The following is a 284,440-nucleotide window of genomic DNA, read 5'->3' as shown; positions in this document are numbered from 1 at the left end:
ATGAATGTCGTGCATTAAATGTGCAACAAACACACAGCTGGAGCTCACACACTTGGCTGCAATGGCAAATTTGTGTCATGCACGTAAACGTGCTAGAGATGACACTAGCTGCGATAACCGAAAAACGATTCGATCAATAAAGTATATGTGGAGTGCTAATGCACGTTAAGATCAAGGCTGTAAACCCAATAATCGTGTTAGCTGGTTTGATTCAGGGCTTAAACCAACGCCTTTCAGGTTCGATTCGTGAATCTGGTTTTCTGTTCTGTTCTACAATTTTCACGTGATCGATTTAATTTATGATACATTAAATTAATCATATTCACCCCTTTCTTTATTTATATATGGATAAAGTAAATTTGTCATATTTAGTTCTTTATCAAACTGATCTTCTAAAAAGCTCGTTTAATGGTAATTATTAAATTGAAATTCCGGACATTATAACCATAATTGAATATTTTCTAGTAGACGCCTCCTCAGAACTCAGTTACTGTCGTGCTTTCGGGTTCAGACAGCGTTGTGTGTGCTTTTTGTTTTCTTTAGTTCCCTGAGTAATCTTATAGTTTTAAAAAGTCCATCAGAAAGCTCAAATGAAATCTGCAAAACTTTTGGGAGAAATAACGTCTGTTGTACATTGTATTGAATAATTGAATAAGCTTGTAGAGTATAGAAGGTGATATAGAGGATCATAAAAGAAGGCATCTCTGACCCTTTAGAGCATGTATATATAAATGTATTTATATTCTTGAATAATATCGACAGCATGTCTGTCTGTCCGAGTGTCCTTTATTGTTGTTGTACAGGCTGTACATGTGATATATATGATCGGTCGATAATGAGATTCTTGTTTTAGTTTTATCATGCTTGGCAACTTCGACGTTTCCCATAATTCTGATATATGAGCAAGAGATCCTATCAACAGAGTACTTTTTATATAATATTAGTTTGTAGGAAGAATTTGTCGAATAATGAGTTTTAGTATGGATAACTTTTCTGTTCTTCAATATAACTTCACGAAACCCATCTCCAACGAGTTTCAATATTCTCCTAAAATTTCTGCCAAACTGTTTCTAAGTGGACTTCTTTATCATGTTCTTCCTATAGGATAAATTGGACAGAAGTAAAGCTTTAATACAAAAGCGCTACTCATAAGTATTCCATCTTCGATTCTTTCTTTTTTTTTTCATTATCCTATAGCTTTTATTCGTGACATGATCAAACGCTCATCTCTGAAACAAGGGATCACACATGCACACATGTACACACACACAATCTAACATATACTCACACATTTATGAGCTGAGCTGCTGTTGCTCTCGCTGTGTTTTCAACAATTCTGCCGTTTGCCCCAAGTAAATGGCAGCAAATTGCATTTTAATCACATTGTTATCAGGGTGTGCGGCATTCGGGACAAGCAGCCATCAGGCAAGACCGTTAGATGTTATAGTTATCAAGACATCCATTTAGCTCGGTATTGTGCAAGCTTCTGGATGGGCGGGGCAGGTTTAATGGCAGCCTTCGTCACACAACCCATACTTAAGGGTCGCTTCAATTGCAGCTGAGAATTGCTTGATGCTCTCACTGAAGGGTTTCGGATAACAGAGTCTTGTTTTGTGGTTTCATCAGCCATCGGTTGCCCACTTCAAATGTCATCATTGTCGACCAACAATTGAGCCTTGAGTGGACTATCTGAGGAGCAGAAGTGCCAGATGATTATGTGTGGATTGACACACAAAACAATTGAATTAATCTCTACTACAATTTGTCTGTGCAAGTTACGTACACTTCCTGACCTGCAGTATTTTGGAGCATTTAAGTACTTTACTTGCTTAAGTGCTTAACAAAATAAACGTAAGTGAGCCACATAGCATATGCGAGTGCAACTTTTCTTTGAGCTTGAAGCAAGCAACAAACACATTTGCTGACTGGTATTATTTGTATACTAGATATGCAATTGATTTCTTGGCTATTGTACAGGCTCAAACTGATTTTAAGTTTTCATTTTAATGTCCAAATGATAAACGCCCTTGCATGTGATTTATATTATCGATTTTAGTAATCAATTTGCTTTTTCGTTTAGCGTTTTCCCATCCCGTTTCAGCAAGGGATACTTATTTGCATGAAAATCGCATAGAAAGGCGAAGTGTGTGTATATATATGTGTAAGTATGTATGCATGTATATATGCACATGTGTATTTATGGTTGTGTATATAAGATCGCACGTATGTGCGTAAGCGTAGATTCTCTTATACCAAATGCAAATCATTTTGAATATCACCCTTCTACGCGATTCTGATGAATTCAATTAAGGCTTGCCGATTTTGTTGTTCTTCTTTCTTCAGTCTTTTGCACTCTTATCTCTCTTCTTTTTATTCCTTTTTTCTTTATATAGCTTTCTATCTAAGCGCTTTTGTTTCTTTTGTTCATTTAGCTTATGAAATGTATGAGACTGTCTTTGCCTACTCCTCGTTATGGATGTCAATAAAATAATCAAGCGTATTTTCGGTAAGTACGTATTAACATATATATTTAAAATAAACATATATTTACGGCTAAGTCACTTCTAATCTGAGATTATCTGCTGCATACATATTAACTGCATGTATGTAGAACGTCTGAATGTATCTCAAAGCTATATTATTTTCAATTGCCTGAATACGTGTATGTGGGATTTCGAACTGTTTTTAACGCGGGCAGATTTGTTCGCTGTCGGGATTAAAAAAGACAGAAACACATATACGTGCATATACACACACACACACACACACACACACACACAGTCACACCCGCCCACAATGCATGACAGGGGATATGCAGATTAGTTTCTGCTTCTTGCATGGCCCATGCAATGGAGCACGTTGCGCATACGACGCGTTATACGCATTTCGCTTTGACATTTTAATTAATAACCAAGGCATGTGCAAACATGTGTGAGCGTTTCGGTGTTTTTTGTGTTCTCTGTGTGTGTGTGTGGATGTATCTGTGTGTAAGGTTAGCTGAATATGCAAAATTTTGAAAGGCCGTCGCGTGGCTGCTGCTGCACTGAAAAATTACAATAAATATGTTGCACTGGACTACAGTCATGGCCAGTTTGTGAATAACAAGCACCCAAAGCTACCCCCCTTCCCCTAAAACACCGTCAGCTGCTTTCTGAATGCTGTTTCTTGTATTATTTTTGAAAAAAAAATGGAAAAATGTGTAGCCAGAAAGTTGGGCGCAGCTATTTTTTTGTTCCCTTACAGAGGGTACTATAATTCTGACACGAAGTGTGTACCGAATAGGAGACGAAATCTTTGAAGCTATAATGTATATATATTCTTAATCAGTAGCACCAGCCTCGTCGAACCACAGATCATGTCTGTCTGTCTATTTCGATGCAAACTAGTTGCTCAACTTCAAAGCTAATGTCAAGAAACTTAACATAGTCTATTGTCTATTTGAATCGGATCTGACTACTATATCATATTAACTGCCACAGGAATGATCGGTCGTAAATTAAGTTCTTGCTTTAATACCTGGTTTGTTTTCCAAACATATCCTGACCACACTTGGCATATGAGCTATATCTCATTAACATTGGTGAAGTTTATCATAAAGGTTTATAGGAAGAATCGATAGCAAAATTATATCTTGGTCAATCTCAGCAATAAGCAGATTCACAACTTTTCAGCGTTGCCTACACATATCCGACTCCTATATCATATGGCACCCAGCGAAATAATCGGTCGAAAATAAAACTTACTCTAAAATTATTTATGAGCCATATGCTTTCAAGGGTATTCAATCTTCGGTTGGCTGTTCTTGCTCTCTATTTCTTTTTTTTTTTTTGACTTTTATATATTTTTTGTATAGTAGCTGGATCTTGGCGTTTTGGCTGGCCTCCCGGGCACGGAGGTAGGAGCTGCAACGCAGCTAAAGCGGATTTTATTTTGGCGCTGGCTTTTATATAAGCCACCAGGCCATGTCCCTGCTGGTCCAACGGCTGCTGGCCATGCATGTGGCGTTAAAGCTGCGGTTCGTGGAGCAGAGGCTTGGGGACTGCCTGCTGGTTACGTGTACGGGGCCAGAGATTAGCTAAGCAGAATTGACGGCCATAGAGTGTGCCGCCTCCATGTGTGTGTGTGTCTCCCTCTCTCTATCTGTGTGTGTGTGTGTGTGTAGCGGATTGACAGTTGTGTAAAGAGCCAGCCAGGACAGACCACTAAGTGTGGGAGATCGTTTTGCCGGCTGCTGTACATGGAATTAGCCTCGTTAATAAAACGCCGGCCAAAGTGGCATTTGGGGACTTTTATGGTCGCGCTGTCTTGGCCAACACCAAAAAGTTTGGCTCGTTAAAATAAATTTCGCTTTGTTGTTAGTTTACCATCCCCCCTGGCCCCTTGGTTCTGTTCAGATCCTGCGCTCCGCTTTCACTTTCGTTTTTCGTTTCTCGCTTTTCGCATTTCGCGCTTTTTGAGTTGCGCGAAATTTACGCGCTTTGCCGCTTTTATAGCGCTTTTGGGAGCGCCCCCCATTGTTTCTCGGCTTTTCCGTTTGACTTCCGTTTCCTAGCACGCTATCCGTGTGCTCTATTGCAGTCCTTGTAATACTCTTGTGAAGGGTACTATAGTCTTGTCACGAAATATGCAATGCAGACAACACTGGGGCCCTTAAAGTATGTAGGTTATTGATCAGAATGATAAAACCTTGCATATATTGCATAGATCTTTCTGTGGGAGGTACTTCAAATGTTGGATTCGCCCGAATCGGGCCACTATATCATATAGCTGAAATTGGAATACTCGCGCCAAACGGTAGTTGTTGTATGAAAAATGTTTTTTCTATTATAAGATACGAGGGAGGTTTGATTAGAATCGTGACCTTTTGAGTAATAGACTTAATAGACTTTAGTGAAATTTTAGGTAGGCTGCCTCATTAAGTTTGTGTGCAGACAGAACACGCAGGACCCACCCACAGATCCACCTTCTTTAGCCTTCTTTAGTGCACGTTAACGCAGAGAAGTCGACTGCTTAGACTGTTCTTTGGTCTCCGACGTTCTCATCGTAAAGTGATCATTCTCTCTTTTTGCCCTCGCTCTACTATATTATATTGATCTATAGGGAGAATCGATTAAAGACATCTTGCCTATGTTTGCAAGGGTATTTGAATTTCAGGCTGCCAAATGCTTTCTCTTTTCCTTGCAGCTGAATTACTGCCACTAAGTTACTGTAAGTTACTGAGCTGTTGACCAAGTGGGCCGCTGCTCGCAATTAAATGCCAGCCAAGTCCTATCGGGCGAAACAATGCAGCTGATTGAGCTGCACTTGCGTTCAAAGTTTTAGCAATATTTTCGATCTGGCATCTTCGTGCAACATGACAACAGCAACTTTCACGGGCTGCCAAGCCAATCGGCAGCTACGCAGCGCCAGCTGCACTCCCTCCTGGGGGCCATTCTTTAGTCCGTTTCAGTAGTTTTGCCACACGCAACGCCCGGGGATAGTGGGGGGGCTGTTTGGATGGCGGACTGACTTGCAAAACTTATAAATTGTTTTTATTATCAGGCGGCATTCTTTAGCTGCTCTTCTTGCTTGCTGGGAGCGTAGTTTGTTCGGCATCTGTTGGCAGTCGCGCCATGTTTAACGATTTATTTTTTTTTTGTCGATTTTTATGTGCATAGAAATGGTGGGGCGGGAAATTCCTTACTTAACACATTGGCACGCCCATTAAAAATAGCTGCATTCCAGATTGAAGGAGATTGAAGTCGAAGGAGTCCCAGACTTAGTCTGTGTTTTGTACACAAATTAAATAAAAAATATTTGTGCACTACACGAAATTTTTTAAATATTTTCATGCGAAATTCATAACTTAAATTTTATAAGATAAATTAAATATTTAAACATTTCCTCTGAGATTTCCATCTACAACATACCAAACAATCAGTCAATGGATTACCCGAAACTTTTGTCCTCTCTCTCTCTCTCTCTCTCTCTCTCCCTCTCCCTCTCCCTCTCTCTCTCTAAAGCTTGGCAATGCCATTGTTATGCTACGACGGCATCTGATATGAAGCTTTCCTTTCAGTTGCTCGGACTGCTGGCAACTTCTGACATTATTAAAAAAAACAAATTCCTTATTTTTCCCCAGCTGAACACAAAAACCGCATTTACTTTACATTTGCTCTATAAATATGTGACATTTATTTAATGGCAATGTAATCCATCTTAATTTAAGTTTATATTTCGTTTTGAATAAAACGCCGAGCGGCTCGTGCTCAATGTTGGTTATTATTATTTTGTTTGTGCATATGTTAAACAACAAGTTATAAGCAGCGATGAGATATCAGCTGGCTTATAGCTTATTATCTGCACGTTATCAATCTCAATATCCTTCCTTCAAAGCTTTAACATATTGAGAATTGCAAGCGTCAAATAACGAAAACCAGCAAAGCGATCATTATCAGAGTTTAGATTTATCAAATTTTTATGAAAATTATATTCCAAAAACTCTGAAAAAGAGACATAGACAATTAACATTAAAATAAATTAAATGAAACAATTAATGAAATATTTAAGATGCAACATTTTACACGTCTGCGCTTCTTGACTTGGAGATTGAAACTATTTGGCTATTCAATGTCTGTAAAAGGAGCGAAGTTTTCTGTGTCTGTTTTGTAGTTTAGTCGTTTTTTGTTTGGTGTGCTCATTATGTGTTGCATTTCCAATGTGTGCCGCTTGTTGTAGTGTTGTTTTTCCTCTAGTATTGTTGTCCCATCAAAGTTCGGTGTGTGGTTGCTCTTCATATTATTTTGATGTCTTAATTTGAAGTCCGATTTGTGTAGGGTTATCCTTGTATTTAGATTAGATTGTGTTGTGCCGATGTACACGCTATCGCGAATATTGTTGTTGTCCCCACAAACTGGTATTGCGTAAACGACGTTAGTTTTGTCCATCCTTGTTGATGTATTGTTGAAGAATTTTTGTGAAGTATTCGTAGGTTTGTGTGCTACTTTTATTTCCTGTTTGTTATAGCAGTCTGAATCCGTGAGGCGTTCTGATAATCGTGGTACATATGTTGAAGATTTGTTTATTTACGTGGGTTCTGTAGGCTTTTGTGTTGTCATTTGTTGTATTTTTACTAAGTCAGGAGTTTTTTAATTTCGTGTCCAATTCCTTTGTGGTATATTGTGTCCAATAAGTGGATCATCCTCCTCATATAGCTAGTGCTGTATTTATTATTATACTCTTCGGGTGATTAGAGTTAAAGTTAAGTAAGCGTCCAGAGGCTATGATAATCTTGGTAGATATGTTGAAGATTTGTATATCTTCGTAGGTTTTGTATGGTTTTGGGTTGTGATTTGTTGTATTTTTAATAATGTTTTAGTTACATTCTGCGGGAAGTCATTTCTGGTCCAGAGTTATTTTAATTTCGTGTCCAATTCCTTTATCGTATATTGTGTCCGATAAATTGATCATCCTTCTCATATAGCTTAGTTTAAGTTAAGTATGCCTCCAGAGGCTATGGGTTTCTTCCGCGATAACAGGGCTGGCCGGGGATCCAATTGGCGTTCCTTTTCATTGTATATATATTTTGTCCTCGTATTACCTGAAAATAATTGTTTCGATAGCACACCAAACGACTAAACTACAAAACAGACACAGAAAATCAGGCTCATTTGTACAGACATTTATTGAATAGCCAACAAGAGTCAATCTCCACGTCAAGAAGCGGAGACGTGTAAATATTGTGTCTTAAATAGTTGATTAATTGTTTAATTAAATTTATTTTAATGTTAATTGTTTATTGTCTCTTGGTGTTAGTGCCTTGAAGACAATGCGCAGCCGAAATATATCGGTGTAATACAAATTAAAGCACAATTGTGTTTCTTTTCGGTTTGAATAAGACCCCGGACCTCTAGCTAGCTAACAAATATTTATAACATGGAAAGGTCGCCAAAACCAGCATATAATATAATTATATTTAATGGGTGTTCTAGAAACAAACGTAAAAATAACGAGATAAGAGAAAAATGCGAAAAATGGCCAAGTTTCTGCTAAAGTTTTATGCAATCCGTGAACTACACAGACGTCAGGTGCTACTCGAATATAACGACGTCTTGGCATTGTAATCGTCTTGTTTGCTAAGGATGTGTTAGGCCTTTAAGCATTGCTTTGGGCAGCTTAGGCATGGCCTAATGCTTGTGGCTGACACAGGGGCTCCTAAATGTAAGCAGCGTTAATTTGTATGCCCTGAAGTGCTTGACATACTCATGTGTATGTCAGTGCTTGCCGCATGACATGAATAAGTGTAAAACACACAAACACACACACAGGCAGGCAGGCAGGCAGGCAGGCAGGCAGGCAGGCAGGCAAAGGTCGAAGGTCAATTGTAGACCAGTTTATTTTGCTGAGGCATTCGCTTAGTTTTTGTTTCAAATTTTGAGCTGCTACAGGCGAATAAATTCAAATTAAAATGAAATAAATTACAAAAATGCGCTTTGCATACGCGCGAGAGCTGCGGTAGGGCACAAGGAGGATTCATGGCACCAAAAAAGGAGGGATGTTGGGGGGATGGGGGAGTGTCAAAAGCCAACGTTAGTCACGTACAACAATCGTGGGCATTTCTGCATCTTTTGTTTCAAACATAAATCGTGAGCCAGTCCAGGCGACAACAATGTTTGCTCAACCACATTGCCAACCGGCCAGCCCCCCAGAGTGCCAGCCCGCATGCCACGCCCACTGCTAGCACTGAGTGCCACAATTGCCGCACTGTGTCTTAAGCTGTGTGTCTGTGTCTTGACTGCGGTTTGGCGTGTTTCACAATAAATTCAACGGCCCGCCAGCATTTTACATTAATTTTGCATTTCGGTTGCCTTTTCTCTTGCCACGCTGATAAGCGGCAGTGCGACAGCCAAATCAGCGAGAAAGTGACATAGAGATAGCGAGAGATGGTGAGAGAGAGAGAGAGAGACAAAAACTGATGACAGATGGCGAAAACTGAGCGAATGACAAACAGACAGACTGTCAACTGGGCTGACAGCCTAGTTCCATTTGCATCCACTCGCCAGGGAGCTGTGCTCAGCTCGTGCCTAGAAAAAAATATGAGGGAAAATGGCATCCAAGCGACAGGCGGTAAGAAAAATTATGCTTCGTTTCCACTGGCCGCATTTCAATAGCCATATTATTTTTTTTGTTATTTTTTGTATTATTATTATAAAAATTATGCTCGTTGCACTAAGAAAAAGCGAGTTCGTTCGAATTGAAACCTCGAAAATAAATCCTTTTGGAGCTAAACTAACTAAATTTAGCGGGATCAAGCCAAAAATGTTGCCGCCAAATATACTATTTTTTCGAATTTCAAGAAACTTAAGCTGTGAGCAGAGTATTGCGCAGTCGCTTGGACCCGACTACAACATTCCTAGTTGCTATTATTATTGGGTTTTTTTTTTTGGCATTTTCGTCCTTTATAAATTGTGCACAATCAAAGGCCCGGTACTTGAATTGAATGTTAATGTAATACGATTGCAAAGAAGAAGGGCAGCCAGGCGAAGGGGGGCTAGTTTCAACATGTTTAAGTGGCAGAAGTTTGGAGTGCAGCAAATTGGAAATGCTGCCTGGTTAACAGTGAAGTATTAATAATTGAGATTGGCCTAGAATTGAATTGGATTTGTTTTTAAAACCCACGTTAAAATCCACAAGCCAAGCGGAATCGAACAGTGAATCCTAAATAAAGAGAACGACTGGAAGAAAGAAAACAAAACAGGGCTGTAAATGGAAATGCAAATATTGACGATTGGGCAAAGTACCATCAAAATAAATACATAAGGCTTAAATAGCGAAAGAGAGAGGGGGAGACAAGAGGCGGGAGAGTGAGAGAAAAATAAATGCAAAGATATTTGAATTAAATATTTGAAAGAACACCTCAGAGAAATTCAGAGGAACACAAAGTTGATTGAAATTAATATATATATATATATATATTGATGCGTAAAAGTTAGGTTAGGGTAACCCTAGGATGCTTTAAAGTTAGGTAAGGTTAACCTTAGGATCCATAAGAGTTAGGTTAGGTTAGCCTCAGGCCTTAGGATTAATAAGAGTCAGGTTAGGTTAAGTTTCGGATGCATAAAATAATTTAAATTCATATTTGCTGCAATGCCTATTTGAATTTCTTGATCTAACGACAACTCTAAATTTGAGCTTGGGTTAAAGTTGTGAGAACAAATTTCTGCAAATATGCCCAGCCTTAACTGCTTATGGCAATATTTTGCTATTCAACCGACAAAATTGCAAATTTAATTCAATTAGTTCTCTTCCATTTTTTTTCCCCATTTTTCGCTTTTCTGTGGTAGGACACAGAAAAAAAAGACATTTGTGAGGTTGGCAAATATTTAGTGGTACATTGTAAGTATCTGGCCCAAAAGGCCGTTTCGTGGCTTGGACAGAAAAAAAGAGAAAAAAAACATGGCAGCACAAAAAAAGAGACAAGCACGTAAAGGGAAATTTAACATGTGTTTGGTGTGCGGGCCGCTGGGTGTGCAGGGCCAGCTGGAAGGTGGGGTGACAGAAGCCTGGACGTATCTTGACGAGCTCATCTCGTGCCTTTTGAGTGCTCGCTGGCCTGCTGGAGCTGGTGGACGGGCCCTTGCCGAAGTGTCTTACCACATCCGCCCACATCCTCCCTCTTCCATCCATATGAGCGTTTGGCATATATTGTACAATGTCCTGTTCCGTTTGCTTTCTTTTCTCTTATTCTTTACATTATGTACTTATTGCTCGTTGTACATTTTCGGTGATTTAACAAAATTGATGGCTCGCTTTTGGCATGACTCGGCGCCTCGGACCTGTGACATGGCAAAGGAGCCAGCCAAGCCGTACGACGAGGTTGGCGACAAAACAGAGCCACAAGTAGACAGCTCTATTCAGAATTCACATCGATGCTCAGATTTGTGAGCGAGGAAAGGATTACGCCCAAAAAAAGCCATGAAATATATGCCCGCGCCATTTGGAAACATCAAGATCTATGTATTTGCCGGACAAGCAGAGAGACAGACAGAGCGAGACAAGTACCATAAATAATGCCCAGATTTTGTCGAGTGAAAGCTGCCATCTTTTATGGTACGTGCCGAAATAACATTTATTGCTCATGCACATTGGGCATAGGTAAATCTGTCAATCCGAATGAATGTGATAAATGGCAGCCATTGCCTCTGTGCACCTTAACCATATTTCGCTGAAATAATCCAAAGACTTATCGATTTTCCTACACAAGTCGAGTAGAAGCGAATTAGCGAGTAAACGACTTAACGAGCGAAAGAAACAAACGAGTAACAACACGGTTAATGGATACGTTTCAACGTAGCAAACCTGAAGAGACGAGTAATAGCACGGCAATATTAACGGAAATGAAACAACGAGAACGTGTTTTGAGTCCGTGCTAGTTCAAAGTATAGAGCTGAAACTTCAGCGAGTGAATTTAGAACAGGCCACTTCAAATAATAAGGAAAATGAAAACGTTTTAGCAAGTACGTAACATAGCGAGCAAATTGAAGAAACGAGTAAGCTTGAGTAAAGTAGCGTGCAAAATGAGGAGACAAGAAACAACACGTTTCAAGACAAAGAAACGAACATGAAAATATTTATTTAAATTTTTAGTAGTATAGAGTATATGCATTACAAACAGGATACTTCAAATAATACGAAATATAGAAAATGGTAAAGGAGCGAGCAAAATAAAGAATCGAGTAAAAGCACAACGAGAATGCATTTTGATTTCGAGCGAGTACAAAGTATTGACAAGGGACTTCAGCTGGGACTAATAAGGAAAATTAAAACGTTTCAACGAGAAAAGTAGCGAGCAAAATGATGAGACAAGTAACAACACGGAAATAACACCGAAACAGAACAACCGGAACGAGTACAGAGTTGAAGCTTCAGCGAGTAAATTAGAAACAGGTTACGGCATATAATTCGTAAAGTGGAACCGACTAACGTTACGAGCAAAGTGGACGAACGAGAATGAATTTGAATCCCATGAGAGTAGAGAGTATAGAGCTGAGCCTCAGGGGAGTGCATTAGGACGTAATGTCAAATAATATGAACAAATTTGGCGTAATATTTATGTAAAGAGCCTTTAATAGAGGAGTCTTAAATTTATAATATATTTCACTTAATCAATTTGATATTCATCGATAAGAAGATACCTATATTTTGTTGTACCATTTAAAAATTGATAAAAAATAAGCGTATAATACGAGGGCGGCTTGATAAATCAGCGACTTTTTTTTTCCTGGATAGGAACTTTAAATGCAACTCTGATGCCGGCAACTGTCATCAGTTAAAAGACTACAGTCACATTTTAAACACGCTGCGACATTGTCATTTGTATGTAACAATTAGAAGCAGGCATTTTCCCATTAAGTATATATACTGTTGATCTGAACGACGGGCTTATTCGACTTAGCTGTGTCCCTTTCTCCGAACATTAATCCAGCATAAATAGGAATCTCTATTTTTGTATATCATACGGACAATAGTTTTATTTATTTGTATTTTTTTCAATTGTATAAAAGGAGTTTGAATTCTTCCTCCTTCCTTCCTTCTCTTCACGAAATCTAGCTGTTCTTTACATTGTAAATATCGAGTAGTCTTCAGTGGGAATTTATGTAGATTGCCAACACTGAGAAAATTTGTTGGTGCTGAGAAGTTGTTGCTGTCTTTTGGTCTTACTTCAAATTTTTCCACTCGTGGAGTGTTCTTGAGATACAGCCTGCGTGTGTATATGCTCCATTTACCAATCAATATTATGCTAGTATCAAAAGTTTATGTCCATCTTCACGCGCAAGCAGCTGAGTCCTATAGAGTGCATTAAATGTTGGGAGCCTTCTAAAAGCCAACTTAAAGTGTCTTTAACTTTTGTCTGCTGCTCATCCAACCACTAAGCCCTCTGGCATGCACTGCAAATAAAAATGCGATTGCGCATAAGCAATTCAGAGGAAGAGACAAGGACATATCCAAAGCGGGCAGCTAAACTCGAGTGGTAATTAAAACCTGCGAACATTGCGGTTGCCAACCAATTGCAATTGAAATGAGCAGCAGGACAGCGCCCGGGCTCAGGATCAGGTCGAGGCTCCGGCTCCGGCTCAGGCGCTACCCTTTAAGCCACTTTGATTGCACGCAGACTGATGGAAGTTAAAGCCGGTCTGAGCTTACAATGCATAATGAATGTCAACTGTAAGGCAACGCATTCCTTTCACTCTTCCACGGCCTTCCATCACCCGCTCTTGACCCAACTAAAGGTGTATGCCATGTGTTACTGCCAGTTGATGTTGGAGTTTTGGCTGCCCTTCGATCCTAGCCTATTGCGAGCGATTCAAAGAAATTCTGTACGTTCGTTCCTGAGATTAAATTAGCATTTGGCTTTGCTGCCGTTGCCCTGGCTGCCAGCTGCAACGGGTATATTAGCTATGGATTCATTCTGCTCATGTTTGTTCGGCTTACAATTAAAATTTAAAAAGGATTTTGTATTAAAAATTATATTATTATTAATGTTGTTTTTGGCGACCTTTCCATTTTTATAATAATATAGAGAGAGACAAAAGACAATTATCGTTAAAACAAATTAAATGAAACAATTAATGAAATATTTAAGATGCAACATTTTGCACGTCTGCGCTTCTTGACTTGGAGATTGAAACTATTTGGCTATTCAATGTCTGTAAAAGGAGCGAAGTTTTCTGTGTCTGTTTTGTAGTTTAGTCGTTTTTTGTTTGGTGTGCTCATTATGTGTTGCATTTCCAATGTGTGCCGCTTGTTGTAGTGTTGTTCTTCCTCTAGTATTGTTGTCCCATCAAAGTTCGGTGTGTGGTTGCTCTTCATACAGTGTCTTATTAGTGCTGTTGTTTTGTATATTATATTGATGTATTAATTTTAAGTCCGATTTGTGTTGGGTTTTCCTTGTTTTTTATTTTTTAGATTTGATTTTGTTGTGCCGATGTACACGCTATCGCGAATATTGTTGTTGTCCCCACAAACTGGTATTGTGTAAATGACGTTAGTTTTGTCCATCCTTGTTGATGTATTGTTGAGGAATTTTTGTGAAGTATTCGTAGGATTGTGTGCTACTTTTATTTCCTGCTTGTTATAGCAGTCTGAATCCGTGAGGCGTTCTGATAATCGTGGTACATATGTTGAAGAATTGTATATTTACGTAGGTTCTGTAGACTTTTATGTTGTGATTTGTTGTATTTTTAATAATGTTTTAATTACATTCTGCGTGAAGTCATTTGTGGTCAGGAGTTTTTTAATTTTATATCCAATTTCTTTGTGGTATATTGTGTTAGATGCGTTGATCATCTTTCTCATACAGCTTGTGCTGACTTTATTATCATATTCCTCTTCTGATTAGAGTTAAAGTTAAGTATGCGTCCAGAGGCTATGGGTTTCTTCCGCGATAACTGGGCTGGCCGGGGATCCCATTGGCGTTCCTTTTAATTGTATATATATTTTGTCCTCGTATTACCTGAAAATAATTGTTTCGATAGCACACCAAACGACTAAACTACAAAACAGACACAGAAAATCGGGCTCATTTGTACAGACATTTATTGAATAGCCAACAAGAGTCAATCTCCACGTCAAGAAGCGGAGACTTGTAAATATTGTATCTTAAATATTTAATTAAATTTATTTTAATGTTAATTGTTTATTGTCTCTTGGTGTTAGTGCCAGAAGACGTTTGCCGAGGTGCAGGCCAAATATATCGGAAGAAATATATTAAAACAAAATTGTTTTACATATTTAGATTTTGATTTAATACATTAAATTCAGGATCTCGAGCCAGCAAACTAAATAATTTTCCAGAGATTGTGTGAATATGTTATTTGCATTAAATAATTGTCAAAAATATTATGTTTAATTTCTTAATACAAATTCAGATTGAAACACACTCAAAGAAAATTCAAATCAGATGCATGAGGCAAGCTGCTGTAAATATTATTCATTCAGATTGATAACAGCGAATCTTATAGTCTAACATATTTCGTTGCTTGAACTTGTTTTTTCGACTCTCGCATGCATTAAATATCAAAGCAAAAATTACAGCAAAACATTTAATTAAAGGGCCCAAGCGAAGGTTACGCTCCGGACACGCATATTTATAGGCCAAATGCCACCGTCAAGGAGTGAGTGAGAGAGAGGGAGAGAGAGATAGATTGTGTGAGAGAGATAGTGTACGAGAGAGAGAGAGAGAGAGAGAGAGTTACGAATGGACTGTCACAGTTTTGGGCCACGCACCACGTGGCGTATGATCAACGTGAAGGAAAAAATCGGTGTCATGTTAATGACCGATTAGCGCTGCGTGTGTATCCGCCCGAGGAAGGTGTGCTTAAGAGCCAGTTACCTGTGGCGTGGACTGATGACCTGTCAGCCACGTATTTAAATCGCCGCACGTTTGAATTTCTATAAAAAATGGTGTCGACGAAACTACGACAACTAAGTCGCTTAATAGGATTAGGCTATGAAAACCCTTCAAAACTTCTGCAAAACTGATTTGTATAAGGAATTTAAATTTTTTATTTATAATAAATCGAATCTATATCCTGATTATGTCGATAAAGAACAATTGAATCAATCTTCAAAGTGTTGCAAAACTTTTAAAGCTTTTAAAATTGCATTTAAGGATATTACTGTATTCTAAAAGTTCACTCATTTCAACACATAACAAGTGAGAGTGTTCTTATCGGGAGGGTTGGACTGTGATATACCCTCAATACTTTTTTACGAATACAATAGTTTTATTTAAATGACCAAACGAATTAGCGTATTTTAAGAGCTTTCATAGACAGTGTTGCCTTTTGGCTTTATTTTATTTCTTTTGTTTTATGCTCAAGACTTCGAAACTTGTTATGTGTCTTTGACGCCATAAAATATCCCTTTTCGTTAGAGTTGAACCTTTTTATTTTTGGGTTTCTTGTTGCCTAAACTTTGGCTACTTAAGCTAATGTGAATTGAATGCATATATAAAATATAATCATAATAACTGTTATTAAAATATTTTATTAATTTTGATAGTAAGATTATGTCAAAACAAACCTGAGTTCCGTTGCTTTAACTAGACAACATTCTGACTGGTTCCCTGAGCCCTGAACAAAAATCTCACAAAAAAAAGAACCGGAACCTGAACCGAAGTTTGAACTGAACCACTTTCTGCTCTTTTCTCTTTCTACATAAGACATAATGTCGGGTAGCAAAAACAGATACATTTTTAAATCAGAGCAGGAAACAACAACTGAAATAGCCAACTTCTATATTTTTAGTTGTCGCTATTTAGCTTGAGCACTCCCCACTATTTCGTGCTGGTCATTTGGACTGGGCCAGAAACAGAAACAGAAACAGAACCGGAAACAAAACACGCTTCACCATTTCGTGCTTGTCATTCCTACTATATATGCTTTTTACCATATATGGTTAAATTTTGGTTTTTGTTTCTGTTTTGGAGCGTAAAACAAATTTAATTTCGGCACGCAAAAATTTGCTGAAATGCGTCAATGCCAGCCGAGCTGGACGTTGGCCGATTCAACAAGGGGCGTGGCAGCGATTAAGTCAATTCCACTTCGTATCACAAATGAAATTTCACGTTTGCCAGCGGCGACCCCATTGCGCTCGCCTGTGTCTGTGAGTGTGTGTGTGTGTGTGCATACCTGGAAATTGGATTTCGCTTTATGCAAATTTATGCGCACAGATTGAGTGACATTAATGGATGATGAAGTCGACGGCAACACCGTCAACGTCGCTGCCGGCGCCGTCAGCCAATATCAAATGTTGGAGGGTCGCCATCCCACCTAACCCCCAGGAGGGGGAGACCACAAACCCCACATAGAACTCCTGCATTCAAGCAACTTGGCTGCATTGAAAAATTAAACAAATTGCACATAAAGGACACAAAGCCAGCGACGTAATTGGAAGTCGTAGAAAGGATGTAAGGTTGGGGCGCATTTGGGGCTGGTGCTGGGGCTGGGGCTGTGTTGGAGGCCCAGCGTCGTTTTGTTGACAAGCTCACTAACTTTTGCTTTTGCCACTTGCCGCATGCCCCTTGCCCAGCGCCTGTTCATTAGGGCCTGCTCGTGTTTTTTTTTTCTTTTTTTTTTATAGCCATTTAAAACATTTATGGCCTACCATTTGAATGGCAGGTGAGACGGCCACGACCTTGCTCATTAAGTTGTTGTGCTCCTTTGCCCTGGCTGGCGGGGGGGCACACCTTGCAGTGTGTGTGTGTGTGTGTGTGTGTGTGCGTGAGTATGTTTGAGTTTGTTGCCATTTTTAAAGCCTCTTTGAGGGTATTTTATTTTGTCACGAAATATGTAACGCATGGAAAGGGAGATATCTTTTAACGACATAGAGTCGTTATAGTCATGTTCGCCTGTACGTTTGTCTGCCTGCCTGCCTGTCTGTCACTTTGTTGCAAGGTATACATGTGTCTGACACTGTCGGATCGGACCACTATATCATATGCCTACAATCCAAGTGTTCAGTCGAAACTTAATCTCTTGTATAAACAACTTTTTCGACCTATAACACATCTAGCCCAAACTTGGCATTTACGAGTCGTATCAAGGCTCTTACAATTTAGCAAAATCCCAACTATATCCATCTGTTATATCACAAAGCTCTCTGGAAAGAAGCTGTCTAAAAAAGACTTCTTCAAGATAACTTACAGATACCCAGCATTTACTCAGCATTTTTATACTTAATTCTGCAAGCACATATACTCAATCATATAGCTCCAATGTGAACAATTGGTTAGCAAGAGAATTTTTCTGTAAGGCTCTGTATTTGGCAAGGGTATTTAACATTCGGTGTTCAATCGTTTATTCTTCCTAATTGTCTGTCGCCTTTTGCCTGTTTGGCTGCGGGCTGCTTTTGGGCAATTTAATGCGCGCTTTTACAATTTTTTACAATAACAATTTTCAGCAATTGTTGTTGTTGTTGTTGTTGTTTTTGAACAAATTCTTGCATTTATTTACTTTTAGTTTGGTTTTTTATTTGCTTTGTTGTTGTTGCTGTTGCTGTTTGAAATTTAATTAATACACGCATTTGTTGCTGCTCGTTGGGCGCAAACTCTCATTAGGCCCTTTGCCTCGGGCAATGAATTTTTCATGGCCCCTCGTTTGAATTGTTTGAAAAGTGCTCAAAAACACAATTTGCCTAAAAGAAGGCAGCATCACTTTTTTTTCCAGTTAGTTTTAATTTTTGTTGTCAAGTGGTTTAATACGCCTAACTTGTTTAATCAATTTTGTCTTCCGGCTTATCCCCACTAATGCCGCAGAGCAATTATATAATATAATTTTAATTTCTCTGAAGCGTGCAGGATAAGTTTTAAATTGCAAAAGCGTGAAATATATTTGAGTTGGGAACAGCTTGGGTCTATTCACATTTCTTGGTAGACTCAGAGCTGATGACAAAGACGAGCAGCACTGTATTCAATTTTTGAGTGAATATAACACAAAGAAAAGGATTCATCTTCGGGACCCACACTATGCCATTTGAGGTAAGTTATTGCCTCAAGCAAGGCACAACATTGTCAAAAGCTCCGTTTCGACTTTCAGCGAGGAAACCACATTTAGACTTCTTGCATTGCTTCTCCCTTTGATTACATAGGTTCTTGCTTTGTACATCCTTTAAACACTCTAATATCGCAAGGCTTTATAAATTATTAAAATATTGCTTCTCTCTGTCCTGAGTCCAGTTTCGAAAGATAGCGAGGTAACCACATATAAACTTCTTAGATCGCTTTACCCTTTGATTTTCACTTAAAATTACTCAATACATTTACTGCCCTTCTTTCGCTCTATTTACACAGCTTATCGCTTTTCTTCGATTATTGCTTTAGCTTCTTCTGCTTCTCACTTCTCTTTGTGAATTGATTCTTGCTCAATTTCGCGCTCTGCTTGTCACATAGGTTTCAGTTGCTTTATAAATCCCTAAAAAATTGCCTCTCTCTATTCTTGTTCTCTTGCTTCTCGCATTACTTCTAGGATCTTGCATTATATTTCCTTAAAGAACTCTGATACCGCAAGACATTGCACTTGCTTTATAAATACTTAAGAAATCGCTTCTCTCTTCGCTTCTTAGCAGGACAACAGCAAAATCATACTTAGATATCTTAGTCGCTTTGGCCCTCACTTTCTAAACACATTTTTTCTCATCGCTCTGCTCCTCACTTCGAAATTCGTTTAAACTACTCGCCTTGCTGCTCACTTTATTTTTCTTATTGTTCATCGTTCTTTTTTAAGGGCTTCTTCTCGCGTTGTTGCTCGTTTCGCTTACCTAGCGCTGTGCTTCTCCCCTTGGCTTAAGTATTTTAATTCCTTTAACTACACTGTTGCTTGTTTCCTTTTTCGCTATGACTTGGCTTATGCACTTCTATGCAGTGCTTATCGCTCTGCTTCTCCCTTCGAATTCCGCTTTAGCTTCTCGCCTTGCTTACGTATTGCTTTGCTTCTCCCTTCGACTTGAGTTCTTTATTTCCTTCAACTTCCAACTTCAACTTGCCGCTTCCTTTTACTTTATTTATGTTATTGATTCTCGCTTGGCTTTATGCGCTGCTTCTCGCTTTGCTACTCGTTTCACTTACTTAACGCTGAGCTTTGCCCTTCGGTTTAAGTTCTTGACTTCCTTTCACAACTCTGTTCACCTCCACGATTTTCACTGGAATCCTGTTAAGATTGTGTGGTCGTGTTGTACTAATTTTTTTGTTACTTAGCAACTAATCAAATTGGTTCATTTTAATTTGTGTCCGTCATTTAGTAGCCCCAGCACGTTCCATCTGCCAACAAATTCAATTACAAATAGCGACACTCGCTGGCTGTGTCTTAGCTCCCAACTGTGCCACATTCAACCCTCCCCCGGCTGGCCCCCCCCCCCCCCCCCCCTCCATAAAAGGCCCATAAAAATGTTGAGTAGGAAAAAACGCTCTGTAACTGGACGCTTCTCATCAAAGTTAGTCAGCGGGAATAAAGAATAAAAAAAAACGCATATACATTGAACATTTTGGAAGCGTGTACTTAAAATTTAATACAATTACCTCCATTTGGGAGCCCTTCTTGCCCATGGAGCCGCCACCCGTGTGGCCGCCGCTCTGTGCGGCATTCATCGTTGTATTTTGCGCTTAATCTGTTGCTCTTTGCCGCCTCAGCCGCCTCGGAAGCGGGATGGGAGTCTGGGAGTATGGGAGTATGGGTCTCGGCCTCGCCTTCGGCGCCTGCCCTTATTAACAGCTCTACTCGGACCCGACTATTGCCAATTATTGCTGTTGTTGTTGTTATTTGTTGTTGTTTGTTGTTGTTGTTGTTGTTGCAACAGCGGCTGAGTCACAAATTATGGCCAACACGCGGACCGGCCAATAAATCCTAGCGGTCTTCGTGCGGCTGCTGCTGCTGCTCCATTTGCCGTTGCGCAGTCTGTGTTGGCCTTCTATTGAAATTTATGTGCTGTTCAATGATAACCGGAGTCTTTGTGTTGTTTTTGTTTTTATAACTTTATGCTTTTATTTATTTTTGTTGTATTTATTGTAGTCAAGGCTGTGCCGAACCAGCTTAAAGCCGAAATGCCAATTTTTCATTAACCATCAAGCGAACCTTTAACTAGATTTGTTGTGTTAAGATTAGTCGAACCTTAACCTGAACCAAACTAATTTTTATTTACAAAATGCTTTGCTCCAAACAATTATTTGTTGTTTGCTTTTGAAACTCTCAAAACAACTTATTAAATAATAAAAAAAAAATACAAAAATTCAATTTTTAAATAATTAAATTGTTCTATTGAAAAGTGAAAATATAGTCGGGCGGCTGTGAAAAACCAGTTTTCCGATTTAGGTTTGCAGCTTTGGTTGACGTTTTATTTATTATCAAGTTAGTTGAATATCATGTATATTGTATTATGTTATATGTATATACACATGCCTTTTTTTGCCGGCGTGAATGGTTGTAGGAAGGACGGTGGGTTAGGCGGGGAGAGGGACATTAACCTTTATGTTGTCACTTTGACACGCGCCTGAATTCAATTTGCAATGGCGGGTTCGGCGCTTTAATTTGATACTAGCGCCAAGCTGGGGAGTTTGAGCTGTCCAGAGCATTGACACTTGAGCATGATCTGGCCAAACAATGGGTAACGGCCATGGGAATGGGTGAGTTTCAGCTTCAGTGACAGATGACAAGTTGGATGACAGGCGGGAAGCGAGCACGAACTGACAGCGACAGAAACTGAAGTTAAAACTTAAATAGGCCAACAACAACAACAACAGCAACAGCAACAACAACAATAAGAAGTTGAAGAAGAGGAACAATAACATTCTGTGTTACAGATAATGTAACCATACTCGAGCACTTGAAGCGCTGCTGCCCTCCCCCAGCTGCCATCCCAGAAGCGTGCGGGGGGTGTATCAAAGATGAAAGATGGCAACGCCAAGTCGCGTGGGGCGCTGGGTTGGGCTGGATTGGGTTTTTGTGTGGCAATTCTTCATCGTGGCAGCTTAGTGGTTTAATTGTTATCCTGCTCAGTTGTTCTACAAAAGTCTGTTGTCTTTTATTTGTTGGCGATGAAACTTTCAAAGAAATTGCTATGCCCAAGTTTTTTAATCGCTATTAAACTACGGCACGTTTTAAAGTGTATGAAAAAACGGAACATTAGAAATATTAGAAACCTGGGCTTAAAGCTATCGAAAACCCGACCTTAAGATGAGACATTGATTCGAATCGCGAACGAATCACAAAACTCATTTGCCTTGCTTTGAATGCTTAACTGGCGTTTGGTTAGAATAAAGGCAGTAAATATTAATTGCATCTCAATTATACGTATGTTTTCTGCAAGCCAGGTAAATCAAGCCAAAAGTGTTTTATGGCAAAGGAAAACAAGTCAAATTGATCTTAATGCGAGTGCTCGACTAAGACATGCCCTGTACTTAGCCTCGAAACATACGTTTACAATTTTTACTTTCAAACAAGTTAGTACGTTGCAGTTGAGTGCAATCGACTGGGCAATACTCTGTTCAAAGTGTGCTTTGCAATTTAATGAATTTTCTTGATTTAGACAGGCACACAGGCGGAAAACCAATATACTCTTCTATATTTTCCACACAGAGCATAAAAAAAAGACATGTCTAGATCCAGCTCCAAATCAGCTTCCTTCTGCCTCTCACATTCATACCCTTTTAACTATTTTCAATGATCATAGGGTATTAAAACCTTCCGGCATATCTGCGAAATCATTTAATAAACTGCGCAGGTAAAATGTAATTAAATAAAGATGTCAACTGTGCAGTTGAAGGATCTCAAGCTGCGCATAAACAAATGTAAACTGCTTTAATTTAATTTTCTGAAAATGCTGAGAGCTAGAAGCTGTAAGAATTATCCAGTTTCACCCGTGTTAAATAAATAATGTGCAAAATGCAAGTGATAGCGAAATTGTTTGTGCAATTCGCGCCAACTTCAGACATTTTTCCATGTTTTAATATAGTCTATTTCTTTGTGAATAATAGCATATGAAATAATGCTGGATTTGAATCGGCGACTTCCCGCTTGTTAGTTCAGCGCTCAGATATGTAAGCCACATAGGCTCAAGAAGCCACGTTCGCAAATCTGATTTATAAACTTTGTCCACAGTTTTTTCCCACTTGCCGTTCGAATATGCCAAAAACACGTCCTAGTTCTTAATTTCGAGCGAAAAGAATGTTTTTGTATTCATTTTGCCTTGATCACCATCTGACAGTCTGTCAGGACAACCTCTTTGTAGATAATATAATATTAAAAATGCGACAGGATTAATTTTGCATTTGATATTTCACTCCAGCTTGGCCCAATTTACGATTTCTGTGCTAATGTCATGGAGGACCTCGAATATTAATAAATCCTACTTGTGGGTTGTGTGTGGCTGTAAAGCCGAGTGTGCATGAGTGTGTGTGCTAGTCTGTAAGAGTCTATGGCAGTGTCTTGCATAGAAATATGTGCTACACACAATAAAAGGATAAACGCATTTGCACGTATTTCAAGTTGTTTTGAAATTGAGTTTTTAATAAGGATAAGCAGGGGCAAGCGAGTGAGACGGAAACACATACGTAAATTGAGATAGAGAGATATAGATAGAAAATGAAATAGATAGAGAGAAAAAGGCAGAGAGCGAAAGAGAGAGGCGAGAGCGAGAGAGAGAGGGGGATAAAGAGAGAGAGAGAGAGAGTGTGAGCGCATTGGGGACATTGGGGCCCAGGCTAAACGAAATATGATGAAGGCAATTTATTGGGGCTGATTCAATCCTTTGATAAGCACAACAACAACAACTACAATTACAAAAACTACAACAACAATAATAAAAACAACAAGGACCAAAACTCCGAGCAGGACACGCAGGCACATGTGAGGGCCAATGGCTGGCTGTGGGTCCGGTTGCGGGTCAGAAACTGACCATCTCAAAGATCCTAATATACGTTCTGATTTAGGTTGTGTATGTGCCCTCGTAGAGGGTATTATCATTTTGTAATGAATTGTGTAACGCATAGAAGGATATATCTACGGATCCAGTAGACAGTAACTCGTTCAAAGGTATCGATCAGAAATTCGATTCTTATGTGAAGAACATTCTTATTTATTAATATATCTTAACCAAACTTGGCATTTATCACTTTTACTGAGCTTCTTATATACAAACCATATCTGGTCGACAACGAACTACTATAGATTATAGGTTTATTGGAAGTATCAATCGAAAAACGAGTTTTTGTAAGGACAGCTATTCTATTTCTTAAAATATCTACACCATACTCAACAATCAAACCTCATTCATCTGCAAAGCCGTAAGCTAGACTTCTTCTGCAAGGGTTTTTAGTCTTCGAGCATGCCCTTCCCACTCGTTGCTGCTCAAGTTGCTTTTGTTAGCTACCAATTTGACTAAAAGTTTTGCACAGAGATTTAATACGCTTTTGGTCAAGGTACAGATACAGAGATAGAGATAGAGAAAACTGGAAATGGGTTGGCTCTTAAGCATATTGGGACTGGGAATCGAATGGAACTGCGAACGTTTTGTTTTTATGCGTTTGCTACGTGATTTAATTAGTTTGGCTCGTTGGCAATTAGAGGCGCCTGCCAAAGGCATTTGTCTATGGCTAATTACCAGACATTATTAACATATTGCAGCCTCGGGCATTGGACCAATGCCTTACCAAACACGTGCAGGCTCGCCAACGCCTAACACACGTACGCACACCCCTAAAAAACAAAACCAAGGAGAAAAAAAAGGAAGAAAACCGAGACGATAAGCGCAACATCAACGCTGTCTGCTATTTACTGTGATAATTTGCCAGGACAAAGACAAAACCAAAACCCAAGAGGCAAGCTCCTAAATCGACTAGCAGCTACCCAATGTAAGACTAAAAACAATCTGATTAACTTTCAAGCAAGACTGCAAAGCGGTTAAGAAGCGAACTGGTTCAAATTTGGAATTTGATATTAATTGTTTGCCACGAATCGAACCTGCAACCAAACAAGTTGTCCAAAACGCAAACGAAATCAGTTCGAATTGAACCAAAAGCTGGATTCAAGACTATAAAAACTAGGAACGAGGCAGAAAGTTGGCTCCGTGAACCGAGCCAGCGAATTATTATGTACAGTTTTCACGGTTAGGCAAAGTCTCTGATAACTCCGATGAATCATTTTGGGATAATTATGGGCGTGGTCTTTGGGCTTAGCTGGGCTGGGGTATACCCGCTTGCAGCTCAGCTGCTGAGCATACGAAATGCCGCAGCACGCAAAACAAAGAGAATTTTCTACAAACAAAAAAATAAGTCACAGATTTGAAACTCTGGTAAGACAATCCCAAATAAATAAGGTAAGAAATCAGCATGCAGACAGCGAACTGCGTGCTTTTTTTTTTTTTTTTTTTGGTGAGGGGTGCTGAGTGAGTGAGGGGCAATTGTTGCGGGTGGGGTAGGTTTCGTTTTAGTGGCAGGCAGCAAATAAAAAAACCTGAGCAAGGCATGCAGCTTGTTGGGGGAACCAGCAGCAGCTGCTGGATTCGGGAATCTGGATGTGACCAGGGGCGGATTTGTTGGCGCTGGCAATCAGCGCAGACCAAGCCAAAAAACCAAAAGCAAAGATTTGCCTGGATTTGCTGCAGGAAACAAAACAAAAAAAAAAAAAAAAACAACAACAAAAAAGGAATCAAGAAAAGCCACTAGCAAGAGCAATTTGCAACATTTATTTAAACAATCTAAGGCAACGAGCAACAAAGGAAACCAATTTTGATTGAGGCATTCTACGGGCACAAATGGATCAGATGGCGATTCGATTTTGATTGCACAGCAGATATCAGACTCCATCTGAACTTAGCTTGATTGGGCTAAGTTCCTGAGCTGAGTAAAGCCTGTTTTAACCATTTACCAAAGTTTATTAGTCTTTGCGGCAACGGCTCGTATACTCAATACAATTTGTTGTGCCTCGAACTTGTTTGCATTGTGTATATACATAGCATATACTACGTTTATACGGTATTAGATTATAAGTTTATGTCTTGAAAGTAATTTTATTTTAGATTATTATTAAAAGGTATATATAATTCGGGTTGTGATAAAACAATTTATATATATATATATACATATATGTATATTTATATATTTTTAAATATTTTGTTTTGCATTTATACGCCTGCAAAAACATTTCGAGCTCTTGTTTGCATTGTGTATATACATATATTTATTTTAATTTTATACAAAGCAACATATTGAAAATTAAACAAATTAAAAATTAATTTTATTATGTCTTATGATTGATTTTTATTTATAATTATAAATTTAAGCTTCCATTATAGGTATATATGTTTATGAAAGTAATTTTATTTTAGATTATTATTGAAAATTATATATAATTCGATATTGAATGAAATCATATATTTTCTATATAATTTTTATATGATTTTATATTTTTTTTATACATTTTAACATATATTATTTTTTTATCTATATGCCTTATAAGCTTATATTCAAAGTGATTCTTATTTTATATTATAGAATTATAAAATTTAAATGTATTTTTATTTTGTGTATTTAATATTTATATATATTTTTATTTTTTATTCTTATCAAATAGGAATCACTTTGATTCACTTTGATTCATTTATTAATTTGATATTATAAAATTTCAATGAATTTTTATTTTATATATTTTTTATTTATTCTTCTATATTTCTTATATAAATATGCCTTAAAAGCATATTAACATTGTTTCATATTTTATTTTAAGGAATAAAATAATTCAAATAAATTGTTTTTTAATATATTTTATATTGATTATTATGTATTTATATATATATTTTAAATATTATTATATATTTTATGTATGTATTTTATTTTTCACAAAAGAAAACCCAATCGACCAACCAGATAATTAAAGAATTTAACAAAAGAAAATGTAGCCTATTTGCATTGTGTTAATTTTTAAAATGTAAAAGAAATAATTTGCCTTCCTATGCAAGGCATTTATTTATTACATTTTGTATAATTTCAACTACTCCTACTACTGTTTATTTGATTTTAATTAAATTTTGTTTTATGGTGTGATTATAGAAATTGTGATTCAAGCATTTATTTTTATTTACTTATTGCCTTTTGTTAAGCAAACAATTCATTTAAATATGCACTCGTGTTTATATATTGCTGCTGTCACTTGTATATTACACAAAAATTAAGCAAAAAAAAAAAACAACAAAAAACAAACAATTACGCGTTTAAATTAAACACACGCACCCATACACTCAATAAGAGGGCGCATCGAATTTGCAATTTGCATAGCCCGCAAAATTCAAACGGCCAGCGATCTGCTGCTGTTGCTCCTACTACTGCCCGATTCGCGTGGCATGTTGAGTCGCGCGCGTTTGTCTGAGAAAGCCGCGTGTTTATCTGTGCGTCTGTGCTGCGAGACTGCGAGACTGCGACTGCAGCTGTTGGCGTTGTCAGCAGAACTGAGAGACCGTCGAGCCGGACGAACGCACATGTGGACGAGGCTGACGGCACGGCCTGCGTCTGGTTATCACACAGCACGCGGCAGGCTCTTGTGGCAGCTTTCGCAACATCTGCATGTGGCAGCTTTTGCGTGTGTTGCTTATTGGATTGTGGCATGCAAGCTCTGTGCGCCCCGTCACGTGGCAAGCAGGGCGGAATGCGTCGAGCAAAACAAAAACGGCTCAAATCTCAAACAAAGTCGCAGTAGCCGAACTTTATTTTTGGCCCTTTTACGTATTTGGCACGTGGCAAGGCGTAAACGGCATGTGGCACGCGGCACGCGGCTATGTACGTGCCATACGCCACATGTCACATGTTGGGCGGGATCTTGGGCTCACGTTGCGACGCATTAGCCTTGGGTTAAACGCGCTGTTGATCAAGCGCTCGTATTGCGCATACGCCGCGTTTGCCGCTGGCACTGGTTGGCTGGCATTTGTTGCTTGGCCAACAGAGCCACGCCCCCCCCCCCCCCCCCGTACCCTGTTGAAACGGAAAATTGTATGCAAAGTGGCAAAACCTTTTATGCCCAAAACCCTTTGATGCCAACGTGCACAGCAGAACCAATCATGAATGCAAATATACCAGCGAATAAATATGAATGCGCGGCCACAGGGCTAGCCAGGCCTTAAGGGCTGTTTGTGTATGTGTATGTGTGTGTGTGTGTGTGTGCGTCTGTGTTTGTGTGTGTGTGCCATTCAGCATTTTCAGTCATGCTTGATAAGCAGTTTTTCCAACAGCTTGTCGCTGCGCTAACACTTTTCCAAGTCAATTGAAAACAGTTTTAGCAAAAGTACAGCTTAAAAGTTTTTCGCAACTTTGTCAGCGACAAAGTTTTAACGAAGTATAAAACTGACAATTGGCATCAGCAGCCGCGATATAAATAATTTTTTGTCCAGTTTGAACAAAATTCAAGTGGTTTGGCCTTTTTTTTGAGACAGTGCTGAGGGTGGGGAGGGGGCATGTGTGTCGCAGTTGGGCTGGTCTGCAGTGCAACACGGCGTATGCTTGATGCGACTTATGATTTATGTGGTCCAAAGTATGCGAAGCCAATGACACTCGCACACATGTTTCTTGTTGCTGTTGCTCGTGTCAGTTGTATTTTATTTTATTGCGACAAAAGCCGTTAAAAGCTGTTTTGTGGATTGCATTTGTAAGCTCGCAAGCTTAAGCTAACATTTGGTGTGACACTTCGAGTAGCCTGAGCTTGCGAGGACCAAAGCTTGCGGCTTGAAGAGCTTAAAGCTGCTTGGGTTGTGCGGCATAATAAGTTTCCTTCAAAGATGGCGATTGTTTGCCGATCGCCAAACTGTGCTATGAATAACAGTCAATAAGTAATTAGATGAACTCAATTATTAATTATAAAAATAGTAGTTAATTTAAAAAAATATAAACCCATATCTTATTGTGTTACCAAAGCGAATAGAGTTATTTTCAATTTGGGTATAGTTTGCAGGCCACTCGAAAGGGCGGGTCGAGCTCACCCAGCCATGTGCCCATTGTGTTGTCTGATGGTGTATGAGGTGACAGAAAAGGAATGAAGAAGGGTGTCTATTGTACTAGGTGGTGCTGCGAGGCTTCAACGGGTCTAAAACAAGCATGTGGAATCGAAAACCCAGATTGCCTGTATCCTCTTCAGCTGTGTGACAGCTACGACAAAAACTATAATAATTAGAAATCTTTTTTGAAAATTCACGCGTTTCACACTTTCCAGTAATTCCACGTCTCCGGGTGTAAATATGAGTCTAGGGTAGTATAAGCGAAAGTTTCTTAGCGCCCGATTGTCTTTAAATGAATATAAAAAGATAAAAAATGACTTAAGGACGACAAAGTGTTTCATCGAAGTAAACCCTCCGAACAGAATTGGTCAAACTCAAACTCATTTTCAAATATCTTCTTGAAATGTCACTTGAGGCGTGAGGTAAACGATAGTTCAGATAAAAACTTTCCCCTAGTCGGAAATGATTGAAAGAATACTGTCTAAAATTTAAAGAAAAAACATATGCAACAGGCAAAGCCGGGTAATGCCCGCTGGCATATTATGCTATGACATTAACAGTCTATATTAAAAGTCCTGATGTGTTGGCTTTGCATGGCTGCAGGGGCTGCACAACTGATGCTGATTGAGAATATTTTATGTTATACTTATGCGGACCAGGTATAAAAAGAAAACATGACATTGCTTTACTGGATTTATGTTGTTGTTATTTTATTGTTGACGCTGCGGTCTGTCATCCGCCTGCATTTTTGCGGAGGCACTTTGATGCTGGTCTAGCGGCTGCTTCATTTGGCGGCCCTTCGCTGCTCGATTCTGCAGTCGACGTCAAACAGAAAGATGTTGAAAATTTCAGTTATCACGATATATTTACATTTTCCTATTTCCTTTAACTGTTTTTTTTTTTTACCAACCTGCACAATTCCCTAAAGGTGCAACAGGGAAATGAATTCAAGCGTAAGCCAAGGCAGGCGTGGGCGTCATTGCGTTTGAGGGCCGTGTGGTTATGGTTATGGTTATGCTATTGCGTCTGTCTGTGGACCGTGTGCGGTTCGTGGTTATCTGGGGCACGGGGGATTGTTGGCTGCTGCCGTTCTGCGTCTAACGAATTCATCAGCAGCACAAAAGATGAAGAAAAATGGCAAACTACGGCCAAGATGCCCAAGTTACAGAAATAGCAGACGCAACACCAACACTCATGCCCACACACACACTCACGCCCACGCCCACACACACACAGATAAGCAGAGGGAAGTTGCTCGTTGCGGGCGTCCACAAGCGGATGCTGTGGGCGGGTCGGATGTGTTGACAGCCGCACGGCGATGCCATCTCCTCCGTTGGACTTATGGCAAATGCATTTGTTGTGTGCAACAAGCTGTCATTTGTGCTGTGGCTGTCACCTACCCACAACCACCCACCCCCCCCCCCCCGCCCGACCACCCGCCTGCCAACACCAACCGCAGATCCCCGTTGCTACGCAACATATCTGCTCTTAACTCTTTACCCTGCGCTTCGTCTACTTCAAGTTTGATTCAACGGTCTCTAGTCGGATAATTTGATGAAATATCATTTGGTAATTGCTTGTCCATGAGTCCCATTGCAATTTACAATTTGTATCCAGCTGGGAAATTATAATGATTACAACGGATAATGCCTGCATTTCGAGCAACAAATTTTTTGAGAAATCTCATAAAGCGACTAACTAAAATGCGTTCTTGGTAGCAAACAACTCTATTATAAAATGCTGAAATATTTACAGAATGTCTCTTGAGCAATGCTCCAAAGGCACATTTCAGGTTGGGGAATATCCCTAATCTGCTGAGCTTAATATATGTGGGAACCTAAATGTGTTGAGGCTAAGAAGTTTTCGTAAGGCGTTAGTTTGAAATATCTTAAATGTCTTAGACATTTTGTGCTGGCCTTAAGAACACCTCTAATCTTAAGAAATACTTGTAAGCGGCGTGGCTAAAGGAATGCCACTAATGTGTTAAGCCCTGAGGCGTAACTCGAGGATTGTAAAAGCTAAAGACAACAAATTTTGGTATGTGATTTCTTGTATAGTATACACAGGACTAGAGTATTTCAGTTTTTGAATATCTTCCCCATTTGTTCCGGAAATTATGAGAAGCTGGGCGCTTGATAGTTGAAATCGTTCGGATAAAATTCCAAGAAGTTGTCATCAACAGTTTTTCTTTCATTTCCCGGCTTGATCTATAACTTTTACTCTACGGAAATTAACAACGATTAAGAAAACAAAATAAATTGGAAAGTTGTATAGATTTCCGCTCATTTTTTGCATCCATGTTGGATTGTTTCTTAAATGTAAGAAGTTTAAGCTTGGACGAAAATTGAGTTATCGGTCATATTTATAAATGCATGCAAAGGGTGTTCTTTTGTAATTGAGAATATTTCTTAACTTTATTATCATTTATATAATAGTCCAAAACTGAGCTGTGTACAGTTAATGAATTCGCTTTGTTTTTGGTGCCCTTTTAGTATACCCGAGTATAGCCTTTATTAGGGAAATATGCATCTAGTAGTCTACCCAACAGGCTTCAATAACAGCACAACTGTTTGTGCTGTGCATAATAATTGTGTATTAGAGCTGAACGTATCTGAGGAGGCAGTCGAAAAAGTAAAATAAAAGAATTCCATGGAAATGCAATTGCTGACTGTGTTGCTAAGCATTTGCCTTTGGCTGGCATTTAGCTTGGGACTGGGCGAGGACGAGGATGAGGCGATGCTGCATTCACAGAATGCGCTGGCCCAGGGACCCAATTATGTGCCCAACTCCTGTATGGCGCCAGATATGGGGCTAAGCGCCTTTAGATATTTGGCCCCCCAGAAGCAGCTCGAACTCAAATTGGAATTCCAGCCCCAAAGCCCGCAACTGTTGCAAAACAGCGTCGGCGATGCCGAACGCTTGTTTGAATACAGGACCAATCCGCTCATTTGCTCGGCTGAGAGTTACAAGGATGTCAGCTACGAGAAGTCAGCGCCGACTGGGCCAACAGTCAGCGAGGATGACTATGATGATAATGATGATGCGTCCGATGAAGACAATAATGACGATGATGTTGACGATGATGGTGGGAAGGATTTTACAGCACGCGTTAAATGCCTTCTGCGCACGCTTTACGAGAATACAAAATTATTGTCAGATGATCTCAAGGCCCTGGAATCGGGCCTATTGCCAGGCAAGTCATCTGCATCACCCAAGAACTTTTACCAAGGCAAAAAGAAATGTTCGAAATCGAGCGGCATAAAAGAACGTCCGATGAAACTAAACAATGCGAAGACCCAAGAGAATAACTACTTAAACATGGTCGGTACCGATGCGGATGGCATTGGTAAGGATGTATCCAAATCAAAGAGTATTCCGTACTTAAGCGACAGTTCAAGCGAGCAGAAGGCGAAGCTAAAAGCCGGAGCTGAAACCAAAAAAGAGCTAGGCTTATTGCAGCAACAGTCGAACCTGAACGGGGCCCCTTTCAGCTATGTGCAACTGCCATTTGTGGTGCCTTCGGCTCGCATTATTGTGCCGCCGCTGCTGCAGTTGCTTACCCGCCGCTCGGTTTTGCCCTGGTCAATCAGGGGACCCAATTTGATTGAGAGCCGTCGCTATCTGCACGCCCTCAACGAGCTGCGCCTGGCCCGGGCGGTGCAGGCGGCCACCGCGGCTCGCTTCCGGCAGCAGCAAAATAATGTTGAGCTACAGCAACATGTTCAGGAATTCAAGGAGAATCTCAGACGTCTAGTCTCAAATCGAGCTGCCATAGAACGGCGTGTTTCGGGCTTACTCTCGGGCATTACTCGCGATGTAGTCGCAGCATAAAATTGTCTTTCAGTTTCGATTAAAACGTTATATATAGTGAAATGAATTCGAGAATTCAGGTCCGATTTATTAGTTATACATAAATCCTTACGTGCGATCTCTCTAGATTGCCCTTAAGCGCGTTGGCATTATTGCCAGGCACTTTATCCGCCTTGTAACTTGTTATATTGATATTTTGATATCAACATGCAAATCAATAAATACTGAATAACATTTAACTTGAACTTTTCGCAGCAATTAATCATGTCGCGTGAGGTTATTAATTAATTGCAATCGATATGCTAAAGCACACTTCAATTTATCCTCATGGTATATGCCATTAACTTTGCCAAAAACAGCTCTCAGACTATTAGATTCCCAGTGGGGTATACTCGGCCTTGCCATTATTACTTGCTTAGTAAACTCTAGCGCTGAATCAACCCGAGTTAAGCATCCAAAAAGTTATTTGCCATGAAGCTAGTCGTAAGCCAAATGAGTTGGATGTGGCAAGCCTGACTAAAGACCAAGTCATAAGTTAGGCAGCTAGCTTGATCCCTGAACCGAACCAACTTAAATGTTTGCTAGATTTGCCGCGCCAACTAAGCATCTCATTAGAATTTCAAAGAATTTGAAACGACTTTTTCGCATAATATTTCACTTGAATGTGCCTAACCTGAAATGCCACCTACTGCTATTTAATTTGTAATCCACAGTAGGCTTCATGTTCCAGGCAACTGTTAAGACAGTTGCTTCGCTTGGATTTCAGTTCAGTCTTGAGAGCTACACAAAGTAACATCGGCATCATGAATAATAAGAATGTTTTCCTGGCATTTATGTTCCTTGCGCTATTTGGTAGCAGTTTGGCCAAGAGCTATGCCTTGGATACGGGGGCGAAGCATGCCTTCGACACTTCGGCGGTGGGAAAGCGTGGCTACTACAATTACGATGAGGATGAAAGCCAGCACACCGTGGAGAAGCAGAGCCAGTCGGATTATCTTGACCACGACAAGGAAATAGGGAACGATAAGGAGAAGAGAACCGGCTGGCTGGACTTTGCCGCTGCCGATGCTCTTTTGGCTGGCGATGATATGCAGCGGCAACGCAAACATCAGAAACCAATGGCACACATAACCGCCCTTAAGCTGGACAAGGATGAACAGGACGAAGAGGTTGGCGATGGTGATGTCTACGCGGATACTGAAGCCGATGCTGCTGCTGGCAAAGCAGATGCCGACGCTGACGGCGATGCCAATGATTATCCACAGGTTGAGCACTCGCACAGTCCGCTGCACAAGAAGCTGAAGATGCGAGGATTTGTTAAGCTTAAGGACCGGCAACGGCGTAAACAGCGGCAGCACCAACCAAACAAGGACGAACTGAAGGACCAGGACTTTGGCATGGAACAGAACGGCGAGGACGATGATCAGCCGCAGTAGGGCCTTAAAAATTTCACTCCATTTCATTTGAAATGTACGATACTTGGTTCCCTTCACATCGATTCTTATATTTTATGTTAAAGCATGAAACTCAATAAAAAACATTTTACAACGCTGCTGGTCAATACAAAGTTTGCCATTTGTAAATTTTGGATATATCTTTAACGACGGTAAACCTTGAAAAGCTAAGCAACTAACTGTTTACCGATTCGCTTCGTGTGTCTGGTTTTTCAAGAGCTATTATAGTATTCTGGCTTGCCCTGGATGTGGCTATAAAATGAAAGATACGTGATCGGCTAGAAACTACATGACTGTTCTAGAAGCTACTTGTAAAATTTGGTGACTCTAAATGCCAACAAGATTGCTCAAAAAGCAGGATTTCATTATAGATTTTTATCGATTGCTTGGAAAGGGACAAGTTATCGATTATCGTAAACAAACTCATAATGCGCACGCACGTACGTTCAACATTTCAAGTCTCTAACATTGCTTATACTTTAAATCCATTTCGTTATTATTGACCGCAAATCCATAACCAAATATTGGTTTCATCATTCAAATAATTGAACTCCGTTGCATAGTGTAATTGCTGACAGCTGTCTGTCTTCTATTCGCGGTTAATTCGCCCAAGAATATAATCCTTCAAAATTTACATAAAAAATCTATCATATTATATAAATAATATATACATCTGAAAGTATCATCCTCTGCGACAAAATTGTTTATAGCGCTCTCCCACTTATTTCCCTATTATCATATTATAAAACTATTTAATATTTCCATTGAGATGAACGCGTGCTAAATGCCTGCGATTCGACACGAACACGAAGTGATCATCTGCGATATTGCCTAATTCATTTTATATGAGTATATTTTTATGTTGAGTAGTTTTTTAAATTTTATTACTCTTTTTGGGCCTTCTGATAAACACGAACACGCACGAAATTAATATCGTAAACACGCACTGCGAACTCGTGTCGTCACGAAATGCAACACGCGCTCAGGCTCAAAATTTTCAACATACACACACACATCATTTATTGGAATACTATGCACGCAAATAGAGTCCATGGGCAAATGCATTTGCTGGAGGAATCTTTCAATCTCCTGAACTGTCGGTTAGTCAATCAGCTGGACGCATTTATTCCGACAGTCGCGACAAATTGGCAAACGTGAATGTTGTCAGGCGTTGCTGACAAATGGTTGCGGCGACTGCAGGAAGACTATTCTATTTCAATTGCCAACTCGTGAGTGCATTGCAGCGTGTGTGTGTGTGTGTGTGTGCAAGAGAACAATGGAAAGGATTGAAGGCGGCGGCGACTGCGAATTTTGCAGCATTCCCATTGTCACAAATGCGCATGTGTGTGGGTGCGAATATGTGGTTAGCTGTGTGTGTGTGTGTGCTTGTGTGTGTGGGCGGCCATGTTTGCCAGCATGCCGTTTGAGTTCTTTGGAAATCGCTCAAAGCTATTTTCAAATTGTTTTCGCAATCACAACAAAATCGATTTGTAAATATTCGCTATTAACTTAAGCTCGACATCACACCCATACACATGCACACACATGCACACACACACACAATGGCCACGCCCACTTAACACAAACAGACACACATATGACATACAAGAGTGTACTTATCGCTCTTTTGTCTACTCTGAGATCCTTAGCCAGCCTTGCCCCGCCCAGTTTTGTCATGCCCTGCACTTTATGAGCTCTGCTCGCATCTTGGGCGAGGCGATTACAAACGAATTTCATGGCCTACTTCAAGGCGAGAGAACATGTCGACATTTTGTCTGGCTTACGCTTGGGATATTGGGATTTATATATAAATATATATATATACATATATATATTTGCTGATAAGCGCAATTTCAAAATCGATTTGTAAACACAAATGTTTCTCTTGCAGCCTCGCTAAGCCATCGCCGCCCTTTTGCCCCCGCCCAGCCACCAATTCGATTTCCAGTTCCAGCTCAGGTACTTATTGTTTTTATGTCGCAGGATTTCCGTTTAGCCGCGACAATTGTTTACTGTTGTCCTTTTGCTTGGCACGCATTCTCGGGAAAATTCTAAGCATGACTAAACACAAGTCCCAAAATCAGCAATCGTTTCTGCATATTTGTTTCGCACACATGAATGTGCAGACATATTTTAATGATGGCACTGCAAATGTCTCGGAGTTTCCATCATTATATAGCAATTTCACAAAACGAATAAATTGGCTTTCGAGTTTTTCGTAATATAATATAAAAATATCATGTACTCTTCCCTTGCTCTCCTACAATATAAAAATATCATGTGCCATCCCCTACTCCTTTAGATACATTTTTTCACCATTTTTGTTTTTCAAAATTTTGCATATTGAAATTTTCTTTATTATTGAGCAGCATTTTGAAAGCTGTCAATTTATTCATGGTATTTTATTACATAACATTTTCGTAAAAGAAAAACTTTGCCAATTTTTTGATCAGTTTATTAATAGAGTTCACGCTATTGAGGACTCAATCATGAAAACTGCTTCAGTTTTAACAATGTAATGGGAATTTGAGTTTCAGGTGGGCCATTTACTAAGTAAATCAAGCTTTACAATTCTTTAAGGGCTTTTACTTTCCTTAAGAAAAAAGAGTCCATATTTTGAGCATAAGAGAAGATTCGGAACAAACAAGTTCAGAACCATATCGAACAGGAAGTCGTATCGTTTTCTTATATGGGTATACCCATTAAAATGTTTGCTTATCGTCTTGGCTTGTACTACGTGAAGATATATATATATTTATATATATATTATATATATATAGCTTTCTAAATGACCTGCTAGAAAATGTTTTGCGGGTCTATACTTAATAGCTTATGTGCCTGTGAATGAAAACAATCAGGCAATCAAGCTATTAAGTAATCAAGCAATCGAGCAATCAATCAATCAAGCAATCAATCGATCAATACTTAAAAGAACCGCCTATTATATCACTCATATGCCCCAAACAAATATATATTTATTATTTAGGATAAATAATTCTCACCTGAGAATTTTCGACTAAGGCTTTTATCTAGTTGATTTTTTTTCAGGGCGGCAAACCGAAAATAATTAGTCACTGGTTCAGTTTAGGGTTCAAACCAACGCCCTGCCTTTTGGTTCAGTTCATGAACCTGATTTGAAGCCACCTTTTGATTCCTAGCTAAAACATAACTAGCGATTAAAGAATGAATCGGGTTTCGATTAGGCAGCAGATACTCGGTTCATTCTAGAGAAAAATTCGGAAATTACCGATTTCAAGTCGGTTCGGTTCAACATTATTTGCAGCCATTTTTTATTTTTATATAAATTTCAAGTCTGAGCTACACTTCAAAAGACGCCTATATTTGTTTACATAATTATGCGCAGTTTTTTTCATTTATTTTCTGTTGGCATTGTAAATTAAATACGAACGAAAAGCAGCCATCATGACGGCTTTATTAAAATTGAAAACATGCGGTACGTGCGGCTGTTTGATAATGAAAAATATTTTGCATAGCTCTGCGCAATATGACGTATACTTGATGTTTGGCCGCGGTGCCACTGATGTGCTCTTTAGTTCTGGCTTTGCCAGCTTATGGGGCAGCATAAATATCTTTAAAGCCCGCCACCTGAGTTATGAGTATAAAATATAATGGACCTTAACTAACCTTGCCAGTTTTGCAGTTTTCACTTGAGCTGCGGTCCCCAGACTCGTTTCTTTGGGTCTACAACTGTGTGTGTGTGTGCGTGTGTGTGTGTATGGATATTTTTGTCAGTTTACTAGCAAGGTCGAGCCTGGTGCGCTGTGAACTTGAACTTTTGTCAGGCCAAGACTAAAGGCGGCAGCAGCAGTAGCAGCTGCGGCTTTAATTATGGCAGACAGCACCTGACGCCAACCTTTTGGGCCAAAGAGCTGCTGCTGCTGCACCCACGCGCAATTAGAGGCAAAGCGAAGCGGCAAGCGACGAGTGGCAAGAGGCAGAGCAGCAGAAATTCTTTACACGCTAGGCGCATAAATTGTCATGCAAAGAAATTTGTGCATACTTTGAGGCGACTGGCACGCATAATTCTATTCCATTTTGTGCTATTTACTTAAGAGGCGTAAAAGTTTTTATATGAATTATGCGCCTGAGCCGCCGCGTCATACCGACCGACAATAACATAACGCCACGTCGCCGCCGCATTTGGCCCACTCCCCTCCCATTCATAAAGTCTCAGACATAATCATATTCATGACAATATAATGGCATCGTTAGATGCGACAGTTCAGCTCTGACTCTGGCTCCGGCTCTAGCTCTGGCCCAGCGGCTGGTCCAGGTCCTGGCTAAGACGCAGGTAACTATGAGAGACGTCGCTTTTGCCGCCGGCCGTCCATTAGCGATGCCAGAACAACAGACTTTTTGTCTTACAGCCAGCCACTTGGCCTCATCTATCCAGTGCCTGTCATTTGCGCTTTGAACTTCATACACTCACTGAGCTGCGCAACGGGGGCAACCGCATTAATCATAACAGCTGGGATGAGATTTTGCCTGTTTGTTGCGTTGGCTGTGCGTTGTCCTCTAGTCAAACACTGGCTATATGCAGTAGCTGATGAGCTCAGATTGACTAAGTTAGATTGAACGCACAAACCAGATGCATATCTATTTCAATATACTATGACTATGACTGACAAGAATGCAAAGCCAAGCAGCCTTTTCGACGGTTCAGTTCGTGGTTCAAACCAGACCAAACCAGGTTCGGCTCGCGAATCTAGTTTTCCACATCTGTGAAGCCAGGTTTTTGATCAATTTGCATTAGATTTATTTACCTTATTATAAATGATATCAATAATGTTTATAGTTGTCTTTTGTATTTAAGCTTTTGAAAATCTCAAATGTGTTTAAATTATATTTCGAGTGCACACACGCACATGTATCGACATAATTTGATCCTAAAAGCTTGTTAATTATTGTTAAATATTAATTATACGACGTGTTGCCACACACAATACGAGAACTAAAACGTAAAACTATCCAATTTCACTTACCGAATGCTGCAGCGTATTAAGTATTTGTGTACAGTTAGTATTTATATTATTTTAGATATTGTGTTTTTTTTTTGTTTTTTATAGACACAGATACACACAGGTACATAAAGTATATACATATGGAATTGGTTGAATGTATATTGAATGCATGAGTTGTTGTTGTTTGTCGTACATATTGTGTGTGTTGGTGTGTGTGTGTGTGACAGTGTGGGGGGAGTAGAAGAGAAAAAGAATAATTTATTTTAAAATGATTGCATATTCAACTTTTGATTGCTGCGCGGCAGCGCTTCAATCACAATAAACATATGTATGAATATTATTTATGTGTGTGTGTGTGTGTTTGTGTGTGACTCTGTGTGTGTGTGTGTGTGTGTTAGCAAGCCAAGCATGTGAAAGTGAAGCAGATAGAAAAAGACATAAATATACATATATATATATATATACAACTAGGCTTTATCGTAGCTACATATAGACAAACATTTACCACTTACCTGAGCCAGAAAAAACAAAAGGCGTAGCGTTAAGAAACGGGCAAGAAAATCCAATAAAGCCCAAAGCAAGTGACAGACACAGCGATGGGTGGATGGGGGGCCACGGGCGGGGGGCTAGAACGCCAGCAGGCATTGGCAACATTGGCAACATTGGCAACACTGGCAACTGTTAAACGCTGACATCTATTGATTTTGACAATAAAATATATATACGAGAGCCACAATCGCCAGCCAAAAAGGGTTTGAAAAAAAAGACGCAAAACTTTATTTGATTGTTTGGCACCCGCAACCCTCCAAAAAGAAATAACAGAAAACAACTAAAAGCGTTTCGGTCGGCAGTGTCCGACTATCCAGATGCCCTGACCACAGCTCTAAGCTGATCTTGCAAACTTCTAGCTTCCTTCGTTGCCAGTCTTCCGCCCCTTGCCTGCCTCCCACTATGTGTGGGGAATGCCTTCTAGATTAACTAAGGTATTTACAGTTCAATCTTTATAGCATGTTAGCATAAAGTCCTCAAAATATGGCATACATAAGTGTGTGCATACTAAGGCGCAAGGATCTAGCCTTAAAATTTTACTGGAAGTGGGGGTAGGCATCCAAAAAATGGGAACTTTCTTAATATGGGCACACTATACGATAATCTACATTACATGTTTGCTGTATTAAGCTTTTAACATTTTCGAGTTGTGCTTAAAATTTGATGATTGATGGATTCATGTCTCAAATCGATTTTCTTCATTATGAAAATGGCCGAAGAGATCGAAAAGAACAAATTATAGTCTCGTTCTGCGCAAGGTAAAGGAATAGAATACAATCTTCTAACTTCAAGTCTCTACCTTTTGTACTTTCCAAGATCAAAGCATACAAGTCCCTACCTTTTGCAATTTCCCCGATCGAAGCATTCAAGTCTCTAACTTTTGCAATTTCCCAGATCGAAGCGTATAAGTCTCTTACTTTTGTACTTTCCAAGATCGAAGCATACAAGACTCAACATTTTTTTCGACTTTCAAAGATGCGTACATACTCATGGACGGACAGGCAGACAGACACACGGCTAGATCCACACAGCACGTCGTCCTGATCAAGAATATATATATGGTTTATGAAATCGAAGCTGCTTCCTTCTGCCTGTTACATACATTTCTACAAAAATATGATTCCCTTTGTATTCATTCTCAATGGGTTCAGGGTATAAAATAATATATATGACTCTAGGGTAGCTGAGTAACTGGGCTGCCATTGTCGCAATCAGCTTTAACTGCTCTGCCATATTGTTAGATATTTTAAATGCCAGTCAATGAGTGCGCGTGTGTGTGTGGATGTGTGGGTGTGTGGGTGTGTTAGTGTGCTAGAGGCCTGAGGGTGCCTGTTGCCACAACCAAATGTCACGTTTCGTTTTTATTTCAATTTGCAATGTGAGAGCGCACAACAAATCTGATTTTGAACTCAATCAAGCTTAGCCGCTTTTGGCAAACGGTTACGCCATATTGTGTAGGTTCATCATGTATGTCTGTCTGTCAGTGTGTGTGTGTGTGTGTGTGTGTGTGTGTGTGTGCAGTGACTATGGTAACAACGTGGCCAGCATTTAATTCGATTAACGTGAACAACACTCCACTCGACTGCCGGTCAGCCTCTCCCTCTACCCCTGGGTCCCTCACAACATCCTGGCCATAGACATTCACATCCGCATTCGCATCGTCAACGTTCTGGTCAGCTCATCATTTATGCGGCAGTTGTTGCAAGTGTGGCAATTGTTGTCCGGCTGAGCTGTGGGCCTCGCTTTCAGCTTACAGCTATCGCATGCCAGATCTGTGCATTGGCTGCTGAGCCAATCAATTTGCCAAATTGCATAAGTCAACCAATCTGTAACACCCGTGTGCCACGCCCATATGCAGCTTGCAAGGCAATCGGAGCGCTCTGATAACAGATTTTAAATAGCCTCACAATATTTACGCGATAAGCAAATGGGTTTAGCGTGAAGAACTTGTCGATGCGCAAGATTATAAAATTTCGATTACCTTTATGGCATCCTGCAAAAGAAAAATAACACACACATTCCTCTGCTCACACACACGCGCGTGCACAAGCATACCGGCACACACATTCATAAGAAATATTTTCCATATGAGACGAAAATCATAGAAGCAGAAGAGAAATTTTCAACACATACGGCAAACATACTCTTCCATGCAAGGGCGAGGCATTCAAAAACTTGGTGTATGCAAATGTGAATTTATCAATATTAAAATGCACGAAATATGACTTTGATTACGTAATAAATTATGTAATTAATTCATTTAAAGAAAATATTTGTGAGGAATTTTCTCAATACAGATGATTTATATGTATACATATATATATTTTGTAATGTGATAAATATACAATACAGGCAAATCGGAAGCTGAAACTTGAACTGCGCAGTTACCTTGCCGGATGTTGTGGAATGTAGCTTCCGACAGAAAAAAAAAATGCCTTTTCAAGCATAGAATGTAAGAGTAGAAAAAAATAACACACATTCTTTTTACTGTGTTGGAAGGCCAAAACATCAGCAGGACATGCAACTGTCCGGGCTTGTGTAAAAAACAATTACGAAACACTAGACAAAAATACCTTTTTATACGCCAACTGTGACTGTTCTGTCATTCCATACATGCAGCTATTTCTATGTGAAAGGGCGCTTTAGAAGCTATTTATTTCTTATAGAACATTTATTTTTATTTATTTTAAATTATAAACATAACTTTGCCAGCCGTGGTTAAATTTTAAATTTACTTTTATTAACGTCTTAAATGCCATTTTTACATGGAGCTTTGGACAATGAAAGGAAAATTAATAGCAAACGGTTGCAATTAACAGTTTTCCGTCTGTTTTCAAACAGCTTGAAAATAGCTAAAGAAATGTATTCCTTGTATATAATATTGGGCATTGAAATTTAGCTTAAAGCCGATAAGCCAAGTTTCAGCCGAGAAGCTTGATTTTTCCAATACAAAAATCAGTCTCAAATGCACAAGGAACTCATTTTCCACTCCTGCAGGTGGAATTGCCCACAGATTGCTCTTAAAAATATACGTTTTGAACTCTGCGTTTATCAGCAATCTGTCAGTCAGTCAGTCAATCAATCAGTCAGACAGTCAATTAATCAATTTCCCAGCTGGTCTTAAGAATATCAATGATGATTCAACTGATTAAAAAAAAAATATTGTAATTAATATTATTGTAATACAAGTTATCTTAATTGTCTAGATAAACAATTAAACATAAATGTAAAAAAATCTTCAAGCTCTCAACTAAATGTATTCATATTAGAAGCATATGAGCACATATACTTTGCCTAGCATATTCATATTAGTTTTATGTATTGTGATAAAAAAGTTACGCTAAAAGATTTCATGCAGCCTGATAATAATACTTATCTGTTACGCGAATTTTTGCAATTTGCATATTTCCAATATTATATCGAAAGCACGCCAGCTGATGCGGGTGTACAGATCTCCATGTTAAAAATATGAGACAAAAAAAGACAAAAAACAGAGTGTTCTAGTCGGGAGTCCTAGACTTGAGGATATCCTGAATCTGATTCTACCAACGCCAAATGCAGCTTCTGCATGGACATAGCTATCAAATGAAAGATACTTGATCTGTGTTTTATATTCCAGAAACTAAATTTCAAATTTGGTGTCTTTGTCTCTTAAAACCTAAGAGATTTGCTAATAAAACATGATTTCAATATCGATTTATATCGATTGCTTAGAAACGGGACAATTTGTCGATTATCGGAAACAAACTCGTACTGGGCGGGCACTAGGAGGATCTATATTTAAGTCTCTTATAGTCTCTGATATCGACACGTTCATATATACGAATGGACGGTCGGACGGACAGAGAGACGGACATGGCTAGATCGACTCGGCTATTGAAGCCGATCAAGAATATATATACTTTATAGGGCCGAAGATACTTCCTTCTGCCTGTCACATACATTTGCACAAAACCAATATACCCCTTTTACCCATTTTCATTGGGTGCAGGGTATAATAAAAAATGAAGAAAAAACTATGAAATAAAATCCGTGAGTGTTGCCCTGACTTGGCGAAGGAACCCAGCTGGCATAAAACCGCTTAGTGGGCGAGAGGAGGACTTGATGTGGCGGCATTTGAGTGGAGCACGGTCTGAAAGGCTGCGGCGGCAGCTGTTGCAAGTGCAGCGGATTTGTCGAAATTCTATTTTCATTTTTATGGTGCATAATCAAATGGTTGCACTTGGCACTTTAATGAGCTTGTTTCACATGTCCTCCCGCTGTCCCTCCCTCTCTCTCTCTCTCTCTCTTTCTCTCTCTCTCGCTCTCTCCCTCTCTCTGTTGTCGACGTCATTTAGATTGTCCTTGGGAGAGAAATAAAAATAAAAAATGAATATAACAAAGTAATAAAAATATAAAAAGAATAATTTGCATAAAAATAACAAAAATTATAAGAATATAAAAAACTGGCTGAGTGCATGTGACCCCTAAAATACTTTCAAGGGTTTTTCTTATGTTGATTGGTTTACATTTATTTCAGATATAGTATATATATATATATATATTTTTTTTTGTGTGGAATTTAATTAAAATTCGGGCACTTCATTATTAGCCGGCACTTACCTGCACACGTTTTAATACTGCAATTTACTGTGCTGTAATTTATCGCACTTTGTGGCTGGCAATCACAGAAACTAGTTAAACGAGAAACTCGGCTACAGCAAAAAGTTGCGCAATTGTTGTTGCCTCTACTTGCTGTGCAGGGCAGGGCAGGGCAGGGCAGGGCATGAGGAATGCCTTTTCTAATTAACACGGCCAGGCGCCAGATTAATATAGCCTGCGACCATGTGAATGCATGGCTGGAGCGACTTTACAAGCGATATAGTGTATAGCTAAACAAGTGAAGTACTCTTATGCATTCAAAAGTTCTCTCATTTCCCCAACAAGAACTCTAAAAAAATACTTAGTAAATCTTGCCCTCTATAAGCATGATAAATATTTACGCTGCTTTAATTTAAGGTCAATATTCAATAAAACAAACTAATATATATTTGTCTTGAAACTTATGACAGTTACGGTCCCTTGAAAATTAATTCACAACCAAATACATTTTGGCCCTATATCTTATGTAATCAAATAATATACTGAACGTCGGGTTATGCATCTATGAAAGAAAACCCTATCGAAGCATTGGAGAGGACAACTATGAAGCTTCTACATACCAAATTTGGTATCTCAAGATGTTATAATATACTAAATATACCGCACATCCGTTAAGTGAAATACTTCTGATTTATCTGTCTACTGTACGAGACCCTACATATCAAATTGGGAATCTTTAGCTCTTATAATCTTTGAGATATGCCTGAACTGAAATGTATTTTTATGGATTTTGCAGAAAAGGAGCCATCATCAAAGAGAACGATAAACACGTTCTGTTAAATTAGCTCCAATTTAAATACTGCCTTCAATTAAAATAAATAAAGACGTTGAAAAATCTTTATTTGCACACAAGAAAAAGCTGTTGCCATCGAAACGCTGAACAGCAAAGGACTTCAAGCACATATTTTATACATTTCTTTAGCTATTTTCTGGCAAATATAAATTAAAATCGATGTTAATAACATGTGCTTTATATGTAAGGAACAGAAGCCGGCGAAAAACAAGGCTGCCAAACTCATGTGAACCGAACTGGTTCGAATTAACTTGTAGATGATGATATTCACGGCCGCAATGTATTTAGTAGAGCGGACAATTATAAATTAACAACTGAATTGTTTCCTTAATATGTTATAAATAAATGTAACAGCCTTTCTTCGTGTTTGAACCAGGTTTACGAACCGTAGCTTAAGGCAGTGAGCTGGTTCAAACTATTAACTGAACCAACAAAAATGTTGCTTGCAGCCCTGGTAACAAATAAAAAGTTGTTCGCAAAAAAAGCTAAAAGCCGTGAACTAGTTCCATGCGTGAACTGAATCAACGAAAGTTTCCTTTGCAACACTAAAAACACTAAAAGTTATTCACAAACAAAAAGGCTTATAGCCGTGAGCTGGTTCAATACGTGAACTGAACCAACGAATTTTTTGTTTGCAGCTCTGGTAAAAACTAAAAGTTATTCACAGACAAAATGGCTTAAAGCCGTGAGGTGGTCGAAAGCGTGAACTGAACCAACGAAAGTTTTGTTTGCAGCCCTGGTAAAAATAAAAAGTTATTCACAGAAAATCATTAGTTTTTGAGCAATTGTGCCAATGGTAACTATATGATATAATGGTCTGGTCCGGCGAAAAGAATGTTTAGTTTCCATTGACACTCACACACATTGTTTATATATACTTCAAAAAGCAGAATATGTCTACTTCAATGTGAAAACCAAAGAAGTAATATACTTTTCGTGCCATAGAAATTGCTGCTTAGTGGTCCACATTAATAAGCTGATTAAAAAGTCACCTTCAATAAATGTGCGCTATGTTGATGTTGTAATCCTTTCGTGGAAAACTTGTTAGTGCTACTTAAACGTATTCGTTACCTTTTGCTCATTGACGTCATCTACGTAGTTGTGAAGGCTCAAGACCATTTTACGTTTCAAATGCAATTAGCGAGATTTTCAGCTAAGTAGATATAATTATGATTCAAGGAAGTTTCACTCTGAAGCAATAAAAACAAAACAAAAATATCAAACTTGTTCTATAAATTGTCGCAAAGGCGACGAGAACGAAACGCAAGCGAGGTTTGAAGGCAACTAAATTGAAGTACGATGATTGATTAATATATATATATAATATATATATATACCTTACATTCAGTAGTGGGCGTGTCTCCCTGCGCGGATATTGAAGGGTTGAATACGTAAATAGCTGACAATTCATTAGTGACTACGATACTTACGCTGAGCGAAGATGTTGTGATGAGGGCAACGCGAAAGGCAATTGAATAAAAGTAGAATCATATAAGCATATATCATATATTATGAGTATATGTATATATGCATATATAATCCAGCTAGTCAAGAGCTAACTAACTATATTAAGTATGCCTGCTGCGGTAAGCGTTGAAGTACGAGTTGCAACTACTTGCTGTTAATGCTAAGAACGACTAAAATTTTGACAGAACGAAAATAGTGGAAGTTGAAAATTGTATGGAAATGGCAAATGGCAAATGGCAAATGCCGAGCAGCTACTGCAGCTGGTATTTGCCAGAGAAAAATACTAGACTAAAGTGTGAAATGGATGAGAAAATGCGACAGAATACAACTGAAGGAAGTTGAACAAGTTGGTGGAGGAGGATAAACGAAAGCCAAGTCAAATATTTGTATAGCTAATATGCACGCCAAAGAAAGTTGTGTGCTTTTTTTTTTCTATATTAGAAATAAATATATATTATGCAATAAATGTATATAAGTAGTATATATATATTTTGATCTAGACGTCACGCATTTTGCTACTTAGTTAAGTTTAGTTGTGAAATATAAAAATAATGTATTTGTATTTGTTATTGTTATTATTGCTGTGTGTGTGTCCGTGTGTGGGTGTGTGGGTGTATTTGTTTATTTCAATTTAGCTGGTTGTTTTTCTGGTACTCACCCCGATGCGTCCTAGCAGCAGGGCGTCCATTTCGCCGCCATTTTGTGCCACCGGCACAGTGGTTATCACGGATATGGTCGGCTCCTGTTGGGCGCTCAAATCGACCGACATTTTGATAAAGCCGCTTTATGTGTATATATTTATAATATATATGTATATATATAACTTGAGCTCGTTGTTATTGTTGTGAAACGCACGTGTTATTATTGTACTCGTTGTATTGGCAATAGTTACTATTATTATTATTAATAATATTACATTTTTATGAAGTTGTTTTAGTTGTATTTCATTTGGCGCTCAGTCGCAATACTTGGTTACCGCAAAGCTGCAAGTACAATTGAAATTTCGCAAGCCCCATGCAAATTCCGTCATTGATACACATTCAGTTTGACCCCAACTCCCCCTACGACTGCCCAGTTTCGCTTAATAATTCTTGAGCTGGCGGGAATTTTAATTGATTAACTAATTGATGTCAAACAAAGCAACAGCCACTAGCTGTACTCCTTAATTGGCCCAAGTGCTCGTCCTCCACAGTGTTGGCAATAAAACAAATCAAGTTAGCAGCAGGTTGCAAGACGCAGACAGGCCAACATATTACTCAACCGTGAGACACACTTTTAACATGTTGCTTTTCGCAAGTTTTAATATAACACTTTATTTCCAATTACGATCTTAATTTTTGGCTAATACCAAAAAAGAAATTTTCAACGTTTTGATGCCCATATTGTGCTCTAAACTTTTGCTTATCGTATTTATGAACATTCAAATTAAACAATTCCATTTATAATATCTAATTGCCTTTTTTTTCTGTAGCAACCCATTCTTAAAAGAAAAATATGCAGATCGTGTTTCAGTTCAGTTTCATGTTATGCTGCTGACTTGGTTCAGGGTTCGAGTCGTAGTAAAAAGTAAAAAACCGGCATGAATCATAATCCATTTATGCCTTGTCTCTAAATTTAGGATATAGGTAAAAACTATAAGCCTAACTATAGTTAATAGCACAGGCTACTATGAGCTTCGGCATAAGCTAAGACAATACTTAATTTATATATCTAAAAGCCTAGAATCTAATACCAGATATGCTTTGCATATTTTTAATTGATGTAAGTGTTCTCTTATTAAGGCATATCAATCTTCAGATATTGGGTTTTCCATGGTTAGGTTAAGAGGGTTAAGGTTCACCCGTCATTTGCTTAGGAAAGGAACCAGAGTTGTCTGTTGTTCCATTGCAATGTGTATATAATCTAACAACTTATTTAATTGTGCATATACAATCATGTTTAAATACTAAAATATTAGACATCAAACAGTTGTGTTCAATATGCTAATATGGAACACCTTTTCCTGAGGCGCAAATACATTTATCCCTTTTGCGGCCAGATATAGTCGAAAGTTGCCGTCGGGCTTTAAATGCTGTTAGCATTTCGATAAGCCGCACGCTAATTAAAGTTGCCATCTGGATAAGTTATGCATATGTATTGCCCTCGGAGAGCAACTGTCTGCCACGTTTGTCAATAAACACCGGAAGACATATGACAGCTGACAGAGCGCTGAGGGTTGAATGTGTTTCAAGTTGTTGTTGCTCTTGTTGCTGTTGTTGCTCGTGTTGTTGCTGTGACGTTCAACGTGCTGGGAGGTGCGGCCATACGCATGGCTCAAACACGCGGGCGCTGTCGCTGACATATTGAAATTTTCATTTCCTAAGCAAAAACTTGTGACGCTTGTTGCTATTGTTGGCGGTACGAGGGCATGCCATGCCATGCCACGCCATGCCCCGCCCGCCGTTGCCTTGCCATGCCACACGCGTCGTATGCGCAATTTGTAAGCGCTGAAATTGGCATTAACGGCATTACATGCGCTTTACGAGCAGCCAGACTAGGGGGGGGGGCGGGGTATGGACCAACATGCCACAAAAACGCTCCTCGCCAGGTGACTGCGAGAAAAAGAGCCAAATTGTCTTTACGCAATCATATGTTATATATATAACATGTCTGTTGAAGCAGAAATATTTCCAAGGGTCACATGCAATTTCGCGTGCCATCCAAGCTGACAGCGTCATAAAACCAATATAATATACAAATATCTCTTTTTTTTATCATTATATAAACCGTTCTTATGGAACTGGCATTTGAAGAGAAAACTGCAGGGTGCCACAATGCATGAATTGCTGCCAAATGGGCCATGTGCTTAGCCAGACAAAATTGTTAAAAATAATTTGCTATTTGTTGCAGCTTATTGAGTTTGACGTAGTTAACAGTTGATTATTCGTTCGCAAAGTGAAGGTAGTATATTAGTTTGGGCTCGCTATACGCCCGAGTCTTTCAGATAAAGCTGAATAAATATGTTTTTATAGCTTAAAGGCACAAATCGATATATCTGTCCCTTTTCGTTTAGTTCTTGCATAGACAAAATCTTTCAATATTTGATGGAAATATAGCTCCAGCTACAGATATTGATTATTATGTGGCCAATGCCAATTACATTTTCTAGTCAAATATTTTAAGCCGTTTAATAAATAAAATGATTTAAAAAAATATATTTTAATGGGCTTTCAATTTTGACAGCTAAGAAAAATCAATAAGAGCGAAATCAAATTTTAAATATCAAATTCTTTGCCAGGTGGAAATGTAGCTCAAAGATAAGATGGGGACTCCAATTAATTTTCAAAGATCTGCAAATTTATTTGATACGTGTTTCGCATTTTTTACAAAGTCCTACCTTGGTTGGAAATGCGTTTTATTTAAACATCACACCCCAGCACGAAAATTAGCAAAACAACTTGATTGATTTTGGTACTAAATTCGATGTGCTTCAAACTCATTGTCAAATATTCAAATTAAATAGAACTTGAGACGTGGAATTCAAGATATTACGCGCTGATTTAAATGATTCCAAGGGCTGGAAATGGGTGAAAAATATCGGCTAATGCCAGCTAGTATATACATATATGTACATATAAAAATTAATTTCAAGTTCTAATCGAATATTCTTTTTCAGTCACATGTGCAGCGAAATTGGCTATTGAAATGAAAATGTTTTCCATCAGTCAATTGAAATGGATATTTTTTGTCAAGGTAAGATTTAAATGATAAATTAATATGGTTTTGATTGAGTGCATATTAATACACATTAATTGTGTGTAAAATATATATGTATTTGCAATTTGCAGTCGTGATTTTCTTTTAATTGACTACTCAATGCGAAAATTGTATTTATATTAAATGAGAAAGTAAGCATACGCCGGAAATTCAATACCCTTGTAGGCATTTCCCTTTTGCAGATATGTGATTGATAGTGCAGCTCGAAAATGCTGACATTGTTGAAAATCTCTTTGAAAACAGATATATATGCTATATAAGATCCTAGTATTCTACTGATCTTTCCTATAGCAGCTATATGATATAGTGGTCCGATGTTGATAAGATTTTCCATGTACATGAGATTCATTATGCAACTAATAAATTCCCATATCAGAGCCAACATTTCGATCGATCGTTCCTATGGCAGCTATATGATATAGTGGTCTGATGTTGATAAGATCTTACATACATGTATGGCAGCTATATGTTCAACCTCCATTAGAAAGACGAACCTTTAACGCTGAGTGACCCGTTCGCATAAACAGACGGACAGACGGACATGGCTTTATCAACTCGGCTGATGATGCGGATCTAGAATATATATACTTTATCGTCGCAGATGTCTCCCTCTATGCGTTACAAATTTCATGACAAAATACAATAATATATAATATACAATAATATAGTATATCTGTTATAAAAAGAGTTATTTAAGCTACGGACAATCAATCGTTAAAGGAAAATTGTTTCAATTCAATTAAATCGAGTTTAATGAATCAAACCTTTTGCAATAATGCCATGACAAATTCTGGCCGCACATAATCATGTGCATGTGTGTGCGTGAGTGAATGTGTGTGTGTGTGTGTGTGTGTGTGTGTGTGTGTGTGTGTGTGTGTGTGTGTGTGTGTGCGTGCTTTGAAGACCCAATAAATATAAAAGTTTGCCCATCAAACTGAACTAACCGAAGTTTACGAGCTGCCAAATAAATGAAAATGAAAGTCATTCGTTTCTGGTGTCGTAAAGTGCATAAAATTCAGTAAAAGTTAACTAAAAGCAAAAAAACACAAAAATATTGCCGTGACTTTCAATGAGGTTGTTGCTGATGTTGACACCAGCCCCCCAGCCATACCCTAACCCCGAGGGGGTGCTCAGTGCGCTCGCTGTGAAAACTGAAAATACGGATATATTTTATTTAAAGTCAGGTGTTGTTGCTGCTGCTGTTGTCAGATGATTGACATAATTGCCAGCGGCTGTGTGCAGCGAATTGTCCACCAAACTGAAATAGCAATTGAATGATTGCGGTCAAGTGCTGCGCTGCGCTGCTGGCATCCTTAGTGTGGTCACACTGTGGCAGCAGCGATGTCGTCAGCACTCAGGGGGCAGGCGTGCCTAGGCGCCCTTCGACGACACCGGCGCTAATGCAAGGCAACACACGTCAGCTTTATCCACATATACAACTATATAGACATATATATGTATATAGGGGGCAGCAGCATGTGCCGGCACTTGATACCCACGCCCACTTTAAGGGCGTGCTAATTTGTCTTAAATTTGCATTTTAATACGCAATATTCATAACGCTCGCCCTGTGTGTGTGTGTGTGTGTGTGTATGTGTGTGTGTGCTATGTGTATTATGCATAATACCCGTTTCAGCATAAATATGCAAATCAGCGGCCGCAAAACGCCAACAATGCGTTGCATAATTATGCAACTCGTATAAGTTGGCCTCCGTGTTACACATGTTGCGACCTTCCTTCCAGTTGCAACTCCAGCTACACGCCTGCCTCTGCCATTTGCAGCATTTCAGCTGCCCACTAAAAAGACTGTGTGCAGGGTATATTCGGCTTAAGCAATTAATGCATATTAGCTTCGATTATACATTTTAACAAGTGATAGATTATCGGATGTGTATTAAATGTATCTTTCTGATTTAGGGGCTAGCAATGAATATTTCAAATCAATTTTGGTCCCAGTTTTAGCCATTTTACATTATACAAATTGAGCTTTTCCTAAGCTATCAAGCTTCCCCTCAATTTAATTTTCATATATCTATTGGCTTTCAATTGATGTTAAGCTATCTCAAATTTACAAAAGTCATGGCAAATATAGTTAGCCAAGCTACAAAAATGGCAAAGATATAATTCTCAAAATGTAAAAAAAGCAGCCCACGCCAAATTGTATAGAAGTGTATTTCTTTATAAGAGTTGGCGCCTCTATAAAAAATATCGTCAATATATCATCAAAGGCTGAGACATAAATTTGTATTCTGTAGCACAGTGAGCAAATTTATGAATATTTGAAGAGATATTAATATTATTTTGTTTCCTTAAACCTATCGCAATTCATGCAAATATACTTATTTATTCGTTTATTTATTCATTCAGACATTAATTCATTCATTTGTTGTAATTTTCATTTAGACAGAGATGTATCAGATTATATGGAGAACATTTTATGGGATATATGCAATATTTATAGATAAAACTTTGGACATACTTTAAGCTAGTGATATTTACATGTAGGAAGTGATATTTTCTAGCATAAACGTATGTTATCATGCCTTAAAATTTTGCAAAATTTCAATTTCAGAAGACGAATATATATATTGTAGGCCTAGGGATTTTCATAGGCATCCGCTGAGCTATAAGGGAAAGGGATATCTTTTGAGATAAAGGTGTGCGTATTTAAGGCATGTTATGTTTCCATAAGATTACCCAAAACTCTTACAAACTCAAAAGACAGATACTTTATAATGATAGTCTAGGGTTTTTCATAGTCACCCGCTGAGCTGTGGCCGTTTAATATCCAACTGTTTTCTCGATTTTTTTTATGTTGCCAGCTGCTGGGCAAAAAGTTTTGTGGCATGCTAAAATGGCAGCCAAATGGCTATGGAGCCAGAGTCAGCACGGAAATTATGCATGAGCGCCCCGCTGCCCGGTTTGCAAGTGCTACGACACACCTACATGCCCCCCCCCCTTTTGCCAATTTACCGCGCTGCACCTCTTGCACTTGACATTAAACCGCTTGCCTGCAATCGAAGCACTTTCAACTGTCAGAATGACGGCCATGTCGTGCATCTGGCAGCGCCGCCGTTTCCGCAATCGGCGTTGCCACATCAAAACGTAACCGAAATGCAAATAGTTGACATGGACTTGAGGTTCCCGGCCGAGCAGATACCAAAAGAAACGAAAAAAAAAACATTGGCTACCAGTTGTTGGACAGGCAACCGCAGCTGTAACGAGTATGGCCGGTTGTTGTCATTGTTGTTGTTGCTGGCCTTTGTTGCCCGCCGGCTTTGTCTCCAAAATGGCCGCACATCATTTCCGCTTTGCGCTGCTTTCCTTTGCTTCACATTTTATGGCCTCGCATTTGAACATTTGGACACACGCACACAAAAGCAACGCTGCGCGAAGCCAACGGCAAATCATGGCACGCTCCGTTAGTTCCTAACGCACCCCCCCCCCTCCACCCACCACGTACCGCCTCCTACTACCCCACCCCCGCGCCAATCCGTTCATAAACAGGCCCCCCTTTTGGGGCGAAAGTCAAGCTCACCGCAAGGCCAATGGGCACGCCCACATTAAGTCGCTGCGCTAAAGCGAAATTTTTCACTTGGTTTTTCTAATTAAATTGCAATAAGCAACAACAGTAACAACAACAATAACAATAGCAACAACAATAACAACAGCGAGAAGCTTTTTAAGTGCCAAAGTTGTCGAATATTCTCCAAGTCTTTGGCCACAGCTCATAATTACGAGCACTTTTCCAATTTTGGCCCATATTCATACGCCCCGTACGCACACAATAGACGGGATGGGCGGAATGGGCGGGATGGGCGGTTGGGTGGGGTGTGGCCATGCATTGATTGAAATTTAATATGGCTGTACTTTTGTGCTGCGCGCAGCGCGTTTTACAAATTAATAACTTTTTATTGACAATTTTCCATGGCCGTCAAATTTGTTCCAAAGTATTCAAGCATATTTTCAACTGCCAGCAAAAAGTATGCGCACATGGCAATTAAATTCAAGAAAATCTATTAAAGTAAAATAATTGTTCAAAATGTGTTTAACATTTGATGAGTCAGCAGAACAGACTGTTAATTGATAAGCATTTCAAGAGGTGGATATAATTTATAAATTATAAGCATATTTATATAAAAGTCGCAGCTTTTTAGCTGAAGACATCTCGTAATCCACATATATCTTCTTGATCAATATCAACAAACGAGTCGATTTAGCCTTGCCCCTTTGCCTGTCTCTAACCTCTCAGTATTAAAGCAACTATCAGGAAACTTTTGATAGGTTCGTCTTTGTGTTGCAGACAGTTCATGACGCAATCCGCCGGATCGAAGCACTATATCATATATGGTATTTAGCAAGTTATCTGTCGAAAATGTTTGTAAGAAAAAGTATTTTGATCTATCAAGATATCCTGGCGTTTAAAAGTTTTACTTTGTGCCTTACAAATGCGGTAAAGTTTTTCTTTGGAAAGAATGAAACATTAATTTTTGTTGGAAAACTCTTCTGCTTTTCGAGATATCTTGACTCAACTAGGCAGTTTAAAGCTTTACTTTCTTTCTTACAATATAAATTTGCAATATCTAACTAATATATCACATGACTCTGTAGCAAGAATCGGTCACATATGAGTTTTTATTATGAGAAACTTTTCTGTTTTTTCGAGACACCGTGAAATCTATCCTCTATTCTCTTAAGAAAGTATCTGCGAAACACAAAACAAACAACAATCGAGAAGGACTAATATCTTATATGGCTGACTGGCGTTTGTATAAAGTCACTTTTATCACATATCTCTAGAAGGGTATTAAATATGCGGCGTAGCAAACACATTGTTCTCTTTTATTTTATTTTCTCTTTATTAATCAAAAATCAAATATTTATCAGTTTGCACACGACTAATTGATAGATGCGCATACTGTTAGCAACGAGTGTTGTTAAATACACACAAATTGCAATTGAATTGAGCTTAGACGCAGATTTTAAACTGGTTGAATGTCAGAGAGAGAGAGCGAAATTTGGGATTTATTGTAATGCACCTGAATGGGAAAGTGAACAGTCAGCTCGAGTTGCTGCGGTAGGGAGGGGCTGGCTGTGGTCTGTAACAAGGGCGAACAATTGTTTTCAGTTAATTAAAATGCACTTTTGAGTTATTCATATTTATTTGCGTCCGGCTGCCATATGAGATATGCATTTTTAATACCCCAGTTGTGGGCACGTGTTTGCAACTGTGTGCGAGAGTGTCTGTGTCTGTGTGTGTGTGAGGGAGATATTGTTTGTCTGCCTGTGTTTGTGTGTGTGGGAACTGCAACATTAATTGCCGCGCTGACCTTCATGACAGCCAGGCAAACCCTCCCCTCCGAGCCATATGCTCATCCCGCCCATCCCAGCAAAAAGGGCACGGTAACTTACAGGCGGCGACCTTCTCCAAAGAAGCTGGCAACAAAGCAAAGTCCTTGCTGGCAGAGTGGCTGCAACTGCTGCTGCGCCAGGACAGCTGGGAAGTTGCCCTTGTCATTGCCCTTGCCCGCCCGACCGGCTGGCCTGGTTACCTGCAGCTGCAGGCCATTGGGATTTATGCGGTAGAACAAAAGTGCTGCAATTTGTTGATGAGCCTGGGGCCAGTCAAACAAAGCGGCAACTGGCCACAAACACATCTCCACTCATTCCTGACAGCCAACTCGTCACCTAGCCCAGCTGCTGCTCATGCTTAAGCTCAAGGCAGGACTCAGTCTCTGATTGTGAATCAGATTCGAATCTCGGGCTCAGTTCGGCAATTGTTTGAACATCTCGTGCAAATTTGTTGAGCCAACAAAACCCAAAAATTTGCAGATTTTGATCAAAGACAGCGGCAGTTGTGCCCCCTCAAGCCACACGCACACACACACACACACACACACACACACGCACACACACAAACACAGCCCCGAGCTAAACAACAAAAGTAAGCGCAATCGTTATGCTCCGACTTAGCTACACGACGTCGTTTGGGGCCATCTCCAGTCGAAAACATTTTCGGAAATAAATTTAATGCACTCGTTGCCTTATGCTTCAAATTGGATTTTGGATTTTGTAGACTTGTGTGCTTGCTTGAGGCAATTGCAAAAACAAGAATTTTACTTAGCCTGTCGTTCCAGTTCATAATGTACTTTGTAGAGTATTACAATCTTTGTGAGTACAAAATTCAGCAATTTCTAGAGAAAGAAATATGAAAAGTGAAATTTATCGAAATAAACTAACTGAGCTCTGATAATAAAGATTATGCTTTGATATAAAAATCAGGCATAAATAAATGAAGCTGGAGAAATTAAATGTACAGCAAAGCCCTTAAATGATGGATTTGGTTTTGTTGTGATTAAAGCCAGCACACATTCATTACTCGATTTTAATAAATAAATATTACGAATGTGATTCGAACTGCAGTTGAATGTGTGTGATGTGTGTGGAAGTCAGATGAACTTCAAACAGCTTTGCCTCGAGGGGGTCATCGGACTGAGTTGAAAGACACAGAGAGCTGCACACCCAGTCACACATACAAACGTATATATGTATATATGTATGTGTATATAGTGATATATGTGTATTTTTTTGTGAAACAAAATTGATGAGTGACTTGTGCCGCCAGCATCGTCATCGTCATCATCTATCTCTGTGCAAACGCCTCGCTCTCTCTCACTCGCTCACTCTTTCTCTCTCTCGCAGTCTCTTTTATTGTGTCTCTATCGGGCAAATCACTTAAGCGCACTTAATTATTTGCACAAGTTTCGTCCCCGTTCGCTGGTGCCTCGCCTCGTCCTTACCAAGTCGCTGGCTCAGCACGTTCCACTTGCGTTACATTTCAATCGAAGCGAAGCCGAACGGCGCATAACGGAGCGTATGAGTGATATGACACGTAATCAATAAATAACGCCAAGCGGCAACTGGCAACTGGCAGTTGGCAAGAGCCAGCTAACCCGCTGAGCATAGTGAGGGAGCCAGTACTTAGTAACCATTAGGCCGTCTACGTGCTCCAATTTGAGTTACAGTTTCAACTCCGAGGACCTATCTGGCAGCCCCCGCCTCAACTTTGGATATTTTATGCATAATTACTTTTTCAGCCATCACAGCCTCGGGCACTGTTTGCCTACTTGAAGGAGAATGCCTCAAATGTCTTTGCTTCGTGTCGGCTTTCAGCTACAGCTTTAGATGCTGCTTTGATTTGGGGTTGCCACGGGGCGTATGATTAATATGCGTGAATTAAGTCAAATCGAATCAATCAAGGCAAATGTCGCCGACAGACAGACAGACAGACAGACCGACAGACATTGGACAAGCAAATACGCTTAATCGTTGCGTCCTAGCCGCGTACAGTCAGGCCTGACCGTGCACAAACTGAGCCCAGCTCCTAATAGCAATTGGCCAAAGAACATTGGGCCATAATCTGCATGGCAAATGGCAAAATATTGCCTTGCTCTAAAGCCTTTCAAATTGTCCAAAGACGCAATGCTGTAAAGTGCCAACTTCCGGTCTAGGCTAATGCATGTGGAGGGTCAACGGACAGCGACAACAACAAAAACAACAAATACAACAATGACAACATAAACAACAAGCATCAGCATCAGGATATAGCACACAATGTGTCACATACTAAACTTTTATTACACTCGCACACTCGCACACTCACACACACAAACACACGCACATTCGCACTAATGCAATGACATTTTTATTACTGGCCAAAACGCAGGCGAGGCCTTTTTACTGCCCCAGCCGTAGCAGTTGCCATTCCCAGTAGCCCAGTACACAATACACAATACACACACACACACACACGCACACACATACACATACACATTGCGTATGTCCAAGTAGTCGCCGCGTCCGGCAAATGGTGTCAATTTTTATCATGCGCTCTGACCGTGAACCTAGACATGCCGCCAAAACGTAACACCCAACCACACCAAAGCCCCCACACACGCCCACTTGCCAGTCAGTCCACTGCAAATATCAGATGACAGTGCACAACGGGGCATATTAATGCACTCATCCAGTTTGTACGCGTGAACAAAATCGAAATAAGTTGAGAGTTTTTCAATATTAATTTTAATTTTGTGCTATCCAAATGTAAATATGTATATTATAATATAACTTATTGACTGACTGACCGATTGGCTACTGATTGATTGACTGACCGAGTGACTAACTAATAAAGTAACTGATTGCCTGACTGATTGACTGACTGACTGTTTGCCTAACTGACAGATTAACTGACTGACTACTTGACTGACTAATTGACTAACTGATTGACTGACTGATTCAATTACTGATTGACTGACTGATTGCCTAACTGGTTAACTGACTTATTGACTAATTGATTGACTAACTGACTGACTGATTAATTGAGTGATTTATTGACTGACGGATTGACTTACTGATTGACAGACTGCTTGACCATCCGCATAGAAAACGAATGTATAAAATTGTTAAATATGTTTTTTATTCAAACCGCTTTTACCGCACTTTCTAGAATCTTAACCCAGCCAAAGCTTAGTATTAGTTTTTAATAAAATAGTTTTTAATCAAATTTTGTAGGTGGATTGATGATATACAAATTATTTAACCAAATAAATTATTAATAAAATATATAAGCTGCGTATGAGCGCTAAGTATTATCAAAATAATATTTTTAACAATATCATAAAACAATAACAAACCTGTACAAAATATATACATAAATATAAAATTATGTAGTCTAAAGCAATCTGCAGCAATATTCGTTGAAAGAGTATTAGCTATTCGGTGTGATATTGTTTTTATTTGTGCTTGATATATATTTTTTTTTACTTATTCGGCTTAGTTGGCGTTTATTTGATTTATGACCGGGGTCGCTAAGATTTTAGCACAAGGCCCGATCCTGTATTACCAATCTCAGTGGCTCTTGCAGTGGTTTGAGGACTTATTGGCTGCGGGACGGCTGAGGCTGGAGGGGGGGTCGGGGGAATGGGGAGCGGGGAGCGAGAGGGATGTTGTGTGCTGACGAAGCCGCTTAATTAAAATCGACGCTAAAGCCGCCGCCTAAGCTTGGCCAATTTGCTGACAATAAAATGGAATAAAAATATGGAGCTCGTCTTGGGCAACTCGGGCAAGGCTCGCCTTGGATCAATAGAGCTTTTACACGAATTTGTTCGGGTCCAAATTGAAATATTCAACGCGAAAATACTAATAATTGCACTTATTTGTTCAAAAAACGGCGCAACAACAATCTATGAATTTCAAATTTCAGGGGAAGGAACATGCTTCACACTTGTACACCATTTAGGCAGACACGGATGCAAGTATACCAGAAATTTGGTTGCCAGGCCGAATACGGGCCCCTCCGCCCGAACCACGTTCAGTTGCCTGGGCTTGGCTGACGCTCATTCTTAATTTGAATATTTTAATATTAATGAAAAATGTTTGGGGCAAAGTTTCTTTGGCTGTTGCTACCAATTTGCGGCTTTTGCTAATGAAAATTAAATGAAATTGCTTAAAGAGCGGGGCGTGCGTTTAGCATAAATTATTGGGTGACACCGCCCACACACACATACCCCCCTCCCCCTCCTACACGCCCAATCATCTCTACAAGAAATAAAAACCAAAAAAAAAACGAAAAAAGCTCTGCACACATAATTAAGCAACTTATGACAAAAGGGAAAAGTTGAAAACATATAGAAACAGAAAGCATCGCTCTGGCTCAAGACATTGAAAGTCAAGGTAGCAGCAGCCAGAGGGGATGGAAGGGGTAGGAAAGCCTTCATATTTTGGGCTCGATTCACAAGTTTTTGCGGCCGCTTCTGATGACCAGGTGAAATTGAGCTGGGCCTGGGTTAAGACCTGAATGCGATATGCGTTGCATAAATCAGTTCCAGCTGCTCACCTGACAGCTGTCTGCCGCAAACTCACATACCCACACACACGCACACACACACACACACAGGCACACACATATCACAAAACACCTACCCGCTGGCGATTTGTCGATTTGCATTTCTTGGCTCCTTAGCTCCTCTCGGTATCGACCCGCATAATTGCTTGTTATTCATGAATTGGCCAAATGATTCATGATAAGCTTGTCAAAGCGAAATGTGCATATTTCAAAACTGTAGCCCTATACAATATTACACACATATTGTTCATGTTCATATACACAAGCTATCAAGCTTAACAAAGCCAACAGAACACAAACACATGCACACTCTGTCCAAAGCATCAAAGATTTATCAGTTAATTTAAATAGGTTTATTTTTAAACAAGAACTAGTGTACACCCTGAGCGTAAGTCAAAGCTATTAAATTAAGCTGAATAGAATAAAAAAATTCAATAAAATTGTATTATTAAGTATACAAAACGAAGCATACATATTTAAAGCCAACTCATAATGAAAATCGCAATGAGAGCCGATGCACATGTGAACTGCACGATAATACAAAAAAAAAAATTTGCTCATGAGAATTGCATAGAAAGGCGATGTTGATGAGTAAGCTAGAAACAGGTAGAGTAAGAACACCATCAAGAATATGAGATCGAGACCGATTTTAATATGGAAATAGCGAGAGAGAAAGATCGGCGTTTAATGTATTTTAGTTCTTAAAGTCGTTGAGATATGCGCGTTTATTTGACGGACGCACTGACATGGCTTTAAGCACCTGCTTTGCCGCCTTCTTAAATTTCATTTTCGAATTTGCAACCCTTTTTACCATTTTATGGGCAGACGTTATAAGCGAGAAACCATTCAAGCGCAAAAAGCCAATTCCTCGAATTGTAACTTTTTTATAGTTGTTAAATTCTGTCAGCTTTTGGTTTAAGGAAACATTTTCCAATTAGTTGCATATTATCAAGGAAAGAGCCATCATTTAAAACTGCTGTCCAGATGGGGCAGCGTGTGGGTTCATAAGTTATTCATGAAGCTGTTGGCTCTGATGTCAGCCAATTTGATGACAAACGCGTCCTGAAAAGCCCTTCAGGCCATCAGCATACGAACATATCGAGAACGTGTCCGTATACACATGCTATTTATAGAGCTGTAATGATTGTTGTGCTTAATGCTGTTGTTTTTATACCCTGTTTGATGGGTACAGGTAGTATAAAAGTATTTTTTGGTGTTGTATGTAACACACAAAAGAAAGCAGCTACGATCCAATACAGTTTTAAAGATCTTGCTCCTGATAATATCGGTAAATGTCGGTTAAAGAAAGGAATATTTCGGAGATAGGATAAGCTAGATATACTTGCCATACTGGGTATGTTGGCTTTGCTATAGTATATATAGTATATACTATACAGATTAGGAATATATCACCTGTTTGACACCTCCCGCCATTCTCCCAACTCACAAAGCTGAAACCTTATCCTTGGGCACAGTTTGAATGGAATGTTCAAGAATACATGTCTTATAGTACGGAGAAGGGAAGAGGCAGCATAAGCTGCGAAGCTTGTGGCGTGCTTGCTTGTGTGTGTGTGAGATTTTGTATATGTATAGAAGAATGTTCGAATGCTGGTAACGGTAGAGCTCAATAGAGGGTATCTCCTGGTCAGGCACTCGCACCTGGAGCAGTTTTGTTGCTGCCATCGCGTTAATCATACGCAACGTTGCACAGAATCTGACAACCGTTGCAATTAATTGAGAAACGTAACCAGAACCGGGCACGGCTCGAGCCTGCCCTGTTTGCTGCAGACGAAGACGTAGAAGCCACTTCATCAGTCACTGGCTGAGCGTTAATTCGATTACTTTGCCGACAAGAACCTGGCTTAAATATCAAACAAAGGCGTCAAGTGGAAAATCAATGCAGGAGATTAACAATTACAATTCGGTCAACAAGTGCGGCTGGGCTGGCAAGGGGGCGACGCCGATGGAAACGAGGGGGGGGGGGGGGCGGCAAAGAGAGAGCGAGACCAAAGCACTCTACAAAGACGACACAAAGGCGTTGTCCATAACGTTTTAATGTGTTGGCCTAAACAATGTGTGTTTGCGGCATGTGTGTGTGTTTGTGTGTACGTGTGTGTGCGTTTGTGTGTACGTGTGTATGTGTGTGTGGTGTTGCTTAGATTTATTTCAAGTGGGTTTTGCCACTCAATTGCAGAGCAGACGCAGCAGCAAAGAATTGTGCAATACAAGGCCAAGATGGGCCCGAATGTTATCGATAGTCATTGTTTGCGGCACACACACTCACACAAACACAGACTCGCACACACACACACACACGCTTGCATAGCACATCAACACCAACATCTTATCGTTGGGGCCCCCAAAAGTTTTGTGAGCTACTTTTTATTGATGGCGAATATTACGCCAACTAAGCAAATTAAATTGTTTACATTGGCAAAGGGCGACGTCGCAGGGCAGCTGCTGAGAGGCCACAATCGTCCATCCAAGGTGGTCAGTGGTGGTCAATGGACAGGAGCAGACAATGTGTTTCGTCCTGCTTTGCCACACTGGAGACAAATAGATGACCACAACTTTTCATATGCACTGAATGTGGCCAGCTCAGCGGGCGGTTCGGTGTGCTTGAAGATGACAATACCAACAGGGGTTCGAACTAAAATGAAAAAGTACAGTGAGCACTGCCTAAGGTGTAATACATACGTTCAAATCTTATAAGTTAGTAAGTTCTAAATGCAATCTCAAGCAAAAAACCGCGTATAAACAAAACGGTGCTAGCTCAACAAACATTTCCCCGTGGCAAGGTTTACAGTTTGAAGCAATTTTTTCAGCATAAAAAAACAGCATTCCGACACATTCTGACAATTTTGAATATAACCATTATATTAAATATTTAAATATTATAAGAAAAGAAAATTCTTCGATTTTTCATAGAAAAGTACTAAATATGCAATGATTACAACTATTAAATATTGCAATAATATTTTCCAACATTAAACAAATAACATTCAGCTATTCATTATTCAACTAATCAGGCTTGAGGTTCTGTTCGATAAAGCAAATATCGCATTCTCGGCCCTACACACATACGTATATAGCAATATATCAAATTACAAGTTCGTAATATTCAAACTAACTTCCCTTTTAGCAAAAGTACTAAAATACATTAATTTATTAAACTAGGTCTATCTAAAACAAAGAGATTGACAAGCTGCGATAATCTGAATCTTTGAGAAACATGAATTTGATCATATTTTACACTTAGCGTAATCCGATCCAGTCGGTTAGTAAGTGGGCTTAACAGAGAAATCGATATTTAGAGAAAGAGCGAGATAGAGAGTTAAGGATTTTCGAGCGGACATTGAAAGAGGTTTTAAGGTTCCAAGGCTCCAAGGCTCAAAACTCCTGCGTGGATTAAACATAATTGACGGCATAATAATAATAAATTTATAATGGAATAATGTTATCTTAAACATTTAACTAAGCTTTAAAACATTGAAACAGTTTTTTACAATTTGGTTTCAATAAATTTCTCTCCTAATTGGCTAAAATGCAGAATAAATGAATATAAATATTTTCCATGAAGAAAAAGTGCTGAAAATATATATTGAATTGCAGCCTTATTTCTGGCTGAAATTTTCATGTCTCAATTTCAGTTGATCTGAAATTTCAGAACAGTTGCGAAACTCGCGCATATAGGGTTCAATTTTTTATGGCTACTCACTTGATATTGCTCGAATTTCCGGCCGGGCTGGCAAACAGCCAAGATAACCAAGTCTGTGTGAGTGTGTGTGTGTAAAAGTGTTGCATGCAGTTAATTGAAATTGTGCGAATCTTGCTGCGCACACGGCTAGATGGTTGTATCAAAGTGTTAACATGCAGTACTGTACTTTGGGTCCCTCAGCCAAAAAGTATGCTACAAAATGCTGCTGCAAATGTTTTATTGCCTGTGAAAAGTTGTGAGCGAGCTGCCTGCGTGTGCCTGTGTGTGCCTGTGTGTGTATTGGGCGTTGGCCTGCCTTAGCATATGGCGACACGCTTCACATGAGTGTGTGCTTGGGTGTGTGTGTTTGGCTGCGTGTTATTCTTTGTGTTATGTTTTGTTATTAACTATGACATTGTTCTCTTTCGGCTGCTGTCAACTGCTCGAAGCATTTAAATTAACATGGTTATACCTAGGGCTAGTGACAAGTCTTAACTGCATTAAAACTGAGCTGCCATAAGTGGCTTACATAAACACACACAGAAGGACAGGCACACACACGGCACACACACACTTTCATCATTTTGGGCGCTCGTCGTTGACCGTTTATTTTTAGGCGAGAAAACAACAACAGCAACAACAACAACAAGAACAACAACACAAACATGGAGCAGCGAGTGGACTATCTTTTAGTTAGGCAAACACTATAGTGCACTAGTGTGTGTGTGTGTATCTGTGTGGGTGTGCGTGTGTGTAACTTGGGCTAGCCCAATTTGCAACTTTAACTCGATATGCGGTTGTACGCAACCAAGCAGAGAAGCCTTAGGTAAATCGTCTACATTTCATATTTTTTGGGCTTCTTACAACATGCCAGCGACTATGTGTGTGTGTTTGTGCTAGCTTGTGTGTGTTTGTGTTTTCTTTTTGTGTGAGTTTGTGTGTGTCTGTGTGTGCTTGTCAACTCAAAGGCAAACAAATCAACAAAAGTTTCATAGAATCCTGCAAATTGGCTAACGCTTCGGCTTTTAATAAACAGGCTTAAACTGCTTTTGGAATTTCCTAGAGGAATATCAAAGTTTGGTGTGATCAGAAGCGAAACTCATAAAAAGCCAAATGTAATATGATAATCACGCTGAGTGCCCGAAAACAGCGACAATAGCAACACCCGCAATACAAACTCACACACACACACACACACACTCCACTCAGTGACCCGCAACAACAACAGCCCAGCTGCCCTACCTAACCTAACGGGGGCGGGAGGGTGCCCATTGGGGCAGTCGGGTTGGAACCATTTAAAACAATTTCTTTTGATTCTTTTTCTTTGTATTTTTGCGGTGGTCGCGCTATTTGCTTAAATGCTTATGTCCAATTTAACTTGGTCGAATTGTTAAGAGGGCAATAGCAAGGGCGAGGCACAATCATGCTTCCGACGGCAACAGGATGACTCTATTAACTTGCCCTCGCATTCGCTGCTCCAATACAACTAAGTATAACGCGTATTTGGCCAAAGTCGATTACACGCTTGTGAGATACTCTCTACTTCTCTACTTCAATGCATATTTTATCACTTTCCATAAGCGAACGCAAACAAAGCTCTCTTTACGCTACGCTGTAAAATAAAGACGCATTTTTATTCATTGCCTTACTATGCGATTCTCATGAATGAAGGTAAGGCTTAGATGTAGCTTACGAATGTTGTGTTAACAATATGTGCTGGCAAGATAATAAACTTTATCTCTGCTCAGAGATACTCTTTTTCGAATTTACTCCTATAAGCTCTCTCCCTCTCTCTCATTTCTATCCTCCCACCTTCTCCTGATCTAACCCGCTCTCTTCTTCTTTTCTTATTTTAGTGATAATGGAAAGAAAATAGACGTGCGTATGCATATTTAATTTAATATTTATACGAATTACTTTATAAATAGATATTTACTTCTGTTAAGGTAATACAGACCTAGGCATGGTTTAACACACCTAGCATATGTTCCATTTAAATGGTGCAACTCGCCACGCTTGGGTTGATATAATGGGTGCAAACTGGCATTAAACAGAAATTGGAATTCCATTTAGTTGACTATGAATCGTTCCTTGAAGGAAACTCAAACTAATCTTAGCTGAAAAATCCAATTTATTTTATATTTCTGAAGCAATTTCCGCAAAAGACCCATTCATTTCCAAATAGATTTACATTTAGTGCTCAAATAAAAAAAATGAGTGCGTGTTGCAAAACTCTGCAATATTTGACGTCAAGTGTTGAAAAACATCTAAAAGCAAATGAATGGAGCACTAGATTGAATACTTTTCTTTTGCGTCCAGTATTCTGACAGTTGCTCGAAAAATAGTACATAAAACTTAATTTGAGATTTTCGGAACGCCGTCGGAATTAAAAGCTGCAAGTAAAACTACGCGGTGGATGCAACTAAAAAAAAAATGAAATAAAATAAAATAAAATGAAGAAAAGATATTAATCGGGAAAATGCAGACTTAGTTGATAAACTTTTAATCCTTTCCACAGAGTAGAAAAAATCGCAGTCCTCTAAAGATTTTTAGTTGTTTAATATTGCTCCAATTTTAATTGTGCTATGTTGCGGCGGCATGTGTAAGAAACTCTCAATGCAGCAACTCACGTTGTTTGTTGTTGTCCTAACGCTAATCGTGGCGGTAAGCGGATACCCTTTCCTCCACACTCACAAATCATTGCGATAATGTGCCGTCCTGCCGGCTGGAAATGACGATCTGGACGTTGTTTGGCTTTATAATACTCATATTCGACTGGACTTCTAGTATGTCTTGCGTAAGTGTTGGATAATGTTTCGATTTATATCCTTGTAGAGGGTACTATTACCACGATATCCCAACTCTGTCTGTCTGTTTTCCCGAAATGTTCGAAAGATCTCACTTTCTATTGCAGGCAGCACATGTGCCAGAACTGGTCGAATCGGATGAGTATATCATATAGCTGCCTTAAAAACGATCAGTCGAATTTGAAGTTTCTTTATAAAAAGTTGTTTTGTTTTTCAAAATATCTTGACGGAAGTTGGCATATTGGACTTACACTCTGCTCCTTGCAAGGGACTACGCAAATATAGGGCCGACAAGGAGGACTTTATTCTGGCCATGGCGTATTTTGGGAAAACTTAAAGCAATGGGCAATTATCTAAAAAATTAAGAGTACACGTAGACCAACAAACAAGTGGAAGAAAAAGCTATTAAGCTATCCTGAATGCAGCCGAGGCCCAAAGAAGTCAAATGCAGACTTGGCCAATCCCATTTCTATGGCCAATTCACTTGAGTTTTAGGTCCAGTTGCTATGCCCACTTGGCGCCTACTCGAGTCGCTGCGGCAGCACAAGAGGCTCGCTGGCTTCCATTTGCCACCCAAGGCGAGGCAGCGGTCAACTAAACAACTTGGCCGCATTCAAAGCTGCTGTTGCTGCTGCTGCTGCTGCAAATTGGCAGTTGGTCTGTTTCGCATTCATGACACAGACACACACCGCAACCCCGGCTCTGCCCCTGTTGGCATACCCTCCTACGCGTCGCGGCATTTTAGTTGCCTTCGGGGCCACAGTCTTGATTGGCTTTGGTTTGCTTCGACGCATCTTCATTGCTATCTCTCTATTCGTGGTTGCATGCAACAAGCTGCAAATGCTTGACCTTAACGGTTCATGGTCAATGTCAAGGCGCAGTTTGCGGCGATGCTCTTCAGACAAGTTTAATAATCAATTTTATTAAGTCAACATTATCAACAGACAGCACTCAGAAGATTTTGATATTGTTTTTTTTCTTTAAATACACAACAAAAAGTCCTGCATAAATAAACTCCGATCGAATCTTATTTAAGTTTTAACTAGTTTCTATTTTAAAATCTTAAATTAAAATAAAATTGACGAAAGTAAGAGAGTTACAAGAAGTATTTAAGTAAACTAATTGCAAACTTATTAAAACTAGTATATAAAATGCTTTAAATCAATTGTGGCACGCCCCAAGCGAATTAAACTTTAATTACAGTTCGCTTGCAGCGCCGAAAAGTATGCAACAGACTTTTTTTTAATGCTTGCAACTTCCACTTCAATGTATTATTTAAATCATTTAAAAACACATCATAATATTTGCAATTGTTTTAAGATGACAGCAATTTGACAGCTGCCATCAACGGAATTACTAGAAGTTCTTATAATAATATATGTATTTATGTGTGGATGTGTGTGTCGTGTGTGTGTATGAAACTGTCATTTTATAAGATGAGCATTTTTATGTCATATGTATTTATGTGTGTATGTGCGTGTGTGTGCGTGTGCGTGTGCGTGGGTGCCTGCTTGTCACTGACAAATGCGAAATTAAAAACGCTTCTTAGCTAGCAATTGTACGCATTAAAAATGTCATTACATGGATTTCCGTTTCCGGTCACAGATTTTAACGGCTCGTCATTGTCGCGCCATTGTTGCCCGTTGCCCATTGCTGCGACAATGTAAACAATAAATGATTATCACACTAGCACAGCAGCAACACACACTCACACACACACTAGCTGGCACATTTTGATATTTATGTATTCCGTTTATATGCAGACAAGAGCCATTGTGTGCTTCTTATTGTTTTTGTGCCTGCGCCTTGACCCGTGCATGTGTGCGTGCGTGTCTGTCTGTGTGTTGGGCAATGCAATACAAAAGAGCAACATGTTTATTGTGTGTCGAGCAAATGATTTAGTAGCCTGCGCACCTGATAAGCAGCTTGCACCACTCTGCTGATAACAGACGCCGTTTTACGCGCCAAACAAAATGCCGGCATACTCTCACACCCACACACACTCACACACACACACGCACACTGACACTTGAACGAACAAAGGAAATGACCGTCAATTTTAACGAAATTTTTATGAGTAGCCCACATTAAAAAAAAAAAACAAATAATATATGAAAGCGCAAATCTCTTAAATACATTTGCCTCCGCTCGCCTGCTTTGCCAGCTAACTGTATAACAATATCATTGACAACAATAGAAAACAACAAAAAAAACAAGAAGAAGAAGAAGAAGAAATCTGGATCCGTTGCAACTGTTGTTTTACTGTTACTATTTGAATTGAAGCGTATAACAAGCGAATAACACAGCAAGAACTTAAAGCGTTTAACGGTAAAAGCGTCGAGCGTCGCGTTAACCGAATATCTTTTGCATGTCAACACGCGCCAAAATGTTGCCAGCGACTGACGACAACGACGACGCTGGCAACTGATGAACACCGCAACAGTATGCGCACCCACGTCCTGCGATGGACCAGGGCGGCAGTAACGGTCGAGGGGTGTGTCGATTCATTGAGAAAAGCAGAAAAGCTGGCTAGCAGAGCGCCAAGGGACGGACACAACAAAAATCAGATGGTTCTCATTGGCATTATTCGCCTCAAGTTCTCGCAGCGCAGCTGACTGATGCTGTGCCCCGCTACATTGCAGCGGCAGCTTTGTAAAGCTTTCGGGCAGCTTTAAAGCTCACGCCGCACGCCAACAACTGCGCCTGTGCACCGGCTGCAGAGCGGCGCCAACAGCGGCAAAGTTTGAACACCTGTTGCATGCGTTTAAGTTTTTGCTAGCATATCACAAGTAGGGTATCACAAGTGTGAGTTTTAATTAAGATATTTTAAATGTACTGAGTACTCGTTTCACCTACCTGTGCACATGTCAAGTATCGATACCTGGCTCCATTCCCGTTAAGCGACAAAGTTTTGCCTGCTTTCGTGACTCTCAGCTGGCTGCTGTCTGCACAAAGCTCAATTTGTTGCAGAGCTTTCTGTTGATAACCCAGCGAGCATTATTTTGCATTCAACAAAGTGTGCTTTTGATTCGAGTGCAGATTAATTTCAAAAGCCAAGTTGAGCTTATTTTATAATAATATACTATATAAATATTAATTAATACTTTTCATATTGGAGCACAAAATTATTGTTTTTGTCTATAAGAGACAGTTACAGTGATAAAGGACAAATTCGCATATTCGAATTTTTTTTATTTACGATTTCTTAGGTCTCTTTCATTAGCTCATGAGCCTATTTCAACACAATGTCTCAGTAGATTAGTTGTTTCAACAAACGTATATATATTTTTTAGCTAGCAGCTATTCCTAACTATGCTTCTGGCAAATAATATTCGCATTTTTGTTTAAAATGTAAATATATCCTCCAGTTGGCAGCATATTTTTAACTTCATATTTATTCCTGATTTCTGACAAATTCCCATATTCGAAATATCATCAATGGATGCGTTCTTTCAGATTATATAAATATATATCCTCCAGCCGCATATTTCTAACATCATGCTCTTGTCAGCTCAAAATTATTGTTTTTGTCTATAAGAGACAGTTACAGTGATATAGGACAAATTCGCATATTAAAATTATTTTATGTAAGACTTCTTAGGACTCTTTCATTAGCTCATGAGCCTATTTCAACACAATGTCTCAGTAGATTAGTTGTTTCAACGAACGTATATATATATTTTTAGCTAGCAGCCAGTCCTAACTATGCTTCTAGCAAATAATATTCGCATTTTTGTTTAAAATTGAAAAAAAATATCCTCCAGTTAGCAGCATATTTTTAACTTCATATTTATTCCTGATTTCAGACAAATTCCCATATTTGAAATATCATCAATGGATGCGTTCTTTCAGATTATATAAATATATATCCTCCAGTTAGCCGCATATTTCTAACTTCATGCTCTTGTCAAATAGCATACGCATTTTAGCTCAAAAATTATAATTTCTTTTGTGGTTTGCGTACGCAGCTGCTAGTTGTGTACGTGTGTGTGTGTGTGTTTAACTTGCAAATTTTAATTAATCATACGTCGTGTGTGCCGTCAAATATATATTTAAAGATGCTGCAGTATATTACATTGCTTGTCCAACAAAGCTTTCAATTAATTAACTCAGCTAACATATTTTAGCTGCAGCCTCTGCCACAGACGCTACTCATACGCCCCCCTCCCCCTGTCCCGCAATCCGTTTAGTCGGCTGCTTCAACTGCTACCAAAGGCAACGATCAACATAACAATTTGTAAGCAAAACATTGAAAAGGAAGCAAAACTTGCAAGTTTAATTAATGTGCTGGAACTAACTAAAGTTTGTCGTTGTTAGTTGTTGCCTTTGTGTTGTAAGCAATTGTTGCTACTATTGGACGCACATTTGTCGGTCGAAGTAAACACATAGTTGCAGGGGCATAGCAATTGTTGCTGCCACATGTGGCACAAGTCAGTTGTTTTTGGCACTTACCTCAATGGTTATGTGATGGCTGCGTGAGCGAAAGTTGTCATCGGTGCTGCGTAGGTTCTTTGAATCAATTTGCACATTGGTCTGCATTGTGAAGGATTCGTCTTGGCCTGCAGGATAAGATCAAGCAATATGAGCTCATTAGACAAGTGTGTCACAATTAAATGCCTGCACACAGAGACAGAGAAAGAGAGAGAGGGACAGAGAGAGAGAGAGAGAGAGAGAGAGAGAGATGTACGACTTTTATTTTTATGAGAATTTGTGAAATGCCAAGCGGCATAAGCAAAATATTCTCATACGACTGTCATCACATCGTGCACATCGAGTGCAGCTGAACGATGATTGGGGCATAACGCTCAATGGTGCGTGTCCTTGATAACTAAACATGACCGGAGCCAAGCACCTAACCCCGTACAGCCCGTACAACCCCAAATGCTATCATAAATCTAAGCAGCAGCAAAGTGGAGCCTGCCGCACCAAGTCATAGAACACATATGGAAGTTGGCATTTGCCACCGCAAGGCTTACAACCCAACGACTTCTGCTGCCTTTTAATTTAAAACCAAGTCAAGCAGAGCCAAATGGCAGCCCCAAGTCAAAGTGTCAGGCCAACTGGCCAAGTAAATGATGCTTAAATAACAACAACAAAAGGCAAGCTAAAGGGCTTCATATGCCAATGCTTGACTGGCAGTTACCCTTTTTTTTGGATTTTAATAAGAAAAAAAAAAGAAAAATGATAAAAATAAAATAAAATAATTATAATAACAAAATAATAAATATGAAAATCGCATAGAAAGGCGTGTTTACTGGAAGAGAGAGAGAGAGAGATGAGAGATATAAAAGGCCAAAGAAAACTGTTACTTAAAAGAAGAATAATGCTCGTGTTCGCATACAATTTATAGAAAAAGAAGGAGGGTGGGAAGAAGCGAAGGAAGACGGGCAGAGAAATGAAGTCAAAGCAAATGAGTGAGTAAGCTTTTTGAACTACTATGTTCAATACCAACTGAACATAAGCACTGAAAAACAATCAAATTATGAAGCTTTATCTGGGGGACATGAAAATCGCATAGAAAGGCACTTTAAAAAACTATTTCATTGGAGCAGCAGCAAAAAAGTTACAATTACCCCAATCCGAAATCAACCCACGAATTCCGTATTAACATAAGCACTGAAAAAAACCAAACTATAAAGCCTTATCTGGGTGGGGGGGGTCATGAAAATCGCATAGAAAGGCGCTTTATAAAACTATTTCATTTGAGGGGCAGCAAAAAAGTTGCAATTACCCTAATGCCAAATCAACCCAAGAATTCGGTTTTTTCCTTATTTTGTAATTAATTTATAATTTTCTAGCGTCAAGGCGAATACGAATTCCTTTTGCTTAAATATTTAAATATATTTGCCGTTAACTATATTGCATTCCGCTTTTGTTATATAGTTAATATTACGTCATATACTGCTGCCTTTTTAAAGAGCTGCTCGTAATACCCTGCAAACAAAAAAAAAAAACAAAAATATGAAGACAACAAAATATAAAAGGAAACGCCAAATTATGTGAGAAATTTACTGCTGCTGCTGTTGTAGCCGCTGCTGCTGCTGCTTCTCGGAGCGTACAAAAAAAAAATTAAATATATATATGCCTGGTATGTATATGAATATATATGTTCATAGCTGTGTGCGTGTGTGTGTGTGCTTGTGGATTGTCGCTGCTGCCTGCTGGCTGGCTCACAGCTTCTGCTCATCTTGGAAAAAAAGAATGTGCTGCTAATAATGTATGGCAAAAACCCATACAAAGATAGACAGAGATCAGCAATGAGAGAGAGAGAGTGCGAGAGGTAGAGGGGATACTTCCATTAATTTGGTCATATTGTGATTGGCAATAATAGCAGTTAACAGCCAAAGACATGGCAAATGCTTTGTGACTATTTGCATCGCGTATACGAATCGTGGGCCGCGCTCAAGCAACTGCCAGCTATAATTTACAGTCACATTTCGTTTACCACTGCAGCATGCCCCATGCGGCGCCTAGGCAACAATTTCAAATTTAATTTGCGCCTCTTTATTTATTCACAAGCAAAGTACAGCTAGGAAAGTGGGCCCCAGCCGGCGTTGCAACGTGGTAGCTTCGACTCTGCAGCCACAGGCTGCCTGGCTGCCTGGTTGGCTGCCTGGCTGCCTGGTTGGCTGCCTGGCTGCCTGGTTGCACTTTGTCCAAGCGGCGCATGCATCGTATTGCAAGTACCGCACGGCATCCGTCATTCCACTTCAGCGGCAAGTGACAGGCGTTGTTGTCGCCAGTGTCCTTTGCCAGGCTGCGGGGCGCTCCAACTTGCTGGCGGCTCAATTTGACTCGAGTCCCCGGCGCACTCTAGTACTCCACGGCTGGTGGGTCGTCAGCGACTAGAAGTTGGTTCCGGAACCACTCTAGGCAGTCTGCAGCTGGTTGTCAAACTGCTTGTGGCAGACAACTGCTGACGAGCTGCTTGGGATTGAAAAGAACACGACCAAGATGAAAGCAAGTAAAAACACTCGAATGTTGTGTGCTCGACTAGAATATACCCTACCTTCATCAGTTCTGCAATACAGTGTTATTATACATATATATTTTATATTATATATATTTGCTTCGAATATCAGAATCTATATGAATATACATTCACATAGAGTCACATATAACTATCAGAATATACACAATTCAAATAGGTACTCGGCTTTATCGATTAGTCTATCCATATTATCGAAAGTGTACACAACGATTATCATCCTCGATAGCTTTTAATCATATCGTGTATATTTTAAAATATTTATATCTCATGTTTCATAGTAGGATTTTTATATATTAATGAATTCATTATTCAAACCGATAGTTAAGGTTTTAGTATACATAGTTCTACATGTACTTAGTATTGACTGCGCCATCTATCGGCTATCGAAGATAGCAATTGAAGCCACTTTCGATAGTTTTACCACACTATAATTAAGGATAAGTTGAGTGATTTTACAGAAAAGAGAAAATCTCAACCATTAAATTTGTTTAACTCCCATTCGTATAAATGTCGAATCTCCTCTTCTTGCAACTAACTTTAAGTTAACAAATTCATCATCAATTATTTAACATCTTATCGCTGTGTGTTTGAGCCGTGAATAGCTGACGACTAGTGGATCATTCCGAACATTTGCTAGACATTAATAACATCACAAATTTTTTGCATTAGTTTCATAAATTTAAGAATTTTGTCTGACTGGCTGACTTATAAGGTAAATGGCATTCGACTCGGTTTTCATGTATGCACATCACATATTCATTGCACTAAAAAGCAGTTGACCTGCTCCCGGGACCGTGCAGCATGCTGCATGCTGCATGCTCCATGTGGCATTCATTTTTTCGCCATTTATTTCGTTCATCAATCAATAGGCAATTGTTTGCCCCGTCGCTAAACAAAGAAAAAAAACCTCAAGCCGATTGCATATTTTTGGGCGTGACCTGCGGCCGCTCGTTTGTGGCCAGTTTCCTCTGTGTGGCAACGTTTGCATAAGTAATTAGTTAATTTGAATGTTGAATTCACAATGGCTCCCATGCCCCCCAAATGCGTACTGTGATCATACTGTACAGGGTATGCACAGTTCGTGCCCTTACTCTTTCACTTTTTTTTCCAGCTAGGTTTTTTTTTATATTTTTACCTATTTTTGGCTACGTATTTCGTATTTTGCCGTAAGTTCTGCCATTTTCCTGACAATATCCCCCCGTGTATATGTGGTGGGCGTGGTAGCAGGCACTTCACTAAACTAAACTCGTCTGGTTGCGGCTTTGCCTTTGATTTTCCATCGAGCCGCAACTGAAATGCCGGTTGTCCATGCCGGAGCCTGAGGACCTACGCAATTCCTGTTGTCATTCAAGCCAAGTGTCTATCATCCGCAGCATTTGCATGTGTGCGTGTGTGCGTGCCGAGCATGTGTAGTATATGAATACAGGGAGGCAGGCTGAGTGAGAGAGAGATAGAGAGAGAGAGGAGGACTCGAGCCCAGGGAGATGAACAACAATTGCCCACCAGTGCCTGGCGGTGTCTTTAGTTACCGTAGCTGGCAACAAGAGATTCCAAATAATCATTTCAAATGAGTTTAAAGCATTTGGGTTGGCTGTTATTTTCGGATTACAGCAAATATAAAATTTTATATCTGTATATTCTGTATTCAGTGACTGGCATTAGGAAAACGTTGCATAAAACTTTAGCACATGTAAGTTTCAGTTCACTCAAGATACCACCACAAATCTTGTTACTTGTCTTACAGTGTGCACCCTATGAAAATGGGCAACAAGAGCATGATAATATTGGGCAAATGTACGTAACAGGCAAAAGGATATATCTTTTTTTACCTATACACATCTACTTTCCCTTAAACTTGTATGATTTCGATTTTGATTTGGTTTTAAGACGAACCAAGATGAGCAAGATGATTTGAAGCAGGTATAGCCAAAACTAAAATTAAACCGAGAAACATTTAATAAACATTTGGTTCAAAACTAGCTTTTTTAAAAAGAAATCTAACCTTTAAGCATTGGCTCGAACCGTAAACCGAACCACAAACCATTTATGTTGGAGTCACAGCCAAGGTATTATACTATAGAGAAGCATCTGTCAGTCTTGCCCACGACTTACTCTCATTAGTTTTACTGATTCCCTCTTCTCTCCTCAATAGTCAAATATAATTTTCTTGTTTTTTCGCTCACACTCGTGCTCTCATTTCCTCTCCCACTTGCTAAACTACATCACTTGAATTTTTGAAAATCGCATAGAAAGGCGATAACTTAAAACAACTGGATATGCTACTCTGACTACATTAGCCTTGCCTAGAGAGCAACTCGCAGTCGCATACTCTTCGAGGCTTCTAATGAAATCCCCTAAAGACAAGTCACATTTTCGTTGGCATCTGTCAATGATGGAACCACATTTCGCACCACGAATCGGTCTGCATTCTATTGCTGACTATTGTGGCTGATTTGGTTACAGTTTTCCACTTTCCTTTGAGTATCGTCGAGTGTTTTTGCTTACATTGTGTAGTTAATAAGCAGAAGCAGTAGCAGTTGATGCTTATAAGCATACGCATCTTAGCTGTCATGCCCCCCACACACATACTCACGCACACGCACACGCACACGAGCACACTCACAGGCACAAACACGCGCGCTTGCACACACACAGCGACAGAGTTATCATTGTCAGCGAGAAATGACTTTGTATTTCATTATTTATATTTATTTGTTATTATTGTTGCTGCTTTTGCTGTTAGTACAATAAAGCAGCGCAACGCCAGCGCAACGGAAATCTTAGCATACTTAAGTGGGCGCCAGCCAAGGATACGCGCTTAGAGAACCACGACAGAGCCAGAGGGTGGTTTAGGGGACGGATAGCGAGGGGCTGCGAGGGACTGCAAGGGGCTGGGACTGAGGCTGGGCCAGTGTGCATCATGTGCGGCCGCTGCATTGAGACAAACGGAACGCTGCCAAGTTTTGCTGTTGCTGCTGCGCTCGACTAGCTGGCAACTTGGCATAGACAATGGGATTTGTGCTCAAGTGCTGCTTTAGCAACAACAGCAACAACAACAGCAACAACAATAGCAACAACAACCACAAGTTCAGTTTCCGGCTTGGCAGCCACACCCGCGATAGTAGAAATAAATGAAATGAAATAAATACGAGTTAAAGCGCAAAGGGAAAGCAAATTGTAGGGGCTGAAGCAGGGGGCTTCTGCACTTTTGCTCGACATTGGCGCACGTTCTTAAGCATTCAAGAGTCAACTCGACTGCTTGTTGTTGTTGCTGCTGTTGATTGACAAATGAAGCGAACGCCTGAAGGTGGCACACGATTTACAATGAATGGGACAAAACTTCAGCACTCAATACTCAACACTCAGCTCGAATAAATGTGTTAATCAGTTTTAATAGTCAGGCTCGAGGAGTCTGCAGCTAATGCTGACAAATCGAAAATGTTGAACTCAAGCTGCATTTAAACAAAAGAAAATAGTTGGCTTTGAGCTACAAAAACAAAGAGTTGGCTCAGACACATTACCCCCAAAGTCCAAGGAACTTTGCCGCCAAACGTTGCATTTACCTAGCCATAAATTATTTTTTATGACATATTTCTACCAAATGCTGGGTTAAAGAATGTAGAAAACCAGGCTCACGAACTGAACCTAAAGGCAGGGAATTACTTTGAGCCGTGAGGAAAACACTTTGTGGAATTGAATCAAATCCTTTATGGAGAAACATTTATTAACAAGCCAAAAGCTCAGCTAAAAGCTGAAGTCAAGGGTATGTGCCAGTCGTTACGAACTTATAATATGTGTTTTTTCTTTTGCCGCTTTCAATTTGCGTGCGTTGCGAGCAAAGTCAACAATGTAGGAAAAATAATTGAAATCGCAGTGGCAGTAGCAGTAGCAGTAGCTGCCACCAACAGGTATAAGCAGTCGGCAGACCCCATCTACCATGAATTGCGACCCACATGTGCAGCCACAAAGGGCCTCGACTACATCATAATATTTATAATAAGAATAATAAAATCGTAAATCAAATACACTTAAAGATTGAATAATGTCCTATAACACATGAATACCCGCAACGAGTAATATAAAGAGCTCGTCAACACAATGGGCCAAGCACCTGTTTGATTGCCATGCCAAAGCCGGTGCCGTTGGCATGCCAATATTTTCGGCTGGGTCGCGCCGCTGAAATGAGGAAAACCAACTGCCTCGCCTTGTTATTGTTTTCATTTTTTGTCTTGTTACATTTTATATAAAGATATTATATTATTATTTTTTTAATTTTTTAAAATTTTTTTTAAATTTTCTTGCTGCCTTTTTTAAGCTCTGCTCTAAAGTTGCAGCTTCCACTTTGCGACCTTTGCTCACTTATTGCCGCCGTTTTTTTTTTTTTGCTCGTACTTCATTATGTATTTACACTTTGGCCTTTAGCCACGCCCACTGCTGCTGTTGTTGCCGCGCATCTCATTAACATTTGGCATTAGCATCGGGCAACCTTTTGGGTCCACAGTTTGCATATATATTTATTTTTTTGACCCAACAATTGCACAGCTGCGGTTTTCATTTTTCAGCTGGAAACATGGGACAATCCCAAGGATTAAACTGAGAACACGCAGTTTTTTAAATGTTTTCAATTAAAGAGGCGTGATTTTTGCGAGTTTCAAAATTAATAATTAAATGGGGAGCAATATTTGATGGGGACTCTAAGTCCACTGGGCTCAATCGAATGCCTCGCCTGAGAGTTCGATTTCTTAAACAGCTTTTTTTATTTGTTCAAATTTATTTTATTTTTTATATAAATTTATTTTGGATGAATATTCAAATTAGGTAAAAAAATCAATAAATAAATTAACAAATATTCATGTTTTATTAACAAATTATGGCGAAAATCGAAAAGGCATTATTTTTGTATGACTGACATATGTATGTATGTGTTTATGTATTATGGTGTGTGTGACAATATGAATTTGATGTGCAGACATAAAAGTGTGCATGTAAGTGAATGTGTTTGTGTGTGTATGCCTGTGAGTATGTAAGTATATATGTAAGTATGTTTGTATTATTGTCTGTGGGTAAAAAAGTATTTTGTACGAAGGGATATAAGTATTATATATGTGTGTATGTGTGTGTGTGTGTGCTTGTGTGTGTTAGTGTATACATGCAGGTATGTATACATTTATTTATATATGTGTGTAACAAACGCAGACGAAGCTTATTTGTTGCTGTGCTGCAAATTTGTGTATTTGTGTATGTATGTATGTATGTGTGTGTGTGTGTATGTATATGTATGTATGTATATGTATGTATGTATGTATATATGTATGTGTATATGCATGTGTATGTGCATTTAAATGTGCATATATTATTTATGCATTTATATATGTAAATAAATGTATGCATATATTTTGTGTGTTTAAATGCAAGACCAAGTGAACCTCTAACTGCGCTGAAAATTAAAAAAATAACGAATTCTTAACTAATTCCCTTCTACTCGATTCTCATGACTTCTAGTTAGCCCCATAGACTTCACTTGAAGCCTTCAGCTAAGGAGGCGACGGCGCTTTAACTAAGGAGGAGACGATGGCTTGAGCAAAGGAGGAAGCCACCGCGGCTTCAACCCAGGAGAAAACGGCGGCTTGACCAAAGGAGATAGCGGCGTCCTTAACATTGGAGGAGACGGCGGCTTGAGCAAAGGAGGAGCCTGCCTAAACAATGATGGAGACGGCGGCTTTAATATTAGAGGAAACGGCGGCCTTAATATTGGTAGCTTATTGAACAATGGAGGGGACGGCGGCTTCAACTAAGGAGGAAAATGCAGCTTTAGCGAAGGAGAAGGCGGCGACGTCTTAAACATAGGAGGAGGTGTATTCAACTACTGCGGAGGCAGTGGCTATGGCTTTAGTGAAGGCAATTGAAAAAACTGGTATGTATTAAAAACATAACTATATCGCATATGTATGCATGTTGACTTGCATGTATTTCAATTCATGCATGTATGTAAACATGTGTGTATGTTGAGCTGAGCTCAAAATGAACAAAAAACATATATATAAATATTACTCTACTACGCAATACTCACTTACTCAAGAAAGGTTTAGTTGCGTTTTTAAACTAATATACATTATCTCTGCTTTAGTGTTCTTTCAGGAATGTTGTTATATAAAAGTTCGTCTCCTGCCTACTAATACCTGAAGGTAAAATAATCGTGCAGGTGAATTTGCAGGAGAGTACGTATTCTCAAATATATATTTATATATCAATATAAACACATATATCTCTATATATATTCCTGACTGACAGATTGGTGATCAACGCACAGCGTTGGTTTGGCCTATAGATCAATTTGGCATTTATATCTGGCAACATTATTTTATGTCAAAATTCATGTGAAAATGCTACCCTTTAATATCCTGTATAGACATGGGTCAAAATTTCCCACCCCCATAACTCTGTTAAATCTCAACCGATTTTCATAAGGTTTGGCTTTTTGTTCATGGTTTGACCTCTAGATCAATTTGGCATCTAAATCTAACAACATTATTTTAAGTCAAAATTTAGGTGAAAATGGTACCCTCACATATCCTATATAGACAAAGCTCGAAATTTCCCACCCCCATAACTCTGTCGAAACTCAACTGATTTTCATAATTTGGCCTATATATGAATTTGGAATTCAAATCTGGCAACATTATTCTTGTATTTAACATATATGTTTAAATCGAACAAATCATTTATAGCTGTGTATTTTTAAAGCTTCAGATAAAGGTGCAAACTCTAGAGAAAATATAACTCAAATAGTTCAAACTAGGACATTATATAACTTATTATAAATGTGTCCCCTTTGATGCAGAAACAGTGACCTTTCCGACAGCTGATGAAAAGAAAAACCAAAAAAAAAAAAAGAGGGGGGTTTCTAAGGAACGGTGCTTTGCATTCGTATTCCCTCTACCAATTTATAGATACCCGTCAACCTGCATATTAGGACATCCTTGCTTACGTGTATATAAATGCACACACACGCTCGCACAAAAATGTGTGTGTAGCAAAAATCACGTAACAAACTTTTGTTCAAAGGTTATTCAGAAATTTGTCGCTCATGAAATTGTTTGACATTCGACACACGCAGAAACCCAAACAAAAAGTTTGTAATGGAACGCGCACGGCAACGACAGAGGGGAGAGGGGGAGTGGCCGGAGAGGTTAAGTGGGTTGGCAAAGGGTTGCAAAAGGACCGTGCACTGTGACGTAGATGGAAATGACTGCAAATAGAGTAACTAATTTGGGCAACGATCTGCGTTAGCCGACTCCGCAGACGAAGCCATTGCCAGCTACGGGTCAGAGCAATATGGTGGCATCCACAGAGCTATATTATAAGCCCACTCGCCATTCAGCCACCCACGCCCCTCGAGCTTGCACATAACATTGCATACAGACCATGTTAATTTAATTGCCTGCACTTGCAGTCTTCATATTTTGCGCATTTCGGGAACGCGACTTGACATGTCAAAATGGCGTTCCAACTTCATGCCGCTTTGTCTCTGTGTGTGTGTGTGTGTGTGCGTCTCTTTGCTGTGTCAGTTGTTTGACATGCCATTAAAGTAAATATAGAAGAGCCCACAAGTTGTAGCTGCTGCCGCATTCCAACAACATACGCATCAGTATGGACTTGCCACGCCCCACGGCCCACGGCCCATGGCCCACAAGTCCAAAGCACTCAGCTTGATTCCATTTGACGGCAGCCAACAGTCGCAATTGTCTCAACTGTTGCACTTGGCATTTGGACCTCGACGCCGACAAATCACAATTGAAAACGCAAAACTCTCAACTTACAGCTCGCATCTCGCTGATTATTGGAGCCAATCTACAAAATATGCAAATGTTAGCACAATTTCGATTTGCCACAGCGAAAATCGAAAGCCAAAATGCAAAGTACAAAATGTAAACAACGCCGGGCAATCGCCATTGCAATCGCAATCACAATGTGCCCCACAATGGCGCCCGGCTGCCATCAGCAAAGCATTGGCTAATTTTTGGCATTTTGCTGCCCACACTTCCAGCTACCACTTACAATCTAGTATATTGCCATTAGCCGTTTTGAAATCTGTAAAGCAGTCATTATTTATTGTAAGCTCCATGCTAGCTAACATGGGGATAAATTTACCAAGAGGACACGATTTTAGTGAAGGGTTCGATAACACATATAATGCACAATTCTATTAGGCAGTCAATATATATTTTTAAGTTCATGGCAGCTGACATGGGCATAAATTTACCAAGAGGATAAAGTTTTGGTGAAAGGTTCGATGACAAATATAAAACACAAGTCTTTAAAGAAGTCTATATTTATTGTCAAGTTCCTGGCAGCTGACGTGGCGATAAATTTACAAAGAGGATAAATTTTTGGTTTTTAAAAGGTTCAAAAACAATCATAATACACAATTTTGTAAAGCAGACAGTTATTTTTCTTAAGTCCATGAAAGCTAGCATGAGGATTACGATTAACGTATGGAATACTAAAATATTAGATTAAATAAACAAAACGAAACATTTTACTTCAAAAAAAAGCAATGACAACTTTTGCTGAATCGATACGGAAAACAGAAATATCAAAGCAAAAAAGTGATTACTACATTTTAAAGTGTATGTCAAATTTGCAAATAACATGATTAAATAGGTCAAAGCAATATACTTAATTTTTTATTTAGTTTAATATAACAACTTTTTTAAGATTTATATAAATATTATTTATCGATTATTGAGAAATCGGACGATTTGAACAAAATCAGACAAATCTATTTTTATAGGCTTTGTAACATAGCCACATAGATAATTATATTTATGGTTTTATTTCAGAATATTTCAATAATTTGTTAGTTCGATTCATAGTTTCGAAAATTTCATTTAGTTCAAATATCTTCTAGGTAGTTAGATATCCAAAATATTTGATTCAAGCTCTTTAAAATGGAAATCTCTCAATGAGGCCTCACTTCAAGAACTGATTGAACAATATATTAAATTATAATAGAATAAATTTAACTATTGTTCAATTATATTAATACAAAACTTAAAGAATTGATTCGGTGATTAACTTTTGATAAAGTCTTAGTCAGCTAAATGGCATCATCCAATCACTTAGCTGTTATAGAAGTGCTGCATTTAATTTCGAGGGTATTCGTTATTCAGCTTGCCTCGGATAATTGTTCTTTATTTTTGTTTTCGTTTGGAGTGTGAAATGCATTTGGTGCGGTTTGCAATCCCATGCTGAGGCATTCCATTCTTTTAAAATGCTCGCAATAATTTATATTTTAATGGAATTGCTTTATTTTGGAAGCATTTGCATAATTGAGGAGCCGAAATGACCGAACAACCGTCAGTTCAACGAGCAAAATTCAAATAATTGGCTCAACCATGTTTTTGCCTTAACTTTTTTAGTCTCCCTTGCATGAACAATTGAAAGTCACATAAATCTACACACACACACACACACACACCACACGCACAAACGCAAACACAGACAATTATAGATTGGCCAACGTAAAAGTTTAAATATTATTGCGGTGCACACAAAATGCAAATCCGTAACAAAATGCAATTCCATATCCACAGAGCAGGACAATTAACCCCTCCCAGCCGCGCACGCTGACAAACTCTGCAGGATGCGAGTTCAAATGACAAGCAATATATATACATATATTCCTATACATAGTAGTATATTTAAATCCTGACTAACGGTTGTGCTTGGGTCGTAATTTAAATACTTTCTGCTAAATTCAGCAACTGCGAGACATTAAAACTGGATGAAGTCATGAAAAGAATAAACGAATTCCTGCAAAATTCTTACTCGTAAATTCCCTAATTCAATTAGTATGACGCAAGGAAAAGCAGTTGGCTTAAAGTAGCACGAAATGGAGTTGAATTTTTAAATTATGCTTAAGAGAGACTTGTGCCCAAAGTAGAAAATATCCCTGCTATATAGCAGCTTGCTAGCCATATCTAGTAGTATGGTATCTAGTATGGTATGGTATAGTATATAATGGCAAGTGTACAGGGTATCGCTGATTCGGACACACTCAGCTGAGAGCACTTTTTCTTGTTCCTCTTTGGTTCAGTTTATATTTTACAATTTGTTTATAAAACAAGACACAAATTTTTATTTTAAACCTATTTTAAATTTTTGAAGAATGGAGAAGCTATCCAAAAAGTAATATATTCTGGTTTTGTGTATACCAGAGATTTTCAAACTCAGTTCGTCCAAGTCATGTTAGGAATCAATTATTTTCCAGCAGTCGAAGAACCGCTAGCCCAAACTTTGCTTATTTTAGCATATATAAAATATACTTTTTGTATTATCCCTCCAACCTTGAAACATTTAACAAGAAAGACGCAAGACTGTTGCTTGTTTTCCAGATTTGATGTCTTTGGCCTTTATGAGCTTCAAAATCTTTTTAAACAAGTAAGAGGTTCTAGTCGGGAGCTCCCGACTAGGGGATACCCTGAACCCTCTTCTTCCAACAGGCGATAGGTATAAAATGAAAGATACTTGATATAGTATATATACTATTCTAGAAGCTACATGTCAAGATTGGAGACTCTAGTTCATATTATTTACCGAAATCGCCCAAAAAACAGGATTTCGATATCGATTTTTATCAATAACTTGGAAACGGGGCAAGTTATCGAATATCGGAAACAAACTCGGAAACAAACTGCGCGGGGACTAGGAGGACCTACAGCTAAAATTTTAAGTCTCTAGCTCTTATAGGTTCTGAGATCCTTGCGTTCATACATACGGACAGACGGACGGGCGGACGGACAGACAGACGCACATGGCTAAATCGACTCGGCTATTAACATTTGCACAAATACATAATACCCTTTTTACCCATTTTTAATGGGTTCAGGGTATAAAAACTAAAAGCTAATCTGTAAATCGAATCATTTCGATTTCGTGAAAACTGAGCGTATGCTTTAAAAGGTGCCGCGATTCAATATTCAAATCTTTGGCGTAAAGTTCCCGAGAAAGAAAGAAGTGCCCCTTTTGCCTGATACATATGCACATTTATACATTATACCCTATATTGATATAGATTTTCAAAGGGTATAATACCACTGTCCATTGATAATGCGAATGCCTCGCGCAACTGTAGATATTTAACAGAAACTACAGATTATACTATAGTTTGACGAAAATCTCGTTATATCCTGTGGCTTAATCGTATTTATAAATAAAACAGCAGATTTGATGAACACATTTGACTTGCAAAGCAGTTAAGGATACGATTGACGAATCCTGGTTGATCAAATTGATGAGCTGCTTGCTTTTTGCCATGGCTTAAACAAGTGGCCTGCAGTGGGGCATTTAAATATGCAACGCATTTAACATAAATAATGTGGAATGCAGCTTAACGTGTCTTTCGCATCAAAATCTCATTAAAATTTCAGTGCTCAATGATGAAAATAAAATGTTGAATGGCGATGACGATGGAGATGGAACTGGAGATGGAAATGGAGATGGAACTGGAGCTGCAACTGGTGTCAAGGGGGAGGTGAACAACAAACAGTCAATATCCCGCATAATCAATCATTTGTATTGCAATCATGAGAGTGAATGTGAACGAGTGTGTGTGTACGAGTGTGTGTACGAGTGTGTGTACGAGTGTGGGTGTGAGTGTGTGTCATTTGTTAAGCTTTTCACCTACAAGGATAACAAGGGGCGTTTACAATGTGACTTTTTGACACTTTGCTGTTGCCATTGATTAATGCCAAAACGTTTGCCAATTTCGTTGTTGCTATTGTTGCTGTTAATGTTTAACCTATTGTTGCATAACAAATCAAACAGCTGACAGCTGACAGTCAATTGTCAGTCAGCTGCAACTCCGGCAAATTAGCCGCACGGCCAACAATCCCCGACACACACACACACACACACACACACACACACTCAAAAAGTAATAATAACAATGGAATAAAGGTGAATTTATTGCCGATGGCACTTAACAGGCGGACAAATTAATTTATCATCTCTGCAATCTCTTAGCAATTATTCCGGCTAATTAATTGGAAAAATGTTTGCTTATGAATTGCCACAAAAACGACTATTAATTTTATATCGGCGCACACTCAAAACTTTGATTCAGATTTCATTTTGGCCGTTGCACAAAGCGGCAACTTGATGAAAATCATGGACATGTGATATATATATAGAATTTAATACAGCTTTTACCAAATTAAAGAAATTAAATATTTACAAATGGGTTAATCTATTTTACGTTTACACTTTACACACACTACTTAATTGCTGCCTAAAATACCAAAGACTAGTCGCCAAGTTTCTGCTTGAATCAGTTGCGAATTAAAAACGCGCACTTTGTAAGTGTGACCGTTGTTGCCGAAACCTGGAACTTGTAGCCAACTCTCCTGCTGTGATTGCTTCACCTGCGCAAAACTTTTCAATTGGGGGTCTGGTTCGTATCCGTAATGAGCACTGCACAGACTCAACTATGAACTGCTAAACGAAAGCCAACAATGTAACCAACTCATTTACATATTTGGTAAGTGAATTGCTTTTGTTACAATGTTCGCAAAATATTTACGAGTCCTTGTCGAGCCGTTCTCAATCGTGCGCCCATAAAACACGTTGGCACTAAATAAAAACTGTGTGTGCACACTTGCAATGCATTTATGAAAATTATTTTTGTGTGAATTTAGCTTTCAACACTTTGTAGCAGACAAACACAAACAAACTGAAATCAGCTTTCAGTCTGCAGTTGCATTCAAACTTTGAGAATAAATTGTAAGTTCTCGTAGCACAGGTTTTTTGGTATCTAAATTTGAATGCAAGTATTGAATGTCAAATCTACGTGTGCCAAATATCATTAGATAATTGCAATTGTTGGGATCAAAATCATATACACTTTACGGTTAGTTATTCCTTAATTAAACCCTGAACCTATTGAAAATGGGTAAAAAGGGTATTATGTATTTGTGCAAATGTATGTAAAAGGCAGAAGGAAGCATATCCGACCCCGTCTGTCTGTCCGTCCGTCCGTCCGTCTGTCAGTCCGTATGTATGAACGCAAGGAACTCAGAACCCATAAGAGCTAGAGACTTGAAATTTTAAGTGTATGTGCTCCTAGTCCCCGCGCAGATCGAGTTTGTTTCCGATAATCGATACCTTGCCCCGTTTCCCAGTAATCGATATCGAAATCCTGTTATTTGAGCAATTTCGGCAACTAATATGAGCTAGAGTCACCAAACTTGACATGTAGCTTCTAGAATAGTATGTATATACATCAAGTATTTTTCATTTTATACCTATCGCCTGTCGGAAGAAGAGGGTTCAAGGGTATCCCCTAGTCGGGAGCTCCTGACTAGAACCTCTTACTTGTTTTTTTAATTTTGACTCTGACAATTTTTGTAAAATTGATGATTTGCTCCGGATTTTGGTTGGAATGTTTTTTTATTTGGTTGAAAGCTAGGTTCTTATTTTTTAATTCCGGCTCGACCGATAGCGATAACTTGCGGAACTTTAAAAAAATGCGGTTTTCATTATATCCTTCTCACTCTCTTTCTTACCTATTGGCTCAGCCCTTTAGATCACCTTTCTATGTGATTTTCATAAATTCAACTTACGGTTGAAATTTGTATTGTGTTTTGGTGCTTTGTATGCGTTTGACAAGTTTTGACTTAATGCTGAAAGCTAGTTTTCTACTGTTTTTATCTCACTCTAACTTATTTTGTAATAAGTCTTAATTATATTGTACATATCTTTATAACGTTTGAGAAAAGTTGCACAAGTTGCAGACTTCACATAAGTCTGAAGAAAGTTTCTTTTAAATATTTGTCAGCATTTAATGAATGTTTATGAGTTTCAATGAGTTTACATTTCACGAAAAATCACGATAAATTTAAGGCCTCACATCTCGATTTTGTCACTCTTTTTGCTAAGCTTAAGCGTAGTAACAACAACAATAACAACAAACACAAAAGTTCGTCCTTGAGCGTAATTATCTACTAGGCACATGCATACACTCATAAATACATAGGCATAGCCATGGACCAAATAAGAATATACAAAGCGTCGAGAAAAATTCTATTAGAGCTTGCTAGAATAGAAGATACCCTATGCACAAATTTGAAACAGCTATATATATAAATATATATTATAGTTTTCTAATCATTATTTGTTTAGAAACGATCTTGATAGAATTTTATCTAAATGCAACTGTATGTACCCTTTTTTTAGGAGACCTATAGATAACATTAAGAACCTAGAGCCAAAACAAAACAATGTATATAAACTTGAAACAAACGTGGTTTAAATGGTTGCAGACTAATTAAAACTACGTATAAATATATTATACGTAAAACAATATGACAATTAAAACTTAAAGGAAAGCTGCAATATGGCCATAAACATATAAATATATATTTGTCAGCTTATAATATAAATTAAACATATATTTTTCTAAGATATTTATAGTTTTGACATAAAGAATGATTAATGTAAGCCGACTTGCTTAAAGGGTATAAGAACAAATTCTATAGCAAACGCTTTGGGACCGACAAGCACTTAGTTAGGCTTAGAGTGTTCCATTGTTTCCACCACTTTCTTACGCTTATATGTGTGTGCTGTTGTGTGTGTGTGTGTGTTTGCGTGTGTATCTGTGTGCGAGCGTGTCTGTATATGAGTGTGTGCCTTAATCGCTTGGAATTTATGCTAGTTGAAAAATCATACTCAGCTCTTAAGAAAAGCTGTTAAAGCTCTAAGCCGGACCAAAGAAAAACAACAGTTTGGTCTGACTTCACGGCCTTAATCGCCAGTCATTAGCACCTCAAAAATGAAACCTGCAAAATGGCATCGCGTTAGCAGCAACAACAACAACAACAACAGCGACAAGAGAAGCATCAGCAGCAGCAATTGCAGGACAAAAGACCTGAAAATGTTGTTTTTTAATTGCGTCCCAACAACAACAACAACCAACAAAATGTCGACACCGACAAAAACGAAAAACAAAAACAAAATGCGAAAAAACAAAACTAGAAAGAACGGCTATAATCGGCACGCCGAAAATTAGATACTCTGCAGATTAATGGCTTAGCTGGCTGATATAATAATATATTGGTTCGATTTAAAAGGGCTGCAGGAATCTGTTTGAAAAATAATGAGGCTCGCAAATGCTGCGTCTTTGTTTCTACTGATCGTTGATAAAACATACATACATACATATATATATAAATATATATATATCGACAAATTTAAATTGGATGGGAGACGCCCGTCTATGTATAATTTCACTTATACTGAGCCGTAGATGGATGGCGACTCTACTGTGATCCTCGGGGATCTATGACTTGAACATATCGTGACAACATTTTAATAAACTCTTGAAGTGTATAGAAAAAAATGCTGATAAAGTCATGACAATGAGCCAGCAACCACTTGATGTTAAAATCACAGCGTAATTGCTAGGCACTGCGGGCGGTTCAGTCCATAGAACCCCTCAAGACGCTGGTCGCAGGAATAAAACAGAGGCGACTCCTCCAACAATTTTTTTTTTTTATAATTATCGTTGTTGATTACGATTATTTTTACATTATTATTAACTATATTTTATAATTATTATAATTATTATTATTTGTTTTCGTATTCTTCGTATCATTATTATTGTTATTATTGTAATTGATATTTTTATCAATAATATTCTTATTATTATTATCATTATTATTATAGCTAATTATATTATTATTATTAGTATTTTTTTATTAGTTTTGATTGATTATTATTGATATTTTTATCAATAATATTCTTATTATTATTATCATTATTATTATTGCTTATTATATTATTATTATTGGTATTATTTTTATTATTAGTATTATGCTTATTCTTCTTGTCATTTTCTATTATTATTATTTTCAATTTTCTTATTTTTGTTCTTATTCTTATCATTATTATTGTTATTAATATTATTGATATTTTTATCAATAATATTCTTATAATTATTATCATTATTATTATTGCTAATTATATTATTATTATTGGTATTATTTTTATTATTAGTATTATGCTTATTCTTCTTGTCATTGATATTATTATTATTTTCAATTTTCTTATTGTTGTTATTCTTATTATTAGTTTTGTAAATAATATTTTCATTATTATTATTTATATTATTACTAGGATAATTTACAAGCTTTAATGAAAAAATGCCATAAGGAATACACTTTTGGAATGTAAATTATTTACGCGCATCATATTTCCAGCTATTAAAAACCTTCCCTCACAAATTTGTACCCACAGGCAATTCATAAATTACACAAAGAACAAAAACACTGTTATCCTTACATATGTGCGCAAAGTGTTATTAAAAACCATAGCACTATGTATAAAAATGAAGCCGCACAAATGTTTATTTAAGAACTTGGCGTAGAAAGCAGACAGTAAAGTTCTAACTAGCTACAGTTTCTTAAAGTCTATAAATAAGCGAGTATTTTGTTATTTGCTATGTGATGGGACTTTAAAAACAAAACTTGCTCAATTAATTTAGTGAGAGAACAAATAACAACAACCTGGCCCGATGATGATGATGAACAACGCACCAGTTGAAATATGTTGTGCATTTCTGCGCTAACATTTCCTTTTGTACCGGCTAAACACACACACACACACACACACACACACACACACACAAGGAGACACGCTGGCGTTGTCATCATTTGTAGAGAATCCGTTTTGCTTGAGTGCCAGACCACAACAACTGAAGCAAAGAGACAACAATATACGCTTACATACAAGTACATAAAACACCATTTGAGTGGTTAGATGCCCCTGTTGTTGTTGTTGTTGTTATTGTTGTTGTTGTTGTTGTTGTTGTTGCTGTGTCTCGTCTGACCATTCAATTTAATATACGCTTCAAAACACGCGCTTAACTTTTTCTCTAGACAACCCATAACCCTCTTTATATCAGTCGAGAGTTGAGACGTGCTTTGCATTTGTTAGTTTTGGCGCCAACTAGTTGCCAGAATAGCTGCAACTACACACATATATGCTTGCTGATGTCCACGCTCATAAGCAACAACAACAACAACAACAACAAGAACAACAGCAGCCATGCGAGAAAATAAGTTAAGTTTGGTCATGTTAAGTATACGCAGCGTTGGACAAGGCCTCGAAATTGAAAGCAGCAGCGGCAAAATTTAATGACAATTGAAGCGCTGCCAAAAGATAAGCCCACATGACATTTGACAAGGGCTTAAGGCAACGCAGATGCTGCTGCTTCTACTGCTGCTGCTTTTGTTTATGTGTGTTAGCATTGAAGGCGTGGTCGCGCCCTTTGCTGACCATAAAAACCAAGATGAATTTTATTGGGTACAATCGAGAGGCGCCCAACTTTATTGGCACATCATTTGTGCGCCATAGATGACCAGAGTAATCGTCCTGAGCAGCAGATGCTCTTCCACCCTGACCCTGCCACGTCCTTCCCCGCCCCCCTCCTCACACACACACACACAAGAGGTTCTTAGCAATAAAAGCATCAAACAACATTGCGTGCTATAAAGTTGCAATCAAGCCATCAGCAATCCGACAACGCAGCGGAAACTATCGCAAACGGAAACGGAAATGCACACCCACACACAGACACACACACATATATCTATATATATATGCACAACGACTTACCAAATGGCTCACAAACCGGCAACATTTTTAACAGATAAACAAAAGCTGCACAAACGCTGAGAGATAGACCTCAAAGTAAATCGAAACGCAAATCAGTAACAAGCTCAAAATAACAACTACGAGTGCTTAAGTCCAAAGTGCGCGACAGAAAAATACCCTGTAAACAAATCCAAGCGAGTGCTCAAGGCGAAAGTGCGTGACTGGAAAATACCCTGCAAACAGATTCGAGCTGCTATAACCTAAATTCGCACTTCATAAATATATATAATACAAAAAGTAAAATATTCTTAAAATGTGATAGCTACTCGGATATATGAAGTCTGTATCTTTAATTTGCTGCAAGACATGTCATAAAAACCAGGGCTTAATACACATAATAATCGACTTCGACGCTGATATCGATACTTTAAAATAAACTTACTCTACATATGATATACATACATAATAGGAACAAAAAAAAGGAACACTTAAAAGATCCGAATTGGCAATCTTTTGCCTTATACCCTCTTTCTTACATTTTTACTGGGTGAGTACCAGCACATAATGCAAACAGTGCAGAAGCAACTGGCAAACCGGATGCGCCCACAAGTTGGCAACAGTTTTCGTTTTGGGGCTGCCAGTGCTCGAGTGTGAGCTGAGAGCTATTAGCAGAAGATCATCACACTACACAAGAGCTCGAGTCAAGGGTGCTCAGCTAGCAGATACCCTCTTGTCAACTGGGATGCAGCAAATGCTTTATTTAATAGCAAGTTGCAGCCACATAATCAAGGCAAAGCAAACCGTTTTGTTTCTTTATCGAAAGTCGTGACATGAAATTTTACAAATCGGAGAAGAATATTAGAATTTAAATTGATTTCTTTTTCTCAAATAATGCCGTTATTTGATTGCGCTCAATTTGATTAAGAATTTTTTGTTTTATTTACGCAAATATTTTTAACTAATGAATTTTCCGCAAAGTTAGTTTTTTGTGAAGGAATGCAATTAGATTTGTATCAGTTGATAAATGGCTAATACAGAGAAAACACATCATTAAAACTTATCTAGGATGAATCGATAATAGTCGTCGAGTTCCTAGCCAAATATGTTTAAATTTACATAGTGACAATAATATGACTTCGGCTGATATAACAAAGTTATTTCCCATAAAACATTACCTTCTACCCGTTACAACTCGGAAAGAAAGTGTACCCCATTTCCTATCCAGTCCTACAATATATTTGAAAACTCCAGAAAAGCATAAATTTTGGGTGTGTTTTCTCAACTCGAATTAAGAAAATAAACTTGTATTTCTTGTATTTTCTACCCTCGAATTGATTGATAAACAACAGATTCTGATTGTTTGTGGTGTGGAAAAATAGAAACTGAATTGAAATTGTGTGCAAAGCTGCTTAAGGTCTGCAAACATTGCTTTTACATCTGCATGTGTGGCATATAAAATTACTGCAAGGTAGCAGCACGGTTATTCAATTTCAATTTACAAAGCAGATAAAGTGCTCTGCAATTTTTGCCAAGCAGATTTGGTTACGCTGAACATAAATGATGCCCAAAGAGGTGAATAACTCATTAAATTTTAGCGCAATTTGTATGTGTACGCAAAAAAAACTAAATATACACAAATGTGTTTACTTGATAAAGAACTAACAATATTAACTTTACCCTTGAGTCAGCCAATATGAATACAGGCTTTTAATTTTTTGATATTATTCAAAATTGGACATGTCCCTTTGGCGCGTTAGAAGCACTTGGCATAAAGCAGTTAATGATGCAGCAATAAAAAGCATTGCCTACTTTTTCGGGAGTTGCTCTGGGACTAAGCCATTAAAAAGCGTCGCCAGCAGAGCTGGTGAAGTTGTGAGTGTCGCATTTTGACGCCAAAATAAACAAGAGCCAGGCCCCAAAAACGGAAAAAAATATTTAAAAAAAATAGAAAATAAAAAAAAAAGCCTACAGCGCAAATCTCGAAAGGCTTAGCTAATGACAATTTAAGGATTTTGTGATTTTGTTATTTACATAAATTTACCCTTAAACGCTGCCGTGAATAGCGAACACTTCTGCTGTGGGCGTGGCATAAAAGGGTAAAAAGTGCTTTCAAAGCTTCAGAATCTGTGCAAGTAGCTAACTTTATTAAATCTTATGCAAAAACTTGGAATAGACATAAACAAAAGAGTTGCCAAGAGTGTCAACCTTTTGCATACCCTATGACACCTATTTAAGCAGAGTATATTGTAATTATTAGTGTGGTCTTTATTGTTAGAAAATTACTTTAAATATATTTATTTATTTAGGCAAACTTTATTATTAAATGTATGTATGTAAATGTATGTTTTGCTATTAAAACAAACTAAAAGTAATTGAAATACTTTATTTAAAACACACAATCGAATTGCCACACTGAAACATTTATAAATTAAAGCAAAGTTTCAGGCAAGACAACAAAAATTTGAACTTAAAAAGGATCTCACGCACACACGCACACGCGCTTGTCGAGTTGTTCACTTTGTGTGTGTGTGTGTGTGTGTGTGTGTGTTGAAACCATAAACCCAAATGCCATTTCCACAAATTTAACACACTCTCACACACATCCACACACACACGCGCTTATGCGTTGGAATAACAGAAAAAAAGAAGGAAGAAGAAAAATAAATGCTAACACCTTGGTGACATATGCCAACTCGCACGACAATCACACACGACCCAGCCAACATAGAGCACCTACCCAATACCCAGCCCGCCCGCCGATGCCCTCAAACGATATTTGCGATACGCTAAGCGCTGTGTACACAATGGGAAAAAGACGCAACGCGATGCTGAGGGGTCGAGTGAAAGGGGGGGGGGGGAGGGAATTGAGTCCTGGAGGCGCAAAGATAATCAAAGTGTGTTTACAAAACAACCACAAATGCAAATTATCTAAACGAAGCGCAGGTCCCTTCTAGTATTGATCCTGATAACGTTAAATACGAAAAACTTCATTTAATTTAATTAGTTTTAATATCAGCAGCTCTTAAGAGTTTGCGGTCTGCCATTCCAGCTTAAGCTAAGCATTTTATAATAACTTAGCCGCAGGCAAAACAGCTGTCAATGCCATTTCTAAAATGGGTTATAATATTAAAAATAATAACAATAAGAAAAGTGTATTTGAATTTAATTTAATTTAATTACAAAAAATGTATGTTTCTTATCGTTACAGATTGTCAGGCTACGAAAAGTGCTGCAACTTAGCATTTGTATTGTATAATATCACAAAAGGTAGGTTTGGCATGTAAAATGTATTTAACTATGATTTAAATAACAGCTGGATTCTCGCACAAGTTCAAGTGGAGCTTCAATAAAAGTTTATTTTATTTACAGTTCAAGTCGCGTCATTGTTAATAAGTAGACTAGAAAGAACTGTCAAGTAGATGAGCTATGAATGAGTGTAGTATAAAGTTAGTTACATACATACGATAAATGTTTTTATGGTGCTTGCAAGGAAGAGGGCTTTAGGCGTGCCTGACTAGGGGATACCCTGAACCTTCTTCTAGGAGGGTGGCGTGGTGGCGTTAGTTGCCGAATGAAAGATACTTGATCTGTATATACTATTCCAGTTGAAACATGTTCTAGCCAAGAGGTTTACTCAATAAACAAGATTTCTACAACGATTTGTATCGATTGCTTGGAAACGGGGCAAGTTATCGATAACCGATTAACAAACTCGTACTGCGCGGGCACTCGTTCCAAACATCAAGTCTCTAGCTCTTATAGGTTCTGAGGTCGACACTTTCGTACATAGGGACTGACAGACGATCAGACAGACTGACGAACAGATAGATGGACATGACTGATCGAGTCAGCTATCAATGCTGACCAAGAATATATATACTATATTGGGTCGGCGTCATTCTTTCTGCCTGTTACATACATTTGCACGAAACGAATATACCCTTTTTACCCAATTTCAATGGGTTCAGGGTATAGAAAAAGAAAACTCGTTTAACGATTGAAAAACAGAAGTCGCAGCGTACATTTAGATATCAAGTCTCAAGTAAAGTTACATGCTTAAATTTGATAAAGTAGATAGAAAAATGCCGAATAAGTGGAGTGAAATTTATTGAGACTCGCAGCTAACTGGGAAAAATGGGCAGAATGCAAATACTGTAGTCGAATAATATTAAAGAGCTTTGCGATCAGTTTGATTATTTTCCCCTTCTTGTTAATTAATTTATGCTCTTGAGATTTATGCAGCAATAGTTATAAAAACCGTACTAAATTAAGTGTAATACTTAAGTAGTTTTAGACAAAATTGGCAAATCACAATCTGTTGCCTACCAACAATTCTCTATGGTAATACACTTGGCAATACTACGCACTTACGCACACTCATATACATAAATATATATTTATATACACACACACGCACACACACACAGATGAACCAAAAATCAGAATCAACTGTTTACGATTTCATGGCCATGTTACCATTTTTATTCATTTTTTTTTAGCCCATTTTTGTTGCTGTTGTTTTTGTTTTATGCTGTTGTTGCTTGTCGCCTTTGAGTTGGCCAAAAAGCTGGAATAAACCCTCATAAAACACACGGCAAACGGCTTGCGCATAGTTCAGAATGTGGCACGAAAATGGGCGTGGGAAGGGGAGTGGGCGTGGGAGTGGGTACTCGAAGCTAGGCAGTGAATAGAACCAATTCCGAAGTCGTCCGGCATTATTGCTGACGCTGTTTGAAGTTGATTTTTGTTTTCTTTTTTTCTGTATTTTATAGACGCACATATATATATACATATATATGTATATATGTATTTTGTTATTATTACTTATAGCCAGATATACTGAGTCTTGTTCATATTTTGGGGCCAACTGAAAATGCAATTTGCAGGAATGTCACGCGGCTCGCATGAAATTGAAATGTGGCAATGTAGAAAAACTAAGCACTAAGACCAAAAGCCAAAGACGCTTTCATTTAAATCAGGCAAAGATCTACCAACAAACAGCATTAGGCAAGAGTCATGAAACAACAACAACAACAACAACAATAATAACAGCAACAAAGGGGCGTGACCCCAACTCCCCGGCAACCCAATGGATGCGTCCGAGAGGAAATAAAAATGTAAATGTAACCAGAGGCCGTTGCCTAAACCTCAAATGAAATTATAACAGCAAGTGCGTGAGCTTGTGTATGGGATGTATACTTGTATGTATGTATGTGTATGTGTGTGTGTGTGTGTAGAATGGGTAGCAGGCGGTGTCAACAGCAAGAACTTTGGACGCCGTCCAAACCGAGGGAGATATAAAATGTTGGCCACTATGAAAAAACATTGACCTGTTGTTGGATACTGTAACACCAGACTACCCCGCACACCTACCACGCCCGCGCTACCTACGTGCCCCTTAACAACATAATATAGAGAGTGAAATAGGCTATGTAAAATGCGAGTGCTAGGTAATAAAAATTGAGTGCAGTTGCCAAAGCATTCGAAAATCCTGTTGAAAATGTTTGCCAGGCACGGCAGTTAGAGGCCGCCTTAAAGCCGACCCCCGTGACCCCCGTGACCCCCGTGACCCCCTGACCCCCTGACCCCTCCGCCCCGCCCTTTATGCAAACACCCTCGAAGCCGCAATGTTGCCAAATGGTCAAGTCATAAAACAACAAATCTTAAACAAGCGCAAGTCGCAAATGAAAATGAAATACATTCACATAATTTGAATGCCAGAAAACAAAAAATGAAATACAACAAAAAAATACATGGAAAAAGCGCACAAGGTCAACACTGAAAACCAAACACAAAACAAGTAAAAGTGCGCGAGTAGGGAGTGCACGGCTAAAAGATATCACGTAACTTTAACTCCTTTCTAGACATACATAGATGCATTGGCTGCCCTTCTACCTTAAGTCCAAAACTATGTCTAATGCATTCTTGAATAACCTCAATGCTTATAGTGCGATATTTATCAAATTTATCGCATTTCAAAAATGGCATCCAAATGTGCGCATATGCCAAAGTGGAAGGGTATACCTAGTAAAATGCGTTTCCTTTTAATGGGGGAAGGCATGGGAGACGTAGTCAAAATTCGAAATTCTTTAAATGCTTGTTTTAAAGTAGAAGCTGTATATTTGGTGTCTTTAGCTGTGATCTCCGAATAAAGCACCTTTTTATGTTCCGCAAATGGAGATAGATGTCGAAAAGAGAGAGAAATTTCATGGCCCTAGCCTTGGTAATGCCCAATAGATCAACTCAGCTTTATATACCTATATACTTTATGGGAGACACCTTCTCCTGCCTGTTACATACACTTCCACAAAACCAAAATACCTCAATTGACGCATTCTCAATTGATACAGGGCATAAAAAGAGCAGCAATAACTTGTTACAACTAAGTAGAAATTGTTTCAAGGACCTGTCAGCCTTTCAATCTTGGCCCCTTCAGAAATAATAAGAAGAAGCTAAACTGATAAAGTATTCAAATGTTGGGACCCTAACGATCAGACACAAATACATCAGAAGCTATGTGTGTTTGTACATATAACTGGTGCATTTATTCTGTTTCGATTTCAAGCGCTTATTTGCCAGCTCAAATTGGACTTGATTTATTTATTCGTTTGGCTACTTTTTACAATTTAATATTAATACAAACTGTGAACAAGTATTATGCAGCAACATTCTGACTTGTTGCACCCGTTCGTACTGCATTTTAAAATATACAAAATTAATTAGGAGGATTGCCGACATTTTGGGCATAAAACTGCAGACATCAACATTTTTAATAAATCCCGAAAAACACCTTTGAAGAGGGTGTAAATACATAAGCCATATTTAAAAATGTTGAAAAATTATAGAATAATATATAAAATACTGCAGCTCAGTTCTCGCGTTCAATGCGCTTGCTTGTGAGTATTTCGGTTGAAATTCCAACATGTTTTCAACGCGCTCTTAAAGCAAATTGCCAGACTCCGGACTCCAGACTCCAGTTGGGCTGGGCGAACCCCACCCGGATCTAGCTATGCACACAGTGGATAACATTGTTCGGGTCTTGGTGGCGTCAAATTTATGGCTGTTGGCATTGGGCAATGCAAATTGTCAACATTGGCAAACGTCAAATGCTTTTGGCTTTTGGCGCGCGCCAATTTTAAGTACCAGCAATTTTGACAGCGCCAGAAATGCATAAAGCGCGCAGCCCAAAGGCCACAGGCAAAAAACAACAAAAAAAACCACCAACAAACCAAAAGCTGCCAGAACAGGACACAAATCATATGAAATTTGGAGTGCGAAGCGCAGTGTTTGAATATGCGCCCTGTTTTTCTTTCTTGCTCCTGTTCCATTAATAATTAGATATTAGCTCTTAAAAAGGCGCACGTAAATCAATTTCAAAGGCAAAAGGACAAAACCACGCCCTCTATGGACAACATTCTGATAGAGGCTGTGACTCTGGCATACTCTATACTGAGTATACTCTTTTAGAAGGTATTATAGTTTTGTGACGAAATGTATGAAACATGGAAGCAGATGTCTCCGACCTTATAGAGTGTATATATTCTGTCGTTATGGCCATGTCCGTTCGTCTAACTGTCTGTTTGTCTGTTTCCTGGCAAGCTGTTCCCTCAGCTGGGGGCAAAGCTAATGTCGCGAAAGTTTTCATAGTTACGTCTCTATACATATACATATATATATATTTCGGAATCGATCGGCTCGCAGCACTATATCACATAGATGCCAAAGAAACGATCGATTGAATAAAATTCTTAAATTAAATATCGTGCCTAAACTCAGCAATTGCAAACTTCGTGATGCTGGTAACATAAGCATAAGCTAAATCTTTGCTTAGTATCGGTCTAACAATAAGTTTTTATATAGAAAACAGATCGGTTTATTACGCTATCTTGGCCTAGCACTTACGAGCATATAGCTCATATAGGCTCAATTGATCCGCCGTAAAAGCACTTGCAAGCCATATGTTTCCTAGGGTATTTAATCTTCGGCTTTTTTGTTTAACTCGCGCATTGCTGTTGCCAAATATTTGAACAAACTTTCAGCTAGTTATTTGCTTTATATACCACACAAATATATTTTTTATTGTCTTTATGCGGCGCCCAGTAACAGGGGGCAAATATTTTTAATGTTGTTTTTGGTTCTAGTTAAATCTGGTGTTGACGTTTCACAAATTGCAAATGCAACCAAAAAGCAACAAATAAATTGCAAAATGTATCCGAAAGTAACCATATTATAAACAAGTTAGAAGCTTTCTAACGAGTGTAGCCGGCTACGCAATACACTTGATTGACTCTTCTGGATGACTCTGAAGCTGCAAGGACTTTCGAACTGTGACTTTGGAAAATATACATTTAATAGATTTTTCCAAAACGAAATGCTTTTGCTTTAAAAGCCGACGAACGGGTAGGAAGGTGTGCATTACACAAACCCAATAAACTCTTTTTCATACTGTAAACAGGGTATTCAAATTATCATATTCGCTGCGTTTCCGACAGCTTATACGCTTTGAGGTTTATTTAGCATTTTCTCTAAGAACTTTTCAGGTTGTTGACGTCTAAATTAAATGCACAAGCTTGAGTCATTTTAGTAGACTGCAATTCGACTGACAACCTGTTCAAACTTTGCTGCAATCCTAACTCCCAACTCTTTACAATCATCATGCAACGAATTCAAAAGTTTCGTATTCTGTTTCAATTAAAATTCGACTTAAGGCTTTTAGTTTATGCTTTAGGGGTTTGAAATGTTTTCGACAATTCATAGAGCTTGTTTCCGTTTTTCAGTCATTTTCATAAAAAACCTAGAATCTCTAAGGCTAGACTTTAGGCATTCAATTCAAGCTTGGCTCTCATATGTTCCTTGAGTCGGTACTCTTAACGCGAAGAATCATTATTATAAACCTTGAAATTTATAAGCTGAATTATTAAACATAATTTGCTTAAAAATTGTTAATGGTGTTCTAGTTTTCAGACTTGGTTTCAGACTTGCACCGATGAGACTTGGACAAACTAAAAGGAAAGACACTTAAATGAAAGGGCCTTAATTCGTAACTAGCTTTATGTATTTTAATTAATCTTTTGAAGTGCTGCCGGGAACTACTTACCGTTATTTTTTATTTGCAAAGATGCTTTTTTTGTTTTGTAAATTAGCGCCTTAACTAAAATAACTTTCTTTCTGATTCGACGGTCTACGCCTTACACTGAAAGCAAACACAGACACACACTCAAAATAAATAATACAAAGCACAACAAAAACGGAATAATTTTCAAACAGTTTGTCTGCTGGACCGTTACAATAATTTTTGAAAACTCGCGTCGTTTGATGTCGTGCTGTTGTTCTTGTTTTTGCTATGCTCTGTGCTACTGCGCTGCCATCAGCCCGACGCAAGCGAACGCTGGCGTTGTCGATGCTGAACTGCTACTTGTTGGCATTCGCTGTCCTCTGACAGCCCGCAGATGCCAAATGCCCAGCAAAAGCAGCGGGTAACGGTTCGGTTAGGCATGGTACGGTGCGGTGCGGTGCGGCGGAGGGGCGGAGGCGGGGCGACGTACTGGCATAAACACATCGTCGGCTCCTAGTGTGATGTCCTCGTGGGTGTTCATTCGCTGTTCCTTCTCGCATTCATTGCGATAGCAGCGAATTCGCCTGCTCTGCACATTGTCTGCTGGGTTAAATGCCGCTACTTTGCAGCGAAAGCTCAGCGGCTTTTCTCGCTCTCTTTCTCACTGTCTGCCACAGGCAGCCGGCAAATGCTGAGCTTTCTGCAGGCACTTGGCGCCAACTTTAAAGTGAATCACGCAAAAGCTTTGTCAACCTCCTGTTTCGTGTCTGTGTGTGTGTCTTTGTTTGTAATGACAATTAAGTGCCAACGTCTGTTTTGAAAAGCCGTTGCATACTTTTGTGCGCCAGTTAGAGTCGCAACTCCTTTGTGATTAATATCAATCACAAATACACACACACAGAACTCTTCGAGCTGGTCAATTAGTTAACCTTAAATATTATTAAATCTATTATTTAAATAACCAACCTTGTTCTCCTCGACTTAGATATGTCTCTCACGCAGTAGCATATTTCAGCCTGCCATAATGTTATTTTTAAGAAAAGGATGTCATTAGTATTTATTTGTGCACAAATATTTGTGTTTTGTTCTGACTAATTGACTGAATTATTGGTGATCAACGAACTGTTCAAGCCATAAGACTAAGGAAGCTGAATTTACCACCTGTTAGGAAAATGGGGGTCCACGATTATATGAGGACAAGTTCAAATGTTGATTAAATTTTTAAAATTACAAGTTAGCCCAGGCTAGGCTGCGAAATACCCGCGAAGTTTGTTTCCTTAAACAAAATGAAGACTGAAAATATTTCATTTAGCTAACCCTTCCAGAGGGTAATATAGTTTTGCCAGTGAATGCCTAAAGTAAAGAAGGACACTGTGTTGAACCCATAAATGATATATATTCCTGATCAGCATCAACAGCCTTTCTGTTGCAGGCAGTACATATGTCGAAACCGGCCGGATCGGCCCACTATATCATATAGCTGCTATAGGAACGATTGGTCAAAAGGTAGATTCTCGAAACCAAACTCAGCATTTACTTTTTAAACTATTTTGGTCATACATGACCCAAAGTTTATTAAAATCACACGTCTCTATTATATGGCTCTATAGGAAGGTCCAAAATTGAGTTGCGCATGGCAAATAATTCTGTTTTCCACCATATTCTCATGAAACTCAGCATTTACGAGCTTCACTATTCTGATATATGCGCACAACCGTGAGGCAAGTGTCTACAAAGGTAGTCAATCTTGGGAGTACCGAAGATACCCTTGCTTCCTCTTTTTGTATCCACTTTGTATCCACGTACATATGTATTATAGGTATATAAAAGTGGTGATCAATGTTTGTGTGCGTATGTCTATTAGAATGTAGGTTTGCATGTAAGCATGTAAGCATGTATGCATGTAACATGTATGCATGTAAGCATGTATGCATGTATGCATGTATGCATGTAAGCATGTATGCATATGTATGTATATGCATGTGAGCACTTATACATATATACATGTGTGAATGTATGAACTTTTATGCCAAACGCAATTGACTTTCAATAGTGCTAAAACCTAACAAAGTGTATTTTTACATATGCCTTTCTATGCGTTTCTCATGAATTTAAGTACATCCATGAATGCGTACGTATATGAATTCCCATGCGTTGATTATCATTGCTGTGTTTTGTCTAATTATGTATTATATCTTTATTAATTGCTTCTTCTAATATATATTTTTTATCTTTTCAGATAAAAGAATTCAGTTTCCAGAAACATACATATCTTTCCAGAGTTGAATTTAAGATACGAAAATAAAAAAATAAGGAACAATTATAAGTTTTACTCGTATCTGTATTTATTGAAAAAAATTAAATTAATCAAGTTCATTCAATAAACAAGCACTATATATAAGAGTACAAAATATTATAGATAGAAAAAGCGAACTCATGTGTCTGTGTCCTTCGATCACACCATAATTCTGGATTCTTAGATGACCCCATATTTTTTAAATGCAGATCGATGCAGTTGGTCCTTGCGATCCTAACGCACCAAGTCCATTGAAAATCTGCAAGGATATGGCCAAGCTATGACCAATTTTCTAAAAAGGACATTCGTTTTTTAGCCATATCTCGGCCGTATCCTTGCGGATTCCGGAAAATTATGCCCCTTTGAACTCGTAGGAAACAGAACTATCGATTGGCATTCAAGGATTTCCAGGATTCGACCAAAAATTTCAACGAAAATTTTCCTAGGGGGTTAGTCGCAAAAATTGCCCAAAAACCAAAAAATCTGGGCTAACTTGGCCAATTTAAGGACTATCGGGATGTCCTTTGGCCAATAGAATGTCCTTGTGGCCCCAATTCAGAATAAACATTAAAAAGGACGAAAGTCCTTTAAACAGCTGAGAAATAGTGTGAATTTTGCATATAGAAAATTGCCTGTAACTCGGCCGTATCCTTGCGGATCCTTGCGAGTCATGTGTCAAAAATTTCTTATGGACAGGGGCTACCAACTGGCCAAAGGACATCCAAATCCTCCTTGTAGTTCCAGAGTTATTAAGGATTTTGTGTTTTTGGCATGTTTCCTTTGCGGCTGGCGACCGAAAATTTACAAGTCCTGAATTCTTAGATGACCCCATATTTTTTAAATGCAGATCGATGCAGTTGGTCCTTGCGAACCTAACGCACCAAGTCCTTGGAAAATCTGCAAGGATATGGCCGTCTTATGACCAATTTTCTAAAAAGGATATTCATTTTTTAGCTATATCTCGGATTTTATACCCCTTTGAACTCGCAGGCAACAGCACCATCGATTGGCATTCGAGGATTTCCAGGATTCGATGCAGCCCAAGAAAAAATCGCTTTTAATCATAAAAGTTTTTTATATTTTTCGGTTTCGACGCTTAGCTAAATAATATAAATTTTTTATTTTTACCTTCTGTTTGTATTTAAATATATTTATATATACCATTGTATTTAATTATATGTATATCTACAGTAGTTATTATTATTATTATTTATATTGTTAAACTTTTTTGCTTTGTTTTCTATACTTTGTTTTGTTTGTTTTTTTTGTTTTTGTTTTTCGTATTCCTCTTTTACGTTTAGACAAGTTAAATTTAAAAACTCAAATTACACTAACATACGCGTGCAGTGTTGGGTGTTCTTTCTCTTCTTCAGCTTGCTTAAATAAGACAAATTACTTTTATATATTTATATATATATATATATATTGTTTTAATATATATTAATTTATATTTTAATTTAAAAAAAAATTGTAAAAATAATGCGTAAAAAAAAACAAGTGTATGCAAATTCAATTTCAAGAAAAAAATAAATACATTTTCGCATAAGAACTAGGAAGCTAGAAATGAAGCCTGTTCGGCCAGGCGCTTATGTGTGTGTGTGTATCTGTGGGGGTGTGTGTGTTGTGTGTTGAGTTTTTATGGATATTAATATTGTGAAATCTGTAATGAATAGATTCTTTACAGAAGAATATATTACCTAAAGAACCGATATTAAGTAAAGAACAAAAAAAAAACCCGCAATGCAACGCAAACCTTATTGCTTAATAGACAGAAACCAGACAAAAATTGATTTTTGGTATTGGACAAAGTGACAGCTTCAAAGTTGAACAAATTTGCGCACACAAAAATACTTTGAAACTGTCAAGAGTGAATACCCCCAACGGATTTATCTGCGGCTACTAATGAAGGCTAGTTGTGTGGACTTTTCTCTCAACCGACGCTCTCTCGCTCTCTCAGCATACACTAGTTCTATCTCTCTCTTGCAGAATGCATAGTTGCTCTCTCTTTCTCATCCATTTCTGCACGCCTTGGTTTTGTTTTGTTTGGTTATTTGTTTTCCTCGGGTTCTCCGTGCAGAAGGGTATTTAACGAGTCTGCCACACACACTGTTTGTTGTTGTAAATATACACTTTCATATACTCTATATATATGTATATATATTTTGTATATAGTTAAATTAGCATTTTATTGCAGTTGAGTATACTAGGTTGACTTGGTTTTGTTTACTAATGTTTTGTTTTTACCTTGTTTGTTGTTGGTGTTTTGTTTTCTTTGTTTTCTTTTTTTGTTTTGTTAATTCGATTCGATACGAGGAGGCTTCTTTCTTATTGCTTCTTGGGTTGGTTTCGTTTTGGGCTTTGTTTTTTTGTCCATAGTCTCTGTTTGTTTTCAATTAGTTTTGCAATATTGTTTCGATTGTTATTGGTGTTTTTGTATGTTTGTTTGTTTGTTTGTTTGTTGATTTAGATAACGGCAACATAAGCTCAACATTGCCGCTGCGCTTCATGCTTATTTAAGTTATAAATTACGCGTTGCTAATTATTAGTTATGTTTTAGTTTCATGTGTTCTTCTCTTCATCATCATGTTGTTTGTTTGTTTGTTGTTTTTGTTTGTTTGTTGTTTGTTTGTTATTTGTTTGTTGTTTGTTTGTTTCCGTTTCCGTTTTGTTGTCGCTGCAGCAACTCCATTGTTGATGTTACCTGCTCGGCGACCAATATTTGTTCAGCACCTGTTGCCTGCCACTAGCACAGACGCCGACACCAGTGTCACCAAGGAGTATGCCCGCCGCCAACAAAGAAGGATGCACGTGTTAATTGCCCTGCTCCACCCTGCTCAAGTTGCGATGCCTCATCATTGGGATCTGCATCGGATGAGCGTAACAGATGAGATAAGCCACTCATCTGCGTGGGTTTAGTGGGGCATTGCTATCATCATCATCAGCTGCGCCAAAATGTGCTCTTTTTGAGCCTGACAGACAGCTTGCGATGCACGCGCAGCCTAACTTGCTCCTGATCCTAAGTATCGTCCGACATGAACGCGTTCTGAGTCTTCGACTCCTCAATTCGGCGAATTTGCTGGCGCAGATACATGATTCTGTTTTGTATTGCAAAGGATGATGAGCAACAAATTAGCCACAAATTGTATATACCACAAATATATTTTCGCCCACTTACTTTTGTTCCTGCAGCGTGGCATTGATCTCAGTGCTCCGCACTAAACTGCGCGCACATTTCAGTTCAGCGCATATCCGTGTGCAGGTGATGTCCCCAAACAGATGCGTGTCCTCGCAGCATTTCTGCGCCTGCAAGAGTACCAAATTTGAGTTCAAGAATAACGAGATTTTTGGGTAGAGGGAACCTCAAAACAATGTTCCAAGTGTAACCTGCCTGAACTAACTACGTGAATACTGAATATGCAGTTTTAAATTAAAAAAAAATGAATAAGTATATAAAGATTAAGAATTGGAACGTATAATTAGCTTTAGTCTTCAATAAATTTACTTGTAAACTTTCAGACGGACGTGAAAAGCTCTCTTGCGTTGGCAAAGAAATAACAAATACTTGGAAAACTCAAACTCTTCAATATTTCTATATATTCTCATTTATGATACATAACAACTTTTCTAATTTGTTTAAACAATAATTGCAAATCGTTGATTGTTTTCATACTTCCTAAGTCCGTTTGCAAACGTTTGTCGGCACCAGATATGGATAAAAAAAAAAGGGAATATTTTTTTAGGAAGAGTCCGTTAAACGGAGCGCGCTTTATATGGAAAATTAGGACTAAGCGCAGCTATGGAAGATGTCACCCAAAGGAGCGGTCCGTTTGTACAGCTCGTGTTCTATATAAGTCTCCCGCATACATTAGAGGAACCTCATAATAGCCCCCGCACCCATTTTTAACTGGTGTTTTATTTGCCCGCTCAGAACTAATTTTTCGCCAGCGCCCTTTACTCACCTGGCGCTCCAATACTTCCGCCTGCCAGTTGGTCACGTGCGCAATTAAATCAGCGCGAAAGTACTTGGCTAGCTTGGGTGATATTTCCGGGCCACGCAGATTGGCCGCCTGCACTGAGGCCACACAGCTCTGCAGTGTGCTTAGCGTGCCCGAACCAGTGCCATCGACTGTGAATATAAAGAAGTAAAACATATATACATTAATTATAAGGATTTTGTTAATAACGTGCACTTACGTTTGCGCTGCTGTTGGGCTTGTTGTGCCGCCTGCTGTTGCGTCACTTGGGCCGCTGCTAGAGCTGCTGCGGCAGCGGCTGCGGCGGCAGCCACCTGTTGGTGTTGTTCTAAAGCTGAACCACTTAAATCTAATTCTTGCGTTGGCGTTGGCGGCCCGTCGCCAAGCGCCACTGCACTGCCGCACAGACTGTTGCTACCCATGGAGGTGATGACGCTGATGCCGCTGACAGTGCCCAGCCCGGGTACGTTGCAGCTGTTGCTGTTGCTGCTGCTAGCGATGGCATTACTATTGCCGATCGCATTTGTCGCCGGTGAGGAGGACACCACGCCAACGCCAACGGCAAGCCCATCTGCCACCGTCTTGAGGCCGAACGGCGCATTGCAGGTGTAGGCATTGCTGGCGTTCACATTGTTCGTGTGACTCACGATCGTTGGTATGGGACTCTTTGTATAGCTCAGCGATGGCGACAGACTATGATGGGCATGCGGCATGCACATTGGTGAGTTGAGTTGGTTGCTGTCCCTGCAAATGATTAAATTTTGATTGGTTAGTATAAAACCCAAATGGATTCCGAAATTTGTGTGGAACTCACCTTAAGCTGTTTAAGGTGCTGGCAGTCACATTGTGGAGCGAGTTGTAGGCATGATTAACGACATCGGCTGCTGAGCCACTGCCGGCGCCCGTTAGGCCCCCACCGCTGGCGATGCTGCCGAGAAGCAAATGATGATGCGGCGTATCAATGCCGCCAAGGACTAAATGTAGCTTCTGTCGCATCATCAGCGTCGCCTGATCCTTACCAGCGCTGAGCAATTTGCCAGGCGGCCCGGGCGCATTCGAGTTCAGATGATTCTCCTGATTCGCCAGCGTCGGCACAGTAGTCTGCAAATTAATAAATCAGAAGATGCTCGAATAGAAATTGTTTTGTCACTTACGCTTGACGTTGAGCCAATGTGGCCGACAACTGAGTTTCTAAGGCTGCTGTTGCTGCTGTTGGCAATGTTGGACGGCACCGAGGCCAATCCGCTGGTAGGCAACATTGTAGCTCCGCTCACCGGTCCGCCACCGCCGCCGCCACCAGTGCCGCCCACTCCGACGGCACCGTAATGCGCCCCCATGGGAGTAACCACTGCGCTGGGATTTGGATGAGAGGCCAGTCGTGGCAGTGCATTGCCCAATGCGCCCGCCAACACGCCCTGCGGCATTAGAGACGACTGTTCGCTAGCCTGCATGCCACCTCCCACGCTGCCGCCATGTGTGGTGGGTGTGCCGCTTAACGAATAACTGGCCTCCGAGGTGGGCGTTGAGTCGCCGCTGATGTCCATATCAGCATTATCGTTATGTCGACCTGCATAAGAATTATGTGAGTATGGTAGAGCAACTGTAAAACGTGCTGCACGTGCTGCTTACCATCCAAACGCCTTCGATGGCTGGGCGGACCGCCATCGTTGTCATAATTCCATCTCAGTCGTGAATTGTCGCGCGAAGAATTGGAATGTTTGTATGCTGGAATGGAGAAGCGTGTCAATTGTTATCATTGTTCTTGTTGACTTCTGCAGTTCGCTTAAAACTTACTCGATCTTGAGAAGCGATCATCGCGATCTCGTTCCCGATCCTTATCGCGATAGTCCTTCTCACGATGCTGATCTCGCGGCAAATTTCTAAAGTGCATTGAAAAATATGTTAGCAGAGATTCTGTATATGTGTGTGAGTGACCCTTGAATAAGTTCAGGAATAACAAGTAAGAACGGCTATCCTGGGCACATCGGAGACTAAAAACCCTTTTCTAACATTGATTTATAGTTTTGCAGATATGTGAGACGAATCACATATGAACTGCCAGCAACGAAAAGACAGACCTATGCAAACCGAGACTATATACTTTATGCTGTCTTCATTACAATATTCTGAAGCAGAACAAGGTGCTAAGTATATATAGTAATGTCTGGCTGTCTATAAATTACAAATAAGGGTTTTAGTTTTAAAGCTATCTTGATAACAACTTGGTCTGAATTCGTCGCAAGCACTTTACATGTGAGAATCAACAACGGAATTGAATTGGACCAACTGCATCCTATAGCTATCATACGAATTATTTGTCTAAAACAGTTTTTCTATAAAATGATATTGAATACAAATTTGTTGATGTCCCGAACTTAATTATGATCCCTACAAAGCTAATGAATGTCGAACTATTATATCATATAGATTTAAAATGAATTGAGAATTAAACTTTGGTGTGGCTAGGTATAGAAATATGTTGCATATCGAATGTAGACATGCGAAAGGTTATTTAATTTACGAGTCCCCGGAGATAGTTACTCTACTTTCAACTCTCGATTTGTACGCTTTGGTTTGTTATTCAAGGGTCCACCAGATGACGTATTTGACTGGGATTTTATACCTTTCTCTATCTACCCATTCCTTAGGCTTCTCCCACTGGGAGACTTCAGTTTTGCAGTTGTAGTAATACATTTTGCCTGTGAATAAACAAGTTGGTTAGCAAAATATAATTATTGTTTAAAGGTCAACTGAGGCACTTACCAGAAGAGCTGACATGCTCGCTCCAGTCGCCATAGCGCGCCACACGCTCGCCGCGATCGCTGCGCTCGCGTTTGTCTGGGGAAGAGTAGATAGAAGTGAGCACAGGTGGGATATTGATTGAGTTATATAAAGAGTTTTTGCGACTACGCACACACACACGCACACTCACCTGCATATTTGTCCTTCTTGTACATGTCCCGATCGCGATCGGCGCCCCTGTCACGCTTATCACGCAAGTCACGCTCGCGCTCTCGATCCCGATCGTCGGAGCCGGAGCGCTTGTCGTTTTCGCGCGATGAGCAAAGCTTAGCGCCGCCGCCACCACGACGATCCCTGTCGTGATTCGTGCGATACGATGACTCCGAGTCGCGATCATTGCCGCGTCGATCACGTTTATCTGCAATGGGAAAAGGTATTGGAATAAGTATTGGGAGTACAAATGTGATAATTGTTGGTATTACAGCTACCGGAATATTTGTCCTTTTTGTAGACATCGCGATCCCGATCGCGCATCTTTTGTATGAAACTGTAGCGCTCGTTGCTACCACCACCGCCGCCCCCGCCGCCGCCGCCGCCTCCTCCACCACTGCGATGATCGGTGCGCTCGCGCAGATCATGCGAGCGCGATGATGGCGAATCTATGTCCGGTGATTGTGAGCGATAGCTGTTGCCATTATTCAATGGGCCGCCACCACCGCTGCCGCCTCCTCCACCGCCTCCGCCGGCACCAGCACCGCCAGGCGAAATGTCGCGATCGCGATAGTTGGAAGAACGATCGCGTTCATAGTCGCGCTTTGAACTGCTGTACTTTGAGCTCTGTCGAAGAAGATATTTGTGGGGTTTTAGGAATTGCATTAATATAAAACGAACACACACAATTTGCAGATGATTATTGTTCTTGTTGTTGTTTCAGTTGATTCGTTATTTATAAACATTATTGTTATTATTATTAACATGTTATTGTTACCAATGTTTGAGGGGAAAGAGTGGGGCAGGGGCGGAACGGGGGGGTCTGTCATTAGTAAAAACTAAAGCTACGAAATATAAACAAAAAGTTTATCTACAATGATATGTTTTGCTATAAAATGTTTCTTGCCAATAGTTGTTCTAGTCTTTTTGTTAATGTTGCTTTATTGTTATTGTTCTTGTTTTCGGACTGTGCAGTTCCAGGTTTAAATTTTGAATTTTAAAATTTTTGGTTTGTTGTGCGTATGTGTGTGTGTGTGTGTGTGTGTGTGTGTGTGTGTGTGTGTGTGTGTGTGTGTGTGTGTGTGTGTGTGTGTGTGTGTGTGTGTGTGTGTATGTGTGAATGAGTGTGAATGAGTGTGTATGTTTGCTGTTAGTGATTTGAGAGAGGGTTGGGAATTTGTGGGCGACACGAAACGAACACAAAACGAACATAAAACACGAAAACAATCAAAACGTAAAGTGAATTTTGTTTTTGTTTTGTTTCTTAAGCACGTTGCAGGTTGTTGTTCTATGTGCGTGTGTGTGTGTGTGTGTGTGTATATATATATGTTGAGTTTTGTTTTGTTTTTTAAATGTTATTGTTGTTGTTCAGTTTTATTCATTTGCTTTTGTTTTATTTATTCAGTTTATGCAGTGGCTGCCGCTTTTTAAATGCAATTTTCCTTTTACTTTTCAGTTTTCTCTAATGTTTTTTGTCTGTTTCTTTTTTGTTTCTTTCTGCTTCTTGATTGTTGCTGCTGGAACTACTTACATCAACGCGACAAATTCCGACGGCTGCCGAGGCTGTGGCTGCTGCTGCAATTTTAATGCTGTTGCTGCTGCTGCAGATGATGTTGTTGTTGTTGTTGTTGCTGTTGGTCAGCAGTGACAAATCAACGGCCATGTTGCTTCTGCTGCTGCTGCTGCCGCCGCTGCTGGCGCTCGTCATAGATGGCGTTGGCGTCGGCGTCGTGCTCGTCCTGCCGCGTGGCCGCGCCTTCCTCAGCTGCCGCCTCGTCGTTGTTGCTGTTGTTGTCGCCGGCTGCTGCAGCAGCAACACTTCAATATTGCTGAGGCACTGCAGTCTGAACGCGATTTATGCAGGCGTTTCTATTTCTGAGAGTGTGTGTGTGGGCGTGTGTGAGCGTGTGTGTGAGCGTGTGTGTGTGTGTGTGTATGTATGTGTGTATATAGTTAGAATATCCTTTGCTTTATATCCTTTTCTCTCTCTCTTTTTTTTTTTTTTTGAATTATTAATGCTTTTTATGGCTTAGGCACGTTTGTGTTGTAGTTCGTTTGCGAGTTTTATGTTAAATTTGATTATTAAGGCTACGTTCGATTATGCGCAGTGTTGTTTTTGTTGTTGTTGTTGCTTTCTTTAGCTTAATTAATAGTAAAGTTAATTGTTTATTGCTTTTGCATTTTGGTCTTGCAATTGAATTTCGTTGAGGAAACTCCGTTTAATAAAAAACTTTGCATTTAAATTTCATTAATAATTATAAATAATAAAATTGTTTGATATTCCTATAGCGATCTATTAAATATATATTCGTTTATATAATATTATTTTTCGTTTACGATTTGTACGCGTTTTGTGTACATTTTTTAATTGCTATTTCGATTCATTTCAAACGGTTTCTCGATTCCTTTATAAAGATATATGTATATATAGTTTACATATAAGTATATAGTTTTAAGTTGTTCGATTTTTGGCTTAAGTTGTGCGATTTAGAATTGGTTTGAGTTGTGGATCTCCAGTGTTTATGTAGCTTTATCCAAGTGTTACTCTAATTACGTGTACATTAGTTAGATCAGTTCGTTTGATTCGCTGCAATGCCGCGTGCCCAAAATGCGGAGTGGGTTGGAGAGGGTAACAAATGAAAGTTGCGTCAGTACTACATACAGACCAGACAGATACGGATATAGATACAGATGCATATATACATATGCCTATATGCATATATGTATGTACATATGTATATATCGAGTATGTCAAATTAATGAAGGAAGGCACACACACAAACACACCTTTCATATATGCATACACACACATACTAATTAACTGGATGAAGAATGGAATAATGCATACAATTATGGATCTATGGATCTATGGATTTGCACGCTTCTATAATACAAATTGACTATGGCATTAAACAAAAAAGCTTATGGATTACAAAGTCTACATTTGATATATACACACATATATATATATACATATATATAAATATATACACATACGGAAAATAACAAAAAACGAGGATATTATTAGTACTAAAAGTTTTAGTGCGTCTGAGTAGAGGGGGGTTGTGGGGGGCTCTAGTCTATAGACAACCGTCGACGGTCAAGGCTCACCTGGTAGGATGTGTGACTGGTATGCTTCTCAAAGTACCTGCAAATCAAAAAGGAAACACAAAATGTAATTAACAAGTCTAAAAGGAGGACGTTAAATACACACAAAGGCGTTTAGTTAGTGCAATTTACTTATAGCTGTATTAGTAGTACATATTAAAATTAAATTACAATATATATATATATATAGTTATAGATATACTTAAATGGCATATGCAGAGTGATGAAAGAAATGGCCAACAAATAAACAATAATCATGCAACTGAAAAGCAACAAGTAATGGAATCAACTAAATATTTATTTGGTCTCGTTGTTAATGTAGTTTTGCTTGTTTTTTTTCGTATTTCGTGTTAATTGTTTGTGTTTTGTCTGTTTCTCAGTTAACAATTAGTTATATATAGAGTTGAGAAATGATATTATGGATGGGGCTCAAGTTTCATGCGTTTAAATGGTATCGGCTGCTCATCATCATCGTTATCAATATTATTGTTATTCTCTTCACAAACTTCATCGGAAAACATATATTCGACCCCCCCATTGTCCTCATCCACATTCTGTTCATCGTCTTCGGATAAATCATAGCATGGAAATGCCTCGGTGTGTGCTATTTTGCTGGATATCAACTTATTGTTGCTATCGTAAACACACTTGCAGACCGTGTAAACAACCGTAAATGAAGGCTTAACCATGCGAATGGAACCAGGTGGTTCAATATTCCCCCCCTGGGCCGAAGAATCGTTGTCATCCATTATGATGGGCTCTGGGTTCCGTAAGGCGAGGGCTGGATTTAATTGGGCTACTTCATCGGCCAGATCAATCGTAAGTGTGCACTTTTCCAGCTCATCCCCGATATTATCATAATCGCCCTCGGGCACCAGATCATAGATCCTATTATTGCACAGAAGCGCCAACTGTTGTGGCATATTCTCGGCAACAGCTGGACCATGCTGCTGGGCGACATCGTTACTCGGCTCACTAAGGGTTTCGCTCCAATTGGAGCCGCGGCCCGAATCTGCCTCGGACTCAGAATCATTCCAACCGTCATTCATATCCATTTTTCAGTTGTTATGGCTCTAATAGAAATGGAGAAATTCACAAATGTTGCGTGTGTGCCGCTTTTTGCTAATCCAAATGATATTTTTCAAATATTTACCCACAAACAAAAACAAAATAAAAATCTCAATTTTATGTGATATGACTTGATTTTCCGATGAAAGGCTACTGATTGGTTAGTCTGTTTGTTAGCCTAGAGGTTAACAACACATGCAGTGCGAGAATTTTAACATATATATATATATATAAAAAATTAAAAAACAAAAAACAAAAAGACGTCAAATTAATTCTAATGCAGAAGAGTTCAGGTCCTTTACGGGTCTCGCCTCCAATCAAAAAGAATTGAGGCTGGACCGTTTTTCTTTTTGTAGTGCCGAAATGCAAGCGGTAAATGACAGAGATGACAGAGAGAGCGCCATACAGCTGAGCAATTGAGAGCGTGCGAGCGAGAGGCGAATAAGGTGTGGTGAATAACTTGACGTAGACGGCACACGAAAGACACAACGAACGAACAGACGAACGTTTGGAGAATGAGCCAAAGCACGCTAAACGAGAGCAACGCAATGGAACAAAAACTAGCAATCTAAATATTACAAGATGACAATATGCAACAAACATTAATGTTTTTCTTTCACTAAATCAGATGCCCAAATCACATATGTTTTATGCATACAGACACACATGCATACATACGTGTGTTTTTATTAGCGCCTGTTCACTATCACGATTCGCGGGGCGGGGACATATATGCATATGTGTGGGGTATAGTATGCGTATGCGTGTGTGTGTGTGTGTCTGTGCAGCAAGCAGCAGCACGGAACGTGCGTACATATATGTATATGTAAACAAAAGTTGGCGTTTAAGTCTTTAGGGTTTTTCTACGTAGATATTGCATATAGATTTCTTTTAACTACGGTGTAAGCAACTACAAGTTTATATATTTACATGCTAAGTTAGATATGAGCGAAATGTTATTGGAAATTGTAATTTACCCATCGTTCATACGCTGCGGTTTTCTAGCATGCATTACCATCAATGCAAAGTTTTCGCCAATACGCTTCTCTTGTTATTGTTATTGTTGTTGTTGATGTTTCTATTCAGTTCGGGGCTCCTGGCCGACGACGACAGCAACGATGTCAGGATTCGGCAGTGGCATCAACTTGTGGTGTTCCCTTTTGCTATCTTCAAGATAATGGCGGCAGCGCTGCGTTGCCTGGCTGCCGGGCCTTTTTCCCTGTATATGCCTCACTTCCTCCGTTCCTGTGGGTCCTGCTCCACACGGCGGATCGCGCGGGTGTGTAGATGTGTGTGTGTGTTGTGGCGCTGCTGTTGCGTGTTTCACTGTATTTGCGGGCGTGCTTGTCTGTATGTGTGTTGTGTGAGTGCGCGTGTGTGTGTGTGAATATGGGCTCTATCGCGGTCGCAGCAGTCGTCGGCAAGTGCCGTTTGCCGTTCGATGTTGCCTTCCTAAAAACACGGAAATGTGTTTGCAAACATCAGCATCTGGCCATAGCAAGACTCCCAATCAAATTTTCATGCCCTCTCTGCGCTTGATTACTTTACTTGGAAGCTGATCTGCGTTTCACGCCTTCAAAAGCGCTCGCGGCTTGCACTTTTTCACTGGAGAGTGTCTGTGTGTGTATGTGCGTGCGTGTATGTCGGAGTATGTATGTATGTTAGTGTTGGTTGGTTGGTCGTCGTCGCTTCTTTGAATTTTTTGGCTATTTGCTGTTCAGTTTGGCTGTTTATCTTACCGCAATATATTTGCCGCGTGCATTCACTTTCTTGTTAATGCAGCTAGCATGCGATACTTTGAATTATTAATCAAAAATATTAAAATTCGCCCAACTGCTGCGTTTGCTTTTGGCCTCTATACTTGATGATTTTTTCAATTCTTTCACATTACGCTTTGTGCGCTCTTTCGTTCGTCGGCACGGCACGGCTGTGTTGAGTTTACAGCGTTAGTCTATATACTTATCTCGCTCTGTGTCTATTGTATATTTATCTCAGTCGCTCCAGTCGCCAGTGGGTATGCTCAACTGCCGGCCGTTTACAGCACTAATATTGTGGTGTGGTGAAAGTGCAACTCTGTTATACTCGAAATGGCAACGTTATTACTCAATTGAACTTTTAACTCAATAATTTGCTTGGATGTTACATTAAGCAAAGTCTCTAACATTGTTATGTAAACGCACTGTAAACTTTGTAAGCAAAAACCTTTGAAATTTAATAATGATAGAAACAACAAATTGTACTTACACAATTCTGAATTTTAATTAGAACGGCAGCAAAGCGTTGCTTAATTTTTTCTTTTCAATTATTATCCGTGATGTACTAGTCGATAAAAATATTGCCTATTTTAAAATACCGCTTAAAGCATCGACACCGACATAATATATTTCACCAAAGTATCGATGACAAGAGCTTGGGTCTATCGCGTATCGATTCACTACCAGCATCCCTGGTGTGTAGAATTGGGATTAAGTCAGATATTAAAGCGCCCAATTAAATGCCGGCAGATATGCCCCACATTTCAGAGAATGATGTGAGTACACAGCCTAATGGAATACTTCTAAAAACATAGCAGTGTGTCTTCATGAACATTTATAAATATCTATGCTTGCAGTTTATAAGAAATCACATTTTCCTAGCGCCTAACGGCGAATACAGGCGGCATTTGCTTAAGGTAAGTCCCGTTTGACACTCCACTCGCCAACTTATCAATCCTTTTCGCTCGCAGCTGTGCGAGCTTTGCGTGGAGCGTGAAAAGAAGGTGCTTCTGATGACCCAAAACCAAATGAGTTTGCCAGGCACATTGAAAAAGCCGCGGTCGCTAGTTCATATGGAACGCTGGATGAGCATTGCAGTCAAGGACATTGAGAGCGCACCGCGCCGCATTATCGAGCTATACGACTGCCAACCGCGTCCTGATCTCATTATATTCGATATGCACTCAATTGTCGCCGAACTGATTGGCCGCCCAGTGCTGCAGCAGTGCTCCAGGAAGACACTGGTACGTCACGTAGCCAAGTGTGCCGCTGCATTTTGCAATTACCTGGAAATGGTGCACGTGTCCAAGCAGAAGCAGAATCGAAACGCTGTCGATGCCATCGTTGTCATGCCCACTGAGACTTATCCATTGACACCGGCGCAATTCAAACTGCTCATCGGACTTTACTTTAGCGGCAATGAGCTATATACGAACTTTTCCGCACTCTCGGAACGCATACGCCTCTCCCAGGGCCTGCACTGAGAGTTAGTGTATATTGGTTTAAATAGTGCCTTTATATATAATTAAATCTTAATGTTTAATTGTTAAATAATGGCGCCAGTTGCTGCCTTTGAAGTGTTCCAAGTTTCTCATTGATATAAGATCTTTACCTAATATATCGAAATTAGAGCAAACCATTGGATGATTATTATATATAAGTATATATTTGTAGAAGAAAGGTAATTTCTATGTTTACTTGTATAAAAAAAAAATTATAATTCACTTTATTGTTCTTTACGCAATTAGGATTTAAGTGTGGAACAAATTTAAAGCAGCATTTAAGTTAGATAAATATCAATTTTTTTTTATTGTTTACGTTAAACATAAAATAAGTTATATGCACTAAGTTTGTTTATAAATATTAAGACTAAAAAGATCCAAAAATATTAATGTATATAAAAAAAAATGAAAAAAAAAATAGACTACCAAGTATTAAATATATATCATATTGAGTTATATAGCGTTGGTTTCGTCCTTAATTGTAAGAGCAGAAATGCGAATCTGATCGCAGCTGAAAAAAAAGGAACTAACGTTTGAGTTATGCTGCGCGCTTAAACGTCAACACTCGCATTCACACGGCCTGGCTCCTACCAACTGCCTCAGATGTAGTCCAGCATGCCGCTAACTATCTCAAAGGCGTCCCGCGCTGTTGTCTCAATGGCGCCGCTGGGCAATAGATAGCCATGTACACCGTTATCTGCCAGCTGGAGCGTGAAGCTGAACGGTATGCCAATCTCGTAGGCGGCAAAGGCATCAGCACAGCCTACGGAAGGATGGGTAGCAGGAGTAAGTGCATCATTGAGATCAATTGATCAATAGAGTGCATCTCTGACTACATACCCGAACGCTGCTCAATCAAATCATTGGCCGAGTCAACCTTGTAGCGCGCCTTGCTGCCCTTTTTGCGCAGCACATCGGTACCCACCATGGCCACGTCCAGAAAGTCATCCATGCGCTCCGAATTGAAGGTGGAATTGGCCTTCACCGGATACGACAGCACCTGCCCATAGGCCTGCAGTGATATATATAGCTGCAAAAGCAATGCACAAAAAATTGAATAAGTGTCAGATTAAGCGATTCGGATTTGGCTGCCCGTCCACGCACCTTGATCTGTGTGCGATAGTCCATCAGAAAGTCGGACACAGCTTTTGTTTCAGGCTCCGAAAAGGGCGACGGACCGGCATAAAATTCATTGCAGGGCGCCTTGGAGCTACCCCGTTTGCCCCACTGATACAGCCAGTTGCGATCCAGGTCCACACCATAACAGATCTTATCACCATGACGCTTCTGCTGAAGCCAGGTCATCGCCGAATCGAGCAGTCCAGCTGGTTGCTTAGCCACATGCTGGGAACGTGACTTCTTCCAGAAGCGATCGTAATCATGACTATACACGTACCCATCCGGATTGAGCACTGGCATTATGTACCAGGTGGTGTTCCGTACAAACTCATGCTCCTCATCGGTCTCTGAAAAAAACCACGATAACATGAAAAATGAAGTGTAAAAATGTAATCAACAAGGAGTTTATCAATACCCATTACTATTCCTCATATTATAGAGAATCGATATGGTATATTTAAAACAATTCAAAAACCTCTTAACACATCTTAATTTGTTTTCAATGTATGAATCTGCATCATTATCAAGAAGTTGGGATATTTTTCTCACATTATTCTTACGAAATTTATTAAATAATTATATAATACACATTGGCTATATCCCTATTTTTATATATATGATATGACTTTGTCGAGCTTGGATAATATAACAGAGAGAAATAGAGAACATGTTTAAAAAATAATCCGTTAAAAGTTGTTTGACAGATTGTAAGATTTATTGAGTTATCGATAAACTAATAAGCGGAAAACTGATAATAATCGATTTACAACTCAGATACGATTCAGATAACGCAGGTTAATTATGAAATTTTTATGTTGCTAATAATGACCACTAAATCGATAAAAATCGATTTACAACCCATTTGTAATACGCCGAATATTAAAGCCAAACAGATCGAATTTTTAAATATTTATGAATTTTTTTTCAGGATGCGAAGAGCTTCCCTTAAATCGATAAAAATCGATTTCGAAGAGGATCGCTTAGTAACCAAAAACCCAAGGCGCAGGAATTTGGTAAGTAATATTACCTTCATAAGATTTTTATGTATTTATTTATTTTTAGTGGATTAATTTATGTTCTGGAATTTGCTAATATACCCAGCATACCTTCAATTATATTCATAAAAGATTGGAATAAATTTGAGTGGATAATTTTCAGAAATTCAGAGAATTTGTGAGAATTTTGCCCCATCTAAGTGGGCATGTCAGGCAGCTTTGGTGGCCCCTGACTTCAGTTTCTATCCAAAATCTGTCAGTGCTAGTCTATAGTCAAAATTTTGTAAAAATTATACACGTGTGAAATCCCGGCAAGCGTAGCGCAATGTCTGGACCACCGGGCCCGGCGTCACGTCCGCCAACGGAGCCTCCCTGCCCATGCACGAAATGCAAGGAGCAGGCTCGAGCACAGAACGCCCAGAATCGATCGCCCGGAGTGCAAAATGGTAGACCACCGGGCATGAGCGCTAGGCCGATGCCATATTCAACTCATGGCGGCCCTTACCAAGGACCGAGTCCGAGACCAGGACAGAGAATGGGTCCTCAATGTCTGTGTGGTATTGGAAGGGGTCCGGGAATGGGGCAAGGCATGGGTCCGAGGATGGGACCAGGAATGCAGCCAGGAAGGGGCTCAATGAGAGGCGCAGGAATGGGACCACGAATGGATTCGCGAAGACCCTCAGGGATAGGCTCAGGGAGAGGCTCAGGAATGGGACAAGGAATGGTACAAGGAATGGGTCCAGAAAATTGGCAAGGAACGGAGCCGGCAAGAGGCTCATGGGGAGGCTCAGGAATGGGACAAGAAATGGGTCCAGAAAATTGGCAAGGAATGGAACCAGGAATGGATCCAGGAATGGGTGCGGAAAATTGGCAAGGAATGGAGCCAAGAATGGGTTCAGATAATTGGCAAGGAACGGATCCAGGAATGGATCCAGGAATGGGCTCAGATAATTGGCAAGGAATGGACCCAGGAATGGGTGCAGAAAATTGGCAAGGAATGGAGCCAGGAATGGATCCAGGAATGGACCCTGATAATTGGCAAGGAATGGAGCCACAAATGGGACCAGAAAATTGGCAAGGAATGGATGGAGAAATGGGTCCAGAAAATTGGCAAGGAATGGATCCAAGAATGGGTTCTCAAGATTGGCAAGGAATGGATCCAGGAATGGGCCCCGACAATTGGCAAGGAATGGAGCCAGGAATGGGTTCAGATAATTGGCAAGGAATGGAGCCAGGAATGGGTCCAGATAATTGGCCAGAAACAGATCCAGGAGTAGGTCCAGAAAGTTGGCAAGGAATGGAGCCAAGAATGGGTTCAGATAATTGGCAAGGAATGGATCAAGGAATGGGACCAGGAATGGGCTCAGGCGGGAGATCAGGAGTTGTGTCAGGCAGGGGATCGGGAGTGGGTCAAGCAAATTGGCAAGGAATGGTGGGACCTGATGGTGAACAGGATGCGTATGGGTATGGGGCCGTACCGGGTATGGATATGGGCTATGACCAGCCTCAACCGGGATCCCACAGAGGCACCGAGATGTGTCGATGCATTGGCGCCACAGCCAATGGGCCTGGACAGGAAGGAAATCCACCTGGCGCCGTGGCGTTCGGTGTTATGACCTTCGGACGCAAATCTAGCATGAATGAGAATGTGTCCAGACGTGATGAGGGGCTTGCTCAAATACCAAGGTCTGCTTGCAGCGTGGACTATGGTCTATATGGCCTCACTGGACCCATTACCGAAGGCTCATTGCGTGGACGGGATACGCTCGGCCTGCCGGTCCACCTGCAAGGCAACATGGGCCTCCTGAACGCCGTCAGTCGCGGCACCTGCAGCGATCATTTGGCCTGCGACGAGCTATGCGGCATCAATACCGACTGCTTTGCGGGCTGCAAGAAACATTGGGGCAGTCGCGCTGGCATCCCCAATCAGGTATCCGGCGGCGTTCGCATTTGCAACAACGAGTTCATCAATGCGATCGCCACGTTTCTCATGGAGGTGCTGGCCATATTGGTGTAAGTCTAATCTCTCTGTTTTTATACCCTCAACTCATCCGTCCGCCTGTCCGTCTGTCCGCCTGTCCGTCTGTCCGCCTATCCGTCTATCTGTCTGTTCACAGGCAGACAGATTACACGATTAATCTCGGATGAGTATATCTCATGCGCCAAACGCAAGGCGAGCTAAGCATTCTGCCATCTTAATAATATCGATAAATATCGATTTTTGCATTTGGCTTTTTAAAGCTTTTTAAAACACGATCAGTCTCGGATAAGTATATATCGTTAGCCATACGCAAGGCGAGCTAAGTCTTCTGCCATTTTTATAATATCGATAATTATCGATTTTTGCATTTGGCTTTTTACAAATTTTTAAAACACGATCAGTCTCGGATAAATACATATCGTTTGTCATACGCAAGGCGAGCTAAATCTTCTGCCATTTTAATAATATCGATAATTATCGATTTTTGCATTTGGCTTTTTAAGCATAGCTTGAACATCACAAGAGTCAGATACACGTAACTTGAAATGCAGGTTTTCGCGTATAATACGCTGATGATTGATAAATAGATAATCGATAAATTGCCCCGTTTCGATGAAATCGATATAAATCGATATCAACTGGTAGCGTGTTTCTGTTAATTGTGTAGAAGCTAGAATATTTTTGTAAGAGCAACTCGGCTTAAGGGTATTTCCTGGATTCCTAATCTGTTCGTTTACTTGACAGCTTTTTTGCCATTTGCACGTTCACGTTTTGGATAACGCTGGGCTACTATATAGTCCAGTTGTTGGTGGATCTGAAGAACGCCGATCGAAATGTGCACGTGGCGGTGGGCACTGTGTTCGGCCTGCTGGTCCTTGCCTTTGCCATAACGCTGGCCACGCACAGCGGTGGACCCTGCTACAATCGTGCCCATGCCATCAGCAGGAGCATCACGGCGACCGCCTCCGGCAGCATAGCCAGCTGCAAGAAGTGCAACCAGGCGGTGCTGGCCAGCGCCAAAAGGGTCTGCGCCAGCAAATGCCATGTGAGTGGCAAACCGAAGCCAATGCCAAAGGCGAAGGCGAAGGCGAAAGCAAAGTCGTACTCGTCGCCATCGGGCTCGATGGCCAAGGTCAGGCCCCAGCACAAGGCCGCCGCCAGCAGATCCAGAGCGAAATACACGGACTGCCAGGGCCGCAAGATCTTTGATAGGTCACGTCGCAATGCCGTCCTGACGGAAATGAAGCAGCCGCCCACGTGGCTCATCTGGATGCGCGACAGCGCCAACAGTATTTTTCGTCGAGGATAAATATTTTCGTACCGGATCAACAATTACCTGGCACAAAATTCAACGTTTGACATTCTGATATTAACTAGAAACCGTATAAATTAACCGATTACCATAGTCTTAACAGTATATAAACTTGTGGCTTGATTTCTTGGGCGGTTGGTCATAAAATAACTCCAAATACGGGTATGCACTACGCATGGCTAATACAGTGAAGACTCGCCTAACGAAAACTCCCACCAGGCGGACACACCTTTGCGAGCCAACATTAACTCTCAGACCAGGCTGGAATCAGCCCATTAGGCTGGAATCAGCCCAAATTAATTAAATGATATCCGTCCAAGCGAGTTTTTACTGTAGCTACAGACTTCACTCTAACTTATCCCTGACTTGGCAGCCAGACCCTAGACTGAATCCTTATTTAGGAGCTGCATAAATTGCATTTAATGTGAAAATAAAGGTTCAGTTCGGTTCGGTTGTTTTTGGAGCAACTAGTTCGGCTTAACCGAAGGTTCTTTGGGATTTGCTGCCGGCTGATCTTGATTGAGGTACTCACTGTTTGTGCGCATAAGCCGCAGCAGTTCGCTGATCATCCACGTGGCCGCAGCGGGTCCAATCCAGGCCAGACCCTGGGCGCCGGCCTCTATGAAGACGGCATTGGCCCGCCCGGAGCGACGCTTGTGCTTGAGACGCTTGTGGCTGGCGGCGGCAGCGGCGCTGGCCGCAGCAGCCATCTGCTTGGACTCGATCTTGACGACGATCAGCGGTCGACCCTCGAAGGAACGTCCGATGTGTATCAGCTCGACGAGCTGTGTGTGCCGCATGCGCATCGCTTCCAGATACCGGAGTATGTCATCGTATTCGTAGTACTTGTTCCAGGTGAGGGGCGGCGGCGTCGGCGGCTGTTTGGTGGGTCGCCTAGTTGCCGCGGGCGTTGTGTACAGATAGTCATCCTTGTTGCGCTCATAGGCGATGGCCTTGCCCACATCGAAGATGAGCACATCGTGCGCAATGCCCTCGAAGTTGAGCGTGCCCTGAAAGTCGACCAGCATCTTTGGCGGCACCAGCACGTCGGTGAGGCCCCTGGATAATGGATCGGGCAATTGCGAACTGTGGCATTGGATTTGGCCATGCGAACCTTACCTTAGACTGGGCCCCTTTAGCCACTGCAGCTTGTTGCCGTCCTCGCTCTTCTTGAACTCCTCGAGAGCGCGCACCTGCGGCTCATCCTGCGGCTTGAGTCGCCAGATCTGATACTTGTCATAGCTGATGCGTCGCGGCAGCTCCGGCTTGCCGCTCGTCGTGCTGCTCACACGTGTGACCAGCGCCTCCAGCAGCGGATTTTTGGTGGTGCTAGAGACACCAGCGACACCAGCGCCACCAGCGGTCGCATTCACTATGTGATGCGCCAATATGCCAATCCAGTTTTGCGGATTGCGCAACGGATCCACAATGGTCAAGATGGGCACCTGGGGCGTCGGCATTGTCGTTGTCGTTGTGGTCGTCGTCGTCGTTGTTGTTTTGCGGCGACGCTTGGACGTGCCATCGAACCAGCCGGCGAACCACTCTGCAAGAGCAGCAAATGGGAACGGAGATTAAAAGAGAGCGAAGGCGAGTGCTTACCGGCCAAGAGGGTCAAACTAGTTAAGTGCTCAGGCTGTGCAGAAAGCGTGAATCCAACGCATGGAGAGAAGACAGCAGAAGCTTCTGATGCCACCGTTAGATCTGGGAGCGGGTCAGTGGGCCGTCTGCCGCAACGCATCAGCCTGAGCAACAATATTTCTACTTGAATACGAGGGGCGCTTGAATAGTTCCCGGGAATCGCAATAAGTTCAATTGCGATCAGGGTTGATCAGAATTGTCGGCTCGGCTCTCGGTTCGAACCAGCTTCCTGCTTTTCGTTTCGGTTCTTGCAAGTGGTTTTCCAAACTTTGGAAGATATACAATTTCTTGGATTTTTGTCAAAAGGGAGTTCTGGCGGATTTCTAAGACGCGGATCTTTTTTATTATTTATTATAGCACACCTCGTCCAATAATAGCTACAGTTTTATGTCAAGCTTTCAAGCGATAGAAGCTTAAATCAAGAATTATCTATATAAAAAAAATCATTTAGGAGTCGATCAAAAACATTAGCGATACCATATTGTATATATATGGTATATTCTAGATCTGTCCAAGTCAATGTGAGCACCTTGGAACTATAAAAGCTAGAGGCGTCCAATCTGAATCACTCATATAATAATTCGATAACTCTCCTTGAAATCGATAAATCTCGATTAAAAACTGCACAAGCTAAACTTGTAGCTCATAAGAGTCTGTCGATTGAAGTTTGGTAATATATGTATATATATATTCCCGCTTACATTCGCAGAACGATTTTTTATTTTTCTCGATATCTCTAGACATTTCCTTAAAATCGATAAATATCGATTTTGAAACAAGTTTTTTTAAATTTAACTCGGAAATTATAAGAGCTTGATACAACAAATGTTATATGTTATATGTTATTAATAATTAATTAAGGAATAATTCCCTTTTTGGACACTTCGCACATTGCTGGAAAAAATACCTGATTTTCCCTAGCCCTTTGACTTGTAAACGCATTTGAGTGTCATGTGAAAGCCCTGGAAATTGCTCAAACATCGGACAACAACCGCACGCACTACCCTTAGGGGTAGAAGAAGCACAGCCTGAGTGGGATGGAATGTACGTGAGCTGATTACAGGGTATCTCTCGTCTAGAACATTCTGTGAATGATCTTCAGCTCCAGTCGCCATGTTTGCGTAAGTTCGTTTATCATTGATAATGGAGTATACGATACTCACTGTCATAGTCAGTCTCCTCGCTGGACGCCTCCGTTGTTGTCTTGCCAAATCCGAACCAGGACTCCAGCCAGCCGGCTGGCTCTGCGGGCGTTGGGGCGGGCGTAGGCAGAGGCAGCGGCGCCGCGGGCATGGCTGTGGTGCTGCCAATCTTTTTGGTGCGGCGTCGCAGGCCAAACCAAGAGCCAAACCAGCTGCCCAGCGAGCCGCCGTCATCGTCCTCCTCATCCCCATCCTCGCCCTCATCCGCGTCGCTGTCGTCGGACAGCGAGTTGTGGCTGTGGGCACTGTGATAGAGCGTATAGCTGGGATACTTGGGCTTTGATGTGGCCACAACATTCTCGTCCTCGTCCGCTTGGCCCGTGAAGCCGTCAAAGATGCGCGACATTGCCACCTGCACCGGATAGAATATCATGCGAAAGAAGCTGCCAATGCCTGAATCCGTTATCGAATCCGAGTCCGCATCCAAATCGTTTTCCACATCCTCATCATCGACATCGTCATCGTAGTACTCATCGGAACTGGGGCCGGGCGGGCGGCGTCTGATGCGCTTTTTGCTCATGCTATTTTTACTGCTCGACAGCTTCTCCTCGCCTGCCCCCGACTGCAGCTGCTCCTCCTCGAGGGCCAGCTCTGTAGCTGGAGCTGTGGTGCTGGTGGTGGTGGTGGTGCTGGTAGTGCTGCTGGTGGTGCTGCTGGTGGTGCTGCTTTTTATAATGCTTGGCAGCTCCTCCTCCATTGCACCGAAGTCGGCGCCTTCCTCCGCCGAGCTGCTGTTCTGTTCCTGCGTCGGCCTCTCGCTGCTGCTGCTGCTGTGCTTATTGATTGCTGTATGCTCGTTGGCATCCTGCTCGTAGTAGGAGTCATCCGTGTCCTCGTAGTCATCGCCAGTCAACAGCTCAAATATATCAAGAATCCCCTCAGCGCTGTGCCTTCTGCCCTCCCGCCCGTCGCGCTCCTCGCTGCCATTGTGCCGGGCATGCAGCAGGTGGACGGCGTGTGGCACACGGTAGCCGCTGCCTCCAGTCGCGGGATTGGCTGGCAACGAGGGCGTATCGGGTCGCTTCCGGCTGTTACCGCTGGTGCTTGGTCGACGCCGACCGTTGCCGCTGCCGCTGGGCCGGGGCCGGGGCCGGCCACTGCTGATGGGTCGAGCGCCCGCCAATGTGCTTGGCAGGGCATCCACTGAGCGGCGTCTCAAGCGATGGGGTAGCTCAATGTAGCCGCTGGAGATGGCGATGGGCTGGTCGCTGAAGATGGTGCCGCTGTTGCCGCTGTTGCCGCTGGCGGCTGCCAGTGCAGCTGTGGGCAGTGGCATGTGCGGCTTCTCCAGCTGTGTGGCCGGAGCGGCGGCTATTGATCCTGGCCTGCTCGTCGTGCGCTTGCCCAGCACAATCTGTGGCCCTGTCGTTGTTGTCGTCAACTTGTGTCCCGGTCGACGTTTTTGCGTTTTCTTCTTCTTCTTCCGCTTATTGCGCTTGGGCTTTTGGGTATTGCCGGGTGTGGGCCGGGGCCGTTGACCAGTCCGAGGCTTGGTCGTGGTTGTGGGCAGCTTGAGCAGCTGATCGCTAATGGTGCCCGTTGTGCCGCTGGCCACCATTATGGGAGGCGGCCTGTGTGGAAGCTTGTTATTGCCGGCGGCTGTGCTTGGAGAGCTAGGAACTGTCGGCTTTTTGGGTGGCTTCTGCAGGCGTATGATCTGTGGACGCGCTGTGCCCCGAGCAGGCGGCTTAAAGCTGGGCGTCGACATCACTGACTGCGACGACGACTGAGACTGGGACGGGGACAGGGACAGGGACGGGGCGGAGCACTGTTTCTCGTAGCGCTGACGCAGCGCCAGCAAATCGGCATCATACTGCGCCTTGGTCACATAGATGTCAATGGCATCTGTGTCGCTGCCATTGCCGGGCCACGGCTGCGACTTGGTGTTCCGACCCACTTCGCTAATGGCATACACAATGCCCGTGGCGGGATTGGTGAAGAAGATGGGAAAATTGCCGCCGCCGTTGCTGCTGCTGTTGTTGTTGTTGTTGTTGTTGTTGTTACCAGATATTGCTGCTCCCGCTGCTGGAACATCGTTAATCTCTATCAGTTCGCTCTGGACATGCTGCTCCGGCTGTGGCTCGAGTGGTGCGACCGACTCATAGACATACGGCTGCTGTGCCTGCTGTTCCTGATCATCGCTGAACAGCTGAAAGTCCAATTCGGCGTTGGGTGGTGCCTGCTCCGGATAGGTGTAGCGGGGCACATAGCTCTCGCGGCGCCGCTCATTGGCCAGCAGATCGCGCGTCCAGGTGCGCGTCTCCCGCAGCAGACTGTCAAACTCCTCGGCGCTGGGATGATAGCCAAAGTCATAGGCCGCACACGAAAGACCCGACAGACCCGACCGACCCGACAGACCCGACAGACTGGCCAGCAGCAGGCGCAGCATTAGCAGCTTAACGACTATGTGGAAGGCAGGCATTTTATATATATATATATGTCGCCGGCAACGGGACGAGCTGGCGGCGGTGGCAACCGTGACAAACCAGCAATTCAGCTAACGAACAACCGAGTGCCAACTGGATTTGTTGTCCACAAATTCTTGGAATAAACGCGTACGCGACCGTTTGGCTGCGAGTCTCGTCTACAAATGAAACAACGACCCAGCAGAGACCCAAAACACAAGCGGATCCACCGACGACCCGCCGCCGACCCGCTACCGACCCGCCGCCACAGCAATGCGCCACTTGCAGGAGAAACTCAAATCCCCCCGCCCCACCCCATCCGATATGAGAGTTTCGACTGCTTGACTTTTGCCCGTAACGTTTGAGTGAAGATGTCGCTCACGGTTTATACTAAGTATATTCGGTATGCGCCGCCGCCGCCGCAGCCGCCTTCCCCTTCCCCTTCCCGCCCCCTTGCAGCTAATGTTCTGGGCACGTTGTCAACGTTGTGGCTGTCGTTTAGTTGCCCTGCGTCGAATCATCGAAGCATTGCAAATTGTCGATCTAATCACAGATGAGAATCAACGATCCCACTGCACAGTGGTGCAGCACAGGTGGTATTGCCTGACTCGACTAACAAATTCTTATTATTCATGTGAATTATTTGTATTTCTCAGCATGTTTTTTTGCTCTTTCAATGTTCCGGAGCAAAAGTATAGAAAATATTTCCTATATTATGTTAAGATGCAGATTTTACAAAAGCAAACTAACGGATGAACTTCTAGATACGTATTCCACCGTAATATATTTATAGATATGCGCATAAAGTACTTAAAACCTGACAGCCCATCAATATATGTATTTATCTTAATATAAGTATTTCAAATTACAAACACGACAACAAAAAAAGTGTATCTAAATGTATGTCATCAAAATGTTGTTAATCTTATATTTGGCAAGCTATTCATGCATAAATTGGGGCGTTGCCTCACATAGAACAGTCGTTTCCTGTTTTTGCAATTACAACTCAATGAATTGCGTAAAATTGGTTGGATCTGTTCACGTATCAATATAATAAGCGTCAAAGTGCAAATTTATGAAAACTAGTGAGGTAATCACTTTATTTGAAAGCAAAGCAAACGAAATGCGGCGCAACATTCGACAGTTAGGCGCAGCCAACTTAACTAGCAACAAGTGTTCAGGCGCAGCCAGTTCAGCTTGTGCAGTATATTTGAAGGCGCAACCAACTTAACATGCTCCGTAAAGAGCTAAATTGATTCAAAGGCTTTGCATCAAATAATGTGTTACAAGTCAGAGGAAATGTGAGTTGTACGGGATAAACCTGGATAAACCTCTATACAGAACTTTGCTCGTTTAATGAATTTATTTTTACCTGTTTTTTGTTGCTGAAGTGAATGCAGTCTTCAACAAGAAATTCGCTTGTTATTTCTATATTTAGTCAGTTTCGTAAATACACAATGTTTTAGGGTCCTGTGAATTGGAACAGATCCTTTGATAAGCTTAAACTAAGTACTACCCATATCAATGAATGAAAATGTGTTTCCCACAAACATGAACTGTGACATGGACTGGTGCTTGTTGTTTTCGTACCACTGTGCAATGAGCTGTTCGTCTTCTGTTGAATGCGCATGCGCAACGGACAGTTTAAGATTTGGTTGGCTTGCACTTTCTGCTTGGTGCTTGACGAGTTCTACTTTTCGGAATTCATACGCATCCCAGAAACTGGACTCGAACTATGTCTGCAATAAACGCGGCCAAGGCATTTGAAGTGACAGTTTAGGCTTGCGAGATGACCGCCAAATGGACGGTGCACAGGATACGGCCGGCCATGTCCAGAGACAGGTTCGACTTGTCCATGTCCAGCGTCGGTCGCATCGTCCGCCCAGTTGGATACAGTTTATGCGATCTCCAGTCCAAAACAAACAGAGCCCGACACGCAAGGCGGATAAATTCAATCTCTGGCATCTTAATGGAGCACTGACTTCTTTCTGTATATGTGCATATTTACCGAATCAAGATCTTTCACTTTCTACACATTCATTCTACTGTTGAAATTGCCGCCCTCGGCGTTGGCCTTTGACTTTCGCCGTTGAACCAACCCCCTCCCCCCCCTCTCCCTCGCTTTACTACTCCTTCCTTGGCCTTACTTTAGAAAACGCCGCCAAAGAAGTTGCTGTCAGCAGAAAGCAACAACTAAAAAACAACAGTAAATAAATAGTATGACAACTATAACAATATGTAGCAACAAGTTTATGCACTGTATTTTATTTACTCGAGCGTCACTAAAAAACGTTTAAGTCAACGGCAATCCCAAGCACACATGCTTAGAGATGGACGCGTCACGAGATTTGGAACTTTAGGCACGATCAATTTTGCACTATAAAAAAAGTTATTTAACAATTCACATTTTTGTCGATTATGGTGGTATTCTTTTCGTTTATTAAATTATGCATAATACATATTCATAGCTCTGAATTATTTGCATTAATACTGAAAGAGTGGAGAGGGCCTTAATGTATTCCGACTTTTTTAAAATATTATTTTCTTCGATTTTTACACGAATGAAACTATGTACAGTATTCTTTTGTTTTCCGAAACAAAATGTATAACACATATATGGATAAATAATGTCTGCTTGCGTGATTTTAAAATAATTTAAATTTAATTTAATTTAAAAATAAATGAATAAGCAAATAAAACCTTAGAAAACTCCAGGCCTAAACTCAAGACTTTCTTTGTATGGCATACCATTTTTAAATATTTAATAAATTTCAAGTTTGAAATTGAAAATATTTGAATGACTTCACTTTTTTATATACCCAATTTTTTAATAAGAATATACATATTATTATTATAATAATGATAATTATATTCATATAATCTTTTTATTTAAATATATTTCGAATAGAAAATAATTAAGAACAATATAATTTTTGGACTACCTCTCAGACTGGAGTGTGCTTATTCTCATTGGAGCTCTATATAGCTAACTTATCGTGTCAAGATGTTTAGACATTAAAAGTCGTGCTCGTGTCACGCGCACATTTCTTAAAGAGAACGAAAGCCGAAGCCAAAGTCAGAAGAAGCAGTGTGAAATGGATAGTAAGTAGATAGTTAGCGTAGCGTACATACATATGTGTGTGTGTGTGTGTGTGTGTGTGTGTGTGTATACACGGGTGAGCAGCAGTTAATAATAATAATACAAGTACTTACATATATAGTATATCATACATAGCAATGTTTATAGACAATAGCGAAAAGCAGCACATTTTAATTGCATGTTTTCTTTTTAGGCCCCAAACAGAAGGAGGCCAGGTTGCCAACTGCTCGTAAATGCATACATACGTATGTATGTAAAGGCATATGTATATTATATATTTCAAATATATATACTATGTATAAGTAATTAAGGTTACACAATATATAATTCTCATGATTATCAGCCAAGAACAAAATGCGCGCACGAGCACCACTTGAAATTCGGTAGAGTCAATATTAACTGCACTTTTATATTCAACGAGAATATACATACATACATATGTATGCATGTATGTACGTATGTTTGTATGTGTGTACGTATGTACTTTCGTAATAATAAAATACAAACAGACACTACTTGAAAAGTGTGTCTCCATAGCAAGTGAAATTATTCCTCTTTCAATTCCGCACATTGTATACCCTGCACCCAAAAATATGTTCAAAAGGGTATTATTAGTTAGGCCATCATTTATATCATATAGTGCAAAAGCTCTTAATAGATGACCGTAGCATCTAATTCAGATCATATATGTACATAACTTTTACAATATGCGTCACCTAGTATATATCACTTCCTGCCTGTTACAGGGTATTTCATAGTCACATACTGTAGACGAAAGAACTCGTTCGTTTTAGTGAATTTCTTTATAAGTTATTTGGAAGAGTGGCGGTTACGTCAATTTCACTTTTCACTCGAAAGAATAAAACATTAATTAACCAGTTCTAAAGTTGTCAAAAGCATAACGATTTCTTGATACCCTACACACAAAATGTATGACATGCATATTGTAGAAAAAAATAGATGTATTGTACTCCAGCCTTTAAAGCAATTCTAATATACGTATGTATGTTTGTAGATTAAAGTATAATTAAATATATTCATATTTGTATGAAAATATGTATGTATGTGTGTTCTGTTATACTTACCAAACGCTGGGCAATTGATCCACATCCTGCGCTGTAAATTTAAACATAACGTATAAGGAAATATCGCTCTACTCCTCGATTCTCGTAATTTCAAGTAGGCTTGCAGGTTTTCAAGCATTTATCATAGGTGTTGTGTTAACAAGTGCTAGTGACAATAATAATAAGTTTTAAATTATAATGTTTGTATATGTGTGTCTTTATGTATGTATGCATGTATGCATGTATGCATGTATGTATGTATGAATGTATGTATGTATGTATGTAGTTATAGTTATATATATATATATATATATATGTGTGTGTGTTTGTAGATATCTACGTAAATGTATATTTGTATATATGTATTCATGCATGTTTGCTCATATGTACGTTTATATGTTTGTATTTATGTATACATGTACGTATGTACATACATATGTACATATGTGTGCATGCATGAACATACATATGTTCTTATATATCAAACACAGATTCGCTGTGCTGCGAATTTAAATAATTCGTATTTTCAATATCGCTCTACTCCTCGATTCTCATAATTTCAAGTAGGCTTGCAGGCTTTCATGCATTTATCATAAGTGTTGTGTTAACAAGTCCTAGTGACAATAATAATAAGTTTAAATTTATAATGTTTGTACATGTGTGTCTTTATGTATGTATGTATGTATGCTTGTATGTATGTATGTATATTTTTGTATATGTATATACGTAAATGTATAAGTGCATATGCATGTATGTTTGTGGGTGCATATATGCTTGCTTCTAAATACGTTTGTATGTATGTGTATATGTACATATGTATATAAGTATATGGGTATGCAGACATGCATATTTGCATGCATGTAAGTATGTGTATATGCATGTATATTGCTTATACATATGTTCGATTGAATATATGGTAGGTCGTTCTGGCGTCATTCTTATGTATAAACTTATAATGTTTTATCAATGTATTTATGCTTGCACAATGTATGTATGCATATACATATGTATGTATATGCTTTTTCAGTTTTATTATCTCTCTCTATCTCTCTCTCATTCTGCTGCTGTTATTCTAACCCGCTCTCAACTTCTTTTGCTATTTCAGTGATGTTCCTACATATGTACATAAATAACTCTCTTCATGCTCCCCCTGCCTTTAATAGATGAAAATGAAAATAATCGTGCGATTTTTTGGGTAAGTACATATGTACATACATATATATAAATACATACTACATGTATATGTTTATATATATATTTGATTGTATGTTAAGGCAATACAGAGCTGTGGTTGATTTTGTCCTATGAAATGATCGAAAGTCTTAGAAAGAGGTCGCTTAAGCTATACTAATCGCCAATTCTCAAGCCAAGGTCAGGTAGAGTGGTACGTCAATGGATAGTCCTCCAGCAGAGCTGTGTGGGGGGGGGGGGGGGGGGGGGGGCTGTGGGCGAAGCTACCGCAATTTGTCTGTTCACATCCAATTAAACTGTAAACTGTGTGTATAGGAGACGGCAATCTCATATGCCATTGTCAGATACAACAACAACACATTGTGTGTGGTTGTAGTTGTATTTGTTGTTGTAGTTCTGTGTGTGTCGGCAAATAGCCATGGAATGGGCAATTCTTCAAAAGGCGGGCGGCGTTTGTATTAAGAATAAAACGAAAATAAAATATAAATGAAACGGTTTATTAAAAGGTTCACATAACGTTGTCGCAACGAATTTCGAATACCCTGGCAACAGCTGAGGGACACATGCTTAAGAATTCGGAAATAAAAGAAACTTGGCTTTTTGTTTTTGTATGTACATATGTATGTCAAGTGCTTTCAGTCATTCGATCATTTGTCTTCAACGTGAATACTTGAGAGTGTGTTTGAAGTGCTGCCAATTTGTGCTGTTGATTTGCTTGTTTACTTACCAAAACTATATTACTGCTAAATACCCTGTAACAAAACTGATAAAACTGATACACAAATCGAAGAAATGAAGGCAAATTGTCGATTATACGAACGGTTCGATTCCCTAGAGGTTCTTGCTTTTCTTGAAATAATTCTAATTCCTGAAATTCTGTTATTTCTATACAAAAACAAAGTTGTTTATTTTATAGCTGAAACAACTAACAATTCATGATTGTAATATGATATATGGCAAATTTAATTAATTCTATATTTAGGAGTGTTTAAAAGTGGAACAAAATAATGTAAAAAGTTCTCCAAAATATTAATAAATCAAATTTAGGCAAATAAAACGGGGAAATTATATAAAAATGAATAAATTTAATAGTTAGTAAGAACAATAATAATAATATTGTAATCTATTTTCATTCATTAATTAAAATTAATCTTGTTTCCAATTTTCCCCCATTTTACAATATATTTATAGATGATTTGTGTTTCTTAACGTACTCGTATGTTGAAAGCTCCGACTTTTTAGCGACTTTAAGATTGTTGCAGCTGGCGCTGATACCCTACATCGCGACAAATTGCTATAGATGTACATATACCCTCAATGTTGTCTAGGGCAATTGCGAGCACAGCAACCGTTTCCCCCAGCTGATGCCCCGCCTGAGTGACAACCTGTTGGACAGGCGCTCAATTGGCCGCTCGACACGAAGATGCCCAAGCGCTGGGTTGGCGGCTGTTGCGGGCTGTGGGTGTACAGAAAACAAAAAAAAAAAAATGAATATACACATACATATATATGTATGTGTGCACATGTATATATAGAAAATAAAACCGGTTGGACATTAGAACCGAATCCGTTGGACACAACGCAATGTAAAATGCTTTCCACGACGTCACACATATTTTTGTAATGAGCCACGGAGGCGGCAGATGCTGGCCAGGGTCGTTTGGCCAGAAGAGGAGCGTGTAGCCGGACGGGGAAGGGGAAAGGGGGGAGGTAGGCAAACGAGAGGCAACATCAGCAGCAGCAACATCAGCAGCAGCAGCAGCGCAAAGTGTCAAATGCCGAAGGCAGGCAACGGCAACGACAGCAACAAAAGCAACAAAAGCAACAGCGGCAGCAACAACAGCAACAGCAGCGACAGCGCAGTCAGCGTCGGCAGCAGCGTCAGAGCCAATGAGAGACGGCAGCGGCTACGGGCCGTCAGTCTTGATGATTTCGTGAAGCGATTAACACACGCTACGTTCTGAGCCATTAGTCCGGATCGCAACCGTTAAGGCAAATGCATCCGCATCCGCACGGCAGGAGCAACAACGACAACAACAACAACGACAACAACAATACATGACACACATAAGCAAAGTTGGGCTAAAGAAGAAGCAGTAGCAAAGCATCAAGTCAACAACGAACAACAAGCCGAAAGCAAGCGGCAATAAAAATAAATCATTAAAAAACCCGCCAAAGAATTTGCCAAATTACGCGTCCATTTATTTGCCAGATCGTCTCGTGCATTGACCGAGTTCTCTCAGCAGCAACAACAACAACAACAACAACATCATCAGAAACAACAACAACAGCAGCTGCCAAAATGGATGCAGAGGTGTGTAGAGTGTGTGTGTTTATAGAATGCATTTGTATGTGCTCCCATCCGTGCTTAGTATGTCAGCTAAAAAAAAAAACAAAACAAAACATAAAGTGTGCTAAAAAGAGGATGTTTTAGAACTGAACTAAACTCTATCAAGTTTGTGTGCCCATTAATTATTATTTAATTTTTTTATTATTTTTTTATTGTTGTTTCTCGCACGTAAATTATTATCTGAGTACGCCGCAAAACCAGTTACATTTGCCGCTCACAGACAGATATAAATAAAAAAAAGAGAAAAAATTAACTTCGTTTTCATTTTCCAAATGCAAATTCAAGTGCAAAGTCAGCAACAACAACAGTAACAACAACAGTAACAACAACAATAACAACATTTAGCAGTACTCACCGCGACGCAGCTGCTGCACATGAAAGCAGAGGCGGCCCAAAGGGGGGTGGATCTGTTGGGGCTCAGATACATTGCAGAGCCACAAACTAAAGATACTTCCCATATACTTTTTAGGCTTATGTAAAGATAAATCTAGACAATTTATCACTATTATTACAGTTAGGATATAGGATATATAAAAGCTATTGACCTAACTTTCTAAATGGCGCTGCCTTATATGGCCTGCCGCTAAGACATTGCCACTGGCATATACTACTTATTAGCCGGCTATTCGAGCCCGGAGCCTTGGACAGCGAGAAATCTTGCACTCAAAAATTTATATATATTCGAAAATCCCAAAATAAAGACTTGATTTCATACAAATATAGTATATAGTATAGTATTGTATTTGAGTACCTGATGTATTTATATTTTGTATATACAAATTGAGAATACTTTCATTCTCACATTGTTTATATAATAATTAACTGAACATTATTTTGGTAAGAGCCAAGTTAATTGGAACTTTAGTTTTGGGATTTTAGGAAACGTTGTGAATGTATTTTGATTGATGTTATCTAACTTCAGTTTCAGACCAAACCCTTTTTGTTTTAGTTAAAAAAGGTAACTAATTCTATCCCTATACATTAAACATTAGTTAAAAGACTTTTAAGCTCATGCATTCAAAATAATAACACTCGAAAAAAATCGAATTGCATTTTCTTATCTTCTGCAATTGCATTTCCTTATCTTTTTTTTTCTGAAAAACTTATCATCTGTAACCAAAAGTGTTTCTAAGCATTGCCGAGTGCTGCCCATTTTGGCAAACAAATTGGCAGCACTCTCTTCAACTGTCCTACATTTTAACTAGCAAGATAAGCAAGTGTCTGTCATTCAGAACTGCATGATAAATGATTTGTTGAGCGCAAATACAGTTAAGATAAATGTACAGATATTAATTTTATAACTTGTTCAATTAGTCGCTTTCATTCACAATCTGTGTTGTTGTGTACGCAATTTTGTTGTGTTGTCAGATTCCCGAAAAAAACTGTTACAAATATTTGCCAAGAAGATAACACAGCCTCCCCCTGCACAAACCCATGCCCATGGATAATGCCCATTGCAGAGGCAGGCATTGGACCCAGCATAGGCCGTTGGAAAACTTGCTGTGCATGGAAAATTTCCACGCAAAGACATTGAATTGTCTTGATTCCAGGCGACTGCCAACTAGTGAATAACAAATATACTACAGCATTTATGATCATGGTCGAGGTACCGAGCCAACAATTATATAGTGTATATATAATGCGTGGGTGAATTATACGGAAGATTGACTGCTGTGGCGCTTATCACGGTGTATTTTTCCTTAGCATAGTTAGACCCAATAGACGTTTCGTGGCTTCTGACGTCAAGCTTCCTGCTAGGCTCTCACAATGCTGTTGTCAAAGAAAACAACAACAACAACAATAGCAACAACAATTGATGCCGTTTGTTTTTCGAGTGCTTTTGAGTAGCTGCCGATAAGCGTCTTGAATTTGCTGTCTGGATTTACACAAGGTGGCTCGTAAAGCCAAGAGACCCAGTTTTCAATTATTTGTTAGTTACCTAGCACCTGCCCCCCCCCTTCCCGCCTGTCTCTTCCTGCTGCGCAATCGTTGGGCGATACACTTGAGCGAATCATCCACATCATCAGATCATCAGATCCTCAGCAACGCCCCCGGAATATTAGCTTATTCATATGTTGCCAAAAAACTTTGTTAGAGTCTTGGCCAATTATTAAATCTAATCAGCTGCAGTTAATAGGTATATACTTTATTTATTAAACATTTCTATGAAATCAACAAAGTGGTTTATTACTCCGATCGTATCTTTTGTTGTATTTAGGCATCATAAACATTAATTGTGAATACTCTAGAATTTATGCGTCCATATTTATCTGAAGTGTAGCCAAACTACTGTTGGGCAAAGTGCTGCCACATTTTTCGCACAATTGGCAACACTTTGATGTATCATCAGTTAATAAATTGTGTTTAATTCTTAATTATGCTTTAAGCGAAAGTATCCCAATTAATTACATTTAATTATTCCTGTGTATTTTATTAAATTTTTTAGTTAGTTTCTTTAGAGTTTAATTTTGTTATTTTAAAACCAAAACTGAGTATCAAAAGTTTTGGTTTTATAAATCTCTCTCAATATTATTTAAATAATTAATTAAACTAAACGTTTTTCCTATTAACCTCTTAAATAATAAATTAAAATACACAGATATAATTAAAAGTAGCTTTTATATCTAACAAGTAAGAGGCTCTAGTCGGGAGCTCCCGACTAGGGGATACCCTAAACCCTCTTCTTCCAACAGGCGATAGGTATAAAATGAGAGATACTTGATATATATATATACTATTCTAGAAGCTACAGTTCAAGATTGGTTAAAGTTCTAGCTCACACTAGTTGCCGAAATTGCTCAAAAAACAGGATTTCGATATCCATTTTTATCGATTACGGAAACGGGGCAAGTTATCGGATATCGGACATAAACTCGACCTGCGCGGGCACTAGGAGGACCTACAGCTAAAATTTCAAGTCTCTAGCTCTTATAGGTTCTGAGATCCTTGCGTTCATACATACGGACAGACGGACAGATAGACAGACGGACCTGGCTAGATCGACTCGGCTAGTGATGCTGATCAAGAATATATATACTTTATGGGGTCGGAGATGCTTCCTTCTGCCTGTAACATACATTTGCACAAACACATTATACCCTATTTACCCATTTTCAATGGGTTCAGGGTATAAAAATGCAAAATTTTGTATTTATGCTACAATTTTTCCTAATCTGAAGCGTAAGGAATTTAGTCAAATTCTAGTTGGGACTTGAGAAAAACTGATATAAAGGTCTGATATATTTAAATATCAAGTCATTAGTTCTTCGATAAGCAGCACCTGATTGTTTTTGCAAATAGTTTCAATGTGTCTCATTATTGTTTTATTTCATTTAAAACAACTTCAAAGTTGTAGCTCACAAATTTTGATGCAGCTGTGCAACTAACGACTAACTAATTGGTATATATATATAGATATATATTATATAGTTGACCATAGTAAATCGGCATGATTAACAATGGAAACTTAATATGAGTAAGCCTTTGTAATTGTGTAAATAAATTAGTTATTTTGGGACATTGTTTTGGTTTTTATGAATCTTTCTGTCGCTCTCTCACTCTGTCGCTTTTATGATCAGGAAAAACCTCAATGAAATCGAATGAATTAATATTTAGGGCTTGGCAATCATAAAGTGTGACAAATTCTCGTAAATCCATTTCTTATCATTTATGATGCCATTTGCTGCGATTAGCGAAAATTACGTGAAACTGCATCCATATACAATATCGAACCAAATATTTCCCTTATGACAAGCTTCACTGTAACACTTTTTATACCCTGAACCCATTGAAAATGGGAAAAAGGGTATAATGTATTTGTGCAAATGTATGTAACAGGCAGAAGGAAGCATCTCCGACCCCATAAAGTATATATATTCTTGATCAGCATCAACAGCCGAGTCGATCTAGCCATGTCCGTCTGTCCGTCCGTTCGTCCGTCCGTCTGTCCTTCTGTCCGTATGTATGAACGCAAGGATCTCAGAACCTATAAGAGCTAGAGATTAGCTGTAGGTCCTCCTAGTGCCTGCGCAGATCGAGTTTATTTCCGATATCCGATAACTTGCCCCGTTTCAAAGTAATCGATAAAAATCGATATCGAAATCCTGTTTTTTGAGCACTTTCGGCAAATAATATGAGCTAGAGTCACCAAACTTGACATGTAGCTTCTAGAATAGCATATACATATAGTATATCAAATATCTTTCATTTTATACCTATCGCCTGTTGGGAGAAGAGGATACAGGGTATCCCCTAGTCGGGAGCTCCCGACTAGAACCTCTTGGTTGTTTTTTATTGAGTGAATATTGCTGCAACCAGGTGATTCCCCCGTGCTGTGATTTATATGCAGCACTTAATAAAATTAATTGCCCAAGTTTTCACGCACTCGACCATAACAAACTGGAATTAATCATTCGGTTCTACTCATGATCCGAATCACAATTGTTGTTAGATAATGGTTCAACCAAATAGAGATAGATGCATAGATAAACTTACAATATTTTGCCTTCAATTTGTTTGCAGTATGCAATTAATTTAATTAGAAATGTATTTAAATTATTTTTGCTAGGAAACTAATTCTACAATAAAATAGAAATATGCAAAACATTTTCTAAATCACATTCTAAATTACCCAAAAATCACACAAAAACAAATCCAACGAAAAATTATTTATATATTTTTTATGTTTAAAAATTTACTAGTTTTTTTTCTGGTTTCTTTTGAATTTACAAAATACTTAAAAGGCAAAAAGAGGTCCATTAAATATGGTAAAAAATAAGATCTAATACTATTTATTTGACTATTAATTAATATAATTGAACATTTATTAATATTTACATATAACTGCCAGCTTAAACTTATGTTTAATCTTTAACTTGTTATTTAATGGAAAGTCTGATCTTGTCATAAATATTTGTGCCGTGAGTTGCTTTAAGTGAGGGCCCCCCCCCACCCACTTGAGGGCGTGGCCCAAACCGGAATTGTTTACCAAAAGTCAGGCAATTGAAGCTCATCAAGTGCGCGTTCGTCCCATTCAATTGAACGAATGCCCAACTTAATCATCAGCGATTTAAAGCACAGCTTTTATCTTTCTTGAATTCCCGCGCTGCAACAAAAGGCACCCAACAGCCCACAGGCCACAGCAGCATCAGCGCCAAGCACTCCCCAACCAAACATGAGCTCCAATAACCCAAAGATGGAGTCCGATGAAACAGCTGTCCAGGCAGCGGGCGCGACAGCAGTTGCAGCCCCAAAGGCGGCGGCCGGTGATGCGGAGGATTACCACCCGCCCACAAGGTATGGCTAAATGGAAACCACAGCCAGACTAACAAAAATAAACCCCAATGTCCAACTCCAAACTAACAAAATCCCGGATATATCGCATGAGGCTTACCTAAACACCTTCCCCCATAGACAATCCAACCACAGGAGCTGTCATAATCCCCACTAACCGCCGCAGGATTTATGTCAACTAACTAACAAACCATAACGCATCCCAATCAGAACTCTTTAATCTAATATGAAACTGCTTGGGTCAACAAAAAATATGAGGAGAAAACTCATTGAAAAAAGAACACTAAACAAAACCCACTAAAAACCCAATAAAACCCCACTAAAAACCCAATAAAACCCCACTAAAAACCCAATAAAAACTAACTAAAAGCCACTAAAAATGCCACAAAAAGCCACTAAAAACTCAACTGAATTGAAAGACTTTGCGGAAGACAAAAAATATCCAATTGGATGCTGTTGGTAAGCCCAATGTTAATATTCCAAATAGTCAGCTCTATTTAATATACAAGGACTTCCCGTTCCTCCGACCTAGCTTGACGGCCATCTAGAAAGGCCTTAAGCAACCCGTTTAAGTTAACCCTAGAAACCCCAAGCTAGCTTTTATCAGGGCTGCAAATCCAAATATAATATACTGCCTTGAGTTCCGGTGCTTGAAGCTCTTGTTCCACATCCTTGAACCAAGGTCTTGGTTCAAACCTTTCTATGACATATGTATATTCCTAAAGTTGTTGTCAAACTACTCCAATTACAATTATCAACTGCCCGTTGTACTAAAAACATCGCAATTTGTACCTATTTTGCTATTTAGGATGCGCGTTAGATTTGAGTTCTAAACAAAATTGGCTTTTTATGGATCGTGGCATTTCCCTCCCGTCCATTAGAGCCAAGAAATTGGCTCGGCTTTCGGTTCAGTTGGGCTTAAGGTTCGCTTGATTATAAAAATTCTGTTCTAATTCCGCGTGTGAACCGGTTCGTGTCAAACCCGGTTTGAAGCTTTGTTTATAACGCAATCAACTAACCTTGAAAACCCGATTCGCGCTCCATGTTACCATAGCTCCAAGTGTGAAGTGTCAACCCGACTAACCTGGCTCCCCTCCAAACCACACGCTCCCCGCTCGAGTACCGACTGACTGATTCGATAAATCTGCATGTTATCGATATCGATTTTGCATGACTCTATCCCAAAATGCAGCTACCTGGAGACAATTGTGCATCTGTTCAAGGGCAACATTGGACCAGGACTCTTTGCCATGGGCGATGCCTTCAAGAACGGTGGCCTAATTGTCGGACCGCTGCTGACGATTGCCATCGCGGTAATTAGCATCCACTGTCAGCACGTGCTCATCGCCTGCTCCCGGAAGATGCGCGATCTGCGCGGAGACGCGATCTGTGCGGACTATGCGGCGACTGTGGAGCAGTGCTTCGAGAATGGGCCCATTAAGTTGCGCGGCTGGTCGCGCACCATGGGCCACCTGGTCGACATATTCATCTGTGTCACCCAGTTGGGCTTCTGCTGCATCTACTTTGTGTTCATCAGCACCAACGTGAAGCAGGTGAGTGCGGCCAGGTGGAACTTGACCAGCTACAGCTGATGACAAAAACGCTTACCCCACCCCCCCTACACACACACACACACACACGCACACGCACGCACACGCACACAACACGGCTTCGAAGATCGTGCAAGCGTACGGCATTGACATGGACGTGCATCTGGTGATGCTGCTGGCCCTGGCACCGGTGCTGCTCAGCTCGCTGATAACGAATCTCAAATGGCTGATGCCGGTATCGCTGTTCGCGAACGTCTGCATGATACTGGGACTGGCCATAACGCTGTACTATGCTCTGAAGGATGGCCTGCCGGAGGTGAAGGAACGCGCCTACTGGACGAACGGCTCCCAGCTGGCGCTCTTCTTCGGCACCGCCATCTTTGCCTTCGAGGGCATCGCCCTGGTGATGCCGCTGAAGAACGCCATGCGTAAGCCGCACCAGTTTGAGAGCACGCTGGGCGTGCTCAATGTCGGCATGTTCCTTGTCTCCGTCATGTTCATGTTCGCCGGCTCCGTCGGCTACATGAAGTGGGGCGAACATGTTGGCGGCAGTCTAACGCTCAATCTAGGCGATACAATGTGAGCAGGAAAACGTCGAAATTCAAGCGCTGAAGATTGGCGCGTGTCTCACGAGGCACTCACGCGTGTCTCACGAGGCACTCACGCGTGACTCACGAGAGAACAGGGCTGCAAGCCCAAAAAAAAGGCTTCACTGTTCGAACCAGCTAGCTGGCTCAATTCGTGAACTTGTTTGATTCAGGATTTAGTTCATTGTGAAAATTCAATTGGAATTCGGAGTACGAACCAGTTCGGTTTGCAGCCCTGCCAAGAAACTTGAGGAACAAAAGCCTGGCAAACAATATATGTATAGATTCAAGGCGTGCGTGTCTCGTGTCACGCGCCCATCTTCAAGCAGCTTTTGGGCGCCAAGCTTAAACCCTACCATTTACTTTCCCCACACACACACACACACGCACACACTCGCAGCCTGGCGCAGGCGGTCAAGCTGATGGTCTCCATGGGCGTCCTGCTCGGCTATCCGCTGCAGTTCTTTGTCGCCGTCCAGATCATGTGGCCCAGCGCCAAGCAGATGTGCGGCCTGGAGGGCCGTGCCCTCAACGGGGAGCTCATCTTCCGCAGCCTGCTGGTGCTCGTGACGCGTAAGTAGACATGGCCAGACAGCATGGAATTGCTTAAGTACAGTGCATACACCATATAGTGGCCATAGCGGAACTGGTGCCCGCCCTGAGTCTGTTCATCTCGCTGATTGGCGCGCTGTGCTCCACGGCATTGGCGCTGGTCTTTCCGCCGGTCATCGAGCTGATTGCCCGCAGCGAGCCGAACAAGGGACCCGGCATTTGGATTTGCCTCAAGAATCTCATCATTCTCGTTCTGGCACTGTTGGGCTTCTTCACCGGCTCCTACGAGAGCCTCAAGGAGATTGTCAAGCACTTTGGCGAGGAGGAGCAGCACTAGCTCTCAGCTCCCGTCGACTAGCATGTTCTCAAGCAACTGGCTCGAATAGCCATAACCTATTTACCATATATACACACATATATATATATATATATATATATGTATTTGTGTTACATATCTATGATGTACGACAATTACTTATGACCCGTGTGCCGCGAAATAGTTTTTAATGCCCATTTGTCATGATGAGAGATTTGTTTTTTTTTTGTATATTTTATACGTGTAAATAAATTATGGGACGTTGTTTTGCCATCAACCCGCAAAGCCACAAAAAGTGTTGTTTATTTTCTGTTATAGATTTGTATAAAGAAAACAAAAGATTCGGAGCAGTATATCATATCATACCGAAAATTAAACTCTTAAATGAAAAACTTTTTCCTAATGATAACCAAACCTGGTCGTGCATTAAGAAAAGCTTATGGTATTCAAGTTAATACAAACCAAACTGCGATCTTATTAACTTTACAATGATCTTTACATACTATAGATACAGTTTTATACAGCATCGTATAGCTCCATAGGAACAATCTGTAAGGGAAACCCAGCTAAGCAAATGTTTTTAAAAACTCCTTGTTTTAACAGTTTTTCAATTTTCATCACATTGTTAAGAACTTCGCTTTTGAACTTGAATATTGTCCACTGCGGAGATCTTTCTCGAACTGCAAACACATCCAAACTAACCAACCATGGCAATGGTACATTTTATAATATACCAAGAAAATTTTCCATAGTTTTTTCAATGCATATTAAATAGTTTGTTTTTTCTCTTAACTGGCGCATAAACAAGTTTTTTCAATGGAATTTTCCAGGCCTTTGACGGATTGAAAGTGTATTGAACCGTTTGCATTTCAAATTTAATAAACGTGTCTAAAGACCGACCATAAAAATATTAATTCGATTCATTTCAAAAGTCGAGTTTTCAAATATGTGAAATGTTTTTTTGAATTTCGCCTTTGAATTCGAAATACTCTAGAATGTACAATCTATGACAATCAAATCATTTCATCAATCGGGCATATGGGAAACAGATAAATAACAATTGGCACGCTCCGGAAATTCCATGCCTTATACTCATACCTGTGCAAGAATATACACATGCACACACGAGTCTCAATGAAAAATGAAATTAATCTAATCCGAACGAAACTAAATCAATCTAATCGAAACCGTTTTGACATTGCCTGCCCAACGGCCTTCAAATCGCCCACCAAAATCAATTTCTACATCCAAAGAAGTTATGTGATTTGAATCGACACGAGTCTCGTGTTCGTGCCAACACGCACGACTTGCGACACGAAATATCGTCGGGTGACAACAGAACTAGCTGAAACCAACACGACTCAACATGTGCAAAACGATAGCTAAGTAACAAAGACGCGAGTTTAAACAATTCCACCCGTAGCTGTGGAAAATATATACGATAGATATCTAAGCAACCAATCGGTTTTAATTCACGTGGTAAATCAGTGTGTGGAAAAGTTCTACATGTTAAGGCGTAAAACGAACGGGAAATATGCGTAAAAGCATTTCAAAAGTAGTTTAGCCAATGCGTAAATTCACGCCGCGTGGTGAAAATGGAGGCCAAAGTAAGGAAGGAAGAGTTTAAACTACCGCTTGCGGAAAATGTGTGAAAAAAGTGATTTGATTTATAAAAGCTGCCTGCTAAATGTAAATATATAAAATGATTTAAAATATTTATAAGAAATCAATATATATATATATTAAACACATATATTAAGCAGAAGTCATCTTTTGAAATTTCCCCAACGGCACGAGCTCATCTCTGATGGTGAATGCTGATGCTTCCGTTTAAGCATTTGTTGGCTTATATAATCCAATTGTTCAATTCCGTAAACATCGATCGTTCGATCGTTCGAACTTTACATTGATTGTTTATCAATATGCGCCATATTCGTAGAAAGTCCAAATTGACCAGAAAAGCCCAGTCATGAATTCCATGCAATTCATTTAACTGGCGCTACAGAAGAGGAAAACAACAATAACAACAACAACGGCCAATTTAATGCCGTAAATTTCCATGCGTTGCAAGTGCTCGGCCCCAGTTGCAGGTGTAACGATCACAGCTCGCAGCTCGATCACGAATCTTGTTGCGCCTTTCAAATTCATGTTGTGCCATCGAACGGCCAAGAATTTTGCTTATTGTCATGTATCGCAGATATCGACGATTCGTACTTGTGCCTCATCGTTCGATCGGCACGTGCATAAATTGCTCATACGCCGCATTGTGCCGCACATCCTTGAACCTGAGACGTGCACTTGCCGTCAGTTCCATATCAATTTTTATTTGCATAGCCCGCTGGACTATGGCCATGCAATGCCGATAGCCTTCCCCTTTACCCTTGCAGTCCACCCTCCCTTTGTACTCATATTTGATGCCCGTTTAATACGTGCAAAAAGAGCATATTTGTTTGAGTGAAATATCTAGCTCTGGCACTTGAAGACTTAAGACCTGGCATATATACTCGTGCATATTTGCCCCTAATTATATTTGATTATATTTAACATATATTGTCAATCATTTTATATAGAACTTCAGCTCCTAACACGATCGTGTGTAATCAAAGAGATAGAAATGCATATAAGAAGTCTTAAAACTATTCGCCTCATTGGCAGCTGAGCAAATCGGCAAAATCTATATCTTTGGCAGTGCTCGGCTGACCGAACTTGGCTTATGATGAACTCCCTTAAAGATCGATATGAATATAAGTATATACATATATACATATGTATGTATTTACCCATCAGACAAAGTGTTTAAATTATTAATTTTATTATTAATATTATAATATTATATTTGTTGTAAACGATATCTTACTATAAGTGTTGGTTATTGTACTGTGAACGGGTATGACGCAGTTGGTAACACCCGATCGAAATATTGTAAACGTCTAGGAATCCTCAAACAGGATGCTGCTGCTGAGGCTCATGATAATGCTGCTTTACTTACAAATACTTTTTGCGCTCACATAACTTTTAGAACATGTGATTTTCGCTTAACTTATTTGTTATTCACCTGCTAAGGACCCATAAGTAGACTTCAAGACTATCTCACTAAAGCTGACTAATTTAACGAAATCCCACATTACACAGAACTTGTCGGAGATAGATAGAAAGATACTATATTTTGTTGCTCGAAACCGGATTAGTGAAAAACAAACCAATATAAATAAATGGAAGATCGTGTTGTACAAAGCCCTTGTTAGTTTAACAATAAAACTTATTGTCTAATTTAATTAATTTGATTAAATTTCATCAAAATCTAAGTACTTTATCATGTCAGGCACCTTAAAGCGGAATACAGAATATTTCGAATGGGCTTTCTGTTGCAATAGCCAGTCGAATCGGTTGACTATATATAATTTGAAGCTGCCGCGATTGAGATTTTGTACATACCAAGATCTTGACTCAGATTGCCAATTAAAAATCATGTTAGACTTTAAGCTTTTTACGGGAAATAAGGCTTAAAACAATTTTAGAGCAATTTTACATTTTAATTTTATTTATTTATTTGTTTGTTTTTCTATTTATTTGATTTATTTGTTTTGTTATGGATTTATTTTATTTATTTATTTATTTGTTTATTTTTGATGTTTCATATTTTTTATTAAATTTTATTTAAATTATATTATTTATTTTTGTATTTATTAATGTTCGGCAGACCGAATATAAATTATTTCTTATTAAAATAATATTATTCATATTATTTATTGTATGTTTTTTAATTTTGTTATTCATATTATTTATTTTATTTATTAATGATCGACAATATTTTGTTTCCTAATGTTCGGCAGACCGGACATAAAATAAATAAACAAAAATGAATAATAATAAAAAAATAATGGACTTCGAGCCAGACAATAAAACAATTAATAAATAAATATAAATATTACTTCTTATTACTCATAAAGTAAACTAAACAATTTTATAAATATTGGTTAAGAATCGATTAGTATAGCGACTAAGGTAAGATTAAGATTTAAGTAACAATTTATGGATACAGATAAAAGATCCTTTTGGTTATTTCATTGAATTGTAATTAAGCCTCTCTCCAAAAATATTTCATTAAATTGCATTTATAGTCAAGTAAATGAAAATGCGTTTTTAAACATATGTATGTATGTATTTCCCAATGCGTGGCGATTAAATATGCCTTTCTTATAAGCACGCACATGGGAAAGTGGGGCATACGGGGAATGTGGCAAAGAAAATGTTAATCATTTTTTGAAAACTATTTAAGTGCATGTTATATTGTTTAAGAAAACTGATTTGAACAGCTTTGCAAATTGATAAAACGTTTTTCTTTAAATAGTACAAACAAAGTTCTAAACAATCAAAAACTTAAATTTGCGAATTGCATTTAAGAAAACTGCAACAACAGCAAAATGTACAGAGATAACAGAACTGCCGCTCAATAGAGTCGTGAGTGAGCGAGAGAGTGATAGAGGGAGAGAGAGACGAACGCCGTCAAATGCAAGGTATGAATGCAAAAAGCCGTTGACCATTATTGCTTATGAGCGCGCACACACACGCGCGCGCAGGCACACACTAACGCACACACACACACACACACACACATAGGCAGAGCAACTGCCGCAGTCGCAGCTCGCCTTGCTCGTGTATTTCACACGCTGCTCTTGGCCATTTCGAATATTTTGAATTGAGTCTGGTTTGAGTTCTTGACGCGTCAACACGCTCCTGAAAACAGAAAAAAAAAACAACAAAACGCACAGCGCACGCGCCAACGTTCCGAATCATTTTCCAAAAACATAATACAAAAAAAAAAGTAAAAAAAAAAACACTTCACATAGAAAAAGTGAAAAAAAAAAAACGTTGCATTTTCTTTTTTGCAAGAAAAGGTGTGCATTGAATGCCATATTGTTTTTATTATTGTTATTAATAATGTGTAATAATATGTTTTCCAATTATGATTTGTGCTCTTAGCGCTTATCTGTGTCTTTATTGCATGTAGCTGGGCTAGTTAATACAGCCCACGCACACAGATATCGACTATCTAACCAACTACACATACTACACTTAATACTAGAGTACATAACGGTGCTTTGGCAATAGTTGTGATTTACTTGATTTATGCTGGCCGCCGATATCGTCATTAATTAAGTGCACACATATGCTATAAATATAGGTACATTATGTACATAAAATACTCGCTGAGCTTTTTAAACAATTAACGCCTCCAAATAATTATGTTTAAATGTTTAAATATGCCAATAATTTTCCCAACTAAAAAACAAACATAAAACTAAGTTTGTATTTAAAAACTGTCCAAGCTGTGTTGTATTTATTTATAAACAATTGTTATGTGAGACAGTCGCAGAAAATATCAAGTGCAAAGATTTATTGAAACCAATTAAACAAAACAATATTCAAAATTGATCAAAACTCACGTTCAACACGCTTTAAATATTTGTTTAAATTCGTATTCAAATTCAATTGAATTTCTCGCTTTTCAATATCTTAAACTGTCTACTCCTTATATTATTCACAAATCGATTCACCTGTGGCGTAAATGTGTGTGAAATACAGGTGTATTTCTCATTGTGTAATTGTGAAATTCTCACAGCTTTAATTACTTGACTCCAAATGCGGAAATCAAAACAATAATATTAACAAAAACGACAGCTGGCTCATTAATTCAAATTGTACAAAACGAGTGTTTATTTTTGGTTTAATTATATTTTTGTAATGATTTTTTTATGGTTTTAACTGGTGCGACTTCTGTAAAAAACACAATTATAAATACCAGTTCCGGGCTTTAATTTCGACTTAAGATTTTTTTAAGCCCCAAGCGAAAAGTGATCAATTGCGCGCATTTGTTATTAAAAACAATTAGATTAACGTTTGTCACGTGCCGTTTCGTGACACGTTCGTAGCACGACATCAAAAACAATTACAAATTCTATAATTCTTATCAGAATCAGGGCTGCAAAGCTCAAGATGTGGTTCACTACTGGTTCACTGGTTCGAACTAGCTCTCTGCCTTAAAGAGCGGTTCGTGTAGGCTCTAGGTTTTTAGTTCTAGCTAGACTTTAAATAAAAACCCGTCTATTTTCTAACCTATAACTGCCCGTTGCACTGAAAACAATGCGAGCTTTACATGTTTACACCCAAAATTGGGACTTCCCGAATATGGTTAGCCAAATGTAATGCCAAAGGTTTTAATGCTTTGGAGCTGGGTATAAGCCAAAGGAATTCCTCTCAAAAAATAGGATTCAATTCGGCTTTCGGATCGATCTTTTTGTGATGAACTGGTTTGTTTCAAGGTTTGGTTCGACAAATAAAAATAACTTTGAATTTCCGTCTCGAACTAGTTCAGTTCATAATCGGATTCTCGTATGTTTAACTTCTTTTTATAAGCCCATTGATTTCAGCATAGAAATCAAATAGTTTATAAAAAGAGAGCATACTTGCAAGCTGTCCAACATAAAAAACACGACACATGTCCATCTCTAGGAGAATGCAATCAATTGAAATTGATGCGCAGAAACCAGGCGGCTTTCTAGGGTTAATAGCAATGCATGCCGTTAGCGAATCGTGTTCTGTTCTAGATCAATTTTCTACGCCTTGTCCACTCAAGCGCCCCGCTCCCCAGCGCTCTCGAACGCTTATCCTCTAATCTAAGGCACCGTTAACTTTGCTTTTGGTTCTGCTTTTGCTTTCGCATTGTTTTACTTTCTCGCTTTTTCGCTTTCGTCGCTTAACTGTAACTCGCTTGTGCATTTGTGTGCGAGGCAGAGCGAACAGAGTTGACGGCGTTTGGCACTAAAATATGTATATTGTATTAGTAATAAAATATTAAAAATTGTAAATAGATTAATCAACTAAACGCCGACTAACACACACTCTACGCCCGTCTACACACAACACTTGCAGAAACAAGAGAGCAACCACGAAAAGGCCATCGAAGCTGGCGCCATGGGCAGAACATTGGAAATAACGAAGCCGGAACCACAGCAGCCGCAGTCGGAGCAAACTGCAAAGCATGCGGACAAGGATGTGGAGGGCACAGTGAAGCGGCGACATGCGACCAGCAATCTGGAGGCAGCCACACATCTGTTCAAGGGCAGCGTCGGCGCGGGGCTCTTTGCCATGGGCGATTGCTTCAAGAATGGCGGCCTGGTGGGCTCCACATTGATGCTGCCCATAATTGCGATCATGTGCGTCCACTGCGAACGACTGCTCATACGCGGCTCCCTGCTGGCCGTCTCCAAGACGCCGGGTGCCACCTTTTACGATTACCCGGAGACGGTAGAGAAGTGCTTCGAGTACGGGCCACGACCTTTGCGCTGCATGTCGCGCGCCATGAAGCTCATCGTCGAGATGTTTCTCTGTGTTACGCAATTCGGTTTCTGTGCCATCTACTTTGTGTTCATCACGGAAAATCTCTACCAGGTGAGCGCAAAAGAAAAACGGAGTTTCTTTTTTAGAGTTATGCAAGTTTGGTTATTTTGATATATCACTTATTTTTAGTTAAACACATTTTTAAGTCATTTACATATACCCTTCCTGTGGCAACAGTGCTCAGTTAAATTACAGGGTATAGCCACAAACTATCAACATAACTCTTATCGACCTATCGTTTCTCAAGCAGTCCAGCAATGCGTCAACATTTTCTAAAAACTTAATTCTTCTATTTAATGTTGTCCATTTTGAGAGACTGTTTAAATGTGATCAAGTTTCTACAAGATTTAAATAAACAAAAGACTAAAAATAAAGAATATGAAGAGAAGATAATTAAGTAAAATATCAAATAATTTTAGATATAGACCCAGGACATTAAAAATTTTAAAAATAATAGGTCCGATTTCTTATAAAAATTACGAAACAGTTACACAACAGTTGTTAAGCTTAAAACAAGCTGAAAACATTTTTTATGCATACTTAAACCCAGCAATTCTGTAAAGTTCTAATTTTTTGAGGTTATGATTTCCTATAGAAAAATGTAAAACAATTTCTGCAATTAGTTTGCTATAGCTCGTGATTATGGCTGATATAAAATATATAAACGCCAAGTCGTTAATAATAGTTCATTTACATACCTTTTTCCAAACTAAACGAATATTGTGATATGTTATTATATATATTTTTTTGTGATAATTCAAATTTTTGCGCTCATTTGCAACACTATAAACTGAACAAGTGTCATGCGCGCACGTTTAAGCAGTTAAACATTCAGCATTTTTCAACACTAATATTATTTAAAAAATATATTTTTTCTTGTTTCAGGTGCTGCAACAGAATGGCATAGACATTAGCATGAGCATGGTAATGCTGATTACTCTGCTGCCGGCAATGATACCTTCCCTGATGACGAACCTAAAGTATATATCGCCGGTATCGCTGCTGGCCAACTTTGCGCTGTTATTTGGCCTGATTGCCACACTGACGATTGCCTTCTCGGACGGTCCGATGCCACCACTTGCGGAACGGCATTATTTCACGGGCGGCAGTCAGCTGGCGCTGTTCTTTGGCACCGCACTCTTCTCATACGAGGGCATTGCCCTGATCCTGCCGCTGCGCAATTCGATGCGCGAACCCGACAATTTTAGCAGCCGTTTCGGTGTGCTCAACGTAACGATGGTGTTCATCACGGCTCTGTTCATCTTCACGGGATTCGTTAGCTATGTGCGCTGGGGCGAGTATGTTGCCGGCAGCATTACGCTCAATCTGAATGTGGAGGATGTGTGAGTACAATCAATCAAATCGTAAAGCATTAAACCATATCCATATTTCTGATTTCTTCGTGCAGCATGTCGCAGGTCGTTAAGATGGTCGCCGCTTTGGGCGTCTTCTTTGGCTATCCCATACAGTTTTTTGTGATGATGAAAATTCTGTGGCCGCCCGTTAAGCGTGCCAATGGCTGTGCCCAAAAGTATCCGATTACCATGCAGGTGGCCCTGCGTTTCGTCATGATCATGATGACTTGTAAGTTGGCACATCATTTCAGACCAAATATCCAAAATTAAATCTGTATTGCTTTGTCCTGTCTCTTGCAGTTTGCGTCGCCCTGGTGGTGCCCCAATTGAATCTATTTATCTCACTAATCGGTGCATTATGCTCAACATCGCTGGCATTTGTTATACCTGTGATCATTGATTTTGTGACACGCACCCAGGTGCCCAAGGGCCTTGGCACCTGGATCTATTTCAAGAATATCGCCATTCTCACAATCGCCCTGCTGGGCATTGTCACGGGCACATATCAGAGCATTGTAGAGATTATTAGAGAGTTTAACTAGTAGTAGTAGGGCTTAATGGGCCCAAGTGCTTGCCAAGTATTTTGTAAATATGCTGTAAACGTGTGAATACCTTATAACGTTTCATTGTCCTTGTAATTTAAGTCTTATATCTATATAGTATTTTTTTTTTTCTGTTTGTGCTATTATTTGTTATTAATTTTAAGTTGTGCCTGCCGTGCCTATTTATATGTGGCCCGATTGATTTAATCGTCAACTGTTAATTGGCTTTCAAAGAAACGAAACTAGATAAAAACAAAAATATATTTTAATAAATGATTATACATTGTCTTTTATAAGTTTGATTTAAACTTGGCGCCATATATGTGAATACTTTGGGCATTTAGCAGCACTGCTGCAGGGCTGCAACAACGTTTTAACAGTCTTAAAATTGATTTAACAGTCGATTTTAGGAATGTTCTACTGGCCGGGACCAGAAAGGCTTTTCTCCATAAACTTCTTTCTGGCAAAACATATCCACCATTTATTTGGCTTATCATCCGTCGTATCGAAGACCTTCTCGAGCACTCGATAACCGGTTTCCTGGCGCAACTGCAGCAAATATTCACGCATTAGATCGGCATTATCTGGCTTGGTATAGACCGAATTAAGTGGAAATCCCGCATCGCCAGGTATATCAAACTTCGCTATGGCCATGGCATAGAGCTCCTGCTGCCCTTGCTCCTTGCTCGTGCAGCGAGCCAGTTTTTTTAGGCATTCGGTAATGTAGAGTGTTATATAGATAAGCACACGATCCACTTCCGACTGCAATACAACAATGAATTATTTAATAATAACAAAAATATGTTACTTTTAAACTACATTTGTGCAGCCCTACCTTGACTTCATACGTACGAAAGAAAACGTTTGCTTTAAAATAATATAGTGACTCATCAATAATATCGTTATCAGCATTAACACTGGGCGCTGGCCCTCGTACTTTGGTGCGCAACGGCAAAATGGCCATGTTGCCCACCTGCCGTTGGAACTCTTCTATTTCCGAATGATAGGCCTAGAAAATAGTAAGCAAAAGCGAGAATTAAACTTTTCAAGTTCAAATATTTGTTCAAAGGCGCTGCATATGTATGTCTTATAGTACCCAGTATTACTCATCGATCATTTTTTCATATGTTTTGTGAAAATGCGACAGGTCAAACTACTTACTGGCATTTTGAGAGGATTGTAATCAACTGAATTTCAACATTAAAACCGACAGAATTCAATTGTTTTCTTTTTATCAACTGCACTTTTTTTATGCGGGAAATACTTCAGCCCTGCGTTATCGAAAAGTAGTTATCGAAATTTTAAAGTTTGACGTAAGACGATAAGGTCAGCAAGTGCGTTTAGTTTGTCGAATATTGTTAAGCGAAATGTTATTTAACAGTCAATAAGCACGTTCAGTGTGGAGCAAATGATATGCGCATAACAGCTTCGATATTATTATACTAATAGTATACGGTCACACATGGAGCGCACGTTTTGCACTAAAAACAAATGAAGAAAAAAGTGAAAACAAAATCCGCAACGCTGCCCGTTGACGTGGAAAGTGATGAGGAAATGGTGGCGGAATCAAGGGAGCTAAATGACAACACAGATAAAAACATTGAGGCAGTCGCCGTTCCCAGCGCAGATGATAATGACGACGACGACGACGATGAAATGGATTTGGCACACTTCAAAGCCGGCGCTAAGGCAATCGTCCAGCCAAAGAAACGCAAGAAGGGCATTATTTATGTATCGAACATACCAAAGCACATGAATGTTACGCGTCTGCGTGAAATTCTCGGTGAATTTGGCAAAATCGGACGTGTCTACTTGCAGCCGGAAAAGAAGCCCGGTGAGTAGTAATTCGCGCCAATCAAGCGCTCGCTTATGCCAATTATGTTTTCTTTTTTTTTAGGTGGCGATAAAAAGGCCAAGAAAAATAAGCGTAAACGCTACAATATTCATTTTACCGAAGGCTGGGTGGAGTTCGAGTCGAAGCGTGTGGCCAAACAGATCGTGCCGCTGCTTAATAACAAGCAAATCTCGACGCGCAAAAAGTCACAGTTCTTCGACTCGCTGTGGAGCATGAAATATTTGCCGCGCTTCAAGTGGGTCCATCTGACGGAACGCATGAATTACGAGCAGGCGGTGCATAAGCAGCGTCTGCAGACGGAGGTGTCGCAGGCGCGGAAGGAGACGACCTTCTTCCAGAACAATCTGGACAAGAGCGAACACATAAAGAAGCTGGCAAAGAGGGCGAAAAAGTTAGCCAACGGTGGCGAGCAGGAGGCGTAGTAGCAGCAGTTTAATTATACCTGGTTTTTTTTTATTATTAAATAGAAATAAATATAAGTCGGCGCTAACGGCGCTGTTAATTTACATGAGAAAATCCTTGCGTGCTCATTTATGCGTTCACAGAGCTGCTTTTTGCGTTTGTGACTCGAATTTGCGCATACGTACTGTTAGTCTTACGTTGCACGGGTTGTCTTTGTTAACAAAGCTCCGTTCAATTTAGACTCGCTCTTGCCTAAAAAAGATAAATGAAAAAATATGTTAAAATAAATAAACCTGAGAATTATGCTAAAAGCGCTGTATACTTACATGTAATCGGTTTGCATTCTCTTGTTTTAAAACTGTTAACCAACTGTTGCGCTCACAGAGAGCCTGTTAACTTAACAGTCGCTTTTTGGATTCAGTCGCATAAAACTCATTGAGCGGACTGGCGCGACGGCGTCTGCGTGCGTTTACAATTTATTATTTTTTTACAATTTGTTTTTGTTGTGCATTGAAGCCTTGTTTTGATTAAAACGAGTCGAAAAGTGTTGAATTAAGTGTCCGTAAATGCGATACACAAGCGTTGCAATTGATAAATTTAATTCGGTATTGTTGTTATTGCGGTTTCCAGAGTAAAGTAAACCCGTTTACCAACACGCACAGTGTTTGGAATTGTTTGCATTTGACTTTGCTCTTGCTTTTGCTTGCCGTTGCGCGCGGCTTTTAGATGCAAATTTCATACACATTATGTACAAAGTTAATGCGAGAATTAAAATAAAGAATTAAATTATATTCAATGCATTCCTTCTTGCCGCGCTGTACAACAACAACAACGACAACACCAACCACCACCACCACCACAAGAGCCAAACTACGACGCCAACGCTGGCAAACACAACAACCACTACAGTTAGTAAACTGTAGCAACAGTTGGGGCGGCAAACAGAAATAAGCGAACAGCATTAAAGGTATGTACATACATATGCACGCAAATGCACTTACAATGCACACATTTATACATACATACACATATACATATATACATAATCCAAGCTCCGCTTTGTAAGACCAGCCAATGAGATTTGCGCCCACTACAATAAATATAACGGTATCGAAAGCTGCGTCGCTGCAGGCCGCGGCGTCAGTCCAAAAGCCCAACGCCCTTGACAGCTGTGTGCTGCGACGTCAGCAGAAACTCAATTGTGAAATGCAGCAAGAAAAAAGAAAAGGCAAAGGCATCCCAATCAAATGGAATTTAGCCGGTTTCCATAAAAGCAGACAAACTGCCAGACGACGACGGCAGCGGCACACAATTCTCAAGTGAGAGCGTCTCGCTGCAGGAGTTATTGCAGACGCCGGCAGAGGCCGCTGCAGCGGCCGCAGCGACGACGCCTCGCAAGTTTGTTTTGGGTTGGGTATCTGCTTTTGTTGTGACTTTCGCAGCGCAAGAAAGTACCGCTAAGCTGGTATCCTCTGGGCCCAGTAGGGTGAGGTGAACATGCACGGCGAGCTTTTATTACAGTTTTATAGTTTATATTCAATTTCAACTCGAATCTTGAGTATAAAGCTCAGTCCAATCCACTTGGGTTTCACATTCCATGCGAATAAGACAACAACAACGCGAAAATACACCCATTAAATTATGCAAATTTTAAAAAATTGGCGGGCAGGCAATGCCTTTAAAAAAAAAAAAAAAAAAAATTGAATAACAAGCAAAACACAACAACAATAATGACGAAAAAAAGAAATAATAATAACAGATACATTTCTTATTGTTTGCTTGAGAACTTGTTCTTTTGTTTGACATTTTGTGGCTTTTTTCACCTCTTTTTTTTTGTATCTCTTCGGAGCAGTGTAAAAAGTGACTCGAACGTGTTGGCTTAAAACGTTGAGAAATTCAGAAAGGGGCACACAATACGTTTCAGGCGGGCATTTGACTTTTGGCATACCCTTTGCCAGATTCACAGCTATTTTGTTGCCTTTTAAGTATGCCAAGTTGTATACCCTTTTATTTTGTGGCAAATCTCAAATCTTTATTCATATAAAATGCTTTTTTTTTTTGTTTGCCTCACTTTTTGCTAGTGGGTTGGGCAGAGCATTCATTAGAGCGTCTGTCGCGACGCCTGCGCTCTTGTTTTTGAAACGTTATGCTTGGTTTTAATACCCTTGCGGACGATATTATGCATTTGTATTGAATTGTGTAACACATAGGTAGATTCTTTCTATTTCTGTACAAATAGTCACTCACTTTATCGTATATCTCCCTATATATTTCTGAAAAGCTATATTGCTCTTAAAGCCCTTCACTGTGTCCCTCACATTTGATCAACTATTTCATATTGCTTAAATGAGAAGAAGAATTAGTTGATGATATAAAAAATATACCAATAATCTGCAAGGGTATTTAGAGATCGGATATACCAAAGATAACAACTCTCTCATGGTTTTCTATTGCCCATTTTTGAACTGAGGTCTGTTTTTGCCGCTCTTGTCTGTGTGGATCACATAGCTAAATACATATTATGTATAAATGTATTTAATTAGCATTTTTTTCTCTTGTATTAAATGATTTGATTGCGCAAATGTTGCGTGAGGTAGCATAAGAAGAGAAATTAGTTCAAACGGTGGCTGTCATAATTATGCAGACAGCGACACACACAATATTTATGTGCTGCACAACAACATTTTTAGTTTAGCGCCACAACTCAACACTGTCCAACAGCATGGTCATCATCAGCAACATCATAATCATCGTCATCGTCATCCGCTTGCCATTAGCCAGCTCGTATAAACATCAACGGTGCACGTCGTAGTCGAACTATTGCCAAAAACATGTGTGTGACAGGCAGGCAAATGCAGTTTGTGTGTCACAGCAAACAGAAGAGCCAAGGAACAAGCGGGACCCAACTAGAGATGGGCGCGTGAAACACACTCTAACCACAGCACGAAAAATAGACCAAAAGGTGCCATGTAACCCAAAAAATGAGCTAACTCAAAAACTGAGGTAATATCTGAATATCGCAGCTAAACTCAGCCCTTTCTCGAACTATCGCCGCATCTCTTAAAATATTCAAAATTTATGTTTTTTGGTTTTCGTGCTCGTGCCTCGTAACTGAGGTCTGCGCCCATCTCTGGACCTAACACACATATAAACAGTGAGCGCTAAAAGTTTACCGCTTTGTTATGCATCATGTGCACGCTGACACAGATTTTGGCTGCCCTTGCCAATTATTTATGTATGTATATGGAAAAACACATATGTATGTATGTATTTATGTATGTACATGTATGTTCAGTCATAGTATTTCAATTGGCAGGGCCTAAGACTTTAAGTACAAAAAGACACTCAATGCTAATTGGATGATTCTACAACACTGCAACACACACAACTTTGTTGTTTGACTAAGCTTTGCCAACACACACGCATATTTGTTGTTTAATCTAGGTTCACCTACCTTTTTGAAAATTAATTAATCATGTGTAATTACACAAGTAATTAATCAGCAAATTATTGTTATTAATATTGCAAGTTAGGCAAATCCTATGTGAACTCTTTCGTTTCATGCATACATTCATACATATGTATGTATGTATGTATGAGTAAAGTTCTTTAATTTTGATGAACAACTTTTTTCTAGGAATTTATTCTTATAGTCTGCGCTATCAGTTTCAATTATAAAACCTGTGAAAAACAAGCAAATTTCTTGAACACCGTTTTCGCAGAAAATCTTTTTTTGAGAATTTTGTGTTGTTTTCCTTTTTGTTCTGTTTTCAAACACTGTTGTGTATAGAAATTTTAAATAACCCTATAAAGTTATCTTCTAGAAATCTGTACATTTGAGATGTGATATATTAGAATTTTAATTTTGTATATGGTAAATATGAGATTATGGCCATGAGAGTTAACTGAAGAGGTTAAACATTCCAATTTGGAATTGACTTTTTTTAAGTCCAATAAAAGGAAAATCATGAATATATATATGTATGCATAAAATATTAAAATCTGACTCTCTTCGCCTTCTCGTGTCCCTTTTTCTACCTCTTGTCTCTCATCTATTTTCTCCCATCCGCTCCCAAAGTGAACAAATCTTGACTTTATGAGAAGCACATAGAAAGGCGATACGTAGTTTGTGGCTCTGCACTGGGTATCTTCGAGTGAAGCACTTTTTCTGGCTTGTTTTGCTTCATTTTTTTCCTCTCTTTTGCCCACGTTGAATACGCAATTTAACTGCAAATCGAGTACTTTTTCTGCGTCCCTTTGCTGCCATTCAAAATTGGATGCATGGATGTGCATCAAGTGCTCATGTTGCATGCTGGTCGTTAATGCAAACTGACATGCCTCAGAATTGGCTCGACAGACGTCAACGCCAGCACTTTTATTGTTAACTCATTCTGCGAATACGAATCCTCTGTCGAGAACCGCGAGACTGCACAAAGAGATTGTGGCACATCAAATTACAGTGAAACAAGTAAAGATGTTGCGCAGTCGTTATTATACGACTGTGCAATACTCTGCCAGCTGTTAGTTCCTTTCAAACTGTGACTCCAAGGCACTGAATTTCAAGGGAGATATGTATATATGTAGATATTATGCGAATAGGCGGAAAGAAAAGAAACTTCCAGAAATTTCTAATTTGCAATAAACCAACGCATACTCTCTTTTCGTTTTGACAGTAGAGTATAATAACAATGGGATGACTGTCAAGAGCTTTTGCGGAATTTGCTTACATTGATATTGCACATACATATGTATGTACATATGTACATATATTATATGCATATGTATATTCATATGTAAACACGAGCCGAGCTTTTGAACTGTGGCTGCTTAAAGTGCAGTTAGAAAGCGGCGCTTTTGAAAAACGAAGCTGCCAATTGGCAGGTCGCACGGCGTTGCCAGCCAAACTCAAATGAAATTCCTGTAATGTTCTCGTTTCATGTGTGTGTGCGTGCGTGCGTGTGTGTGTGTGGCTGTTGTCTGTATGAGTTTTATTTTACTTTTATGTGTTTTTCCATTTCACACTTCTTTTTATGCGCTGCACGTTTTGTGCTGCTGTTGCTGCTGATGTTGTTGTTGTTGTTGCAGCTGTGCGCATTTCTGCCTGCCGGCTGCATAGTTTTTCCATTGAGGGGGAAAACTTTTCGACAGCAGCCACCAACAAACAACAACAAAAGCAATAGCAATAGCAATAGCAATAGCAATAACAACAACAACAACAACACATTGCCAATATACTGTGTTGAAGGCGGCCATAACGGTTTCAGTGCGTTCATTGGCACCAACTATTCAGCAAAAGCACCAGCCGAAGGCCTTGGACATTTGCATCCGAGAAAACGCTCGAAACCGGACGCACTTTGTCACCCACCGTCACATTGATCTTTAATGGTGCGTCGCGACGTGTGAGTGCGTGATGCATGACATATGTATGTATGTACATGCGCACACACACATGCATATGTACATATGCTGAAGATGGGAATTCTAGTTCATCTTGAATATGTTCAGTGGTTCATATTGTGAGTCGTGAATTGAGGCAGTTATTTAATTCACTTCTCTTCTACTCTTTTCCGTTTTAATTTTAGTTTAGTCATCGTTCTGTTAAAGTAATAAATTAAACAACTTTCTTAAATAACTAAATGTATGAAAAACGAGGTTTTTTTTAGTGTCTTCTTTAAAAAACTGACTAATGTAGTTTCACATATACTAAAGCTTAAAGTATCCATATCATATTTGGCTCAACAACTAAATAAACAGAATGTTTTTTTTTATAAAATACAAAAAAAAAGAATCTTTTCTTTGGCTGTTCATTTTAATGAACCGTTCAATTGAACTTGTTCCAATAACATTTCAAATGTGGCCAAACCTTTTCCTGTCTGTTCCCATTTTGAAATGAAGAAGCGACAAAAAACTTCTTACCATGCCGTAAACGCATATTCACAATGACAATGGACGCAACAAAAAATTCAAGTATTAACATATGCATATGTATGTATTAATAAATGTATGTATACGACTAACGGCCAAATAGGGCACATCCGTTTTCCGGTCGCTGTCATCGTGTGCAAAATAACAGCAAGCAACAATAACATCGGCCCTTATTTATGGAAAGGCCAAATTGTTGTCGAACGAATGAGTTCAAGAACCTCACGCATACGCCGTGGGGGTTGTTCAGAGTTGTTGTTGTTGCTGTTGTTGTTGTTGTTGTTGTTGAAGCGGCAGACGCAGCCTTCGTTTGTCTTGCGTTTAATTAAAAACGCAGTCGCAGCTGCAGTCGAAGCCAATTGAATCAATAGACTTCACTTAACATTCGCAATTGAATTGTCTCCTTCTGCGCACCTACGCTTGCAAAAAGCGAAACAATGCTGCCAGCTTGCGCGAATTTAACTAGACGGGAGACAAGTGCGCACAATGCGGCGTGCGCGCGCGTATTGTTCTTGTTGCTCTTTTTTTTTTATAGCGTTGCCTGCCAACGCGCACGCACGCACGCAAGCGTTTTGTAGTTTCCATTGTGATTACATGTGTATGCATTTATGTATGAATATGTGTAAGTACAAACATACACATTTGCTCAGTTATTTGCATATTTATGCGCGCTTGTTTTGTTGCCAGTTCATTAATGAAGTCATCCAGTTAAATCAAGTTTTGCCCCACGCTGGCAAAGTGCCGTTCGTATATGACGATTGTTAAAATCCAAGTGCCTTTGTAGTAGTTGTTGTTGTTATTTGTAATTGTTGTTGTCTTTCTTGTTGTTTTCCGTTGATGACATCAGCAGCCAGCGCTTAACGTTTGCATTTCGTTTTTTTGCACTATTATTGTTTTGTTGCATTTCCAATACACACGCGCAAGTCCAGTGCGAGAGAGTGAGAGTAGGGGACTGGAAGTGGAGTGGGCATATGCGTAAATGATGCCCTATTGTTATTGCTGTCAAATGGTAAACAGTTACTTCAATTGAACTCAATTTGAGCGACGAACTGCCGTCATTACAAGAATCGTTAAGAATATGTGAGTGTATGTGGCTGTGTGTTAATTAGATTTTCGTCATCTCGAGAGGGTCTTGAGTGGCAACGTTCTGATTGTTGCTGCTCAGCATATTTGGTAATTCTTTGAGCTATAAGCATAATTAACAAGCCACTTAACAAACAAGCATGCACACACACTCAAACACTCACACACACATACGTTGCCAGGCAGGCATTTAAACAGCATCATTTTTGACAGTTTCAAGTGGCGCCCCCACAGTTAACCGTTAGGTGGCAATGTGTGTGGTTGGAGTTAATGCGTTAATATCCACACATATGTATGTATACATATTTCTGTGTGCTTGTGTGCATGTCACACAAACCCTTTGACAACTGCCATAATAAATGCAGCGGCTCGTTAAATTTAACACGTTGCCCACACACACACACGCACACAAATGTTATATGCGTGTGTATGTATGCATGTACATATGTATATAATTTTGAACTTGTTCCTTGTTGATTATTGCACGCACGTACGAATGAGGGAGACATTGCAATATAAATTAAACACCCTCCGTGTGCAGGCGTCAGCGTCGATGTCGGCGCCACTGCTGCGCTGCTGCCTGAGTGACCTTCACAGTCCATAAAGAAGAAAAAATAAAAGCGCACGCGAATAAAATCGCGCGCGATTTTATTAAGATTTGTCGTCGACCCCTGCGGCCTCAAATAAAATAAAAGCATACAAAAAAAAAATAAAACAAAAATAAAAATTTTTTTAAAATTTTTTTTTGGCTACGCTCTGCATGCTTTTAATTCAAATTGCGCAGTCTGTGTAGGTAAATGTTTATTTTTATTAACATACATACATAATTATAAAAACATTGTACACGTCGTGTACTTTTCGTAATTGTGTCCGCCATGTGTCACATAGTATTTGTGTGGTAAATGTGTACAAAAACTAGTTTGAATGTCTGGCCCAAAATGCCATCCACATTTTGGCTGGCAGCCCAAGGCAAGCCCCAGATTGGCTCTAAAGCTCACACTCTCTCCCTTACTCCTACACATGCAATTCCCAGTGAGTGCGAAATGAGTAAAACAACAGACAGATGTGGCCAACTCTCTAGCCCAGAACCTGCTGCTATTTCCAGGCAGCTTCCAATGAAATGCACAATGCAAATCAATACCATAATTTTTATCTGGAAGCGGAGGCTTTGAAGTAAATATGAAAGTGGAGAAGAGGCAGAGACAGTGGAATTTGGCAAAGAGCTTTTGCTTTAATTGGAACTTAAGTTATACAAAATGAACTCAGAATTAGTGTAAGGTCCACTTGAGAAACCCACGCCAAGCCGATCCACTCCAAATCTTTGACATACTTTTTTGCAACCCATGCCTGAATTTATTGACCACTCAAAATAGAAAACCGCTTCTTTGGTATCATATGGCAATGCGTTCCACATACATAGCTGCTGCTTCCTGCCCACATTGTTGGGTTAAGTCAAGGCAAATATATTTCGTCTTAACAGGCGAATTCAATTAGCGAACGTTTGAAGCCCGCCCCGCCCCGTCCCGCCCCGCTCCCGTACAGAATCCCAGCAAAGTGAGTTGCTGCGTGGTTGGAAATAAAAACCAAAAACAAAGTCAATTGATTTGACAGCCAAAAACAGCATTTGCCAATTGAAAATAAGAGTATTGACAGTTGGTGCGCTAATGCACAGACTCGTCCCATTTGTGTTTATATATTTTCATGTGTGTGTGTGTGTGTGTATGTGCGCTAGTGTTTGCCTTCCCGGTCGCCTGCTCATTCCAGGCCCCCTTTCTTACTCTCTCTTCCGCTCTCTCTCTCTCTCTCTCTCTCTCTCTGTCGCCCGCACTATCATATTATTGAAACGGTGTTTTTACTTTCAAGTTGGATACACAGCTGTGTTTGCGCTCTATAAATAAAGACAACTAAAAATGGCAATGTATGGGTTTGGGTATTCATTTTTCCTGTAATGTTTACGACCTGCCATTGGGCGAATGAGTGAGTGAGAGGCAAAGAGAGGAAACTGCGGCTGCAGCGAAAGCAAACAATTTATCAGCTCTGCGGGATGTGTTGGAAATGGGTGGCCAACGGTTTATTGGAACTCTCTATTGATGGGTTGAAAAGGGTGTGCGGTGGTGGGAGGGGGGCTAGCTCTGCATAAGCTCTGGCAATGGCATAAATGAAACGTTAATTGCGTTGACGCTTTTTCTGTTGACGGTTTTGTCCCATTGTTTTGTTTGGCTTCGCGGATTCTCATCTCGTCCGACACTTTCATGAGTGTGGTTTAGTGGTTTTTATTTGTTTTTCTTTATCAAAGCTGATGCCAAGAAATTTCGAGAGCTCATTATGCTCCCATCCCTCCCCCACCCTCCCGCCAACTGTTTCGATTGTGACTCAATTAGCAGGTAAACAGGCAGTTTTTTCAACAACTTGGCGTAATTAATTCTTTATAATTTACTTAACTCAGCTATAAATATAAGAAAAAAAAGAAGCTATTTTTTACTCAATGTCAGCTGATTTGATTAAACGTGTCCAAATGTGAATCGCACATCCTACTTTCTTTGTTAATCGCCCGATCTCTTCTGTGATATAGTATATGTATATGTATATGTATATGTACATATATGTATATGCATATGTATATGCATATGTATACGGCCTGATCTTAAGCCTCATAAGCATTGCCTAATAGGTGGATGTTGCCTTTGTTGGGCATCTCAATATTTTCGTTGCTTTTATCTTATCTCAATTAAGCTATATTTTGATGCCCCATTAAAAACAAAAAAAAAACATTGCAGTCGGGTGCACCTAACAGCGCAATACTCTGTAAATACAGCTGACGCCAAGTTTCTTTTCATTGATGAGTTTCCCGACTCTGAGACTGTTATCCCAAAACAGTTACTCTCAAACTGTGGAAGGGTGGGCGTGGCTGCCATCTTGGCAGGTAGTCAGCAGGGACGTCTATCTTTACGCTTTGCCAGAAATGGGTTTCTACAGAATGGGTTTGCCCAGCCCCTCGGCCTGCAAAGCGCATATACTCACTTTTACTTTGTAAAAAGAGTGAAAAGAGGCCTATAAAAAGGCACAGCAATTGCTGGAATCTATCTGCACACATGGGCTCTTGTTGTTGTTGTTGTTGTTGTTGTTGCTGTTGCTGTAATTGCAGTTCTCTGACTCATTTGGCTGCGCGTTGTGCTTGGTCTTTTGTTGCTGTTGATTTCTTTGATTATTTATTACACATCTTGGCACTTTTAATGTCTGCCTCACTGCTGCTGCCCCGCCCCGCCCCGCCCCGCCCGCTGGCTGATGACGATGACGACGCCAAAGATGACGTGCGATGCTCGGCAGTGTTTAAAACGAGAAGCAAAACAAAGACAAAGCGTGAAAGAACGGCACACCGACGATTAAATACCCTTGTCAACATAAAGCTTATGGCTTAGAAAATATGTGTGAAGCATAATTGCTGACAAAAACAGAAGAGTTTTGATAAACAATTTGTATCGATATTTCCCATTTGTCCATTTATAATAAAAAACATCAACGTTTTTCATGCAAAAACTCAATTTACGAGCCTTATAAATATAGTTGTCCGATCCGGCTGATCTCGGACCCAAGCAAAGTTTGGTAACAAAACCTTTAAAACTAGATAGACTGGGCTGTTGATACTAAAGATGAATACATATGCTTGATATGTCTCTTATGCTATACACATTTGAGGACAAAATTATAATACCGTCTTGAAGGGTATAAAAACGAAGGCAACTGCAAAGCGGGCGATCAAACTTCATTTCGTAATGTTTGCTGTAATGGGCAATGCATATGGGGGATATGGGATATATGAATGATGCAGTTGTCCAGTTATCAAGCCTGGCGGCAGTCTAGACACAAATGGAAAGTGGAAAATGGAAGAATCACGCAACTTGAATTATGGAACGCAAGCTTTGGTTGGCTGACTGGACAATGGGCTTGGGGGGAGAAAAAAATTTTACCATGCAGTTAAGATCGTATCTGATGTGCATAGGGCAATTCTTCAGCGAGCACTTTAGATCGTATCTACCGCATGCAATCCACATGCGTTTATACGCATATCGAAACCAGGTGGCAGCCCACGCAATGCGGTCCACATGCGTTCCACTAAAAAGTTATTGCATAATCATATTGTGCAGAGCTTAACGAAATGAATGCACATACTGTACACACATTTGTACATACATCTGTGATTATGTACATAAATGGAGACTGACCGATGTCGCGCCGGTGTGTCGCACACACACACACACTCTCGCAGATACGCACTTGTAAATGTAATTATAACACGCACAACAACAGCAACAAACAGCGCCTGCTGATAATGATAATGTGTGGAGCAGGCAGGCGTGGCGGGGAAATCGGCGACAACAACAACAACCACAATAACAATGACAGCACATTGTGGCAACTGAAAATGATGCGTGTCCAATGAAAACTTTATCAGCATAAAGTGGTGCGCAGCGTGGTGCTCCCATTTCTTAGTTATCCATACGGCTGGCCCACATACCACACACAAACACACATACACGTACGCATATGTAATGATGATGAGGATGACGATGACGATGTAGCTTAATCGCATTCCCATTGCTTTGCCGTTGTTGCCTCATCTCTCTCTGTCTCTCACTCTCTCTCGCTCCCTCCTCCTCCAGTATGCTCTCGGCCACTTTTGGTGTTTATGACCCAATTTGGCTTTTGGAACGTTTCGTAAACGACCCACCGCTGCCATTTCCGCGCCCAAAAATAAAAGTGAAAACTTAAATGCGTGTGTCGCTCGATTACTTTCCGTGCCTCCGCAACACACACACACTCACACACCGACATGTACACATGTGTGTTTGTGTTATCAAACGCGGCATTCTTCATTTATTTGCCCAATGTCGTTGATTGATTAGCTTTCCAATTGATTTCCTATGAGCTCTGCCGATCTGGCAGCACCGCTGGCGCAACAGCAGCGTCTCAACGTACAGCTGCCGAAGCGTGCGCGCGCGCGCCCGCACACACGTGCCTGCCGGCGCGCGCGTCTCCCAACACCGTTTATGTGCGCAGGCAGACAACGTCCAAACGCGTCGGAGAGTGTGCATATGTATGCGTCTGTGTGCGTCCTGTTCATTAAAAAGGAAACAAAACAAAAGCAATGTAGAGCAGCTGCACCCGCTGCGCATGCGTGTTTGTGTTTGTGTATTTGTATTTGTTTTTGTGCGTGTGTGTTTGTGTGCACATATTTGTATTTGTCATGCCGTGTCGCCTGTAGGCGTCTCAGTTGACAATTTCACGCCTTGCGAAATGCACGCGACGTATCATCTTGTTTTCGCTCATCCACTCGTATTCGTACTTATCGCCCGCTCTCTTCCTTCTCTTTGATCGCTTGCAGATGTCATTGACGAAAAAGGATCCGTCGCTGCGTGTTGCTGCCTCAGATCCCCATTTGGTTAGCCTGGGCGGCGGCCGCCTCAGCACCGCTGTCACCATCCACTACATACACATAGGTGAGTATACATACATATGTATGTACATAAACCCCTTCGCGCCCAGCTGCCCCCTTGTCCAGCAAGGTCAGTTGTAAGCCGATAAGCAGAAGTCAAGAAACAGAAACTCAAAAAACTGTACATAGAAAACAATTCAATACGCAAACGAAACGCGCGAAAGCGACGCACAAAATAAAAACGACAAAAAAGACAAGTTTTCGGTTCTCTTATTGCTCGCTGCGATAAGATCCGCACAGTGTGACTGAAAGAAATCCTAAAGAACTGGAAAGCTTTTAGGATCTTAAGTGTTTGGCAAAATACCATCATAAAGATAGTGCCCTTTTAGATATGCGTGTAAGCTACATAATCATATCGCTTGTAGACTTGGAAGTTAAAAAATATTTGGCTATTATCAAAACCCGAATTGAGCTAGTTTAACAAAAAAAAAGTCTTTGGAAAACAAAATTTTCATGGTTTTCTTAAAACGTCAGACACTTCTCCTTAGTATCCGAAAAATTAAAGAAGCCTAACAAAGCTGGAGTCTTTGTCAAAAGCTATTAAATTGCACTTGGTTAAATACAAATACTCTAAATAAAACAATTTAAAATTAGAAAACAGAGCGAGGAATTGGCTCAAAGCGTTAGCCAACCCAATGGCAAAGTTTTTCCAAGGGCAACGAATGAATTAATGTACATACATATATTATATAATAAAAAAGCTTATGTGTCTTTCCGTTAGCATTCAAAAATTGTGTATTTATAATTTTCCGGGCGGAAATGAGAACCTATAAAAAAGTTGTTGAACAGTACAAAAATATATGATGTGTCACATGGAAAATGTTGTTAGTCTCAAACTTCTCGCTTAAACTGTAGGTATTATTTTGTATATGGACTACTAGGAATTTATTATTCATATATTAAACCATAAGTGATCCTTATTCACAGTGTAATCAGACCTTTAAAAGTTGCATTGCATTTGGTGTTTTTTGTTGCCAAACAAATTGACCGTTTACCAGTGTGCGTAATCTTTGGCCCGAGCCACGGTAACGTGCCTTGACGAGGACGCCGTGTCGTTGTTGCTCCGCGCGAGCTGAGATAAGAGCGCCCGTGTCAGCTCAGCTCGGTTCGGCTCAGCCTGTTGTTGCTCTGCTCTAGCTAGGCGAGTCAATCGCAGTCCGAAGTCGCGTGCGTGTGAGTGAGAGCGACAACGGGAGACGGACGGGTGACGACGTTCATAACAGTTATAGTTTACAGTTACAGCTTACAGAGTTACATTGGCAGTTACGTTCACAACTCGAGCTACAATTACAGTTATAGAATTTGTGTAATTTGTATTAAAATAAAAAAATTTGCTTGATTGACAGGTGACACAACAATTGGATCGGCGCCCAGCTGCAGCATCTCGCTTAACGGCAGCGGAGTCCGACCCCTGCACTGCACCATATACAGAAGCGAGGGCAACGAGGTGACTTTGGTGCCCGAGCCGGAGGCGCGGCTGCTTATCGACGGCGCCCCCCTCGAAGAGGTGGAGGAGGCGAAACTGACACAGGGTGCCATGATCACCATTGGCAATTCGAACTATCTTCGCTTCAATAATCCCGACGAGGCGCAAATGATGCGCTCAGCCATGGGCTCCAATGAGCGCATCTCCATGCCACAAATCGATTTCACGCAATCCGGACGCGCCAGCGACAGTCAATCGCTGGAGCTGGAAAGCTTCTACGAGAGCATCATAAATCCTATCAAGAACAGCGGCAACAGTCGGGATGGTGGTCACAACATGGATCTGCATGGTGTGCAGTGTCCCAAGGTGTTTAGCTCCGATCTGGTCACGGTGAACATGCCCGCACGCGATGTGCTGGGCCAAAAATATGCGAGCTTTGCCCGCAACCTGGCCGAAAATCATCGCGGCGAAAAGCAGCTAAACAATCAGTATGCCAAAACATTAACCAGCAACGGCGCCAACGGAATTGGCCACAATGCCGGCTACTGCAATATACCCAGCAATGCGGCTGTCTACAAGCAGCAGCACCCGCAGCACCCACAGCAGCAGCAGCAGCAACAGTTGGCGCAGCAGCAGCAACAGTTGGGGCAGCCTGTGGAGCTGTTGGGCAAGGTGAACAATGATCGGTATGATCGTTATCCCAAGCCGGGCACCTATACCGCCGGCGGCCTGCAAATATTTACCATGAATTGCATCAATACGGAGCTCAACAGCGGCGCCGAGCTGGAGGACATGCTCAAGATTTGCACCGAGTATGCGGATCGGCAGCAACAGCAGCTCCAGCAGCAGCAGCAGCAGCAGCACAACAGCAGCAACAGCAACAATAACAACAACAACAATAGCAACCATACGCTGCACAATGCCAGCGCCGGCAGCATCACCTCCTCGCCAATTGTCCAGAATCGCATCAAGACAAACGGTTCGCTGCCGCGGGACAAGAAGTCACCGTTCCAGCAGCACGCGGGCAGCAGCAGCAATCTGGCGCTGGTCAGCAGCTCATCGGGCTATGAGAATGTGCGCCTGCTGGGCCCCAATCGGGTCGAGATCAATGGCCAGCTGCATGTGTCCACAGCAGCATCGACATCGTCGTCGTCGTCGTCATCAGCTGCTGCTGCTGCCGCTGCTGCTGGCAGCGCCAGCCATGAGAATCTGCCCAGCAGCACGGCGAAGTATGTGCCGCAGAGTCCGCGCACTAAAATACGCACCAATTGCATGTCGCCCAAGAAGGATGCCTCCTTTAGCAGCGCCTTTGCCCTGGCCAGCTCGACACCAACGCCGCCAACGGCTGTGGTTAAGCCACCGCTGGCGCCGAAGCCGCCGGCGCCCAATCAGCAGCGGGACTATGAGCAGCTATTCAAGTCCTTTGGGCGCAAGCAGCAGCTCGAGCAGCTGGAGCAGATGGAGCAACAGCAGCAGCCAACTGGCCGCCAGCTGACGCCCGCCAAGCGCTCCAATAAGAACATCAACAATCTGACGCTCAATCTGAATGAATCCGCCAGTCAATCGCCCAAGCCCAGTCGCAAGCCAGCGCCGGCGCCGCGCAGCATCAACGTGGAGCAGCGGCAGCGCCGCGAGCTGCAGCAGCGCCGCAAGCAGCTCAAGCAAGAGCTGGACGAGCTGCCAGCACCGACGCACAGTCACGAGGTATTTGATATTCCTTTACATATCAATCTATGACTAAACCCAGTTTTGCTTTTGCAGCTGGAACCGAGCGAACAATCGGCGACAACAACGTCTACATCCGCATCGCGGACGGCGGCTACGGCGACTCCGCGCCAGCAGCTGCTGGCACTCCAGAATCGCATCCATCGCCTGGAGGCGCAGCGCAATGCGACGCGCGTAATGGAGGAGAACCAACAGGCCAAGCTGAAGCAGTCCATTGAAATGAAACAGGATCAACTGAATAAGTGAGCATGCGCAGCCACATGACAGGCTCACAATGGGCGCAGCTACAACTGGCCGAGTCCATATAGTCCTTATGTTCGTCTGTCTGTCCCCATCCAAAATAGTCTCTCAGTTTAGTATGAATCCTCCCTTCCAAGACATTTATCTGCAAGGGTATTTAATCATCGGCCTGCCAAAGATAGATATTCCAATTTTTGGCCAAATCAGGAAGGCAGTCAAAAAGTGAATACACTTTATCTGTGTAGACTTTACGGGTACCCGTGTTTGTAGCTCTTATATATCTCGAGATATGTTACGTGTCTAGAAACCGATACTTATCGATTTTACAGATATTCCATATCCCACATTTCCGATATCGGAAATATAGCTCACGTAAAAGTCGTTTGATTAATCCGATTATCCAATAATACGTTCACGAGACCTGAACAAGCCGACAAATATGCAACTTAACTCGAATATTAACTGCTCTAAATTGTATACAGCGTGATCGTCGTAAAGATACCCTTTAACAGGCGATGCTAAAGTTTTGTGCTTTTGTAGTTTTTTAGAATGTCAGAAATTGGGACTCCATAAAAAACGAGAATAAACAAATGCTATTTGAAACCAACTCCACCGATTAGGGGAGGAACACCTGTTGGAGCATTTAGGTATACCCACTTGTCTACGCCTTATTAATAGGTATAGGGTATATATATCGGAGATAAGTGCACTGTGGCTGGCAGTTGGATTTAAGTACTTAGTTTGACTGGGCCCTCATTTGAATAGGCAATTACGTTTATCTAGTATTAAAAGGGGTTCGAACTGAAAATTGGATCCGTCCAGGTGAAAAATTTGCTGGTTTAGGTTTGTGGGCATATTCGAGTACACTAGTCATCAAACTTCAGTTTAATTGGATTGTGCTTCTGTTTTGTTAAGTTCAGTTCGTTTTTGACGTACATCCGATTGCGTTTGTTGCCGTGCCGGAAGTGAATCACAATCGGAAAACAGAAGAAAACTTAACGTTTGTTGTTTTACAGACTGCGCGCCATGCTGAAGCAAAAGCCGAACAACGCCTGCCTGAAGGAGGAGCTGGAGCATGTGTGCGAGTCGCTGGATAGTGATCGAAAGACCTTCGAGGATCTGGAGTTTCAGTACTTTGAGGAGGAATCGGAGCATCATGCATGCCACGAGGAACTGAAGCGCCAGGAGCAGCGCCTAATGCTGGAAACGGAGCTGGCATCGCTGCGCATCCAGCTGGGACCCGATGAGCCCGCAGCCGAGGAGCCAACATCGCCCACAAGCGGACGCGGAACGCCCGCTTCGAACGGCGGCAGCAACAATCTGGGGAATGGCGTCATGTCGCAGTCACTGTTCGGCTCCGCTGAGCTGCTCTGCCCGAAGCGGCACAACCAGGAGGATCTGATGTCCAGGAGCGTTAACGAGAACATGTTCCACAACAACAAGATCGAGCTGCCGCATGGAGCACAGGTGACAAGCACACCGAAGCGAGCACCATTGCAGATTTACGATGCCGGCAGCTGCGATCAGATTAGCTTCAATTTATCGCTGCGCAGCGACAGATTCGAAGTGAATCCGCTGGAGCGACGTGTGCCCTCACAGGATGACATCGATCGCAGCTGCAAAGTGGCCAACGATGCGCCCATCTCGACCAGCCAAGGAGCCAGCACCAAAATCTTTGACAGCATCAAGGAGATCGAACGCAATCGCAAGCTGCTGCTGGCCCAGCAAGGTAAGCGCAAACTTTGCCGCCCTCCCACAATGCAACCCATTCTAATCTATGCCAATTGCCACAACCGCAACAGGTCATCAGGTCATCGAGCACGAACGCCAAAAGATGTACGATCTGAAGAAGAAGAGCCACGACGAGGCACGCACCCAATACTTGCTCTCCACCCAGCAGACAACAGAGCCAACGATTGAAGCGCCGCCAACCAAGCACGCTCCAGTGAACGCCAAGTGAGTGTGCCACCGAAATGCCCCACATTCTGCCCTCTAACCAATCCGACTACCATCCGCTCTCTAATTGAATCAACGGCTCGGCCTAAATGCAGCCGAGGAGCAGCTCCAAAACATTTGAGTTCAAGTTGCCTAACCTCCACGATAGCGCATTCTTTCATTCGTTCCACATGCTTGACCATATCGTTGGCGCTCTTAATTAATTGTGCAGCTGACAATAGATCTGATGCACCACCCTTACACTGTCCTACAAAGCACTAGATTCGGTAAAAGTTCAAATAGCTTTCACTTTGATCGCCTCGATACCAACTTTTTAGCTTCCCTTTCTAAATCCATATTCATTGTTTACTTATTATTTCTGTATATGATTTAGTTGGCATATCTTATCAAGTTTCTAATATTATTTTAGTTGCAAGCAATCATTATTAATCTGGCTTTTTAATTAATTAAAATATTTCGACATTTGTCTATCAAAGAGCTCTTAATTCTTGCAAATCCATTAATAGGAAACGGGTGAATGAACTGCTTGCTACATTTTGACGGGACAGATTATCTAGCGAGAAGTTAAATAAATTATTTAAAAGGTACAGTAAGTGCCTGGTAAACTTTGACAGTCAAATCAGCTGACATGTAAACGATAAACGAAAGATAAGAAAATTCTCAAAATATTTCGAATTATATATCTATATCTTACCTTTGGGTTTATTTCGTGAACCTGAGATCCCGTGAACCCAAAATCTGGGTTCGTTTAAAAATATACATTTTTTTTATATATGTTATGTGAAACTTAAATATTTAGAAACAACAGCAAATGTGAACCGGGTTGAACCGGTTTGGCTTGCAGCCTTATCTAAAAATGCCAATTCTAGTTTCTGTATGTTCTCAGGATTAAAATATAATTTCAATTTGTGTCATATTTACACATTCAAATTCGTGCAGAACTTACATACATATTTTTTCAAATTTTATCTAGAGATTTTCTAAATGTCCATGCATAATTGTGTTGTGCAGTGTAAATGCCTTTTGGGTGGCGTGCACACTCAACCCGTTGACTCTATAATTAATCAAATTATTTGCTAATAGCAAAACAATGCGGCGACTGCGACGGCGACGGTGACGACGACGACGACGACGGCAACGGCGACTGATTGTGAGTAGATTGAAAATGAAACCGGTTTTCGATTTTCAAATTGTTAGAGAAATAGGCAAACAGAGAGCAGAAGAGTTACATATGTACATACAATAAGACAACAAGGCAAATACTGTGCGTGTTGATTAGTGTGGTTTTTGGTTTACTCATTGGCGACACACAATACCCGTTACTCAAACCGAAACCGAATTCGAGTTCGAGTTCGACGCCGAATTCGCTCGCGTTGCCGTTGCCGACTTTGACTTTAGCTATTTCGAAGATCGCTCGATCGGTCGGTCAGTTAGTTAGTCAAACGACGGCGACGACGACGTCACCTGAAAAGCAAGCGTGCTGCAATTACAAACGCTGCTGGCATCGCTGCGGGCGTCGCTGCTTGTGCTGATAAGCTTATCAGCTGCTTGCTTGTGTGTGCGTGTCTTTGCACCAGTCTGGCTCTCTTCATCGCTCTCTGCTTGTGTGTGTGTGTGTGTGGGAGAGCGCATTTTTATTTGCCAACTGACGGCTCGCATTTTATGCATTGTGTCCGCCTCATCCATTGCCGCACTCGGTTCCAATTCCGATTCCGCATCTGATTCCGATTCGCAGCGCCTGTCGCTTAGTCAGTCAAACAGAGCGCGCCACAGCAGTCGCCGTCGCTGTCGCCGTCGCAGTCGCAGTCGCAGTTCCGCAGGCTGCATTAGTCATCGCGATGGATAAGCTAAATACGCTGATTCCATGCTGGTACGCAGCAGCAGCAGCAGCAGCCGCAGCCGCCGCACAGCTGATAAAACGATCTCAATATGATGAATGTGACTAACTTGGCTTTTAATTCATGTCCTTGCAGCGGCGGCAAAGATGCCAAACTATTTGAGAAAACCGAATTGCAGAAGCTCAACGATGACACAGCACAACAAAAGACACAACACGATAAGGAGAACAGTGCGTCAGGTGACGGCAGCGGCAGTCCAAAAACAACAACAACAACAGCAGCAGCAGCAGCCACAAGCCAACAGGTGAGTAGCCAAACGTTAACCTAGGCCACACGCAAAACGAAAGTCTTCAATTTTATGTCTTTCGCTGGCAGATCTGTCTGCCCCCCTCCCCCCCTTCCCCTCCCTCTCTCCACTGTCTTGCGTCTGCATTGAAGGTCATTCAATTTAGGCGCCCACAGGCCCACACGCCAACCCTTTCACGCCCACACACCAGATTTGTAATTTCAAACAATCGCCACACGTTTTGTAAATAAACAATTTGCAATCTGCCCAAATACATCTTGGGGTCCACAAGATTTACAAGCCCACATTCGGATCGAACAATCATCGATTTCAAGATTACAAATCTGACCCCTCCAGCCATGTGTTAAATGTTAGACAAACACAATTGCCATCAATTGCGAATACCCTAGACAGAGCCGAATGCAATGCGGCGTATTTATTGCTAAAATACCACGTTATTTGAGCACGGAATAAACAATCGCAATATCCTGTTACTTGAAATGTTATCACAGAAAGTCGACTACAATTTCTTAGGTTCTGCCAAAAGAACTGCATTCGGATATATATATAAATATGCCCATGTTTTAGAGCCAACTAATTATATTTGAAGTGTGCACTGAGAAACATGTTTTGATACCCTGTAATATGTATATATTTACAAATGCAACTATTTAAAAAGTTTGAGTTAACATATTATTTTGGACAAACGTTTACCACATAAATCGGGAATACTATCCCAAGTAACTCCAGTTATTTAGATACCCTGTAAAGTGCATATAAAGAGCATGATATCCAAAAGATTTTGGACAAACGTTTACCATAAAGCGTAGATTCTATCACAAGCAATTTAGTTCTTTAGATACCCTGTAAAGTGCATAAAAAGAGCATGATACCAAAAGGTGGTATTAGCATAATTCGCAAATGTTGTTGTTAATATACCCACACATTTTCATAATATAAAATAATAACATTAAGAGGTATCTTCTAGTCGAGCAATCCTATAGTCATGTATGCACTGCACTCGCATATTTGAAACCTGTTGTTCAAGCGGCGATAAGAACAGCAAATATACGCGTGTCAACAGTAAAAACTGTTAAGAATTAACGCTAAGATACTTTGGAAAGATATTGCTTAATTGGGCAATACCAAAGCAGCTCTATAAATAATAAGATAAAGGTTACTTACCTTTCGCTCTCAACACAATTCAAATTTCGAATGCGAAAATCGAAGCTCATCCGACGCGTTCACAGTGTATTTACCAGGGCTGCAATAAAAAAAACACTCGCTGGTTTCGGTTCGCGGTGCGAACCAACTCTCTGCACTTAAGTTTGGTTCATCTGTCAAATAGTTTTCAAGTTTTAGTAAACTAATTTCATTATTACTGAAAATATTGCCGAATGCAAAAGATTGTAGATCGAAGCTCATCGGACGCGTTCAGAGTGTATTTACTAGGGATGCAAATAATTAAGTTAAGTTGTAATGAACTAATTTCAGTTTTAATTTAAAATCGCCCGTTGTACTGAAAATATTGCTATCCTTAAATATTTTCCTGTACAAAATTCGGGCTAAATTTGTTGTCCACCCCAAATTGACATTTACCGCAATTGATTAAATAAATGTCATGCTTGGGAACAAAGTTATTTTCACTTTGGTACCGAGTCTCCCTTTTGACCTTTTTGACAACTTTGTTGAGTTTCACGTTCGTAAAGTTATAAGTGTATATTCTAAGAACGAACCTGTTTGCAGCCCTGGTATTGACATTTTGAACCTGTTTAAAATAGTATTTTGAATTATTTTCTCTTTAATCTTAAAATTTCTTGGCATTAGATATTTAAAAAGGTTTTTTACACAATTAAAATAAATATCACCACAAATCCAACCTTAAGATCAAGAATGAAGAATTGTTAACAGTATTTTCTCACTTTTTATCTAACCTCAAACGCTATTCCTAAGAATTATCAAATAGTTTTGTTATAATCCGGATATTAAACAGATTTTGCTAAATCGAAAATTGATAAGAATCATATTATAGACTGATTTTGAAAATGAACAAATGGCCAGGGCAAAGCTGTAAAATATCAGATAATAAAGTTATTATGTTTATGTTTTTTTTTATTATTTTTTTTTTAAACAAATTCCAACTTAACGGCTATATACAAATATTAGCTAGAATTATTGTCCGGCTTTGCTCGATAAAGTTTTTCTTTGATTTATAAACTAGTTCTGGTTGAATTTGTGTGGGGACACGACATTATTCATTTTCCGACTGCTTGAAAAGCAAAACATATTGAGACAGACATACATATATATATACAATAGGGTATAAACGAGAGGCTATTCCGAGGACATTTAGTTGTACATGTGTTTATTGGCGTTTCTTAGGGTATATGTACTGTATATAAAAGAGTATATAGGCAGCTGCTTAGATAATTAGAAGTTATATTTCAGCATAATAATTATATTATTATTTTTTATTAATATTATTATTATTTATTAGTCATATAATTGATTAAATTAGGATATTATCATTATTATTATAATACGATTATTATTATCATAATTATTACTATTAATATGAATATTTGTATATATGTATGTATAGCTAGTTGTATTCTTTAATTATTATTATTCTTGTTATTGTATTATTACTATTATTAGTATTGCTATTAATATTATTATTAGTATAAATTAATCATAAATATTGGTGGCAAATTGGTAAATTGATTTTTATTTGACTTGCATATGAATTAATTGTTATTCTTGTTACTATTATCATTATTATTATTATTTTTATTATTATTATTATTATTATTATTATTATTATTATTGCTATTGCTATTGCTATTGCTACTATTAATTATATAAATATATGCACATAGCTAGATTAATAGTTGTTTTACATAATTATTATTATTCATCTTATTATTAATCTTATAATTATTATTATTATTATTATTATTATTATTATTATTATTATTATTATTATTATTACTATTATTATTATTATCATTATTATTATTATTATTATTATTTTTTTTATTTTTATTATTATTGTTATTATTATTATTATTATCATTATTGTTACATCCACACAATTGCCTAGGATTCGAACCCGCATCCTTTTGAATCCAACGCACCTGTCGAGGAATATAACGACATGTCTTTGTCATATTGTTAATTATTATATTTGGACCAATTTATGTTTACATTGGATAAATATGCTTTGGAGGTAATAAATTTTCGCTGAATAGACGAAAGTATCTGATAGATGACACTCAAAGATTGTTTGGCGACAGTTGCCTTCGTCTCTGGAGCATGTCTATGCACTTAAGGATCTCTCTCGCTCTCGCTCTCGCTCTCCCTCTCTCGCTCTCTCACTGCCTCTCTTTCGCTCTCTCTGGATCGTCACGATTGACGGCGCCACGGCAATCGATCGTCAGCTCGTTAGTCACGAGTTTTATTCAGTTATTCAGCGTCTCGACAATTTGTTTGCCATTTTCATATATTTTTTTATTTTTACCAATGTTTATTTTAAAAACAAAAACGCCCGCCCGCCCCGTCCTGCCGCACCCGGCTCTGTTCTATGGACTACACTTATTAATAAGTTTATAATAATATTTCGTTAAATATACGCCGAAGACGCCAGCTGATGATTTTTCTGGTGGGGTCGCCAGTTTGTGTCCGCTGCTCGTTATGCGCACTTCTCAGTTGTTGTTGTTGTTGTAGTCTTTATTGTTGTTGTTGTTGTTGTTGTTTACCTTGGTGGCAAATTTTGTTTACAAGTTCTAGTACCATCAGCAGCAGCAGCAGCCGCAGCAGCAGCTTCTTCGATCTTCGTAGAGCGCCAATAGACCCATAAATTGTGTGTGCCTCATTACGATTATAATTGGCCGAATCTGTGAATCTGTGAATCTCGCATCCCGATACGCTGCTGGACAATGTTCGTGTGCGCCTCGTTTCATTTTTGGCCAAAGACCCGCGCCCGTTGCTAATTCCGCATTGTTTTTTCCCCACTTTATTTTGCCGCGCTATTCCGCATTCACATTTGGTTTTGCACGGTCGACTTTTCAATTGCGCGTTCGAATTCCCAACAGATTCAAGCCAAACAAGCCAGTCAGCTTAACCCGGGATCATGTCTGTCTGGATGACCTATGTGCAGCATCGTCGCATGGATGCGAATGCGCGACAGCGCACAGAACTCTATTATCTCGTGAGTGTGTGTGTATGTGTGTGTGAGTGTGTGTGTTTGTAGCCTGCCTCGTTTAAGTGTGCGGAATTGCTCTCACCTGTAAATTGCTAAAAATGTGTAAAACAACACAAATAACATTAGATAAATTACACTTAACTCGCCCGTTTTTCACCCAAAGAAATGGATCATTATTATTAAACGAGTTATGAAGCAAATCCGTTGGAAATTGTATACAAAATTGCATAAACAAGCTTTTCGCTCATTTTCCACGTATATTGGTGGAACCCCGTTTTAGTGCATATACGAGCTTTTCGATCATTTTCCACCTATATTGGTGGAACCCCGTTTTAGTGCATATACAAGTTTTTCACTAATTTTCCACGTATATTGATGGAACCCCGTTTGAGTGCATAAACGAGCTCTTCGATGATTTTCCACGTATATTGATGAAACCCGCTTTTAGTGCTCACTTAGCGTTCAGCGAAAACTTATATTAAAAATGCTATTTTCCAGTTCAATTGGTGTTTAGCTATGCGTTAATCACGAATTAGTCTATTAGTCGGTACTTTTTAAAGATATCTACATATTTAAAGATGGATATAGCCATAAATTTACTAGCAAATATGCATTCACATGTACTAAATATGTTCTTTTGTTACCCAAGTGTCAAGATGTAATATTTATATTTTAATCAGTTTATAAATGTAATAACAGCGTAGTCTATTTGTATATCGGAATCAGCTAGATCGGATTACTATTTCATTTAGCAGACATATAATTGATTAGTTGAAGGTAAATCGAGTGTCAGATATCTTCAGTTTCGGCAGACGCTTTCAATATGAGTGAAAATATTGTCTAAATTAAACTACATATATCACAGCTCATTTATAGAGTTGTATGGAAAGCTTCTGTTTTCTAGGGTATCTTAAGCAACCCAGCAAAAATCGTATCAAATCGGGCTAAGGAACAACTTTCGGACATAAAGCTTTGCTTTAAAAGTGCTTTAAGCCATATATTTGCAAGAGTATTGAATCTTCGGCGCGTCATTTTGTCTTGTTTCTTAATATTTGAGAGTGAGACGGCGTGTGGCAACCCTACGATTGAGTTGCTAGTCAAAACGATGTGGCAACTCTGCAATTCAGCAAATTTAACAACATGTTAGAGTGCTTGTTAACCCGCCGGAGCCATTGTGGGGTTAAACGCATTGGCCAGCGGCCAGCGGAATGTGGCCAGCGGAATACGCAGCTTTGTCCCTGGCATAGAAAAGTTTTTTTGCCTTTTGCGTGGCTATTTATAGAGTTGGTCAACCCGCTAACCCACTTACAACAGCTCTCTTTGGCGCTCCAAAGCGCTTGTGACACGCTCTCTATTTGGTTTTTGTTTGGTTATCCACAGCAACGGCATTCACAGCCGGAACTGGAGCATCATGGACTTGTTGCGGGGACGACGGCGCGCAGTCCACGTCCGCTCTCGGAGGCCAACAACTGCGAGGCCGCCATTGAGGCGCCCAAGTTTTCCAATGGCGATGCCGGCTCTGAGAACAAGCGCGCCAGCAGCAATAGCAACTCACAGGACACCGCCTCGGCGGGCAGCGGCAGCGGCAGCGCGGGCAGCAGCAGCGGCGGCGGCGGCGGCGCCGGCGGCGGCAACGGCAGCAGCAGCAGCAGCGCCAGCACCAGCGGCGAAAGGAAGCGCGCCCTGCCCAAGCATCAGCGGCCGCTGACACGTTACCTGCCCATCTTCTCGCCGGATCTAAATCTGCGGCATCACATCGAGACCGCCGGCCATCAGATCGATCTCTGTCCGCATGTATTTGTCGATGCGCACAGCTGTCGCGGGTGAGCAACAATCTGATATATCTTATTATACATATACAGAAAATATATATGAAATGAAATGAAACCCATTTCAGTTACCTGCACAAATTGGGCGCCACGTTTCATGCCTGGTCGCGGCGCTGGTTTGTCCTGGATCGTCAGCGCAGCGCTCTCATCTACTACTCGGATAAGTCGGAGCGGAAGCCACGTGGTGGCGCCTACTTTGCCGTGAGTACAACAAAATAATTCAAAGCTATCAATTATTAAAACCTGTCTCTATTCCACGTGCAGACCATAGACGAGGTGTATTTGGATCATTTGAATGCCTCCAAGAGCGGCCGGCCCCATTGTACCTTCATTGTGAAGACCAAGAAGCGTAGCTATAATCTGCAGGCTGCCTCGGATGCAGCGGCACGCATTTGGATTGATGCCATCATAACCGGCGCCCAGGGAAATTTGGACTATTAAAAAAACACCTTTGGCGCCCAACACACATACAGACACACATACGCTGAAATGGTTTTAGCTCAACTTAAACTGTAAACTTTTGTAGATATGTAAGAGGGAGCTCATATATAGTCGTTAGTTAGGTTACATAAATCCTGTATGTATCCAAAAAACAAGAAACAAGAGAAACAAACAAGGGTATAAAAATACCAAGAAACTAAGCAACCAATTTTGGCAACTAACGAAATCCGAGATTTCAGTACTGGACCAAAGTGAAGAATGTATTTTTTATGCTTTTAATTTTGTCATAATTTAGAAAAATAAGCATTATTTTTATATACATACAAACAAGCATATATCGTACAGATATATACATATATATACATATACATATATACACACACATATATTTGACAGACAGCCCAACGCAGATAACGCAACCATTTCATGAACTACAATTTTTTTTATAACTATTAACCAAATGAACCTATGACTATATGTAATTATATTGAAGTTTTGATGTGAAATTTAATTTTATAATACAATATATATTTGTATTTGTATATTTTGATAAAAGTGCGGGTTGACAGTTGAACGAAGAACTGGTCGGACTCTTTCCCCCCACGCTCTGTATTACCGTAAAAACAAACCTAATTAAACAATTTGTGCTCAGGCAACTGAATAAAATGATAATCAAAAACTATTAACATTATTAAATACAAATGAAAATAAAATAACAAATATTAAGCAAACTGTAAGTCGCTACGGCAAATAGCAAATAAAGAATTGTTTTTAAATCGATAATTGGAATGAACAGCCGTCTAATTGTATGCCACAATTTAATATATCTTAAGTTTCCATAAAAATATTGTTCATATCGAGCCAGAAATATGGCTTAAAAAGTTTAAAAAAAGGAGGCATAGTGTCATCATAATTAGCATATTAATTGTCGTCAGATGAAAGGTTCCATTTGGATTCAGGAGGCATTCAAGGAGGGATCTCAAAATCTATAGTTAAAAAGTAGCAGGACGATTTGATTGTCCTCTGGCCAGCGGAAAGCTAGCAGCTGACACTGCACTCAACAGGATCCGCAAGGATAAGATCGACTTTTGGCATATTTTTGCACAGAGAAATGTCATTTTGTCTTGACTTCAAGAATGATCGTCCTTTTTATTGCTTCTTCTGAATTGGGATGGCAGGGACTATCTGCCTGCCGAAGGACATCAAAATAGTCTCCCAAATTATAGCCGAATATTTGATTATTATATTAGTATGAATAATGGCCATCACTCGGCCATGTCCTTCCAGATTTTCAAAGGACTTGGTGCGTTAGGATCGCAAGGACCAACTGCATCGGTCTGCATTTAAAAAATATGGGGTCATCTAAGAATTCAGGACTTGTACATTTTCTGTCGCCAAGCGCAAAGGAAACAGGCCAAAAACACAAATTTTCTTAATAACTCTAGAACTACAAGGAGGATTTGGATGTCCTTTGGCCAGTTGGTAGCCCCTGTCCATAAGAAATTTTTGACACATGACTCGCAAGGATCCGCAAGGATACGGCCGAGTTACAGGCAATTTTCTATATGCAAAATTCACACTATTTCTCAGCTGTTTAAAGCACTTTCGTCCTTTTTAATGTTTATTCTGAATTGGGGCCACAAGGACATTGTGTTGGCCAAAGGACATCCCGATAGTCCTTAAATTGGCCAAGTTAGCCCGGATTTTGTGGTTTTTGGGCAATTTTTGCGACTAACCCCTAGGAAAATGTTTCCGGGATATTTTTGGTAGAACCCTGGAAATCCTTGAATGCCAATCGATGGTCCTGCTTCCTGCTAGTTCAAAAAGTTATCATTCGCCGAAATCCGCAAGGATACGGCCGAGATATGGCAAAAAATCGAATGTCCTTTTTAGAAAAATAGCCATAACTTGGCCATATCCTTGCAGATTTTCAAAGGACTTGGTGCATTAGGATCGTAAGGACCATCTACATCGATTGGCATTAAAGGATATGTGGGTTATCAAAGGACCATGATTAAGGAATTGAAAAGCAATGTCCTTTGGCCAATTGAGTCGCCAGGACTTATAAGTTAACATGGTTACATAGCTGTTATATTAATTAAGATATATGGTTCAAGTTTATTTCTAGATCCATTAAAAAAATATACACAAATATGTATGCATATTCAATATGCCTGTAACGAATTGGTTATAAATACTAGTATTTCCGAAAATTCTGTTGATTAGATAATATGAGGTAAACTAAATAATAAGCTAACTTCTAGTTAATAACAAATATTGGTAAAATGCTGCACAGATGCTTCCAAATATTTAGTTACTAATACAGTATAATATATACATATATGTATAGATATATTATAAATTTCGCATTTTATGTCAAATCTGTGCAGCATTCAATTCTACAATTACTTTTAGCATGTTTAGAAACTTTCGATACGTTGGCGCTTATGATGTCTGCTATCGACGTCCAAATTGTCCTCATAGCGATCCAAATATTGATATAGCCAGCGCGCAAACTCGTTCATGTAGGGATCAACTCGGGAGATAACATTGAAACTGGCAACAGCTGGCGGCGGATAACTGCCAGCACCAAAGATGCTACGCACAAAATTCTCACAATGGAATATGGCAACGGTCACATCGGCTTCGAGTACATCCAGGCGCATGGCCAGCTTAGCAATCGATTCCGCAAACTGTTTAAGCACAATATACGTTTTGCTGCTGAATGCGGCTGCAAGCGAAACAGAGACAGATATAGAGAGAGTGCCATGAATTAAAATGAAATGAAAGATTGGCTCACTGGGCTGCTCGATGCGGGAGACAACATAGTATTTTTGCAGCAGTTGTTGGGCCTCCTGAGTAAAGACCACCTGGCGATGTTGGAGCAACTCAAGCAGTGTTCGTGTATCGTCTAAGGGAATATTAAATGCATCCTGCGTTTTGTCCTGGTCATCTCTACGGTGCTGGCGCAGCACAAAGTCCCACATTGTTTCATTCACCTGCTGATCCATGTACACGGGCAGGCCAAAGATGCTTGAATATAAATATATATATGGTAAGTATATGAATAATTATTTGGGAGAAAGCAACTCACGGACAAAGCTTGGCAAAGGCAGTTGTCTGATTGGCCGCATTCTCCGGCTGCCAATATGTCCAAATGGCCGTTTCAAGCGGCTGCGCACTCTGCAGCTGTGGCACCGGCACGCTGCCATTCTCAATGCATTTCTCCAGCTCCTCAGTTTGATCGCGCGACAGGCGATTCCAGTCGCCGGCAAAGTAGACGCCCTGCTGAGCCAGCAGCAATGGGCTGGCCACCACCCAATTGTAACGCGATGGCAGCGCTGTATGCGTCGGTTGCTGACCACCCTCGTGGGGGCCAATGAAACGGGGTGCCAGTTGGCCAACGTTGTGCAGCAGCCGATTAGCCACACAGCTGTCGGCGCAGATGACGCACAACGAAATGGGTGCACGCAGATCGTCCAGCTCAATGCTGACCAGGCTGCTCAAGAGCGCCATCTTAAGATACACATAGCACTCCATGGGCACACATTCTTGGCTCAGCTGCGCACTCAGCGCATAGACAAAGGCATAGTCCGAGTATTTGGAGCATATCAGACGATACAACTTCTTGATGCTTGGTGGCATAAAATTCAAATCGACGACGAAATTGCGGCGTTGCGGACTTTCGCCGCTTACAAAAATTATGTGACGTGGTAAAGCTCTGTTTGTGCGGTGCGGCATGTTGGGGTTCTCTTGATCCACATCAGATACCTCGCTCAAGTTTTCCAACTCTTCCAACTCGAGAAACAGCAGCGCTTCAGTTTCCTGCGTTGGCGGATCCATATTCAACAAGGGTGGACTTCGTAAAAAGTCAACCGTCGCGTCTGTTTGGGTTGGGCTGTCAGAGGGGCCGAACATTGTTGACAGGCTGCTGTTGCCTGTGCCGATACCCGTGCTGGGGAGGCTGGCGAGCCGAAAAACCGACTGGCTGGCATTGTTGCTATTGTTCTGCAGGGGCAGCTGCCTGGCGGCTGTGGCAACCGCTGCAGTCCTTGCCGCGACCGCAGCCGTTGGTGCTCCACTCGAATCCGTATAGCTGGGCGATATATTAAATGTGGCTTGCGATCCCTGGCTATTGTCAGTCAATTGTGATTGCGGCAGCCCATCAGAGGGCAACGACACCAGCTCAAAGAGCGCATGGGGCTTGAGTGTGCGATGGAATCGCTGACGGCGGCGACGCTCCTGCGGGGCAAGGGGTTGCATGTGTAATATAATCATTTTATCGCTCATATCCCACTTACGCTAATCATATTTCTGGGCTCTCTTGCAAGCGCTGACCCCTGCATGGGACGAAACTCGTTGGCATTCCAATTCAGCGTGCTATGTGCCGCGATGTTATCCAGCTGCAATTGGGATTGCGTTAGCGGCTCATTGGCAGCCAGGGCCTGCTGCAGCTCCAGCACAAAGGACGCATCATCATCATCACGGCCGCTGTGCACAGGGCTGGGCGGCTGCATTATCAGCTCGTGGGGCAGTTGCGACGGCAAGCCCGGATGTTCTCTGCGTGCACCCATATGCGGCGCTTGTTCACGTTGCACGCGGCGATCATTGCGGCGCCATTGATGTTGCGGTTGTGTGCCGTCAGTTTCATGAACAACACGTTCGCTGACTGGAGCGGCAGTCCTGGCAGCTTCGCCAGATACGGAGCGAATGTTGGGTGCGGTGCGCATGGCGCCATTCACCGGCAGGGACATGGTCATGTTCGGGCCTGTGACCGAGCAATGCGGCACGCTTTGGGCAACCGGAGATTGTTGTGCGTGCCCGCTTGGTTGGTTGCCGCTGATCGCAGGCGGTGGCATTATCTTGCTGGCAGCAGCACATGGTGGAGCCTGCTGTTGTTGCGTTCCTTGGGACTGGGCTGCAGCAGGTGCGCTGACACTAGCCTCATATTGGGACGCACCGAACTGGGGCAATTGCGTTGATAATTGCTGAGATTGGACGATCGGCTGCTGCACGGTTTTGAGCCATTTATTCACCACTTGTTGCTTTTCAAGGGAGTTGCTGGATGTTGACTGACGCACGTAATGGCCAACACGCTGGCTACAGGCCTGGGCAACTGGCAGAGCTGCTGGCGCGACAACAGCAGCTCGAGCGGCCTTTGGCTTCTTGCGTACGGCGCCCACAGCGGGAAAATCCTCATCGGTCGGAGCAAAGGAAACGATATTGGTGTTTACACTCTGTTCGCTGGACAACCTGCCCCAGACGCGTTTGGGTTCTCCACTAGCAGATGCTGCGGCTGAAGCTGTGGTAGTGTTGGTAGAACTTATTACGGGGCTGACGTTTGTCCTGGAAGTAGAAAACATGAATACACCCTACTTTCAAACAGTCTGCATGAATTGTATGCTTACGCCGCGGACTGGCTGCTTATGGATTGCGCTGGCTTCGGCTGATCCCCATCGGCGCGCAAGAAGTCAATGAGCTGCACAGGCTGTCGGCGATTGCGTGAGGCCTTTAAGCTTTTCTTAGATGGCATGCTTCAAACTGATAACTGCTGGCTGTGCCGCAATAATAGCCAGTTATCACGTAATTGGCGCCCAACTTCAAATCACCGTCGTAGGTATAGGCTGGCAGACACAAAGAGAAGCTGCATTACTTTGTTAGCTAGATGTCTTCCCATATATACATACCACGCAAACGCACTAGAATTGGCCGATAAATACAGTCCACAGATCTCGGGGTCTGCGCACACTCCGCCGGCAATACGGCAATCAAACGATAATTCTCTGTTACGCGCAGCTTTTGGTATTCACTCATAGGACGCGAGCAGTTGGGGCACAATGGCGCTGGACAATAAGGCAGTGAATTATGAAAATATATATATATTTAATTTACGGATTTGCGGAATAAAGCTTGAGATGATTTCAAATGGGAAGCGGTCGGAAACTGAATTGAGCAGCAAACGTTTCTGACGGCTTACATTTAATGAAACGACCACTTGGATGGGGTCTAGGACACTGGGTTTGTGTTAGTATGTGTATCTATATCAGTGGGCTTTGCATGTCTACTCTCTAAAGCGTTCAGATCGCCAGCGCGTCCGTGTGTGGTGTGTGTGTGTGTGTCCGTGTCTGTGGGAGTGTTAAGGAATGCATTCAAATAGACATACCATCCGTGGAGCTGGTTTGAATCGCATTCCGCATGCAACCGCCTCCACAATACCAAATCGATTGCAGTCTGGTGTGTGCGAAAGAAACAAACAAAAAATAAACAAATTTGAAGATTAAATATCCTTGCAGATATTAAATATTTTAACAACTATAGTTGCCAAGTGAAAAGCTCAATTTCAATCTATATTAACAAAAGAGTTGTTCATACAATAATTCTATACCCTGCAGCAACACGAAACTTACTTTCATTCAAACTCTCCCACAAAGGATATCCTTGAAACTCGTAGCAGATTGCCGGAACTGTCTCCGGCAGCTCTCGGCACCCACAACAGGTTTATACTTATTTCCATGGTGGCATCCTATTTCCGAAGGGAATCTGAAAGCCTTCTAGCAAGTAGCTTTTACAAGCTCAGGTGCTTATTGATCTCCTGCTAGCCTATAGAACTAGAAATTTTGGAAGGAACTACTTGAGACTGAGTGTAGGCTCTGCTTGAAGGCCGCAGCCATTCCTTGGAATAGATGAAAGCATCTAGGCAAGCTCAGATCATGGCCTCTGCAGCAAGAGTACTGCTCCCGTTCATAATGGAAGTCGAACAAAGCTTGCCAGACGTAATAGACCGACTCGATCACAGTTCCCCCTCTCTCTATCTCACTCTCTCCCTCTCTCTCTTTTAAAACTATACCGACTATATACTTTATAAAATCGGACATACTCTATCGCACAACTAATATATTCTGCAATATATTCGAAATAGCCTTCGATTTAAAAAAGACGCCAACTTGCACACTTACACTAATGTCTCCGGCGGCGTATAAGCGGACAAAATGCCATTCACCAGCGCCAGGCCCAAAGGGTACAGATACTGCGTCGGATCGTACAGTAGATTCTGCTGTAGCGGCAGATCCACAAGACGCCACTGCGTATGCAGCTGGGCTATATCAATCGCTTTGACTCCGTTTTCGTTGGCGTTTGCTTTTAGCAAATCGCGCACCTGCCCGTAGACGGAGTACTTGACCGCCTCGGCGAACTGCAGAGGCTCTTCGACGACCAGGTGCAGCAGTTGCGGTGCGTGCTCCACCAGCTCAGCGTAGTTAAAGTCCAGGCGCAGCCGCAGGGGCGCCAGCGCCTCCTCCGGTTTGCGCGTGCGCCTGTAGTTGCGCAGAAAGTTCTCGACGGTCCCTTCGATCAATTTCACTAGTTGCGTCTCCCGGCAAAACTTCTCAATTAACTTTTGTTCGTGGAATCTACGTACAGTATGTAGTTTGTATTTTATGTTCGTGTTTGCTTCTTTTCCATGCTGTTATTTTGCAATACTTACTGGCTGTGGCGTTCACGCGAACGTTCCTCGAATGCAGTGCTAGTACTCGAATTTGTGCTAAGTCCTTGCGTTTCAATAACTGTATTCACATTGAACATTTTATGCAAGCAAGTGCCTGAGGCTAGGCATATGTATAGGTATAGTTCCTGAACGAAACGCAAGAATTCAAATTGGACATTTTTGCAAAATGACATCAAAGTGTGGCAGCATTGTCACGCAGACCAGCGCTGCCACTTCTCAGGGTTGTATAGACCGCTTTTAAATCTAATCGCAATCGTTATCGAAATCCATGCAAATTCGATTTCGCCAATTGTTTACCAAAGCACAATTTTTAAGATCAGCGAACGTAAAAAACGGCTTCGTTTCAGCTCGTGACGTATGTGTTGGTACGTACAAAATTATAAAATTTATTTCTAGTGATAAACTCTATAGCTATTAAAAAAAAAGCATTGTGTCCTATATTATTTTTTACACAATTTATTTGCTGAACAATTCATGTGTATCTTTAGCTCCGGCCACTTCCCACCTGTTTATTCAATGCCCGCTTAAAATTGATCAAAACGCTGCCGTTTACATACAAATTTACACCACACGTAAAGTATCAAATTTAAATCGAACATTAAACAAACGGTATTTGTTATTTGCATATGTGTGAGTTGCTTCTTAACGGTTAGACTTGGCAACACGCTCCAATTCGTCTTTCTTCTTGATGGCGTACGAGTTGGATGAACCCTGCAAACGAAGCAACAGATAAAACAGATGTGAGTTTATTCATTGTTAAAAACATAATTTGGTTAAGCTTAGACTTATTAATTGTTCTTCTACGTTTCTCGTGTGCATTGAGCTGAGTGTTGCCACAAGCACAAGGATAATAAAAGACATAATTGCTCTTGTCCAAAAGCGAGTCTGCAACAATATCCAAGTGACATGATGCAGAATTAGACTGGACATACTAGATAATATATATATAAATATGCTTATAAATTGTTCTTCTACGTTTCTCGTGTGCATTGAGCTGAGTCTTGCCACAAGCACAAGGATAATAAAAGAATTGCTCTTGTCCAAAAGCGAGTCTGCAACAATATCCAAGTGACATGATGCAGAATTAGACTGGACATACTAGATAATATATATATAAATATGCTTATAAATTGTTCTTCTACGTTTCTCGTGTGCATTGAGCTGAGTCTTGCCACAAGCACAAGGATAATAAAAGAATTGCTCTTGTCCAAAAGCGAGTCTGCAACAATATCCAAGTGACATGATGCAGAATTAGACTGGACATACTAGATAATATATATATAAATATTCTTAATAATTGTTCTTCTACGTTTCTCGTGTGCATTGAGCTGAGTCTTGCCACAAGCACAAGGATAATAAAAGAATTGCTCTTGTCCAAAAGCGAGTCTGCAACAATATCCAAGTGACATGATGCAGAATTAGACTGGACATACTAAATAATATATATACATATGCTTGTGCAAAGGGATCAAATATAACAAACACTACGGTAAATAATTAATTGCAATTAATTTCCGCCCACTTTTCAAAGGGCAACGAACGCCGGACAACTCCTAACCTCGTCTACAAGCAAGGCGACGCAATCTTGGCCAAACAATGCGTGGCATTAGAGTAGAAATACGCTTACTCAACAATGGGTCTCTACGTTAAATAGCTTACCTTGGCGGCATTGATGAGCTCATCGGCCAAACACTCGGCAATGGTCTTGATGTTCCTGAAGGCAGCCTCGCGGGCTCCGGTGCACAGCAGCCAGATGGCCTACAAGTAAAAAGTTATTAAACAATTAAATAATCGCAATTCGAAAGAGTATTTTATAGCATGTCTCTTCGGTTCATACGCCAAATGTCGGCTAATTACACATTGTGACGCTACGGATAGATAGATGTTTGTTATAGCCAAGCGTTATAAGAACGCAGTCGCGGGTCGAACTGCGTGCCATCGTTGCTGGCCAAATGGAGAGTACGACTACGAACAGCTATAAAACACCAACCTGGTTGACACGACGCAAGGGTGACACATCCACAGCCTGACGACGCACGGTACCGGCACGACCAATACGTGTGGAGTCCTCACGTGGTCCCGAGTTGATGATGGCGCTCACCAAGATCTGCAAGACAAACGATATGAATATAATCAATAAGTTGCACAAGTTAAAATGTAAAATCGGTTTCAATACGAATTTAAATAAGATGTAGTTTTAAGTTCCAAGAGAGCAAAAAGAGAGTGATATCTTTAGGCACTAGGATATTAAAACCTCATATTTATTATAAGTCCATTTAAAAAGATGCTCAAATCAGCATATAAGCTGGTTCGCATTGAGTTGGACTACAATTGGGATACAAATGATATTCTATATACATATAATTAAACTTCTGGTGTTGATTTTGACTTTATTAAGGTTTGCATCTTCGAGCCAATGCCCTTAAGAGGAATAGTTAATCATGGTATTTTATGTAGTCCAATTGAATACCACGCCAGCGTGTAAATCACTGATGCGGTTTTAGTTTTGGACATAAATCAAGTGTTCGTAAAGAGCATAGCGTAATGTTGTTTTAAGTTCCAAGAGAGCGGGAAGAGAATGAGATCTTCAGGCACTAGGATATTAAAACCTCTATTAGTTTGAGCCCAATTTAAATAAGATGCTCAGCACAGTAGAAAATATAAGCTGTTTGGCATTGAGGTGGACTAGATGTAGCTGCTTGGTTAAGCTATGAATCTCCGAGTTATTAGAATTTATAGTTGTAGTTTTAAGTTCCAAGAGAGCAAGAAGAGAGCGAAATCTTCAGGCACTAGGATATTAAAACCCCATAATTATTATGAGTCCAATTAAAATGGATGCTTAGCTCAGCATGGAATACAAGCTGGCTGGCATTGAGGTGGACTAAAGTTGGTACAAACGTTTTGCTCTGTAAAGATGCTGTTGGTTTTGACTTTATTAAGGTTTGCATCTTCGAGCCAATGCCCTTAAGAGGAATAGTTAACCATGAGTTTCGATGTAGTCCAGTTGAATACCACGCCAGCGTGCGAAGCACTGACGTGGTTTTAGTTTTGGACATAGATCGAGTGTTCGTAAAGAGCATAGCGTAATGTGGTTTTAAGTTCCAAGAGAGCGGGAAGAGAATGAGATCTTCAGGCACTAGGATATTAAAACCTCAATTAGTTTGAGTCCAATTTAAATAAGATGCTCAGCACAGTAGAAAATATAAGCTGTTTGGCATTGAGGTGGACTAGATGTAGCTGCTTGGTTAAGCTATGAGTCTCCGAGTTATTAGAATTTATACTTGTAGTTTTAAGTTCCAAGAGAGCAAGAAGAGAGCGAAATCTTCAGGCACTAGGATATTAAAACAATATTATTATAAGTCCGTTTAAATGGATGCTCAGCACAACACGAGAAATCAGCTGCCTGGCATTGAGGTGGACTACAGTTGTGGCTTTGAGTTGCACGCGAGCGGGATACAAAAATATTAAAACTAACGCTAGTTTACAACGCGTTTCTTGAGTATGGAGTTAAATTGCGATTGTAGTTTCAAGTTCCAAGAGAGTAGGAAGAGTAGTGCTTCAAACACTAGGATATTGAAACATTTGTTTTCTCTGCGTGCACATTCTACCTGTTGCCCGTGTGGCTTGTTTTTAGCACGGGCACAGTTTAGCATGGCACGGTGACAAAGACAAAGACAAGTCGAGTACTATGTGCTTACCTGCAGTGGGTTTTCGCCAGTTAGCAAGTGGATGATCTCAAAAGAGTGCTTGACAATGCGGCAGGCCATCAGCTTCTTGCCGTTGTTGCGGCCCTTCATCATCAGGGAGCAGGTCAGACGCTCCACGATGGGGCACTGGGCCTTGCGGAAACGCTTGGCGGCATAGCGACCAGCCGAATGGGGCAGGTAGCGTGCGAACTTCTCTTTCACGGAGATGTAATCCTGCAGCGAGATATCGTTGACAGTCACATCATCGCAAGACCAGCGACCGAACAGTTTGATCTCTGGCAGCTCGGTGGTGGCGACCACATTTGTGTCGAGCACAGCTTCGGCAACCTCCGTTTCCACTGGCGCCGGCTCCTCGAAGTTCTCGACAACGTTTTCAGCTACTTCGGCCATGCTGCAATGTAAGCAAAGGCAATTTATTTTAACCGCCAATTTAGGTATTTATTTTTACTTATGTATTTGTTGTTGATTTTTGACTTTATTAAGGTTAATATCTTCAAGTCGATACCCTTAAGAGGAATAGTAAATCATGGCGTCTAATATAGTCCAGTTGAATACCACAACAACGTTTCGTTCACTGCTGCGGTTTTAGTTATGGACGTAAAAAAAATAAGAAAAAGTGCCTACATTTAAATGCAAACACGTGTGGATACGGCAAAAAGCGCTCATAACATACACAGGCACGCACACAAACAAAAAAAAAAACGGACACCGTATATAACCTCATTGTGCGTGGCTTAATGAAACCAGCAAGTTTTGGACATTTGCACAATGCATTTCACGAAGCTTTCGATTGTAGCAAATAGCCGCTTCGTTTAAGAATCAATTGCTTATGCTTTTATGTTTATACACTTTTATTTTGACAAAATAATCTTACATTTTTCACGGAAGAAATCGGTACACGATGTATGCGCAAAGGCGTACGCCTGAAAAAGAACATGTTGCGGCAGTGTGCGTCAATACCACAAAAATTGGTTTCCGGCCAAATCACAGAGTTGTATTTTACTTACAGGGCTGCAACGAACTTCCAAAATTCGAGACAATCGAATATCAAATTTCTAAAAAAATTATGCAGCGTTTGGTGAATTATAGCACTAACCATACAATGCATAGACTTGTCAAATGTCAAAATAATCGGATACCGAAAATCGTCAACGACTGAGCCCCATGGGTGACCGCGACCATTTTAGTGTGCCCAGACAAAGTAAGACTGCTGAGAGTGGCAGCCGAACGCCGGCCTCGACAGCCGAACGTTCAGTATGAAGCCGCATCCCGCTCAGCGCACAACGTTGCTGCGGCTGATGCTGTTTTGTAATATACATATGTATCTTTTCAGCCCAAATACATACATATGTGTATATGCGTGTGCAGAGTGCCCCTCGCTCACACTTATTACTTTGCGCACTTGTGTGCATCTCCTTCTCCCTGCATAGCTTCTCAAAAACCCCGAGATCTACAAACATACATACATATGTTTGTGTTGTGTGGATGTGCGCACAAGTAGATCGCGGCGTTTGTCGCGAGCCAGAGATTTTTTCTTCAATTGTGTGCCCTTTGTGCCTGTGGTGACAAAAGGCACACACATTCAAATGCTCTATCATGTATTTCTTCGTCCAGTCAGGCATAATGAGAAGAATCTGATATATTTATATTCATTAAAAACTTAAATGACCTAAATGATATATTTATATATTATATTTTAATTTTTTTGTTTACTGTGGGGACCAATTTTGCTTAAAATTAAAAAAAAACTAAGTCGTATTTCTGCAAGGGTAATGCTTCGTCGGCTTGTCGAATAATTTAAGAAAAGACCAATCATTGAAAATGTTCAATTTTTTCGACTTGCTACTTGTGCACACGCACACTCTTTCGAGTAAGCAGTTGTGTGACATTATTAAAGGGTTTGGCCTGTGTTCATGTGCAAAACTCCTATTTTCATTGCTTGTTGTAAGGGTAAGGGTACCTGAACGTTGGCATGTGTGCATAATAACTTTTTGAGCCTGCCAAGCACACATACTTACACACTTTTCTATATGGATGGAAGCATTTATGCGTTTGTGTGCGTGTTGGTTGCCTGCCTGCCTGCCCGATGCAAATTTGACCAAATTTGAAGTTTTTGGCATTTCTGAATTTCGAGCTCTACACACAGACACACACACACACAAAAATGTGTGCGAATGAGCCGATCAAGGGTTTGTCGTGAGACAGAGATATTTTTATCAATGGGTGCGTAAATTTGGGCGACGGTGGGCTTGCGGCCGCGTAAGGCACACATATGTGAACAGGCAACGAAAACAGGTGAACCGCAATTGCCGCTCGTTTGCACTTTGATATGGAAAAAATGCAAGTGATCTTTTAATGTATTTTTCGACATTGTAAACATTTTGGGTTAAAGGGTTTTATGGCAGGCAATCAACGATAAGAATGTGCAGCATGCGTCTGCATCCATTTGTCCATTTGTTCACACATTTGTGGCTTACGCGGCCGCAAGCCCACCGTCGCCCAAATTTACGCACCCATTGATGAAAATATCGCTGTCACACGACAAACTCTTGATCGGCTCATTCGCACACATTTTTGTGTGTGTGTGTGTGTTGTGTGTAGAGCTCGATATTCAGAAATGCCAAAAACTTCAAATTTGGTCAAATTTGCATCGGGCAGGCAGGCAGGCAACCAACACGCACACAAACGCATAAATGCTTCCATCCATATAGAAAAGTGTGTAAGTATGTGTGCTTGGCAGGCTCAAAAAGTTATTATGCACACATGCCAACGTTCAGGTACCCTTACCCTTACAACAAGCAATGAAAATAGGAGTTTTGCACATGAACACAGGCCCCCTTAAATAATGTCACACAACTGCTTACTCGAAAGAGTGTGCGTGTGCACAAGTAGCAAGTCGAAAATTTTAACCTTTTCAATGTTTGGTCTCTTCTTAAATTATTCGACAAGCCGACGAAGAATTACCCTTGCAGAAATACGACTTAGTTTTTTTTTAATTTTAAGCAAAATTGGTCCCCACAGTAAACAAAAAAATTAAAATATAATACATAAATATATCATTTAGGTCATTTAAGTTTTTAATGAATATAAATATATCAGATTCTTCTCATTATGCCTGACTGGACGAAGAAATACATGATAGAGCATTTGAATGTGTGTGCCTTTTGCCACCACAGGCACAAAGGCCACACAATTGAAGAAAAAATCTCTGGCTGGCGACAAACGCCGCGATCTACTTGTGCGCACATCCACACAACACAAACATATGTATGTATGTTTGTAGATCTCGGGGTTTTTGAGAAGCTATGCAGGGAGAAGGAGATGCACACAAGTGCGCAAAGTAATAAGTGTGAGCGAGGGGCACTCTGCACACGCATATACACATATGTATGTATTTGGGCTGAAAAGATACATATGTATATTACAAAACAGCATCAGCCGCAGCAACGTTGTGCGCTGAGCGGGATGCGGCTTCATACTGAACGTTCGGCTGTCGAGGCCGGCGTTCGGCTGCCACTCTCAGCAGTCTTACTTTGTCTGGGCACACTAAAATGGTCGCGGTCACCCATGGGGCTCAGTCGTTGACGATTTATCGGTATCCGATTATTTTAACATTTGACAAGTCTATGCATTGTATGGTTAGTGATTATAGTTTTTATTCAAAAAAAAAAACAAGAATGGGTTTTATGATACAATTTTTATATAACAGTGCTGTTGATCGAATACCCTAACTGTTGTTGACTTTATAACAAATTGATTTCGATATATACTATCGATGCCCGGCTTTCTTACAAAAGGAATTGAATAGGTATAATAAAAATACCGCCTACTGGGCTGTGTTCAATAAATTGTCAATAATGTTATTAGTAATTAATATAAACAATAAATAAAAAGAGCTATCCTAAATTCATTGGCATAACAGTGTTATGTCTATCCAAACGCCAGTAATTTATTGCAATATTATTTACTGCAAACCAAAGCCCAAAACATACTTTTGCTATCGATAAATTAATAGACTAATGCACAGCTCTAACAATAATAGCAAGAACAACAATATGATTGTTGTTTAAAATCGCCGGAAAACGTACGTTCCTTAATTTTCCACTGGTATTTAAAATTCATCCGTTAAACGGCATTTAATGTAAAGATGACAACCGACGAGAGTATAATGATAGAAATGCTGGGTGAGTTTCACTACGTGAAGCTTCAGCTGTTTCGGATTTTTCTTTAGCTGTAAATACCCCTTTTTGCACCTTTTGCACTAACGCAGATCGTGCAACGAATCCGACAAAGGAACGAGTCGACGAACTTGGCGTGCAAATGTTTTGCATTGTGGTACGCAGCAACACCCAATTGGTGCACAAGGCGCAGGAGATGATTGTGGGCAAAGTTCGTTCGACCAATGTGAACGAAGCAATTCGAGCAATTGCGGTAAGTGTGACCGCCACACACACCCTATCAATTACATACACACACGCACACGCACTCGCACAAAGCCATTTTAGGCATTCAATTATTCTTTGTCATAAAAACTGTTATTGTAGTTGCTGGAGGAATGCATGACACAATGCGGCGACGTCTTCCAGGATGAGGCAGCCAAGTTCCGTTTTCTCAACGAGCTGATACGATTGGTGTCAACGAAATATGATGGTGCTATAACTCCGCTTGTGGTGAAGCAGCGCATAATGGAATGCCTGCTGCTGTGGACCACCGAGTTTCCACAGCGCCAAAAGATACGGGATGCCTATGAGATGCTGCGCAAAGAGGGCGACATCGATCACAGCCAAACAGCCGCTGCGCTGGCCAAGCGGGAGAGCGTGCTCAACACCATGGATGAGGCCATGTTCGCCAAATTGATCAAAAGTCAGGACCCGGAGAACTTTAAGCGCGCTAATCTATTGCTTCAATATCGCATGGCCCAGGAGGCGCGACGCAATGATTTGCTCGCTCAGCATCGCCTCGTACTGCTGGAGGTGCAGGAGACCATGCAGCTGCTCAACCAAATGCTGGACAGCTACAATCCCAGCGATTCTGATGTCAATGAGACCATACACGAGCTCTACCAGAGCTGCAAGAAGCATAAACCCATCTTTCAGCATCTGCCCGAGCTGTTGGGCGAGTCCGATGCTCAGCTAATAGGTTAGTTCAGGTCGCAATCTTGCTGGTATATATTTATAATTTACCCATGTTCTTCGCAGAAAAAACGCTGGAGACAAATGGCGCTCTGATGACAGTTATGGCGCGCTATAAGCAACTGGTGCCCTCACCTATAAAAAGCACTACCCCAGCTATACAATCCACAGCCACAGCTGCAGCAACAGCTACATCGAAATCAGCTGTTGCCAGCGGGTCCAGTAATGCGACACTGCTCAACGAACTGCTCGGGGATTTGCTGCTTGGGGATGGCGATGGCGAAGCCGTGGCCAAGCCAACCATTGCATCGAATAGCTCGAAGCCTAATGCTTTGAAGGATCTTAGCGACATCTTTAGCAGCGCTCTGACCGAGAACAAAGACGAGCAACAGCAAAGCGCAGAGCCTTTTCAGCATGCCAGCAGCGGTGAGCTGCTGGAGCCACAGGTGCTCAGCCTTTTGAAAAACGAAAGCAACGGCGCTGCCGGTGATGGCCTGGCCAATGGCAGTGCCGCTGCAGATGGTACCAAGAAGTCTAGCGCTCCGCGCAAAATGCCCGAAATCGATATGCTAAGTGAGGAACTGTTCCAGCAGATACTGCCAACACAGGAACGCATGGGCAGCTTTAAGCGTGATCCCGAGAAATTGACGCTTAACGATTTGGCTCGCGAGCGCATGCAAGTCAAGCCCGCAAAGCAATCAACTGCGGATTCATTGGATGATGTGCCGTTGTTGAGCGCTACGCCAGCACAGTCGGTGCCGGTGCAGTCGGTACCGCAGCCTGCAAAGGAGGAGGAGAAGATCGTGGAGGCATCTCCAGCTGCCACAAAAGAAACCAAGCATCTTAGCGAGATCAGCATCGAACTGGATAACATTCAGGCCACAGGCGAGGAGCGTGTAATGCTGGACGATGACGATATGCTTCTATGCCTAAACTTTACAGATGAGCGGCCCAGTCACAATGTGTCAGTAATTGTGATATCGGCCCAAAATAAAAGCCGCCAACCAGTCAAAGACTTCCAGTTCGAGGCGAGCGTTAAAAAGGTGGGTAGTTCATCCATCGCATTGGCAGCTTAACGAATCCATGTCTCATTCCATTCTCTGCTCGCAGCCCTGCAAGGTGCGCCTTTTGCCGCCCACGGGCAACGCAATGGCGGCGCACAAGCCGTTCCGGCCAGCAACGCCTATTAATCAAGTAATGCTGCTGCTGAATCCCACAGGCAAGGCGGTGGATGTCACATGCATTGTGGGCTACAGGCTGGGCGATGATCCAGATCCTATTAAAGAGTCAATTGTTGCAAAAGGCATTGACTATGTGGAGTAAAATCGTCGCGAATGTCAATTGCATTTTTTTTTCTTCGTACCGTTTCGTTTTCTTTTATGAAGAAAAACGGCCCAGTCATTATTGATTTGTTTGTCACACTGGATTATTAAGCTCCTTCCAAATTATTAATTATTGTGTATTTATGTGTACTTATATTGATTGTATGCCTATAAGGATTTTTATTAAATTGCATTCCCTTATGCGTATATATTTATATATATATATATGCATATATATATATATATATATATATATACATACATATACATATATATATTAGCAGTATATTTTATAAAAAATGTATGAAAAATGTCGCTACAAAAGCAAAAGCGCATTTTTAGAGGTAGAACTCAATTCAGTTCAGTATTTCTCCCAAATCCATGGCGCCTGGGACCCGACTGCCTCCAAAAAATTGCCAAAGCGTGTGCTTCAGTATCCCAACTGTTATATTTTCATAATCCGCACGGGCTGACAGAAATTCATATCATATTTCGCTCGAGTAATTGACAAGAACGTTTGGAATTTTTGGTTAGCCTGAAGCTTATTCAGATGGTATCTGCTTCAGGCCTATCAGCCAGAGTGGATAATGCAAATGACTGTTTTTTTTCTCTTCCTATTTGTCTAAGTTTACAGCTAGAGCTAAGGCTATGCTTACGTTAGTCGGCTACAATCTCGTCTTTGAAGGACAGAGCCGTAATTGCCTTTGTATGGCCCGTGTAGTCGCGCACGCAGTTTTTGGTGTGCAACTTCCAAAGGCGTGCAATGCCATCAGACGAGGCTGTGAACAGCCATTTGGAATCGGCGCTGAATGCAGCATCCCAGACCCAGTAATTTTTAATAGAGAGCTCACGCCACTTGGTAAAGTCCTCCGTTTTCCAAATACAGGCAGTGCCATCGCCCGAGGTGGTTACCAGTAGACGCGAGTCGGGACTAAACTTGCAACGCAGTATGGAACGACTATGTGCCTGGATTTTCTTTTTGGGACTCATTGTGCTTAGATGCTGGCTGGGACTGCTGCTCAGTTGCCAAATGTAGCAATTGCCCTTGTTGTTGGCCGCCGCCATGTAGTGGCCATCTGGGGAAATGGCCACGTCTTGTATGGATGCATCCACCTCGGGCACCAGCTGCTCGTGCACTTCCGACTTAACGTCCCAGAGATAAACGCCGCCATTTTGCGAGCCCATCGCTATTTCCACTTGATTCGGATGCAGGCAGGCAGCATTCACCGGCGCCTGACAATCGAATACACGTGAACAGTGTGGCGGAGCTGACATCATGTCCCAGATGCGCACACGATGATCCTCGCCGGCAGTAAACATCCAATTGCCGTCCTCCTGGAAGCCCAACCGTGTCACATTCTTTTGTACACCATCAAAGTTAATGACCGGCGCCGTGCAATTGGACTCCAAATCGTACAGTCGTATGCACTGATATCCGCATGCGGCTAGGCGAGTTTTGTCCGGCGTGCGATCCAATGCATTAACTTGCTATTTGCAATAAATATGAATTACATATAAATAATGCATTCACTCAGTCTCAGCTTCACTTACCGATGTCTCAACAAAGCGCATGGTTTTGATGCAGTTGCCGGTGTGCGCCTGCCACACTTTGATGGTGTGGTCATATCCACCAGTGGCCAGTATTAGCTGATCTTCCGTCGTTTCCATTGCAGCACTCTTTAGTTGTTATTGTTTGTTTAGTTTGATCATTGCCATTGCCGTGCTTTAAAATTTATTAAAGAATTTGGATATTCTTACTAGAACTGCAAACTATCGATGGAACCTATCGAAGATAACAGTTGAATTTATGACAGAACTACTCCACACTTAAGGAACGACTCCTCAATGTAACTTTTAATAACATTTCGTTGAGGTGCAAAATATTTTTAGTATTTCGTTAAGTACTCTCGTTAAATTGTATAGGCGCACAAATTTGTAATCTGTATCAGTGATAAAAACTTACATATATCGCTCATAAAAGGACAGATCGATCTAAAAAAGAAAGAAAAAAGGGCAAGAAAATGTTAAAATCTGACAAAACGGGATACTCTTTGTTATCCAACCAATTTTGCTCAAAAATGTTTTGCAGCTGCGTCTATCATTTTTAAAATAAAAAAAATTGAGTATTTCCATGGACATATGTATGTATGGATGTATGTACATACATATGCATACATACGTATGTCGTTACTTGACAACAGAATACATACATACATATGTACATATATAACTATTAAATAAATAAAAAATAATGAAATCTATAAAAGGACAGATTTCCAATGGGGAATGTTTGAAATTTGTTCCGGCAGTTATTTAGAAAAAAGAGATGACCAGGAAATTGGTCACACTGATATGTATAATAGCATGAGTAGCCGTTAAATTACATTTGTATGGCTGCACAAATAAGCCCTGTGTAGTTAGCCTAATATTTTTGAAAATATGTACATATGTACAGTACATACATACATGTATGCCATCTCTAGCATATTCGACAACACGGCGACGCAAAGTCGCTTCTGCAGAAAAACGAACGGTTCCTTGGAACGAAAAAGCACGACTGCGACCTAACGGTACTTCGAACAGAAAAATACGAACTCAAAATCGCGCAGCTGCAATCTAACGGTACATTGGACCGCGAATTAGAAACTCAACCGCGAGCAGTTGTAGGATTCAAAACTGGTGTGCGAGAAATAATTAACCAATGGCAGGCGAGAACGAGCGCTGCTACCATCAGCTTCGGCAGCGCTGTCCGGCAGTCGGGTAGCAAAAGGCATATATGTACATATGGATGTACATGTGTATGCATGTGTGTATATATTTGTGCACATGTACTTTGCCGTTGGCAGTCTACAGAGCGTCGAGGCAAAGACAAGTCGCGGAGAACAAGAACATGAACAGATATGAGTAACCAAATGATCCAAGAAGTGGAATCGTATCAGGCGGAGTCGTACCCCTCCGGGGCTACGCACCGTCCATGGTTGCCGATCGCCAGCATCGAGGTAACTGACAGTGCGCACACAGACCCATCCCCACCATTAGTACCAGCACTTCGCTACGAGAATGGCCGTATCGTTCTCTGGGTCAGCATCGAGAACCAGTACATGGATGCCACAGTCGACACGGGAGCATCTCGCAGCATGCTAAGCGAACGAGTTGCACAAACCCTAACCTGTGCACAGAGGCGGCAAGCGGTGGCCACACAAATATGCTTGGCTGATGGGTCCAGAAAGGTAGTCTCTCAGGCGATCTTGGCTTGCATATGTCTGGAGCAACGACAAGTGATGATGCCGATGTTGGTGCTTCCCACCGTGTTGTACGATGTCATCCTTGGCATGGACTTTCTATGTGGGGTAGAAGGCACCTTAGAGTGCTGCCAGGCGAAACTGAAATTGAAAGCGTGGGTCGGCCCACTAACTGCCGTGATCCCAGCGCAGCAGAAATCCCCGCCAGATCTTCGTAGAGAGTCACCAACGTCGAAACAGAATGATCAAACGCCATTGTTAGAGTCGGAGCGGAACACTTCCTCCGAGGTTCGTCGACATCTCGTAAGCAGCAACATGCCGGTAACTCTACCTGGGATGACGGCCTCGACAGTTTACCCGGCCAATGAGGTCGCCAAAAGCGCAGCTCCAGAGGAATGGATCCTTGCACCATCGGAATGGAGACTTCACGTACTGGGCAGGCGAATTCCACGAAAGGTCCTGGAAACTATACAGGCCCGCATTCCATGCAGCGGGCGGCGAAGCAGATTCATAATGGAGGCCGAAGGACGGCACTTCTCGATCACAATTAACTCCCGGAAGTATGTTAGCGTTAAGCTTCATACGCCGAAATACGTTCAAGCAATGCGAATTGAAGATTGGGATAAATAGTGGTAGTTTTAAAGCTGAAACGGGGCAGTTCTCAATCCAATGAGAGAAGTGTAGAAAATAAGCGATATATTATATTAACTGAATATATTATCTACATATTTAGAAATATGTCGTTTTCGAAGTTTATTTATTTTGCTTACGATGGTATTTTTTGAACTGAAGATTAAAACAAGCACTTTGTAGTTGGATGCAACCGACTGTGCGACGCTCTGTAATAGATGCTCTCAGTCATTGATTATGTGTTTGGTAACTTCAAAACTGTAACGCTAAGGCAGTGACTTTCAAACTATGATGGGGGGATTTGGGCGTGGCGGGTATATTCAGTGGAGATCATTAGTATACACAACCAGATGGACGTTGCACAAAAAAAAGAGCATTTAAATAATTACAGTTTAATGTTAATAGAGTTTAAAATAATTTTCTTGTTTTATAATAAATATACTAAAGCTAATCGGCCATTCGATTTCTCTAGGTTTCCTATGCTCGTATATATATGTATGTGTATGCGTATGCGTATGCGTATGTATATAAAATAAACTCTGAAATCGGCGATTTGACAATAATTATTAAAATTTGCCTCAATTGCAGCGCAAACGTATAAACCTGACAATACACTTCTATTAACTATATTATGAGTAAACAAAAAGTTGCTCGACAAAAAAAAAAGGTTAAAGAAAATAAAAGATAAGCATAGTACACACTATGGTTAAGAATCTGCTTTGTTTAGGCTAGGACTCGCGTCAAAGATAATTGCTGGGCGCCAAATGCGTGGATACTTGTGGTAAATAAATAGTTGCCCCAAAATACGTAATAGTGAGAAAATACATATACAAAAGGTGTGTGCACATCCGCTCCAGATTCAGTTCTCCAGCTGCGGCGCGATGTCGCTTACGTCTCGAAGTACTTGTAGATAGCAGTTACATAGGACATGACCTGCGTCCAGTCGGGTCGCTCAATTTGACACATGTCGTTGATGTTCTGCGCGCAGATAAATTAAGATCGATTAATTTAGAAATTTATAGCCAATGAAAGTACTGAGTGGACCCACCAGCGTGGTGCCAATGCCCACCGACTCGGCGGCGGCAAAGGCTAGCGAAAAGTTGCGCCGCTTGTTGGTCGGACTGAGTGTGTCGTAGGGTATGCGATCCGGCAGATAGGAATGTAGTATGGCGCAGAATGCGAGCCCATCGTTCCACGATGAGCTGAAGTTCGTGATGTCAATGTTGCGATAGCCAACGGTTTTATTCTGGCACCACTTGAGCAGCGCATTTCGCTTTGAGCCACCGTTTTTGGCCAGCATATTGAGCGGATCCTTGCGCTCACCTGCTCATAGATATTACATTAATAACAAACTTTAAAAGAATTTAAGACCAGCTGGAGGCGACCACCTACCGCTGATGAAGGATTTTGAGACGTTGCCAAAACTAAGGCTGTTCACGAGGGCGCTGCTGGGCGTCTGCACTGGCGTTGTCAGACTGGGCGGCTGCTGTTGCAAGCTGCTGGGCGTGTTTGGTGTGGAGGGCTGCGATGATGATGTCGCACTTGTCATTGACTGTTGCGACAATTGCTGCTGCAGTTGCGGCGGCTGCTGCTGCTGTTGTTGCTGCTGTGTTGCTTTGGTAGTGTTAGCTGCTGTTGTTGATGTTGTTGTGGGTGTTGCAGCTGCTGCTGCTGCGTTAACGTTCACATGTAGATTGCTGCTCTGCAGCACGGGCAAGCGCAGCTGTACGGATGAAGAAAATAAAAATGTTATTTAATTAAGAGCACACATTATAGTATTTAGAAAAACTTACGCTGTCGTGCCAATCGCTGGTTACGGGCAATATAATGGGCGTGTTGCCAGATTCGGGCGTGCCGCTGTTTAAGCTGGACGTTGAGCTATAATGCGATTCGGTCTCATCCGCCTTGCCCTGCTGTAGTATGGAATGCAAGAGATAAGTTGGCGCATTTTGTGAAAGAATTTTGCTCACCTGTTTGTTGTTCTCGATGCTTTCGATCAGCGTTTTGACAGAGAGTCGCGAATCCTGCCGACTAAAGCTGAGTTTGCTGCGCCGTGAGGCCATCTCCTGCTGCACTCTGGACAGCACCGATTGTTGCGTCTCCGTCTGCTGCAGTTCTGTAAGGAAGGTAAATAGAATTTGCCAGCACAACAGTTGGTTTGCCTTGTTTACTTACGCTGCTTGGTTAGCTTCTCCAGCTGCTGTTCGAGTAGCCGGATCTTCTCCTTTTGCGTCTTGTTATCGAGCACCAGCTGCTCGCGTGCGCTGAGCGCCTCAGTCTTGAAATCGTTGGCAACTCGCACTGTCATTAGGAGATCCGCCTGGAACTGTTGCCATTCGTCGGCGTCGCGTTTGCGCAGCTGTGTCTCCTTTTCTAGGCGGGATTCGCTATCGCTAAGCTGTAGCTGCACATCGCCCAAATGTCGCTGCGTTTCGCTCAGCAGCTCCTGAAGCTGTGCCTTGTCCTCCTGATGGCATTTGCATTGCACCTGCAGCTCGGCGACACGCTCCTCTAGTGTCTGGCAGTCGCCGGCCAGTTTATCCTTTTCGCATTGCAGCTGCTCCAGCCGATACTCGAGATGTGACACAGCGCACTTGGCATTATTTTTGGCTACCTTGCATTCCTCACTGAGACCGGCCACTTGTTCGCGCAATCGCCGCAACTCCGCCTGGCTGCGCGACCACTGATCCTGCAGCTCGGCGAGGCGCTCCTCAAGCGTATCTTTCTCCCGGCGCGCCGCATCGAGCACATCGCTAAGATCAGTCTTATCCCCACGCGCCAGATCCGCTTCCAGCTCTTCGATCTTGGAGCGCGCATTCTCCAACAGTGTGCTCAGCCTGCTTATCTCAATAGCACGCTGTGAGATCTCCTCTTTGGCCGACGAGAGTTGCGCTTCGCTCTGCTTGCGTTCCGCATTGGCCGCATCCAGCTGTGAATCAAGGAGAGCGTTCCGTTCACGCTGTCGCTGCTGCTCCAGCTGTACGGCGTCGCGCGATTGCCGCAGCTCGGCCAGCTCCGCGTTCAACTCCTCCTGCTTGAGCAACAAAGTCTCGCGTTCCTCCTGCGATGTCTGTACCAGTTCGAGCAGCTTTTTCTCCCGCTCCGAGGTGGACACCTCGGCCGCCTGCTTTGTGTCGCGCAGGAGGAGCTCCTGCAAAGTGTTGATCTGTGTGCGCGACTCATTAAGCATTTCCGTTTGACGGCAGAGCGACTGAAAGAGCACATCCTTCTCCTCGGCGAGACGTTCGTTCTCCGTTTGCGTATCGGTCAGCTGTGTCTGTAGATCGGCCAGCTCCTGCAGCGTCGCCTGGAGCTCCTCATTGGTGGAGTAGTGCGTCTCCTCCATCTGTATGATCTTATCCTGCAGGCACGCTACTGAAATCTCACTAGACGACGAGTGTTTGTCCCAGTCCGGCGTGAGGCATGGCGTACCATCATGCGCCGTCTCGTTTATCTACGGATTAGAGTGTTTGTTATGAGATGTGCTCTACATGATGAAAGGTATATAAATACTTACATTGGGCAGTGCTATGGAGGCGGGTGCTGAGCTATGCAAGCGCTGCGAGTCTTGGATGATCTGGTGCTTCTCCGCGTCCGACAATGGCGAGTTAACAACGTCCCGCAAACGATTGCGCAAAGATTCATTTTCATATTTCAAATTGCCAATTTCCATTTGTGTTTTCTCTTGTTGATTCTGTAAGCAGAGAGCGACTGGCAGGTGAGCGTATTGTATATTTTTATAATGCTGCTTCTTATAACGTCGCAAAAAAAAATAATACTGAGTGCTAATTATATGTGTCAACAGTTTTCCGGCGAATGAAAACTATGTGAGTTTCAGTTAACCCCTTGTATGATAATCCATTCAACAAGGCGACGTTTGAACCGAAACCAGAATTCCAGATTAATTTCTTAATATTAACCAAGCCCTTTAGCAAACCAGTTGCCGGAAAAAAATACCCGAAATTAAATATATTTGTTTCTCCAAATAACAATCTTTTCAGTAAGACTCAGTTCCCAAGCGTGAATATCTCGTGTCGCCACCATTCGATTTATCTCACTTATTTTGAGTAGACATTAAATAAAGCCCTATATGAAAATTTCGACAACATGCTATTATATTATTATATGGTAAAAACCAAGTTTTGTGGAAAATCTGGTTCACAAGATTTTGCCCCCCTGATTTGAACAAATTGTTAAGTTTCTTTCAAGGTATTAAATCGACTAAATGTATGGCTAATAATTTACTATGTGAAACTCTGAGTGCATACTTTTCGCATTGACTGTGCTGTGCTGGGCGTTCGCCGAGCGACAATTTCTCAATTAAAGGAGCGCAGAGCATATAGGAACATATTGAATGTCAATAAATTGGTTAAAGTAACGAAGCGCAACGACGTCAGTTCCAGAGCAAAACGAACACTAATAACAATATCAATAGGAAATGGCAACAACAACAACAACAGCAACAACGACGACAACGACAACGAGAACAACAACAAGGCAATAGTTAGACAACAGTTGACAGCCTTTGTGGTTAGTTGACGAACCGACACGCTGTCTGGGTGACTACAGTGAAAGCTCACTTATAAGTTCTTGTCCTGACAAAACTGTCAAACTGGAATTTGGTTATTAATGGTGGTGGTTCGATCTCTAGAGATCAAAATTGGTTGACTGCATCTTTCAAATTGAGGCGTTTGCAATTTCGAGGAAAACATAAATTGATTCAAGCTAATTTGATTTAAGGGAGCTGTCTGTCAGTCGGGCTTTTACTGTAGTTTTCTCTTCTTCTTCTTTTCGTTTTGTTGTTTTACCTGCATCTTGAGCAGATCACCCCTCAGTTTGGTCACCTCGCTTTGGTATGGCAGCAGCTCTGTGATGCGCATCTCCAGCTGCAGTTGCTCGCGTCCAAGTCGCTCCAGCTGTTTGTGCAGCTCCTGCATTTTATTGTTAGCCTGGAATTGTGTTGAATATTGGATTAGTTCAATATGTTTAATATGTTGTTGCTTAGCGTAACGCACCTCTAACAGTTGTTGTTGCTGTTGCTCGTTGTTGATGAGTTGTTGCTGTTGTTGCTGCTGCTGCTGTTGTTGTTGTTGTTGCTGCTGATAGCTGCTAGCGGCAACGGCTGCAACGGCAACAGCTGCTGCTGCGGCTGGAAACGCGTTCGTTGCTGCGCTGCTGTTGCTGCTGCCGTTGCCTGCAGCGCTTGTCGTTGTTGCTGCTGCTGCTAATTGCTGGTAGAAATCAGCAGCGGCAGCGGCAGCAACGCCGCCATCTTGCAATGCGGCCAATGCGCCGTTGCTGCTGTTGTTATTATTATTGCTGTGGCTGCTGTTGCTGTTATTTGGTGTTGGTGTTGGGACAGCAGCAATGGACGTCATCAGTTGATGCTGCTGCTGCTGCTCGAGTTGTTGTTGCTGTTGCGGCAATTGCTTTGGCTGCTTATGTCCTTTAAACTTTGACTTCTTCTGCGGCAACGTATTGCTCAGCTGTTGTTGCGGCTGGCGTCGCTGCTGCTGCAATTGCTGCTGTTGTTGTGTTGTCAGCAGCAGCGCAGCCTCGTCACCCACATCGACGCCGCGTTCGTAGGTCGCGTCGTGATTTGAATAAAATGTTGTTGTTGTCGCTGCTGACGCAGAGTTGTTCAGTGCTTGTTGTTGTTGTTGTTGTTGTTGCTGCTGCTGCTGCTGCTGTTGGGACAGTTGCTGTTGCTCATGCGCTGTGTTAAGGGATGTGCTGGACTGTGATTTCTGTCGATTGTTGTTGGAATGCTGCGGTTGTTGCTTGTGCGATGAGTTATTGGAGGAGGCAGAACTCGAGGTTCCTTGTCCTCTGCGGAATAATGATTTTAATTTAATCATTTTGTGGAATTGTTAGCTACGTTTGTCGTTTGTGTTTTTTGTTGGTAGTTTGCAAAACGTTAATCATTAACTTTCAACTTTGATTGAATTTGTTATAGTTGTTGTTTTATTTTTTTATTTATTTATTTATCGTTGCTCTTCAAGATATTTTGGCAACGTCGTCGTTCGTTTAATCGTTCTTAAAATTAATCGTTATCGCTGTTTATGCTGTTATCACACATTTAAGTTAGTTTTAACACTCTGCTCATTTTATTTATTTATGTGGGTATGTTTCGATACTGATGCCAGTTAATGTGCAAGAGAAGAAAGTACAATTTCTGCAAGCCATTTTCGCATTTAATGCAATGCAGGTGAAGGCGATTGAGTGGCAAAACCCAACGATGAATGAAAGTTCAAAGCAGATGCTAATAAAACAGCGCGCAACTGTTGCATGCCAACTAAAAACAATAACTCGTTTGTGTTGTTGCTGCTGCCGTGGTTATTGTTGTTGACTCTGACAATCGCATGCATTGTTGTTATTGCTGAGCCGCGCTCTCAGCGTGTGTGCGAGATGTGTAAGTGGGGGAGACGCCAAGAATGTAAGATTAGCCGAGTGAAAGAGTGAGAGAGTAACAGCGCACTGTAATGTTAACTAACAGCGGGCAAGTCAGAACCATTAAGATAAAAACAAACAAGAAAAATCACAGCCACATCATTAATATGCAATTAATAATAATTCGCAATTGAAATGCAAAGCACAAATGCGACTCAAACTGCAAACGTTGACGTCTAGTTAAATGTCGAACGTATATGCCTGTATATGCAATGCATGCTTTTGTCAGTTTGTTTGTGTATTTGCTCATATGGTTCGTTTTTCATTGTCATCAATGTGGCCAGCGTGTTGATTACTCATGTAGCGAATTGAGTACTTGAAATGTGCAATAAGATGGGGAAGTACTACTCGCAATCTCCCATATATACAAGCCAACTATACATTCATACATAAGCATCATAAAAACGGCTTCTAGCCCGTTTATGGCCGGCCGGCCGAATATTTAAGATATTGTGAACTAAGGTTGTGCTAAGAGATGCAACACATTTTGCACACCCGCCGAAGATGACGTATTAAACTGATCGTTTAAACAGATCATTCAAAAATATAAACGCATTACATATACAAATAAAGGACAAATTAAATTATTAAAAATGTTATAATTAATTGATTAGTTTAATCAATTGATAGCCCTTATCTTATATTTGTGCAACCCTAGATACAAACAACTGTGACGTCAAGAATATCGCAGTTTTTGCGGACACATCTTTCCATCTCAACTGAATCTACTGCTGCCCACACGACGTACACGCAAATGTTGTGTTTATTTTGCTTAAAGGCTTTCAACTTTTGGCGACACAGCGACATTTAAATTGAAACACAAACATAAAAAATGACATCATGCACGCAAAATCTGATTTTTGTTGGACTGTCGCAATTTCGTTAATTACAGGCAACCAACATGCGAGTTAAATCAGGTGCGTGGGTCATTATACATATATGTACATTTGTAGCAATATTTATACATGTGTATGTCTTAATACAGACATGACCGGACGGTGGTGTGAGTGGTTTAAGTTTATCTATTGTTTGCATTGCGATAAGTGAAATTGCCATTAGATAATTACAAATTACCGCCCAAGAAATGAGAACTGAGCTCGTGAAATCTTTTCGCGTTTCAATAGTAATTAATATAATAATTAAATATGCATACCACGCGCGCACATTTAGCACACATTTTGCAACACTGCACATGTTGCAGCAGGAGAGCGAGTGTGTCATACAAGCAGGATGTAAGCATGCGTGTGTGCGTGCATGTTAAACAAAATTACAAATGAAACTGTTGCTGCGGCAACAACTACAACAAACTGTCGTTGTGTCTAAGAAGACGCGAGTAAATTAAGAAAAAAAAATGAAGAACAGCAACACTTGATGAATGTCATGCGTGTAATTCATACAGAAGAATAACAAGCAGCACAGCAGCTTGAGCCGTTGCGACCGCATAACAATGAATTCAACACACACACACACACACTTACAAAGAGACATACACGGAGACACGTACACACGCTCTGGATTTCGATATGTTTACACACACACATAACCGCCTTTAATTGTTTGCAACAAATAACTGTAAAAGGTTTTTTGTATACCTTCTTTTTGCACACACATACACATAAATCATACTGAGCAGAGTGCTAGTCATGTAAATAAGTTAGAACGTATTTACAGGGGGAAAAACAAACAAAAAATAAAAGACAAGAGAATAAAAACAGCGCGCACGGAAAAAAGAGCTGAGAAACTGACAACAAACGCGAACGCGACGCGACGCGCGTTTTCTGACCAAGTCAACTGCACGCAGTGTGACCGTAGTTTGCAAACGCAAAATGTTTGCTTCGGCGCGCGCGCCTGTTAATAACAGTGCAATGTTATGTATTTAGATAACAGCGCATGCGTGGCGTGTCTGTTGTCTCTTTACAACACATACATAACGCGCGCAATAAGCAAAATAATTTTAAAATCTAATAGTTAACAAGCAGGCTTCCCATTTGACTTCGACGTTCTTTGCCCGACCCATGCCTATTTCATTTTAAATTATAGGCAAAACCAAAACAGTTCGGCTGTTCAACTATTTCGTATTTTTTTTGTTGTCCCATTTTAATAATTCTGTGCAAACAAAATTTTTGGTGCACAGTAAACGTGTCTTTTTTGCTGTGCTGTTTTGGCAAAGGAATTCCTCGATTTGGATCTACATTATGTCGTTCTTGAAGAATATGTTAAACGGCAACCTCAAGCGAGGCCCCGTGTCAGATGACAAGACAAGAGATAAAGACGTTGACATACAACAAACAGATCTATTCGAGGGTGGACACAAGTTGACGGCGCTGGAGAACATTGGATCCTCCCTGACAACACTGTGGAGCAGTTGCGGATTAAACGTAATATCCAGTAGAGAAAACATCGAATCTCTGGCTGAGCGTAAGTATAGCAAAGTTTTGACTTCACAAAAAGATCACAATTGATCGTCAGCTTTATAGAAAAAAGTAAATCCAACAATACTTCCAATGAAATTGCAAAGGCGACCAATGAAGATACAACCCTAGCTCCAACTTGTAAGTCGTAGCCCGTAGCTGCTCTCTCTCGAAAGCACGAACCAATTAAATTGATATTTGAATCCGAATCGAATCGTTCATTATTCAATAACACCAAATCAACTTGCGAATTAATAAAACCAAATCCACAAAATGCCACATTCTCATCAAAGCAAATTCAACAAATTACTGTCAGAAATGACAAATGAAAATTAATCGAAAAATATACACAATTAAAAATTTATAAATAAATGAATACTTATATCGGCTAATACGTTTTCCTTACACCTGCGAGGGTATAACAATATTCGATACAGAGATATATAGTGTATTCTTTATCAGGACGAATAAAACAGCCTGAAACAGCCTGTCCAGATATGTATATATTTTTGGCCTCGAAAAGTGGAAGATCTTGTCGTTTCTTGGTATTTTGTAAGGCCAATTTTAACCATTTTTTCACTATGGTATCAACTGTTTTTCGTCATATATTTTCAAAATTTTGAACAGACCATTTTATTTTTAGTTTACAATCGCCCGTTGTACTGAAAATATTTCATTTCATACCTATTTTCATATGCAAGATACGGGCTAAATTTAATAACCCAAAATATGATTAGATGACTGGGAACAAAGCTTATAATTGTTGGAGTTGGATTTCCCTCAAAAAGATTTTTAAACAATTTATTAAAACTTTTTGTTGTTTGGTTTGGATTAAATTTATATGCAACTGCAATAGGCAAAGGGAACCTAGCTTAGCCAGTAAAATACTCGCAAAACTAGTAGCAAATCAGAAATTTCAAAATTTTCAGGATCATGAGCTTATAAGCAGATTAGAAATAAATTTGGTATGCATTCTATATGTGCCGACCAACTTCTTCAATATGCATAATCGTGTCCAGCTAAATATATACTATCCTAAGCATATTTAAAATTATTATAAAATCTATTCGAGTTGCTTGCACGGTTTCTGATGGATATTAGTGTCGCCTCTTGGAATGTCAGTAATGGACAAAAGGCGTCAATTACTGAACTCTACAGAATGGGAAGCATTACAGTGGACGAAAGCTGGATGGGGGACGGCACATTTCTGTATCGATTTCACATTGTCGGGTTACCCATGGGAGCGTTTCCCAGCCGCTGATGATGGGGCTCATGGGCCGGGCCAATCAACTGAGAAGCCGGCCGGCCATTGGCTTAATGCCGTCATTGATGACAGTTGAGTTTCATTTTCTTTATACATATATCTGTTTCTTTTGTCTTCTTTGGCATTTGGCAGACAGTCAGACGGTCGCAGCCAAGAATGGGCTCAGCTAGATACCGTAGATAACTCGGGTTCCATTCTGATGTCTTCATTTTACATCGTCTCTGGCCCCTGCCCCGAGACCAAATTATATAGATACGATTGCTTCTAGCGTGTCGTGAGCTTATCGAGCGGACGGACAATAGCAAAAAGAGACGTTTGGGGCCTACCGGAACCGCAAAAGCCACAAACCGCGTCGGCTCTGTGCGTTATTTTTGCAGCTTTACGTCGACGTTTTTATTTTTTTTTATTTTTTTTAAATGTTTTTTATTGTTTAGGTTTCGGTTTTTGGCCAGCCAGTCCGAAGACTCGTTGAGGTCTATGACCATCGGAACACAAACGTCACTTATCGCTGCTTAAAGGCGTCCCCCCTCCCTCCATCGCAGTGGGTGCCCCCACCACCACCCCCACCCCATGATCGCTGGGCGGCACTAACGGATCGCATTACGCCTAGCTTTGGCACCGGCACCTGAGAAAGCCAGTGGGCAGTTAACTAGTCGGACAGTCGGCTGACCAGCGAGCATGACATAAGTATATTTAAAAAAAATAAGCAGAAATGTTTGCGTTGAGCATTCTCGGCTGCTAGATACCCTGCTGAGAAGTTTTGTTCTTTCAATAACAATTAAAATGTTAAGAAAGAAAGTCAATAGATCCGTCAACGGTCATTTTTATGCTCCAATCCAATATTATATTAACCACTTCTCGATTGAATTTAAAAGAAGAATTCGACAGGCATTTGTTGCACCCATTTCCAGCATTTAATGGGTGCAGGGTATTCAAAACCACTAAACCACAAGTCGCCGCCGGTCCAGTCCATGGGCATTCACTCGTGTTTGTTCGTTTGTCTCTCGGTTTTGCCTCAATGTGTGTGTTACGCTTTGGTGCGCCCCCGTTGCCCTACAATTGGGGGTGTACGAGAAGGATGGCCGGTTATGGAACTAAATAGCTGCTTAATATTCAATTGATTGAAGCCAATTACGGTCGCTCAACGATAAATAATAAATACAACAATTTTTTTTCAGCATTAAGCTACAAACAATCTATCATAAAACTGTGCTTAAATGGCGTTCAGATCTGCGGCAGTTTTTGGATAATTAATAAAAACGATTAAGCGGTCAATAGTTCTAATTGATCATTTTTGATCAATTAATGTAACGATAACTCATATTGAACTTTTTAGTCGACTTTTAACAATTTTGTCTGTAAAGCGTTTTTACTAAAATGAATTAATTTTTTGATAAGATACGTGTAGAGAACACCTATGTTAGTAAATCGATTGTTTTATATATCGAATTAAATTGGTCGTCAATCATAATCGTTGTTTGATCGATAAATAATTCGTTAAATGTTGTTTAGAAGGCGAGGTAGGGTGTCGACTATTCGTTGTCACCACATACCGCATACAATGTCTTTCAAGTCTTTCTCCCCATTACGATTCCCATTCCAGTTTTCATGCTCGAAATATGCTTTGTTGACATGTGTGTTTATGTTTGGGTGTTTATCGCACGCTTTGTTCGCATTTCTACCATATGCTAAACATTTCGCGGCGCTTGTATAATGCTCTTTTATTATTCGATTGTTAAAACATATTATAGTTCGTTTTCCTTTCGTTTCTCGAAAAAAAAACATACACAATAAATTATTAACAAATGGTTTCATTTTTGCTTCAGCTATGTAGGTAAAAATAGAAACTAACGTTTTTTGTTGTTTTTCTTTTGGCGTTTGTCGTGTTGGTGTTGCTGCTGCATTTCTAAACTCATTTCTGTTAATATTTATGCACGAATAGTTAATGATTTACGTTTTGCTGTTGTTGTTTGGCTTAGAATTGGAAAGTGAACTTTACAAAATTTCACTTGAATTATATAATTAATGCGTTTTTAATGATCATAAAAGTCAATTTCGCCAGCCAGAGATGGGTAAAGAGAAATAGAGATACATAGCTACAAATTGTCATAATTGTTCAACACTTACCCGCAAGAGATGCAATGTTAGAGGCAGCTGCAATCAACAGTAATAATCAATCAACGGTACACACAATACATATACATATATGTACACATATATATATAAGTATATATATACATATAAATGCGTATATATGTGTGTGTTACGCCACTGTGTGTGTTTGCAGCATATGCACTTTGACTTTGCTTTTGTAATTGTTAACAAACTTAAATGCCGTTAGACGACCACGTTGTTTAAGACACACTCTGTCTCTCTCTTCTGGAACTGCACTATAAAACAAAATAAATAAAAAGGAGAGCACATAAATAACACATGTACTATGTGCATACACATCTATTCTATATACATAAGAATTTGTATATATTTGAAGAAAAAAAAACACATTTATGTTTTATACACAGCTGGTGCAGCAACCACAGGCATCGACTGCGACGTCGGCAGCGGTGCGCACGTTAATTGCATTAGAGATTCGTATGCGTGTCGGGAATGAAGCCTTGCAAGACATCAAATTTAAAAAAAATAAATTCAACTAATTAGCAATCATTTGCGGCTTGAGCTTGTTTTAAGCATTTCTTTGGCACAAAAATTCCAATTAGACAAGAGCAGTGCAAATGCCATTTGTTATTGTTGTTTGTCAGCAGTCCCGTTATTTCTCATACACACACACAACACTGTCATAGCACAAAGAAACAGATAGAGAGAGGTTGAGAGGCAGACTCTGTGACCTCGTCTTCATCTCGGACTGCACTGCACGCTTGATAGCCAATTAATATTCATTAAATAGATTTCGATGATAATGTTGCTGTTGTTCTGTTTTATTTATAGACGAAATGCAACGCGACATACAAATAGGTCAGTATTGACAACAACAACGGTAAAGCCTTAAATGTATACTGTCAGAAACACATACGGACGCGTTCCTAATTGATTTTTGCCAATATTGTTGGTGCTATTATTGTTATTATTATTGCAGATGCCTTTGCTGCTCGTGTGTTACCAGCCTTAGCTTTGATTGTTTGTGTTTGCTGCAGCGGCGTCTGTTTCTGTTTGCCTTCGCTGCCAATGTGACCGTTCTTCGTTGTCGGTAAAATACCAACACGTGTCTCGAAATACCATATACACTAGTTTTGTTAAATTTATTTTGCAACAAAAAAAAAACACATTACATTAGATAAATTACCAACTAAATTATCAGATATGATCAGTCCTTCACCCGCTCTACGGTGTTTGAGTCGAAGGGTACCTCTTCCACTTTGGAAAATCCTGATAGACGTATAATTTTTCCGGAGCCTTCTACTCTAATATGCTTGGCAAATTGCTGTGCCGGTGACAGTGCCAGATCCTCCTCCGATTTGTAGCCATAGTATTTGGCCCAGTCGTTGCGACCGGTGAAGACCATGTAGCACACGAAGCCAAACGCTTGCCATGCTAGTATTGCATAGCCAATGCTTAGGCGGCGCTTCCACAAATCGGCACGATGCTCCGGTATCGGATTTGTGTGGCGACGTACGAAACGGCGAAGCCACTTCATTTCAAACAATGCCATTGTCTAGGTTTTTGCGTTGACTCTTATGTAAATATTTCCGATCTCGAATTTAGCAGCGCGATATACCGAATTGTAAAATAATGAAAAACAGCTGTTAGCTAATAGAGATGAGAAACACCGTGGTTGGCAGAGTTACCAATACCGGGCAAGATAGTCACAGTGTGGCTGTATTAAATGAATGTAAACAAATTTGTAAGCCTTTACATATGTAGTATGTCGATTGTTCTGGACGAAGTATCTAGACTGTTAGATTTTTCATTCCTTAATGTTATCTTAAAACAACAGTTGGATAATTGATATATTATTTAAATTTGTGGTTGCATTGGTCCCAATCACAGCTGCAGTTTACCGCCATTTGTCCAGGGTTCTCAACATTCTTGAAGTGTCAGCACTACCTGTTCGCCACTAGGTCTTGCCCATCAAAAATTGCCAATTAACCACAATGCAATGGTTAAAAAAATATCTATAAAACAATACAAGAATTTGAAATATTCATTTGTTGGCCGGTTGGTTGGTATTTAATTTGTAACAACGTGGCAACTCTGTCAAACAAACGGTGCTTCATAGAATGCAATGTTGTTTTTGTTATAACATAATATAACAAAAAAAAAAGAACTCCAGTTTTAATTTCATTTTTGGAAGTGATAATTTTATGAAGATACGTTCAGTTATAGCAAGCAATAAGTGAGTACATTCATTATACAATTTTCTATATACAAATGTGGTAAAGTAGGCTTTAATGATATTTTTATATTGTTGAACTCTTAGTACAGAAAGGAAACTCTATTTAGCGATTTGCTGCCAGACTGCACGATGCCCACTGCGCAGCAGACGCCTCAGCAGCAGCAGCAGCAGCAACTGACCAACGAGGAGAGCAATGGCGTCAATGAACCAAAAGTTGAGGACGATAATATGCCAAATTTGTCAACACTGTCGCTAGATGAACTGAAGCAGCTTGATCGAGATCCCGAGTTCTTTGATGATTTTATTGAGGAAATGTCTGTGGTACAGCATTTAAATGAAGAGCTTGATTCAATGATGAATCAAGTAGAGAACATATCGCGTAAGTTCGCTCCGAAATTTTGGACAATTTGACTCTAAAGCTACTCTATACACAGGTGAAAACGAAAGCAAGGGCACCCATCTAGTTGAACTAAAGAGACGGCTCAGCGACGACTACACGGCGCTTAAAACGCTTGGTGAAAAATGTGACCTATTGAACAAGAAATACTTGAAGAAATCGGAGGAATATGCACCACAGCACATTCGAGTAAAATGGACTACAGTTTTAAATGGTATTGATAATTCTAATAAGAAGATTTTCATACAGGAACTATTGCAAATAGCCGCCTCTAATGCGGATGCCGACTGTGATCGTCATGTGGAGCATTTCCTGAATGGTAAAATCGATGTGCAGACCTTTCTCAATACGTATCAGAGCTCAAAGAAGATTAGCGCTGAGCGCAAAGCCAAGGAAGAACGGCTGGGCACCCAGCTAACCGCATTGGAACGTGCAGGCATTTAAGTAGATGATTATGCACCTGCTATTGCTCGTCTACTTAAGCCCAACTCGTTATTGTGTTTTACTGTTTTGTTCAATACAAAGCCGCAATATATAGAGATTAAGCAAATAGCAACGTATTGTAGAACTTGCTCGCTCGAGAAACGTGTAAAATCTAGTTATATTTATATATATACATCATTAATTATAGCAGTTAAGTCGATAGGGCAATCAAATTATGGTTCTTAGTTATATTTTACTATGGAATTTGTGTAATAATTAACAGTGTATTGTAATTGTCGCTAGTTGTGGTGCGACTGTCCAAATAATTTATTACCCAACAGAATATGTGCATGTACTAAGGAATTATAAAAGTGTATGACCTAAATATATTTACAAAGATTAACGTTAATGCGTGCGTGCAGATTATATTTTAGAATTTTAACCAAAGCAACTCGTGTGAATAAAGGCATATACATATGTTTAGCCCCAGCTGTCGTGCTTACTTGTAATATATTGTATTACAAATTTTCACTAGAAACATATGTAGATACAGCAATTATTTCGCTAAATTTAAGTTGGTCGGTTGTTTTCGGAATCTAAGCCCGCATATTTACCTTTGCATTAGTTTTCCACATCCTGCCGCCAATTGCCATCGCTAAGCTGTTGGTGTTTTATTAATAACACTGCAGCAAATGTATCGATTGGCTATGTATCGATAAAAAATTAAAATAAAATTAACTAACACTTGACTATTAAAACAGTGCTTATAAACGTCAGCATTTGCGTTCCCGCCAATATATGTTTACATTCGCAGAATACACTTCATTTGTGCGGCAATCATTGCGAACATTATAAGTTATAACAAATCGGATAAATTACATATTAAGTATGGGGAAGTGCACTCTTTGTCGCTCGAGCACAGATGACGAACTGCGTCTTGGCAAGTTTCATAGCCGTGGTAAAATTGATGTGCATGAGAACTGTTTGGTATGTAAAAACAATGGTGCTCAAAACAAAACACAATATTTACGAACACAATCAATTGCTATAGTATTTGAGCTCCAATCTGGTACAACGGGGCAATGGGAGCAATGACATTTTGAATTTTACTGTAAAGGATATTCAAGCCGAATCGGAACGCACCAAATATTTAGTAAGTTTTATACAGCTGTAATTAATAGCAAGCCGCCATTCTGCCTTACACAGGGTGGCTCAGCTACCTGCTCAATTTTAACATAATATATATTGTTTTTTGTTTGTTTTTTTTATTAATTGCAGTTTTGTTGCTACTGCCGTAAGGCGGGCGCCAACATTGGCTGCTGCAAGCCCGGTTGCCGCAAAACGTTCCACACACATTGTGGGCTAAATAACGGCTCACAGAATCAATATGTTGGCACATACAAATCGTTCTGCAATATACACACTGAATCCTACCCAGAACGTCCCAAAGCGAAGGAGATATGTGTGATATGCTTTGATCTGCTGGTGAAGCCGGGGAATACGTTTTGCTGCACCAAATACATGCACGGCAAGTGCTGCAACAACGGCTGGTACCACAAGGACTGTCTGCAGCATTATGCCAACTCGGCTGGCTATTTTTTCAAGTGCCCGCTGTGCAACGATGCTGAAAGATTCCGTTTAGTTGCATACTGGGGCATCACAGTGCCGGATCGGTAAGTTATTGTAATTAAGACTTGCGGTGTCATCGAAAAGTCGAGGTTTTTAACTTGGTTCATTTTGCAACAGTGATGCCTCTTGGGAGGAGAATGATGCGTTCGCCGATCAGCTTGTAGTCCCGACCCAGTGCACTGCCCAAAAGTGCGTTAGTGCCGGTGGACGCGAAGGCAGCACACTGACAATGTTCTACTGCGTTCTGTGCGGCTCGAATCCTATGCATACGGAATGCACGAATCTTAAGGATGAAACCTATCGGTGCAATGATTGCAGTGCGGTTCAGTATAATCCGTCCATGTATGAGACTGATGAAACCGATGATGATGATGTCCACGTCGACGACGATGACGATGATGATGATGATGATTTGGATCCACTTGAAATATTTGCTGCGATGGGAACTCCCGCCGTAGGCAGCACAACGACTCGCCAATTAAATCGTGTTCTCCCACAGAGCAGCAACATCAAGTATTCAATAGCCGATTCCGACTCAGAATCTGATTTTGAATGGAATGATTTCACATTCCGCACATCACGCTGCACAAATGAGAAGGAGAACGTGACCAGGGCAAATGCAATAATAACAACCACAACACGACCCAACACAAATGCGACACTGCGCAACACTGCACCACTGCGCACGTTGAACCGTCAAACATTCCCCACGCTGATGATGGCTGGTGGTGGCCAACGTAACGGGGCTCAACTAACTCGTTCAAGTCTGTCCGCTGAGTCCCGACACAACAAAGACGCTGGGTCTCTGCGTTACCGTACTCGTTCGCGTTCAAGGCAAACTATTGCCAGATCGTCAACAGATGAAATGGAGCTGGAGGACAAGTGTAAAGAGCAGCCAATTGCACGACGCACCCGTAACTCGCCAAGCGCAATCGAAAAGGATACATCTCCATTGATCTCGCGCGGGCGACGGCGCACACGCACCATCGCGGGGCAGAACCTAAACAGTGGACTCCATTCGCCATTCGATATATCATGTGTGGCAAATCGCACACGCGCTCGTTCCCGCAAGTAATGACTGAATGGGTACTAAATCCATAAGTGTCTTGTAAAATAATTTAATTTAACCATATCATCTTTGTACATAGCAGTTGCTTGTTAAAGCATATTTTTGTCTTAAGTGTGTTAAATTAGGTTTTTTATGTATAATATTAAGTTGGTTGAGAGAAGAAAACTAAGTGAAAACCTAATTTTTTTTTTAAATAAGTGTTGTTAGTTCTCTATTACACATACCATCAAATCAAGAATTTTGTATTTTCATTTTTGTAAGCTTAAGAACAATGTTCCAATGCATTCCTAGTATTTTGTTATAAATTAGACAGAGAAAGAGAGATAAATGCGTCCTGCTCATTTTCATAGCAGACAGAAGAGTACACTCGAAGTGCTTGTGGAACATTCAAGAAAAATACATATATTTATAAATAACTGTAAATGCATATATTTTTTGATTTGATAACTAAAAACTGTTAGTTTTAGTGTGTTAATGCCATCTAATAAATATGTGATGCTAGGAAATAGTGAGAACGTGGCATAAATGACATGAATACTCGTAATCGATATCACAATTGTTCTTGTCCTAATCGATGTTATAGAGATGCCATCTGGAAACTTCGATTTTAACCGCGCTAATAAGTGTTGCTTAGTTTTAAGAGGTACTGGATATTTCCAGGTTATATATGTTCAAATCATGGCACATAACAAATATATTATTTGCTCTTTTTATATTAAGATTGCATTCAATAAGAAATCGTTAAAGTTTTGGAATCCAACTGCTATCGATGATATACTCAGTGCTGTAAAAGGTCGCACATATTTGTATATCGTTGGCAATATCGATACATCGATGTATTTTTTATATCCGTACTCCATTCCATATATATACGTGCGTTAGTAATAGTTTACTCATAAAATGCATATAATTTAAGAATATGAATTTAATTAAGTTATTGAAGCCAGTCAGCAGAGCAGGTGCAAAATAAACCAAATATAATTTAAACACAAGAGTGCATATATGTGTGTGGAATTTTAACTTACAACGTCTAATAATAAAAGGCATAATTCGCTGGCATTGTGCGCAAGAAAGAGATAGGGCAAAAGAAAGAAGTTGCTAATTTATTGTGCGTGAGCGTTGTGTTTGCTGTCAGTGTGACATTAATAGCTTTGTAATTGTAATATTTTTAAATACGCATAGCAGATAGTAGCCAAAATATTAACGTATCAACATTAGCAAAAGTTCAACTACGCTTCCGACACACCAGCAGCAAAAGAAACAGCAACAACAATAACAACAAGTCGGCCTCTGTCTGACATTTCATGCTTTGCGGCCCCTATCCAAATTGCTGATAAATACATGTACATGCAAAAGCAACACCAACATCAGCAGCAGCAGCAGCGTCAAGTGCTTTAACGCCGGGAATTAAATAACAAGTAACAAACTATAAACTCTTCGTACAACAACAGTAATAACAATAGCGAGCTTATCACACACACACACATCCGCAGCAGCAGCAGCCAGAAGAACAACAGTTTATCATATTTGAGCAACCGGCAGCAGCAGCAGCCACCATCAACGCTGTGAGTGCGAGCGAGAGGCAGAGGCACACGCCAGTGTATATGTTTGTGGGTGTGTCTGTCTGTGTGTGTGTGGGAGCAAGGCACAGGCACGGCTAAAAAACACCAACAACAACAAAAAGCAGCAAGCAGTAGCCGGAGCAGCAGCAGAATATTTTCACAAATTTTTGCATTGTTCAACTGGACGGCAGCGTCAACGCCGCTGCCAGCGTTAACCTCAACGCCGATTAACTGTAAATTACAACAGCAGCTCCAAAATGGCACGCCACTTTGATCATATGTTCAAGCTGCTTATAATTGGCGACAGCGGTAAGTGCAACTGCAAATATTTCCATACACACACGTACATACTAACACATGCATGCATGTATTTTGTACATACAACATGCTTGCATTTTTCATGCATCTTTTGCACCTGCCCAACAGTAAAGCAACGTTAAAAATAGCAACAAACCAATAAAAAAAACAAAAAACAGGGAAAAAGCCTGCACTGCTTGTGCTCAATCCCAATTTGTGCATTTGCCTGGCCCACGGCTTTTTTGGCTTGTGTTTTTGACCGATTTCTTTGTTTGGGTTTTGTGTTTGCGTTTTATCTGAGCCCAATCAGCTGTTTTGTCTCTTTCTCTGTCTGTTGGCGCAAACTGTAATGTAAAACAAATTATAAATCTGTTTGCGGCTGCTGTTTCCTAACCCCCCATTTTTGCTACACGTTCCATCCATTTAGCATTAGCGTGCTCTTTCTCTCGCACTATGCACGCTTATAGCTTATCGATATACAATAAAGATTAATCAATATATATACATATGTATATATTTATGTTGTGAATGAAAATGAATTCTTTTCAATTCGACATCCTGTATTTATAAGTGTTGCCAGATCTTGAAATAATTGACTTTTGCTGTTACATAAGGGGACTTCAAACTCGAAATACGAGTATCGAGTACATTTGCACTTATATGGAAATATAAAATTTGTTGATCATTTTATTCTTAAATTGCATTTGCCACAAAAGTGTCGGTTATTGCGAACTCATAAACAGCTCGAAATGCAATCGAGTTGTCGCCTCTGCTCAGTTTTAAGGGCGTTTTGAGCAACTGCAATTGTAATTAGAGAACTGCCAGCTACCAAATGATTTGTTGTCGCTGTTTGTTGTTGTATAAACAGAAAGTTTCAACGATTGTTATACACTTGCACTTGCAAAGCAAAAAATGAAAAAAAAAAAAAATCCACTCACACAATTACTACATAATTGCATGAAACTGATTTGTACACGCCTCCCCCAATTTCTTCAATCTATTCATCTCTATTCGTGCATTGTTGCAGGTGTAGGCAAATCTTCGCTCCTCATACGATTTTCAGATGACACATTCTCGGGCAGTTATATAACGACAATTGGAGTGGATTTTAAAATACGCACCGTTGTGATCGATGGGCTGCGGGTAAAGCTGCAGATCTGGGATACGGCTGGACAGGAGCGCTTTCGCACCATTACCAGCACCTACTACCGCGGCACCCACGGCGTGATCATTGTCTACGATGTCACGAATGGCGACTCCTTTGCGAATGTGCGCCGCTGGCTGGAGGAGATACAGAACAATTGCGATGTGGTCAACAAAGTATTAGGTGAATAGTAGTTGGGACAATATAATCTAAACATTTGTATATTGGAACTCTCTCTTTTTTTCAATTGCTCTTACAGTGGGCAATAAGAATGATGATCCGGATCGCAAGGTGGTCATAACAGAGGATGCGCAACGCTTTGCGCGGCAAATGGATATTGAGCTATTCGAGACATCCGCCAAAGACAACCTCAATGTGGAGGATATGTTTCTGTCCATAACGCGACAGGTGCTGAATCATAAGCTGCGCACCGCCTCCGATGAACAGCAAAAGGATCGCATCCAAGTAAAGCAAAGCAAGAACAAAGGAAAAACCAACAAATGTTGCAGTTGAAAGCGACGTCGTGGCAGCAGCAGCTGCAGCTGCAGCAGCAGCAGCAGCAATCCGATGTGGATGAGGATACGTTGTGGGGGCGCGTAGTACAGGTTCATAAGGCACACACTCGAACACATACACACAGAAACTTAAACACAGATAGACAAACATATGTAGCTTACACACACATACACATGCACAAGACAAATTTTTTGTTTTTTTTTTGTTTTAATTTTGTAATGCCTCAGAGCCGTTAAAAAAAAAGTGTAAAGCGCAATTAATTGTATTTAGCAATTTATATACATATTATACACATACACATATATATATATATTAATGTATATATATATAGTAAACAAAAAACAAATTGCATATTTATACAAGAATATATTTATATTTAAAAACGGAAACAAAACAAAGAAATTTGTATTTACGATAATAACAAGAAAATCAAACAATAATTGCGAATACGCAGCCGACAAATTGTGAACAAATGTGTATGGTTTTTATCATTTACCTATCGCTGGCATTCGTCATGGAAAGTTTTTACACGCAGACTAACAAATATCAACTCAATATTGTATAAAATTAAAACATATTTTTACATAGTTGCGACTATTTTTTTTTTTTACAGTTCAGTTAGGTGATCTTTGTGGCAACTTCATCGATATAGAATGAACTCCAACAGTTCCACAAAGCCAGCGAAAAGCCAACTACTTTTGCTATTTGACGCCCATGTAAAACATTTCACTACCCATTTAGTTGAATAATTAACATTAATTACTAATTTAACTTTCGTGACTATGTAAATTAATTTGCATTTGTTTTCGAAGCGCCAATTAGATATGATACTGATATTACATAATATTGTTTATGAGCGTATTTTATATTTTTATATAGACCTATAAATCAAAGTCGTATACATATTTGTTGTGTTTCAACACCAAATATAATTATTTAATGGACAGACTTTTAGAAAGTGCGGTAAATCCATAGTCAATTATATATGTATACGTATATATATATATATATTGACTATGGATATTTATAAATATTCATGCATACATACCATATTAAAAATATACAGAATGATTGATATGAACGTTATCAAATAAAGTAACTAATTCAAATTTTAAAGAACTTTCGAAATTTATTACTAAATTGGCTAACGCTTTTTCACATACATAATATATCTTCAAATTCGATTTGCAAATTTATAAACTAAATTGGCTTGTAGAAATTTATAGAATTTTAGCTTGGCTACGCTTAGACCAGAAATTGTTACTATTTTCGAGAGAAGTAAGCTCATTTTTCGTATTCAGTTATTCAGTTTATCGATGTCTGTTATCGATAACATTTGTTCTAGGTTCTAGACAATCGATTTCTTCTCCATCAAATGTTGACAGGGTAGAAAATAATGCTCGGTTTTTACCTTCCGATTTGTTAATCGATATGTGTTATCGATAAAACAAATATATCGTTAACAAAATCGATGTTAACAGACAGTTTCAAGAATATTTGATTGCAATTGGCTGCTGTATAGGCGAATGAAATTACCTGGTGGAGTATTCATATGTCTGTCAGTATATAGCTGCAATTGGAACGATCGTTCAGTAAATACTTCTTGAATTTGAAGCACTAAGCAACATTCGACTATTATATCACAAAAACCCGATTTTGAGCTGTATGAAGAGGAAGAAAAAACGGCTATATTGGCTTGCCGAAGATAAGGTATACCTCTGAGGAGGATTGTAAGGCTGATTTTGTTGAAGATTAATTGAAGAACAATATTTTTCTAAACGAAAACTCATTTTGCGGCCTATTTTTCCAAGAGCTATAGCCCGATGTTGCTAGAATTTAGTTCACAGCACTTAAATTCCAAGTTTGGTTAAAATCTCTTGAAAACCCCAAGTTTTTCATTCAATAGCCTAATGCTGGAACTTTTTATATGTTCTACATTAAGACATTTCTATCTATCGACGCGGCTGTTGCTACCGATCAAATATATGTATACTTTATGTGATCGGATATGTCTTCCTCTACGTTTTACGTTTGACTGTAAAAGAAGAGAATTGTTTTTTGGTTTTATAATACATAATTATGTAGCTCTTTTTATTGTAATGTAAGCCCAAGTTTGTCAGTGAATTAGGTGCATTAATTTAAATATTTGTTGTTCTGTTTATTAATTATTTCGATTGGAAGCTGAGTTGAGCTTGAGCCGTGTGTTGAAGTGTTGGCAGGCAGTGCGGCGTTTGCTATCCACCCACGCAGAGATGGGCCAGCGCTCAGTGGTATTTGGCCACTGGGAAGGTGCGTGTCTGGCGGCAGGAGATGAGCGCATCACCCGACTGGCCATGTGGACAACGGCAGACGGCGAGATGTGCCTTCGCCTCGCAGCTGGCGCCCGTGGCGCATTTGCCAATGCACGGATCGACGCACTGATAGTTGATGCAGGCCCTGTGGTCCGGGCACTCGTTGTTGCTCAGGCACTCACCCTAAAATACAGAGAGTATGCGTGTATATCTGAGCCGGTAGAGAGATCTTGAGCTCTGACTTACGCGTGAGCAGTGGGAGAGTGGATTGCCAGTGTGGCCCGGCATGCAATTGCAGACGGGTCGCTCGCGTCCGGTATTGTCGTGGCCGGGCACACAGATGGCATTGGTGCCGCACGGATTCGGCTCGCACAGATCCTCCTTGGTGAAGGGGCGACAGTGCACGAACGGATCGCCCGTCATGTCGCGTGGGCAACTGCAGACGGGCGTCAGGCCGCGCAGATTACAATCGGCACCAACGCCGCAGGCGCCATCGCACGTATTCTTGCAGATGCCATAGAAGCAGGCCGGCCTGCCCGCCGGGCAGTCCGAATCACCATAACACTCCGGCCGGCACTCAGTGTACGGACTGCCAATATAGCCCTTGGGGCACTCGCACAACGCCCTATGATTGGACACCGACTTGCAGTTGGCCCCGATGCCGCACTGTCCACAGGATGGCACACACTTGTAGTTGCTGCACATATCCCGGCCGCCGCAGTCGCCGTCCTGCTCGCACTCGTGGCGGCAGCCGCTCAGCGGATTACCCAGAAAGCCATGCACGCAGGAACAGGTGGGCACTCCATTAATAATCTCGCATTTCGTGTTAATGCCGCACGGGCTCGGATGACACTGTTCCTCTGTGAATTCGTGAAGGTTAAAGGTAAGTTAGTTATTATATAGAGTATATTGGTTCCTTATATCAATACCCCGTCCTTACATTTCTTAAAAGCTATAAAATCTACATTATTTGGAGAAATTATGTCGAATGTATTGAGTTTCAAGACTACTCCACCTTACCGAAGAGCCAATCCCGACTAACTTCGATGCTTAGAGTCGAATCCTTATGAAATTCTCGTAAATTGATAAAAGTATCTACCAAAGACTTAACTCTATATGGCAGAATATAAGAATTCGACTTTTTCAATTTTGAGAGAAACGCTTAGAGGTTAACGAAAATTCAAATATTTCCTGATACCCGTGAACATATTTCCATGAGATATGTCTAAAAAAATACCTGCTACCAGATCGATAATTATAAATATTAAGAATATGACAATTCTTTCATTTTATTCGATGATTAATGTGAATATTCATGGGAAGTAGGTGAAAAATGGGTGGAAAACTAAAGACAATCCGTAAATAATTCCAGGAAAATATAAATAAATATAAACAATTAAAAAAATAAAATAAATAAATATAAACTCTCCCTTTTGTATGTATCTGCAAGTGTATTAAATATGCGGATTGCAAAAAAGAACTCATTCATCTACCTCGTTTTTCGTACTAAAGTGAAGAATTGTCTATTATATATTCTATAGTTTAATTAAAAACTGCAAATTGCCTGCGACTTTTATGGGAAATATATCAATTGAATACATTTTTATTTTTTGCCTAACTCTGTCGGCGGCAACTAAATAAATTTCTAATTTGCATGAAAATTTATTTGAATGCTGATTTATATGCATTTACAATTAGCATTTAGCTCAGGCCCATAAATTGAGGGCATGTGCAGGCAGTTGCCCACACATGATACCCTATATGAGGACACATGAGACGCCTACTTGAATATATATGTATCTATATACGATATATACATATATATGCATAACATTACGTAAATGTGTATATAGATGGGCCGATGGTCAGTTGCGGAGCTGTGAATAGTTTAGTTAGCGGCCAAAAGTCGGCCACATTTGAGTTATAACAAATTCATGCATTGCCCGTTGGCGAGGGGAGGGTAGGGGAGGAGGGATCTTTGGGATACGCGTGCGTATCAAATTGAGCAAATCTATAAATAAATATTAAGCATTTAGCTGTTAGTTGACTTTGTTGGCCATTGCAGCGATTATGGCCGAACTTTTGTCATGGAAACAAATACCAATTTGGAAACTTGCCTCCATTATAATCATCATCAATGAAGGAAATACAGCGAAATATAAGGAACTTCAACTGGCTGGGCATAGGGCAAATAAAAAAGCAAATTATAAGTAAAAATTATGCGCATAAATGAGCTTTGACTACTTATGTATTGTGAACTGGCCCAGGAGCGACTCGAGCCGGTCGAGCTAGCGGGGCTCCGATTTATTCAGGGGCCATTTCAAGTGGACCTGCGCCCCCAATTCTCCCCAATTATTTGCGCTTTGTTGCTGGGCTCAAGTGCGTGTGAGGATAAGTACGAGCTGTGCGACTGCCCCCTTAAGGGGTCAATGCCGGGTCCTCCGGCGACCTGCACATGAATTACATGACCCTGCATAAATCACACAATAACCGAACAACAACGAAAACAAAACAGCCGCTTATTAGGGATACGCTAATGTATACCCTATGCCAAATTATCATATTTATTATTAGAAATATTATAAGCGTCAGCTCCGCAAAACCCAAAATAAGTATTCGCCGCTGCGGTTCGCGGCTTGCATCAAGTCCCCGCCTTGGAATAAATGTGTTTCGTCTACGTTTTAATAGAATATTTGAATTTTTAATTACTAATTGCCCGTTCTACTGAAAATATTGCAGTTCCTAAATATTTACACACATAAGTTGCGGGCTAAATTTGTTCTCTACCCAAAATTGGCATCTGGCAGGAATTTTTAGGTATATCCAATGTTTTGGCAATAAACTATTTAAATATTTTTATATGAAGTTTTTTTTTGTAACAAACTACTTTTGAGCAACATAATGATTGCTTCGGGTTTCATTCGATTTGGAAATGAGGTTTTTTGCAGCTTCGGCTTAAGCTCAATTTATAGCCTTGAGCCTAGACAATGTTATATTTATATATATTATATTTAGCCTGGGATTTGAGCCCGAATCGTGATTATTTAGCTTGTATAGCGAGAACTGAATTATTGTCCAAGTATATTTTTGGACTTAATTGAAAATGTGTTCAGCTAATAGATATTTGAATGTATCTGAGACATCTTAAATGTTGAGTTTACTTTAGGTTTTCAATCATGGATGGCAGACTCCCAAAAGTATTTCATTTGGAAGTTTAATTAAGATTAATTTTGCATTAATTAGTTAGCAAAAGTGAATACCAAGTCTTCGAGCTAACTTCCAGATAATTGTGTAGCATTTGTATCTCGTACAAGCTACACGATTTGAATGTATCTGAAAGATACTTTCTGCCAAGCGTGTCGTCACTTTTCTATTAGATACAACTGCATTTTACGTTTAGTTATACTAACATTGTATACTTAACTATTTAAGATACCCTGTAAGTAGTTTCCAGACTGTATCTTTAGCTATTTCTAGACTTCCTTACGACAACACAGCTTATTTATCGCAAATATATTTTGACTGATATTCCAGATGCCACCTCTTACCACCATGGGCTGTCAAGGGTATATCTGTTGTTTATATAAACACAAATACTTGTTTGTATGTCCGTAATCGGGTATCGACTCGACTTGAGTCGACTTCTGGTTTGCTACGATTTCGCCTTCGCCTTCGCCTTCGCCTACTTGGCCCGTCCTTGATCTTGACAATTGCAAAACAAAATACCAGCTAATTACCATAATATTACAAAGAGCAAGTGCGTTTTGCATTGGGCGTACAAAGTTGTTGTTGTTGTTTTTGTTGTATTGTGTTGTGTTCAGCGCAAATATTATGCAAGCCAAGCAGCCTACATTCGAAAATGTATACTGCGACCCAGCCCGAAAATGGCGATATTTGGTCAAAACCAGTTAATTGGCTTTAAAACAATCAATAAAAACAACAACAATGAGAGCCGCAACAACAATAACAAGAGCGACATCAACAAATCTGACAAATATAATGTGATGTGTAATAAATGAAATATTTATAAAGGGCATGTCCGTGAATCATTGGAACAGTGATTAGTTTATTGACTTTCATCCATGAGAAATCGGACTAAAAACTGCCATATTCAATATTGGGGAGCTTTTAAAATAATCAGCCTCTTAAATCTGAAGCCTGAAGCTGAAGGCTGAGCTTTTTTTGCTTTTGAAAAATTCGGAAAAATGCTGGAATATATAAATAAATTCCGTTTCGCATTTAAATAACTATAATAATGCACAAAAAAGCACAAATGAAATTGGGAGATTTTAAATTCATTAAAAAAAAATCAATATGAATAAACTACAATATTCAAGATATTTAACGAGATATTAGATTAACAAGATATTTAACATAACAAACATCTAGCGAAGAGTCTGAAATATATGTGTTTTGGGGTTGAAATATTCATAAACACAGATTTCCACACATTTTTCACGTGATATTGTGGATTTGGCCAAACTGTACTATGAATATGCACATTGCTTTTAAAAAATAAGTTTGTGGCTGATTAAATGCCATAAAAAAATGCCAAAGAAAGCAGAGGGAGAGATAGAGATAGAGAGATCCAGAGTCTCTTATGATAAATCTTCTCCAAGAGATAAACCAAGTGATTTATCTAATATATATACTATATTAGCTGAAAGAAAAGCAAATAGGCGAACCGACCGACAGCTCAGCAAACGGAAATCGTATTGGTTTCTTTCCACTGGCATTTGCGCAATTCTTACCTGGATCGTTTAGATGGCAGGCCGTGTAGGGATCTCCATTGTAGCCCGCTGGACAGCTGCAGACGGCCACATGATTTCTGGCCTGCAAAATCCGTGTGCGGTTTAAATATGAGAAATGGCGAAAAAGCGTGAGCACTAAAAACAACTCACATCACAGTTGGAGCCAATACCGCAGGCGCCCACACACGGGTTAACGCAGCGATTATCCTTGCACTGGAGGTCGCCCCGACAGTCGACGTTGTCCAAGCACTCGCCACGGTTGCAATGCGTAAGCGGATTACCGCTGTAGCCGGGCGGGCAGGAGCAGACCGGACGGCCGCCGGCTGCCTCCTGGCACACGGCGTTCACGCCGCACGGATTTCCACTGCAGCCGTATGTCTGGGCAGCTAAAGGAACCCGCAACACACACGAGCGGCGAGTGAACGGGCGGGGGTGAAAAAGGTGTGGAACATTGCGTATAGGTGTTTCGTGCATTGGTGATATGGTAATTTATACTATGCGATTATTTATGTACATTATAGACTGTTTATAAAATAGGTCAGTGTGTGTGGGTGTGCGGGTGTGTGGGTGTATGGTGGTTGTGTGTGCTGTTAATGATGCTTTGTGCTACACGTGGAGATAAGTAAGTGCTACAGTTAGCCCAAGTCGTGCTCTCTATTATGTGTACATATAATTCTAGCTGTTGTTAACCGATATTGTTTTCTTGCTTCAAATTTAGACATTGCTTTTCCAAACCATTTTCGCCCATGGAAAAATTACAATTGGCTACCGTCACTTGTCGCAGTGGATTTTCCGAAATCGGTGGATTACATGATAACATGACTTTGAAGTCGATCGGTTTAAAGTGATTGAGTTGCAATCAACATCTATTCATTATTTTATGGTTTAGATATTTTCAGCTTTGAAGCTGATCGTAAAAAACGGGGAATTTTGTCTTTAGCATTAGTCCTCTATTTTTCCACCGGGACGCGTGGATGTTTCGGAAAGTGTGAAAAACATCTTTTATGACAAGCATTTTAGAAACGACTTTAAAGCTGATCCGGATGGTAAATAAAGAAGGTTTCACTCAACTGATTCCACCAATTTTCCCCTGTTGCGGATGGATTTATCTCACTCTGCATTTATATCTCATAAGGTAATAAGCTCTTAAGGCTTTGGCTTGGTTCGTTGATCACCAATCAGTCAGTCAGTCAGTCAGTCAATCAGTCAGGACAAACAGTTTAATATATAGAGATAGATATACACATAGGTGGGTCAGTAGATTGGTGGGTGCTGCGGCGGTTAGCGAAGACATAACATGTTGAGGGGAGCTTTGTAAATACCACGTGTGTAGACCGGATCTTGATAGATCACGCGCTGCTGGGAACGCCCATCGCCATAAGTGTAATACGTACGATATGAGCAGTTGACACAACGTTTCTCTAGTTTTTTACCTATGGTACTCTGGCAGCCCAGGGCCAGTAGTATCAATGCCACGCCCAGTAGCTGCTGCGGCTGTGAAAGCTGAAAGAGATTGGAGGGAGAAGAAGGGAAGAGTATTAATATTGTGGGTTGATACTGTAATTATTTTGCTCTTATTTCAAATACGCAAGCAAACCGAGAGTACCCGACTAGAAGATACTCTCTTTAAAGGTCAAAGAGTGCTGAGAAAAAGCTGCAAATATCTATAAGTAATAATTTTTAGAATTTTAACTTTACCATAGTGTAAATCTTCTAGCTCTCGACTTGCTTGGTCTTAAAATTTAATATATACTAGATCTTTAAATAAACATATGTGATTTAAGGGCTTAAGAAAGGTTGGATAGGAAACTTCATTCTTCTGTTACAACAAATTTATATTTATTCAAAAGAGCCCGACTTACAAAATTAATCATAATTTTTGTAAGCTCTTAACAATAGTCCATTGAATTTAAAATCAAATTTTATACCATAAAACGTAAATCATGGAGTTGGTTTAACGCTTGTAAGTTGCTTTAAAAATGTATGAAGGTGTGACGCTATGCGTCATGGGATTCACTGGAACCATCAGCAAAAATATAAACAAAAACAAAAACAAAAATATAAGTAAAATAAAAACAAGATAAAACGACTATTTTCGACACGCCGATGTTTTAATACCCTTATAAAGTGTAATACCCTGTGAAGTGCTTTGAAATAGCTTGAATAACGAAAGATTGTTCCGATTAAAGCTTTATAATATGGCAGTCCGATATGATAGGGCTTTATAAATGCGATGTTTGGTCAAAATGGAGCTATGCCATATAGTAGAAAACAAAAGATTTGATACCCTTGTAGACATACGGCTTGTTTGAAATCCCAAAGATTGTTCAGATAGAAGTTATACAATATAGTCGTCAGATTTGATGCGTTTCTGCAGATATGTTAGGAGAATAGGGACGACTATAAAAGCTATTTTTTGTCAAAATGGAGCTATATGATCTAGTATTCCGCGTTTGGTCAAGATATTTGGAAAAACAACAAGTTTTTTTATGAGAAAAATGCATTTTTAACTGATTATTCCTATGGCAGGCTATATGATATAGTGGTCCGATCTGTCCGATTTGGACATATACTGACTTAACATATTGCTAGCTTTAAGACTAACAGACGGACTTGGCTATATAGACTCGGTTGTTGATGCTGATGGAGAACACATCTATATACAAATATATTTTTGTTTATGTCTCCTACTATGTGTTACATATTTTGTGACAAAATTATAATACTCTCCCGCAAGTGTGTGAAAATAAATATTTAAGTATAGAATATGGAAATGGGAAAAAAAACGACGTCATCTTTGACTATGACTATGTCCGGCCAGGGCATAAATGCGATTTAGTTGGGCTACTTAATTAGAATGTTTGCGATTGGTCGATTCTGCCCAGCAGCTGCTACCAGTTTTGGTAGTGCTCTGTGCTCTGATGGCTTTATTGCTCTCTGGCCTATATAGAAATGTCAGCGAGATAAATTCGACAGGCTGGCGATCATTGTTTGCGCATGACACATCAAGTAAAAACTTGTCGTTGCCGCTTCTTGGCGAGTTCGATTTCAGCTTAAATATGAATCAAGAACTCGGCCAGATTATGCAAATTGCCAGCTGCTTGACTGAATTGCTTTTGGCCCGAATAGGCAACATATAATAATAATTTAGTCGCACAGCAGCTGCTGCAAGGTCAAAGCCAAGCGAGTGGGTGGCCCAAAATGACGAAAGATTTGCAAAATGTTCTTAAAATAAAATTGATTGAATTATCTATACGATGTTTGAGTAATTAAATTGTAAGATAAAACATGGTACAAACTAGACAATTGGCTAAGACAACACTTGGCTGGGCTGCGAGCTCGGATCCTCGCCGTGCAATTGCTCACTTGGATAATTCACCTACTTAAGCATTTATCTGAGCTACGTGTAGCTAATTAATCTCAGCACTTTCAACTGACTTTGATTGATAAGTTCTAACTGATCTCATTATTGGGAATTTTTCGCTATTCAACTTTGATTTATCATTTTTGGAGCGTAGCTCGTCAAGTTCTCAATGTATGTGACATACTGCAATGAAACAGTTTATTTATAGCCCTTCATTATGGGCATAACTGATCTGACGTAGTTCATTAGCTGAAACTCTCTTAAAACCAGCTTAAAGTGGGTGTGCCTAACTAAGCATTAAGTAAGTATTAGATGCTTTGCAGGACAATTTGATATATTTGCTATGAATCAACAGCTTAGTCGATTGAGGTTTATCTATATCTGATTTCCAATATATATAGCTGTTTGTACCTGATATTCAATAGTTATTTTAGTTTTTGTCTGAATTGTTAACTATTTAATTGTTTACCACATTTTCTTAAGGTTTGAGAGGACTCCCAAAAACTGACAAAAATAGCTTTTAAATCTAATTCATAAAGGGGCTTGTCCCTTCTAGCGCACTTCAGAGACTACAGGGTACATTCTATTTGGTAAAGGTAAAATCTTCCGATAAGCATATTAAAAATTCAAAAGAACATTTAACTATTCAAAACATGTAAGAGGTTCTAGTCGGAAGCTCCCGACTAGGGGATACCCTGAACCCTCTTCTTCCGAAAGGCGATAGCTATAAAATGAAAGATACTTGATTTATTTGTTTGGTGACTCTAGCTCATATTATTTGCCGAAAGTGCTCAAAAAACAGGATATCGATATCGATTTTTATCGATTACTTGGAAACGGGCCGAGTTATCGAATATCGGAAAAAACTCGATCTGCGCGGGGACTAGCAGGACCTACAGCTGAATAGGTTCTCTAGCTCTTATAGGTTCTGAGATCCTTGCGTTCATACATACGGACGGACGGAGAGAGGGACGGAAGGACAGACGGACGCACGGACAGACGGACGGACGGACAGACAGACGGACATGGCTAGATCGACTCGGCTATTGATGCTGATCAAGAATATATGTACTTTATGGGGTCGGAGATGCTTTCTTCTGCCTGTTACATACATTTGCACAAATACATTATACCCTTTTTCCCATTTTCAATGGGTTCAGGGTATAAAAATGTATACATAATGAACGTATACAAATTTTACACCATATTATTTGAACATATATTTGATGTTCTATATTGATTTGATATCAAAGATGTTTATATTGCATCGACAAATCGATAGATTAAGAATTTAAAAGCACATTTAACTATTTAAAAAAACTACATTAAACTATATTTAACTGATCAAATCGTCTCGTCCTTATAAAGCAGACATATCTCATTTGATGCTCCCGATTGATTTCATACCGAAGATGTTTATTCGTCTAATTTGCTTGCAATATATATTTTTTTTATATTTTATCAGTTCCTATTTGGCGAGTCTCTGATTTATTGGGCAGCCACGAATTGCCGGAAGCAAACACTTCAAATAATACTCAAGCTGAGGGATTTTCCAGTGACGCCGACGCTTTGACTTTGACTACTTCTCGAGTGTTTCTTAGTTTATTTGAATATTTTGCTCACGTCGCGTAGTTAATGCATTTTTTATGTCTTGTCTTTGTGTGTAATTTAACAAAAAAAAAACAAAAACAAATAGAAAAAAAGAAGAACAACAACAAGAACAGCTTCATCAGTGTGAAGAGTTTCGTTTACATCGGACCGTTGCTCACTCAACGACACTCACCATTTTCTAGTTACACTTCTTAAGAACAACAAAAGAAATCGTATATATATATATATATATATATATATAGTTATTTTATTTGTTTATAAGTAGTTATTGTTAAATTAAATTTATATGCCACTCGAAGCGCTCGATTTGAACTGAAGCGCCTTCTAGACGGACTTGGGCTATTTATAAGTCTGTCCAAGCCAGGCAACCGCCTGTGCCTCAGCCTTAGTCTCTGTCTCATTCTCTGTCTCTGTCTCTGTCTCCGTCTCATTCTCCAAAAAGGTCGCATAGCTGAGAACAGCTGAGAATTGAGACAACGCAACGTTGGCGTCATCAGCCATCAGCCATCAGCGTCAGTCTCCGAACTCACTTTTTAATACCCTTCACCCATTCATGCTTAAATAGGGTATAATATTTTTGTGCAAATATATGTTACGGGCAAGAGGAAGCATCTTTGACCCTATAGAGGAGCTGAGTCAAGTTGGCCATGTCTTTTTGTTCGTCCACTTATCTTTCTCGATAACTTCTTCCATTCTCTCGTAATATCGATAAGTATCGATTCTGGGACATTGTTTTTTATGATCTAAATAGCCCAATCTTTCAGTCATTCAGGTTCTGGTATACTTTATAAAGAAAAGTATATAAATAAAATGGTTAAAGCTTTGCGATTGAACTTATACTTTCGTATGTTACAGTTAGACCGATCGGACTACAAATACCGAAGTAAGCAGTAGAAGGAAGCTAGAATGTTTGTAATGTTAGGATATCTGCCAGTCGTGCACTTGCGACCAGAACACTATTGTTTTTTTAGACCCAGTTGACTTGACAAACTTGGCGCTGTGTTTGCCAGTCGGAACTGCTTTTTGCTGTCGTTCTGTTTGATTTCAGCTGAAAGTCACATTTGCTGTTGCTCTGCGATATATTCAGTCAGTCATTCATTCATTCACCCAGCCATTCATTCATACTCATGAAGCGCCCAGCTTGGCCATTGGGTTATTAATAAGCGCGTAATTGACAACTTTGACTTTGCTTAGGAGGTTCTCACCTGCGTGGGCGTCGCTGTTTAATATTATTATCTTTATTGTTTGTGCGCTAAAAACTGGCTTTGTGCCATCCAACACCTAATAAGACTAACTGCCGAGAGCCCCTGCTCGCTGTGTGCAAAACATTTTATAATTACATTCTGTTTGTTGGAATTTAAAAAAAACCCATCCCATTTATTTAACCATTCTTTGGGAGAACTGGTCATAAATAGTCTTAATCAACATTTGCGAGTTACCACTGTAGCCAAGCGTAGCCCAAGCCGCACGATTCCTATTTCCATTAATATAAAACTCAAAATGTTGTTGTCGCTAATGCTGGCCGAGTTGATACCCTGTAGCTGGGTTTTTCGGTAATACGATAGAGTAAATTCTTCGGCAAAGGGGTTTGGCATAATGTCTATAAAATATATAAAGCTGATGCTCGTTTGGTTCATAAGACACAAACAGAACTTATCATGAAAAATGAATATGTGTCTAAGACTAAAATTAATTCAAGCCTTGTTTTTTTTGTATATTTTAAAAATTGAAATAAAAGAATTCAATTGCAACCTTTAAATGCGCGCCCGTTCTACTGAAAATATTGCTGTCCGTAAATATATATAATATATATCTAATTTCTACCCAAAATTGCCATCTATCAAATATGTTTAGATATATCCAATGGTTGAGACCCAAAATTCGTATGGCATTGTGGCTAATTCAACATCAAAAGTCTTGTATTTAAAAAATGACGATTTCTGAAGAAAAATATGGTTCGGTTTGGGCCTTGGTTCAGTTGTTTTATTGATCAAATGGTATTCTTAAGATAGTCCAAAGTAGATTGCGATTTCGGGCCCGAACCACTTCGTTTTAAAACCCGTTTGCAGTCGGGTTCAAGGCACCCAGACCAAGATTTAAGACTAAGATCTAAGTTTTCTCTGATCTACAGATTGGTTTCATCCTGGTGTATTCCTCCAGTACGCCAACTTCATGGCATTGTGACATCTTTAAATTGTAAGCATATCATACCCTGCTTATATGTTTGAATAGTTAGAGTATATAATTTATGTATAGAAGAGATGTTTCTTATAAAAATTGCCATATAGTTGGCTCATTTAATCAAGTTATTGGCGGCTCATAATTTAATTTCGTCTTTAGCCGTGCTTCAAGAATAGTTAAGACATTTCTTAGATTGTTTGGCTGCGTATTTAGATGCGCATTATTAATTACAAAGCTCGCAAATATGGCCATGTGTATAGCAGGGCATTATCATATGCTAATGCCTACATATGAGCAATTTGTATCCGATGAAGGCGTTTGTTTTTCTTTACGAGCACCAAATCCGGGACTTGTAAACAACATTTTAGATACGATTCGAATCTCTATATCACATATGTACATATAAGATGCTAATTGCAATTTAAATACAATTTTATACATTCATGCCCAGCATTAAATATATATTACAAATATCTATATATATATACGGATCTGTATTTTTTTTCTAGTAATTTATGTTTTTAATTTAGGCATGGCCGGAAATCTAGGGAAAAAAGTGTGCTTGTAAAATAGTTTTGTTCATTTTCATTATATTTAATTTCCGTCGGCCCAAAACACAACATTTGCTTGTTTCATTTTTTTCTTCATATACATATACATACATATATATTAAACAATGCAAATAATGCCTAAAAAAAGACAACAAATGTCGCGAGTGAATTTGTTAAATATTCCGTTTCCCTGTCGCTTTTTTGTTAACATTTTTTACGACTCTTTTTTTTGGCTAACAATTCTGGTTAAAATGTCAACGAACAAAAGTTGAAAAAAATTATTATTTAAATTAATATGTGGAAAAAACGCGCTATAATAATTTTGCTATTTCAAATAAATCTATAAAAATGAACACACATATATTTTGCTATAATCTTGGGCTTTGCGGTTACAATTAAAAATGTTTCTTTGAACTTGACATCATATATCAATATATAATTATAATATATGCAATCTCTATATATAAAACTGTTTGTCTTGGCTGATTGACTGACTGACTGACTGACTGATTGGTGATCAACGCACAGCCCAAACCGTCAGAGCTAGGAAGCTGAAATTTTCACTGTAGTTACAGGTGCACGTTAATACGAGGTTTCGGGAAATTCCACCCGCATGCGTTGAAAAATCGCGAAAAAATTTGTATGTAACTTTTTTGTTTACCATCCAATCGGCCTTAAACTCAATTTCAAAGATTTTTGTTCAAATTAATTTGAGGGGTGTTTGACACTTTTAGGAAAATGCATTCCTCCTTGGTGGAAATAGAGGTCAAAGATTTGGTAGGTTACGTTTCGCTCTCAAATTCATTTCCACAGATCTATAAGAAAAATAATTTGAGACGTGTTTCACACTTTTGGAATGCGACTCGAAAGATTTTTTGTGCGAAGTTTTAAGTTGTGTCCGATTTGCTTCAAACTTATTTTCAAAGCTCTACATAAGAATGTAATGAATGCGTGTTTCAGCGATTTGGGAAATTCCACTCGCAACATTGGTAAATTGGCGGAAAACGTTTGAATGAAAGTTGTTTGTTAACCGTCCGATAAGTTTCAAAATCATTTTCAAAGCTTTTTGAGAACGTTGATTTTTAACATACGTGCCACGGGCAAGGCCGGGTTATACCCGCTAGTATATATAATATAACAATTTATATAGTCAATATCGAAGCGTTGCCATTGATTAAGCCAGGGCCTTGAATAGTTATTAATATTTAAATAATTTAAATAAAAATAATATTATGTGCCAAATGGAAAGCTGAAATTTACAAATTTCCAATTTCAAAATTTTATTAAGTTTATATAAGTCTTATACACAGCCTGGATGTCTTTTGCCTTGGCTTTAACTTCCAATATAATTTCCAATATTTTTTGCCTGACTCTCAGCAATCATGACTGAGCAAGTGTGCCAATCGATATGCTTGTTATCGATCAATTTATATATTTCTTCAATTCAAATAATTTGTATGCATATTATTATTATATACTCTTTTCAAAATTCGACTTTATCGATACTTTTAGGGCGAACTGCAGCAATATATTTAGAATTAACTTATATTATAGAAATTCATATTATGATAATTGACTTTCGGTAGGGCTCGCGTCCGCCTTGATAATTATTTCTGTGCATTTTGAAAGGAACTCACCTGTACTTAATCAAATTGGCCTGCTTATAATTGGCAACGCCCATCTGTTTGAAATTCAGGCAATTTGAAAGTGGATCACGTTTAGGCCAATTGGCAATCCAATTGGAATTGTCGAAATGCCATTTGCTATGTTTCACAAGTATTTTCTATTTCCAATAATTGACCTGCAATTGACATTATTCATTCAAGAATTGTGACCAGTGTCAGCTGGTTTTTGGGCCAAGCGGCATTTTGTGTCCGTGCCGACTGTCAATGTCAATTTGCCGCCTGGTAGTCATTTAATTATGCGTCTTGTGTAAAATCGTACGGCTTACGCAGCTCATTTGTCAAATGGCCAAGGTCGCGACAGATTGCCGGGCGGCCAAACCTGGAACCTGGTTACCTCTGGCATTTCGGGGACCCGAGGGCCTGGCCTGTTCATAATTTATGCGGCCCAAATCAATCATATTCAATCATGAAGCTGTATGGTGTGCCTGACGGATGGCTAAGCCCATGCTAGACTCAAGCCGAAACCAGATTTCCCATTGACAAATGTTATGAAATCAATTTGGCATTATTAATTTGAATACACGCCGCGCTTGACACCTGTGCACGGCAACAGCAACCTCAGGCCACAGTGCCAACTGGCTCTGGCCACGACAATATCATCCCAAATGCAGAGAGCGCCCACAATTCAATTGCTTTCACATAGTTTTGCACACTCACCAAATAAAGCGCTACGAAATTGGTCAACCAACTGGTTTGGCCAGTGAAATGCGCTTTTAATTGAATTCAAACTGATTTTGTTTGCATTCGCAATATATATTTATATATATGTACATATATGTACACATACATATATGTGTATTTCTATTTGTATTTGCCAGCGGCTTAATCAACCATTTCACAAATCTATTATTATTTGTTTATCACCGAGTTGAACCTTTTTAATTGCTTTTAATAGAATTTATTTTTGTATATTTACAAAATGCATCAAATACGATAAAGTTGTTTTGGTTTTTTTTTTGCTTTTGATCCTGATCCTAATCCGTTCTTTATTTTATTTTGCTGCCCAAATTTAAATCTTAAATGCTTTAAAGGGAAATAATACTTTGCATGCGTATTTATAAGTTTTTCGTTGGTTTATAAAAGGAAATGATTTGAGTGCAAGCAGAGGCCTACCTATCGAAGCTTCACAGTCATCCTATCGTCCTGGCAAGGAACCTGCTAAGCGGGCGAAGAAGAAGCAGGCTTAAATAGCAGACCTACCCAACAGATCTAGTTTCTCGATCGATGTCTTAAGCGTCAGCATGCAGATTCCCCAATCCAACTAGAACCTAGACTAGACTAACCAATTATTACCTGTACATATCTAAACTAAGCTAAAAGTGGCTAGATTTGCTGAGAAGCATAACAGAAATTCTCAAAACAAATATATAATAATAAAAAAAAGCTGTAAATTCGGAGAATTAAAGGGTTTTTAATGCCAAGCAATAGGATCTTGTCTAAGCTGTAGTCTTTTTTACATTATTTCTTGTATGCAAAGGTAAAAGGGACATAACGGTTTTAATCTTGGTTAAAATCCTGTATAACGTGGCCAAGAAATAATTATCTTTGGTTTGGATCATGGTTCGAAGCAATGTTCCGCTTCATAAATCTGGGTTTCCACATCCATCAACTGAGGCTTTGGCTCGAAACTTAAGATTATCTCAAATAAAAATGCATAGTAAAGCTGATTGCAGATTAAGATATAATTACAAATATATATTGGAGAGATGTTACTTAGCATTTTCTTTCAAAGGCCAGCTTTATTTCCAACCGATTGTTCCTATAGGAGCCATATAAAATAAAAGTCTGATTGAATACTGATTAAGAATATATATGTATAGTATATAGGTTAGAAAATGTAACATAATTCGTGGCAAAACTAAAGTATCCTCCTCTGTGAGGGCTTAAAAATGTTGAATTGAACATTTCGGACACTTGAATGTGGAATTAGAAAAGGTGGTAAAATTTGTATTCCATTATAATTGACTCCAAGTCTAAATAATTTAGTAGGGTACAGAGGCTCATTTACGGGCAATTTGTTAGTCAAAGAAAATCCTTGAACACTCGCAGCCAGTTGCTAAAATAGATGTCGCTGTAGTTTATGTGTGGCCGTTAATGGATTGCATTAACTAGTCGCCGACGGGGAGGGTGGGGGGGGGGGGGGGGTGTGAGAGATGGGCGATGGAATGTCGCCGGCTAATTTGATGGCAATTTGCATAAATCACCAGTCGTCCTTCTGGATCGCTATAAAAAGGAGCTGCCAAGCGCCGAACAGCCAAAAGTGCTCGCAGACAAGATGTTGACCGTGGACTCGACGCGCGCCTTTACATATCAATGGATTGCTTGGCGCCTATTTGGCCTGCATCCGCCGACGGGAGATTCGTTTTGGGCACGGCATTATACGGCATATAGCATTGCGTTCAATGTGATCGCTAATATCTGCATACCATTGTCGTTGTATGTCAGCTGCCTGAAGAGCCGGACACTGACCGAGTTCTGTGAGTCTTTCTATGTGGCCGCCGTTGTCATTGTGGAGCAACTGAAGCTGGCCAATGTGCTGCGGGTGCGTGGACATTTGATGGAGCTGCATGGTATATTGCGGCAGCTGGATGAACGCCTGCAGTCGGACGAGGAGCGTAGAATTATACAGTATAAGATCAGACAGTCACGGAATATATTTCTATGGGTATTGCGATTGTTTTTAATGGCCTTATCAAGCGCTGCTTGCTTTGTAGCCTTTGCACCCGACCAGCAATTGCCCTTCCCCGCCTGGATACCGTGGGACTGGCAGCATTCCCGATTTGTCTATCTGGCAACAATATGCCTGCAGAATATTGCATTATTCTTATTGGCGTTTATAGCTCTCAACAATGATACCTATCCGGTGGCCTATCTCATCATGGTCGCTGGACACTGCAAGGCGCTGGCCCTGCGCATCGCCAAGCTGGGCCATGACAGATGGATGACCGAGGCCCAGACCCACGCCCAGATGATTGCGTGCATCGAGGATCACAAGACAATATTGCAGTATGTACTTTTATACAGCAGACAACTTGTGTGTGCGTGTGTGTTATCTGCTCTGTTTCTAACAGATTGCTGAAGACCATGGAGAGCTCCGTCTCCTTTGCCTGCTTCATTCAGTTCGTCTGTACGGCTACCTCGGTGTGCTCGCTATCCTTTTTCGCATTCTACGTGAAGATGAGCCCGTTAAAGATGTTGCATCTGTTCTTTATGCTGCTGGCCATCATTATCGAAACGCTCATCGTTTGCTATGCCTCCGAGCAGGTCAGCCACGAGGGCGAGCAGATGTCCCATGCGATCTACGCCAGCAATTGGATCTATCAGTCTGTCCAGTTCCGTCGCAACCTCTTGCTAATGCTAATGCGCTCCCAGCGGCCCATTGGCATTGTGGCAGTCAAGACATTGCCTGTGCGCATGAGAACCCTGGTGCAGGTATGTACACGCAAGAACTTTAATCTCAGCCGATCATTCCTAAGGTAGCTGCTATAAGATATAGACGTACGATCAGGCCCATTCCGACGTATATGCTTCCTGCCACAGAAGGAAGGAGCTATGCCTAGTTTTATAAAGATGGCTTTAATACTGGGAGACGGACAGAGTTGCATAACAAACGTATATATATATATATATATATATATATATATATAAGACTTTAAAGGGTTGTATATGCCTGCTTCTGTGCGTTACACATTTCGGATATGTTGCAGAAATATGACTCTGATGAGATATATTTCGCCTTCAATTGGCTTACTAAATAGTCAATGTCTCAAAATTAATAATATTATTTAAGTTTCTTTCTTAATTCAATTGACAATTTCCTTAATGGATTTTAAAACCAGCTTAGAATATTATTTTCAAGCAGATTTCACAAGTTAGTAACTCGTACTCTTTTCAAATCTATAGAAAATGATCGGCTTCGACTTTGATAACTGATTTTTACTGCTTTAGTAAACGTTGTAAAGAACTTTAAAACAAATACAAATTTCTATATAAAAAAAAAAGAAAATTTAATATTATATTCCTCTCTCTTATTTAAAGTCTGTCTTACTTTGACAATTATTAAGTTTTTTCGTGGATACTTAGCAGGGTGTGCTTCATTTGTTGTGATTTCCTATTGTAAATAATGAACTGATTTAATTAAAATGCGTGTCTTCTGTTTGGGATAAACGCGTGCTAAATGTCCTTGAATGTGTCTCTCTTTGCAGGTTATCAAAGGCGCTTACACTATGTTCACCCTGCTAAATGAAGTCAACTCGAAGAGTTAAAGGGCAATCGCATAAAGCCTGCAAAATGCCAACAATCAAATTAAATAGGCTTGTTAAAATCCACGAAATACACACACACACACACACACACACACACACACGCGCACATATGCGCACAGTGAGGCGTTTCTTTATTCAAAATGCGAGCACGCAGTGCACAAAAAGAGTGGCCGACTTGGCGATACCCTGCTTGTAAGTTCCTCTGCACATTATCTAAATTTATCGTACGATTGATATAAATCGCGATGTATTCAGTTTTTATAATCATTAAGACAGTGTGTGTAAACAATCTATACGCGAAATCGATAGCTTTCGATTTTGAGCAAAACCGGAATGAATTAACGACAGACAGACAGACATGCAAATATCGACCCAGCTTGTAGGCCCGATCAGGAATACATTTGTTTTCAAAAATTGCCATTCTTTTGGATGTTACATATATCAACAGAAATCTAGTTATACCCTCCCAGCCCATTGTGAATGGTTGCAGGGTATAAAAATATGGCGAATCCGTCCGAGCGAATAGTTACCAATATGGCCGCCGCCTGGCTGCGTTCCGTATCCGTGGATATGGCGAGTGCGTGCGTGCCGCCATTTTAATTTTCAGCTGCAACCGGAAATGCGCATTTTATGCAAGTGTCACCCAATGGCGTCCAGCGGAAGTTGTTTATCTTATGCAGTTGCCGCTAGCGTAGCCATCGCCTCTCTACCGCCGCTTCGCTAAAATACCCTTGCAGCGGGTATTATGATTATATCACGAAATGTCAGCGCGGACAGCATGTACTTTTGTAAAGAATTATTCGGGGCGAATACACACATTTTTTGCGATGATTTATAAAATTTCGTAATCCCTCAGTTTTAAACATTTTAAGATGGCCAAACCTTGCGAAGAGTCCATTAAATGGAGCCTTCCTTCGAGGCGGAAAACTTTGCATCTCTTAGGTAAATCGAATGAAATCGATTAGCTGTTTATTTAAAGAAGCGGTACTTTTGCCACTCACATGTTACCGACAACGGACACTTGCCAATGGAACCGCAAAATGTGAAGTTTGCAAATGTACCAATTTTTGGGCATAGTGGAATCAGGCTTTAATATAAATAAAATGATTGTTCGGAGAAGTTAAAAACCCTTTGACAGATTTCAATTGTTATCAGCTTGGCAACGCGACACAATTAATGCTCATGTCTGCAAGGGTATTTTAATTTCGGAAAGCCAAAGATAACTATCCTTTATCCTTTTTACTCATTTTTTTTTTGTGTTTTGCGCGCATGTCAACGGATTTGCGGGTCTGTGACTTTTATGAGCCTGCCGACTGACACTGAAGCGACGAAAAGGGCCAGCCGTGGACTTTTGAGGCGCTTATTACATAATCCGGCAGCTCATTATTAAATGAATTTACAGGATATTAAAAAAAAAAAGAGAGCGCAAAAGCTTTGTCACAAACACCAACATGCCACACGCCACATGCCACCTGCTTTAGTTCTTAATAGACGTTCATTAAATGCGAGAGTTTTAATTGAAGCCGCCGCCGCTGTCGCTGCGGTTGACATCCCGCTTATGACGAAATCAGAGCTTATGCATTCAGCTTAATCAGATTTTCACAAATGTTTTCAATTAAATGACAACACGCTTAACCAGTTCAGTTAACCAGGGGCGGAGCGATACACTGGCCAAAGCCCGCATAAGTCGGTTAATGAATGCGCGATTTACGATCTGTCATTGCCCAATGCATTATCATTGTTATTTAAATGTTAAAAGCGATTTTCAATCATCGAACGAAAATCCTTAAGCTAATTGAACTCAAACAAGAAAGTAAGGCTACGGAAAATAACCTTTTGGACATACGACTGCGAAGTGTTCTGATACCAAGGCTTAATTCTCGACAGGTTGGGGGCTTGGTTAACATATCATGAAAAACAGAAGAAAGTCAATATATAATATAGTACTTTGCTGCTGATAAGATTTGGAACATGTGCAAGGAACATAGTAAACAGCTTTAAGATATGTTCGTCCGATTGGGAAGATTCCGATAACAAAAAGACGACCCAGTGCAATGTTTGATCCTGGCTAAGACTATGACATGATGTTGACAAAGAGGTTTTTTTCGTCGCCTTACACATTTCGTGACATAATTAGCAAATTAATAAATATATTGTTTTCTAAGCATTTTTCACAATTCACCCACACTGTCGGAATATGGGTGGAAAACAGATAACGGCATGTATCAAGCTTTTCCAGCTCATATCTGTGATCTAATGGGCATATGTGATTGGGATTCGAAGCAATTTATGTTGCATGTGGAAAAAAACCGAATAAATTTGCAATTTATTAAATAAAACAACAATATAACAAGAAATGTCATAGATAAATATGTGAGTTTCTAGCACAGTATATATTTTAAATTTCAAATATTTACACACAAAAACCACAGCGACAATTGGCAAAACGAATGGTAATAATAAAGTTGAAACAAATATTAAGTTAATTAACCGTGGTGAATTATACGCTGCACAGCACCAAAACATAGCACACAATAAAAAAAAATAATAATAATAATAACAAAATAGCATAAAAAAGAGCGTAAAAAAAACATTAAAAACTATGCAGCTGAAATATAATGCAAAATAATTAGCTGTGCGGCAACAAAGAGAAAAAGCAGCAACAACAGCAGCTGCAAAGCTCAAACAGAAATATGGAAAAAAACACACACACACACATACATGCGCACATTACATACATGTCATACACACATACACACTAAACCAAAATGGCCGGAAGCAAAATGTTGCTGCCGTGCACTTGATAGCTGCTGCTGTTGCTGTTGCTGCTGCTGCTGTTGCTGCTGCTGCTGTTGCCGCCTTTGATGTCGTCTGCATCAGCGCTTAGGGATATTTGACAATATTCGCGGCGGCTGTTGCCTGCTTGACCCCCAGACCGCCCGGGCTTTTGTCACCTGCCAGCCTTCCACTTGTTGCGGTTGTTGCAGACGCCAGTCGCTGCTGCTGCTGTTGCTGCTGTTTAGTGCTCACTGCTGCTGCTGTTGCTGCTGATGCCGGATGATACAAGTGCGTGCCATAGTGTACGGCGCCCGGATGGCTGAAATATGGTATTACGGCTGGACTCTGTGAGTGCTGTTGCTCCTCAGCATAGCTGGACAGCGGCCCAGGATGGCTCTGATAGAATTGCTGTTGCTGTTGGTGTTGGTGTTGCAACGCCGGCTGGTAGGTATGGTAATGGTGTATCGGCTGTGGCTGCTGTTGTCCCAATGCGTTCGCTGCTGTCAGTCTGACAACATGAATTGGTGGCGTTGATTCATGTGCTAGATTGTAAGCGGCCTTTGGGTTATTATTGCTAAAACGTGGCAATATTGCAAATTGATGTTGCTGCTGATGATGTTGCTGTTCGGCTGGTGCCTGCACATAAATTGGATTGTAGTGGACGAGCGGCAATGCCTGATGTTGCTGGTGCTGTTGCTGCTGCTGCTGCTGCTGTTCGTGTGTCGCTGCCGTGGGCAACACCAATGTTGATGTTGCTGCTGTTGTTGCTGGTGCCGAAGCGGAAGGAGCTCCTGCTGTCGGCACGGTCGCATATTTATGCTGCTGCTCTGCCTGCTTGAGTCCCAGCCGCAATAGTCGCGCCTGATGTTGCTGCTGCTGCTGCTGTTGCTGTTGCTGCTGGTGTAGCGGATATGCTGCAAAATAGAAGTAAATGTTATCCAATCATCTTAACGCTGTCATCAGCACCAACACTTGTCGGGCCCCTCATTGCCAATGGCAAAGTTAGCGCCAGCGTTGCCAGGCTGCATGAAATGCACACTAATTGCCAGATCCACTTTCCGGTACAGTTGTGCTTACAGCCCGCAGCGAGGTCATGTTAAGCACATCAGCAACATGTGTGCTCAGTTCTCGAATTTGTCGTATTGCAGTCAATTTGACAGTGATAACAACCACATTGGTTCGACTGGAGTTTGCAATTTATGAACTATTGCCGTTGTTTGTGTTTTTATTCATCTTTCTACACATCTACTCTAATAAAAAACTGGCAACAAACTGTAAAGCAGTCTAAGTTATGATACAGTTGACTAGAGTGAAATTCTTGAAATACATAAATGTTGTCTCATTATTTACAAGAATTTTTGAGCTTTTAGCTTTCATAAAAACTTCTTATTTTTCATTTATAGTTGCCCGTTCTACTGAAGATATTTCAGATTTTCAGATATTTTCAAATAGAAATAGCGTGCTAAATTAAATTGGCATCTAACAAATATGGTTAGATAAATCCAATTGTTGGGATCAAAAAGAAAAATATAATATAAAATTTCTGGCTCGAATCCGCTCTCCTATGACTTCTTCTCGAAGTTAACATTTAAAGATATTATTTACATACCATATAAAGTGGTTTGCTGACCCGATGGCTGCTCAGCATAGATCGTTGGGGTCTGCTGATAAACGCGCTGCAGATGTAGCTGCGGCTGCGGCTGCAGCTTTGGCTGCGTCTGATAAATGATCGGCTGATAGACAGAAGCGGGCGTTGGAGCAGCCTTAGGATAGACAGTTTGATGCTGTTGCTGATGTTGCTCATGTTGATGATGTTGCTGATGTTGCTGATGTTGCTGGTGTTGCTGTTGCTGCTGCAGTTGCTGTGCGGCAGCGAGCAACACATTGGCGGGAATCTGCAGATAGTGCTGGCCATAGGTGGCCACTGGAGTGGGCACAGCTGACGGCGCGCCGACCAAGTCCGACTGATAGTACGGCCTGTACATGCCCTGATGATCGCGAGCCAGCGGACCGAATACCTGCATAAGGGGATGACTAGCTGCGGCGGCTGCTGTTGCTGGCACTGCTGTCGTTGTGCTGCTGCTGGTGCTGCTGGCGGCGGTGCTGGGCGGCGCAGGCAGCAGCCCGGCGCCCAGTTGCTGCTGCAGCTGCCGCATATACGAAAGCGGTATGGCTATAATATATTGAACACGCTGCCCGGGCAGCGGCATCTGCTGCTGCGGTGCAGCTGCTGTTGCTGCTAATTGATATTGCTGCGGACCGGCGCGTTCATAAAGGCTCGGCTCCGACTCCATGTAGCTGTAAACGGAGTTCGATGCCGGCGACTTGGCTGCCGGTCGCTGATAGAGCTCCACTTGCGGTGGCACTGCGAATCTGAATCGATGCGGGGGCAGATGCTGCTGCTGCTGTTGCTGCTGCAGTTGCTGTGGTTGCTGCTGTAAAAATTGCAGTGGCCCGGGCAGGCCAACCAGTGCAGAGGCATGCTTCTGCTCCACAGCGGTTGGCGGCACATATCGAATGCTGCCGCTTTCCGGTTTATCGTAGTAGCTCTGCGAAATTGGAGTTAATTAAATTCTCTTGCGGCTGCTGCTGCTGCTGCTGTTTCTACTGTTGCTGCATACCTGTGGTGGTGCATCGGCTGCCGTATAACGCACCGTGGTGGGCCCAAAGATGGCACCACTATCTGCGGCCTCGTAATATGCTGCGGATGGGTAAATGGGTCGGAAGGGCGTTTCTTTGGCTGGTTTGCTTATATAACCCGAAGCTGCAGGTATAAAAACGTGAAACGCGGTTTAATTAAGTTATATATTATTAATAAATTCAATTTAATTAAAATATTACATTTTACTTAAATACTTTTTACGATTTATGATACCAACAATGTAAATATGTATGTATTATTCTTATTTTAAAGACTTTTTATATACCCTGCACCAATTGTAAGGGGTATATTGGTTGTGTTCAAATTTGTATCAGCGGCAGGGGGAGAAGAAGAAGTCATCTCTTATGCTTTCACTGTTCTGAAGTGAATTTCTGGCGACAAGACAAGACAATAAAAAATCAATAGAATAATCAAGAACGAAAATATCAAATCAATTTAACACTCCGAATAGAGTTATTAAGAACTGGGCTATATACATATTTAAAAATCCCTGAACCCTCTTCTTCCAACAGGCGATAGGTATAAAATTAAAGATACTCAATATATAAGTATATACTATTCTAGAAGCTACATGTCAAGTTTGCTGACTCTAGCTCATATTATTTACCGAAATGGCCCAAATAACAGGATTTCGATTTCGATTTGTATCGATTACTTGGAAACGGGGCAAGTTATCGAATATCGGAAACAAACTCGATCTGCGCGGGGACTAGGAGGACCTACAGTTACCTTTTTACCCATTTTTAATGAGTTCAGGGTATAATGAGAACTTATAAATATTTATTTAAAAACTTAAAATAAACTTTATAGTTATTTAAATGGGAAAAGTTTTAAATTTAAAAATGTATTCAATGTAAATAAATTTGAGTTTCTTTTCAAAGTTTATCTAATATGATATTTGAGCATATGCTTAAAGTAGAGTTTAAGCTCATCGAACAATATATTAAAATCGTTTCATCTGAGCGAAATTTCTAAAATCTAAGTAAATGTGTGCGAGCATTAAAGCATAAGGTACTAGAACTTGTCGTTTTTAGGGACTTTAGGTGAATCGTTACCTGTTTGGTCCGAGGAATCACGTTTCTCGGTTTTGCTCTTTGGCTCCTCGACGCTGGGCGTTAGTTTTGTGGTAAGAACAGCTTCGGCGGCTGCTTGGGCATCCGTTGGCTTGGTTTCCAGCTCTGCGGCAATGCCAGCGACAATGCAGCACATGAGCACCACTGCAAGCTGGGCGTGCCAAAAAGACAGAGACACAGACAGAGAGAGAGAGAGGGAGAGAAAGAGAGAGAGAGCGCGAGTGAGTCGTATGTTGGCTTTAATATTGTATTTAAATTTGCATAACTTTATCATTTATTTAGTCAACTGTGCATCATGCAAAATGTCAGTTTTAATATTTATTTTTAATGTACTGCAAAACGAGACGAACAACATTTAATTTAAAATTGTTTCATGTTGCATATTATTGTGTTTGTGTTGCCCACAGTATTTGCATTGTAATTACATAATAATTTAATAAAATTGATTTATAAATGCAATTATTAATTTAATTGCGACAGCGCACACGATTTAACAAATTTTTGTTTTTACAGTTGTTGCTGCAGCAGTTGCAAGTTGCAAGTTGCAAGTTGCCAGTTGCAATCATAATTGCACTGTACAACATAATTAAAAACAATTAATTATGCTGCTGCTGCACACAGGCACTTCGCTCTGTGCCACGTGCAACGAACCTGATCACAGTTCGAAATGTTTTAGCTACAACAAAGCGCAGTTATAATTGTAATTGGCTGCCAACACAGTTTCAAGTTTGTGTTGCATGCCCCGCGGCAGATGTGCTTTATGGCCAATCTTCGGCTCAGCAAATGGAAGTGGATGCAGAAATCGTTGCAAGGCTGAAAGACAATGGCTTGCAGCAATCAATTCAAATAACGAAATGCGGAAATTTAATTAGCCAAAGCAATTCATTGCCAAAAGGAATGAGCTGCCTCTGCCAGGGCTATTAATTGAAATCCAAGCTACGGCAGCTTAACGTCGGATGCGTAGCAAGCACACAGCTCAGCTGAGCTTACAGGGTATTAGAATTGAAGGAAACAACTGCGACTCCATAAAGTATATGCATATTCCTGATCAGCATCAAGAGCCTAGTCGATATAACGCCTGCCTATTGCTGTGTAAACGAGGTACACAGCTCAAAGATGAAAGATTCCAACTTTTGAAGTTTCTTATACTCTTTTTGGTTGTTAATTATTATTTTTTTAACGAAATGTGTAAGGCTAGCATACATGACTTTAACAAAAACATATGTTTCTTATAGTCATATCCGTCTGTAGTCTGTAGTCTGTCAGCTTTAAGATTAAAACCTTATATATATTTATAAGGTGTTATTGTTATTATTGTAGTAATGCATATAGTTAAAAGCTGCCATAGTAGTCAGTTAAGTCTAGTCAATGGCCTAAATGACTCGGGTCGGTTGAACAACTCATCCGTCGTGGACTGCATCTCGAGCTGCTGCTTTGATCATATTGTCGACATCTAAACATCGGACTTCTAGTATGTTATATATACGATATGTTATTCCAATACTCGCTCAACGAGGAGGAACTCCAATCAACAACTTATTAGTGAAACGAACATAAATATTAATGAAATCTTAGCATCAACCGACTTCTACATCATATACATCCCATTTAAAGAATCTGAGAATTGTTATTTATGCTTCGCATTAAGATTGAACCCGAATTTGTTAGTTTGTGGCGAAAAAAAAAACCAATTTGTTAAAATATTATTAATAAATGCAATTCAATATGCTGCGCGGCATTAAGTTATATTATTCAGCATGCGCCACAAGAGCTGCATTTATTTTATTTGCATTTTCAGTTAATTTACATCTATTAAATTTTTTGTTGATTTTTGTATTTTATTGGGCTAATTAGTTAAAAGCCGCCTGCTGCAAATTGTCAGCATTAAATTTATGCAGATTGCCATAAAAACAGCTAGCTGCATTTATGAACTTGAGCACAAGTTAATCATAGCGCATTTATTATTGCTAAAAATTATAATTTTCCATATTTTTTCTGCTGTTGCAGCTATAATGTATTCACCTTTATGAGCGACATTTTTTTTGGTTACGCAGTCGCTTTGTTTATTTAATAGGTTTTTATTTTATCTGATAAAAAAAAAAAAAGTTGCAGTATTTCTGCATATATTCACGCTGATTTAAAACAGAACGGAACTTAACAAAAATATAAACATTGTCTTGCTTTATGTTAGTTTATTAAATTTTGTATTGTTTGCGGCGCGAGTTGTAATCAATTAAACATTACGTATACGCGGCGTGTGCGTTGAAAGACGATCCGTTTGCCGTTTGGCTGCGCGTGCTAGCTAACAAAGTGAGAGTGAAATTGGCAGCGCGGTGGCATTGCAATTTATAGGCTGGCAGCATACAAGCCGCATGCAACTTGCAACTTGCAACATGGGTGCAAGCACCTGGCCAGCAGCAACGTTTACTCAGCTGTTGTTTTTCTTTGCGTTTTGCTGCCGCTGCAACTGCTGCAACCGCTGCCATATCGAGCATAATCATGACCATAATCGACTGATTATCATTAGCGGCCTTGGCCATTGTCAGCGGCTCTGTCATTGCTTTGTTGCCACATGAAGTGCAACGGCAATTGCAACCAATTAGCAGTTGTGCTGGCAGGCGGCGCTTTGAGTTTTCTCGTTTTTCACTTAGCTGCCGCAAAATGTAAATTCTACTTTACAACAACAAGAACATGAAGTCGCTTGGCTTAGCTGGCTTTGGTCAACGCGCAGCGCTCTTGTTGCCCGCCAGCTGCATGCAGTGTGCTTTCTCCCCACCCCCACCCACTATCACCCAACCACCCAGCCACCCAAGCACCGCCCACTCTGCTTATTGCTGTCTGTTGCAGGCTTTGTTGTTGTCATTCTTTGTACCCTTGTGCAACAGCTTCCGTGTCGTGGCTCTGTTCCTGCCGCCAACTGCTGCTCCTAAGTATTTACTGCTCGGCTCGCCGCACCCCTTTTCTTTTGCCCCGGGCTCCAGCTACAATGCTTTTGCCATTAACGTCTGTTTCTAGTTTATGAGCTTGTGCTTCATATTTGCATTGGAATTTATTGCGTTCCCCAGTTTATATTTATTATTCTCTATCTGCATAGCTCAGCCGAATATATGCGCCAAGCATTTTAACTTTAATTAGGTTCGTTTTGGGTGCGTGTTTTTTTGTAGGTTCATAAAAGCTTAACGAAAATGAGAGGAAATGCAGTTGGTTGGCATAAAGAATTAACGTAATAACAGCGGATTTTCCTTGGGAAATGACAACCTTTGGAAAGCCGCAAATGACACGTGATCATTTATAACTTGTAACTGAAGCGATTGCAGTTAAAGTGACCATTGAGGACATGTGTACTTACTTTGTATTTCTTTTTGCTCCCCACAAAATTGAAGACCATTGGGAACTGCAGTGACAGCCAACTAAACGACCATGGCGCACAGACAAGAGTATCTGGACTTGAAGTGGTTGCTGCTCGAGTGGCTTTCAATTCGAAGCGAGAGTATCGAGCGGTAAATGACCGAGTGAATTTTTCTAGTTTTTCGGGAGTGGGTAAATCAACGAGCTACACTCTGAGAGACAACTAACTAGGCATCAAGTGTGTTTGGATAACACAACTATTATTCTCTGATCAGGATGAATTTTAATTATTTTTCGTTTATTATTACTATTATTATTATTATTATTATTATTATATTTTTATTATTTTGAATATTTTTATTTTATTATTATGATTAATATTACTTTTATTATAGCCGAAGTTTCGAGCCCGCGTCCTCGTTGTTAAGTTGCCCAAACCAATATATTTAATACAATACAGTAAAAACTCTCTTGGGTGGACAGCGAGCGTTGGGCACTTCTCGTGAAGAGTTTCCGTTTCATGGGGGAAATGAAAAAGAATTGCCTTAAAAAATGTATACTTATAAAAATATAAAATTACCACATATAAAAAAGAATGTATATAAGAAAACACAAAGCTATTCCTTTATGATATTTAAATATATGTATATGTGTATAGCTCTTAAATATATCCACTCTTATACAACGATTGAAAGAATATATTTAGTAAAGATTTCTAAACTGAGAATGTTTTGATTCATAGCTGTAACAAATATTGCAAATAATTTGAAAAGGGTTTTTAAGTTGGGCTAAGGGAATAATTGTTCACAATTGATAGGAATTAAAGGAGAACCGTCCAGGAGAGTCGTAATTGTTCCAACAAATATTAAGAGAAAATGGTTTGCAGTTCAGTCCGCCGCAAAGTAGAGTCCATTAGGAGAGCTTTCACTGTATTTAAAAATATCAGAAATTCCAAAGAGCATGAGAATCGTATTCGTTAATCGGTTATGAGGATGTATTCGCACACTGCCGACTGGACAACTCTTACCTGTTCACTTTCACTTTCAGCATATCGGAGTGTTATTACACAAGAGGCATTGCAAATTTAACATTCATTCGGTGTTTGGCACTATAAAAACTGCTGAGCACATTCAACACCCCCAGCCAGTCCCAGCCATGCGACGACGACGACGATGGCGACAACTTTATGAGCGTTCCTAATAAAATCAAGTGGCTTTCAGTAAAACTTAGCTGTGATTCCTGCAGCACGAATGCGGCAACAGCCAAATGATGTCCACAAATGCCCATGTTACATCAAATGAAAGGCACCAATTTGCGGACGAGTCACATAAAGTGTGCCAGTTGCCGCACGCTGAAGGCTTCTGCCGAGCTGCCATATAGGGGGGGCATCTGCTGCTGGGGCCAGCACCGGTGTAAAACAGTTATAATTAGCAGTGCAAACGTTGACTAAAAAATAACAAAAGCCTTTTACAGCAGCTGTGGTTCGTCCTGCGCCTGTTTATGAGGCACATGGCACAGATTAAGGTGCTTCTCACATACAGAACAAGGATTAAAAACTGCTGCCACAGCACAACACAGCAATCGGCTTGTTCCTTCTCTCTTTCACTCACTTACTCAATCTCTCTCCCTCTCCTTCTCTGTCTGCCTTTCTCTCATTGTCTCTGCCTTTCTCTGGGCGAACTACTCACATCCTGCACGTTGTTCGTCCTGTAATTGTTCTTGTTTGTGCTTACAATTGTCAACCCGCGCGCCTTTTGTTGCCCCGGCTTAGAGTTGGGCAGCTCTACGTCGGATACAAGTAAATTGAGTATGAGCACACACTCTGAATACATGTAAAGTATTCGTCAACTCTCCATGTTTGACAAGTGACAACTAAGTAGAAGAGGCGACATTCAATATTACAGACGAATGATTCGATATTGTGCTTCATCAAATGGCTGCTAATCGGTTTGAAATTCGGATATATCCTATGTTAGTTGTGTTAAAAATAGACTGAAGCGAACTTGATGCAAAAAAAATGTTATTTTTAAATATTATTCGAAAGCTTTCTATTTTCTAGACACTATGAAAAGTTAACTTATATCGAGAATTTCGATTTTCGAAAAATTAAAACGAATCGAGCCATAAAGTAAGCGTATTGGTTCGAACCGTGCACCGAACCATCCAAAATTGTCTGTTGAAAAAGAGTTCTTATTAAAAAAAGTTACTTCCAAGCCGTCGGTACTCTATTGTGTGGTAAGAAACCGGCTGAAATATCTTAAAGCCTGAGGGATAGGTATTAAAGGGCATCTGATCCTGGCTTTAAATATAAAGTGAAAAATATTACCGTTCTACCAATTAGCACTTTATGCAAATAACATTTGAGGTAATTCAAGCAAGTTTCTTAAAAGTAAATGTAAATAAGCCCTTTTATAGAGCTTTGACTGTGTTCTCTCCAAGCAGAAGCTTAAATGGAGGAAGTTGCCTAATTTGAATGCCACATCAAATTTATACAAGTTAGCAGCCAATTGCATAAAATTGGGCCAATAAGGTGGCATGAGTCACAAACTGAATCTCGAAATGAAGGTAATAAACAATTTGTGGCCCGAATTTATGGCAAACGTTTTCCAAAATTAAAAAAAAAATTATTAACAAACTGGTCAAAATATGATATCACAAATCGAACAACACTGAAATGTCGATTTGCCAGCCCCGAAAAATCAGATGCGATTCTGTTTGATGAGCGAAAATTGGAAATTAGTCAGATTTACTAATGCGACAACTGTGAAATTGGCAATATCGAAATTCCTATGAACTGTGTGTAATTATATAGAGAGAGGAGGCTGCAATTGCGAAAATCAAATTGTGCAAATGTTTGGTTTGTCATTAAATTTGATGTCATTTCATAATCATAAAATGGTATTTCATGATGAATAGTCGGGTTTTTATCTTTTTGTTGCCAACTACTGTTGGCCAGTTAGCTGGCCATATTGCGTATGCGGCCAAAAAAGGCGGCCACTCGGCTGACTGGCTGGCTGGCTAGCTGTCCGCCCGGCTGTCTGTCTGTCTGCCTGGCAACTAATTAGCTCACCCAATCCAGCTATGTATTAAGAGTTGACTCCATGAACATGTCAGGAAACGGAGTGCGTGTATCCAAAAGGAAAGCGAAATGAAAAGCCTTATGCAATCGCTGTGCGAGTGGGCAGACGAAACTAAATCAGCGCAACAGCTGCCCCAGCGCCAACATCAGATATCCAGCTGAAGCTGTTGCATTGACGCTGGCGCTGGCTCAAAAACAAGTCTTGATGCCAAAAGGAAGCAAGCCGTTTATTGCCACGGAAACGCGCCTTTGAGTGCTGCCAGTTGCCTGTTGTTGCATCAATGGGTGTAACAGCATCAAAATAGTTGCCAGGCCAACCGGCTCCAGGCAGGCTTCAGAGTAGCTGCATGCAAGTGAACTGGTTTAAATGGCTTTGACTATGCGGTCAAATCGCATCTACTGTTGGCCTTCTTCTATAAGCAGTTTCGGCCGCATACACTCTACGCATGCTCTACTAAAAAATAAATATAAAAGATACAAGCAAGTGTGCCACAAATTAAAAAACATCCAAGCTTTTGAAAGCACATTGGAGCTTACTGTGAAGCTTTTGAGCTTTAAGCTTCTGTCAACAAAAACGATGGAAAACATGTTATATTAAAAGCTTTAATATTGCTTTAATCCATCACTTTACCTTAGCCAAGCACTATGAAAGCACATTAATAAAAAGCTTTTTAAGTGATTGTCAGTAAACACAATGGGATACATGCTACTTTTGAAGCTTTAATATTGCTGTAATTCTTCACTTTATTGCAGACTAATGCTTCAAAAGCTTTCTGAACTTTTGAATCTTTAATCCTTCACTTTACTAAAGCAAAATGTTTCCAATGCACATTTAAGCTTAATAAAAATCTGTTGCGTTTCATTTAACGCAGGCTTTCATATGCTGAAGTCCAAATTGCCATACTCGCACAAAGCTTTTGTCAGAAGAAATGAGATACAAGCTTAGCAAAAGCTTTAATATTTCTTTAAGCCTTCATTTAAAGCTCAATGCTTGGCTGTAAGCCACTCTGTTGTTTATTTTATTGTTAAAATTCGATTTTAGCTTGAATGTAAACATTTTAAGAAATTGTAACTTAATTAAAGTTTATTATTATTTATAGGTCATGCTCATGTCGTATACATTCATATGTGTTTATATTTGGTTTGCCACATATTGGAATAGCGCGAATCGTTAATGCATTTCGGTATATTTTCCACTACTTTCCGTGTTTATTGCTTTAGCATTGCGCGTTTTACTCCTTAGATTGCTTTTTTGCAGTTTCTTCAAATGAAAAACAAGATTTTCACTTTACAAAGCAACTGTGGAGGCTGATTTCCTTTTAATGCTCAACGATGACAAAATGTGGCCAGTGGTGGGACGAAAAGTGGACATTGGATAAGACCTGGGTGAGTTTAAATATGAACATTCAAACATTTTATATCTATGTAGGCACTTAAGGATTACAAGATAAAAATAACTTTTCCTATTATTAGAAGTAACCATTTCTCATCAGCCATATAAATATATACACTCTCAGCTTTTAATTGAACTGTCTAATTCATACTACGCCTTAGACCTCGTTACATATTCGTACATATCCGCAGGCCGTGATTTAAGCCCTCACAACTTTGTTGCTTGGTTGTCTCAATGCAAGGTCTCACTTGAAATGTATTTACATATTTGTTTTGAATTACTTCCCCCTCTTTTGATTTGTCACTTTCTGCCTACGCCACTGCCGCTGAGTCAGGTTGTCAACAAAAGCAGAGTTAAGCCAAACCAAGCCAAAAACTGAACCCAACGGCCGCAGCTACCACGTTGACGAACCGAACCAGATACGGATTGAGATTCAGATTTTGTGCCCCGCTGTCGGGGCTCCCCAAACAGTTAAAAGCAAAATTATTCATTACGATTTCCGCGCTAGCGAGAAAAAGAAAAACAGTTTACAAAAAAAAAAAAAATATAAGTGAAATAAAACGCGCACACGCGGACGTGGATAAAGAAAAAGTTTTCCATGAAAATGCTTCAAATGCTCATTTGTGTCTGTTGTTGTTGTTGTTGTTGTTGTTGCCGAATGTGTGCGCAATTGAAGCGCTTGGGTGTTGGGGCGTTTTAGGCACGCGTGGCATGGCGCCTACCCGCACTTTGGATGCTGCTGCCGCCGCGCCGCCTGCCAACAATTGACTTTGAATAAGTTTCGCATTGAAATTATGCCAATTTGTTGCTGCTGTTGCTGCTGCTTAAGCTGCGACACTGGCGCAGATAATTTGCGGCGATGTTGTAATTTTTCTGGTTAAAGTTTTGCCAGTAAACAACTTGAGGCGTTGTTGCAATTGAAACAGCCGCTGCGCCCGCTGGCGGGAAAGGCGGACTGTTGACGCGAGACAGGACGTGGCCGTTAGGCAGCCACTTTAGTTTATTGTTATTGTAATTTATTTCGTACTTTTTGCTTAGCGCCTTATGCACTTGCCACGCCTACAGCCCCCAGCCCTCACACACACAAATTGATCGCCTGCCAGCGTCACAGCTCGCCACTTGTTGCCCCACCGAAACTTGTGGCCCGTTTGCCCAGTTCAGAAAAAAATTTTAATCAAAAAAGTTTGTTGTTTTTATATTTTTAGCGGGCAGCAAAACGCGTTTAATTGGACAAGGGAATAAACATAACACCGCATAACCTGCTAAAAATAAACCCAACTAAGAATGCTTCAGACAAAAGTGCTTGATTATGAGATACTCAGTACCCAACATTAAATTACTGCAAATAAAAAAAGAGAGAGAGAAAGAGAGAGAGAGAGGGAGGAAGGGAATGAAAGATCAATCAAACGAAAGAGAGGGAGAAATAGTTAAAGAGGGAGAGTTAAAGAGAAATCGTGCGGAAGAGAGAGTGAAAGTGAAAGAGAGAAAGTGAGAGGGAGATAAAGAGAAAAAAGGACATCATTACCTATGGAGAGCATGATAGAAGGAGAGAGAAATAAAGAGATGAAAAGAAACAAGAGACAGTGATCAAAAATTAAAGAGAAACATGCAAATGCATTCGACCTAGATCTCCCATATTTCCATCTCGTATGCGGATCGCCCTTCTTTGCGATTCTCATGTAAGAGCTGTATGTGTAGGCAACGTTGTCTCAATCGATTTTGAAATACTTTTGATGTAACCTCTTTCTTTTTCCGTCTTTTTCCCATTATCATATATTTTTTCTTTTTTTTTTTGCTTTTTTTTCCGTTTTTATAAACAGGGTATCCTTGCTTAGCTGTTTTATCATTTAAGTATTTTATAATTTAACTTGATAACCTTTCGCTTTTGATTCGTTAACCAAAATTTATTCATTTGTGAAAACCAAAATCTGCCTTCAGACATTAAATATTTTCAAATGACCTTAGATTGGATTAGATTTCTCGTGAACGCATTCGAAATGCTTTTCAACGCCTCATACTATGCAACAATTCCCCAGGAAGAACAACATGAAAAGGGTAAACATTTAATAAATTGTCGGCGGTTTGCTTAAGGTACAAAAACAACTCCCCTGCCTTGAAGTTCGGTTTGTGAATCTGGTTTTCCACATCCATGAGTAAAGTCGTAAATATTTTCATACAAAAAGTGCGGGCTAAATTTGATATCCAACCAAAATTGGCATTGGTTGGATAAATCCAATGTTTGGGACCGAAGCTATTTAAAAGCTTTTGATTTTTGAGAATAATTTGGTTTAGTTGAGTTAAGGGTCAGGCCTTGAACCGGTTTGATTTCAAACCGTTTTGCGGCATTGAACGTGACAATTCCATGGCAAAACTGAAATCGTTGCCCAATGTTCACAAAAGACACACCAAATGCCAAGCGTACAAAAATACGGCCGTAATAAACACGGTCCAACTGGCCGGGCAGAGGAACTACGCGAATTGCCCAGTCAAATGAAAAACTATTTAAATGCAATTGCTGACCAAGCGTCGATTTGTTCACTGAATATTCGAGTGCGCAATATAAATATTTGGTGAGGAGTCACAAGTGCGATACACCCAAGTCCACGCCCACGCCCATGTCCACGCCCACGCCCACGCCCACGCCCACGCCCTGCACCACAACAAAATTTCAGCTCGGAATTTACCAAGCTGTCGCCCGGTTGCAGATAGTATACGTTCGGCATTCGGCTTGGGGCCGAGGGCAGCTCACAATGGGCGCATGATTGGGAAGTTGGCTTAGGTCATTATGCACATTCTGCGACTGTTATGGATGCAACAATGAGGCGAGCTTTTAACTGAAAATTGTGGACTCAAACTATCAAAAATGAATAAATAATTGCACCACAATAGCTGCAGAGGGAACCGATAAGTTCGAAAACTGCGCTTTTTCTATATTTGCATTGATGAAAGTGAAATACTTTGGACTTTTTTTTAAATAGTGTGTTCAAGCCCGATTCTATTTTTAAAAATATAAAGAGTGACAATTTTAATAAAATAACTTAATATATAAAATCAAGAAGAATACTGGAATTTAACTTTTAGATGCAAGTTTGTTGGTTCTTCCACTTTTGGGGGATGTACGCGAAAATATGCATAGAATGAAATATTCTGGATTATATGGAATCTGAATAACAATATAAAATAATATGGATTAAGATATAAGACACCATAAATCTAGTTCTTACATTCTACGAGATATGCTTAAGACTGAGGAGTTTGCTTTCAGATTTTTATATATTTATAGAAATGGGGAAGAGTTATCGATTTGAAGTCAACTTTTGTCAATTGCATACATATCAAATTTGCAGCTCGATCGAGTCGTTAAAGGATAAAGCACTCGATAAGTAATTGTTACCAAAAGCCCGAGGGAAGCTCCTTAATGCGAGCTGCCTGTCATTTGCATAGGGGTATTGTGCACATTGATATTCATATCCAATCATAATTATATATTAATATGTGGAAAATGTTAATGTGAGAAATCGTTAATTAACAGCATCATAGACTGCGATAAATGTGGGAATATATGTATGTATGTGCACACACAGGAGCTCAAAGGGGATAAGGGAACAAGCTCGCACAGGATGACCCACAACAACCAGCTGACAGGGATCAAGAATTCGCTTTTGGCCAAATGCAAAGCTCATTTGTGAAATGAATTTTTATCTGCGCCAGGCACCGCGACTCATCAGCATGAAAAACGCCGCTGGCATTGGGCTTGGGATAACCGTATATAAAGCCACATACCAGCTACCAGTCGGCCACGCCTCCTTCTCCTCCTCGTGCTCCGCCAGACTGCTCTAGTTCATACCAACCAATTCCCGGTGCCGGTGCCCATTCCCCGGTCCCAACACCCTGGACGCAGTCAAGTGTGCAACACTTTGGGCGCTTCGCCAACTCGAATACTTTGTATTTATTTACTTATTTTTTTCGCCTTTCTCATACCCTGTTCACAGAATATGTGTATAGGGTGTGCTCAATTTGTTTTGTTGTGGATTAAGTTGATTTATATGAAAAATTGAGCAAAAGGTGGCAGATTGTGGAAGATTCCTTTCGTTGATGTAAACTTGAAATTTTCATGCAAAAGCGAGTGCCAGCAGGTTGCAGGGTATCTGCTAGTTGATCAAACCCAACCAAAGCCTACACTCTTGAGTTTTTCTAGCATGAGTCCCAGCCGCCAGTGAGCCGAGCTGAGTCGTGTGGAGTCTAGTCGAGTCGACTCACTCATTCAGTCAGTTAACGCTTCCTGCCCCAGCAATTATATCACTTCCCATCGGCGGCAACTGCGAACCGAAGACGGGCTGAAGCGGCTTGGGCCGCTGCGTTTCAGTCGTGCGTGCAAAATTTTAGCTAATTTGCAGATATTTGTTGCTATTTCTTTATTTTTATTTACATTATAAGTATTTATTTATTTTTTGCAGCCGCCTTGTTTTGCTAAATGCATGTTGGTTTTTCTGTTAATTCGCTTTCTTGGCTTTGTTTTAATTTTAATTTTTAATATAATTGGAAAGGCTTTTGAATGCCACTGACATAATGTAATTAAATAGCTATTACCGCCTTCAATGCCACAAAATGCGGCAGCGGAAGCCTCAATTCCAATATCAATTTGTTGCAATGCTCTGGATCATCTTCCAGTTGCAACCGCAAAGATATACGATCCATGCGGATCATTCGAAATGTTCATCATCATTTTACAGCCCTTCTTTTTTCTTTGTAACCATATTGAGTCCAAAATTATTTCCTCATAAAAATTTATATTAATTATTTAATTGATTTTTGTGTTTTTAATATCACAAAAATTAATTGTGCTCACATTAAGTGGGGAAAGCTTCTAATGTGTTACTATAAACTACAAGAGTTAAGGAATACCTTTATGCAATCGATAACTTGATATGTTGCAATTAACTTGATGTTAGCTGCGTCTTTTTAGTTAGAGCTCAAGGAACAATAAGAAGCTTTTTATACCCTGAACCCATTGCAAAATGGGTAAAAAGGGTATTATGTATTTGTGCAAATGTATGTAACAGGCAGAAGGAAGCATCTCCGACCCCATAACGTATATATATTCTTGATCAGCATCAATAGCCGAGTCGATCTAGCCATGTCCGACTGTCTGTCCGTATGTATGAACGCAGGGATCTCAGAACCTATTAGAGCTAGAGACTTAAAATTTTAGCTGAAGGTTCTCCTAGTCCATGCGCAGATTGAGTTTTCCGATATTCGATAACTTGCCCCGTTTCCAAGTAATCGAAACCAAAACCAATAAAAATCGATATCGAAATCCTGTTTTTTAGCTATTTCGGGTTGCTACAAACTCCATTCTCATTTTTGTATTTCTCAAGCCTTCTCTCCCTTACATATATCCTAACTCCTAGTTTTATGAATATGCATCAAGCTAAGCTTTATATAAGGTTTGACATAACTTTTATCGTTCTTGCCCTCCCTTATACAACAGCAGCATGTCTGTAAAGCTATCTCAAGAACCTGTAATTAACAAAAGTTGCCACTGACAGCAGGTTTTTATTAAAGTATTGTGATTATAATATTGTTATAGCTGTAAGCACCGTCATGGCATTATTAATTTGTGGTCAAAGATTTATAACATTGACAGCACTTTGAGGCGTTTTCGTATATATTAACTTAAATGTTTGCACCTTTTGGTTAACGGGCTGTTCCCACGATTTATTTGCGCCGAAGCATTTAATTAGGCACATTTCAAGTGAATTTAAATAAACATTTTATGGCCAGAATTAATTCCTCCCCTGCTCATGCTAAGGAGGGTGACTTTTGAGAAAACCCAAGCCACCTCCCTACCTACCCACGTCAGGTGAGCAGCCCAAATAAACAGTCTGTTATTATTTAGGTGCTCGGTTGCGTATCCTGCTGTGGCCCATCACTCATACCACATGTTGGCCAAGATGCTGCTCGCGCTGTCAAGCTTATAAGCACAAACACACACACACACGTACACACACGCGCGCGCAAGTATCATTTAGAGCAAATTAGCTGAAATAATTGAATGCTAACTGCTTCCTACTCGTATTTCTACAGAGAGCAAAACAATTAGCACTGTTTGTACTTACGAGCAACGGGAATGAGGCTGAAATTAAAGACGAGTCCTTTCCTTTCATAAAGCAACAATTATAACAACAATAACAGAATAGAAGAGTTGAATTCCAAACATTTACAGCTTTGCAGAGAGAAATGCTTTTGTACCAAAGTTATACATATATATGTAAACGGAGCTTTTGGTTCGTCAATTTTTTTAAAATTTTGTTTTTTATTGTACATTTGAATTATTTCAGCATATTTTTATTAAACGAAAATAGTTAACCTCTTTTTTTTTTAGTTCCGAAACTACTTAAAAATATCAAAAACATATTTTAAGTCAAACCAATTTATTTTTTTTGTGAATTTTTTCATGTTAAACTTCGGCTGTTTTGTACTTAACTTAACTTCATGGTGCATAAGAAACTGGAATTCGGGCTTACAGCAATATATTATAATAAAAAAAAAGTTTTTAATTGAAGCATATTAAAAAAAGGTCCTGTTTAGAAAATATAAAACTATTTCTCATCAAACTAATCGGGTTGAAGGTTCGGTGCATGATATTCAAAGAAAAGGGTATTTTCAACATTGTCATGGTACAATCTAACTTATTCTGAAATAAGCGTAAAAAGGGTATCTACCTTGTCCTGATCGACAGAATATTTCTTTATATACCTTGTAGGAATACCAAAAACTCTCACTCCTCTTGCCTCCTTTTACATAACTTTCTTTCTTTCTAACTGTGTAGAGTAGAGGGGCGTTCAGTTCGCAGGTGTGTAGCCAACAGTTGCAGTGGCAGTTACTAAGGCCGAACGATAATAGAAAAGGTAGCTGCCCAATGGAGTGCTCGGCGAACTCCGGTAGTGGATAACGATTTATGTAAAGTTGCCAATTTAATTTCCTGCGGCCCCCACCTAAAAATGCAGCACGCATTTTGGCAGCAAACGGCAAAATTGTACGTATATTTCTTTCAAGCTCAAATGATGGCACTAAGAACATACGTACATGCTGCTAACTAGCCAGGACAGGAGTAGACTGGAGTGGAGTGAAGACGGGCTGAGGGGCGGCTGGAGCTGGTTAGAGAGCACTCGAAATGAACTAACGTAAATGAAATTTCAGTGGAAAATTTACGAACGCATTAAATTTGCAAACCAAATAGCAGGCGCAAAGTGCAAACCTTTCGGGCACAGGAAGTCAAAGTTCGAACAACAACAACAACAACAACAATAACAGGACAATGTCTTTCTGGCAAGAGAACGAGCAAGGCAAAAGCAAAGTTAATGGCAGCACGTAGCCAACACCCGACACGGACACGGACACGGACATGGACATGGACACGGGCACGGACACGGACACGGACACGGCGGATACGGACAACGACTCCAAAATGTACGACAACATTCGCCTGGTCTACAGTTTGTGCTCCTGCCGCTTGCCCAACTCCATGCACTGGGCCAGAACTTTGGCTTTTAATAATACACACTTTTCTATTTGATGCCGCTTTTTACATTTTTAATGAAATTATTTTCAACAATTTATAATTGCCACGGGCAGTCAACTGGCTTCGGCATAGCTGCCCTTCGCTGCGTTTAGTTAAATGCACCCCGGGGAAAATTTTGTGCCCAACAAATTTATATGAATTATACGATATGTATTCCTTGTATCTGGCTAACATTTACATGCCGATCCCCTAGCCCCTAACCCCTAACCCCCACACAATTTTCCTCCTGCTGTCCCCTTCTTTGGCCTCCGCCGCGCGCCTCCCAAGGCGCTTTTTGTGCTCGGCAATGGGCTTTAAGTAAGACGCAATTTCTAACTACGAATTAAACACAAGGAGTGCTTAATTTTTGGAAAGAGAATTTTAATTACAAGCAACTACCTCTTAATTCTCTATGTTTCGAATACCTGCACAGTTTTTCCTTTTGAATCGAAATACTAGACTACTATACAAGGTAAACAATGTTATAAAATATATATATTTACTAGCGGGTATACCCCGGCCTTGCCCGTGGTAGGTATAGAATAAATTCTCTCTAAGATCTTTGAAAATTAGTTTGAAACCGATCGGACGGCAAGCCAATTTAGCTTTGAAAGTAAGTAAGTAACTAAAAATAAGAATAATGTTGACAGATTTAGAAGCCCAATTGATCTATAGGCCAAACCATGAACAAAGCGCCAAGCCTCGTGAAAATCGGATGAGATTTGTCCAAGTTATGGGGGTGGGAAATTTTGGCCTATGTCTATATAAGATATTTGAGCATATCATTTTTACATCAATTTTGACCAAGAATAATGTTGTGTGAGCTAGGAAGCTGAAATTTTCACTGTAGCTACCTTATGTGATGTAGGTGCACGTTAAGACGGGGTTTCGGGAAATTCCACGCGCAAGTGTGGAAAAATCGCGAAAAACGTTTGTATGTAACTTTTTTGTTTACCATCGGATTAGCCTCAAACTTATTTTCAAAGATCTTTGTTCAAATTCATTTGAGGGGTGTTTCACACTTTTAGGAAAATCCATTCCTCCATTTGGTGGGTGACGTTTCGCGCTCAAATTCATTTCCAGAGATCTATAAGAAAAATATTTGAGACGTGTTTCACACTTTTGGAATGCGACTCAAAGATTTTTTGTGCGAAGTTCTAAGTTGTGTCCGATTTGCTTCAAACTTATTTTCAAAGCTCTACATAAGAATGTAATGAATACGTGTTTCAGCGATTTGGGAAATTCCACTCGCAACATTGGTAAATTGGCGGAAAACGTTTCTATGAAAATTGTTTGTTTACCGTCCGATAAGTTTCAAAATCACTTTCAAAGCATTTTGAGAACGTTGATTTTTAACATACGTTCCACGGGCAAGGCCGGGTTATACCCGCTAGTATATAAATATATATAATCTTTTTTTCATGAAAATAATATTCTTAACACATTTCAAGCTAAGTTTTTAGAATGCAATCGATACGCATGCGCAGTTCGGCACAGTTTCGATATTGATATCGAAGTCATTTAAGACAAAACGAGCCTGTTTTCATCTATTGGGGTAATCGCTAATGGCGCGCAGATAATCGATAAATCGTTTCATGCGAAGCTTCAGAAAGGAAATACGTAAATAAAGTAAATGCCCAGAGTGCTTTCTGTGTAGGCCATAAATAAACATCATTTTCATTTCGGGATTTGTAGCGCCGATTTTCAGTTGACTTTTACAGCTCCAAAAAGTTATTTCGTTTACAATTTAAACATATATTTTAATTGTGAACGTACAAATGTAAAAAAACCGTGCACCATTTTCCTGATAACAAATTTGAATACGTTCTGCCTGCAGATTCCACAGCTACCATTTGTCGAGAGCTCTCCAGCACCAGCTGGATATACAGAAGCAAGAAAATAGGAATCCTAAAGATAATAAGTACTGCGTGCAAAGCGAGCGTTCGCAAAATGAAGAACTTTGCCGATCCGAAGTCCATTTTTAAAAGCAGCGCTGTGGCTGCCACCAGCGACGAACAGGTGGATGCCAGTCCAGATATGGAAACTACAGGAGCTGCAGAACCATGCCAGGAACTAGCTGAAGCAGAAGCTCCAGAACCAGCTACAACTGCGGCGCCATCACGAGCTCCATCTCCATCTCCGACTCCAACTCCAGCTTCATCTCCAGCTGCAGCTGCAACTGCGGCTCCTACTCCAGCACCAACTCCAATACCAACTCCAGTTTCAACTCCAGCTTCATCGCCAGCTCCAGCTATAGCTGTGGCCACTGAGATTGAAATAGAAGAAGAGGAAGCCGCTGCCAAGCCAGAGGAGTGCCAGACATCCATCGATCCGATGCTAGACGATGATGAAATTGCCAAGCGCAACGAGAAATTGCTGAAGCATCCATTGCAAAACGTCTGGACACTCTGGTATTTGGAGAACGATCGCACCAAGTCCTGGGAGGATATGCAAAACGAGATCACTAGCTTTGACACTGTCGAGGATTTCTGGAGTCTATACAATCACATCAAGCCGCCATCCGAGATCAAGCTGGGCAGCGATTATTCGCTATTCAAGAAGGACATACGCCCCATGTGGGAGGATGCTGCCAATAACAATGGCGGTCGCTGGGTGATCACGCTCAATAAGATATTGAAAGACGATCTGGACAAGTTGTGGCTCGACGTGGTAAGCGAAACATTCCGACAATTCAAAGCTTCACACAATAGCCATTATCCATTATGCCAGCTGCTATGTTTGATTGGCGAGGTTTTTGATCATTTGGACCAGATTTGCGGCGCCGTTGTCAACATACGCGGCAAGAGCAACAAGATATCCATTTGGACATCCAATGGCAACAATCAGGAGGCCATATTGGAGATTGGCCACAAGCTGCGCGATGCTCTCCGCCTGGGCCCCCAGAATGTGCTGCAATATCAACTGCATAAGGACACAATGGTCAAGCAGGGCTCCAATGTTAAGTCGACCTACACTCTATAAAAAATCGATGATCCAAGCAACCCACAAAATTACGAACCAGTTTAGCCAGTTTTGCGTTGCCATATATCTGTGTATATATATATATATATATGTGTGTGTATATATATATAGATCTTTCCTTTTGTTTGTTTGTAAGCGACCTTTTGAGTGTAGTATTGTATAAGCATAAGTAAACATAGGCTCGGAAGTAAGGTATCTGGACTCGCGAACATATCTGTGTGGGAATATCGTACTTGGTAACGATAATTTTATCTTCGGCAAATTTACCAAATCATTCAATTATTGTATCGTCAGTGTCATATCCATTTTCCAAAATTTCTATTTTTAAGGATTTTTTTTTTTAATTTTCTCACAGTATCAAAATTGAAAGGTACTTTTAAAATTGTTCCATGTTTAAAGAATCCAAAGTTAAGTTTTGTGTCAGTGTGTGTTTGTTATTTTTTTTGATAACAAAATATAGTTTTCATAAGGTTTTACCCTTACCCAAGTCTTGTAATATGTAGGATTCAAGGTAGGATTCAAATACACAAGTTTGTAAAAGCACTTTTTTGAAAATCTATAAAAAATGTATCTTATATCCATTAATAAATGATAAACCAACTGAATATAAATGTAGATTGATGTTTCATGGCTAGGGTATATATTAAATACTTATATAGATATGAAATATTTTACTTATATTTTCCTTAATTTTTTTCACATGCCATAAACAAAGCGAATTAATACATAATATATATGTAAGGAAAATAAACACAAATATAGGAAAAATTGTGTAATTGTAAGTAAATAAGCTTTTCTTATTAAACATTTATATATTTAAAAATTATTTGATCAACTTTTCTAGTTGGCAACATTTCCCTTTTTGCCACTTCCTTTAACGTTTAACAGGCGGTGCGAGTGCGGCGTTGCCAGCCCTCGAAAAAGTGTGGCAGTGTTAACATTGCGGCAAAGATAACGAACTCGTGTTCGCTGTCCACTGCCACTTATTGTTTTTGTTGTTGTTGGTTTTGCTCTTTGTTGACAACGGCTGTGAAAGTGCTGTTACGGCTGCTGCTGCGACCCTTGTCAAAGTGAGAGACGCGTCGCATTATTGAGCTAAATCAGTTGAACGGACCCACAAAAAATAAACTGCACAAATGCTGGGCAAACATAGCTAAAAACAAGAAAGAACGACTATCTTCGGCAAGCCGAACTTTAAATACTCTCTTTTAGAATGCGGCCAAGGAATTCTTTCATATGCAAACTTTATTTCCGACGGATTATTTCTTTGCGGGGCATATGATATAGTTCGTTTTAATACTGGGCTTGGTCCATGTTCCATGTTCCATGCTAAGACTTGATGTCTCCATCTGTTCTTTACATAGACCTATTTTATATAGTAGCTCAATCTTGATACGATATTGCTTATAGCTAAGAGGTCACAGAAACTAACAAATATCCAGTCTGGAAATTAATTTTTTAAGCCAAAACCATATGAAATACATAGCTCTATGATTAAGTGCTCCAATCTAGCTTACAATCTAGCTTAATCTCGTATATACTTAAATACTTGTTCGATATCAACCAATCAACGATATCATTTATACATAGAGTTTATACGATTTCAAATTGAGAAGCTTTATCATTCAATAGGGACATGCTTGTCATCTTTTTAGAGGTTCATCATTTGTAGAGCATGCAAACATATTACGCACATGCCATTTGGCGTTTGCCATTTGCCATCATTTGGTTCACATCCATGTCACACTCGGAGCTCAGCTAGAATATCTAATGTTTGGGCATATTTCTGGCATTTCTCGTAGCTCATTAAATTTGAATGGCCACACAATCAGATCAATCAAACGGGCTAATAATGTTGCCATCCACGTCGCTTCTTGTTTATGTCAACCGATGATAATCATTTATTGGATGCCTTTTTAATTGATACCAGCTACTGACTCTGACTAGGGCCTGACAGATATCGCAATAGCAGTTGCACACTTTCCAATTTAGTAGCTCTGTGGATTTCCCTTTTAGTTATATTTATGGCAAAAGTTCAGATCTATTTAAGTTTCTGACAAAATATATTATTTATTCTAATATTGAAATAAATTGTTAAAAAAAAGGGGAGCAAATGATTATTTGATAATTTCACAGTTTCACTTTTAGCCTTATCGGCGTACAGCTTCGATAGTGCTGCAAAACTATCGATAGCATTATCAAAAAAAAAAGCGGTGATCTATTCTTTGGTTAAAATGACAGTATATACAAAATATAACAAATATATAAAAAAAAAATAAACGAGAAAGAAGTGCTATCTTCGGCACACCGAAGATTTAATACCCTTGCAGACCCAACCTTTTCAAAATGCTCATAGTGCTTTGCCCGTATCTAGGAGCACAGGGAAAATAGTTAATGCCGAGTATGGTTAAGATATATTGAAAAACAAAACAGGTTTCCATACAACAACTTTATTTTCGACCGATCGTTCCTATGGCAGCTATATGATATAGTAGCCCGATGTGAATAAGATTTTGCATAAGTGGAGGGAGCATACTAAAACTAATAAATGCCGAGTTTGGTCAAGATATCTTGAAAAACAAAAAAAATTCCATACAACAGCATAATTTTCGACCGATCGTTCCTATGGCAGCTATATGATATAGTTGACCGATCTTAATAGAATTTTGCATATATATGGGGAGCGTAGTAAAACTAATAAATACCGAGTTTGGTCAAGATATCTTGAAAAACATAAAAATTTTCCATACAAAAACTTAATTTTCGACCGATCGTTCCTATGGCAGCTATATGATATAGTTGTCCGATCTTAATAGGATTTTGCATATATATGGGGAGTGTAGAAAAACTAATAAATACCGAGTTTGGTCAGGATATCTTGAAACACATAAAAATTTTCCATACAAAAACTTAATTTTCGACGGATCTTTCCCTCTGCAAGGGTATAAAAATTGTAATGCTCGAAAATATTAAATCAATAAAATTTAAAATTTGAGTATAGTGTAGAGTATCGTGGGTAATACTTGGTAAAATCGAAGCCCTAGATAGAGGTTATTATTGGAGCACTCGTCTCTAGCCACACATTTAGCATATAAATATGTTACAAACTGTATTCAAAGATTAAAGTCCATGGTTTGTATCTTAATAGCTTAACTAAATCACAAAAGATCAGTTACAACAAACTAGAAACTGGTATATGTATATCCTGTACTTATGACAACGAATGCATGAACATAATTATAATTTAAGTCATATGTATTACAAACAAATGACGTCTGGTGCATACTTTTAGCAGCACTGTAACTGTCCCAAAAGAAACTAATGCTTACAAAAAGAAAAAAAATGCTACAGAAAATAATTTTTTTGTTTTTGTTTTGTTTTAATGCTCACAATTTGCACAAAGAAGCTTTTGAAAATGGCGCGCTGAAATGCAGCCACTTAGTTCATGAATATGCATATTGTGTGCTTGCTGTGTACAACAAGAACATCACAAGAACAACATCGCACACCCACAAACAGTGCGTGTGTGTGTGTGTGTGGGTGTGTGCGTGTGTGCTATTAGTAACTGTCACTCGTTACATGTGTGCACATTCAGAAATGTCCCCCATTTACTGTCCGTCTCGCTGTCCCCCCTCGTCATATACTGGGCGCGTATTTTTGCCACTGCTTACTATTAAATTAGCATATGAAAGAGATGCAAACACACATTCGCACACACTTCACACACTTCACACACACACACACACTCGTGCATACATATGCATGCGTGTGGGTCTGGACATTCGGGCGAAACTTGCAAAATGTGCGGATTTCATTTTTGTCCGCACTCACATATGCACATATCAAAGCATGCTGCCACGCCCACCGATGTGATAGTTGGAACATTTTTGAACCAATTTTAAACACAATATGACCTATGGAACTAGAGCGCATTCCAGCCACTTTCGAGCCTTGATTGAACCAATTTTAAGCTAATCGTGCAACGTTTATAAATCAATTTACAACTGTATTTTAATCTGTTTGCAAGCTATTTTAATTGCCATAGAATGTATACATATGTAAAATTCCACATCACTTATATCTAGATAAAGCTTGGGATTGTTTCTGTATGATTCTCTATTAACTATTTTGAACAGTTTTTGAACTAGTTTTAGGTTATGTTCATTGTACCTAACTAAAATAACCAAGCTTTAAGCGGAAATATAGTTACCAGGGCTGCATAAACAACAAACACTTTAGGTGGTTCGGTTCACGGTTCGAACCAACTCCCTACCTTTGAGTTCAGTTCATGAACCTAGCTTCCCACATCCATAAGCTCAGGTTTTGATTGTGGTTCAAACCTTGATTTATCGTAAATCTTTAATGAAACCCTTTTATTTTACGTTATTATTGCCCATTGTACTGCAAATATTGGAAGTCGTAAATACTTAAATATGCAAAATGCGGGCTACATTTTATTTTTACCCAATATTAGCAGCAGCTAAGTAGGGTTAGATCTATCAAAGGGTTGGGACTAAAGTTATTTGTACTTTGGAGCTGGCTCTTCCTTTAAATTTTTGAATTTAAGCCAAGACGTTTTAAAAAAATATATGATTTTGTTTATGTTTTGGTTCACGGTAGAATATAAATTGAAATTTCAGGTTGGAAGCGGCATCATGTTTTAAGAATTTTTTGTGATAAGACGCCGACCTACTTATGAACCGTTGATGAACTATGTAAGTTTATGAATGCAAAGTATTTCTTACCATTTTAATAAGTATTTAAGGAACTTTGAGTGAACCACTTTTTAAGCGTAATTGAAATAGTTCTAAGCGGGGCACGGAACGGAACTAAAGCTCAACTAATTATCCACTTGTTAATATGAACTGAAGATAATACCGAGCTCAAAATATTGTTAAAAACTTTTTAATTAGGCACACGGAAATGAAGTTCATCTGCATGAAATCAAGCTCGAATGCGTTGCAAATTTAATAAGCACATCTTGAATATCGAAATTCTAAAGGCATAAATCAATTATGGCTAAGTGAAAAGGCAAACAAAGATAAGTGTGAGTAACAAGTGGAGAAGCCATGTGCAAACAGAGATAAGTGTGAGTAATTAGAAGTTAGTGAAACAAATCTTATAATTATGTAAGTACAAAGTTTTGGGCTGAAGTTGCAGCTGTGGCTGCTGGCTCGTGGCTGGTGGCTGGTGGCGCCTTAGGAGATGCAGTGGCAGCTCTCGCGCCAGCACTGGCCAATCCAGTGCTCGAGCTTCTTGCAGTACTGATGACACTTGGGATAGTGCGGATGGTAGCGTGACTGCTCCTGGCACAGGGCGCGATCCATGGCAATTGCCCGCGACTTGATGGAAACAATGCCCAGCGGCTTCAGTGTGGTCGTGGCATCCGACACAAACTTTTCCGGCAGCTCCGACTCATCCGACACATCGTCGTCAAAGTTATCCGCATCCAGTTCCGCATTCAGCAGCGGCTCTGGCGCCGCACTGGCCTCGCGTCGCTGCTGCAGACGCAACGCCTGGCCACCCCTTGGCCAGACGCAGAGACAAAGGCCCAGGCAGAGCATCAGGATTGGCAATAGTTTCATTTTGGCAGAGCAACTACGTATTCGCACGTCTTCGATGTTGGGTATTTGGAACGCGACTGCCTCTGGGCATAAGCTAAGCTAAAATTCGCATCATTATCAACGCCTCAATGCGTAGTTTCACATTTCTAACGTTGCGGCTTATCAGCCGCTTCAAGGTTAGAGGTCAGCTCTAATCATGAATGGCTCGACTTTAGCTGTGAGCTGGCTTCAATTTGAGTCTTTAAAGCGGAGCATATATGAATCGTCATTATGATTGAATGCACGATAATTATAACTGAATTCATATATACGTATGTGTGTGTGTGTGTGTGTGTACGTGAGTATATAGGTCATTCCACGCATGACGTCACAGCTGACAATGCAAGGCTAGATGCTGCTGGGCTTGCCTGCCCTGGATATAAATGTAGCCCACTTTGTAAGCCCTTTTTGGCCGTCATATTTCATAGCCTTATCGCTGCTGGGCTGCTGCTTTTTTCCACTCTATCTGTCCTCCATGGTCACTTTATTTAAAAAAAAATAAACACACACATTTTAAAGCTTGCCGAGTTGTACGACAGTCTAATTTGTATACCCTTTAGGTGTAGTATAATATCATTATAATAATATTTATGTTTTTTTTAGGCTTTTGTGCGAAATGAACCTCGCCTGCGTCCAGTATATCCCAAGCTCCTTTTTTTCCTAATTTATCCCCAGGTTATATTTAGCATCTGGCACAGCTTCTTCTGCATATAAAATTTATATGAAAATTAAGGAAACTGCAATATTTAATGATGGGAACATTGTATAGTTATGGTATGGTTGTAGTTGTGGTGCATCGGGGCATGTAATTTTATAAGCACCAACCAAATCGGGTCATAAGAATCATAAATAATATATTATGGAAGTTGTCTAGCCGCCATAAAAGAAACTTTGCCAAATTTGTCTACAAGAGTATTAAATCTTTGGCGTTATGAAGAGCAGTTTTCTGTATACACACACACATATATATATATATATATATATATGTATATGTTTACGTAAACGCATCAATTATGTTTACACATAAGCAAAACCAACAACAACAACAACAACAAGAGCAGCAACAGCAGCAACTAGAAGAAGAAAGCCCATCAAAAATTGTTGAGCTGGTAATTTATGCGGAAATTTGTATTTTTATGCGCGCGAATGCTCAGAGGCCTGCCTGTACAGTAAGTAAAATTGATGGGCGACGGACAGGCAGTTAAAGAAGCATCAAATTGTACAGCCAAAGGCTGCCAAAATCATTGTGGGCTAATTTTAGGCACACACACAAACAGAGAGAGAGGGAGAGATACCCAGACACATACAGAGAAAACGCATAAAAGTCCATTTGCTTTAAAATGCAAAAACAATAACAATAATCATAATAATAATAATAATATACAATAACAATAACAGCAACGGAACAGCACTCAATTGTATGTACGACTTTGTACATTACGTCCACAAAGAGCAGCTGCCAAAATAACTTTTAGAATGTTTGCCAATTGCCCCGCAACGCCAACCTCCACCCGCAATCCCCCTCCATCTTCAATAACTGCTCTTACAAGAAGTTACATTCGCCCCGTTCCCCCCATCACGGCTGGCAGCGCTGCCTTCTTGGGGAAGCCAATATATTATGCAACATAAAGTGGCGGCGATTTTCTTGCCTCATCATCAATCGAGCACCTCCATTAGTGGCCGATTTGAAACTGCGCTTCCCATTATTTATGGGCCGCCTAGGGCAGTTACGATTCTTCGCATTTCACGTCATAAAAATCCAGTTGTAAACAACATTTTTATTTGATGAAACACCCCCCACACCCCCCTACACCACCTCCATATTGCATATTAATGTGGCACATATCACAGTCGCAGAATTACATGCATGGGAAGTAAGTAGGTGCATATGAAAAAGTATGTAGAAGAGTTTATGTGGAATATTTTCTCCCAGATGCGGGTTTTTGCTTGAAGGCATGTTTTGGGCTGTGGCATATTGGTATTATATATTATTACGAGCTGTTAGAAACCGCCTTTGCTCCATGCATTAAGGCTAACACTTCTATATACATTCGCCAAATGAAAAATAAACAAAAAAAAAAAAAACGTTTTCAAGCCAATATTCACAGCAATATTTTGCAGCTATGTTCAGAAAAATATGTTGTATTTCTTTTAGAAATGCGCCTATAATTAAAAAGATATATAGATTAAATTCCTAAAAATCAAAACAGTTATTTTTAAGAAATATCAGTTTCTTAATTTAAAAAAATGGGGCTATAAAATAGGGCGATAAATCATTTCACTAGTCTTCCACCTATTTTCCACGCAGTATGCTTACAATAAACCAAGCGTTCAGGACGATCGTAGATCTTACGCTGTAAGTTAAACATTGTTCAGTCATCTTATATGTCTATATATTTTCTATAAATTATTCCCTTAACTGCACTCTATACTGACACAAGTGCTATATTAAGTATGGACTCAGAGATGCCAAATCAGCTGTACTATATAATATATACATATATAGACTTAAATTCTATTTTATTCTTCAAAAGAACTCAGAGCTTTTCTTTTAAGCCTCTCGTTCATGATTAAATTAATCGATTGCTATAGATTTTGTATATTGTCCATTTCCAATTGCTTGGCAAAAGCGCAAACCATTCGGAAGAGCGCTTGGGGCGTCAAAAGCAAATTGATTTGGTAAACCACCAAATCGCGCCGGGCTAGAGACAAAGTGTAATCTATAATATCTTTAAATTTGAGAAGAAAAAAAAGACGCCGATACAAGAGACTGTCAGCTAAGCGATTTAATTCCGTTAACGTTAATGAAGCGGAATAATCGTTCAAAATAAACAATGCGCAACAACAAACAAATAAGAATGCTGCAATCGGGTGCAACCGACTGCACAATGCCCTAGATCCGAGCTTAGAAAAGGCCGTCAATTTAGTGGTTCTATGCGGCAAGACGGATGGGCTCGCTTTCAATTTGTGAACTGAGTATGGACTAAAAGTGTGAATTGCCAAATTGTGGATACACTGTAAACAAATAAGAATGCTGCAATCGGGTGCAACCGACTGCACAATGCCCTAGATCCGAGCTTAGAAGAGGCCGTCAATTTAGTGGTTCTATGCGGCAAGACGGACGGGCTCGCTTTCAATTTGTGAACTGAGTATGGACTTAAAGTGTGAATTGCCAAATTGTGGATACACTGAAAACGATTTTTGTGTGGTCCTGAAATTGAAAACGATTTTAAGATTGCTAAGAAAGAAATCTAATGTGTGCAGGTTATGATAAAAGTAAATGCCATTTGTCTCCAAGATTATAAAAAAACCAGAAGCATCTATAAATGTAGCCACAGATAATTAGGCTGTGGAATATGTATATATGGAATATGTATATATAATTGTTTATGTTTGATATAATTTTCATAAGTTGTTGTGGATACGGAATGAAACTTACTTCAAGGTAGAAGACAAAATGCCCTAGTAAATAAAATATCATATAGATTGTGTTTAAAACTTAAACTTCAAAGTATAAGTTAAAATACACTAGAAAATAAATTATTTGATTGATTGTGCTTTAAGCTTTAACTTGAAATGATTGTGTTTAAAGTTCAAAGCTTAAAGTTAAATAAATAAATTACTTTATAGATTGTGCTTTAAACTTTAGCTTCAAAGTAGAAGTTAAAATACCCTAGAAAATGAAGTATCATATAGATTGTGTTACATAAATTGTTGAATAATTCGAATATATAAAATACGGAAACACTTTATATCTAGCCATAATCTTATGTACATCAAAGTCTTTGTTTATATTGACCATCATTTAAAATACTATTTGAAACATGTTAAGTTTAGAACTCACGAACATTTGCAGCATAAAATTCCGTACTGCTTATTTGTTAGGGTATACAAACAGCTGGAGCAAACGTCAAGGAAATGTAAAATATTCATTCGACTCGTTGATGACCTCGACTGATGGCCAGGAAAAGATATTGTCAGTGGAACAACTTTAATGTTATTTATTTTTGTTTTTTTGTTTTTGTTTTGTTTTTGTTTCATTTTTGCTTTAATTAAAAAAGTTTCCTTTTGGTGTTTGTGAACTCTTAGTTTTCTGTGGAGACTCGCCGCCAATGTACATTTCTTTTTTTATAATATACATTGATACAAATGTGCATATATAATAACAAGCGCTACATATATTGATTTGCTGCCTTGGCTGTTGTCGGGTAACAAAAATGTTTTGGAACATTTTCATAACTTAAATATTATGCTCATGTGCACAAAGGCAACACAGTGTTTCAGCCCCCCCTTGTTTGAAATGATGTCGGGCTCTTTCGGCTCTTTCGGCTTCCCTTCAGATAAAAGAAATATGTTAATCAAAAGCAAAAGCAAAAGCAATACCCAGACAGTCTCTGGCAGTTCTTGGTCCTCGGTCTCGGTGTCTTGCTACTTGGGAACTCTTCTCTGTTGTTGATAATGTTTTCACTTTGAATTTGAATTCGGGGATTCGCGCAATGCGCAAGCCAAACAACATAATTTCCTTATATACGTATGTTGATTTAATTAAATTTTTAAAATACAAATGTGTTTACGAACATGTACATACATTCTGGCTGGTTTGGTAAGTTCCAAGGAAATGCGTAAAGAGGCAAAATAAGAACACAAGGAAGATAAATAAATAAATCTAGAAAAGCATGCGAATTATATTAACATATGACTGAATGCGAATCTCAACGTTCCGCAGCTATCATAACAAGCAAATAGCAGAAATAACTACAATAACAATGTCGTAAGTATTCGAACTAAAGCTACCCTGTAATCAATTGCTAGATAAAGATCTAGCTTATTTTAAGTTGTTAAGAACATTTTCAGATATATAGATAGTTGGTCAGACAAAATTCGAGATTTTGTATTTTTGTTAGTTTCTAAGATTTGTTGCCATTTAATTTGAAGAACATTTCAAGCGATCCCATCTAGTTTTCCCTCCCCATTTACGAATTGCCTTGGGGGCGGCTGAAAGCAATAATAAAAAGCAATAAAAAGAACGCAAACCTTGTCAAGCTGATTATATTGCAAGTCAAATATAAAACTGATGACTATAAAGTAATAAAACTGGAAATGGCAAATCCCAGTCCATAAGCAGGCCACTGCTTAAAAATGCAATTTGATGAGCCACTCACCCGAGATATGTAGGCGCCAAGTACAAATACAAGCTGACATACAAACACACACACACACACACACACCCACACACACGCCTACATACATATATCCAAGTACATTCAGCTACAAAGTATGCTGTAGAGCTGACTTTGTAGTTTGGCGCTAGGAGAATAATGAAAACATCTATCAAGTGGTTATTAGCTGATGCATTTATTTCGTTGACAATTTATACAAATGTGAAAATGGGAAGGCAAGAGGAGTATGTGACCAAATGGGCGACAGTGGCTAAAACCGCTTGAGCTACTCTTTATAGCAGGCCAATTGATGAGTCTGAGCCAGCAGTAAGCACTTAAAAGGCGTCAGGCTGGAGCTTAAAGCTGCATCTGGAAAGATAATGATGGACTGAGTATGATTCCCCTCAGGTGGAAGTTCAATGACATGCCGGGTGGGAGCGCATTCAATTCAACAGCACGCGAAAGCTGCGCTGATAAGCAGGTGAGTTTCAATTTGGCTTTGCCTTGCCAATATTTATATAAGTGCATTTCTATTAAGACTGACAGATTTTCAGCTGCTGAATATTCACTTATTTTCCAGCCAAACCCGCTACGTTTTGTATTATATCTTTATATTTCAGTGAAGAATTTGTTACTTATTTTTTGGTTTGTTTTGATTTATGGAAAAAGCTAATACAGATCGGGCTAAGATTTTAAATAGTTTTTCGTCAAATTATAAGTACAATAAATTTTGTTTATATTATAAATTTTTCTGTACAGTCCAGTTATATTCAAACCTCGTCTATCGCCCATTTTGAGCATTCATCAATTTCTAGAGCCCCTTCAAATGTTTAGCCTTAACAATCAAAATCGCATACATTTAGCTAAGTGATATTGTTAATCCGTGTCCAATCTTATTACCGTGCCTCTCACTGGCCGCCTGTAGACCTCTACCGTCCACAAGCGGCTGTTAGAAGGAACAAAAGTTGAATTCAATAGTATTTGATACATTTTCCACCCTGGTGAGTGCAGTTTTCAAAACCAAAAAGAAAGTGTAGGGGGCTGTTTGGACTTTCCAGAACTGGAAATAGGCGTTGACAAAAAACAAAACAACAGAAATATGCGAGCAACTAGTTATAATTTATAATTTAAAAGTTATAATATAATTGCTAGTACAGGGCCGGATTTCTCAGAATATCGCAAAACGTTCCAAGATGAAGAAACTGCAATACTTAGCAATTGTCGCATCCTTTTTTTTTTACCAACTAACGAGCGTTATCCTTTTTCACGACCGCTCGATGCGCAGGAAGTGGCAAATGGAAACATGTGCATGTGTGTGTTTATGTGTGCGCGTGTGTGTTTTGAACTTCTGATGGCTTGAAAAATGCACGACTTTGGCCATGCAATTAAAATGGACAACAACAGCGCACTCGGTGATGGCCATAACGTATCCGACGCGTTGACAGCCCATTGATGTGGGTCCATCTTCTTGACGTCGTCGTCGTCGTCGTCGTCGTCGCTGTCCTTTCCATTTGAGCTGTCGAGCTCGGTAAATGCCAACTGGCTGGCAACGCTTTTGCCAGTCTTTCTCTCTCTCTTTCGCTCTTTGAGTTAGCAATTAAAAAGCTAAATACAAATGGATTCCAATACAAATTGTTAAATTAAAACAATGTCAGTCAGAATTGATGTCTCAAATTCCAAAAATGTTTATTTGAAAAGTTTGAAAGTTCAAGGCACCTTATTTTTTATACTCCTAAACCCATTGACAACGCATCAAAAGGGTATAATGTTTCAGTGCGCATGTATGTAACAGACAAAAGGAAGCATCTCGAACGTCTAAGTATATGTAACATATGTTTACATATTCTTGATCAGGAGAAAGAGCTGCGTCGATGTAGCCATGTCTGTACGTCTGTCGCCAATTGCAGATATTTAACTTTTTGATTTATTCCAGTTGCCGATAACCTGTTTACGTTTCCAAAATTTCGATAATAATCGATTTTGAGACTGGGTAAGCATAACTCAAAAACTATAAGAATAATTATTGGATCAGGTGTGTAGGCTGTCGTATCGTTTATAGAGACTAAAATATTACTTTTCAGATAACTTCTAATGCAAGATGCCTTCCCTTGTAAGCTTTAATATCCTTTGCAAATCCAGCTGCTATAATTATATCCAAACTAAGCCGAAGATCTTGTATAAAGTCCTTTTGGTCAAGGATTCTCCTGAGGATTGTTCTTTTTTTAGCTTAGTTTTTTTGGATTTATTTTTTTTGGTATTCAGAAGTCTTGCTGTAATTTTGTAAGCCTATATTCGTACTCTTTTTTGTGTAGATCTCCTATTTATAGAACCGAAAATTCCACTGAAAGAATTGCAAAATTTTCATTAAGAATATATATAATGTTTTATAGAAGATAAGCTCAGAGGAAGCTTTGCTTACGTTTAAGCTCAGCCGGAAAATTCGATATTGAATGTAAATCGGGAATTGAATAAGCTAGGGGCCAATTATGACAACATTAAATTGAGTTGAAAACACAAACGCATACATATATACTCCACATACGCCCACACACACATACACACACACACACACACACACACACGCACAAGCTGAGTGGGCAATGCAGGCAGCCAGCATAATATTTTGTTATCCTTGTGCTTATCGGGGCATAGGGCAGAGGGCACAAAAGACAATCACGAACAAAACAATTTGATAATTAATCGTTTTAACCTCTTGTCTCAGCTAGTTATGTGTTTGGGGCAGCGTAATCACGTCATATCAATTATATCGGATAGTTGTGTGTGTGTGTGTGTGTGTGCGACCGGAACCGGAAACGGCAAAAATGATTGTTCCAAATGCCGCTGTTCTTGTTGTTGATGATGCCGTTGGCTGGCGCAAAACCGTTTGCAGATAATAAACGCCTTGCTGCTAGGATGCGAATCTTTCCGCTATCCCGGCCGACTAACCGCGATGTCTGTTGAACAGGCGTAAATATAATAAATAAGCCTCCCTCCCACAGTGTGTCCCATATCTGCCTCATTAATAATGTGACTAACTGACTGCTCGCCCATAAATACGCATAAAACTTTTTTAGTATTATTATGTTGCAAACATTATATATTAGATTTGTTCCTGGCAAATTTCAAAAAAACACATCGACTTTTAATTCGATTTCAGTCATTTTTTGCATTAGTATAAGCTATTGCACTAATTAGGATGATTTATTGCGTTCGATTTAATTAACATAAGTTCCAGCTTAAATAATGACAATAACTTCTCATATGTTTCTCTGTAATAGACTTTAATTTTAGCGCATTCTTTGAACCAGGGCGAACTAAATCCCTTGCTTTAAGGGTTAAACATTTCAGTTTTAGTTTTATATTTGGGCGCCCGTTCTAATGAAAATATTTCCAGCCGTAAATATGTTTACATAGAGCTGCGGGCTAAATTAAGTTCCGATTTAGATTTAAATTAATTTAGTTTATTTTTAAAATTGTGGGTAACCAACCCAGACCAAACAGTTGTTGATGAATATAAAGTTCGAGTTTCGTTTGGTTTGGTTGAAGGTTCGGTTCATATCATTGACGATGCATTATTGAGAGTCTTAGTTATGAAAATATCCGCAAGAAACGTTTTTCATACTAGTCAACTTTACACCAATTACTCTAATAAAGCAAATAACAAAATTAAGTTAGCTCA

At 40.0% G+C, this 284,440-nt stretch overlaps 25 protein-coding genes, 3 long non-coding RNA genes and 8 other non-coding genes across 52 annotated transcripts; 14 read left to right on the top strand and 22 right to left on the bottom strand.

The window, feature by feature from the left end:
- The first annotated feature begins 31,056 nt into the window (after positions 1 to 31,056).
- Positions 31,057 to 32,379, top strand: LOC135427440 (uncharacterized). Its single transcript, XM_064680960.1, has one exon. The coding sequence runs from the start codon at positions 31,156 to 31,158 to the stop codon at positions 32,335 to 32,337; it is 1,182 nt and encodes a 393-aa protein (XP_064537030.1). The 5' UTR covers positions 31,057 to 31,155; the 3' UTR covers positions 32,338 to 32,379.
- Positions 32,380 to 67,599: 35,220 nt separating this feature from the next.
- On the bottom strand, positions 67,600 to 68,459 carry LOC135427472 (uncharacterized). Its single transcript, XR_010436062.1, has 3 exons — positions 68,281 to 68,459; positions 68,079 to 68,203; positions 67,600 to 68,019 (listed from the first exon to the last, which is right to left on the bottom strand). It is a non-coding gene; the product is annotated as an uncharacterized LOC135427472 (long non-coding RNA).
- Positions 68,460 to 103,606: 35,147 nt separating this feature from the next.
- wcy (wacky) lies at positions 103,607 to 115,615 on the bottom strand. Of its 5 annotated transcripts, none has more exons than XR_010436089.1 (15): positions 114,440 to 115,615; positions 112,398 to 112,434; positions 109,559 to 109,913; positions 109,267 to 109,494; positions 109,098 to 109,172; positions 108,958 to 109,033; positions 108,129 to 108,214; positions 107,964 to 108,059; positions 107,489 to 107,901; positions 107,149 to 107,435; positions 106,555 to 107,078; positions 106,320 to 106,486; positions 105,536 to 105,663; positions 104,605 to 105,455; positions 103,607 to 104,036 (listed from the first exon to the last, which is right to left on the bottom strand). XR_010436089.1 is itself a non-coding variant. In XM_064681117.1 (15 exons), the coding sequence occupies exons 2-15, from the start codon at positions 114,478 to 114,480 to the stop codon at positions 105,377 to 105,379; spliced, it is 2,592 nt and encodes an 863-aa protein (XP_064537187.1). In that variant the 5' UTR covers positions 114,481 to 114,914; positions 115,202 to 115,615; the 3' UTR covers positions 104,591 to 105,376. The 5 variants fall into 5 exon arrangements, 3 of the variants coding, with proteins under 3 accessions (XP_064537187.1, XP_064537185.1, XP_064537188.1); XR_010436090.1 differs by having other exon boundaries at positions 103,607 to 103,737; XM_064681117.1 differs by lacking the exon at positions 103,607 to 104,036 and having other exon boundaries at positions 104,591 to 105,455; positions 114,440 to 114,914; positions 115,202 to 115,615.
- Positions 115,616 to 115,856: 241 nt separating this feature from the next.
- On the top strand, positions 115,857 to 116,971 carry LOC135427576 (uncharacterized). The gene is made up of 3 exons (XM_064681120.1): positions 115,857 to 115,992; positions 116,074 to 116,133; positions 116,188 to 116,971. The coding sequence occupies exons 1-3, from the start codon at positions 115,957 to 115,959 to the stop codon at positions 116,698 to 116,700; spliced, it is 609 nt and encodes a 202-aa protein (XP_064537190.1). The 5' UTR covers positions 115,857 to 115,956; the 3' UTR covers positions 116,701 to 116,971.
- Positions 116,972 to 117,137: 166 nt separating this feature from the next.
- LOC135427573 (uncharacterized) lies at positions 117,138 to 127,594 on the bottom strand. The gene is made up of 6 exons (XM_064681114.1): positions 124,927 to 127,594; positions 123,245 to 123,668; positions 122,658 to 123,184; positions 117,823 to 118,184; positions 117,559 to 117,748; positions 117,138 to 117,481 (listed from the first exon to the last, which is right to left on the bottom strand). Exons 1-6 carry the CDS (start codon positions 127,385 to 127,387, stop codon positions 117,318 to 117,320), a joined length of 4,128 nt encoding a protein of 1,375 aa, XP_064537184.1. The 5' UTR covers positions 127,388 to 127,594; the 3' UTR covers positions 117,138 to 117,317.
- Positions 119,703 to 122,236, top strand: LOC135427575 (uncharacterized). Its single transcript, XM_064681119.1, has 2 exons — positions 119,703 to 120,845; positions 121,558 to 122,236. Exons 1-2 carry the CDS (start codon positions 119,710 to 119,712, stop codon positions 122,120 to 122,122), a joined length of 1,701 nt encoding a protein of 566 aa, XP_064537189.1. The 5' UTR covers positions 119,703 to 119,709; the 3' UTR covers positions 122,123 to 122,236.
- A 7,306-nt stretch (positions 127,595 to 134,900) lies between the features above and the next one.
- LOC135427522 (proton-coupled amino acid transporter 1) lies at positions 134,901 to 143,585 on the top strand. Its single transcript, XM_064681057.1, has 6 exons — positions 134,901 to 135,039; positions 140,192 to 140,370; positions 141,560 to 141,920; positions 142,045 to 142,496; positions 142,905 to 143,077; positions 143,137 to 143,585. Exons 1-6 carry the CDS (start codon positions 135,028 to 135,030, stop codon positions 143,391 to 143,393), a joined length of 1,434 nt encoding a protein of 477 aa, XP_064537127.1. The 5' UTR covers positions 134,901 to 135,027; the 3' UTR covers positions 143,394 to 143,585.
- On the top strand, positions 135,013 to 152,966 carry LOC135427523 (proton-coupled amino acid transporter-like protein pathetic). Of its 2 annotated transcripts, none has more exons than XM_064681058.1 (5): positions 135,013 to 135,039; positions 150,306 to 150,824; positions 151,659 to 152,116; positions 152,182 to 152,357; positions 152,429 to 152,966. In XM_064681058.1, exons 1-5 carry the CDS (start codon positions 135,028 to 135,030, stop codon positions 152,668 to 152,670), a joined length of 1,407 nt encoding a protein of 468 aa, XP_064537128.1. In that variant the 5' UTR covers positions 135,013 to 135,027; the 3' UTR covers positions 152,671 to 152,966. The 2 variants fall into 2 exon arrangements, with proteins under 2 accessions (XP_064537128.1, XP_064537129.1); XM_064681059.1 differs by lacking the exon at positions 135,013 to 135,039 and adding an exon at positions 150,063 to 150,203.
- Positions 152,918 to 153,987, bottom strand: Arpc3B (Actin-related protein 2/3 complex, subunit 3B). The gene is made up of 3 exons (XM_064681061.1): positions 153,832 to 153,987; positions 153,506 to 153,679; positions 152,918 to 153,432 (listed from the first exon to the last, which is right to left on the bottom strand). The coding sequence occupies exons 1-3, from the start codon at positions 153,835 to 153,837 to the stop codon at positions 153,088 to 153,090; spliced, it is 525 nt and encodes a 174-aa protein (XP_064537131.1). The 5' UTR covers positions 153,838 to 153,987; the 3' UTR covers positions 152,918 to 153,087.
- Positions 153,988 to 154,106: 119 nt separating this feature from the next.
- On the top strand, positions 154,107 to 154,988 carry LOC135427524 (uncharacterized). The gene is made up of 2 exons (XM_064681060.1): positions 154,107 to 154,504; positions 154,568 to 154,988. Exons 1-2 carry the CDS (start codon positions 154,162 to 154,164, stop codon positions 154,945 to 154,947), a joined length of 723 nt encoding a protein of 240 aa, XP_064537130.1. The 5' UTR covers positions 154,107 to 154,161; the 3' UTR covers positions 154,948 to 154,988.
- On the bottom strand, positions 154,701 to 155,368 carry LOC135427526 (uncharacterized). Its single transcript, XR_010436082.1, has 2 exons — positions 155,254 to 155,368; positions 154,701 to 155,179 (listed from the first exon to the last, which is right to left on the bottom strand). It is a non-coding gene; the product is annotated as an uncharacterized LOC135427526 (long non-coding RNA).
- Positions 155,369 to 155,377: 9 nt separating this feature from the next.
- LOC135427521 (pleckstrin homology-like domain family B member 2) lies at positions 155,378 to 182,154 on the top strand. 3 transcript variants are annotated; one of them, XM_064681054.1, is made up of 10 exons: positions 155,378 to 155,894; positions 167,316 to 167,430; positions 168,773 to 170,556; positions 170,614 to 170,819; positions 171,834 to 172,546; positions 172,620 to 172,773; positions 174,747 to 174,915; positions 180,482 to 180,924; positions 180,999 to 181,131; positions 181,195 to 182,154. In XM_064681054.1, the coding sequence occupies exons 2-10, from the start codon at positions 167,316 to 167,318 to the stop codon at positions 181,369 to 181,371; spliced, it is 3,894 nt and encodes a 1,297-aa protein (XP_064537124.1). In that variant the 5' UTR covers positions 155,378 to 155,894; the 3' UTR covers positions 181,372 to 182,154. The 3 variants fall into 3 exon arrangements, with proteins under 3 accessions (XP_064537124.1, XP_064537125.1, XP_064537126.1); XM_064681055.1 differs by lacking the exons at positions 155,378 to 155,894; positions 167,316 to 167,430; positions 168,773 to 170,556; ... (1 more) ...; positions 171,834 to 172,546; positions 172,620 to 172,773 and adding an exon at positions 174,473 to 174,643; XM_064681056.1 differs by lacking the exons at positions 155,378 to 155,894; positions 167,316 to 167,430; positions 168,773 to 170,556; ... (2 more) ...; positions 172,620 to 172,773; positions 174,747 to 174,915 and adding an exon at positions 179,015 to 179,107.
- Positions 182,155 to 183,570: 1,416 nt separating this feature from the next.
- Positions 183,571 to 189,039, bottom strand: LOC135427323 (uncharacterized). 2 transcript variants are annotated; one of them, XM_064680781.1, is made up of 6 exons: positions 187,059 to 187,312; positions 186,780 to 186,995; positions 185,673 to 186,717; positions 184,466 to 185,613; positions 184,172 to 184,404; positions 183,571 to 184,102 (listed from the first exon to the last, which is right to left on the bottom strand). In XM_064680781.1, exons 2-6 carry the CDS (start codon positions 186,902 to 186,904, stop codon positions 183,792 to 183,794), a joined length of 2,862 nt encoding a protein of 953 aa, XP_064536851.1. In that variant the 5' UTR covers positions 186,905 to 186,995; positions 187,059 to 187,312; the 3' UTR covers positions 183,571 to 183,791. The 2 variants fall into 2 exon arrangements, 1 of the variants encoding a protein (XP_064536851.1); XR_010436035.1 differs by lacking the exons at positions 183,571 to 184,102; positions 184,172 to 184,404; positions 184,466 to 185,613 and adding exons at positions 187,535 to 187,602; positions 188,328 to 188,780; positions 188,855 to 189,039 and having other exon boundaries at positions 186,576 to 186,717; positions 187,059 to 187,214.
- Positions 189,040 to 189,315: 276 nt separating this feature from the next.
- RpS5a (ribosomal protein S5a) lies at positions 189,316 to 193,605 on the bottom strand. Its single transcript, XM_064680782.1, has 5 exons — positions 193,457 to 193,605; positions 192,574 to 192,973; positions 190,866 to 190,982; positions 190,535 to 190,633; positions 189,316 to 189,586 (listed from the first exon to the last, which is right to left on the bottom strand). The coding sequence occupies exons 2-5, from the start codon at positions 192,970 to 192,972 to the stop codon at positions 189,518 to 189,520; spliced, it is 684 nt and encodes a 227-aa protein (XP_064536852.1). The 5' UTR covers position 192,973; positions 193,457 to 193,605; the 3' UTR covers positions 189,316 to 189,517.
- LOC135427628 (small nucleolar RNA psi28S-1192) lies at positions 189,666 to 189,808 on the bottom strand. Its single transcript, XR_010436108.1, has one exon. It is a non-coding gene; the product is annotated as a small nucleolar RNA psi28S-1192 (small nucleolar RNA).
- On the bottom strand, positions 189,837 to 189,975 carry LOC135427623 (small nucleolar RNA psi28S-1192). Its single transcript, XR_010436104.1, has one exon. It is a non-coding gene; the product is annotated as a small nucleolar RNA psi28S-1192 (small nucleolar RNA).
- On the bottom strand, positions 190,004 to 190,142 carry LOC135427622 (small nucleolar RNA psi28S-1192). Its single transcript, XR_010436103.1, has one exon. It is a non-coding gene; the product is annotated as a small nucleolar RNA psi28S-1192 (small nucleolar RNA).
- Positions 190,171 to 190,309, bottom strand: LOC135427621 (small nucleolar RNA psi28S-1192). The gene has a single exon (XR_010436102.1). It is a non-coding gene; the product is annotated as a small nucleolar RNA psi28S-1192 (small nucleolar RNA).
- Positions 190,690 to 190,830, bottom strand: LOC135427626 (small nucleolar RNA psi28S-2876). Its single transcript, XR_010436107.1, has one exon. It is a non-coding gene; the product is annotated as a small nucleolar RNA psi28S-2876 (small nucleolar RNA).
- On the bottom strand, positions 191,242 to 191,396 carry LOC135427620 (small nucleolar RNA psi18S-1854). Its single transcript, XR_010436101.1, has one exon. It is a non-coding gene; the product is annotated as a small nucleolar RNA psi18S-1854 (small nucleolar RNA).
- LOC135427625 (small nucleolar RNA psi18S-1854) lies at positions 191,784 to 191,938 on the bottom strand. The gene has a single exon (XR_010436106.1). It is a non-coding gene; the product is annotated as a small nucleolar RNA psi18S-1854 (small nucleolar RNA).
- LOC135427624 (small nucleolar RNA psi18S-1854) lies at positions 193,033 to 193,188 on the bottom strand. Its single transcript, XR_010436105.1, has one exon. It is a non-coding gene; the product is annotated as a small nucleolar RNA psi18S-1854 (small nucleolar RNA).
- Positions 193,606 to 196,584: 2,979 nt separating the features above from the next.
- On the top strand, positions 196,585 to 199,237 carry Gga (ADP-ribosylation factor-binding protein Gga). Its single transcript, XM_064680881.1, has 5 exons — positions 196,585 to 196,766; positions 196,853 to 197,013; positions 197,127 to 197,721; positions 197,781 to 198,757; positions 198,825 to 199,237. Exons 1-5 carry the CDS (start codon positions 196,730 to 196,732, stop codon positions 199,035 to 199,037), a joined length of 1,983 nt encoding a protein of 660 aa, XP_064536951.1. The 5' UTR covers positions 196,585 to 196,729; the 3' UTR covers positions 199,038 to 199,237.
- A 228-nt stretch (positions 199,238 to 199,465) lies between these two features.
- On the bottom strand, positions 199,466 to 200,815 carry Lst8 (MTOR associated protein, LST8). The gene is made up of 2 exons (XM_064680883.1): positions 200,588 to 200,815; positions 199,466 to 200,524 (listed from the first exon to the last, which is right to left on the bottom strand). Exons 1-2 carry the CDS (start codon positions 200,702 to 200,704, stop codon positions 199,694 to 199,696), a joined length of 948 nt encoding a protein of 315 aa, XP_064536953.1. The 5' UTR covers positions 200,705 to 200,815; the 3' UTR covers positions 199,466 to 199,693.
- A 2,469-nt stretch (positions 200,816 to 203,284) lies between these two features.
- spdi (split discs) lies at positions 203,285 to 211,101 on the bottom strand. Its single transcript, XM_064680693.1, has 10 exons — positions 210,951 to 211,101; positions 207,924 to 208,973; positions 207,717 to 207,857; positions 206,426 to 206,602; positions 205,084 to 206,362; positions 204,879 to 205,024; positions 204,702 to 204,821; positions 204,301 to 204,631; positions 203,957 to 204,231; positions 203,285 to 203,886 (listed from the first exon to the last, which is right to left on the bottom strand). The coding sequence occupies exons 2-10, from the start codon at positions 208,764 to 208,766 to the stop codon at positions 203,797 to 203,799; spliced, it is 3,402 nt and encodes a 1,133-aa protein (XP_064536763.1). The 5' UTR covers positions 208,767 to 208,973; positions 210,951 to 211,101; the 3' UTR covers positions 203,285 to 203,796.
- On the bottom strand, positions 208,557 to 216,799 carry LOC135427284 (uncharacterized). Of its 4 annotated transcripts, none has more exons than XM_064680699.1 (3): positions 216,001 to 216,799; positions 215,161 to 215,187; positions 208,557 to 208,737 (listed from the first exon to the last, which is right to left on the bottom strand). In XM_064680699.1, the coding sequence occupies exon 1, from the start codon at positions 216,698 to 216,700 to the stop codon at positions 216,356 to 216,358; it is 345 nt and encodes a 114-aa protein (XP_064536769.1). In that variant the 5' UTR covers positions 216,701 to 216,799; the 3' UTR covers positions 208,557 to 208,737; positions 215,161 to 215,187; positions 216,001 to 216,355. The 4 variants fall into 4 exon arrangements, with proteins under 4 accessions (XP_064536769.1, XP_064536767.1, XP_064536768.1 ...); XM_064680697.1 differs by having other exon boundaries at positions 215,161 to 215,423; positions 216,065 to 216,799; XM_064680698.1 differs by having other exon boundaries at positions 216,065 to 216,799.
- On the top strand, positions 211,400 to 212,161 carry LOC135427285 (uncharacterized). The gene is made up of 2 exons (XM_064680701.1): positions 211,400 to 211,776; positions 211,836 to 212,161. The coding sequence occupies exons 1-2, from the start codon at positions 211,554 to 211,556 to the stop codon at positions 211,919 to 211,921; spliced, it is 309 nt and encodes a 102-aa protein (XP_064536771.1). The 5' UTR covers positions 211,400 to 211,553; the 3' UTR covers positions 211,922 to 212,161.
- Positions 216,800 to 217,233: 434 nt separating the features above from the next.
- On the top strand, positions 217,234 to 218,693 carry Vsp37A (Vacuolar protein sorting 37A). Of its 3 annotated transcripts, none has more exons than XM_064680696.1 (4): positions 217,234 to 217,384; positions 217,469 to 217,763; positions 217,819 to 217,970; positions 218,019 to 218,693. In XM_064680696.1, exons 2-4 carry the CDS (start codon positions 217,514 to 217,516, stop codon positions 218,223 to 218,225), a joined length of 609 nt encoding a protein of 202 aa, XP_064536766.1. In that variant the 5' UTR covers positions 217,234 to 217,384; positions 217,469 to 217,513; the 3' UTR covers positions 218,226 to 218,693. The 3 variants fall into 3 exon arrangements, with proteins under 3 accessions (XP_064536766.1, XP_064536764.1, XP_064536765.1); XM_064680694.1 differs by having other exon boundaries at positions 217,238 to 217,384; positions 217,492 to 217,763; XM_064680695.1 differs by having other exon boundaries at positions 217,248 to 217,384; positions 217,492 to 217,763; positions 218,031 to 218,693.
- Positions 218,694 to 218,894: 201 nt separating this feature from the next.
- Positions 218,895 to 221,331, top strand: Phf7 (PHD finger protein 7). The gene is made up of 4 exons (XM_064680997.1): positions 218,895 to 219,191; positions 219,256 to 219,357; positions 219,483 to 219,877; positions 219,951 to 221,331. Exons 1-4 carry the CDS (start codon positions 219,093 to 219,095, stop codon positions 220,906 to 220,908), a joined length of 1,554 nt encoding a protein of 517 aa, XP_064537067.1. The 5' UTR covers positions 218,895 to 219,092; the 3' UTR covers positions 220,909 to 221,331.
- A 438-nt stretch (positions 221,332 to 221,769) lies between these two features.
- On the top strand, positions 221,770 to 225,008 carry Rab35 (RAS oncogene family member Rab35). The gene is made up of 4 exons (XM_064680941.1): positions 221,770 to 222,320; positions 222,396 to 222,773; positions 223,789 to 224,088; positions 224,165 to 225,008. Exons 2-4 carry the CDS (start codon positions 222,722 to 222,724, stop codon positions 224,416 to 224,418), a joined length of 606 nt encoding a protein of 201 aa, XP_064537011.1. The 5' UTR covers positions 221,770 to 222,320; positions 222,396 to 222,721; the 3' UTR covers positions 224,419 to 225,008.
- Positions 225,009 to 226,489: 1,481 nt separating this feature from the next.
- aspr (asperous) lies at positions 226,490 to 236,746 on the bottom strand. The gene is made up of 6 exons (XM_064680969.1): positions 236,611 to 236,746; positions 232,786 to 232,966; positions 231,614 to 231,849; positions 231,464 to 231,545; positions 226,959 to 227,572; positions 226,490 to 226,895 (listed from the first exon to the last, which is right to left on the bottom strand). The coding sequence occupies exons 1-6, from the start codon at positions 236,611 to 236,613 to the stop codon at positions 226,686 to 226,688; spliced, it is 1,326 nt and encodes a 441-aa protein (XP_064537039.1). The 5' UTR covers positions 236,614 to 236,746; the 3' UTR covers positions 226,490 to 226,685.
- Positions 236,747 to 243,130: 6,384 nt separating this feature from the next.
- Positions 243,131 to 245,120, top strand: Or19a (Odorant receptor 19a). Its single transcript, XM_064681082.1, has 3 exons — positions 243,131 to 243,861; positions 243,927 to 244,287; positions 245,061 to 245,120. The coding sequence occupies exons 1-3, from the start codon at positions 243,131 to 243,133 to the stop codon at positions 245,118 to 245,120; spliced, it is 1,152 nt and encodes a 383-aa protein (XP_064537152.1).
- A 2,832-nt stretch (positions 245,121 to 247,952) lies between these two features.
- LOC135427547 (methylcytosine dioxygenase TET) lies at positions 247,953 to 251,773 on the bottom strand. The gene is made up of 4 exons (XM_064681081.1): positions 251,616 to 251,773; positions 250,520 to 250,662; positions 249,508 to 250,447; positions 247,953 to 248,812 (listed from the first exon to the last, which is right to left on the bottom strand). Exons 1-4 carry the CDS (start codon positions 251,767 to 251,769, stop codon positions 248,004 to 248,006), a joined length of 2,046 nt encoding a protein of 681 aa, XP_064537151.1. The 5' UTR covers positions 251,770 to 251,773; the 3' UTR covers positions 247,953 to 248,003.
- Positions 251,774 to 255,748: 3,975 nt separating this feature from the next.
- On the bottom strand, positions 255,749 to 256,841 carry LOC135427464 (uncharacterized). 4 transcript variants are annotated; one of them, XR_010436059.1, is made up of 3 exons: positions 256,592 to 256,841; positions 256,009 to 256,376; positions 255,749 to 255,908 (listed from the first exon to the last, which is right to left on the bottom strand). It is a non-coding gene; the product is annotated as an uncharacterized LOC135427464 (long non-coding RNA). The 4 variants fall into 4 exon arrangements; XR_010436058.1 differs by having other exon boundaries at positions 256,009 to 256,373; XR_010436056.1 differs by having other exon boundaries at positions 256,596 to 256,841.
- An 11,801-nt stretch (positions 256,842 to 268,642) lies between these two features.
- LOC135427484 (eukaryotic translation initiation factor 4E1-like) lies at positions 268,643 to 270,610 on the top strand. The gene is made up of 3 exons (XM_064681003.1): positions 268,643 to 268,797; positions 268,855 to 269,687; positions 269,748 to 270,610. Exons 2-3 carry the CDS (start codon positions 268,968 to 268,970, stop codon positions 269,997 to 269,999), a joined length of 972 nt encoding a protein of 323 aa, XP_064537073.1. The 5' UTR covers positions 268,643 to 268,797; positions 268,855 to 268,967; the 3' UTR covers positions 270,000 to 270,610.
- Positions 270,611 to 274,888: 4,278 nt separating this feature from the next.
- Positions 274,889 to 275,641, bottom strand: LOC135427374 (uncharacterized). Its single transcript, XM_064680862.1, has one exon. It carries the CDS (start codon positions 275,582 to 275,584, stop codon positions 275,198 to 275,200), a length of 387 nt encoding a protein of 128 aa, XP_064536932.1. The 5' UTR covers positions 275,585 to 275,641; the 3' UTR covers positions 274,889 to 275,197.
- Positions 275,642 to 284,440: the final 8,799 nt, after the last annotated feature.

This window comes from Drosophila montana, unplaced genomic scaffold (assembly GCF_035044405.1).
Source record: "Drosophila montana isolate Dmon_TW-CO22-7 unplaced genomic scaffold, ASM3504440v1 contig_2178_1, whole genome shotgun sequence".
NCBI lineage: Eukaryota > Metazoa > Arthropoda > Insecta > Diptera > Drosophilidae > Drosophila > Drosophila montana.
The sequence above is the reverse complement of the archived record's forward strand: the minus strand, read 5'-3'. Positions and strand labels throughout refer to the sequence as shown.

Bases quoted from the DNA above. Each gene is read 5' to 3' on its own strand.
- LOC135427484 (XM_064681003.1), top strand. From the start codon at position 268,968: ATGAAGAACTTTGCCGATCCGAAGTCCATTTTTAAAAGCAGCGCTGTG. The intron at 269,688-269,747 runs GTAAGCGAAACA...CCATTATGCCAG, and splicing joins ACAAGTTGTGGCTCGACGTG to CTGCTATGTTTGATTGGCGA.
- Lst8 (XM_064680883.1), bottom strand. From the start codon at position 200,704: ATGGAAACGACGGAAGATCAGCTAATACTGGCCACTGGTGGATATGAC. The intron at 200,525-200,587 runs GTAAGTGAAGCT...TATTGCAAATAG, and splicing joins TGCGCTTTGTTGAGACATCG to CAAGTTAATGCATTGGATCG.
- Or19a (XM_064681082.1), top strand. From the start codon at position 243,131: ATGTTGACCGTGGACTCGACGCGCGCCTTTACATATCAATGGATTGCT. The intron at 243,862-243,926 runs GTATGTACTTTT...TGTTTCTAACAG, and splicing joins GATCACAAGACAATATTGCA to ATTGCTGAAGACCATGGAGA. The intron at 244,288-245,060 runs GTATGTACACGC...CTCTCTTTGCAG, and splicing joins GCATGAGAACCCTGGTGCAG to GTTATCAAAGGCGCTTACAC.
- Gga (XM_064680881.1), top strand. From the start codon at position 196,730: ATGACAACCGACGAGAGTATAATGATAGAAATGCTGG. The intron at 196,767-196,852 runs GTGAGTTTCACT...GCACTAACGCAG, and splicing joins TATAATGATAGAAATGCTGG to ATCGTGCAACGAATCCGACA. The intron at 198,758-198,824 runs GTGGGTAGTTCA...CTCTGCTCGCAG, and splicing joins TCGAGGCGAGCGTTAAAAAG to CCCTGCAAGGTGCGCCTTTT.
- LOC135427521 (XM_064681054.1), top strand. From the start codon at position 167,316: ATGTCATTGACGAAAAAGGATCCGTCGCTGCGTGTTGCTGCCTCAGAT. The intron at 180,925-180,998 runs GTGAGCAACAAT...AACCCATTTCAG, and splicing joins GATGCGCACAGCTGTCGCGG to TTACCTGCACAAATTGGGCG. The intron at 181,132-181,194 runs GTGAGTACAACA...TTCCACGTGCAG, and splicing joins GTGGTGGCGCCTACTTTGCC to ACCATAGACGAGGTGTATTT.
- Arpc3B (XM_064681061.1), bottom strand. The intron at 153,433-153,505 runs GTAGGGCTGCAC...GTTGTATTGCAG, and splicing joins TTCGTACGTATGAAGTCAAG to TCGGAAGTGGATCGTGTGCT.
- wcy (XM_064681115.1), bottom strand. From the start codon at position 114,480: ATGGTAATGCATGCTAGAAAACCGCAGCGTATGAACGATGG. The intron at 112,435-114,439 runs GTAAATTACAAT...TTTGATTTGCAG, and splicing joins CCGCAGCGTATGAACGATGG to GTACTTTGAGAAGCATACCA. The intron at 109,914-112,397 runs GTGAGCCTTGAC...CTTCTTCGACAG, and splicing joins CCAGTCACACATCCTACCAG to AGCTCAAAGTACAGCAGTTC.
- LOC135427573 (XM_064681114.1), bottom strand. From the start codon at position 127,387: ATGCCTGCCTTCCACATAGTCGTTAAGCTGCTAATGCTGCGCCTGCTG. The intron at 118,185-122,657 runs GTGAGTACCTCA...GGTTTTTTTCAG, and splicing joins GCGGCTTATGCGCACAAACA to AGACCGATGAGGAGCATGAG. The intron at 117,749-117,822 runs GTGCGTGGACGG...TTGCTTTTGCAG, and splicing joins ACTATCGCACACAGATCAAG to CTATATATATCACTGCAGGC.
- LOC135427374 (XM_064680862.1), bottom strand. From the start codon at position 275,584: ATGAAACTATTGCCAATCCTGATGCTCTGCCTGGGCCTTTGTCTCTGC.
- LOC135427522 (XM_064681057.1), top strand. The intron at 140,371-141,559 runs GTATGGCTAAAT...CCCAAAATGCAG, and splicing joins GATTACCACCCGCCCACAAG to CTACCTGGAGACAATTGTGC. The intron at 143,078-143,136 runs GTAAGTAGACAT...TACACCATATAG, and splicing joins CCTGCTGGTGCTCGTGACGC to TGGCCATAGCGGAACTGGTG.
- LOC135427547 (XM_064681081.1), bottom strand. From the start codon at position 251,769: ATGTGCTGCATTGTCGCTGGCATTGCCGCAGAGCTGGAAACCAAGCCA. The intron at 250,663-251,615 runs GTAACGATTCAC...TTATACCTGCAG, and splicing joins TGATTCCTCGGACCAAACAG to CTTCGGGTTATATAAGCAAA. The intron at 250,448-250,519 runs GTATGCAGCAAC...CCAATTTCGCAG, and splicing joins CAGCCGATGCACCACCACAG to AGCTACTACGATAAACCGGA.
- LOC135427575 (XM_064681119.1), top strand. From the start codon at position 119,710: ATGGAGCCAAGAATGGGTTCAGATAATTGGCAAGGAACGGATCCAGGA. The intron at 120,846-121,557 runs GTAAGTCTAATC...TTTACTTGACAG, and splicing joins GAGGTGCTGGCCATATTGGT to CTTTTTTGCCATTTGCACGT.
- LOC135427576 (XM_064681120.1), top strand. From the start codon at position 115,957: ATGCCGGCAGATATGCCCCACATTTCAGAGAATGAT. The intron at 115,993-116,073 runs GTGAGTACACAG...CTATGCTTGCAG, and splicing joins CCCACATTTCAGAGAATGAT to TTTATAAGAAATCACATTTT. The intron at 116,134-116,187 runs GTAAGTCCCGTT...TTTCGCTCGCAG, and splicing joins ACAGGCGGCATTTGCTTAAG to CTGTGCGAGCTTTGCGTGGA.
- aspr (XM_064680969.1), bottom strand. The intron at 231,850-232,785 runs GTATTTACAAAG...GGGTTCCTTTAG, and splicing joins AGATCCGGTCTACACACGTG to CTGCCCAGACATACGGCTGC. The intron at 227,573-231,463 runs GTAAGAATTGCG...ACGAATTCACAG, and splicing joins CTGCCATCTAAACGATCCAG to AGGAACAGTGTCATCCGAGC.
- Rab35 (XM_064680941.1), top strand. From the start codon at position 222,722: ATGGCACGCCACTTTGATCATATGTTCAAGCTGCTTATAATTGGCGAC. The intron at 222,774-223,788 runs GTAAGTGCAACT...GCATTGTTGCAG, and splicing joins GCTTATAATTGGCGACAGCG to GTGTAGGCAAATCTTCGCTC. The intron at 224,089-224,164 runs GTGAATAGTAGT...TTGCTCTTACAG, and splicing joins TGTGGTCAACAAAGTATTAG to TGGGCAATAAGAATGATGAT.
- LOC135427440 (XM_064680960.1), top strand. From the start codon at position 31,156: ATGGAAATGCAATTGCTGACTGTGTTGCTAAGCATTTGCCTTTGGCTG.
- Phf7 (XM_064680997.1), top strand. From the start codon at position 219,093: ATGGGGAAGTGCACTCTTTGTCGCTCGAGCACAGATGACGAACTGCGT. The intron at 219,358-219,482 runs GTAAGTTTTATA...TATTAATTGCAG, and splicing joins CGGAACGCACCAAATATTTA to TTTTGTTGCTACTGCCGTAA. The intron at 219,878-219,950 runs GTAAGTTATTGT...ATTTTGCAACAG, and splicing joins GGCATCACAGTGCCGGATCG to TGATGCCTCTTGGGAGGAGA.
- Vsp37A (XM_064680694.1), top strand. From the start codon at position 217,353: ATGAAGATACGTTCAGTTATAGCAAGCAATAA. The intron at 217,385-217,491 runs GTGAGTACATTC...AACTCTATTTAG, and splicing joins TCAGTTATAGCAAGCAATAA to CGATTTGCTGCCAGACTGCA. The intron at 217,764-217,818 runs GTAAGTTCGCTC...CTCTATACACAG, and splicing joins TCAAGTAGAGAACATATCGC to GTGAAAACGAAAGCAAGGGC.
- LOC135427523 (XM_064681058.1), top strand. The intron at 150,825-151,658 runs GTGAGCGCAAAA...TTCTTGTTTCAG, and splicing joins TCACGGAAAATCTCTACCAG to GTGCTGCAACAGAATGGCAT. The intron at 152,358-152,428 runs GTAAGTTGGCAC...TGTCTCTTGCAG, and splicing joins CGTCATGATCATGATGACTT to TTTGCGTCGCCCTGGTGGTG.
- LOC135427285 (XM_064680701.1), top strand. From the start codon at position 211,554: ATGTCGTTCTTGAAGAATATGTTAAACGGCAACCTCAAGCGAGGCCCC. The intron at 211,777-211,835 runs GTAAGTATAGCA...TCAGCTTTATAG, and splicing joins CATCGAATCTCTGGCTGAGC to AAAAAAGTAAATCCAACAAT.
- LOC135427323 (XM_064680781.1), bottom strand. From the start codon at position 186,904: ATGCCATCTAAGAAAAGCTTAAAGGCCTCACGCAATCGCCGACAGCCT. The intron at 184,405-184,465 runs GTGAGTTGCTTT...TTTATATTCAAG, and splicing joins GCCTTTGCCAAGCTTTGTCC to CATCTTTGGCCTGCCCGTGT. The intron at 184,103-184,171 runs GTGAGCCAATCT...TTTCGCTTGCAG, and splicing joins CTCCCGCATCGAGCAGCCCA to CCGCATTCAGCAGCAAAACG.
- LOC135427524 (XM_064681060.1), top strand. From the start codon at position 154,162: ATGAAGAAAAAAGTGAAAACAAAATCCGCAACGCTGCCCGTTGACGTG. The intron at 154,505-154,567 runs GTGAGTAGTAAT...CTTTTTTTTTAG, and splicing joins GCAGCCGGAAAAGAAGCCCG to GTGGCGATAAAAAGGCCAAG.
- LOC135427284 (XM_064680699.1), bottom strand. From the start codon at position 216,700: ATGGCATTGTTTGAAATGAAGTGGCTTCGCCGTTTCGTACGTCGCCAC.
- spdi (XM_064680693.1), bottom strand. From the start codon at position 208,766: ATGATTAAATTAAAATCATTATTCCGCAGAGGACAAGGAACCTCGAGT. The intron at 205,025-205,083 runs GTAAGTAAACAA...CCTTCCTTACAG, and splicing joins GGAGAAGCTAACCAAGCAGC to AACTGCAGCAGACGGAGACG. The intron at 203,887-203,956 runs GTGGGTCCACTC...ATCTGCGCGCAG, and splicing joins TGGGCATTGGCACCACGCTG to AACATCAACGACATGTGTCA.
- RpS5a (XM_064680782.1), bottom strand. From the start codon at position 192,972: ATGGCCGAAGTAGCTGAAAACGTTGTCGAGAACTTCGAGGAGCCGGCG. The intron at 190,983-192,573 runs GTAAGCACATAG...TTTGTCTTGCAG, and splicing joins CTGGCGAAAACCCACTGCAG to ATCTTGGTGAGCGCCATCAT. The intron at 189,587-190,534 runs GTAAGCTATTTA...CTTCGTTTGCAG, and splicing joins AGCTCATCAATGCCGCCAAG to GGTTCATCCAACTCGTACGC.